Below are 269,431 nucleotides of genomic sequence, written 5' to 3' on the forward strand. Positions count from 1 at the left end.
TATTAAAACATGAATTGGTCAACGCTAAAATATTTAATTTATTAATTTATAAAATATAACAATTTTGTTATAGTACTCAATTGAGATCAAATTAATCACTGTCTAAAAGTATTTTATAAAATACTATATTAATCAATTCTTTGTGTAGTATATGCTCATACGCACCCAAGACTCAGATCTAAGTGTAGCATTAGAAGCGTCAGAATTCTGGTTATCTCTCGCTGAACAGAATATTTGCAGAGAAGTGTTGGCACCCTATTTATGGCAGCTGGCTCCAATATTAGTACGTGGAATGCGATGCTCTGAAATTGATATTAACCTGCTATACGGCAATGTTGAGGAGAGCGTCTTAATGCCTGACCTTGACGAGGACATACGTCCTGAACTCCACAGATCTTGTACGCACAAGTCGAAATCTGACGAAAACAATGTTGATGATGTGCTAGATGATGACAGTTCACTACCAAAATGGGATTTGCGCAAATGTAGCATCGTTACACTGACTGCGTTAGCAAATGTTTTTCGGGAAGAATGTCTACCTATTTTTCTGCCCATTATCAAGGATACTCTGTTTCCTCAGGAATGGAATATCAAAGAGATTGGAATTGGTACACTGGGTGCTATTGCCGAGGGCTGCATGCAGGGTATGATCCCATATCTCCCCGAAATCATACACTACTTGATCAGTTGTTTGTCGGACCAGAAAGCATTGGTTCGCTCTATAACTTGCTGGACATTATCGCGCTATGCTAACTGGGTAGTAAACCAGCCACATGACCAATATTTGAAACAGTTCATGGAAGAACTACTAAAACGCATATTAGATTCTAATAAGCGTGTTCAAGAGGCAGCTTGCTTCGCACTCGATACCCTTATGGAGGAGGCTAGCACCGAATTGGTGCCATATTTAGAAGATATATTAAAAGCTTTATCATTGGCCCTCTTAAAATATCGAGATACAAATTTGCTTATACTATATGACACAGTTAGAACTCTAGCCGACTCTGTGGGTCATCATCTCAACAAACCACAATACATCGATATTTTAATGCCTCCATTAATTGAAAAGTGGAATTTCACAAAGGATGACGACAAAGACCTATTTCTTCTTTTGGAGTGCTTGTCAAGCATCGCAACAGTTTTACAATCAGGATTTTTACCTTACTGCGATCTAGTTTATCCGCGTTGTATTTCACTTATCGAACAGACGCTGAATCAAGACATGGTATAATTCAAATATAAAGTATATTAAATCAAAAGTATAATAATTGAGTTATTTAAAGGCATGTAAAACTAATCCTGATCTCGACCATCCAGATAAAGTGAGAATGATTGGTGCTTTAGACTTATTGACAGGCGTGACAGAAGGTTTGGCGGGACATATTGCGCCACTAGTCGCCAACAGCAATATCACACATTTAGTGCACCACTGCATGAAGGATACAAATATAGACGTAAGTATTAACTCCAACGTTATAAAATAGCTTCTTCTATTCGAATGTAAATTTTTAAAAATTTGTTCATCCACAATTTCAGGTGCGAGATTCGTCGATCGGATTGTTGGGAGCATTAATTAAAACCTGTTTCCAGCATGTGTATCCATTCTTTGGAAAATTGGTACCAATTTTATTTAAAAATATGTGTGGCCCTAACGGGTTGGCCGCTTGCCTCGCTTATGGCGAAATTTGCGAGAGAGTGACGGGTAAATAAAAATACAAATATGCATACGATTTTTCTATAAAGTGATTAATGCTTAATATAACTATTTGCAGTCGAAGAACTTGAGAAGTACCCACGTGAATGAACATCGCTTCACTATTGAACATCATTACACCCGCATACAAGACGATTTCACCCAAGGTGACATCGCTATAGAAACTGATTTTCTTTTTTTCTTGCGATTTGGTGATTTGTTCAGCAGAGAATGCTTATTCGTAGTCCACTTCCGAGCGAATTTCAATGGAATTGCCAGAAACTTTCAATGAAATTCACTCTGAAGCGAATTACAGAACCTGCCCGATTGCAGAGAACGGCTGACTTCCTCAACGCAAATTGCGCGGCATAAGTACAAAGTCAAATGATCCTAAACAAAAAAGGTCGATAAAGCGTAATCGTGTGAAGTTCTTAAATGCATGCATCAAGTAATTGATACGCATCACAACCGCAAACGATTCATCACAGATTTTTGTGACATAAAGCATCGCAGTGATAAACTGCAAAACGACGTTTAGGAAGTCAGCCAACGTTGATTTATTAGAGCTACTTGTATAAAAGTTTTTAATTTAAAATAAAAATAAAATAAAACGTGAAACATTGAAATGAAAATTCATATTCTTATATTAACGTAAATACAATATATTTCGGTGATCAAATCGATCATGAAATGTATGCATAAAATTTGGTATGAATATAAGAAGTCTATCTAGTTAAGCTTATCTAAAAATTTAAATATGATCTGCTTATACATTTTAAACTAATTTTCTATCCGTAAGTAAAATTTTTCATTAACATATTGTTATGAATTTATTATGTTTAAATAATTCCTCTGAGCTCGATCGCTGGAATGTTAAATAAAAGTCACAAGCTGTTTTACTTGAAATTTGAAAAAGACGGGCCAAGAAGCGCCGAGAGATTTGGTAACTCCTAAAACACTCAGGCTAAAAAGCCCATTGCATTTAAAGCTTTGGAAAGTAAAAGGCTAGATAGTAAAGGAGAAAAGGAGAGAAGTAACAGAACATTGAAAATAAAAGTCTGATTCCCGTTCGCCAATTAGGTTTCAGAAAACATCATTGAACCATTGGTCAAATAGACAGAGTCGTAGGCATTGTAGAGATCCATAAGTAAAAACACCCTCTGCTGGTCGCCATAAACGCCGGGATCACCTGATTCCAAACCGCTCTTTTCTCTAACATGGTTGCATAAAAAATTAGAGAATTTCATAGAAAATCTTATGAAAAAGTGTAAAAAATGTCGTACAAACTCGGATATTTCTCTTTCAAAAGCTCAAGTCCAAGCTGCGCACATATTACTGCGTGGTACTCTTGCCATACCTTTATGATAGGTACTTTTACGTAAAACACGAAACTGCATATTTTTCTTTAAAAACGACAAACGAAGGCGTTCCGAAAGGAATCATTTTAGGTCCTCTGTTATATTTTCTGTATACCCACAACTGACTCTCCTCTCCTCTCGGAGGCAATCACCAGGCCCCTGAATAGACAACGGATTTGAACTGACCTTATTAGACTAACCCTCAAAATGCTTAGCGATAGAACGGTCGTGGCAGAGTGGGGCGGCGCCTCTCTCCGCCAGCACTCCGCAAGGCAGCGCTCTCTCCGGCATGGCAGTTATTGCCAGAGGGAAGTTTTTAGATACTCTGTTGGAACTGAAGCAGGGTTATCTAAATCTATATAGTTGTGACATGTATCGCAAATTGCGGCCTATCGATAAACCCTGTGAAGACGGAGATCGTCTTATTTACGAGGAAACATAAAATACCTAGAGTCTTTTTCCCCTCAATAGCGAGCGCCCCGTTGGTGCTCTCTGGCAGTGTGAAATACCTGGACTACTCAAACATTTGAAAAATCAGTGTCTAGATGTGAGAATTCAGCATAAAGATTTGCAGTTGCTGAAATTGAGTTAGTTTTCTATCATTATTTAACACGGACGTGGGGATATTAGAAACTTATTTTGTAATTTTATGAAGGGCCAAACATTTTTCGGGATTTCAAGATTTCTGAAGTAATTCGTATACTGCAAATTATAATACGTTCACATATATGTAGATTATCTACTTTTTCGAGCTTATTCCCCAATCCGTAATTAAGAAGCGAAATTACCCATACAAAATTTCTCTCCCGAAATCTGAGATTATAAAATCATCCTAGATTAATACTATATTTTTTTACATACAACCCTGCGCTATCGATAATTATATTTACGAATGTAAGGAGAAATGTCAAAGAAAAAAGTAAATAAAATGGACGCTGCCAAAGAAAACAGGTTTGTAGACATAATTCTAATATTTTTTCTTTTAAATATTAATTATGCATGCATATTACAGAAAAAAGCGTATGTTCATAAACACTTTGTCCTCTTATTACTTATTATAAAATATAATTACGAATTTCGCATGTGTATTGCTGCTATAATTTTCTATAACGTCAGTAAATGTCGTTTAGAGATTTCCTCCAACTGTTTATTACTAGCAGCCAATTTCTCAATTAATTTAACTATTCATTCCCCTTGTATTTTCTTCATATCGTTAGCAAAAAAAACCAAAAAATTCCACCAAAGCAATTTCTATGAAGAAAAACCTTTCAAAACAGTATTGGCAGCTGATTATCAATTTTGCAGGTAATCTGCCATATGTAAACAGTTAGATTAATTTCGTGGACTTATTGCTAATTATTGCATATGTGAACGTTAACTTATAAAATTTACATTTATAGGTAGAGTAAAAGTTCGGATATTTTGATAAGTTAGATTTAGTTTTAAGCTTAAATTTGTATTTTATATTTATTTATATACAAGAAGAAAATAGTATCATATTTACCTTATGCAACATGTAAATGGCTTAAGGTCTTTATTACTTAACGTGTCGACACTACATTTTTGATGTTTTCAGCGATAAGTTTCAATCAAATTGCCAACAAAGACAACAAATAAAATCAAGTTCGCAAATCATGTTTTGAATTATTTTAAGTCTAATGAACCGTCATTTTGAACGCTTAATGGCCATTTGGTATTTTTTTGTGGCTCTGTATATGTGACATTTGGTATATTTTTAGTAGGTTGTGCTCGAGTTCTTGATTGTTTGAAAGCATTGTTTATTTATACAATAAAGAGGACGAAGGTCGCCGAGATTCATTTTTTGCAAAGAAAGGAAATACACAGTCTGGAAAACTAAAATATCAAATATCCTGCCAACATTAGCGTTATAAAAAAATTCCAAATGGCTGTCAAACATGCAAAGTAATAGATGTTGGCAATGTTTGACTGAAATTATTTCGTAGCTTGTTTGCTGTTACGACCGCACTATGGGCCAGGAGACCCTTATAAGTGGCCAAAATTCATAATTCCCAAAACACCAACAATTTATAACTTTTAATACCGCTATGTACAGGTTTTGGGGTCTCTGATTACGAATATGAAGTCAGATTTCAATAATTCAAAATGGCGGATCCAATATGGCGGACATGAAATTTAAAAAATTGGATTTTTTTCACCAAATTTGGTATTTAGGGGTTTTGATGGTCTCTGATTACGAATATGAAGTCAGATTTAACATATTCAAAATGGCGGATCCAATATGGCGGACATGAAATTTAAAAAATTGGATTTTTTTCACCAAATTTGGTATTTAGGGGTTTTGATGGTCTCTGATTACGAATATGAAGGCAGATTTCAACAATTCAAAATGGCGGATCCAATATGGCGGACATAACTTTTTTAAAATTAATTATTTTTTACCAAACTTAGTATTTAGGGGTTTTTGGGGGCGCTGATTACGAATCTGCTGCCAGATTTTAGAAATTAAAAATGTCGAATCCCTTATGCGGACCTTTTTTTTAATTTTATCTGATTAATTTGAAACTTGTTACTCGGGCTTTTTTGTATCGCTGTTGACAAATCTGCAGTTAGATTTAAACAATTGAAAATGGTGGATCCAATATGTCAGAGACACGCCTGCAGTTAGCCTACATAATAAGTTGTAGTTTCCGGAATCTACCACGTGGAGGTTACAGTGGAGGAGGATTTTCATCTGTAGGAGTCTGTTTCTCATTGACACTATCATAACCTTGTTTGTAAGGCGAATGCCCACTACTCCCATCAAATCCCCAAGAACACATCAGAACAGTTTTGAGCTCAGTAATTTTATTTTTTTGAATAAGACAGAAACTTCTCTTTGTAGTTCTATTATTCTATTCACCGTGTGGTTTAAAAGTTCTTGAAGTGATACTTCAGCTAACGTTTCAGAAGTTTTAATTGACTCTTTCGACGGTCTTAACTTTCCTTTGGCTTCTCTAATCGCATTATACGCAGGCCAAATGTCTGCTCCACTAGATTTGGTCGCTAATCGCATATTCTGATAGACTTGTTTAGACATAGAATTATCGAAAAGAAATGCTAAAGCCACTTCTGGGCTTTTCTTTTCTATTGTAGGAAAAGGTGTTGTCATTATTTTTCTAATTTTCTTAGCCTGTTCCTCGTTTTTTGAAAGTTCGTTAAGTACCGATCGCAAATCTGCTTCCCCTGAAACTCGTGCCGCATGACTAGTAGCCATTAATAGTTTCTGACGATCATTATCATGTTCTTCACTGATTTTAGACACTTCTCGTCTTTTCGATCTAGTAGATTTTTCTGCAAAATCGAGCGATGGACGACCTCTTTTAAGTATTTCAGTCTTACTTATTTTAGCTGTGAGGTCTAAGTCAGGAATAGTAAATTCAGAATCTAACCACTCTGAATTTTGTGACTCAAAGACAGCTATTTTCCTACTGCAATGCTGATATTTTGCATTTCTTTTTGACTTTAAACTATTTAAAGCATTTTTCAAGCGTTCCAATCCTTTACAACCTACATCTGATTTATTGATACCAATTTTAGTTAAAATTGAATCAGCGGTTATATTCATGTCATTATTACCTAACATAATTTGAAGAACCTCTTTTTTCTTCAATGAAGTCATTATGAATTAAATGAGTTAAAATTGTGTGACTCTTAATACTTGGTTAACTTTTTACACCCTATTGGCAAATGATTGATATACAGTCAACACGCGCATAGATCAGTAAAACTTCATTTTTTTTAAAAAGAAAATGAAAAACCGCAGCAAACCGCACCTTTAGCTTGTTACACATGAACTACTGAAGACGTTAATGTAAAGAAATTGTTAATAGCTTCTGGAGTTTTGCGCAAGGCTCAATCGGCGTATTAACAAGTAGTAAAAAAAAACAAAATTTTTCACAATTATTCTCAATATTTCTAACATCAGATTTATTTTTTCAGCTATTGACTATTTTCACATACTACATGATTGCAACTAATGAGAAAATGCAATATAATTAATGACAAATACTACATTTCAGTAAAACAGTGACAGTTTAGAACAATAGCTATATGGTGATCATTTAAGCCTTACACTTATATTAACTTATTATACAAGCTTAAATATTTCATTAAAACTTATAACATTTACAAAATAACTACTTCCACTTATCTATATGATGATACTATATTGCATTTTGAAAAATCTTTCAATGACTTTTGGCCAAATTTTTTGGTCTTCTGGCCCACAGTGGACCGGCAATTTCATTGAAATCGACCATTACAAAATCAAAAATTGAATGCCGAGACGTTAAATAATGCATACATCCAATGAAATGCTGGCAACCCCATGAGACTCGCACACCCTCACGCTGACTCGTTCGCACATTTATTTTTTCGAACACGTTAGAAAGGGAGAGCGTGTAGGCCATGAAAGTTGAAACTTCATTTTAAGTTTTTTGTTCCCAGAAAAAATTGTACTAGACAAGAAAGAAAAAGAGGAAAGTTAGTGAAAGAATATTTTAATTGCGAAAAAATAACCAATTCCAGTTTAAAAGTCACCAAATTAAAGACTTAAGTGTAATATATTTTTAGTGCGTTTATCAAGGTAAGTTTCTTTGTGGATATTTTAAAAGACTAATAGTGAATTTGCTAGAAATCGAAAAGCGTGCGAAAGGAAAACTTAGAAAAATATCGAAAGGCATTAGAATGTTAAGCATATATCAAATTAATATTTTTTGGTTACAAACGTTAGAAAACAGCTACAAAAGTAATATTGATACTTTTTTATATAAAAATTAAAACAAATTTTGACCGTGTCTGCATTTCCTTTTTCGCGCATGTCACCGTCTAGCACCCTTTGACAAACCTTCAAATTTTTGCTCATATGTATAAGTACTGCCTTCAAATGTGGAATTTTTGCAGGTAATTCACCCCCAAGTAAGAGAATAAAAGGAAAATAAAATGACGTGGGAACCGCAAGCCGAAGGTTTACAACAAATAATTACAATCCTCAAGCAGTCTCAGTCGCCGGATACCGCCACTCAAATGGCTGTTCAACTGGTAAGTGAAAAGCATCTATATGTAATTATACCTATACAATTATAACTGTCCAAAATAGGCATTTTCAAAAGCCGTTAAAAAGAAACTATCTTATATGAAAAATATATGTATATGTACCTATATATATACCTATATCCTATATGTCTTTTGTGCTTATAAAAGCTAATACTAAAATATTAAATAAATCCGGCTATACTTCAATTCGCAGAAACTAGAGGAATTGAATCAATATCCCGATTTTAATAATTACCTGATTTATGTACTGACGAAACTAAAAACTGAGGATGAGCCAACACGTTCTCTAAGTGGTCTAATTTTGAAAAATAACATCCGGATTCATGGAAATAATTTACAGCCAGAGATTATAGAATATATCAAGCATGAATGTTTGCAAGCTATCGGAGATCCTTCGCCTCTAATAAGAGCTACTGTTGGTATATTGATCACTACTATCGCCAGCAATGGCGGTTTACAAAATTGGCCCCAATTACTTCCCTCTTTGTGCGACATGTTGGACTCGCAAGACTATAATGTATGTGAAGGTTCGTTCAGTGCTTTACAAAAGATATGCGAGGATTCAGCAGAGATACTTGACTCGGGTGTACTCAATCGGCCTCTAAACGTGATGATTCCGAAATTCCTTCAATATTTCAGCCACAATAGCCCGAAAATACGTTCCCATGCCATAGCTTGTATCAACCAATTCATTGTGAACCGATCACAGGCTCTGATGCTACACATCGACGCATTCATTGAAAGTTTATTTAACCTATCGTCTGATGAAGATCATGAGGTAAGAAAGAATGTATGCCACGGGTTGGTGATGCTGTTAGAAGTTCGTATGGATCGTTTGTTGCCGCATATGTCACAAATTATAGAGGTAAGTTATTAAAACATGAATTGGTCAATGGTAAAATATTTAATTTATTAATTTATAAAATATAACAATTTTGTTATAGTACTCAATTGAGTTCAAATTAATCACTGTCAAAAAGTATTTTAATCAATTCTTGTTTTTATAGTATATGCTCATACGCACCCAAGACCCCGATCAAGGTGTAGCATTAGAAGCGTCAGAATTCTGGCTATCTCTCGCTGAGCAGAGTATTTGCAAAGAAGTGTTGGCGCCCTATTTAGGGCAGCTAGCTCCAGTATTAGTCCGTGGAATGCGATACTCTGAAATTGATATTATCCTGCTAAAAGGCAATGTTGAGGAGGACGACATGGTGCCTGACCGTGAGGAGGACATACGTCCTCGATTCCACAAATCTCGTACGCACACCCTTAAATCCGGCGAAAGCGGTGTTGATGATGATGATGATGATTTTGATGATGTGTTAGATGATGACAGTTCTCTATCAGAATGGAATTTGAGGAAATGTAGTGCCGCCGCACTGGACGTGTTAGCAAATGTCTTTCGCGAAGAATGTCTACCTATTGTATTGCCCATTCTCAAGGATACTCTGTTTCATCAGGAGTGGGTTATCAAAGAGAGTGGAGTGTTGGCACTGGGTGCTATTGCCGAGGGCTGCATGCAGGGTATGATTCCACATCTACCCGAACTCATACCCTATTTGATCAGTTGTTTGTCGGACAAGAAAGCATTGGTTCGCTCTATAACTTGCTGGACATTATCGCGCTATGCTAACTGGGTAGTAAACCAACCACATGATCAATATTTGAAACCATTAATGGAAGAACTACTAAAACGCATATTAGATTCTAATAAGCGTGTTCAAGAGGCAGCTTGCTCCGCATTCGCTACTCTGGAAGAAGAAGCTTGCACCGAATTGGTGCCATATTTGGAGTATATATTAAAAACTCTTGTATTTGCTTTCTCAAAATATCAACATAAAAATTTGCTTATACTGTATGATGCAGTTGGCACCCTAGCCGACTCTGTGGGTCACCATCTTAACAAACCACAATATATCGATATTTTGATGCCTCCACTAATTGAAAAGTGGAATTTGCTAAAGGATGACGACAAAGACCTATTTCCTCTTCTGGAATGCCTGTCAAGCATCGCGACAGCTTTACAGTCGGGATTTTTACCATACTGCGATCCAGTTTATCAGCGCTGCATCTCACTTATCGAGCAAACTCTGAATCAAGACATGGTATATTTCAAATATAAAGTATATGAAATCAATAAGTTTAATAAATGAGTTGTTATTTAAAGGCATGTAAAACTAATCCTGGCTTCGAGCATCCAGATAAAGAGCGAATGATTGTTGCATTAGACTTGTTATCAGGCCTCGCAGAAGGTTTAGACGGACATATTGAATCACTAGTCGCCAACAGCAATATTATGCAATTACTTTATCAATGTATGCAAGATGTATTACCAGAGGTAACTATTAATTTCAGCTTAACAAAATGATATCTTTCATTCAAATCTCTTTATTGATAATTTTTTATTCACAGGTGCGACAATCATCGTTCGCATTGTTGGGAGACTTAACTAAAGCTTGTTTTCAACATGTACATCCATTCATGTCGGAATTCTTCCCAATTTTGGGGCAAAATTTGAATCCTGATTACATTTCCGTATGCAACAATGCTACTTGGGCTATTGGTGAAATTTGCATGAAGCTGGGTAAATAAAAATATATATTTTTTAACAGTGTGATTAATGCTTAATATAACATTTTCAGGCGAAGAAACTCGGCAGTACATACATCTTGTACTCAATGAACTCTTCGTTATAATAAACAGACCGAACACTCCTAAAACACTGCTGGAAAATACAGGTATGTAATTAATATTTATGCAAATAACTTGAACTGATGGTTAATTTTCCGTTAATTCAACTGTAACTATCTGCTGTCATGCTAGAGAGTGCATGCCTGTTTCATGTCTGTATGCAATTTCGATAAGAACTGCGCTCTTAAACCACTTTTTTTAACAATTAATCATTTTGAAGCTTGAAATATGCTGAAACTTCCTCAAGCCGGGATCGACATTAAAATACAATTTAGACAAGTCGTAGAAAATAGTTGTTACTAATAATCCAGTAAAAGCCAAAAAGTATTTTTCTCACAATGTCGCGTATATCCAGATTCTCGAAATCGAACCTAAATGAACATGTTTTAGCTGATGTATTGCATGGAGTAAGCCTTATCTTTACTATTTATAGGGTTTTATAGTTATCGGTTATATTTTTACATATTTTATATGTGAGATGTGAATGATATCGAACAAGGATGAAAAATCTCTAGGATCGTTTGATAGAATTAATCAGCGTAAGATCTATGATCCTCATCACGTGGACGAGGGGATGATATGTAAATACGAACTCCATGAGATTTTTATTAACATGTACGTTTATAAAACGTATTGATTAACAGCGAATATGTCTGATTTGTCTTGGCTATATTAAACGAATAATGGCATCGGCACCCATGAGTGTACAACGACCGTCCACAGTCGTGATGGAAAGGGAAATTTCGAGTTAGAGGAGAACTTTATATCAAATGTAAGAGGGAATGTATTTTGTAACAGGAACGTCAAATGGAGTAAGAAGTGGGATCGGGGGTGTTTCTGAAAAACGTCAGCTTATCTGTAAATTACCAAAAAAAATCCCGTGTAATAGTCAAATTAAAGATTTTTCTGTATTCTAATAAACATTTCACCTCTTTTTAATTAATCAGAAATTGATAAAAAGTGTTTTGCTTTGGTAATTATTTTATGTTGGACGAATAGTTTTTTGGCTGTTTATCAGTTGCACCTAATTGCATAATAATAAACACCTAAAGTGTACGCCATTTGATATAATTTCCTTCATTGTTAAGTTTATTGAATCTTAATACTTGTAAAATGCAGTTGTCTTCCGAAGTGTATATATGTAAGGTAGCAATCATTGCATACATTAAGAATTGATGGTTTCAGTTGGATAACAAATTTCATACTTATACATACATTTGATTAACCATTGCATTGATTAATACATTTATGCAACTTATTTGTATTATTGTGAAACGCATATGTACTATAATTTATGATTTTCATTTATTTCTGTTTTTTTTCTGTTTTTTAGCAATAACAATCGGTCGTCTAGGTTATGTGTGCCCAGTTGAAGTGGCTCCTTATTTGCCAGAATTTGTACGACAGTGGTGTGTAACACTTTATATATGATTTCTATATGTTTATTACTTTTAACCGAAACAGGCCCTCTAATTTCATCTCACTAATACTCAAGCTTTTTCTATCCTACTACCATCTAAACTCAATTTGCTTTTTAAAAATAGCAAAGCAATCTACACCTCGCATTCATATAAATTTTCGTGTAATATGTTAAACAAATTAAATTTCGTACTTGTTTATTATTTGCAAATACAAGTAAGTGTTTTTCGTTGGACTTTTGTATAAAATAATTTAATATGGCTGCGACGTTGGTAGTTATATTCATAATTCAATTGATTATGAAAATGCTTAGTAATTTACATTCGTATATTCACTGCTTTATTCATACAGGTGTACATCTCTGCGTCATATAAGAGATAATGACGAAAAGGATTCGGCTTTCCGCGGAATGTGTCACATGATAACCGTAAATCCAGGTGGCGTCGTGCCCGACTTTATATTCTTCTGCGATGCTGTGGCTTCATGGGTAAATCCGCCACAAGATTTGCATCAAATGATTCAGAAGGTAAATGAAATTTGAAAAATACTAATGACAGTAAAGTAACTCAACATCTTAAATCTACTCACGTTTTTTAGATTCTGCATGGCTTCAAAACACAGGTAGGGGAAGAAAACTGGCGTCGTTTTGTCGATCAGTTCCCACAAAATCTCTCGGAGCGCCTGGTTGCTATGTACAACATTTAAAGCATCAATATTGCGCACTGGGGGAATTAAAACTTGGGTGTAACGTTAAAGCTACTATGATAGTAGAAAGCGGGGGACAAAAGCAAATCAAGTAGACAAAAGGAAAAAATTAAAGTAATATGTTAATCGGCAAACAAGCTTGGGATCACTATAGTCGCATTGTCTATCAAAAGGCATCCTGAGCGAACTCGTTTGAAAAACGTTTGCTTGTTATTCAGCAACAATAGTCCGATTAAAATATATCAGTCGTAAGTTCTTTATCTCTATGTATGCAAATGTGGAAATTGAGGTGTTAAGGTACTATTATGAGTACGCAAGTCCTTTATTATAATTGTATGAACTAACAGCCATAATCCGAAATATATATACATTTCAACAATAAATACGTTGGAAATATAAGAGAAACGGAGAAAAAAGAAAAATTTTAAATTTGAAACAAAGGACACAAGAATACAATATTAAAAAGCTATAATTAAATTTATTAATATAAATCTCATTCTAATCATGATTAATTGTATAGGACACAAACATTTTTTGAAGAACAAACAATTTGTTAGCATAACCAATTTCATATGAATACTAACATTTACATTCATTATTATAGTATTATCCTTTTCCACAATATAAATACAAAACCAACTCCTAAACTACATGGCGCATAATCATAGTCGAAAGTAAGCCTGTTGTATTTTTGTTAAACAGAGGTTTAAGGAAAACTTTAGTTTATTTTAATCGTAGTCGAATTAGTACCTGGTTTTTAGCTTAAAACCGGGTTTAAATTTAAACCCACCACAAGCAGGCTTTAAGCAGATTAAAATCAAATTAAATTTACGAATGTCTGTGCAACTAATACAAATTTTTAATTTTCAAGATATTGAATAGATTTTAATATAAACGATGAAAGATTGTTAAGATACTCTAATCCGTTTGAGTCGGATGAAATAGATAAAAAAAAATATATCTATCAAAAATCAACACGAATTTCGAGTTACTATATTATACCAAAATTCAATAGAATAAGAAACTGCATACTTAAAATTTTTCTGAAAATTCTGATTAAACAGTTTGAAATTTTGATGCAAATTCTTTTCATGCTTATACATTTTATAGAATGTATGAAACTTTACGTTATACGGTATACGGATCTTCGGCTGTTTTAGTAGAGGAAAAATATTTGATGTAAATCTATAAATATACATTTGTCAGATCACATTAGAATATAATGGATTTGTGTCAAAGCTGATTCTTAATAACAGATAATATTAAATTGACTATGGTAGTAAAGAAAATAAACCCCGTTCTAAATATTTAGTTTAACTAAACCTGAGTTCAACGCGCGACTATGATTATGCTACCATGTGAACAAATCATTCACATAAACCACAATCCAATAAACAAATTAAAATTCCCAAATTTAATTTATATTGTATTGTAATTTATAGGAATGTTATTCTCACGATAAAGTTGTATATTTTAAGTACGAACTAACAATGACATTTAAATCCATCAAAGCATTGAATCGTACTTAAATGTACTTACTAAGGTATCGTAACCATTAAAATTTAATATGCAAAGTTGTGTGTGCGTATATTTTACTTTAAATTATATAATTGCTTATTACAAGGAACTTATAAATAGGCACAAACTATACAACAAGAATACAGGCTAGCCTTGACTATTTTCATATTTTCTGTATAATGTTTTTGCTCTTTATTAGTTGCGTTTTCTTAGGATTTTAGAATCTTTATATGCTTGAGAATCATAGCAAAATAATATAGATATATTTATTAATCGACTTATATATTATCCGTTCGTTTGTCCGGGTCATCGTGTCGTCGCGTCGCGTATCATATACAAAACACTGTCGTGATATACTTAATTATTATATAATTACTATATAAATCATTAAATGAAAGGGTTAAGCCATTTGTGAAAATTGAATCTAATGGAAATATGTATATCAAGAGCCCAAACCTGGTTTACATTGAACAAAAGACTGAACACGAAAATAACTTCGAATTAAAAACATTCGTACATATTTGAGCACTTTGAAACTTATCATCATAAACGATATTTGTTGCTACTTCTCAACTCATATTAGCCACCTTCAAATGCATTCTCGATAAATATAAGTTTTTGTAGATGTCGTCTGCTGTACCTGGGCTGTAACAAATGTGCCGCTACAACACGCATACATGCAGTGAATGATAGCGATATTACGTCGCAATTGTGATGGTTTCATGTGCTCACAGGTTTATATTTTTGGAGAACTACTATTTCAGATAAAAAAGCTGTTATAACTTGGGGCTCTTGCTAAGCTTTTCCTCAACCTAAAAAAAAACGACGATCAATATTTCTTACAATGTTCAAGTTAATATATATAAAGTACTCTTATATGGCAGAAATATATTTATATAATATAAACATTGCAAAAAAATGCAAATACAAACAAACAATTAACAATCAGAATATGTCGTAGTACAAGTTTATTGATTTTCATTTAATTTTTATTTGAATCAAATAAGTCTAAAAGAAATATTTTTCGTTTAAATTATTATTTTCGTTAATATACAATAGGTTTTCACAAATGTCTTTCATACTCTTTCCATCGAAATACAAATTTTCGTCGCGCGCGTTTCGGGTTTTATCGGTTTCGCGTTTCGCGTAATATTCGTCGTTCGTTCGTTCTGTAGTTCACTCGGTTACTAACTCTTCATCCAGAGGGTATGCACGTGCATGCTCCAAATCGTCGGTTCGTCGCGTATCGGTTTAGCAGTAAATAAAATTAGGCTCTAACAGGTATGTTCAGTAAATTCTACTATTTGAAATCAGTGCGACATGCCACCAAAAATATTGTAATTAAAGTACTAAATTAAGAAGAAAAAAAAAAACGACTGGAAACATAATTTACGTCATATCCAATGATTTAGTGCCAAATTCTTGCATGCTTGTTAAGAAATCTCCGGGATAGGTTTTGCAAATCGACGCTGATTGCAAATCGTACGAATTGCGGAACATGACTGTGAAAGACTTAACTAACGGTGCGCATTAAAAAAATGCATGTATCAATAAAAACGTATAACTAAAATAATGAAATATATAATGGCAATAGTATTATTAAAAATATTTTATTTAGTTTATTTAGTAAATTTATTAGTTGTGAAAAATTATATTATTAAATCGAATCCAGTTATAACTTATTTTTGTTTACATTAAATTATTATAAGTTATAACTCAAACTTAATTCGCAATCTTCAATTTTTTTTATCAAATTTCTATTAATTTTTATTTTGTTTTATACCAGAAAATTGTTTTAATAACTTCTTTTATATTAGTTTTTTTTAAACTGCACTTAACTCTTTAGTGAAGAAATGTAATAATTCTTAAATTGAAAAAATCTCAACCTACCTGTTAAATGTACATTACAAAATTTATCTTTTGAAGACTTTTTAGTGATTAGATTTTTATGGGTATATTAACTTAAAACTCAAATGCAAACAGACTTAAATATATACATATATTTGTTGTGGAATTAAAGTTAACGGAATAACTGCACCATGTAAAACATAAAACTAAAACAGTGTAATATAAAATCTAATAAATAGTATCGTTTGAAAAAGGGGATAAAAATATAAATAAAAATCTAATAAGTCGCGTGATAAATCACTACTCGTTCGTCGTACGGTAATCAATCGGTCGGTGTATTCATTCGTTCGTGGTCGCTTGCGTTGTCGCGTTAATACGTATATTATTCGCTGATATTTATGGATCTTCGCCCCGGATTCCAATTCAAATAAATGCCTATTATAATAAAACAAAATTGGTAAATAAACTGGCTAAACAGATTGTCTTTTTCGTCAAAAGAAGTAAAAGAATGGATAATAATTGTAACGGCAAATCCAAAAACAAACCAAAAATTGCATTATATTCAATGGTCAACCTATTTTTTATGTGAAATTTAACAATATGAAATCAAATTGTGCCAAACTATTTATAAGCATATGTAAAATGTGTATGATAAAAAAATAATAATTTGTGAGTTTTGATTTTAAAATATTTCACAAATATTATATTGTCACCAAAAGGTGGTTTTCCTTAACAATGAAAAATAACTTTTCTTAGCTATATTTTTTTAGTGTGGTTTCAATATTTCCTTGGTAGACCACTAATGGACGACATGATAATGGAGATTTTGCCTCTGAAGCAATATAAAATATTCTTCACATACCTGGCTACGTTTCGACTAATTCGTGTACTGAAATCAGTGTATGATGAAAAAAAATCAATAAAATCTCATCTCTTTTCCTCTCTATTACTTACCATTTCATTATTTATTTTGAAAGAATTCATGCTGTTACTTCTTTTGCCGGAGAATTAATTATCTTTAGAATACAAAACGAAATTTTTGGGCATTTAATTTTGATGACAATAGAAATTACATAAATTGCACAAAAACACCAACTACAGTTTGGAAATTTACAATTTTACAGAGTCTGGGTTCAAAACAAATTATTAAATAAATTAAGATTACTATACAGGAATGTCTCAAACTCATTAGTGACGATAAAAACATCTAGAAAAAGTATTAAAAATTAAATGTACCAAAAATACTAATATAACTAATGCTAAAACAAACAACTACTAATTCTAATCGTAAAAAATATAATATATAATAAAAACAACGGAAATAATCGTGATTTCGTATGTACCTAAGCCAAATTCATCGCGGAATTTGGTCGCGTTCGCGTATATATCTCGGGTGATTTTAACTTAACGTATAAGTAAAATAAAAAAATTAATATAAATATTAATTAAAATAATAGGATTATTTGAATACAAAAATCTTAAAAGAGAAATGCAAAAAAAAAAAACAAAATGGATGGAATTAATAAGAAAAAACTTCAACAAATTCAAGCGATTAGGGAAATTTTCAATTTTAGGTACTCTTATATTAAAGGTATTTATTTTATGTATTATTATTAAAGAATGGAAAATTTTGCCTATATACATATATATGTATATGTTGCAGAGACTCATTAGTTTATAAAACAGCCCCTTTAATTTTTTTATATTTTGTTTAACAACACCTTATTTTCAATAAGCAAATACACAGCAAGGCTGCAAAAACCCGTACACAAATAAAGAGTAAATAAAAAAAAAATATTAGAGACCGATACATTTTCGTACTTACTCAACATCTCGACATTCAAACTGTAAAACTAAAATTATTAAGCTAAATACACACCAGGCAACCGTTGCAGCAACACGGCCATGTTGAAGCAACCGTTGCCTCGTGTGTAGCTGTGTTGCCAATTGATTTTCGTGTTGCTGCAACCGTTGCCTGAAATATCAAATAAATTTGATTTTTGGGATAGGTTGCTGCAACCGTTGCTTCGTGTGTATCATTGTTTACTGCTTTTACTCGTTCAGTTCGTTGAACACAAGCAAAGAAGAAGGTTCGTGCGGAGTAAAATAAAGTGAAAAAGGAAAAAATGGCAATTGAAAATAATGAAAATTATGTTAATTTTATTAACGAATATAAAAATTTGAGAGAGCTGTAGGATATAAGTAGTGAAAAATATAAAAATAAAAATTTTAGAAAAAAAGCATACGAACAATTAAAAAATGAATACAATAAAATTGATAAAAATTTCAAGTCCGCAAAAGCGTTTCCTGTTGCAAGATACCGCAAAGTTATTGCCAGTCTAATTTCTGCTGATATTGCCTCTCTCATTATGGTATCTTGTTTCGTTAGTTTGGCCTTTACGAAGTCCAACAATTTTCTAAACAGGGCTTCGTCGATCCTCATGTAATTTTTATAGTCCGCTGGCTCATTTTCCTTCAGTTCTTTCAGCAGCCTCTCGTTCGAAAATTCGATTTTTTTAAAGGCCAATTTTTGGACCAGATTTTATTTCTCTTCTTTTGTTGCATATCTTCTTCCTCATTTTCGTACAAAAGTTCGTCAATTATAATAAGAGAAGTAATTTTACACATTTCGTCGATCATTTAAAAAATTTAATTTTACGTATCTTCCGATTGTACCTTTCCTGCACCACAGTTATACACAATACTGAGATTGAAGCAACGGTCGCAACGTGTTTCTTAAACAAAGGCAACACGTTGCTGCAACCGTTGCTTCAACGGTTGCCTGGTGTGTATTTAGCTTTAAAGATACCAATGGGAACGTCAAAAAAATGCCAAATGTCTGTCAAACGTGCAAAATGGCTGCCCATTGCTTCACAGATGTTGAATATATTGAATATATGTATACATAAAATATTTCATGACATGAATTGTGAACTTCATTGAATTCGCTGTCTCGAGAGGCAATTTTATTGAAGCTGACTATTGAAAAACATCAAAAATGTAGTGTCGAGACATTAAGTTAGTTTCTCGTTAGTATGAACATAATTACAGAAGTATAGGCTCAATAATTGAATTCGGAAATTTAATAAATATTTATTTATCTACATATAAGTCTATGGATTCTTAGGACCTTTACTTGCAAAATAAGCAAATAGGGGGAGATACATAAAACTACTTTTTTATCCTCACATTAAAAATGAATGCAATTGTTCCTATTTGTTTACTTGTGTATATATACAATCAGAACATTCATACATACGCACTACTGTGCAAATTTAAAAAAATGGATACATAAATAATTGCTAAAGCATGTGGAAAATTAATTATTATTTATATGAACAAAATATACCACAATCACACCTTACAACTCTAGCCGATTTAAAAATGGTTTTGAAATATGTTTGCTAAGAAATTGTTTACAGAACATTGTAATTACACTTATACCATTACAACTATAAAATATTAATCAAAATAGAACACGAAAATGCTCTCCTTATTTTACACTAAGAGATTTAATCGAAAAATTCATATCCGTTCCATCTTATATATTTTAAATATTTAGCTTAATACTTTTAATAACCGTGATAAAAAATGGTACTATATCAACAAGCGATTCAAGTAAATTGGGAAGTTTGAAATGGAAACATAATATCTAGAATCTAATCGCAGAAAATTGTGTCATCGGTTTTCACTTAATTTTGGTATTTTGACAATTTTTTAGTTTCAAATTTGGTTTACTTAAGCATGCAACTAAATATTCAATACAGCTCTTACTAAAATATAAAAATTTAATAAATATGATTACATATACATATGTATGTATGTACGATATTAATAAGTATAAATTTAATTAAAAATCTAGCATAGTTGTAGATATACGTGTACTCTATAAAGTAAAGTAAGTGAATAAAATATAAATCTTAAACCGGAAACTTAACTGTAATTGATTTGAAAAGAACGGGAATATTTCAGAGAATTTCTCGCGTAATTCGTATTTGTAATTGTATTTCGAGTCGGAATTTTGTTGCTGACCCCTCAAGCCCAAAGCTGAAAAGCTCGAGATCTTTGATTGAGACCAGAATAGGTAGGACGGAACTGATGTCAATCTTCATTGCCTTAAATAGCTTGTCACTATGAAATGGTTCATGCTCAAGCTATAATTTGATCAAGATGTTGCTATGTTGTTTAGTCTGGTGGACGTATGCAAGATTGGTAAGTGTATTTGGATATTCCGATTTATACGAAGCGAAGCTTGAGGATTTTCCGAAGTATGTTGCAATTGGTACTGTTCCTTCTAGCCTACTCAATGAGCTGACAACAATAACAATTTTATATTGAACCATAATTCCGCTCGCATGCGAGCCCTGCCACTTCAGCTGGAAATTTTGTCTATTTTCGGAGATTCGTCCACCTGATGTGACGAGGATGGTTAATACATTCACACGCGTAGTCTTTACATGTGAGATAGAGATGGATTGATCGGAATTTCGTAAGTTAGTTCGTGGGGTTTGTCTATTCACAACATAAAGAGTCAGATAATAGCTGCTTTCCAAAGCATTCACCAACCACCTTACAGCGAGTAATGAATAAAACAAAAAATTTCATTTTGGCAAACTGTTCATAACTACATTGCTCTTCAAAGCATCCGCCTGAAAGTTTGCAACATGTTTTGATCCCGTGGTAGGATGGTCAAAAGACAGGCGTCGTGCTCCTCACCACATATCTCTCAAACTGCTATGTTTATCCATTGCTCTTCATAGGATCCCACCTGAAAGTATGCAAAATATAATAAAATGTAACCCTACTTATACTTGGGAGCACTGCCCAAGAATGTCATTTATGAGTTAAGCGGATATAAAGAAAGTCGCTTGATAATTGCAAAACTGTTGCTACTAATTTGAGTAGCAATATACGAAACTTTGGTTGAATAGAAGAGCAAAAAAGCAAGTCATGCAAGTTCTTAGACACCCCACCTACAACAATTGGGAAATGGTCATCCAAATAAGATAATTATTATTAAAAAACCACAAAAACGCTAAAACTTATGTGGATGTAAAATATTTTCGATGTTTGACCGAACTCCTCCACCACCTCCTCCAAGATGCCCCTTGATATTTTTCACAAATGGAGTTGGGAGCTTTAAAAAGGCAGAAATACACTCGAAGAGTTTTCATTGTCTGTCGAGGAGCGGCCGCTATTGTCAAAATATTTTCTATTAATTGGTTTTCCATACACGGTTTTTCGAACCTATTTACTTCCGAATAGCAATCATGCACAAACCCACTCGGCTACGGCGGGCTAATTATATATACCTGAAAAAAAACGCAAATCTCGATTTAAAATCTCACCAATGCACTCATTATTGATAAAAGGCGCTTATGCATATGCCAAAAGTCCGGGATGAAATGCGTAGTACCACAATTTACAGGAGTTACTGCATTCCTCATTATATTATTTTAATTCTTATATTGTTAAAAGCCACAACTGAGTTAAATGAATAAAACTGCTACTGATATTACTGCAACTGCTCTCAATAATTGCGTAAAGTATACTATCAACAGCAGCGTCTTCGCATTCTAGATGCAAAACAAGTAAAGCGCGATAGCGCTTCCCCGCACTTAAACGGTTTAGCACTTACAAATATGATCACTACACCAACAGTAACAAAAATGGCACCGACTCAAGACGATAACACGAATAACGCAAAATTGACAATGCGTCACGCGTTATCAAGGTCGTTAACGTAGAAATGGCATGCCCAACTGACATGGGCGTCCACCTTGGAATTGCTTTTCCATTACTTTAGAATAGTGTTTCATATTTCTTATTACAATATTTGTCTGTACACCTGGGCCTGGTCCCGTTTCTAATCGATAAATGTTTTCTGCAAATCTGCTGATGCTTTCCCACTTTTCCTCATTACTTCTCATTTTGTCAATGATATTTTCGGCGGTTATATTTCAGTGTTCGCCGTTCATGTTTCCAAACCGAACCACCATGTATGCATTTATGAATTTCGTTTTCCCCAATTCAAACAGGTATTTGGAAATATCTGTCGCCAGAACGCATTAATTAGCGCGATAACTGCTTACGCGATTTCGACCGAGTTTAACAAAGCGCGCCAGTCGTTTCTTTCTCGTGCTAACCTGCGCCAGTTAGACACACCAAGTGAAGCCAAGTACTTCTGCTGCCACCAGTTGGTACCGCATCGAATACTTTTAGAGTCGGAGCATTTGTATCCATTCGGACGGCATGACTCAGCCAGCGTAGCCGCTGGATCTTTATTCGCTGCGTTATATCTATGTCGTCGTAAAGCTCACACTGCTCATCTTTCCATCGCCTGCGATATTCGCCGTTGCCAACGTGTAAAGGTCCAAAACCAAAATCTTGCGCAGAATCTTTCTCTCAAACACTCCAAGCGTCGCTTCATCGGATGTTGTCATCGTCCACGCTTCTGCGCCATACGTTAGGACGGGCATGATCAGTAGACCGGAGTGAAATACGTAAATTTTTTCAAATCATATCGTAATAGCAGGGAAAAGTTGCTACATATCAATACAAATTCAGGAAAAAAAAGAAATTTCAAATCGGTTAATATCTTCCGTTCGCGCATTGCATTTAAAATTTACAAATTTTATCCCAAATCTAGCTGATTTACGAAAACTTGTAGAAGTGGTAAATGATTAAAGATCGAGCTCCCTTTTTATACATAGCACTTTCAGCATTGAGTAGTAGATTTTTAATTTACTAATCTATCCATTTCTGTGGTTCTGAGCGATTAACTTTTACCAATTTTACACCAAATCTACTAAGGAAGCCTATGCCAAATGAGGCTTGCGTGAAAGCGGCTTACGGCTACTACAACATGTCTGTGCTTTAGATCGTCTTCCACTTGGTTACTTGTATTCCATCGTCTTTCTTTTCATTTTGCTTTTGATTCTGGCATACCGATAAACGAAGTGCACGGAAGAGCTAGTACTCTCTGGTCATTACCAGTTCTGCTTTCACTCTTGTCGAACAGCGCTGTTTGGTCAAAAAAAATTCTATTCGATGTTCTTTTGAATTACATAGTTTACACAATTACTTAACATTAAATCTCTTGAAACATTTTATTCATGTCTCTTACTCGTAAGGACATACACTGCCCATTTTTTGGTGCACCTAAACCACTGCTGTCATCGGTCCTTCCCACTAATACCGACATTATACAATGTTGGCAAGAAGTGAGGTACAAAATGTCAGTAGAATCTTCTGCTGCCAGTTCTGGGCAGAAGTTAAGCTTCACAGTTGTAGCAGATACTGTAGCTCATCAGACTGAGTCCCTTTATTCCAAGGCTTCGATTCCAATAGTTTCCCACACAAGAGTTGTACAAAAGATTAAACATCTACATGATCGATACTACACTCTTCGTAAATCTTATTCAAGGGACAAAGACACACCTGAGAAACAAAAGAAGTACAATGATTTTATTGAACAATCTTCAAGTACATTATTTGACATTTCGTCCTGCAAGTGCGAGATGACACTCAATTGCTTTTGTCAAAGAAGCTTTGACAAGTGTATTTGTCCCAGGCCGGTAACTATCAACTGCACATGCCCTAAAGATAGAAAGATACCGCCATTAGAAATCAAATTTCTATATGCTCAAAGATATCTCGGACAAGGAAAGATTGGGACAGTAGATACCAAAGAAACTCAAAAGCTTACATTAAAATTGCAGAGAAAAGCTCGTCACTTAAGTCAGACCAACTTACCTGGACCTTCTTGTAGTAGTATTGATTCTGAAACAGAGATAACTCCTGAAGTTGACAATGATAAGAATGATCCCGATTTTCAGACCCCACGCTCTATTTCCTCTCAGTCAGCAAGTTCCAAAAATGCACAGATGCGCTTATCACTTCCAGCAACGGCCTTAACAAGTGATCGTTTTGGAGTATCTGATAGAGCAGCAGCAGCTATTGTGTCTAGTGCATTTAAAGACGTTGGTCTTATAACGGACAAAGATACTTCTTTTGTTGTTGATCGAAGCAAAATGAGAAGAGAAAAAGAAAAATGTAGACTAAAACTTATCGAATCGGGGAATGCAATAGAGCAATTAAACGATCCGATGTGTGTGTATTTTGATGGCAGGATGGATAACACTTTAGTTTTAGTTGAAAAAGGAAACAAACGTTATCAATCTATAAAAAAAGAAGAGCACATTTCAGTAATAGCAGAACCAGGCTCAAAGTACCTTTGTCATTTAGTACCTACTTCAAAAAGTGGAAAGGACACAGCATACAGCATTGTAAATTATTTTGAAGAAAATGGTATAAATAAATCTAATGTTGTAGTGATTGGATGTGATGGTACGTCAACAAATACTGGGTGGAAGAATGGTGCAATAAAATTCATTGAAACGCGTTTAAAAAGACCAGTACAATGGGCTATCTGTCTCCTCCATTTTAATGAATTACCTATGAGGCATCTTCTGAAGATATCTTGCAATTAATTTCTGATAAAGAAAAACCTAAATTAACCATAGATTTAACAAATATTCCATGCCATACGCAAGCTGTGGAGAGTTGCGTAAAACTAGTAACTCAAGCGTCCTCAAAAGTGTATGGGAACGAGAGACGTGATGGGTTTATAAGAGCAGCACTCACTTCTCGTACAGTTATGCCTCAATTTGACACTAAAGCAGACTTTGCCACTCCCGAATAAATAATTTTTCATCTTTGGTTGGTTGGTTGGGAAGGGAGTGGGTGGAACTCGTCGTACAGTAACCTTCACGCGGTGAGTTCTGAGTCGTCCAAAAAGGGCAGGCCAAGAGCTGTACAAAACTTCTTTAAGATAGTGTGGTCAGTGGGCGCGCTAAGAGGGGAATAATTTATTCTACTTATATACTCAAGAAGACTTATACAAAAATTAAAATAGAGAAACTAACCACCCGCAATTACGTAAATTTATACAAAAAATGACATTTTCCACTTCTTTTCAGGGGCTGTAGGGGCTTTGATAGAGCGGTAGACGTTTTTCTTTTCAAACTATACCTGATGTTGTAATAGTCTACAAAAAATGAACTTTATCTAACATCATTTCCACCTCTTACAATTTTTCGAATATTTGTTCAATTTATTATAAAATTTGTAAATTTTAAATGCAATGCGCGAACGGAAGATATTAACCGATTTGAAATTTCTTTTTTTTCCTGAATTTGTATTGATATGTAGCAACTTTTCCCTGCTATTACGATATGATTTGAAAAAATTTACGTATTTCACTCCGGTCTAATGATCAGAGCCTTGTAGAGTGTTAGTTTTGTTCGTTGAGAAAGGACTTTACTTCTCAATTGCCTACTTAGTTTAATGTAGCACTTGTTGGCAAGAGAGATTCTACGTTGGATTTCCAGGCTGCCATTATTATTGGTGTTAATGCCGGTTCCTTCTCCTTCCTTTACTAATGCAAACAATTTACTTCGCCGAAATTCCTGCTGTAGCATATTTGCCACCAGTCTACTGAGTATGAATGCCGTCTTAGCCTATTTAATTGGGACCCTGAAGGCTAATCTGAGATCCAGTCTGACGCCTAGGGATTGTAATAACTTTTTTGTGGTTAGCGTATTGGAATAGGTTTGTATTCTGATTTCTAATGGGATGTGCTTCTTAGTTGGGAGTATTAGCTAGGTGGTCAATTTGAAATCACGTGAATCTAGTCACTCCTTTATCCGTATCATAACTTGGTTGAGTGTTCTGCGAGCTTCTTCAGGTCTTCGCACTATGATGGCTATGTATCCAATTGAATCAATCGTATGCGTATCCGTTTGGAGAAGTACAATGTAAATGTACTAATGCCTAAGTATGTATGTATGCCTATTTATATTGAGCACTCCTTCATAGCGGATGTTCTACAAGTCGGGGCTGGAATCAATCCTTGTGACACTCCGGATGTGAGGAAGCCATTTCTGATAGACGTAAATATGCTGGAACTTCGAATCGTTGCTCTAAGACGGGTGGGTAACATATCAACCCAACTTTCACTGTTGAATGCCTTATCCGCGAAAGTAAGTCCGGATATCTAATAAATAAATAGAAATACATATGTATACTGTGCAAAAGGTCAAAAATTAAAAGAGACCATGATATCGGTGTTTCGTCCGGTATCAGGTAAATGGCATTACTTATACCAGGATAACTATTGATAACTAGTGCCCAAAATGCAGAGTTAATATTAAAACATAAGACTATTGTATGCGGCGCCATACGACAAAACAGAGGATTGCCGATAGATTTAAAAAATAACATAAAAAAAGAAAAAAAGTGACGTAGTATTTCGCCGAAAAGGTGACTGTCTGTTGTTGTTATTTAAGGACAAAAAGGGCCTTAAAAATGATAAGTGCAATATTGTGAAACCACCACAACAAATTCATGAAAGGTGTTGAGCTACGAGCTACCTGTCTAACTTCTCCTAGAAGATTGTCTGGTGACGTGAAAAAAACATACCCTGGAGACAATAAAGCCAACAAAGAATAAAAAGTATCCCTTAATAATATGTCTATGTAGTATGTAATACACATGGGGTTAGGACCCAAACACGATATGTATGCAAATTCTGTGAAGTACCGTTCCACAAAGACAGCTCTTACACCGACTTTCATAAAACAAAAATACTACTAATACTTTTTATGTGCAACTTGTGATAAATTCTATAAAATATAGTTACAAAAGTAATTATCGTCGATTCGACGAAGACTAACTCTTGTTAGATTTTTTTCCATTTTCTGCACGAAAAATAAGAACAAAACAACAAAATCAGATTACAGAAATGAGTAAATAATAATCCGGCGTCATCGGTTAGAAAAATGTATTTTCTTTCCATTTAATCACTTCCGCTAAATATGCGATTCGGAATCCACCTCATTCTACCGACAACTGCTGCACAAGGGACTCGAAGGCTTGACTTCAGGCACGTAATAAAAGTAGTAGTACGTTTGTACCTCTGGTGCAAATGCTAAGGATAGTTTTCTGATATTCGGCAGTTTACAGGGATGGGCTAAGTTGAATATATAAATAAAAATAATGACTATACTTTTGCCAAAGTCGCCAGAATTTCACATCGAGCGAGATACTTGAAAAAATCATTCAAGACAGCGGTTGTGATTGCAACTCGATGAAGCCCTAATACATACGTATACATACATACATACATCTGATAGTATCGGCATACTCGTATATCATTACAAACAATTAGTAATACATTTTATGCTTTGGGTAGGTTAAATAAAATTGAGGTAACACATTTGCTGGAAAGTCCCGGGCCTAACAAAGAAAGTTAAAAAAAAATGTTTTTTGTTCAAAATTAGCTTTATTCATCAACGTAATTTCTATCAAAAACAACGCAATCATTCCTGCGCCGCTCTAACATCTCAATACCACTTTTGTAGAACGATTTATCCTTTGCCTCAAAATAGGTCTCAGTTTCAGCGATAACCTCTTCATTCGACCGAATTTTCTTACCGGCGAGCATTTTTTAGGTCTGCGAACAGTCAGTAGTCGCTGGGAGCCAAATGTGGTGAATACGGTGGATGTGGGAGCAAATCGAAGTTCAATTCGTGTAGTTTTGCCGTTGTTTTGATTGACTTGTGACACGGTGAGCTGCCTTGGTTTTCGGTCAACAGTGAGCGAACGCGGCACCCACTTTGAACAGAACTTTCTCATAGTCAACTGCTCATCCAATATAAAGCCAACGCGTTCTTTTGATATCTTCACTATGTCCGCTAACTCACGCAGCTTCACTTTTCGTGGATTGTATGGATTTTTTTTATGTTTTCTGGTGTTACCTCCTCATTTAGACGTCAACTGCGTGTGTGCATCATCGGTGTCTCTACGACCACGTATGAAGTCAGCAAACCATAGTTTAATTGTTGTTTCTGATGGAACGGAGTGCGCATAACACTTTTCTAGCCATTGCTTCGCTTGAACGTCATTTTTCCCCATCAAGAATCAGTGCAAAATTAAAACACGAAATTCTTTTTTTTTCCATAATTTTAAAAATAACAAAAGTAGCGTCACTCTTAGCGCAATAACTCACGAACTAATGAATAGAATATCATGAAATTTTAACAGCTGTCTTCTTAGGGTTAGTACTAACTGAAAAAGAGGTGAATGCAAACAAACTTCTGCCATCTACATACATATGTGTTAGGCCCGTGACTTTACAGCCCATATGTTGACACAAATATTTGGCGGGAGATTATATGAATACGTCTGCAAATGCACATATGCTCATGCAAAGTCCATAAAAGTTTTAAACTTAACAACAATTTGTGAGCACTACAGCCATAGGGGTGAAATCGTTGGTGCTCAGCGGATTCTTATTTAGAACTCTTGGCATTGGGCAACCTGAAGTTTGTAAACATTTCGTTGAGAGCGGTATTTTTAATTTCTTTATTTTAGTTTTATTTATGCATACATGCATGTGTATTATATTAGGTGAAGTAAAAAGTTCGGAATGTTTTCCGCCAGATAATATATATTTAATAAACTGAGACTATATTTTTCAGTATAACTATGACCAATGTAAAAAAAGTCGGGGTGGCCAAAAAATTTGTTCTGTTTATAGACCAAATTCATTATAGAACGAGAAAAAAAAGAAAACTTTTTACTTCACCAAATATATTAATTAGTCTCAAACTCCTTATATATTTGCAAGCAGCAGTGTTTGAATATGTTTGAAGCAGAATAAACGGGTTAAACATTTAATACATAAATAAGTGTTCGTGTACTATACATATGTATATGTGGGCCTACAAGTACTATACAAATTTGTATGCAAACAATATGGGAGGAAAAAAGGAATTAAAACAAGTAAGGAAGGCTAAATTCGGTCCGGACCAAACTTTATACTTATATACTTATAACGCATAGTTAATGAAATTTGGTTTCTACATATGAAAAGTAAGCGTAGTTTTTACCCATCTTGGTAATACTTGTACTAAGTTTGGGTGAGTTTTATTAAGTCGCTATCGAGATACGCGGCACTGTCAATCTCTTTTAATTTTACATGCGTCGTATTTATTTTCTTATTCTTATTATCTGTATCCAATTTGAGTAATTTTACTTTATTTATGAAAGAGATATCACGTTTTTTCTTGTTGGAAAATTGTCGTTATATGGCTGGCTCGCCTTCTTTTTGATCGATTTCGCCTATTTTCAATACCAAATTACGCACAGTGTCATTGAAGTATGTATTTTGATTTTGCTCGAGTTATCGCGCGCACGCACATATAGAGAAACGGGTAAACGATCATGTTTGCATATCTCGATTCATATAAAATTATAATACCCTTGTGCATAAGAGCGCGGGTATAAAAATGACGCAGGCGATAAGCTAGGCGAATCAAAATAAAAGTAATAAGCAAAGAAAAGATAATTGATATGGCTGAAGCCAATACATACAATCCAACAAATACATGTAGGTGAACCATATATGTATACTCTCGTACATACTACATGCATTTGCAACTAAGCCTGAACGGACGATCGGCGCACTCTCAATTCGTGTATGGGTCGGGGTAGCTGGTGTCGTTTTGTGCTCGTTATTTCTATAATCTTGTAGTCAAAGTATTGGAATCAACGCATATTTTCAACTTGATTAGATTGTAACAACTGGAAATTAAGTTAATATAAAAATTATTGAATTAAAGTCGGTTTTTAATTGCATAAAATGGTCTATATAGCAACTTTGGATGTAGGCACTACTAAAGTGCGCTGTTTCATCATAGATGATAGCTGTGAAGTTCTTGGTTCATCCACTGAATGGGTAGGTTGCAATTTATCAAATTTCAGTGGACCATGAGATGTTTTCTTTTTAAATCACTTACTTGTTATTGTTACACTTTCAACTGTTTCGCGCTCAAAATAATTGGAGAAACTCAGTATCATACATACTTCCGCGGTACCAAAAAAATCTCTTTACTCTTGCACAACGTTTTGCAATATACTTACTAATTGTAAACTAGAATACTACCGGTTTCATTTAATACGTGTTCTGTCCATGTTAACAAGTGGAATTTTTAACAAGGCGATGTCCTACGAAATGTCAGTAGTAGTGTCAAGCATCAGCAAAATATCAGTTAAAATACCAGTTCGAATTTGCAAAATAAAAGTTTCTAGTCCATTATGCTTTTACTTCAATTAAAATTAAATATAAAAAAATAATAAAACATTGCATTGCATTCAAATTTTATTTCATATTAAAAGTGTATACAGAATTTGTTTTTTCTCTTAAAATTGAATTAAAATTACCGGTAAATTAATTGGTTAAACAATCAAAAATCGGTTTAAACCTGCACTATAAGCAATCCTAAATAATTAAAAACAAATTCTTAAAAAAAACTACAAAATTTTATCGTTTTAGGAACATAAATATAATTAATTTCGGATTCAAATTTTATGTGTCCGGTAGCTAACTTTCGTTGTGGCAAAAATAGCGAATATTACATTGTTATGTAAGTGTATGGAAACAATTCATACGTAAATATAATGAAATATTTGTTTCTTTTGATATTCTAAAGCTCTAACTGAGCTATTGTAAAATATTTGTAATATTGTAAATGTAAATGTAAATGTGTAACAATATTGTAATATTGCAAATCCGTTCATTCAATCTTACTGACTTGTGGTGCGCGGCTGCATATAAAATGAATAAAAATTATCTACTTATGCATAATGCTCGCGTTGCATTGGCTTGTCCATAGACTAGGCTTAAATTTTCTTATCGAAAAAAAGCAACTAATTTACAAACAAATTGTTAATTTTATTATTGCTATTATATTTGTCAATGACGAACTAGAATTATTTCGTCTATTAAATACCAGTATCTGAATTAGAATGCTTACACCCCAGTTTGGTTTTTCTCTGCAGGTTAAGCAGCAGGGTGCATTCGTTACGTTTCTACCTACATAAACATCTCACAATAATTCCTCTGAGTTCGATCACTGGATTATTAAATAAAAAGGCATAATCGAATGGCAACACAACTTGCTTTATTTATTGAATCACTTTATCGCTTTACTTAACTTTACTGAATACCCTATGCGCGTACACCTCTGCTTATAAATATATATGTACATATATATATAATTGGCAACACCCTTTTTGGGTGTGTGGCCGAGCTCCTCCTCCTATTTGTGGTGTGCGTCTTGATTTTGCTCCACAAATAAAGGAACCTACAGTTTCAAGCCGACTCCGAACGGCAGATATTTTTATGAGGAGCTTTTTCATGGCAGAAATACTCTCGGAGGTGAGACATTGCCTGCCGAGGGGCGACCGCTATTAGGAAACACTTTTTCTTCATTTTGGTTTTTCATGGAGATTCAAACCTACGTTCTCCGAATTCCGTTTGCCACTACAACTTATTCTGCTTACAAGTGTTCAATAATTAACATTAATAATAACAAGTTTCAATAATTTTAACGCATTGTTGACAAATATCAAAGATGGCATATAAAAAATGTGCCCTCTAGGAACTATTCATTACTGACGTCTGGGCGTGTCATTTTAAAGACCCGTCATATGAATGTCTACATTATCTACATATGTACGTATAGGTAATTAACTCAGAAATTGAAATAAAAATATAGGTTTTGGAGCAATTTTTAGAACTACTCCGATTTTGGTAAGAAACAATTTTTTTTTTTTTGTGGATAAGGCAAGATTTTATCTGGACCGCTACGTTAACAACTTAAATATCCATATTTGGTACTCGGAAAATCCACGCGGGATAATTTTACATGTGGCCGAGGTCTGGTTTCGGCAAGATGGCACTACGCGCCACATAAGTCATCCTAAATAAATTTACGCTCCGCAATTAATCGTTCTAACAAAATAATAATGATCGAAAAATTAAAGTTTGTAAAGCTCTTTCAAATAGAACCCAGTTGTTGGCTCACCCTATACAATCACATTAAAAATTTTAATATTCCGAAAATTTAACAACATATTTACATATATGCAGGTTGACTTGCTAAACCCCCAGCCGGGGTTCTTTGAAATTGAACCGGAGTCGTTATGGCGGAAAATAGTCAGTGTTATAAACAATGCAGTTATAGGTAAGAAGAGCAATTTAATGTGTGTTGTATTATCAGTATCTTCGAAATATACGTTACTTATAGCTTAATAGCATCTCGCCAGTGCCAGGCACCGGTCTCGGACTGACGATTCGTCAGCCAGTTATTAAACACCAGTAATCTCAGCCCAATCAACTCGCAATGCTTCCGATTACGTATTTAAGATTTGCATTTCCTAGGCAGAATTACAAGTTGATAGGAAAATACATACACATAGCCCATAAAGTCTGTGTACACCTTACAACTCTTTTTAAATTTATAGTTAAAAATATATTTTATTTATTTCTTTTTTCATTACTTTCTTAAGTTACAAAAGCAAAAGAAAATAACAGGATTTCCCATTTCATTGTTTACATAACGGTAAATAATTGCAACAATATGTAAATACAGCAATCAGAAAGTCTGCGTACAGTTTTAAAATATGTATATTCATACAAACTTAAAAAAACAATAGAAGAGCTTGAGTTGACTGCGGCGAATGAGGTGAGATAAATAGGACAAATGTCGAATGCGCGGACACCTTCAACCTTTAGACGGTCATCAATGCTTAATCGTTAAAAACCAGTTTCTTGAAATTGTTTCATTCGCACGTTTATTTCCATAAAATCACCATAATCCATAAATCACGAATTTTGCGATATGTTGTTCTTAACTTAATGTTAACGCGTTGTTCCATCATATGAAATAGTACTTCTGTCTACTTGAAAAAAGTCAAGAATGACATAAAAGAGGTGCCGTCTAGGAATTATTCACTACTAACATCTAGACGTCACTTTTAAAAGACCCTTTACATATAGTATTACTGATAATGATCTTCACATGAAAGTTGGCCCAGATCTTATTAACAGTGCTGCCAACTCATAAAAAAAAATAACTAGAGCGAAATCTTAATCCCACGAAGTTTGACAAATACATTCACCTTACTTTTTGCCCACAGTAGTATACCGCACCCACTGAGCCTAAAAGTTGATAGACAAGTTATAAACGGACTTATCTGGAGTCTCTTACCAGTTTTTTAAACTTCCGCCTGGAATGGCGTCATTGGAGTTCATCTATTCACGTACTCCATAACACTCCTACTACGGCTATATTGATTTTTTACAGAAGTGCACTTCTTTCATTAATTCAGTTATTACGGCCGACTTAAACGATTATGTCCTGGATATCGTAGCACTTTAAAACATACTTATCCAGAATGAACCACTACATAATCTATATATATCCGGCATGTGAAGGTATCTCGCACGACACTAACCACCTCTTCACATGCCCTCTTAAATCCACTCACCTATCATCTCTGTCTCTGGACCCAACCCGTCGATACATCATGTTTCCGAGCCTGCCGTTAGATGAGCTAGACGATAACGATCGGTGACTACACCGCACTGGCAGGATGAAGTGAACTGCTACAACAACAAAAATAACAGCTTGGAAGCCACCGACTAAAATTTTCAGTAGTAAAATTTAATAATACGAAAACATTTTATTAACAGTGAAAAGATAAGATGGATGAATTTTTGTCGTACTACTTAGTAAATTTAAAAATTTGAAAGCCGAGTTTTTTCGATTTTATGACTTTTTGAAACAAAGCGTCCTTTTAGCAAACGCCCAATACAGTTATGTATATATATATATGGTATACATATATAGTTAAGCATTTTGAATCATCTTTACTACATTCATCGTATTAATTTATTATTTGTTCCTATTAATGAAACCACTGCATACGAGTAAATATTTTATTTTATTTTTTTATTAATTTTAATACTAATAAGATGCTCAATTAAAACCCTGTGATATCACTTGTTTCGGCTTATCAACACAACGCTGTACATTCCTAACTTGGAACCATGAGACGCAAGAGTACTATCATAATTTTATAACATGGAAAGATTTGCGTGCGAATACATTAGTAGACAAATGGAACGCTGGAATAGCTATTAAGACATTGAACACGTTTTCTTATGTGCTTTACCTGTTAACGCGGAGCAAGCGATTTTTAGCAGCGAGCGTTTTGAAAATGATGAATGGGCAGGTAAATAAACAATTTTTGCAGAATTTATATGTTATACCTACATTGGTAGGTCGATATAATAAGAACTTTATCCTTTTAAAATTTTTGAAAACAATTATTCTGACCTTTTGACAACAATTACAGTTAAATTTGCGTTACTAATGGTTTACGGTTAAAGATAATGATAATATACATATATAATATACATGATAATATACATACATGGTATAGGTATGCGGCCGCCGTTGCCGAATGGGTTGGTGCGTGACTACCATTCGGAATTCACAGAGAGAACGTAGGTTCGAATCTCGGTGAAACACCAAAATTAAGAAAAACATTTTTCTAATAGCGGTCGCCCCTCGGCAAGCAATGGCAAACCTCCGAGTTTATTTCTGCCATAAAAAAGCTGCAACTGTAGGTCCCATATATTATATTATGTATGCTGAATATGCATGACTTTTCTACAGAAGCCGTCACAAGCACTCTCTATGAGGCATCCTTAGCACTTCCCTCATCATTCTGAGCGATGTTTCTAAATATAATACGATTCCTTTATGCTGTTATGTACAACCGTTATGTTGTCAAAATCTTGTGCACAAGTGTACGGGTATGAAAATTGTACAAGCTTCTTAGAGCAGACTGCCACTAATTTCGAAGTATTTATGAGTAATATTGATACATCAGCGGTCGCCGTAGCCGAATGAGTTCGTGCGAAAGTGCGTATGTTCGAACCACCGTGTATGAAACTCCAAAATGATAGAAAAAGTTTTTTCAATGGCAAGCCTCTGAGTGTATTTCTAACATGAAAAGAAAAATGTCTGTCATTCGAAATCTGATTAAAACTGTTGGTCCCTCCGTTTGTGGAACAACATAAAGGCGCACACCACCAATAGGAGGAGGAGCTCAGCTTTTAATAGAATGTATGGCAGTTGTTGTTTAGCAGCCTAAACATTCCCAATTCATACATGGGAATGCTACTGGAGTAACAGTCCTTGTTCGGATCGTTCCGAAAACGTAGAACCGACTGTAGTGGGAACGATTTTATGGTACAACTTGGTCAAGCCTTTCTCTACTCTTTCAAGCTTTTGAAAATGTAAGGATGCATTTAAATCGACTCAATTAATTTAAATTCCGTTGATTTTCAGCATTTAATTTGACATAATAAAAAACCCCATCGAATGAATTTAATAATCAAATGTTGTTTTTATGCAGGTAACTCTACGACTACTGCATGAGCTGCAAAGCAACACTCGTCTGCAAGAAGCATTGAAACAAAAAAAAGCACGTGTGGAACTATTAGACTCTTGGATACTCTACAAATTACGGTTAGTATCACAATTTTTCAAGTTGACACTGATGAAAGGAACTATATTTTTAAGTTTCTAATATTTAATCAATCGACTCATACTGAAAACCACTCCCTCCAGAGGCTTATAGTTTTAAGTAATTTATTGTTAAAATTGTGCAATTTAGCGGAAGGTTAGTATTGCCAGACGTAGGGTTTTTTCAAAGGCGTCCAACTAGAAGAGTATTTTACAAATTTATATATTTATATATATAATATTTACAAATTTGTAGAATTTTTGCTCAAATGTTGCGCCCACGTGGATGGCCTTCGGTCGGCTACAAAAAAATATTCTTCATCCGTCCAACTCCGGCTACGCTATCCACAGTATTTTTGCGTAGAATTCCTTTCCGCGTCGACGGTCTTCGGTCGTGCTTAAAAAAATAACCCTAAAATTAAAACATAATATGTACATATGTGTATGGAGACACGATAACCCCCATTCCCATCATCACACTGTGAAGGCAACTAATTGCCAAAGACAGCGTGACTCGCTGTCGTGTAACTTCTTTAACCTAATGTTGGAGAGCATCGTACGAGCCGCAGAACTTAATCGCTCAAGCACAATATTTTATAAGAGTGTACCTTTGTTGGCGTATGCTGATGATATTGATATTGATATTATCGGCCTTAACAACCGTGGTGTTAATCCTGCCTTTTCCAAACTGGATAAAGAAGGAAAATGAATGGGTCTGGTGGTGAACGAGGACAAAACGTACCTCTTGTTATCAATCAAAAAAAACTCCCTTATCGTCACCCACGTCACTATTGACAGTTATGATTTCGAGGTTGTAAAAGACTTCGTTTATTTAGGAACAAGCATTAACACCGAAAACAATGTGAGCCTTGAAATCCAATGCCAACAAGTACTAATTTTAACTAAGTAGACAATTGAGTAGTAAAGTCCTTTCTCAACGAACAAAACTAACACTCTCTTTATGCAGTGTTTGAGAGAAAGATTCTGCCTAAGATTTTTGGACCTTTGCACGTTGGTAACGGCAAGTATCGCAGACTATAGCTCTATGAGCTTTATGACAACATAGATATAGCGAATTAAGATCCAGCAGCTACGTTGGCTGGGTCATGTCGTCCGAATGGATATAAAAGCTCCGGTTTTGAAAGTATTCGATGCGGTACCAGCTAGTGACAGCAGAGGAAAGATTAGGTGGAGAAGAACTTCACTTGCGCCGGTTAGCATGAGAAAGAAACTGGCTCGCTTTCTTAAACTCGGCCATAATCGCGTAAGCAGCTATCGCGCCAATGAAGAAGAAGAACATAATCCGAGATGGTGGATTTTAAATCAGATTTGCCGGCTTCAGACTCATTTTTATCAATTTTTAATTCAGTTGGTATTTCGCTGCTATCAGAGCCTTGTGATTTCATTCCGTCGGTGGTACTCTCGATTTTGTGACGTCTGCTTTCTCAATAGTACTTTCGCTTGAGTTTCCTCTTCACGAGCGTCACCCCAAAAAAAAAAACACTTTATTTCCACTGCATTATTGGCAAAAAAACGCAAAAATCTGCATTTGGAGGTATGTATTTTTTTAATTCATGCTTTCACAATTTAACACACTGCACTGCATTTTTATTAGTTTGTTCAATTTAAAAATTACAAATCTTAAAATCACAATATTATCAAGCCACTCAATGAATTATTGCAAAAAAAGAAATTGCTCTTTCTTTTGTTTATTTTTTCTGACGTCAAAGGTTGTCAAAAACGCGAAAAATAAAGTAACAGTTTTCGAAAGTCACCACCTTAAGTTTCTGTCCACTGTTGGCAGTGCCAGTGGTTATTTTCGTTATTTGTCATTATATAACTAATATGTAACTGCTCCGTAAAATTCAACTTAGAGTATAATATTATTTAACAGTAGGAACTCAGTTTTGTTTAAAGTTTTATGCCATAGAAGAAGATTTCTCGCAATCCTCGAACGTCCCAAAAAAATTGTCTAACAATTGTGTATAAAATGGCATAAAGCATTATACATCTTTTTGAGACCAAGCCAAGTTTTACAACAGCGCACATTTTAGTAAAATTTAACTTTGGCAGCTGTTAATTTTTTTAATCAAACAAACTCATAGACAATAATAGTTATTCCTTGTAAAATTAGAGGGACGGTATTTTAGTCTTAACATAGAAACTGATCTGAACTATCGGATCTAAGTGAGGTAGGGATAAATATGTGTACTAAGTTTGGGCGAGTTTTGTTGAGTTGTTATTAAGAAACTTATTTACCCAAAAATGTGGTCCCAGCCCATTTCAAAAACTTTTTTTAGTTAACAATCTTTTGTAATGTCATGTTTTTTTTAATTACCGTTATATGGAAGGTTGGACTGGTTATTATTATTATTTAAATTAAAAAAAAAAAACATCATTTTCACAATCGACATGAGGGACAACGGAAGCTCTAAGGGAGACTGGAAACTAGGCCTTTCCGGCTCCCAGCTATGAAGAATTGGAGATTCACAACCGATTTAATAATACACGTAAATATATGTTCATTTGAGCAAATAATTCGTTTCTTAGCACTGGCAAGGAAACATATTACTCTAGTATATAAGATTTGTAAACTTATTGTTAGTTTCTTATACAAGAAAGATTCAATAAATAAAGAAAAATGGAACAAAAAAAAAAAATTTAAATGCCAAACTACCTTGAACAAAGAGGGATATGCATACAAAGTTTCATTGAAATACTTATACATATATTTTTTGCTCGAGTTATTGTGCGCATGGACGGACAGACTTGGCTAAATGGAGTCCATCTCGATTGCTTTATGATGGTGCATGCAACAGTGTTGTGAACAAAATTATAATACCCTTGTGCACAAGTGCGCGTGGGTATAATGAACGCTAGACACGCATATATAATTTTACAAAATATTTTTTTATTGCTTACGTAGGTCGGGAAATGGTGCAAAGTCAAATGTTGATCATATCAGCGACATAACTTCTGCCACTGCAACTGGTCTTTTCGATCCATTTACACTTAGCTGGTCCCCACTTACTAAGCTTCTATTTGGAATAGACGTAAGTTATTACAAAAGTTCATATCTTCAATTTTTAACTGAATTAATTTTCTACGTATGAACTTTTTAATGAATTTTAAACCTATGAACATATATGTATATATGCGTACATTGGTAGACTTCTTTACTTCCGAAAGTTGTGGACGATGGCTACAAAGATTTCGGTTACATACATTCTGGTTCCTTAGGACCCGATTGGTCTAACTGTCATATATCTATAAGTGCTTCCATAAGTGATCAAACCGCGGCGATTTGGGGCTCGCAATGCTTTGAGCGCGGCGATGTGAAGATCACCTTGGGAACTGGCGCTTTCCTCAACCTGGTCACTGGAAGTGATTGCCATGCATCTTTAATGGGAATGTATCCGCTGGTAGCTTGGCAATTTAGAGACACTCAAGAACGTGCCCGAACAATTTACTGTATTGAAGGTGCATCATACGACATGGGTACGGTGATGGAATGGGCTCAACGCTGCGGGCTCTTTGCCCATCCCACAGACACGTCAGCCATCGCGGAATCAGTACCAAATACGAATGGCGTTTATTTCATACCAGCATTTAGTGGTTTGGGAGTGAGTATTAGAAGATAATTATGTTTTATGCCTATTCGTTTATTTATATGTATTTACAATAAGTTGACTTATATAATTATAGCCGCCAATAAATGATCAGAAAGCAGCTTCGGGTTTCATTGGAATCACCCCATCCACGACACGTGCACATTTAGTACGCGCCATATTGGAGAGCATAGCATTTCGAGTCGCTCAATTATGTGAAACAGTCAAAAGAGAAAGCAAATACAAATTAAAATTGTTAAGGTGAGGATACTCAAGATACCCCTGCAACCTAAACCAGAGCTGCTACAACAACAACATGGTCTGGAACATACGTAAACGAATTTCAAACACCTATCAATACACTGATATGTGAATTATTATATTATTTTATAACTTTATTACGTTATATAAATATATAAATAATGATGGGTCCCGAGTAAGATACCTAGAACATATAGTATGCATGTTCTCATCTCTAAACCGACTTTATCAAAATATGGTGACATTTTGAAAAACGAATGAAGACTGAAGGCAACTACGCCTATCTCCTATCTTTTATATAACAGATATTCGTACACTGGATAACTCGCGTAAAATTTAGATATCTTCATTGAGCTTGATAAACATGTTACTCTCTGGTTCCATATAAAAGCAATTTCAAAAATTCAAAAACATGGTTTTCAACAATTTTTGAGGAAAATTTGCTCTAAATTGGTAAAGGGACCAGGTAGAAATATACACATGTACATATATGTATTTTAGTTCAGTTAATATTTTTTTGGAAAACAGGTGTTGTGGTGCTCACTTTCAAATATTCTAAACATACATATAACATGTAATTCGTAAACCATTACCTCAAACTCAACAAAACTCTATACTCTCCTTGCATCACAGTTTCATCTATTAGTTTCAAATTAGTGAAATCGGAATTAGAAAAATATTCAATTGACAAATACACAAATTTTGCGCTATATATGTAAGTATATACGAATATATACTTGGCGCTACACCCTTTTTGGACGGCCGCCGTACAAGCGTTAACCAGATCGAAAATTGAAATACTTCGAAATAAGCAAACTTAGTCAATAAACGCACTCTCTCAGGCTCCAAAAACTATTTTAAAATTGCGAAACAACAAACAAATACATCAAATATTTCACCTTGATATAACGAAATAAGGGGGAACGCGTGAAAATTAAGTGATTTTAATGAATTTTTTTTATAAGTAGGGATGATTATTTGAGGATGGGACAAATTATAATTTATTTAACATACTATATTCAACTATACTGACACACATTTTTATTTAAAAATATTCAAAATTCCAATTGTTATTAATATTAATGCAATGATGTCATAAAAAACTGGCCACGATGCAGCGGTGAAAAATCATCTGAAAGCAAAAAAACCAAAAAAATCTTAATCTACATATACAACAATGGCAATAGTCGTATGTGCCTTTTTTTCTTTTTTGAGAAAACGGTGCAGGTTTGAAAAATGAGTTTGTGTTTTTACCCTTTTTTTGTTTTCGAAAGGCTTGAAAAAATATAAATTTTTGGAATTTTAAAAAACGGCTATGTACAACTGTAGCCAATACATGTACAAAAATTAAAAAATTAAAATCGGTTCATAAGTCTTCGAGAAATCGAGGCCACCGTGTTCAGAAAAGCCGTTTCGAGAAAAACGCGTTTAAAGTTTTCATTGGCCGTTGTCACTCACTACCTGCATTTATTGTATTGGGTATAACTTCGTCAATTTTCAAGATTTTAAGTTAAAATTTTTTTACATATTTTTGAATATATCTGCTTTAAGAAAATGCTAAAAAAATCGATTTTTTTGAAAAAAGTGGTGTTCCCCCATAAGGAAGACCCACGGTCCCATACAAGCTAATGACCTTGGAGCTATGCTGTTCTAGGTACTATCAACCTTTTAATAAATAAATAATAATAATAAACTCAGCCCTTTTATATGACTATAGCACATTTTTAAATTTTTTTTTTTAGAGTCGATGGAGGAGTATCGCGCAACGATTTTGTTTGCCAACTTATTGCAGATGCTACAGGAGTATGCGTTGAGCGCGCCGTCTTTGCGGAATCCAGTATAATGGGTACATCATATATGGTGGGATTTAATATTGGACTATGGAACAGTTTTCACGATTTGCATAAGTTTCGCCAAATTGATCGTGCTTTTGAGCCACGTCCAGAGTTTTACTTAAGCATTAGAGAAAGTTATCTGGTTTGGATGAAAGCAATAGAACGTTTTGGTAAATGGTATTAGCAACTAGGAATAAGTAGTATTAATAAAGTAAATGTACCGCCTTTTGTGTGTAATTTTTCAAGATTACATCTAAAGTGGTCATATAATCTTTGGTAATGGCATTTCTTGTTACTTTCCTTTCTTGTGTTACTTCCTCCACTTTTCATATTTGGAATTCTTTCGGACTACGTGCTTTATAAGTATGTATGTATGTAAATTTGCTCACAGAGACAAATAAGGATCATACTAAAACCAATCGGAGAGTCCGAATGCAAAGCCGAGATATTTCTAATAGCGATTGCCGCTAATCGTTTAACCGATTCTCATTCTCAAACCTTTGCAATTCTCTTTTGGTGTGACTCGTCGAGCTCACGAACGGCGCCTCCATTGCTTCCAATTATTTTAGTTTTAGTCTAAAGAAAGCAACAGCATTGAGAAGAACGATAACAACTGGACCCTGACACTGAGATCCGAAAATTGGATAAAAACCCGAGGATTTCCTTGAAAACACTTGCAAAGCAGCTTAACGAGAAGTGTGGTATTGTTGTCCCTCCTGAAGCAGTGCGTCAAGCCAAAATGCATCACAAATATTTATCGAGATCAGCACGCAAGAAATCATTGCTGTGTACACAAAATGTAGAAAAACGCCTATATTTTACTTTGAACCACATTTCCGATCAAGAAGATTATTTGGACGACGTTATATTTTGCGACAAGATAGAGGCAATGCTGTATTACAACGACGGACCTATGACGCAAGCCCTCGATAGCTTTACAAAATCGAAATATAATTCCAACGGTTAAACTTGGAAAAAATTCCGTTATGGTTTGAGGATGCATTTTATTGATAGCACAATTAACGCCAAACAATATTTAAATATATTGAAAAAAAACTTAGTCGGCAGTGCTAAAAAATTAGAGTTAATCACTGAGAATAAACCAAATTTTAAATTTCACCAAGATAAGGAGCATAATGTGCAGATTTGGCTTCTCCACAATTGCGGGAAAGTTATAAATACACCAGCCCAGAGTCCCGACATAAACGTGATTGAAAATGTGTCGGCTTTTTTGAAGAAAAGAGTTAAGCTACATAAGACATAAAAAAATGCAGCAGCATTAAAACTGCAATAATGGAGGAATGTCAGAATATACCGAACGCATACGGCGTAAACAAATGGTCCATGAAAAAGCGCCTGGAAAATGTTATTCAATAACTCATACCAAATTTTAAATTAATCAAATAATGACGTATTCACATTATGTATTATATTAAAGTTGGTAAAAACAGTTTATTGACAGTGTCGAAATAGTGTAAATAGGGATTTTTTCTATTGAAATCGAAATATTCAATTTATTCTCAATATCAGAGCTCACACCTGACAAACTGTATGTACATATGTAGGTGTTATAACGTTTTTTTCTTATCTGAATTTAAGAAATGAATTGTGAAATTTGAATTAACCTTTTTTGCTTTTGTAAATAAAATCCCTTTGTTTAAAATAAAACCATAATAAAAGTTCAGAAACAATAACTGCTGTGTAATTGACAATTGACAAAGTAATTGCCAATCCCAATATCTTATTTCAGCTGCAAATGTTTTATCCTACCCTGTACATACAATATCATTTCGGGTAAAAATGTATTTACAACGGGCAGCTAAAAAGTTCGCCGCCTTAGGTACCTCTTCTTCTTCTTGATTGCCGCGATAACCGCTTACGCGATTTTGACCGAGTTTAATAAATCGTGCCAGTAATTTCTTTCTCGTAATAACCGGCACCAGGTGGACACGCCAAGTGAAGCCAAGTCCTTGTCCACCTGATCTTTCCAACGCAGAGGAGGTTTTCCTCTTCCTGTGTTACCACCAGCTTCGAGCGTTTGTATCGATTCGGACGACATCCTTTATATCCATCCAGCCAAAGGAGCCGCTGGATTTTTATTTGTTGCACTATGTCTATGTTCTCGTAAAGCTCATCGTTCCATAGTCTGCGATACTCGCCGTTACCAACGTGCAAAGGCCCAAAAATCTTCCGCAGAATATTTTTCTCCAAGGGACGCCTCATCGAATATTGTCATCGACCAAGCTTCTGCGCCATACGTAAGAATATGCATGATGAGAACCTCACCGGACCCTTACAATCAATCCACTTTTGTCCGCTCAAGGGTAACTTATTTTAGAACTTATTAATTTTTTTTAATTAATTAAATACTAACTGAATAGTATTTGAATAAACGATACTAATATTATTCTTGACTAATATTATATAATTTAAACAAAAATGTGTATGTATTTTTTCAAAAAGCGAATATTTCATTTATTGTATGTGCCTGAACGCATATAAAGTATCATAATAACGAAAATAAAAATAGATAGTACATCAATAAACTACATAGAACTAGATATACGAGTATTATAATGGTTTTGAGTTTCCATCTTTTTTAACAATTGGAAAGCAGTAAAATAATCGCTGCAAAATCGCTATAAGTTTAAAACTGCATACAAAGTTGTTTCGTTTGAGAAAATTGCATTAGATTCTTCGGTGATATTTCCAGTGTCAGCACTATTATCGTCGATAGTTTCCATGTTTTCATCAGTAATAAAATTCAACCCGAAATCTAAGGTTGTTGATAACAAAGCCAGCTAGCTTGCTGGCGGCAAATCATGCATTGCCCCTAAGACATTTAGTCGAGCCAATATCTAAGATTATCAAGATACGCTTAAATTGAAGGTTTCGATAATAAATTTCAAATCACTCCTTGAACTTGAGGTAGGCAAAATGAAGTCATATTACTAGGTATAAAAATTCTTTTGATATCTTTAAACGTATATTACGCAAGTGAGATGCTGTGCTCTTCAGAAATAATATTTTTCAACTTTACTACTCCATTTTTCGGTCGAATTGCATTAGACATTGTGTCATCACGTGTCATCCATGCCTTCTTACTTGATTGCCAATTAATAGGAGGTTTTTTAATATTGACTGACGCAAACGCTCTTACACGAGCAGCTCTCCCAATAACAGGAATTTTTCTTTTTCTCCTGTTATATTTGTCCAAAATAAAGGTAAATTTTTTCTTGGCAATGCTCTGAAAAAAGGCATGTCGCGTCAGCCTTATACAGTAGTCACATTATACAGAACGTTGGTTGGCTGATTGAGGTAGTGATTCATCCAAAATCCAACTAGCGCTTCTGCACAATTTTCTTTTACATCCTCTTTACCAACTTGTTTAATTTTACTTACAGCATGACTATATCTAGTCTGTATGGTTTAAGACGTCTAAGCCAGCAAGTTGTTCGAGACCCTTGAATAATGGTTTACCCAGGGTTGACATTCTCTCCTTCCATAAGGCAGGACATTAACAGAGAAAATGGAAAATCGTTTCCTTTTTGTCTGGTTGTTTACCACCATGGCAGTGGGTGTTATGTGCAGTTGACATACTAGAGCTCTCCAGCGAACTGCTAATGCGTATGTCTAATAGCGTCTCAAATGTTTTTAGAAGGAAGAACGAAAGACTAATGGTCTTAAGTCCTTCGCTGATTCATGTCCCCTTCTACCTACTTTTGATATGAAAACGATTCTAACAAGTTTCCAGCTCTTTGTAATATAGCCTAGGTTTAGACACTCCTTGAAAATGTCCACTAGCCATGATAGAATGCTATCAAGAGTCTCCTGTAACATCTTAGGAAAGGTCCCGGCCTGGGGATTTAAAAGGTGAAAATGATTTTATTGCATTGGAAAACTCTATTGTGACTATTACATCGGCAGGATGCTGTAGATCGTAGCTGCTCAGGCGGATTCTCCCTGTTACTTAGTATTAATGATAAATTAATGTAAGGTCTCACCTCGATCACTCGCTTCAGTACTCCCCCATAAGGTATGTGCCTCATTCGCGTCACATCCTAGTAGAAAAATATTGTTTTTATTGTCAAGCACAAGCCTGCGAGCCTGCTGTTCGACCATGTGCCATGTAGACGAAGGCAATATTGATTCTGATGCTGTCAGCAGCCTCCACTTCAATGACCGTCACATCCGATGAGCTACAAGATGGGATTAAAAATATGTTTAGATGTTTCTTTGCTACAATACATGATCTGGGATTACCCTGGGTCCGCTTATAGTACAAGTTGTAGTTTTTAAGAGAGATACCGCTTACCTCAGTTCTCCACACTTTAAGTTACTGTACCAATGCGATGTCGACGTCCTCCTCCGATAGGAAAACGGTTAGGTTGTCCGTTGCAGTCCTAGAGTGCTGGAGATAGATATGGACAACCTTATTGGTAGTTTTTAGGAATATTGGCGTCGCCAAGCTGCATGCCTGTATGCTGCTTGTTAGCGCCATCATTTTTGGTAGAACCGGCGTCGTTCAATTGCATAGCCGTGAAACTTTTTGGTGTCGTCAACCTGTCTTGCTTATCATCCGGATTTGCAGAGCGGAATATCCTCAGAGGGGTTTTCGTCACGCCAAACCGAAGTTTATTGTCAACCTTTACCAGTGGCTCGATGATTGGGAGATTTGGAGAAGGAAGGACACGTTGTTCGTTTACGGAGCTTCCGCTTTATGATGCTCCAGTCATCCGTCAGAACATTATGGTTGTGTGTGTGGTGTCAGCTGTTTAGCTTCGAACTCCTGTTCGATATCCAGGTGCGAGCCCCCGGCGGTCATGGAATCTCGCTGGCCGTGATTAGTTTGAGCCTCAAACCTTCTCAGCCATTTTGGATCTTGCCAACAGCGGTTTCCATGAAGGCAAGTCACGGACCACCTCCATTGAATCGAATCCATTAGTTTTGTCATTAGGTCCGTCCGCTTGTCCATGTGGTTGTCTGACTGTCCATCCGTTTTGACTTTATGTCAGTCCGTTTGTTTACGATTTCCGATTTTTTTAGTTTTTGTTTGTTCATTTTCTGTCGCATCACAGCTTGGGTTGAGAGTTCTTTTAACGAAGCTTACGTCTTAATATTGATAAACGGTTCACTAGACAGGGCTAGTTTACTGGGGCGGCAGCCCTTGGTCGGGAAAAATCCGAGTCATTCCGGTAACGTAGAACCGACTGCCATGGGACTGAAGCATGCGTCTTCGGCCTGTGTGATTCGCGGAAGATATTCTCTTACCACCCATATCTGGGTGGTGTTCCCCTATTCATCACCTGGGGACGCGCCCTCTAGGGATAACAGGTTCCACCGAGGGCTAGCAAATGTACTGAATTAATTATTTCTTATCTGGAAAAATTGTTTGCAAGATTATATTAGTAAAAAAAAACCGTCTAATCCCCGGACAGACAAATTGTTTTCCTCGTAAACCTTAATAATTTCAACTTTCTTCTTCACAAAGTTTGCTCTCCCCATCGTATTACGTAAAGTATATTTGGTTTACATACGTACATATATACATAATTGGCGCTAGACCTCTTCTTTTCGCCAAGAGTTAGCAAATGGCGAATAGATGAAGCAACTGGTATGAATGAAAACATATTGGCAACGTGGGAAAAGAGCTGCCTTAAATTACATGTGTTTGTACGACTGTGAGTTACACCAGTCTAATGAGTTATAGCCATACTCGCTAGCAGTGAATCTTACTCGATAACTTTGTTGTTGCTTTCACATGCCAATGTTTCGTCAAGTTAATCGAGCAGAGTGTGGCGAATAGAAAACGCCTCACGTTATACTTTTGCAAAAGTTTCCAGATTTTGAATTCGACGGTGATACTTTAAAGTCGTGCAACACAACGGTTATGGTTGCAACTCGAACAGGCCCACCGACTGCGATTACGGACATTTAACAGCTCCAACGGTGCACTGCATTGTTTAGTGAACTTTCTATGGGCTGAAATTATTTTAATTGTAATTATTTCTCTATCGACTAAAAACAATTAAGAATTCCGATCGAAACATTAAGAAACATAAAAAGGTTTCGTGTGTAAGCTAGGCTTTATTCACTTGCTTATATTTTTAAAAACTCATATAAGATTCTTAATGTACATCCTTAAATATAAGTAAAGCAGCGGTATATCAACATATATATATGATATATATACATATATACATATGATCTACTCTATATATATTTCTATATCTGCTATTTTTTATTGTTAACACGCGTACGAGTCGTATGCATTCGATGTGTTCTTACATATATATAATATATACAGTAGGCTGTGAAAATTAAATGTTTTTGTATACATACATTCGTATTTAAGGTAAAAACTTGATGAAATTAAAAACACAAAACCTACGTAAAATTAAAAGATCTGATGCTTTTAATTTCCATATGGAAAAGTAACAACTTCGGTAACTACTATATGCACTCAGCTGCTATAAAACCACGGTTTTTTTTATTGCCAAACCAACTTACATATATGCTGTTCATGTGCCCATGGTGCTGGTATTTATGTGCGGAAACTCACCTAAACCCACATTTAGTTCTGGATTCGAACTTAATTCCGACATAGGATCGATTTTTATGAATTCCTGGTTTTCTTTTATCGCTAGTTTTAAACATGAGTCAGATAACTGCTCCTTTTCCTCAGGCACTTGTTGTTCCATTTCATACAGCTGCTCCCGAGCTAATTCTGCTATAGCCGCACGTGCTTCCTGTTTCTTACGTTTCGTTTCCAACTTTTCACGCTCTTGCATCTCTAACTCTTCGCGTGCCTCGTACACACTTGGTGGTATTATTGGTGGCGGTTTATTCATATGTATCTTCATGTGACGTTTCAGTGCCACGTATTGAATAAAACGTTTTCCACAACTATTGCACTCATGCGGTTTTTCGCCGGTATGAGTCATCTCATGATGTTTGAGCGTCTGTGCTTTAGCGAATCGTTTGTGACAAAAACGACAAGCGAAGTCCTTAACGCCTTCATGTACAATTCGATGATGCCGTTTAAGGTTTCCTTGACCATTAAAACCCTGACCGCAATCTGGACAGATATAAGGTCCTTCTTTCATCATAAAATTAATTTGTGGGGACCACGACGGTACTGCTACAGATGGTATAGGATTCACTGCTGTACCTGCTAGTGCGGAAATATCAACGCGTTCAACACGTCGAGGATTTTTCGGTATTGAGGCAGTTGATTCTGCACAAACCTTAAGTATCTCTTCAGCCACCTTTTGATGCGCCTCCTGTGTATGCAATTCCGTAGATGGCAGTGCGGGTATTGGTACATCCAGTGCATCGGCCGACATAAAACCATTTTCGATCTGGCGCTTGCGGTACACCTCAATGGCCCGTAGAACACGTTTTTCATGAGTTTTAAGGTGCTTTGTCAAGGCTTTGGCATAAAGGAATCGCTTCCCGCAAACCTTGCACTCACATCGCTTCTCACCAGTATGAGTCATTTCGTGCATTTTGCAAGCATTCGATTTACCAAATGTTTTACCACAGTACTGACATGCGTAATCCTTAATCTTTTCATGCACAATCTTCACGTGCATGCGTAAATTTTGTTTGTTATGCGACGCATAAGTGCATTGTGAGCAATTAAATTTTTTTTCCTGAGTGTGTGTATTTATATGCGTGTTCCACTCCTGTCGAGTTGTTTTACCAACACCGCAATACGGACAAACGTAGTTTTTAATTCCCGCATGCCTCATAAGATGATCTTTAAGTGCACTGTTTATTACAAAACGTTTGCCGCAAATATTGCAAGGAAAAGGCAGCTCCTTTCCATCGTGCTTGTACATATGTTTTTTAAGCGCCATGGGGCAGCGGAACACTTTTTCGCATTGGCTACACGTGTAGCACTTTGGCTCTCGGAGCTCTTTAGCAATTTTATGAACCTTACGTAAATGCCAATTGAGTAGGCGGGTTCGTGGGAATATGCGGCCACAACCTTCTTCAGGACATGGATAGCTATCACATGTCTCAGCGTGACAATGCTCCATGTGTAATCGAAGTCCGTTAGCAGTGGTAAATCCTTTCAGACATGATTCCACCGAACATTGGTGGGGCAACTTGTCGTTGTGGTGTCGCATGTGCTCCTCATAGCGTTCCGCTTTTCTAAACTTCTTTTGACAAATGTGGCACTCTATGCTATTGGCTGAAATATCTTCACCACTTAAACGAGCACGATGTTTCTGTTTCGCCTTTTGCTTTTTATTATCATCATATTCATCAGCATCAAGTCCATCGTCGATTATATCTTCCTTTCGCAAAGCCCTCTTTGATCGTCGAGACTTCCGTAAACGGGCAGCTAATGGTTTTTCATCATCACTTTCACTACTTCTGATTTCTTCTTCCTCGTTGCCAAAGGGTTCAAAATCGGATGTATTGCTATTTTGACAGTCAGAATCACCACTAAATTTCCGAATTTGTTCAGATATCTTCTCATTACTATTGACACCGCCGGTCCGTTTCACGCCTATCACATTATCTGCACTTTCTTTATCTACATTTTCTAGCATTTTGAAAACGTCCTCTGCATTCTCAATCAACTCAAGTTTATGATTTAAAAGTGGATCGAAATCTATAGGCTCATCATTATCTACAACTTCATTTTGTGCTGCGTCCACACCACCAGTTTCCAGTACGGCCAATGCGCTCGATTGGTCCATTATTAAATTTTGGGCCACCATCTCCTGAAACTTTTCAACGGACTCAACACACATCTTTTGAAAATCTTGCATATCATTTAGACGTGTAAAACAAATGCCACAAATATTATGAGGAAATCCGTCGTGGAGTTCCACCGAAAGTGAAGTGCAGACACTTAACTTTTTGGCTAGTCCAGGAACAGCAAACAAATCGTAGATATTTTCAGTCTGCAGGTGCTCCAAGCAAATTCGACAAATCGAACTAATACTATAAGGCGCTGGTTTATTCATCTTGATTTGTTATGATTTTCCAGTTATTTGCATTTATTTACAATTCTTGAGCAATATTTGATCTGTCCCAAAGTGACTTATGTGTCAACAGATTTTTTCCGAGGAATATTAAGACGTGGTTGCCACACTAAGAAAATTTCATGACATAAGTCTTTTTTCAAGAATGGTATAAACATTTCTTAATGTTATAATTTCAGAAATTTAATCCAAAAAAACAAGAAAATTCCAAAAAGCTTCTTTAAAGCTAAATGAGTGAAGTTAGGATTATTAATCATAGAACGTCAGGCCTACATTACTAGAACCATTCAGATTTAATTCGTGCAAAAAAAAAAGAGAATACGTAAATAATGTGCAATGTTTCGATAGAAGAAAAAAATAATAATATGGTTCGATAGATCTTTTTTGCTGTTTATAACAATTCTGTATTCTACAGTGTTCTGTGTTCTCCACAAAACACCAACGTTTTTATTTTGTTGAAATTTATAAGCCAATTTTTTAGATAACCGATTATTATTTCATTGAAGTAACAAGAACTATGCCAGTTTCTTCCCTACAAATTTGATGGCAAAAGTCAAACTTGGAATACAAAAGTTTACGTTCCGCATCCACTGGCATTACAATTGAGAAGTCCATATGTTTGGATTTTACATTTATTTGCTTGTTATTTGAATGATGTGATGATAATGACAATGCGTTATGAATTGCACGAACTATGTAGAATCATTGTATGCATGATTAAGAATTGTGCAGTACAGCATTAGCTGAGCTAATTCTGATTAAGAAATTAAAATATTTTTAGTTGGTAACTCTAAAACAAAAATATTTGAGTTCGACGCTTTCATATTTTGGAAAAATCATGAGAAATACAGTAGAACGTGTAAAAACTAAAATTATTTACGATGATAGTCTGACTCCATGGTGCCAAGTTCTCTCTCAGCTCCTTTCCAAAGCAAGTGAGTTCTTAAGGTGCCTCAGGCGTCTTTAAATTATATTTGGATTTTATATTATTTAGCTCTTCTTGTTTTTTATCCACATCCAGGCGTTTAAAAGCTTTATTCGATTGGTAGTACAACACAACGAGATAGCGATTACAAACGTTGAAGCCAGACAGGTGATCACATGCATTCTTAGCATCGAATATATCTTCGTAGACAACAAAGGCTGTTCCACGAGTCTCCGGTGTATTACCACTGCAATTAATATTTATTAAGATAAACGAAATTTAATTTTTAGGTTTGAAACGATTTATACTTACACGCGAATTTGCCTTATCGCTCCAAATTTTCCAAAAATATCATACATTTCGTCCGATGTAATTTTATAGGGCAAATTTCGTACGTACAACAGTCGATTCACCTCAGGAGGCAAACGAATCTACAAATATAAAAGCAAAATATAGCGCCAATAATAAAATATAGGTACACATGATTGTGCTTATTTGTTTTAATATCACTAAACATACATTATTGCGTTTATTCATTGTAGGAGATGAAACTTATAACTCTTCACTCGTGGAGTTTTCTAAAAACACTGCTAACTTAAGAGTGAATGTCCTTTGTATGTTGCAACTACACCTCCTAGCAGGTTTTTATCAAAAATAACAAAGAAATTGTCAACCTGGAACAAACTCTATCCTTTTTCCGAAACAAATGCTGTTGTGCCTTTGCTGTTGTTTTTTATATGCTCCTCTACACAAAAATCGCCTCAAGGCGAATTCATAGAAGGTGAGTTCGCTAGAGCAACAATATTTGCATGTGTCGGGTATCTTTTTAAGAGCATGAGAACTTTAAATGATAATACAAGACATATATATTTTTGTAAAAATTTTTTTTTATAATCTCATAGATAATTTCATGGGATTTATTTTTTGAATATGACATCCGGCATATGTCTACCGCGGCTACGTTTAACATGATTCATTCAATCAGTCCAATTATTGACTACTTTTTCCAATAAATCTGGCCGCATGGTGTGAATGGGGGGCTTGCATATTGTAAATCGATTGTTAAGCGTACTTTAATGGAACAAAATGTCGTCGATGTTTAACTGATTATTTTGGAAAGTAAAATTCAGTCAGGATGGCACGATAGCGCTCGCCATTTACCGATACGGCAGCTTTTTCCTCATTTTAAAAGAAATAAGGATCAAAGGATCAGTGACGCACCCAGTGCTCTATGAACTTCGCGAGCAGATTTATTTCTTTCAAACTAAATGTCCACAATTCGAAATCGTTGTTCTGATGTTAAACGATTTATGATGACTTGTTAAACCGTACTCAACAGAAATTTCAACACAGTTTTCCAACCAGAATTATCGATATCGACAGCTCTCTCGATAGCAGCTAAACAAAAACACCCTATAATTTCATTTACAATTTGGTAGTTGAGTTGTCTAAATTTCAATCAGAATGTAAATAAACAAATAAGATAAAAATAAAAAAGCAGAACACTTTGACATTCTGATATTGTGAAGTCACCTCAAGAACAAGATGATAGAATATAAGATTACGTCTTTCGAATTCGTTTCGATGCCATGCTCCGAGAACGAACACACAAAAGAGAAACGAAATTATTTATTCGGGAAGAGGAAGAAAGAGTAGGCTAAAAATGCGTAAATCACAGCTGTCAAAATCGTGATAAGTAAAGCACCACCGGTTTCGGAAAGTACCACCTTAATTATTCAGTTCGCTTTGTGCTCGTGTTTGCTTTACATATGTTAGCGTTGCCAGATGAAATCAAAGTGTAATTTGGAAATAAAAACTTAAGTCACTATGTTTTTAGTACAGTTCACTTCCTCGCGTTCACTATAGCTACTTTTCTTAAGACATAGCAGGTGTAAATTAAATTCGTATGTTAAGGTAAATAAAATTAGGAAGCCAAATCCTTGTCTCATACATAAATACGTTGCTGCCATACGAGTCCCACCTACTGATTTCAATCTTTAGTTCCTAATTTGGGTGAATTTCGCAATAACATAAGTGCATTTGCAGTACTATGGAGGTAGGGAAGGACCTTTGGAGTTAAGCTCCTAATTCGGTAGTTTTCTTTTGATAGCGAGACAGAGTACGTTTTCTGTTCGATGAGTTAGACGAAGATAACAGGAGGTGACTACATGGCACAGACTGGATTTAGTAAGCTACTACAACAGAATTCGCAAAAAGCTCTCGAGCTCGTTACGGTAAATCCTAATAAATCCTTTATAATAATTCCTCTGAGTTCGATCACTGGAATGCCCAATTAAAGGCAACACATCTTGCTTTACAGGGTCCGGCACTCGAAATGTAACCAACTTCCGACCACTCGCGCAGCTAATGCACGGACATCAGCTATCTGTTAGTTGGCTAAATGATAGTCGAGAGTATTGTTTGCAAGCGCGCGGAAGCATTATTCCGAGAATAAATGCGAAAAAAGAAAATAAGTAATGGATTTCAAACGCAATAGTGTGATCGAAGGAAATGGAATTAAACCGTCAATATTTTCGTGCGATTATTTTTCACAATTTTCGACGTTGATTAACAAGACCAGAATGCAATGATAAACTAAAATCATTGTTCGGCAATTAAGCACCATTCTTTAACACCGTAAAAAACGGATACAAATGAATGAATGAAAATGAAGTATGCATTTCCACCCCACGGTGCTCTCTACTCGGCAACAGCAAGACGCACGCCACAAATAGGAGGAGGAGCTCTACCAAACATTTAACAGAAGTGGACGCACCAATTATTTATTTATTTGCTTCTACCCGTCACAGTTTCTCATCCAAGCCCAGCTCCCTTAATAAACCTAAGATAGAGCTGTGTTGAACTTCTCGCTATAGCCTCACATTCGAGAAGGAGTGTTGGGGATTGCGGAAGGTCGTAGAAGCGGCACGAGTCAGAGGACCATATCTGCAGTGACCCGTGAGCACACTCAGTCTGTCCTTAGGGAGGGTTATGAGTTGCCCAAACTTCTTTTGATGCCGTAAGTGTACAAGGCTCCGGTATGAGTCACAGCTTCCGGGAAATATGTACCCAACAAGACACATTATCTATCTTCTACATTGCACGTATATATGCTGCCATCTACCTTTTTAATAGCTAAATTAATATCAACTCTCTCCTTTACCATTGTTTTATTTGTAGTAATTTTGGCACATCTATTCGTACTGTTTCGTTTCTGATGTCACAGCAAGCCTCAGGGCGCAATCTTTTATACTGTACGATTACTATCATTATTGTCTATACCTCTGGGGGTCTTATGAACAATAGCCCTGTTCACGCTTTTTCCAGTAAAAAATAGCTAGGAACTAATGTTTGCTCTTCTAGTAATAATGATGTGATTTATTCTAACCTGCGCCTGCGCCAGCAGCGTAAAACTTCCGTTTTCTTTTCTCACTATATTCATAGGGTTGCGTGGATTAAACCCAATGTACAAATTCAAGTTGACAGTGCTAAACAATACAGCGATAGCACAAGGAAAGGTTATCAAATGCTATTGAACTTTTAATATCTCCATCTCTCATATGTATGGCATCATATCATAGCTTGAGGAGCTTATGTACGTACATATGGTGTGTTTCTCGATTGCATAATTGATTACTAATATCTTCTTTTTTAATAAATATTATCTTCATGTTTTGAGTAATCCCTATGAGATATTGAGTACTGGGTAATGTGGAATATTCAGAATGTTGGTATTTGTAATTATCTTCTAATTGAGAACATTGTTTGTAATAAATATGCGTATGTATGTATATATAACCCTAACGTTCTTGAGTCGGATGTTGACGGATAACCGCGAAAAATTTTCAGTTTTAGTTAGCTTCCACCAATTGAGTAACACCCTCCTTGGTTATCAACTGCAGCAAAGCTCCAGAGTTGGGACGTTCCTGGCCTTTAGTCCATTTGTAGAATAGGCTGTAATAATATAAAGAACACATCATTATAACATATTAGCCTTATTTACATACTTTTACCCAGCAACTTCAGTTAGAGGAGTCCATGAGCTGAAATCTGCTTTTGGCATCCATTTGCGATTCATTGGTGTATCCAAAGTGACAGGCAGTATTGTAACAACAATGGAATTAGCGGGAAGCCCAGAGTTTTTGCCAGCTAGTGAACGGGTTAGCTGATGTACAGCTGCCTTGGCCATACCATAGCCAATCATGCCAGGTGTGCCTTCCAAAGCGGGTTGAGCGCCTGTCAGTGTTAATAAACCTCCTTCCTTCAGGTACTTGGATGCAACACTTGCCGATATAGCAGATGTCCACACACTTTGTCGCCACATTAAGTCTGCGTTTTTAGCCAAATCTAAATGAAAGAAGAAAATGCACGTTTGTATATCACTATATAAACTAGTTGTAGTGTCAACCAACATTGGATACCTATATATGTATGCATATTTAAATGTTTGTAATAAGAAAAAAACTGTATATCACATATATATATTTCCGTAAAATATGTATTAATTCAGGCGACTTACCCTTAGTAGCGTTGCCGCCAGCCCAGCCACCGGCTACACAAATTACAGCATCCAATTTTTCTCCACTTAATGCTTCACTGACTTTTGTTAGCACTTCAGCTTCCTGCTCCTCCCAGCCCAGATCTCGAGGTAATACGATACTAGCGTCCGCTTCTTCATTTGTACTGAGGTCAATACTTCCTACCCACTACAACAAATATTTTGATTTCTCATACCCCAAAATAATACAAGTTTGATAATTGACACTCACATAGTTATTTGATTTAAAGTGTGAAACGCAGGCAGCGCCTAAAGCGCCTTTACCACCATAGACCAACACTCGACCAAGCATATTGATACACTGTTTTATTGAATTAGCCACCGCGTCCGAACACCGAGAAATTAAAGGCACAACTGAAAAACACGAATTGATGACGCGGGAACGAGTACCAACAAATAGCACACAAATCAGAAAAAAGCAAGAGATCGTTCGTAGGAATGGGAAATATTAAATACGAATCAACAACACTTGTTAGATATGTTGGCAAATACAAGTATTTCTACTTTTTTCAATGCTGTTATTGCTGGGTAAACCACTGGCCCTGTAAAGAATGAAAGTTACTTATTACTGGTAGTGCACCGGTATGTGCATTACAAAGTTATTATACATATAAATTAATGGCAATTTTTTGCGACATTGAACTTATTGTTTAAAAGAGATTGTTTTAAAATGTTGTTTTTTCACATGACTGGTACATTTAAAAGCTCGAATCATTGCCTTAAAATTCCAGCAATGGTGATTCATGGTTTTTCTTGTCCTTTAAAGTACATATATATATTATCTTAAAAAATATATATTAATTGAAAATACCACTTTGTCGACTTTATTAATGGCAAAATTTTGCGCCTATAAAACAAATTATATATTTATATTCATAATACATATATTTATTGAAAATCAAAATTTTGCATTTTAAATTTTTCGTTCAAAGATTTTGCCGAGTACTATAGAAGCTTTATTAGCTCACGACAATAAAATTTGGAAAACCATTTTTTATCTATGTACATATAAAGCAAAAAATGGGATTCAATAAAGCTTCGCCTGATTTTTTATGAAAATATTTCATATATACTCGTACATACATATGTATATATAAATTCTGAAATTGGAAAAATCAATAAATCCAATTTAAATATAAAGTATTATAAGTAAAGTACAAAGATTAAAAAAACTTTAAATCAAATGATTAATTAATAAAGAATTTTTATTGTTCCTTTTCGGTGTTTGTCTTGAAGTAAAACATGCGTGTGTAATATGAGGTTTTTTTAATCTTATGATGTTAAATATTCCTATTAATTCTGAATGGTAATTTATAAAAAATACTATAAATAAAAAGGCTGATGTTGGCTACATTTGTGTATAATTATTGTTAAAGGTCAACCTACTTAGACATTATAAGCAAAACTTTCATGATAACAATGCAAAGCCAACAAAATTCGTGAAATATTTGGTATAATGCAACACGCTTTGAAAAAGAGGATGTAAAGGGGGGGCAAAGGTGTGTATCCCCATCTTAAAACTGAAAACCGCACCCTCTGGAAGCTTGTAGATTTTAAGTAATTTACTGTTAAATTTATGTAATTTAGCGAAAAGTTGGTGTTGCCAGATACCTCAAATAAGAACGAAGTTCGTATGCAGAGACGCTCACTGGAAGGATGTCTGTAAATCTGCAGTATTTTTTGTTTTTTATGTTTATGAAAAATAGCGTCCCAGAGGAAATTTGTAATGAAAACAGCGCGATTGTCTGGCTTATGTTATACACGTATATAACTCATCGAAACTTGAAAAAATTATACAAAAGGTAGTAAAGTAATTAAAAACCAAAAACACGTGTATTGTATAGCTTCGATAAGCTTTACAAAGCGATCGTTGTAGTTTTTTGGGCGTGGGCGGCCCTCGACCGCGCTTGTAAAAAATAATCCTCACCAGTCCAATTTCGGCTATGCAATCCATAGTATTTTTGCGTAGAGCTCCCTTCTATGTTAAAACCATGAAACTAAAAAATGAAACGCCATATGCGTCCGCATCATCAACACTGAACTGAAATACTTCATTTTTGTCGTTCCCACAGTCGGGCAGTCGGGTTTACGTTACCGGGATTTATATCCGGCCAAAAACTGTTTCTCCAGCTGCATTACCGTACATGTGTGGAAAATGTTTATGCTGATACAACAACTTCATTTGCAGACATCCGGCAACACAATACTGTTGTCAATTCCAATGAATTGTTATTCTCGTTTAAACTTGGAAAGTGGTGATATTGATAAATTCATTTGCATTAATTTACATAGAAATATTTCGATTACAAGTACAAAAACATGCGTGTGACTGTATATTTTTTAAAGTAAAAAAATATATATAATATATTATATTGTGCCAAGCTATAGTGAAGTTCCCGAAGGCACTTTGAAGGTAAATAATCGCAAAACTATTATTTCTGGAATATCGGGAGTTATAAAGGTTGTTCCTGAACCAAGGTGATGTTGGGATCACCTTAGTGGTCATTAAATAAGCCGCTATACCTTGCCTAAAATTCCCCATGACGCATTATACTAAACCCGAGCCAAATAATTACCAAACTATTATTTTCGGAATATTGGGAGTTATAAAGGTTGTTCCTAAATCACTCCCCAACATATACACCAAGTTTCATTAAATAAGTCATTATACTTTGCCTAAAATTGCCCATGTCGCATTATACCAAACTCGACTCCGAAAATCTTGGAATTCAATACTTGTGGATTCATATTTGATGAAGTTTATCAATCCTCATATATGTATTATAATTTTTGATATTCAGATCCATTGCCTTTCTAAGACAAAATGCAGTCTAATATAGTGAAGATTCTTTCTATGTAGTCTGTAGGAATTTTGTCATAAACTGAAATATAGTTTAAATGAAATATTAATTTCGAGGTTATGTATCAACTCTATTTAGTAGCCATATATATAATTATCCACTTATTACATTATTTCACAAATTAATTAAAATGAAACTTAATTTAAACCCCATAAAACGTTATTGTAAAAGCAATTCTGTTAGTTCTTACTGGGATGAGTTTAATGAATTGCCGCATGATAAAGGTACAATGATTTTTTTAACGAAACTTGGTGGAAATGTTAGGGTTTTCCATTATACTGAATATTCCCCCAACTTAATTTTATACAAGACGTAACAAAGTGCATGTGCGTGGTCACTAGATAGCAATCCATAAATAAACTACATCAACTTTACAAAGTCAGAAAACGATTGGCATCTTATGTACTTCCGTAATGTGTTTTACTCAAACGAAATTTCACCTCTTGAAAGTATTATTAATTTTAACTTTGACCACTACTTGCCACACGTTTATAAACAACTTAATACTTCGTGTAAATTCATACGAATGTTGATCATAAACGAACTATGAATGTTGATAACTGCGGCTGATTAGTTGGAGTCCTGCCAGATTCGTTAAATTTCATCTAAATTTGAAGCAAATAGATTTATCATGTATAAGAAAACTTATACTTATAATAAAACTTAAAAACTAACAAGAAAAGAAAACAAGTGATTTGTTCGATTGTGAAATTTCTTAGTCGAGTTTTATTAGAAAAACGGAGAGGGATTGCTTTTCTTACAAAAGAGATGCATAAAAAATGCCATGACGAAATTCGTACAACAAATGCTCTGGTTTGTGTTCTGTTGAGGGTTAAGAAATTGTATGAAAAAAAAACCAATGAAGTGCTTTAAAATGATAAAATAGGTTTAATATATATAATTCTGTTTTCTATAATTAGTTAATATATTGTAACATAAAACATCTTCCGGTATAAACTTAAGTGGTAGAAATCATTTAAAATAGGGAAATTAAAAACGCTCTGTGATATAAAAACGTTTAACTTGTGGTGCTCAAAGTCGCGAAGTCATACAAATTACTGAAAGATTTTTACCTTTTTGTCCTCAAGTTACAGTTTATCAGATTAATTAGAATAAAAAAATTAATATGAACAAATGTATAGTAAAAAGGCTTCAAAAAAGTTATCATAGGAAAAGAGTGCAATTCTCTTTGGAAGAAGGTGTAACTCGCAGCTTTCAATTTTTTGTTTAATGCGCATTATGAAAACTACCAATTTTGGAGTGCTTCTGGATTTTATATCTGCGTGCACTTATGTACAAACATAATTAAGTTCACACAATTTTGATATATTTCTATTGAAATCTAAACCTGTCAAATTCCAAATACTTGCTAGTTCCTATTGGAAAGGAACGTGAACAGAGCTTTACAGTGCAGCCAACCTAACACCGCTTTCTCATGCATTCAATACTTCAATAAAAATAATTGTAAACCCCGTGTTCGTGTCAATTTTTCGGTTTTCGCGTAATTATTTAATTTATTTATTTTTACAGTAACATAACCAATGTTTATTTTTATAAAGGTATTCGTTTATAGTTAGATTTCTCTAATAAAATTTATTGAGAACCAAGTGGTATGTGAATAAAAAATGCAATTGTTAAACAGAAATCTAGCATAATCATCTAAGGTGGATGAAATTATATGGGCTTTAGAGCGATCAATTGCAGCAGCGCTTGATATCAAAACACAATAATAGTGGCAAAATAAGGGGGTTCCAAACTCTTGCGTGAGTAATTTTGTCGTATAATTGAGGAGTTCGCGGCACAAGTGCAATGTTTACTAAGCTTCTGCAGTGTACCTGCGATCTTCATACTGCAGACAAGAGTAAAAAAAGTCATGGAGCGTCGTGTTAAGCTTAAGACTATAAACCCGCACATAACGTGCAAGATTTGCGGGGGTTACTTTATTGACGCTACAACTGTAACTGAGTGTCTACATACATGTAAGTTATAAAATGATTTCTTGAATATGAATTTCATAAATATTCTGTTCGGCCGTAGTTTGTAAAAGTTGTTTGGTTAAACATTTGGAAGAAAAGAAAACCTGCCCCACCTGTGACAATGTCATCCATCAGTCACATCCACTACAGTACATCAGCTTTGATCGAACCATGCAGGATATCGTTTATAAGCTAGTACCCAATCTTCAAGAAGGTTAGTTCTCAATAAACTTAACTCCAAAATGCATACAAATTCGTTCTCTTTTAATTTAGATGAAATGAGGCGAGAACGAGATTTTTACAAGAGTCGTAATATACCCTGCCCCAAGGATATGCCGCAAAATCATGAGGACGATGAAAAAATGTTGGAAGCACATGCAGAGTCCGATTTCCATCGCCTCGACGAGCAGGTGAACGTGAGCCTCGAGTGTATGAGCAATAATTTTAAAAATTTGCAACGCCGTTTTATTCGCTGCAGTTCGCAGGCGACCATAACTCATTTAAAAAAATTGGTTGCGAAAAAAATTTTAAACGGTATTGACAAGTACCGAGAGGTATGTATTTTGTCCATTGCATAGCCTGCCTCTTAATTAGTCTAAGAAATTTAATTTTTTCGAGGTTTTTAAGAAGAAATATTCGTAAAGTCACACCTACTAAGGGCGGGGGCGGTCTAGTCTGTAAACATGTTGCCTCCTTTTCTCATATAATTGTATTTCATGTTATTATTGTAATAGCGGTTAATCGTTGTTTGTACCAAACTGTAGGCACAGGAAACAAGCTGTTTCGATCGGGTGGTACTAGAGAGGCTATTTCGGGCAGGCGATTATTAATGAGAGTCTCACGAGTCAACACTGTTCGATAAACGGTTGTAACAGCATAAAACATTCCTGATACATTTTTGGCGAATACTGAAGAAAGTCATATACACTCAGCCCAAACCAACTTCATTTTACATTTATTGAGGGAGCTGGATTTGGATAAGATACTGAGATGAATATATATGTATTATATAATTGGCGCTTATATGCTCTTTGGGTATTTGGCCGAAATTCTCCTCCTATTTGTGGTGTGCGTCTTCATATTCCACAAATGGAGGAACATACAGTTTTAAGCCGACTCCAAAAGGCTCCGAAAGCTTTTTTAAGGAAGAAATACTTTCGGAGGTTTGCCATTGCCTGCCGAGGGGCGGTCGCTATTGAAAAAAACCTATCGTTCTTTTTATTATTTGGTTGTTGTTGTTGTTTTAAAAGCATAGGTAGCCCTGTCAGTGTAGGCCCAGGTTTGGTTAATTTGGTGTTTCGTGCCCGGCGCTTCGAACCCGTGCACTTTCGAATTGTAGTTACGCACCAACCTATTCGGCTACGGCGGCTGCCAAAAGATGTCAAGGTCGAATTGCAAACCTTCCCCTTTTCATTCATTCAACACAAATTTTTCTACATAAATTACAATACCTAAACAGTTTGCAACTCTAATTTTGTGGTTGATTATTATTTTACTATCGGAAAAAATTGCATCAACTCTTCGTATTTTTTAAACGCTAGAAGAGTTGGTAACCCGACTATAGTTGGACTTTCTAAAACATTAACGAGATCATTTAACATAACAAATGTTTGTAAAGATTCGGGTCTACCATTACGTCTTTAATTTAATGAGTAACATAAGCTTTTTTATTTTACTTTGCTGTTATTTTACCTGTGACCTTTTTAAAAGTCTTCAGTTTGCATTAAAATATCACATTTTGCACCTAATTTAATTAGTAAATAATATTTATTACTTATTTAATAGAACCTATAAAAAGATGAGGGAGGTTTGACGTATATTTTCTTTACCGATGGGTCCAAGAATGAAATAGGGTATAGAGTAGGATGGTACTTAAACGATAGTAATAAATATCACTATCCTATGGGGGAAATGGCAACTGTTTTCAAAACGGAAATTTTTGTCATCCTGAAAGTAGCCAAATGGATAATTGAGAGGAGATCGAGCAGACCGAATCGTTCTTAGGTATATTTCAGCAAAAATATCAATTAATTGAACTTAAAATGATGTTTTAAAAACAACAGCATCATGATGAAGAAACGTGTCATTGTGTTAAGATTACTTTAAGTTCAATTGTTGAAAATAAATATCAATATTCTGCAAATTAAAAAAAATCGAAAGTTATATGCAATGAATCATGTTTATTTTTAGATCGACATACTGTGCAATGAGGAATTGTTAGGCAAAGACCATACACTGAAGTTCGTTTATGTGACACGTTGGCGTTTTAGGGATCCGCCACTACGCTTACAATTCCGACCGCGTGTTGACCTGGTGTGAAAGCGTGTCCGAAACCGTGAAGCAGGAAGTCGAGGGAGAAATGATGTAAAGTGAAATCAAAAAAAAAAAAAACAAAAAAAAAACATTAAGCTTAGGAAAACAGAAACGCTAGTTTTGTAGTATGTTTAAAAATCGAAATGAAATCTCTCGGTAAGATAGATAAATCGAAATAAGTATTGTAATTATTTACAACTGAAGGTTAGAAGTTTAATGTATGCATGTACGTGAGAAAAACAGAAAGTGTAATAAAATTTAAAGTTCTGTGGTAAGCAGCAATGGTTACAGAATGCAGTTTTAACTGTAAAAACAAAATGACAAGTGACAACAAAAATAACTTAGGTTTTTTTTGGCATGGTAGTTTTCTTGTATTTGTGTTAATTGTAGTATACTAAAGTCTATAATTTAGATTGAAATAACCATGTTTCTCAAAATATTCGTTTGTCTAACTAAATAAATGAACTCGAGAAAGAAATGTATACCAATGAGAATGCAACGTTTAACATGCAAGTCCATCAAAAAAGGGGCAACAATTTGCATCTTCCTACTTTTCAATTAATGTTCTCATTTTTTAATTTTAACTTGTAATAAGTAATTTGTAGTATGCAATTTAACTCTATATATTTTATTATTTTGTCGGATCAGATTTTTTTTTTTTTTTTTTTTTTTTTTTTTTTTTTTCAAATCAAAAGTTCAAATATACCGTCTTACAACCTATTTTATTTATTTATTTTACCTTATTCTATGCTCTTATACATATTTACAATTTTATCACTTTGTATTTTTCTCAAAACGTTTAAAAAATATCAAATAGAGAAAAATTGTTTTATCTATCTATATATATTTGTAAATAAAAGAACATTAAATCTTAAAATCACTACTTAAATAAATGTTTGAATCAAACAAAAAATAAAAGACACGTATAGACGCAGTAGCGAGTTATATAATATTTTTGCCTGGGGGGAAAAAACAAGCAAGTAAGAAGTTGATTTCGTAGATGATAAAGTGGTTAACCTCCAGATATGAGTTGATGTCATGAATTTTCAACATAGCATAGTCATACTGCCGACATTATAGCCACATTGCAAGGAGATCCGAAGTGCAACTAGTGGGCATGTTTTGCCGACGACATTATAGCTTTCAGCGCTGTGGTCTGCAATACGCTCCTTGTTGTAACAACATAAAAAATTACCATATATTTTTAGTAAATATAGCTGAAGTGATAGTCCTTGACCAGATATAAATACGAGTCATTCCGAGGACGAGGACGTTTCCACGTTACCGAAACGACCCGGATTTATATCCGGCAAAGGACTGTCACTCCAGCAGCATACCCCGTATGTAAGTATGGGGAATGTTTATGCTGCTACAACAACAACCGAGTCGTTCCGGTACCGTAGGACTGACTGTTGTGGAAAAGCTCATGCCCCCTTAATCAAAAAGTTCCCGGAATATATTCAGAAAATTCAAAATACAAGTTCATTCCTGACATTATTGCCTTCAAAGTACTCCCGATCAACTGCAACGCACTTATGCCAGGGTTTGGTCCAGCTCCCGAAACATTCCTCCAACTCTATTTTCGGTATAGCCATCTTCCATTTTCCCATTACTTTCTTTTGACTGTTAAAACGCGTTTTCCCGCAGCGGATAATGATGGCACAGTGCGGTAGTGTAAAATCCACGAGTTGTTTTCCCATAAATCCTTTCTTTTCTGTCGTAGCGCCCAAAATCGTTGTAATCTATAATATATTTCTAAGGATCTCGCACCATTGAATCCATTTTTAGCGCAAAATTCAATACAAACTCCTTGTTGGATATTCAATCTGTGAAAAATCAAAAATACATGCAGATGTAGATTTACTCAAGACGGCGTAACTTTTACAAATGTCAAGCAATGGCGATACAATTTTGGTAGCAATGTCACTCACAGATGTGATAACCTAAAAAAAAAACATAACTCAAATCAGTTCACTTACAGCGACCCCGTTATTCCGGAAACTTTGGTGGTGTGGTATTGCCTATCGTTCAAGCGCTTTCTGATCTGCTTTCAAGAAGAATTTATTTGATATTATGAGCTTACGATCATTGCTCAATTGACTTTTGTTGTGGACAGTATTTCGATGTGGTACCGAGATTTGGACGGTCCGCAGATAAAGAGTTTTCCAATAACAGGTGTTACAGGTGAATGGATTACGCTATCGAGAGATGATTAAAAATTTTTTATGGCCGAAATTGGATGGTATTGATCTGGGCAACGTTTATTTTCAACAAGACGACGCTACGTACCACACAAGCAACGAAACCATTGATCTTTTACGGGAAAAGTTTCCGGACCGTGTTATCTCCCGAAGAGCTGATCATAATTGGCGACCGAGATATTGTGATTTAACACCTTGTGACTTTTTCCTTTGGCGCCACGTGAAAGAGAAGGTCTACGCCAACAGCCCAGGATCGATTCAAGATCTCAAAGATGAAATCGTGAGGCTATTGAGGACATAGGGCAGCCACTTTGCAATTCGGTTATGGAAAATTTTATGAAAAGGATATTGTCCTGTAAGCGTGGTTGTGGTGGTCATTTGCCTGATGTTATTTTCCAATATTAACGGCATACCATCCTCTTTATAATGAAATAAACATCTGTCATTTATTAAAAAAAATAACATTTTTCTTTGAATATCAAAATAACACCTCTTATTGAAAAACTCTTTATTTCCTTTTCTTGCCATTTTCGTGATATCAATTCGCCACTGCTGGATCAGCCGTGACCGCAATTTGAGTGATATTCCACAACCAGAGCTTAACATTATAGGTCGAATGCTTGGGGTCATTATCATGTTGAAACCAGCAATCATCACCAAGCTCCAACTGTTGAGCGCTTTGCATGATGCTAGTATTTAAAATATTTAAATAAGAAAATTTATCCATTGTTGATTCTATAAAAACAAGTTTGCCAACTCCTTGCGCCGCCAGACACCCTCAGAAAATCACACCTCCCCTGCCATGCTTCACAGTTGGTACAAGGTTTTCCTTTTCGAGAGCAGTACCGCTCTTACGCCACACTAGATTTCTTCCTTTAATGGCAAATATACAATATTTGATTTCATCCTAAAATAGAACGTTTGCAAAATCCATGCGTTGTTGTAGTAGTATAAACTTTCCCCATATATATATGGGGAATGCTGCTGAAGTGACAGTCCTTGACCGGATATAAATCGGGGTGGTTCCGGTAACGTAGAACCGACTGTCGTGGGAACGCGATATTTTCTGTTGATTTCGGATAAGTACGGTTTTCTAAGTGCTACACGTCCGCGATACACATATTTTACACATATATTTACGAAATGTTTTTACATATTTGAGAAGCCGTAATTCAGGGATTATATTTCACTGATTGCAATATGGTTCGTTTTTCACGTACGGTCAGTTTGCTAGGTGGACCAGAACATGGCTGCCACAACTGAACCAGTTGTATGTGTGTTTGCACGACATTCTGCAACACGAATTTCCTTAGTTTTGAGGGTCATCACTACGTCTTGTACACAAAAACTTTAAAATAATTCTAAAGTAATGTAGTCACAGCAAAATCAAATAAAACCGTTATTGGGTATGAATATGCCACTGCATACTGCGGGGAGTTTTTGTTTTCAGCTGTACGGAATCTTTTTCTGCTTCGTTAGAGTGAAGTTTTTTTATTTTGTAAAATTTAATTTTAAAAAATGTACTTAGGAAAAAATGTATAAAAATTGTAGAAAATTACCGACTAAACATTTCTCATAAAAGTTTAAAATGTTTTAGTTTTTTTTACAAAGAATTTCTTAATATGTTGCTTTCATTTCTTTGTGTACGGATACTTTTTCTGGCAAGTGTATAGTATTTGCTCAATTTTTATTAACCTAAAGGAAATTCGATAGCGAAAAAAACCAGAATTTGTTTTAAATTTAATTTTACTTCTAATTAATAAAAATTTGCGTACATATATAAAGAATAAATTATTTCGACCAATCGTAAGTTACACTGTTCCCTGATAATACATTGGTTTTACGTGAAAATTTACGTTTTACGTATTAAAAATTTCCCATAGTTGAACGGACAAATTGTTTTGCACAAAATATCATATGCAGCAAGCAAAGCTAATTTTTTGCCTATCCTCATCCTTTATCCTTTGTTTTAAGTTAATGTGCTGGATGTATTTATATGAAATGGCGTAAATTAAATTCTTTACAATATTTAACAGTCGCTTTTTAGGTATTTTTCGTACGAAACTTTGGTCGCCATGGACGAGATGCACCATATTGTGGAGGTAATCTAAATCCACGCACACCATAACGTAACGGCGGTGGATGAGGGCCATATGGTGGCAACGGCGGCCGCATTGGTGGCATAACAGCTGCTGGTAAAATGGTTGGTATGTGGTAGGCAGCGGGTGGACCATATCGTACTGGATGAGCCATGGGGGGATTCCATTGCGTTGGCCACGTTGGCTGCAGAAAAAGAGTTTCCAAAAATTAAAGTAGGAATTCATAAAATTGTATTTCTAATACACATTGGTATTGTAAGCAAGGTGATACTAATAAAAATAATTAAAGTTTGATAAGTATACAAACAATTAAGATTAACTAAATTAAATATAGCACTAAACATTTATAACAGTGGTCGCCAACCCGTCGATCGCGAGCTACCGGTAGCTCGCAAAGGCAATTCTGGTAGCTCGCGCTGCTCACGTTGCAAAAAATCCAAAAGTCTGAAAATCATACCAGTATTAGCAAATTTCAGAAATTTTCATAATAAATAGATAAACAGCGGCAACACTGCGGTAAGCGATTTCGCGCCGACAAACACGACGAGAAGTCGCGTCTCCGTTCTAGGATCGGCTGGAACCGATTAGCGTGTTCGAGAATTTTTTGGCTTAAGGTACTTGACCACCTTATAAGTTTCAAAAAATTAAATTTTTTTTTTTTTACATTTTTTCAATCCTTATACTTTTAAAAATCATCACCTGAAACTGTTTTTTTAAATTCGAATTCTAACAAAGTGAAATCAGTGAAAATGTGCAGGCGCATCCTGCACTCATTACTTGCTGACTCAGCGGAAAGAAAATAGCAAGTTTTAACTTTAAACGCGTTTTTCCAGAAATTACTTTTTTTCGAATGGCGGACACTTTATCTCCGAAACTGCTTAGCCGATTTTAATGATTTTGGTCTTGTTTTATTTGTTAAGATGTTTTGTATGCCAATTTACCACATTTTGCAAAAAAAAAGTTAATAAAGTATTGCTTTTTAAGCATAACATTGTGAAAAACAGGGGTGTTTTCTTAACTTTTTTTCAAACATCCGCCATTTTTTTATTATTTTTTTTTTTTGTCAGTTTGTGGTAAATTCTCACGCAAGGAACCTTCCTTTTGAAAATTTTGTTTCTCTCTTTTGTTTTAGAATTACCATTTCTAAGATTAACTGTCCGCCGCAAGACATGATTTTCTTCAGGCCTCGACTTTGGCGCCTCCTGGATATATGTTAAAAAAAGAAATTTTAATAAATCAATTTTTTTTTGTATTATATAAGCTCTAAATAAAAATTTAAAAAAAAATTTATTTTAATATATTATACAGAACATGAAAAAAAAATTATTGAATATGTTGTACTTTTTAGCTTTCCAAGGTGGTCAAGTACCTTAATATATACGCAATGCACGTCGACATTGCGCTCAGTTTACTACTGAACGTCATTATCAACGTTCTGCGTGGAGCGGTTGGGTTAGAGTTCGAAACATTATGGCAAGCAGTAGTAAGAAGGCGAAGACATACCATTTCCATTCGGAATGGGAAGAACAATACTTCTTCACAGAAGTTAAAGGCAAAAGTGTTTGTTTGTTATGTAATACATCTGTGTCAGTTCCTAAAAAAGGAAATATTGAGAGGCATCATAAAACTGTACATTCGAATTTTGAGAAGGTATTCCCGTTAAATTCTGCCACCAGAAAAGAAAAACTGAAACATTTAAAAATCCAGTTAATTGGACAACAGTCAATATTTTTGAAAACAGTCGACAAAAATAAGGCTGCAACTGAAGCCTCTTATCGTGTTTCCCAGATAATTGCACAAAAGAAAAAACCTTATGAAGACGGGGAAATCATAAAACAAGCATTTTTGGAAGCTGCAGATTCTTTATTCGCTAACTTTAGAAATAAAGACGAAATAGTGTCTGCTATAAAATCTATGCAACTTTCTGCTAATACAGTGATGAGGCGAGTAGAAGTAATGAGCAATGATATTTTTTTACAGTTAAGAAGTGACTTAATATAGATAACTGTATTTATTTTTCACTGCAACTGGATGAATCAACAGATGTAGTTGACACCTCACAGATGGCCATATTTGTCAGGATGGCTTTTAGTGATTTTACAATTAAAGAAGATCTTTTGAAGTTTATTCCACTCAAAGGACATACTACTGGGCTAGAGCTGTCTTCTCATTTAAAAAAATCTCATCTCTTCTGAGAAAATTCCAATATCAAAAATGGGAGGCCTGACAACTGACGGTGCTCCAGCTATGGTGGGTTGTGATAAGGGGCTCGTGGCGCTATGTCATAAGGATGAAAGTTTTCCACAATTTCTTAGTTACCACTGTATTATACATCAGCAAGCATTATGTGGAAATTTTTTCAAATTTGAACAACGTTATGAAACTGGTGGTGAAAATTGTGAACAAGATTAGAGCTCAAGCGTTACAAAGAAGATTATTTAAAACCTTGGCTGATGAAATTGACTGTCAATACGGAGAGCTACTTCCTCACTCTGAAGTGCGATGGTTAAGCAGAGGACGAGTGCTCAAACGTTTCAATGATGTCCTGCCTGCTATACTCTAATTTTGCAAAGAACGCGATAAACCGATTCCTGAGCTGGAAAATTCGACTTGGCTCAGAGATTTTGGTTTTCTTGTGGACATTACAGAGAAATTAAATGAGCTTAACTTGCAGCTTCAAGGCAGGGATAAAGAATTAGCGGAAATGATTTCTGATATAAATGCATTTATTACAAAACTTGAATTTTGGGAACAAAACCTAAAAAACCGCGATACTAAGCATTTTCCTATTCTTTCCGAAAAGATATCCAAAAATCTATTAGAGCCCTATGACAGTAAATATCATATGGAAATAGTTTCTAACTTGAAGGAAAACTTCAAAAATCGTTTCAAGAATTTCAGCAAAATTGCTTTAGTGACGCAATTTGTTGTTTCACCCTTCATGGACATTGATATAGAACAGTTTGCAACTTGTGTTATGAACAACTTTGGCGAAGACATTGCTGTGACAGAAATGGAACTGATTGCTTTTCAAAGTGACTTGACTTTAAAATCTTTAGGTTCAAATACAAAATGTATATGGACTTTAGTAAGTAAAGATAAGTACATATTCAGTTTTATGTCGTGTTGCGTTGAAAGTGAAAGCGTTATTCAGTTCAACTTATTTGTGTGAATCTTCTTTTTCCAATATGAAATTTATTAAAAATAAATACCGCAATCGGCTACTATTACTGTTTTGTTGTTTTTTAAGTCGCTTGTGATTTGCCATTATGACTGGAAAAAATTTTGTTACGATTGATAGGTGTGAACATGGATGTAGTTATGCATAAGTATAAGCACTATAAGTCATAAGTTTATTATATATAGAACGTATATTAGTAAAATAAATACATGTATTGTATGTCGAATATAACTGTGTATTATTTAATTTATGTTGGCTTGTGCAAGTAGCTCGCTGTTTATTTCAAAATCTTGAAAAGGTTGGCGACCACTTATTTATAAGGATATGTACATGCTATCAATTTCGACGATTTACTTTTCACGATTCTTGCTTTAATATTTAATAGAATAGTAGGTATTCTAGCAATTCATTTCTTATAAGTTATACATAACTAACTTATGATCTGTTCATTTATCTTTAGTTGTATTGATTCAGTAACTGTTAAAAAATATCTAGAACGCATGAATATACAATGAAAGCTAAAGTTCCGATGTAAACTTGTAGTGGCAGTGGCGTTTCCGTAAGCTAAGTGTTACATTTAGGTCGCGTTTTCTTACATGCATATAAAAAATATAACGTAAAATTTAATACATAGCTATATAAATAAATAATAATGAACAAATGTATACATATATATAAGTATAAGAATTATAACACTCGAACGTAGGCGTACTATATATGCGATTTGGAAGCTTTGAGGATAAAAATGTGAATTCTAAATCTACGCTACCAAAATGATCCGACTTTTTAATCAATGAAGAGCTATTATTCCAGCAACATCCTCCAAATATGGAGTATTTTGTATTGTTACAACAACAAAAACATTTCATCCAAACTTTAAGAGACTAAGATTTGTACAGTTACCAGCTAATGATTTATATAATTTTACTTACGTATGTATAATTCATAAAATCAGCAGGTACTGGTACTGGAATGGTTATTATCTGCGGTTGTGGCAAATTTCTTTGAGCCAACTCATCACTTGATGCTCCTCCATGCTCGCTATGGTAATTCTTATGTCGCTCATCATGCCTGCTTTGTTTCCGTGAACGTGTCAAACGATCACGGGACCGTCTAGGTGATCTTGAAGGTGAACGCCAATGCCTCTGTCGACGGTCACTTTTGCTTCGATCTTCCGATCTATGAGGATAACGCGAAGATGTCTTGTCGGAGCGTGATCCTCGATCTCGTCTACCAGTTTCGCCTATGTAGCGATCCGTTGAAACAGAACGACGGAGATTAGTATATTTTAAACGGTGCTCAAATTCTCGAGATTGGGAGCGAGACCGTGATTTCGAACGACTGCGCCTTTGACGTGACCTTGATGACAAGGGAGGCGAAGATGATGGTATTTTGGGTTTAGTTTCATATTTGCGCCGAAGTCTATCACGTTCTCTTGTCTCGTCTTGAAAATATGGCAGTTTTTCAGGTGTTCTTCGACGATGGTTAAATGGTGGTGACGAGTCGCAGCGAATTGTATGTTTTCCTTCATTAGTAGATTTTAATGGCTTGGTTCGTGGAGGCGATCTATTATTGGTACTAGTTGTGCAGTCATTATAGGGACCGGTATGGTACTTCCGATATCCTTCTGGACTGCTAGAATCCTTTGAATTTCAAACAAAAAAAATTGTTTTTAAAAAAAATTTCGAGTTATATAAATGATATGTTCAGCACGTTACGAATTACAATGAAACTTCAATTTGCGAAAAATGTTAATGGACTACGTACTGTCGAACTGAGACTTCCTTTTAGATATTGATTTGAAACGTCCTTAGCCCTGTTTTTACTTTCACTTATAAGATGGTTTTCTGTATGGGAGTCCGCAGCCTTAATAACGCTATTGGGGTTCACAACAATGTCATCACGTTGAAATAAAGGTTTCGAACCTTCACCTGTGGGCACGATGAATTTTTATATTAGTAGTATATAATTAATATCATTTGATTTGTATATCTACAATTTTCCATGCCATTTTTTGTTGAGTAATTTTATCTTATGCATTTCTTTCGTATTTGTGTACATACGTTTAATCATTGCAAAATTAATTTATTTGTTTTATGCTTGATTATGTGAATAAAAATAGCAACCCAAATGGTGCTGAAAAAATGAACTTTCAAAATGTTAAAGCTAGCTTTTGTTTGTTTGCTAATAATAAATCGAAGAAAGTAATTTTAAATAAAGCACTGTAGGTAGTCGAGAGTTAACTTTAAAAATGTCTTCATGTATTGATTTCGTTTATCAAGCATTATATTTATTTACATTGTTAAAAACGTTTGTGTTGATTGTTGTTCTCCTCAGGTGGCAAATGATGTTTATTTCCCCAACAGTTTCCCATTGTCGTTTGAGTTCATTTTGTTGTTGTTCCAGTATTCCCTTTAATAGTTTGTTGATTGAAGTTTTTAATTGCTTTGCTTATTCGACAAACTGTAAAATAAGTTCAGTTGGATATTTTAGCTAAAATATGGGTTGAACCCAATATAATCCCTGATTTCATCAGCTCTAAACTCACTCAAGTCAAGACTCCAGCAGAGACTTTAAATAAACGCTCCCTAGGTGAAAGATTAAGATATGAAAATAAGATGTATGAAGTTGTTTTAACAGTTTACAAAACCCTCACAAACAATTTAAATTAAATTTAATTATTGTAAGTAATAAACAATTTTTAGTGTTAAAATAATTATTGTATGATCGCTAACATTCGAAATTAAGTAAGCAAATAAAGAAGAAGAAAACCCTGCCAAGCCTGTGGTCATCAGTTGTCGGCATTTACCTCATAGAGTAAGAGTAGGGAGCAGACTCTTCTGGCAAAGATGGATGTAGAAGTTGAAAAGCAAGGGGAAAAGGACACTACTATGGCACCCCTTGCTTTACGTCATCTATTTGCAGATTTGATCTCGAATTGAGGAGAGAGTATCGGCCACATAGGGCTGAAGAGGTGGACCGCGAACTACCTGAGTGGTCGTCACTCGTCGGTAATATTTCGAGACCAAACCTCAAAACAGAGAAAAATAAAGCAAGGAGTACCGCAGGGTGGTGTCCTTTCACCCTTGCTTTTTAATTTCTATATTTCGAAACTCCCCCAGCCACCAGAGGGAGTCTCACTGGTCTCATATGCCGACGACTGCACGATAATGGCGTCGGGCAATGACATTGATGGCCTATGCTCAAAAGTAAACGACTACCTCGCCCGCCTTTCTCGCTTCTTCACTGCGAGAAACTTAAAACTTTCTCCCACTAAATCCACGGCGACCCTTTTCACCACCTGGACAAAGGAGGTCAAGCTGCCACTTCAGGTGCACGTCGATGATACCCCAATACCGACGGTAAACAACCCCAGAATTTTGGGAGTCACCTTTGACAGCTTGCTCTCCTTCTCAGTGCACACAACCGCTATTGCAACGAGAGTACAGAATCGCAACAAGGTCCTCAAGTCGCTTGCCGGCAGCACTTGGGGCAAAGACAAAGAAATGTTGCTGTCGACTTGAACTATGCCGCGCCTGTCTGGTCGCCTGGAACCAGTGATACGCAGTGGACGAAGCTTCAGACCTGCCAGAATACTGCCATCAGGACCGCGACAGGATGTCTCCTGATGTCCCCTATCCATCACTTACATGACGAGGCGCACATGCTCCCGGTTAAGGAGCACAACAAAATGCTCGGCAAGCAGTTTCTGCTTGGGTGTCACCGTAGGCCTCACCCATGCAGACACCTGCTCGAGCCTGAGCCACCTTCCACGCACATCATGAGATATTTCCTCAATTACGTGGACGAGATCCAGGACAAAACGGACAGACCACTCCAGGATCAGACAGTATACAGACAGGCAATTAGCGACATTCATCGGGAGACCCTTACCACCTTCCTAAGCTTCCGACCCCCGAATGCCGTTATCGGAGTCCAACCACCACCTATCGCAGACGAAGAGCTCCAGCTTCCCCGAGAGTCCCGCGCAATCTTGGCACAACTACGTTCTGGATATTGTAGCAGGTTAAACTCCTACCTATCCAGAATCGACCCCGACATACTAAACATATGTACAGCATGTGAAGGTACCCCGCACGACACTAACCACCTCTTCACATGCCCCATCAAACCCACTCATCTAACACCTCTCTCCCTCTGGACCGAAACTGTCAGTTTCCTGGGCCTACCGTTAGATGAGCTAGACGAAGACGACCGGTAATTTACACTACACTGACAGGGCGAAGATACTGCTACAACAACAACAACCACATAGGAAAACGTTTCCACCACAGTGGGTTCTACGTTACCGAAACGACCCGGATTTATATCCGGCCAAGGACTGTCACTCCAGCAGCAATCCCCGTATGTAAATATGGGGAATGTTAATGCTGCTACATCAACAACCACATAGAAAATTTGCGGTTTACCCAAGGTACATTGATATGGTCTCCAATTTGTCAAATTTTGTTTAACGTTAATTTTGTTTTCTATACAGTGTCAATCTTCTTTCTGCTTATAGATTTTAACATTCTCTGGACCAAAGTCAAAAACAAAATGCATTGCTCTTGTTGATGTGTGTCTTAGGACAACCTCTTCAGTCCCTGTGGGAGAGTGGTTTTTTCAATGTCAGCTACATCTTTTCAAGTTCATAATAAGAAAATAGATTGAATATGAAATTGAAAATGATATATTGAAATGAGAATGATTAAATTGAAATTGAGAAAATTAAGTTGCAAATGAGAAAATAGAATTCAAAATGAGAAAATATAAAATTGTATCGTATCATTGGCAAGCTTGAGTGCTTAAGATTCTGATAAGCGTTGAAGACACCAGCTACTAATCGGTTTTCACCTCTGATAAGAGCACCAACACCAGAGTGATTTCCTGCCAGGCAGCTCGTGACAGAGGGTATATATATGTACATTATATGGTATATTTTGTACATATTCTGCTATATTTTGATATTCTAAAGAATTATCCCTGTGGTCGATGTCTTCATCGAGTTATCATCTCAATCTTGCTCTGGAGTCCGTTAAAGTTGAATCTTAATGATTCTCGGAAGGGGTGTTACGTTTACAAGGTAAAGGACAAATGGGATTGTCTACGTTGCTTATGCTTATGGGATGAGAGAAAGAGGGTTATCTGCTCAGGTGAGCCCCGGAGAACCGCGAAGGGTACTTGAAATTGAAATTTGTATATATAAATCCTTTATAGATATAAACCTACAAGCACACATATATAATATGTAACGAAAGGTAAATTAATTACCAATCAATAGGCCGCAAATATGAGAATCCATTTGAAAATGCCATCGAAACGATTAAATATGCATAGTAATAATTTTTATTTCTCCATTATCTGTGCTAGCATTCCCATTCTTATTTTTGTGTGTGTTTTACTTATCTATCTCGCAATGCTTTCCTTCTCTGCCAAACTCAAGCAAGTTTTGCTACTTGGCAAATTATTAATTATTAAAGTACAGAAATGCCAGCAGTTTTAAATATATTGTGTGTGAAACTAAAACAGTTGAGATCAAGCTTCCGACATCCCAGTGGGTCGAAGTGGGTATATTTAGAGAGGCCAGGACACCGGCTCTCCTACGGTACCGGCCACGATTTACCCACAAAAATCGCATGCCCTCATTCCAAAGCCAACCCCATTAATTTTAATCTAGAGCAGGCTTCTAAGTAGCTCGAGTAAAATTGCACTGCATATTTCTGATACAGTTAATTATATTTCTCAAAAACCGACCTATTCTAGCACTGCTCGTCTTGATATAAATTCTTAGTTGGAGACTTATCTAATGGTACTCACTTAAGTTTATAAGATTCTTCTATTAGTATGTTGATTGTAGCCTAGTTTTGTCCAATCTGACGTCCACATCACTATCATTGATGAACGTTGATTGGTGTTTGCAAACGTGCATTTTTGTATCTTTTCACGCATATAAATTCAACCGAGTATGTTTTCGTCCTTATTGCTTAGTTTTATATGAATTTCATAAAATAAAATGCAGGTTACAATTACCAAATCTACGTTTAATAACCACTTCACTTGCATCGACACTGCGCTCTATAGCGTAAGGACCCTTCCGAATAGAACCAGTAGGCACACTTTGTTCAATCTGTATTTTTCTAGTTGCTGTCGACGCTTTGGGAATGCTCATGTTGACGGCTGTCTGTTTGGTTGCTTCAAACGACGGCTGAGCTTTCCTTTTCTACCACGATATATTTGCTTATAATGTCTAAATGCGTGGACCGAATTTAAAAATTATAACACGCAAATGTAGTCACTATATCAGCCTTTTGATTTATATTACTTTTTATAAATTAAAATTAAGAATTAATAGCAATATTTAACGTTAAAAATTCACCTTTTTTGCATAAGCTTGAAAAAATGCCCTATTACAGACGCTTATTTCACTTAAATACAAACACAGAAAAGTAACGAATTCACTTATAAACACTCTTTATTAATTGAATATTTGATTTAAAGCTATTTTCACTAAATAATACTACAAATTCTATTAGAATTTTATTATTACAAATGTTCTTCTAAACGTTTGTAATGCCGTGCAGAATAAATGTGAGGAGCGAACTGTCAAACGAACGATGAGAGAGAGAAGAACAAAGCGAAATAAGAAAAACCCAGCCAACCAAAAGGGAACACTTATTTTATTGTTATTTCTATTATTTATAGGGGCGCTTTTTTCTTTCAAATATACATATATATTACAAAAACAAATATTTTTACAAATACTGAAAATTTGGAATAAAAATCGCGCGATTTTTAGTCCAAATTTTCGCCTGCGGCGCTTTTTTGCTTTCAAATATACATACATATTACAAAAACAAAAATTTTTACAAATATTGAAAATTTGGAATAAAAATCGCGCGATTTTTAGTCGAAATTTTCGCCTGCGGCGCTTTTTTGCTTTCAAATATACATACATATTACAAAAACAAATATTTTTACAAATATTGAAAATTTGGAATAAAAATCGTGCGATTTTTAGTCCAAATTTTCGCCTGCGGCGCTTTTTTGCTTTCAAATATACATACATATTACAAAAACAAATATTTTTACAAATATTGAAAATTTGGAATAAAAATCGCGCGCATTTTTGCTTTCAAATATACATACATATTACAAAAACAAATATTTTTACAAATACTGAAAATTTGGAATAAAAATCGCGCGATTTTTAGTCCAAATTTTCGCCTGCGGCGCTTTTTTACTTTCAAATATACATACATATTACAAAAACAAATATTTTTACAAATACTGAAAATTTGGAATAAAAATCGCGCATTTTTTAGTCCAAATTTTCGCCTGCGGCGCTTTTTGCTTTCAAATATACGTATATATTACAAAAACAAATATTTTTACAAATACTGAAAATTTGGAATAAAAATCACCTAAATTTTCGCCATCGGCACTCATAACTTTTACGATAAAACATCATTTTCATAAGTGCTATGAATTATAAAACCTAAGTTAAATGCTTGCTGGGTTGTCGACTGCTGTATTCTCTTCTCTTCAACTGTATTTCAGTCCAAACTGCAAATGTGGTCGGAAAAAACCTAATTTTTAAACTTCTCCTGGGGGTTCTATAGGGACCCTAGGAGGTTGGGACTTTCACAGTTATAATGGTGTGACCTTGCTCTTTCTAATGGGCGTGGTGGGTGGTGCCACGCCCCCTCCCCCTCCGCCCCCCATTCAAATATATCGTGGTAGTAAAGGAAAGTTTTTCCCAAACGACTTCTGCGGTTTCACGGTTGCCCATAAAATTTTCGTAATACGTTGTTTGCAGGAAAATATTCCTAGGGTTATACCTACAGAGGCAATACTGCTGTTTCCGTGGCGCCGCAATTTAATGTTTTTACTTAAAAATATCGGGTGAAATTTACTAATTGCAAGCCGTACTTTAGAGATGACACAAAATTATTTCCAAATTATTAACAAGATGCAAAACTTTTTCACTTTGTTGAGAACGCACCCAGAAAATCGTTTCAATACTTGGCAGCATTGCCACCCCCTGAGTGATGAACAGCTGATGGTCGAAATGACGGGCTGCCAGAAGTAAGGCACCAAAGATAATTGACGAAAACAGTTCGTCTTTACGTTAATGGAAAAATGTCGCTATTTAAATATTTATAATTACAAAGTTGTTTTAATTAAATTCAATATAAACGTCATAAATTAAATTAAAATGAGTTTATAGAATTTTCCAATGTCTCTTATATTTTTCGGCGTCTACTTTTAATTCGTCTTGTGTACATATGTGACTACATTTTACAAACATGTAATTTTATTGATACATTATGTCTATAAACTTGTATAGGTATATAGTATGTAAATATTTTATCATTGAAAAGCGTAGGTAAGGAATTGAATTTGCATTTGAGATATTTTATAAACATACCACTGATAATTATTTTTAAGTTGGAAAAAATTAAAGGATATTTGCTTTAACTTATTCTGTTAGTTGTTAAATTTTTTCTTGTCTTCCACTTTTTTCGTTGCATTAAAAATTGCAATATTTTATGTATTTATATAGATTTATGTTTTTCGTGTTCATTATTTTATTAATATTATATTACTTTTGTATTTCAGTTTTGAATAATTTCATTTAAATATTAATTTTTTGTTTATGTGTTTTATACTGAATGTGCTTATTTTTGTTATATGTAGCTGTTTACGGATAATATAAGCTTACGGAGCAAATACTGAAACTGAAAGTACTAAATTTTTATTTAAAAAATACTCATTCAATGTTTCTTCCGGTGCAGCATTACTGATGAATGTTACAAAACATTTACATTTTTCAGCGCTCTCCCAAGAAAAAGAGTTTCACATCATGTTGTGGCTTCGAACTATCAAATTGAGGTGGGTTTATCACAAGTGATGGCATAGATGACATAGATATGAACAACGTCAAAATAACTTGTTTTGTTTATATTCATGTGCTTACATTGGTGTGATTAAATGTGTGTTTATGCGTTAACTGTGTATATTTTGAATAGTGAAAGAAAATTTCGAGTGAAATAATTTATAAATAAAATAAAGAAAAATGAAAAAGTATACATTGTGTTTAAAACAAGTAAAAAAGGTAAATGAACATTTTTTGGCGTTCCTGCTGAGGGACCGAAACGACAACTGTGGATCAATGCATGCCGAATGTAGCTTCGATGCAATGACGTGATATGTGTGGACCGATTTGTCTGGGTGGGTATTGCAAACATTTATTAATGCGGGTTCACAAGAATTGGGAATAATTTCATCTAGCGGTGGTTTATATACTGCTCCATTGAAGCTGGTTAACGGCTTTGAATTATCACCTCTTCTCATTTAGGGACCATATTCGCCTTCCGTTCGCCTTAGACCAAATTTTTTATTCTATCATTCTTGGACTTATGGTTATGGGCGTATTCAGCTCTGGCTTCTCATCTAGTTTGATTATAATACGTTCATATATGCATTAAATGTAAATCCACCAAATTAATCGACCCGTTTACATATGGCAGATTACCTGCAAAATTTACAATCAGCTGTCAATACTGCTTTGAGAGGTTTTTCTTCATAGAAATTATTTTGGTGGAATATTTCGGTGTTTTTGGTTTCTTCAATTATTATTAACGATATGAAAAAAATACAAGGAGAAGGAATAGCTAATTTAATTGCGCAATTAATTGGCTGCTAATAATAAACATTTGGAGGAAATCCGTATGCGACGTTTACTGAGGTTGCAAAAAATTATGGTAGCAACGCGCATGGGATATTCTATATTACATTTTATAATAAGTAATAAGAGGACAAAACATTTATGGACACACGCTTTTTTCTGTAAAATGAATCCCTAATTAATAATATTTTACAAAAATTTTATTAGAATTATGTTAACATACCTGTTTTCTTTGCCGGCATCCATTTCATTTAGTTTTTATTTTGATGTTTCTCCTTACATTCGTAATAATAATTATCGAACATTGAAACTCTGTCAATAGTTTCCCCTTATTCTTGCTCTTTATTTCGTTTGTTTATTTTTAAACGTGAAGCTTGAAATCTTTTATTTCACTGAAAACAACCAGCTGATTTTGACATTAAAAATCCAAAAAACAACAAAATATATGTAACTATTCACTTATGTATATACGGCTGCCACCAGTTTTATATTCTATCATTCTTAGGTGTTAACGAACACCTGTGTGATAATTTGTAATATTATAAATTACTGTACAGCGAATACAAGTAGTGGTAAGCTATGGCCACACGCTCATGCATTTGCTGTCCAGCAGCATAGATACTTCCAGCAGCTTATATGTGTGAGTGTCGGGTGCATGACGCTTGCCCGCGAAAAAATCTAAAATCTTCATTTTCATCACGCAAAAGCCGACAACAAGACATATGTGTGACACGAAACAAGTACGTGTGTCACCCGACAAGCAAACATATAAGCTGCTGGACAGCAAATGCATGAGTGTGTCGCCGTAGCTATAGTGAGTTTTCTCTTTGCCGGCTTTACTAATTCAATCGATTTTCCTCTTTATCTTTAAAAATCCGTTGTATCATATTGATTCCGGTTTCAATTAGTAGGGCAGATAATGCTATTTATTAGAAACCAACTAGCAATGAGAGCAAAAGCTTCTTTTGCTGTATGTACTGGAAGTAAGTTTCAGTATTCCAAAGTGCAAAGTTCATGTTGAATGATTATTGCTTGTTATTAAATTAATTTTCACAGCGGACAGATCTGAAGTTGTTTTTAATCACTGTCACAAACGTTTATCAAGTAGTAGTGTTCACAGGGCAGCAGGTAAAAATATGAAACGATTGGAAGGTAAAGTTGCGGTTGTAACTGCTTCCACAGAGGGGTAAGTAAACAACAGGTAAAAATTAATAAATACATTCGTACGTAAACACATATCACGCATATATATACGTAAACACACATATATGTATTTCAATTACACTTCATACTTCTATTTTTTAGCATTGGATTCTCGATTGCCAAACGTCTTGCAGAAGAAGGTGCGTCTGTGGTTATCAGCAGTCGTAAAGAGCGAAATGTTGATAGTGCCGTTGAGCGTTTACGTAAGTTAAATCTGAATGTTATTGGCCTAAAATGCCATGTCGGAGAATCACAAGATCGCAAACGGCTCTTCGAGGAAACAATTCGCAATTATGGGAAGCTAAATATTTTAGTTTCCAATGCTGCCACAAATCCATCAGTGGGTGGGGTATTGGAGTGTGATGAAGGTGTTTGGGATAAAATATTTGATGTAAATGTTAAGTCGTCTTATTTACTTGCGAAAGAGGCTTTACCGTACTTGCGAGAAGAGAAAGGTTCAAGTATAGTATTCGTGTCTTCCATCGCTGGCTATGATGCATTTGAGGTAAACATTTTATCTCTCTTAATAATATCAAGTTCTTAATTACATTTGAACTTTGTGCTTTGTTTCAATTAACAATTGATTATGATTCAGTTACTAGGTGCATATTCTGTTAGTAAGACGGCTTTGATTGGATTAACTAAAGCCGCGGCCAAAGATTTGGCACCTGTTGGTATACGAGTAAACTGTTTAGCACCTGGGATTATCAAAACTAAATTTTCGAAAGCGGTAATGTTAATTTTAAACAAAGTTTTATTTCACTTTAATTGTTTTCTTTAGCTTTATGAAAGCGAGGCGGCAAACGAAGCTGCACTTTCAAAAATACCTATGGGACGCCTAGGTTCACCAGAGGAAATGGCTGGTATTGTAACATTTCTAGTCTCTGATGATGCATCTTATATAACTGGCGAAACCATTGTCGCATCTGGAGGTATGTCAGGTCGACTGTAATTTAAATACGGAACTATGAACAGCGAGTCCTATTATAATTGGTATCTAATTTGAAAGTAAAAATATTACAATTCCTAATTGCTTAATATGTATGTAATTTGGTGTTTGATTTAACTTCTTAGATATATTCTATATAATATATTGACAACCTGGGTAACTGCTGCCCAAACCGTGAGATGCTCATTGAGTGCTAGTATTAATATATAAATACTAGAGGGTTATTACAAGTCAAATACTAGGGTAGTTATCTAGTTTACTGGTCTGGCCGGGTGCCAAAATTTATCAAAAATAGTCAATATGGGCTATTTTACTTGACCCTCTGTTGAGCATCCGAGTCTGACCGATTTTCGTCCAGTTCGAAGATCCTTTTTAAAAGGTTATATTCATAAATTGATAGTAAGCTTAATTTTAGGAAGCTACCTGGAAGCTCAAGTTGTTGTAGCAGCAAAAACCGTTAGCTACAATAGAAATATATTAAATTTACGTTCTAAGTCGAAAAGGTCTGGCCAGACCCTGGTGCTCAACGGAGGGTTAAACACAAACAAAAGAAACAATATTCACTTGTACACTTTATTGATTGAACATTTAACTTACTTTTCGTTTTATCTAGCAAAACGGTGCCTGTGCAAGGTTTTATACTTCATAATAAGTAAAAAACGTGTATTTTGATTGCATTTTCGTTTGTTTGTAAGGATATATTAAATATACTGTTGCCGTTAAATATACTGAAACTTTTAAAGAGAAGAACAATAAAGACTGGTATGCTAGTTTGCAGCGACACGTTTAAAATTTTATTAATTGCTTTGATATTGCAAAGCAGTTTGGGAAATAGCAATTTTAGTTTTTTTTTAATAAATACAATTTTTTTAGTGTTTGGGCATCTAATACCTGTATTTGCCGCCTGCGATGCATCTTTTTCTGTCAAAACTATCGAATAAATAAATCGGCTGTTCACTAATCCGCGTACAACCCTCTCACACTACAATTTTAATCAGTATTAATCGCACCGGCAATACCAATTAACGCAGCTGTCTGTCTAAGCTCTAATACACAATATATAAATGGTTTTTCGAAAAAAATGCCTAGATGTCACTAGTGAATGATTCCTAGATTGTACTTTTATAAGTCATCTTTGAAATTTGTCAAGTAGATGGATGTACAATTTTACACAACAGAATGCGTTACAATGATGGAACCTTATTACGAAAATGGCCGACCGAGGACAACATATTGCAAAATTCGTGATTCCAGAGATCTTTAATTGACTGTTTGGTGAGCTTTACCTGTAGACGTGGATATGGTTGATATTTAAATGATGTTATTTTTCATAAAAATAGTGAAACCTAAAAGAATCTAAATTTTTATATGTATATTTTCTTACAGAACAACGGCCCGTCTTTTGAAAGAACCTTTAGTTTTCGTTGAATGTTTTAGCACCCGAAAATGTGAGAAGTGCAAATTATGCATAAATAATTTATTTAATTTTTGACATTATTGTGAAGCGTATACCAGTGCGTTTATAAAAACTAATTTTTCTATTTCTATCACTATGATCGATAACCTACTATCTAACTGGAGCGTAATTTGGCCAACTGTGCCTCGATATCCTTTTCGTTGCGTGAACTCTTCTCCAGATCACCAGATCCTGCAGTAGGAATGCTTGCCATTTTCCCCGAGATTTCAATGCCAATTTCATCCAAAACCTTATTTACAATGGCGTCACTTTCTTCCTCATCACCCGACTCATTTAACATGTCATCCAGTGTATCATTTATCATTTCGTCCGTCATTTCCATGTGCATATTCGCTTTTTGGAAGTCACGAACATTTGCTGCGATACTTTCAGGACGCATCACCTTGTTCATGTCACCCATTGTTTTCGCCGTTGTGCCCATGGCATCTGCAAGTACTATGTTCGTTCCAATATTTTTATTCTGATAACCAATTGATGTAATTTTGCCTGTTGCAGCAAATGTTCGAGACTTTTGTTTGCGCACCTCCACAAGTTGTTTTGCCAATATACGACATACATCATTGTTACCTTGCGCCGCGGCCCGTTTGATTTCTTGCTGCAGTTTTCGTTCCTCTTCTTCCAATTTCCGTCGTTCTCGTTCTATATCGCGTGTAGCTTTCCGTAAGTTCTTGTCATTTTCCCTTTGTTGTTCTTTAACGGTAGGCTTCTTACCAAATAAGTTATTAAACATATTTTGCTAGTCCCACTAATAATTGAAAAATAATACAGGAGCCGTGAGTCACCAAAATATACCCAATTATGCGAACTGTAAAATCAACAATAAAAACAATTTGCATCAGAGTTGATTTAGATTGTACCGCACTTTCATTAAACTATTCCATATTTCCTAAGATATTCCATATGTCATATTTAAGGCACGTCTAAACGATTGGTATTGCTAATTAAATCGTTGAAACTGGTATAAAAACAAAAAGGTAGGCTTACACAATACAATGCTCTGAAAATTCGTATTAACTGTCGAAAAACGGGGATTATCCGTGGAAGCTAAACATACAGTTATAAAGACAATTATCTTTAAGCTATAACCGTTAGTGTCGTTTACAAGAAATTACTTGCTTTGGTTTCAAATTGCTTGGGCTTACATTTGAGTGAAGCGTAGATTAGACTTCTTTTTTTGCCAAGCGTTAACAAGTAGCAAAAATATGAAGCAGCTGGTATAATGTGTGCAAGTAAAGTGTTGGAAATAAAGTAAAGCAAGTGTGTTGCTATTAATTTGTGAGTTTTATTTAACAATCAATCACTAGGAACTCACAGGAATTATTGTAAGAAATTTATTTAAAAATTAAAGCATTGATACAAAAAAGTGCATATGGATTAAAAAATTTTAGTTTAACATTTTTCGGCTTTGGTTCGTGTTGTTACAAATACTACTGTACGGAAATATAAGTAAGAAAGTAAGCAATTACTTACTACTTACTTAAAGTAGCAATATTAGAGCTTTGTAATTTCGTCTTAATCTGAAGGCTGAATGTATGATATATATACATATACGGCAACAGCCAAAAGAATTTGGACAGCTGTTTCAGAGTAAGTTTCTAACAGTGCCGCAATATAGAAATATAACATATGCTTACATATTTGGAGTTTTATTAGTTGAGTGCTCCATACTCACAGGAATATATTAATTTAATATTTATTTACTGTACGAGAACAAGAATAAAGTCATCGAAATTTTCTATAGTATGAAAATGTCCGAGACTGAACTCTTATATAAGTCACTTGTGGCTGTTCTTGTGCGTCTTACTGTATGCGTTGCCACTATCGAGCCTTTACAAAACATAGTTGCCTACATATATGAGTACATACATATATACCGAGATGTTGGTACAAAATTCAAGATTATCCAAATAATGACAATTCCAAATAATAAGAAATTTTGCAATGTTAACTATTCTCGAGTGTTCGCCAGTGAATTGGAGATTAAGATTTTGAATTTTAGTTATCGTAAAAATTGGCATATTTGACGGCTTAGGTGCGTGAGTGGAGACGTTTAATAATTTTGTTTTATGAATAAAAGTACTTTGTTGTTTTTGTTGTGCTATGCAATACTTTTATGAATTTGTTACGTTTTTATCCAAATAAAATGCTTCATAATAATTTCCTAAGTTCGATCCCTGGATTGTTAAATAAAAATCACGAATTAATGGCAACAGAACTTCATTGCTGAATCACTTTATTGCTTTTCTTTTCGATTACACGTTCACAAGCTAAGCTTAGGCTGAGTACCTTTTGTGAATGCACGTTTGCTTATAGTTAGCCCTGCCATAAGTTCTGTTACAAGTTCGTTATAGATATGAAATTATAATGAAGCTAGTTTTTTTTACTGAAGCTACTATAGTTTTTTAATGAAGTTAGTTTTAACTAATCATGTAAATATTAACCAAAAAATCTTACATTTTCATTCAAAATGATCACCATTCGCTTATACACAAGCCTTCGAACGACTAGGCCATTTATCTATTGCAGCGCGCACGCTTTCCATGGATATTGTCGTCGCTGCTCGAACCAAACATTTACGAAGTAATAGGGCGAATCGATTTTTCAAAGCGGAAAATGTAAAAAAAGAAAGAAAAGAGCGAACAACTTCAAACGCTACCTCACCAACGTTTAGTGATTACGAATACACTGCCGACCGATTACGTGTTTTAAGTAATTGGTTCATGGAAACACTTTACTCGACCAATCGAGCAATTTGAATCGTATCAGTATATCACTATCATAATCGAGAATTTCGTCGATTTCTTTTAAAATATTCTTCTGGTCACTCCAATAAATGTGAAAAACAGCATGTAATTTGAAATAATTTTGATTTACGTAAATAAAATAATTTTACGTAAATAAGTATTCAAAAAGTTAAATAAAATGGCTATTCGCTTACTTCAATGTGGAACGTTACGTCAATTGTGGTGTTTAAGCAATTTGGCACGTACTTTTAGTGATCAATATCAACTTTCATTGCAAGTTAGTATTAACAATTTTACCAAAACCCACTGGTGTGGAGCGCGCTCTCTCCATATGAAAATTTACGACAAAGACGCCGATTTAGAAGAACAGCGACTCGTTAATAAAGAACAAAATGATCCTAAGCAATTCCGGAAGAGTTGTATTGATAATTTATCAAGCCAAGAGACAATTAAAAGTCTACCAGACAAGCCTGACAGTTATAACGATGCCGACGTTTTTGGCACCAATGCGTTGTCTGGGAATATTGAAGATCCAGATGATTTAGCAGAAGAAGAATATACAAAGAATCCACAGCGAAAACCCTTAAGGCCGATTGATTACTCACGTCTTATAAAATCCCATCTCAATGAGAAAAGGCTGAAAGATGCTATTGCGGTGCTTGAGGTTCAAATGCTTAAACAAGATCGTGCAAAGCCGGATTCTTATATATACAACTTACTAATAAGCGGTTGTGCAAAATCTGGTTATACACGGAAAGCATTTAATCTGTTCACTAAAATGCGTCAACGAGGATTAAATATAAAAGGTGGCACGTATACATCGCTTTTCAATGCCTGTGCAAATGCACCCTCTACGGCCTACGGCCTTGAGCAGGCAAATAGATTGCGAGAAATAATGATAGAAAAAGGCTATGAACCAAATGTAAAAAACTACAACGCCATGATTAAAGCCTATGGTAGGTGTGGTGATGTGAAGACCGCATACATGCTGGCTGATGAATTAATGGAAAAACAACTGCCGCTAAATGTCGATACGTTTAACTTCTTGTTGCAAGCCTGCGCAAGTGATTTTGAATTTGGATTTCGGTGAGGTTTTAAACTAATTACATATGTTTCACTTATAACCTCATAGTTGTTTTTTTTACTTCAGACATTGCCTTCTCACTTGGCACAAAATGATAAAGCACCGTTTAAAACCCGATTATTATACTTTCAATACCATATTGCGTTGTGTAAGAGATTGTGGCTTTGGTGATTTGAACACTATGGAAAAAGTGTTGCAGGTAATACTTACAGAGCGTATGGAAATGTTAACAGCCGACGATATTGTGGAAGAGCAAGTTCCATTATTAAATAAAGGGCAGCTATCAAACCTTTCCCACATGGAAAAGAAGTCTCAAGCTATAGAAATTAAAAACAATACAATGGAATTGGAAATGCCGAATTTGTTGGCACCACAGCCTCATCTAGGCAGTCTTGTTTCTTTAGCAGAAGTTACTTGTCCTCATGAACGTTTCTTGCTACTTGGCGGTCTTACGGGCTTCCTGAATCTTATGAAAGTAAATCAAGTTACTCCTGATATAGAAACTTTCACAACTTTGCTAGAGGTTATACCACCAACATATGCAGCGGAAAAGCAATTGTTATCATTTGTGCGAAAAATAGGACTTAAAGCTGATGTCGATTTTTTCAATATTCTTATAAAAAAACGTTCCATGCGCTTCGACTATGAAGGTGCTAAAGAAGTGATGTCAATGATACGTACAGCCGGACTGCAGCCAGATATTGTTACCTATGGTGTATTAGCGTTAGGCTGCCAAACAGTAGAGGAAGCTAGGGAATTGCTACAGCAGATGCGAGAAAACGGAATACGGTCAGATAACATGTGTATAGCTAATACATTTTGTTTTTAATAATTATAACTACAAAATTACAGAATGAACATGCAAATTTTGGGTGCAATGCTACGTCAGGGAGCAGAACACAGGAACTTTCCTTACATCATTGAAATTTTACAAATCAGCTTAGAGGAAAATATTAAGCCCAATGAAATTTTTCTTACACACCTGCATAAATTTTATGATCGTTGTGCGCGTTCAATTGATGCAAGAGTAAGTTAATGAAAAAAAAATATTGGTTGTTTCGAAAAATATGTAGCTTTTATTTTGTTTTAGCACCCTTCAACTAAATCAAAGTCTTTTAAATTTGGACACGCGAAATTCTGTGATAAGTTGCGTCTTTACTATGAAGAACAAGGAATCGGTGGTCTTAAGTTAGAGGATGCAATTAAAAAAATTCGGGAACACCCCTACAAGTATTTTAAGGAAGAAGATATTGAGGGCGTTGAATCACTAAAAAATAACAACATATCTAAGAAACAAAAAGTTCGCAAGTACATCAAAAAAATTAAAATTGAAAACTTACGCAGTGACATTCAGGGTAGGGAAAACAATGAAGGAAAACCAGAAAACAGATTAGAGTAATCCCCAGTCCCCTGAGCTTTATAATATAATTTAATTAGCATGTAAGCTTGATTCTAAATTTAATGCGTTAAGTTGTGTAGCAGAAAGAAGCCGTAAACAGTGTAATACATACTATAATAAAACTGGAGGACCGTCGTGTCTGTACAATGAAAAAAAAAAATATTGTGGAAAATGGTAAATATCGCCGGGCCGGATTTAGCTGACAAAACAACACTACTAGTCAATGAATAGTTGGTATTTTACACCGTTTTCATTATATGTGGCGTTTCAACACGAGATTAAAATATTATATATATTGAGAAGGGAAGTTATAAGGATACATCAAGTAACACTCCTCTCGAACTTCAGACAAAAGGGAACATAAAGCGATATAATTGTAGATAAGTTTCCAACATTTAGTTGTACTCGAAGGAGCCTACGATAAAGTAGAATTGATGTGCTTTCATGGACCAAACGGAGGCTGCTTATCTGCAGAGCTTTATACTTGTGGCAATTAATAGGATTGATTTCACCAAAATCGGTTCAAAAAAAAAAAATAATAATAAATCTTAATTTTATTTCCTACGTGGTTGAAGACTGACTGGTAGCTACAATTCAATGAAATATTCTTCGGTTAATTTCTCTATCATTTCAATTCAGATTTATTACATATGCTTACAAAATGAGACAATTTTTGCACATACTCGTACATAGAATGCAAAATCTTTGAAACCACAATCTTTCTTGCCAGATTCATTTTTTATATGATCTAGGAATGACTTTAATTACAAAAATCAAACCCGAGCCATTACACAACCAATAATTTCAACTGTAGTAACACACGCTGGGTAGGTCTAATATTATTTATATTAAACGAGTTACCCAATCATGGTACGTTTTCGTCCACGAGCTCGTACCTCTTCAAATTTTGCCACCACGATATTCTCATCGTCCCCACATTTTTTACGGTATGCTTCCAGAATATGTTCAAATAAGTACGGCTGCTCACTATGAGTACTGAGAAGTGCTCTTTCAAGAACATACAAATCAACACCTTTATCTTCAGCACCTTGATTGTAATGGCTTAGTCCAAAATCAATAAATACAACTTCATGCTTATTAAAATCATGCTGTTCCTCCTTGGGATTAATAAGGATATTGGAAGTTGTAAGATCTCCATGAATTATGTTGTTTGCGTGTAGCTGCCCAATAATGGCCCCTATTTCTGCACAAAGCTTTTTTAGAAGTTGTTCAGTGGTTTCTGGCAATTGTTCAACGACAACGCGTTGAATATATTCTTTGGCGGTAATAGCGTGTTTAAAATATTCCATATAAATTTTACGTTCATTTAAATCTGTGTGTAGAATTCTTGGGGCCAATATTCCTGCATTCCTGCATCGAGTTACAGCTTTGGTTTCCGCTTTAATCCGTTGCCGTGTAATTTGAGAATCCAAGGCTACATGTCGGTAGCGTTTAACGAAACGTTCTTTTACTAAACATTTTTCTCCTTTAAATTCATCAATGTAAAGGCGTCCTTCCGCACCTTGTTTCAAAACTTCTAAAGACATTTTAAGAAAAAATATAAATGCATATAAATTTAAACATTCGGAGTCAGCTGTTCCTCTATGAAAAAAAAGAGTTGCCATCCCTTTAAATACTGGTTAATTTGATGAAGCAAACAAGATGATTTGTTAGTACATAACATTTCGGTCGTCGTTCACAGATCGACTGTATAACAAGAAAAATAGAGTGTCAAGAAGTCAGTTCTAATTTTTCCCTTGTCAAAATCGCTTTTCTCATCACTGAATCTTGCTTTGTTAAAAATAGGGTAACTAACTGCAATATATATTCAAAATTTTCCTGGGACACACGGAAATATTTTCTTAGTCGTCCAGTTCTTTATGAAGAAAAATTGCGTCCAGCAGGTTTAATTGGTGTATTTTCCCTGTGTTCGTTCCATATTTTACTCCAACTTCCCTTTGCATTTTGCTTTAAAGAAAAAACAAGAAAAATAGCCAAACATGATTTTCATTTATTTTATTGCGAACTCTTTTAATGGCTACTGTAATAGTTTACTCACAGTATCACAATTTTGTAAATACTATCAACAAACATTTAGTTCACGATCCGTAAAAAAGGATCGCGGTCCAAATATCACAATATACTAAGGGTGCAGGGATGATAGAATACAAGATTGCGTCTTCTGGATTCGTTTTGGAGCTGTATATTAATTTGTGCTTTCACAATTTAACACGTGGCACTTCGTTTTCATTCGTTTGTGTTGTTTAAATCTCATAAGTCACAAACAATTCACTGTATTTTCCCAAACATGTAATTTCTCCTGTTGTTGTAGAAACATTGCAATTTCTCCTGTTGTTGTAACAGCATACACATTCCTCGTGCATATACGATAAGTCCGGGTCGTTCCGGTTACGTAGAACCGACTGTCATGGGAACGTGTAATTTCTCCTCTTTTTGTTTGCTTTGTATTGGGAAGGGACCGACGTAGGTCTTGTCAAAATCGTGAAAAATAAAGTAACTGTTTTGAGAAGACGCCACCTCTAGTACTCAATTCGCCTTGGGGAATCATTATTAAAATTTGTGTGTAATCGAACGCAACATTTACTGTAGTTAATTGTGAACTAGGTTTAGGTTTAAAGCTAGATATACACGAGGCAACCGTTGAAGCAACGTGTTGCAGCAACGGTTGCCTTTGTTTAAGAAACACGTTGCGGCCGTTGCTTCAATCTCAGTATTGTGTATAACTGTGGTGCAGGAAAGGTACAAGCGGAAGATACGTAAAATTAATTTTTTTAAATAATCGACGAAATACGTAAAATCTTCTCTTATTATAACAGACGAACTTTTGTACGAAAATAAGGAGAAGAGATGCAACAAAAGAAGAGAAAGAAAATTTGGTCCAAAAATTGAAAAAAAAAAATCGAATTTTCGAACGAGAGGCTGCTGAAAGAACTGAAGGAAAATGAGCCAGCGGACTATAAAAATTACATGAGGATAGACGAAGCTCTGTTTAGAAAATTGTTGGACTTCGTAAAGGCCAAAATAACGAAACAAGATACCATAATGAGAGAGGCAATATCAGCAGAAATTAGACTGGCAATAACTTTGCGGTATCTTGCAACAGGAAACTCTTTTGCGGACTTGAAATTTTTATCAATTTTATTGTATTCATATTTTAATTGTTCGTATGCTTTTTTTCTAAAATTTTTGTTTTTATATTTTTCACTACTTATATCCCACAGCTCTCTCAAATTTTTATATTCGTTAATAAAATTAACATAATTTTCATTATTTTCAATTGCCATATTTTCCTTTTTCACTTTATTTTACTCCGCACGAACCTTCTTCTTCGCTTGTTTTCAACGAACTGAACGAGTAAAAGCAGTAAACAATGATACACACGAAGCAACGGTTGCAGCAACACGAAAATCATTTGGCAACACAGCTACACACGAGGCAACGGTTGCTTCAACATGGCCGTGTTGCTGCAACGGTTTGCTGGTGTGTATTTAGCTTTAGGTTTAATTTTTGACATTTACATTCTTCACTGTGAAACATTATCATTGGTCGGGGTTATTATATTATTTTTTATAACATCTCAGGCACTTAAAAAGTTATATAGATATGAACTCTTCTGTGGATCCACGTCGCAAGGATAAGGTGATCCGCTATAAACCACCGCACAACCAAGGGCAGGCGGGTGGATCCAGCGAGGACCTTATGCCAGATTATATGAATATTTTGGGTAAGTAGTGTACGTAGTAGGGGTTAAACTTCTAGGCAACTTCAATGAAAATATTGCTTTCTTTTAATTTAAGGGATGATTTTCTCAATGTGTGGATTGATGATGAAGCTTAAATGGTGTGCATGGTTCGCGCTATATTGCTCTTGCATAAGCTTTGCAAGTTCTAGAGTCAGCGATGACGCAAAACAGGTAATAAGTTTTAATACTAAAAGTATAAAAGATGTGATCGTTGTATCTCTTTACTACGCAGGTACTCTCATCATTTATGTTATCTGTGAGTGCAGTAGTCATGTCATATTTGCAAAATCCTGCACCAATGACTCCTCCATGGGCTCCATCTGCGTAGAATTCGTACCTTTTGTCAATTCGCTGAAATAAAATTATTCCACAAAATTACATGCAAACATTACTTATTTGCAATAAAAATAGTATAATGTTATTGATTTTATATTTAAGCTCTTTGCAAATACTAAAAATTCTGGTATTAAGCAAACTAACTATATTTACTTCAAGATATTTTAAATATTTCGCAGGTTTATACTTGATCAACAAATTAAATGAAATTTTTAATAACGGGTTTCCTTTGAAAGTGTGTAATGCGGCGAAGCGTGGCTTCTAACTCAGCAGGGATGAATATTAGTATTAAGGAAATTGTATAGTGCCATGTGTTTGCTTCTTATCCACTATCCGCGAGCTTTGTTTGGTTTCGTGCCTCACGTCTTAGGAAGTGAGTACATAGTAGGCAAACACGAAGAAAGCAAAGAAATAGAGGGAGCTGAAAATAACCGCGTATTAAATTTCACCAAAGTTAGTATGCCCAGTTGATTTGGCATGTTGCTGTGCCTGCACTTGACCGACCAACATAACGTCACATTGTAGGCATCTTAGCGAGAATTTGTCAACGTTTGTGAATTGTCTTGAAGATTTAGCTTCGTTAGCTAACTGTTCCGCTTGGCGGTATACCACCATTTCTTCAATTGGAAATATAGTAGCTGGTGCACCGCCCTAAAATTAAAATATATATTGATGAGCTGCTGTTTTCGACTATTAATCAATTTATTACTTACGCCAACAGTTTCCATATATAGTGGATCGTAATGTATGCCATCGAAGAGTAGGAAGACCCGTAAACCATAATTTTTATCCTCACCGAAGCGATTTATAATGGCATTTTGAATATCAACAACATCAATCTCAATGCCGTAGTAATTAGAGAGTATTGCGACTTCAATTGCACCACCCCACGAATCTGGTTTTTGTATCCAGGCGCAATATTCAGCATTTGATTTTCCCAATACAGCGTCGTTATATTCTTGAGGGTCAGCTGCTACCTCTTGAGCTATGATATGTCGCATCATTTCACTACCCTCATTGTCGATTTTGCCATTTAGAACAAAACGTATGCTGGTGAAAAGGCATGAGTTATCTGCTGGTACAACCTTCTTGAGTAAAATGCCATTGAAATTTCCGCTGGAACCACTAGGCAATTCGATCGGTACTTGAGGGCCGTTTGCACCTTCTGTGGCAGTAGCTTCTGCAACGACTTGTCTCAGCTGCTCCTCTTCTTCTTCGGCCTGCAATCTGCGCGCAAGTGCTTCGTCGTCCTCTAAGGAGTAGGGTGCTACAGTGGCTGGCCTTTCTTCGACAATCAGCGTCTCGCCACTGCTAATGCCTATTGTTGAAATGCAACAAGCATTTTGCGATAGATCTAATGGCCGTGGCGGGTAACCAGCAAGTATATTGAGCTGCGGTTCCTTCACTTCAGTTAGTTGTGAGACTTTTGATTTTAATTCACCAATTGTTGTTTTAGCTGTCAAGTCCTTCACAATAAATTGGCCTTTATTTGATTTTATCTTGACGCTAAATGTGCCTGTCATTTTTCGTCGAGTATTTAGAATTTGAGAATGTTTTTCAGCTAAAGTATACTATTTAGCAATGAGGTAATTTTGTTGTAGTTGGAAAAATAAAGGAAATGTACTGGATTTTGCTGATTTCCCTTTTTGCCATTGGACATTTGTCCATAACCACTAGTGTTGCCAATTTTATTTATAAAAATTGATAGATAGTCAACAAACGAAGACAATTAATGGGTATTGCCAACTAAGGGCTATTCGTTGCATCATATATATCCGAACTATAAGTATCCGGTAGCGATTTGTCACATATTCGGTTCAAAACAATTCATATTCAAGATAACTTGCGTTAGAAAAATATAGTATACATTGATTGGAAAAGTAGGCAAACTATTTTTTTTTTTTTTATATTCTTATATAATATTACAAAAAGATGGAATGAGAGTGATATTGAAGGGCCAATGCCCCCAAGCTCATATAGAAGAAATACACAAATAATGACATATACGATTAGTTGACAATTGATTACATGGATTTTGCAAGATCTGTTGGTGTTAGACGGTTAAGCCGACTTTGGGTAGATTTTTCTTTAGTTGGTAGTCTTCTCATCATAGGATTTGTGTGCGTTAATAATCTATTTATTTATGTGTCTTCTGCTAGCGCTTTGTATTGTTTCATCAATAGTATCGATATCAAGGTCGCGATGACTATCTGCGTTAGGTATGTACCAAGGTGCTTTAGTTAAGGTCCTAAGTATTTTAGACTGGACTCGTTGAAGTATACTTAGATTACTTTTTGCAGCAGTGCCCCAAATCCAAATTCCATATTTCCAGATCGGAGCAATTATCGTTCGATAAATAAGTACTTTATTTTGCAATGATAGATTGGACTGAGGTCCAAGTAGCCAGTACAATTTCTTAAAACGATTTTTAACTTCATTTCGCTTTTTCTTTATATGCTCCTGCCAGTTTAATTTCGAGTCGATCGTAATACCCAGGTATTTCGCTTTGGTGTCAATATGCACGCCAGAATAACCAACGCTAACTGGTTCAATGGTTGTCCTTCGGTTTGTGTAGTTTACTTGTATTGTTTTGTCAGCGTTAATTTCGATGTTCCATTTTTTGACGTGATAACGTCTTATAATTCGATTTAACAGGCTGCACGCGCGAAAAAATGTGCCGTTACCTTGCTCATTAGTGTTACCTTGCTCATTTGTCGTTACCTTGCCGTTACCTTGAATGAACTGCAAGCGAAAGCGCGGAACGAACAAAGCAAACGAACGGCAACGTTCGACATCTTGCTCTCTCCTACTTAAGTGAGCGTATATATGTATGTATATGCGCATATGTACATATATAAATTCACGTATTTGTACTTGCATATGCCTTCTTATTGATTATTATTAATTTGATTTACTTGAAGAATTTAAAATAAAACCAAGTTTGTTAATAATACCTGTTGTTTTAATGTTATTATTATTCATTTTTTTATTATATATGAAGGAAAAAATGTATGGTAATATTTACCATATACCTTATAAGATATGTTGTATACTAATATATGTATATAAACATGCATATACATATACAATTTCACGCAATTTTCAAAAAGAACAAATCTATATGTAAAGATGCATACAAGTCATATGGACATATCAAATATACGAATTTATCTGGCTCTGTCCTACTTGAGTGAACATATATATGTATGTATATGTATGTATATGCGCATTTGTATATAAATTTACATACTTGTATTTGCATATGCCTCCTTCCTGTGTGCATGGTAATGAACCATTTCTCTGTTGAGAATAGGACGATGATAGAAAAAGTAGGAAATGAAAGGGAGTGTTTCGAGTGTAAAGTGTCTTGAAAAAGGCAAATCGATGATGGTGTCTCTTAGTGTTGTTGACTTCTTAACGTCTGATGCACCATCGAAATTGAAAATATCTTTCATGAATTTGATAAATGTTTCGTCATTTTTCACGTTTGTGTAAATGTAACTTGACCTATTCCATTGCAATTCCATTTACCTCCTCCTCTATATCCATACAAAATATCTATCAAACAAATAAAATTAAAATTTTGTTTTGAAAATTGCAACCATTCCATCAATATTTTCTAATGACGTTGTCACCTTAAACTATCGTCAGTAAACCGACTTTACAGACAACCTCTTTTTAACCAGTTTAATGTCACATTTAATTCGTTTTGTAAATTTTGTTGTGCGACTTTTGAATCTTTATGAGATACCATGAGGACTGTGTCAGCCGCAAATGTTGCAATCATGCTGTTTTCTGACTTCGGTTCCGGTAGATCAGCCGTGTACAATAGATACAATGTCGGTCCTAAAACACTGCGTTGGGGAATGCCTGCGTTCATAGGTTGAATGTCTGAGCATGCGTCGTTATATTTAACTTAGAATTTCCTGTCTTGGATGTAACTCTTAAGCATAAGGTAAAAGTCATTAGGTAGTTGTGTTTTTAATTTATGGAGTAACCCAGGGTGCCACACTTTGTCAAAAGCTTTAGCTACGTCGAGGTATATGGACATGCACACTTTTTTTATACAGGTCATCATTAATTTTGTTAACTACTCTATGAATCTGTTGGATTGTTGAATGGCTTTTCCTAAATCCAAATTGGTGTTGGGGTATCAGATTCATGCTTGTTATAATAGGATTTATCTGGTCAAATAATATTTTTCCGAAATTTTTTGATATTGTCGGTAGTAGGCTGATTGGTCGATATGATGTCGCTAGTGTAGCGTTTTTGTTAGGTTTCGGGATCGCTATAACTTCAGCTACTTTCCAGGTACTAGGGAAATATTTGAGACTTATAGCAGCGTTGAAAATATTTCTTAGATAAATTATTGCCTTGTCAGGCATATGCTTCATAATTATTCCCGAAATTTGATCGTATACAGACGATTTATTGTTCTTTAGAGTTTTTATTAATTGTTTTATCTCCGTAAGCGTGATTTTTTTAATTTGCTTTTTATTCTCGTTTGCTGCATAAGTGAGATTTATGTCGTTATTATTATTTTCAAAAGTATCTTTAAAATGTTGAGCTAAGACCGTTGCTTTTTCTGAAGTGGTTCGGGCCCATTTCCCTTTAGTTGTTTTTATTGGTGGTAAATGTATTGTGGCGCCCACCACTTTTTTCGTCGCCTTCCAAAGTGTGTAGTTTGAGGATTTCGTTGCGTCAATATTTTTGAGATAATTGCTAAGTTTTTTGTCTTTTTCCTTTTGAAGTAGGTCTCTTATATCTTTTCCCAATTTGTTTAGCTTTTTCTTGTCGTCTGGAAATCTTGTTGTCTGCCATTTCTTCCTTAGCTTTCTTTTTTGTTTAGTTTCTTTTTTAACGTATCAGGTATGTAGTCATTCTTTACTTTAGTTGGTGAAGAGGGTGTAGATTTACTAACTGCCTTAATAGTTTTGTCGTTAAAAAAAGCTATAGCTATAGCTGTTTCAATTTCATCGCCTGTTTTCAAAGATACTTTTGTGTCTAAATATGATTCCAAAAGCTCAGTAAACGCATTCCAGTCTGTGCGATGATTGTAAAGTGGTGGATTTAAGTTTTGTTGCGGTGGTTGTTGGGTTCTTAGTATAATTGGCGAGTGATCAGAAGAGAGCTCAAGACAAGATTCAATTGTCAGTATGTTTGGATTAATTGATTTCATGATAAAAAAGTCAAGTAAGTCAGGTACTTTCTTAATGTCAGAGGGCCAGTAAGTGGGTTCTCCGGCACTTATATAATTACAATTACGCGCTCTGATGGCGTCAAGTAATGCTTTTCCTTTCGTGTTTGTTAATCTTGAACCCCACATCATATTTTTTGCGTTATAATCTCCTCCGGCAACAAATCGACTTCCAAGTGTTTCAAGGTAGTTAGCGTATTGTGTTGTTTTGTTGTTGTGTTTCGGAGGGCAGTAAGCAACTGATATGGTAAGCTGGCCTAGAGTGTCATTTATTTGTATCGTCGTTGCTTGCAGATGGTCCATTTGATATTCTTCCATTTTGTTAAACATAATATTTTGTCTCAGTATAATAGCTGTTCCGCCGTGTGCTCTGTTGTCAGGGTGATTGGTGCATATTATTTTGTAGCCGAGAATACTAACGTAGCTTTTGTCATTAAAATGAGTTTCTGACACCAATAGTATGTCAATGTTGTATTGGTCAATAAAAGTTTTAGTTTCAAGAATATGCTGATTTAGTCCGTTTGCATTCCCTAAGGCTATTGCCATTTTACTTTGCTTGTCCATCGAATTTGGTGACCAGTAGTGTGATTATATTCATGATGTTAGTCATTTGATTGATGAGCAAAATATAACGATTTATTTAATGAAACATGACGGAGATGCCTGGTTGGGGCTCCTGAGCAACCTTTATAACTACCAACACACTGGAAATAAAAGTGGGTATGAGTGGTATAATGCCGCACGCTTTGAAAAAGAGGATGTAAAGAAAGGTTCATTGTTTCTAAGTAATTTGTTGTTAAAGTGGTTCAATTAAGCGAATTGTTGGTGCTGCACACACCTAAAAAGAACGAAGTTAAATGGCAGGGTGTTTGTAAATTCGTACCTTTTTCTTGTAGAACTTTTGGTCGCGTAGGCGGCACGTTTCAAAAAATAGTTCCCATCAGTCGGACTTTGGCTCATCCACAGTATTTTTATGTAGAACTTCCGAGGCATCTGGACACATACATATGTAATATTATTGTCAGTTCTAATGAGTTGTTATTCTTGTTAAAATTCGGAAAGTGATAATAATGATAAATGTAATTATGTTTAATTTTCATTGAAATATGTAATAATTTGAATCTAAAGAACAATATAATAAGAACGGGTTAAAACACATACATATGCATCGCCCCCTTGTAGCACACGCATGCAAAGCGCTGAAGCTTAGTTTGCGTTGCCCGCACTGTCGAGAGAGCAGCTCTTATATTCATACATCACGGGGGTGCTATTATCATAAAAATCTAGGAGCATTGGACCCAGAATGAGTGGTTATCCTGGTCTGCGTGTATTCTACATGTTAGCAGCGGCTGATTAAAACTTGCGCGGCCTACGGGTCATCAGGATTGACACCAGTAAGATTCTGATTATGGCATACTGGTTCGGAAGCAGAATGCAATCGGGCTGCAGCAGTGAATCCATATAATCTAAGTAAGCGGAGTTTGCTGCTTCTCCGACCGATTAAAATCTGGTCTCACAGAGCGCTCAAAGCGCGTAGTCTGCTTAATAGATAACATAGACTTGACGGTTGTCTCCAGACTTCACGCATGATTAGCTTAGCAGCAATATTGAGGTGACTCAAAAATCCCTGTGGACTGCATATTGACATGATATTGTAGAGCAGGCAACGGCAAACCTCTGAATTTGAATTATTTTTTCATTTGATATGTATGTATGTATGTGTAGGCTGGTAAACCACAAAAGCAAGAAGCAGAGCAGTGACTCAGCAAATTAATAGGTGAAGAGCCGCAGCTGAAGCCCGCAATTGTGTAAAACGTTTGACAATCTGACAATACACCCTCAGAATTAGTTAATGTCAAATAAAATTTTATTATTATTAATAGTCATGCACATGAATTTGCGCTAATACTAATATATAATATGTACATGCATACAAACATTGCTAGGGTAGGTTTGATATCAATATTTTGTGTATCAAAATTCGTGATATTTTTGGAGGAAATAGTTGTACGAATGTGCGAACGTCAAAAGTTCACGGTTTGGTGAAAATTTTCCACAAACTAGTTCTGTCGAGGATAGAAAAAAGGACTGGCAGAACAAAACCTGAACGTTCTGTTTAGAATATTGCTGCTGTAGTGCAAAGTGTTGCTGAATAACCTTCAACATCGATGTCTCGACGATTTCAACAATTAGGCATTCATGAATCGACTGTTAGGCGGATTTTACCTGTAGATGTGTTCATGTGGACATTTAAATTATGCCATTTTTCACATGCAATTGTTAAGAGACATATTTTGAAAAAAAGAGTGAATCCTGAAAGAATAATGGATATGTATACCAAATGAACCAAAGCATTCCATATACTTTACGTACGGCATTAACTATGTAAATGTTCCATGTGAAAGTCCGATTAAATATAACATCAAGGTTTTTTTGCAGAGTCAACATAATCAATTGCAGAGTTATTAAGGTTACTTTGCAGAAAGCGTCCAGTTCAAAATATGATAGGTTTTATAAATGACCATAATCCGGGATTTACTTGGGCTGCGGACTTGAGGACCGTTATTGTTAGCCCACAAATTGACAACACTTAGATTTTTATTTTATCAGCCGAAATAGCAATATTTTTACAGTTTTGCTTATAAAACAAAAACTATTAAGCTAAACTCTCAAGGCAAAAACATAAGAAACATAACAAAATAACGTTTATAAATATTTAAAATAGTTTTGGCTGATTACGGTTATCGGTTTTGCTTAACATCTCAGAATTTCATATGATATAATTAAAACAAAAAAATTACTGATACAAATACTTGGACGATACTTCTTATTTCTCACAATCTATCAGAAAAATACTATGAGACGCCAAATAATAACATTTTTTTCATTTCGATGCACTGTATAATAATGAAAAAATAAAAAGGACAGAAGCGGCCTTTATTCTTTTTATTGCATGCACACACTTTTGATTTCCGTTTTTGATTGTGAAATATTTATACCTAGTCTGGCTCTCGTTGAAATGACTTTCGCAACAATATATGTACATACAATATTGTCGGCAATGTTATCTTACCCGTCTCTTCACATCTTTGTATGAGGAGACTAATTACCGTTATATGAGCTATTGTTAAGGTTGAAGTTTTCGATGCTGTCTCAAAGGCCGATTTGCTTGCCGAATTACATTGGAAGTATGCTAAAGAGTGTGCAACGAAAGTGAAATCAAGACTGCAAGTTACTAGCTCGGTCAAACATATTTGTTTCTCTTTTTTTTTACATAGCCAATTGATTGTAGTAGACACATGTCGACATGTACTTCATAATGTTGGGAATAATAAACAAAAATTTAGGTGCAGTATTTAGTTACCTAAACTACACCAGTTTGTTACCGAATATGAGTATTTATATGCATAAATATAATATATAGGTATGTATACTAACTAATACCCGGCTTACTTTGCTACGCTCCCCGCAAGGGAGCTAAGGTCGCCGTAGGCCAAATAATACTTGGAGAAGATCGATGTTGCGCGACGCAGGGGATGGCGTAAAAACAACAGCTCTGAATCGTGTACGACCGAAGAGTGTTGTCGAGCCCTATGCTCCCGAGCCGAGTGAACAAGAAAAAAAAGAAGAAAAAGTTAAACAAAAAATGATTTTTATTGAGTTTTTATCTTTATGCAAGTGGATAAATACTTTTGGTCTTCCCATTTGGGACATAAATGAGCAATTTATTTGAAGAATCAAGTCTGGAGTAAGATATATATGTATGAGAAACATGGATATTCCAAAGTCAATCCAACAACACTTAAATATTATTATTGGGCTCTATTGCGCGACTGATAATAGATGTCGCAATAACCATCGCATTCGTTTTCGTTTTCTGTCGTGGAATTCGATGTTCTTGGCATTAAATTTGAATCCTTAAACTTTTCCCCTTAGGTTTGGCGCAATCTGATTTTTGCCTACGATCTTATCGATTTCGCAGAAATTAAGTTCGCCAATGGAAAACGCCTAATTAAAACCTACAGTTTTTTCTTATACGTTTGCGCAGGCATTGTTAGAAAAGCGTGATAAGGAGAAACATTTTAGTACTAATCTTAAAAAAGCACCTGTTCAAATTGGATGATATTCTATTCATTAGTTCGTGAGTTATTGTGCTAAGAGTGAAGTTATTTCTGTTATTTTCAAAACATGTCGTGCTTTAATTTTACATGGCTTTCTTGATGAGGAAAAATACCGTTCAAGCGAAGCAATGGCTTGAAAAGTGTTATGGCACTCCGCTCCATCAGAAACAACAATAAAACGATGGTCTGCTGACTTCAAATGTGGTCGTGGATGCATAACGGTCGTCCAAATGAGTCGGCAACTCCATAAAAACCACAAAATCGTTTTGAATCATCGAAAAGTGAAGTTGCATGAGTTAACTGACATCGTAAAGATATCAAAAGCAAGTATTTATATTGCGTCAGCACTTGACTAAGAACAGAGCTTTCAAAGTGGGTGCCGCGTGGGCTCACTCTTGACCAAAAAAAAAAAAACTACATGAATTGAACTTCGAATTGCTCCCAAATCCACTGCATTCGCCAGATTTGGCTCATAGCGACTACTGTTCGCAGACCTAAAAAGAATGCTCGGCGGAAAGAGAAATTTCGCTCGAATGAAGAGGTTATCGGTATTGAAATGTTAGAGCGACGCCGGAATGATTGTGTTGTTCTTGTTGAAAATTACGTTGATGAATAAAACTCATTTTGAACAAAAAACAAATTGTTTTCTTTGTTAGTCCTGGGACTTCTCAGCCTGTGTGTTAATTATATATACAAGGTGAAGTCAAAAATAAACAAAACTGGCGTCATAAAAATGTTTTTCATGCCATATTTTTAATGAGTTATATAGTGCGTTGGAAGTTACATCCCTTGCTGACTTCCAGTGAAAGCTTGGTGACATTCTGTTCAGTGGAAGCCAAGTTATTGCGCCTAAAGTGTCAGTATATTTGTGTCATCGGTACAAAAATGAGTTTCGAACAAAGAGCTAATATCAAATTTTGTTTTGAAATCGGTAAAACGTTTACTGAAACTGCCAGATCTAATGAGTGGTTTACACGTTTCCTGGCTGTGAGGACATAAATGAAATGAACATACGGGCCGCCAAAAATCATTAACGATCGAACACTCCATCGAAATTTTCGTAAATTTATCAAAAATTAACCGAAATCATCGTTGAAATTCGCATTTTATCGATTATAGCATTTTAACTGATCGTTTGGGCTTACGAAACGTCTGTGCACGGTTCAATCCGCAGTGGTTAACTGAGGACCAAAAATTGCTCAGAATTCAACATCATTAAAGAGGCGAGAAAAGAGAAAGAGAACTTCCTTTACAACATTGTAACTGGTGACGAAGCAACTCCTTCGCTCTCTCAAGTTTGACTTGCTACAGCTTTAATGTGAGATCATGCGAGTTTGAATCTTGTAAGGCTTGACTTTGAGATCATTTTTCAGTATGCGGCGGATGCTACGGCCAGATATTTTTAGTTGTTTCACCATTTGATTGGCACTTCGTCGGGGATTTCGCTCAAGTGGCATCTATACTTTTTGAGGCATTGCACGTGACGTTGCAGTCTTTTGATGACCACCTCCATGACGTTTCTCGATGCTACCAGTATTATTGCAACGAGTAATGGTGCGTTAAACAAAAACAACAGACACCTGATGCTCGTGCATCACCTGCGTTGAACCCTGAATGTGTTACAGTGTTACCTATGATTATAAAATATAATAAATTCGAACTCTCAATTGTAGGAGAAAATATATAAAGTTCTGAGTTTCGTACTCGGTGCTAAATTAAAAAGATTTAAATTTAAAATTGAAATAAAAATAAATTTAATATTTGAAAAAGATTTTGAAATAATTTTCATTTAATATCCATATTGCAATATCATTTTACTATTTTTTTTAGAAAATGTACCTATTAGGCTATGCGGGACTATAGCTTAGAAACTTTTAAAGATGAGGTACAGTGCGACCAAGTAGTATCGGCGTACATAGGTAACATACAAACAAGCAAACAAGTAAACAAATAGCAAAAAAACATTCATTTTTACATAAGTATATTCCTGTTCACCGCTGTATTTGACCTAGCCACAAATGGTTGTCTTATATTTCGTGACCAGGTGAAATGGTTGAAGTGCCGGTCTGACATTCTTCTAGTAGTGACTACACAAAACTTTGAAATTTTGTTTCAGCAAACGGCTGCTAGACTTTTGGGGCTACAATACTCTTCATCCTTTCTTGGTTCCACTTACTCGAAAATCACGATAACTCGTCACATGTTGGTGGTCCTTCGGAAAACCAGCTATTGCGAACCCACTGTATTTAGAGGGAAATTGTAAAGCTGATTACGACCAAGTAGATATAAAATATTGGCTTTTACTATGACGAAGAACAATCCGAAAGCTTCTCATTTATGTAATCAAACTTGGAACCGGCAATATAAATTGCTAAGTTTCCATGAGTATATGAGTACGAGTAATAATTGTTCTTGGCTAGAGTGCATAGAGCTTTATCTTAGCTGAAAAGCTGCCGATTTATAATTTGGTTGATACTATACGACGACAAAATTAATCATCCAATTTGTTTCTGGAATTTTACACTAAGTAAAAAAAAATGATTTTGAGCGATGGAAATCTTTATTTTAACCTTTATACGCTCCATTGCTTCTCTCTTCAAATGTGTCATGTGCCATGTGCAAAAATTATAAATCTTCTGATAGGATGATTAATTTCGCGACACCTTTTATATTAGTAAAATATAAGAAATATTATTTAATTCCTCAATAAGCTTGTAAAAGAATGTGGGCCGCACCACTGCGCTACAAAATCAGTTACAGACCGCCCCATTCAGTAGCCATATATTTTGCCTATGATTCTTCTATAAGAATAAGAAAGTAAGAGGCTTTTCAAAGGCCGTTTTCATGTTGGTCCCTTTTTACTTGATTTGACAGTATTTTTGGGGGGTTGTTTTCCCAATAATCGGAAACCGTTGCGATTTCAGTTCGTCAAACTTAAGCCATTTCGTGAATTTTAATGACGATGGGTAAAGGTCAAATTATTTGCTCAGACCAGCATAAGTATACGCCAAAGCAGCCAAATTTAAACATGGGAACTCGATAAATACCGTCCTTCACGCCAAACTTACCATCGTCGATGTCTTTGGTTATTTGGTAAGTTTTATCGTGTAGTTGTTCGTGTTGTTAACGCATTGCAATAAATATTATTTGTGTAAAGAACGAAATGTTGTAAAGGTCAACAAAAATTATGTTATTCGGATGCTGTATGAGAAGTAGGGTCGTGTAATGTACTATAATCATACACCATCGTTAAGCTTTTGTACATATTTATTTTTTATCCTAAATTAGAATATGTTGCTAAAGTCAGCATTTTGCCAATGTTTTTAATGTGCATATTGATAAGGTGATATCGAATTATTTCTTTTACTGCTGTGATATGGTCTTGTAACTTTCTTGAATGTTCTCAAATTTAAAACTTAAAATAAACTGTATCAAATTTTTTACATTTAAGGCCGTTAATCATAGAGTTTCACCGTTTCCTAAAACCTGCACTGGCTTCTTGGGTACTTATGTATGCAGTGTTGACATCATTTAAAAATATAAATGGGTGTACATCTCCAGATGCCAATAACGCTATTTATGATAGAAATATTTTTTTTTATAAATGCAAGTATTTGCATAAATTTAGAACTCAAACACCTTTAAAAAAGCTAATATGTAAATAAAACAAACTGAATTAGTTTTCATTTTCTGATATGTATGTATGTAGGTTGGCTAGCAAAAAACACAAAAGATTTTCTGCGCTAAACAGAAAAATAGTGGGCAATAAGAAACCGACAACAATATGATAACCTTCTTTAAGGAGAACTAAATAAAATTAGTTGAATGGTGAGCAGAACACCGCCTGAGAAGCGACACAGCAAATTAATAGGTGAAGAGCCGCATCTGAAGCCCGAAATTGTGTTAAAACGTTTGACAATCTGACAATACACCCTCAGAATTAGTTAAACTCAAACAAAATAGTTCGATCGCACGCAAACCTTTACGCTAATACTAACGTACATACATACACACATTGCTAGGGTAGGTTCCGTTTTGCGACCAAGAGAGTGAAGTTGTCGTACGCAGCAGCAATATCAGCAGATATCACAGAGTGCGCACACAGTTTAGGTATAAATAGTAGTACTAATTTTAAAACGAATACCAGTTCACGTCTGCTATTGAAGCTACGCGGTCTTTACATAGTGAAAGAAGAAACAAAGAAAAACTCCAAAATGAAGTTCTTGCTTTTGGTGCGTGCAACATCATTATATTTTTGAGGATTATATTTATTAAAAAAGAAAATGCATTTACTCATGTGTGCTGACTTCATCCATATATCAGCTTAAGGACTGATACATATATGTGTGTTTTGTATTAAAAAAAATAATAGTTTTTCTTAACTTTACACAGACAATCTTTGTGTGCTGCGTCCTTTTCTGCGCCGTCAATGCTGTGCCTGTGGAGGAGGCCATACCTGAGGGCATTGAGGGTGCTCGCGACACTATTGAACCTACCGATGATAAGAGCGTTCTGTTGAAGCTGAAGTTGCTGAAGAAGTTGTTGTTTTTGGGTTAATCCAATGCCATCATGTATACAGTTATTTTGTAAGATTAAAAACTAAGAAACAAAAATCAGCCATATCACACACACCAACATCCTATTTTAACGATCCTTTATTAAGCTATTAGCTACGATAACGCTAAGTAAAATTTTTTGGACATCACTTCAAATACTCTAAATAATATACTATTTATAAGGTTAATAATTATAAAAAAATAAATTGAATAAAAAAAAATACATGCAAATATTTAACTGTATTTTTGTGCTACTTAAAGGCAATGTATTAGGACAGAAGTAGTGAGCAATAATCAATGCTTGATACTTTCCATCGAGCGAATATACCATAAAAATGCATTTTCTAGAATAATTGAAAAGACAGAAATGCTTAAATTATTCTGCATAAGAACATTAAACCAAACTCCCTGCGGACTTTAATGTTTTCATTTACATATAAAGTAATAAATTTTATGTTAAAAGCAGACGTAGTAACTCGTTTGCCGCAGTAAATATTTTTACTTTGTAAAATAATTCGACAACCTTTAGGCTTAGCTCATTTAAATTGTCATCTGCTTACATATTTACATATGTATGTAAATGAATGGAAAATATAACCAAAATTCTTGTGAGTTTACAAACATGGATATGTATATTAGGGTGCATCACTCTCGGCACTGTTTTTCTATTTGCATTATCAAATTTGTTACTTTCTAAGATTTCCCCCAAAATACAATATTTCAGAAAAATATAAACTTATTTTAAATTAATTAATGTACGTAAATTGAAACGATTTGAAAATGCATCCAAAAATCCAGTTTTTTATAAATAAAATTAGTTTAAAAAAATATTTTCAAAAAAATAGCGTATAACGCTTGAAAGATCTGCATAAGAATGTTTAAAAATTTCATCAACATAACCAAAATAGGAAATGTCCTTCCGAAAAAATAATTTGTAACGTGAATGGGTACATTTTCCAAGAAATTAAAAGAGAGAAAATAGTTTTCTAATGATAACTTAGATGCCTAAATCGGACAAGATCTGGCTGAGTTATTTAAGTTTTCCGTAAATTTAACCAAAAGTAGCATCAAAAATTATTTTGATTCTGTTGAATTTTTTTTTTTAATTTTTATGGAGACGTGTTCTGCTCCTCTATTATCTAACGAAAATACATTGTTTTTGGGATATCTTCAAATCGGTTCAGCTCATGTAAATCTTAATATTTATATTTTAAAATATAACCAATTATATATAATATTTGTAATGAAAAAATTGTAGAATTTTTTTGGTGATACACCCTAATGTACATATACTCGTATGGATATATATTTCTTCACTCGATAATCATAATTGCTAACAGCAAATTCCCCTTCGCAGTATTTGCCTTGATTTTAACACCTTCACTTTAATATTTTGCACAAATTTGGTTTTGATTTTTTGGTGTATTTATTCACAATCAATATATACATATGTACAAAACTACAATATTAAATGGATATTTACAAATATTATTTTCTTATTTATTTAGTACTGAAATGTGCAAAACGAACAATGAATTATCTTTAACAGCTATGTATAAAATAATATTTGTGGGAATACCAAAGAAAACCATGAATTAAATTCATACTGAACACAATTAAGGTGGCGAATACTATGAACTAACTTCACTATTTATTTAGTTTAGCCCAGAAGCAATTTCTTGATTTTCTTTAATTTGAAAAAGTTCTGCCGCCCTTGTTCATCCTGGTCGTAAAGATCGCCCGGTAATGACTCCTCGGCGGGAACGGCTGATACCAGAGCAACAATCAGCAAGCACACAAATAATGTCTAGAAATAAAAAAATATATATATTTATATTTGTATGTATATAACATATATCTAAATAAGTATGCAATATAAGCATGGATGTGGCGCTAACTTTCGGCAGTGCGGTCTTCGTCCGATGTGGTTTATTTTCAAATCATGTCTACCAATTGTGACTTAAGTGCAAATTGTGGTTGATAAAGTAATTTAAGGGATTTATTGCAAAATAAAAAAACCACATATTCCCTTTTAGCAAAATGCAAATTTCTTTCATCGGCTACTGATATATAGCATTTTTGAAAATTATTGCTGCCTACCGGATGGGCGTGGTTATTCTTAAAACTTTTTTTAGGTATCTAAATATTTTCTTAAGTTAAGCGTTGTAGCGAAAACTGGATTTTCGGCCTTGCCAACTAAAAAAATATCAAAACCGAGGAGCTGGCCAATTCATGTATTAACGCTTAAGGAGAAATCAAAGAGAAGGCGACGATACTATGCATGCCAATTACCACTTTGATAATAAACTTCAACCTTCTACTTTGATAATAGCCTCATCGATGGCAAGGCGAAAAAAATTATAGCCTGTTCTTAATCTATCGATTGGATCTAATCAGATCTGCTAATTTATATATATTATATATATAACTGACTGATATGTATATATAAGCGCCGCACTCTTGTTGTTGGTTATTGGTTTTTTGCCACCTCCTAATTGCGGTGTGCGTCTTGATGTTTTTTCACAAATGGTGGGACCCGCAGTTTTATGCTGCCTCCGAATGGCAGAAGCTTTTTTTGAGGAACTTTTTTATGGCAGAAATACACTCGGAGGCTTGCCGATGGACAACCGCTATTAGAAAACTGTTTTTTATAATTGGTAGTCACATATCAACCCATTCGGCTATAACTTTCGTTAATTTCGTTACTGATTATTATTACTAAAAATTAAGTTACCAAAAAAATTCATACGATTATAGAATGGTTGAGAAACGGTTTTTCAGAACAATGGAATCATGAGTTGTATGAACTTTACGGCAACATATTAAAATGCTCCAGCTATTTTAGTAATCGGTTTTATGGGAAAGAAAGACGTTGAGAAAAACTAAACCGTACTTGACATTTCCAATTGGAGAAAATAAAAAAAACCGCTGGTCCATTTAAATTTTATAGAATTGTAAACTACAAGTTCTAGTGCTAAGCACAATAGGCTTCAAGTTTGAAGGGTAATTGATATTGATCTCATTAATAAAAAGGTGTTATTAACCATCACAATCAGTAACTTAGTCAATAAGAAAAATATTTGAACCCTTGTTTTTGAGCTACTTTGCTGCTATTACCGCACATTTGAAAACTTGGCCTTCATACTACTGAAGCGTATTCTAAAATTGGTCTAACTAAAGAAGTAAAGGCGGAATTGGTAACGTAGGATCGTTAAACTTCTTACACGCTCATCCAAACCTCCTTCCATTAAGAATTAATATGGGATGAGATTTAAACCAAAACTTAGCGTTTATCGCTATGTGAGCCAATGAACTTAGCTACCTGATTTATACTTGTATAGTCCCGGATCTTAAAAGTATAAGATCGAATAGATCCTAACTAACTAGGTAATGATGGACTAAAAAAGCTTCACTGCATCAGCATATAATATATTGGAGATTTGGGGTACTCTAACAAAAGTGAGCTGAGGTGGCTGCTTCGGGTATGCCAGAAGGACTTTAAATTACATGAGATGTATCCATTCTGTAGTTGTCAGTTGTCACCAAATGAGAAGAAAACCAGCATAGCGAAATGAGTTGGAAATCAAAACGACTCAGCTCATACCAAATATGTATGTATGAAGAGAATATGAAAACTTATTAAATGTGTACTTGAATCTGGTGATGAACGTTTCGATGTTGGTGCTACAAATGGATGGACCTACAGTTTTATACCAACTCCGAATGACCGATGAAAAGGTTTTCTATTGCAGATATGCATTCGAAGGTTTACCATGGCCTACCGACGGGGCACTTTTTTTATAAAAACGTTTTTAATAATTTGATGTTGAACGTTTTATGTCCACAATGGGCTTCGAACTCGGAGCAAAAACCGTCGGTGTCAATTCGATACACTGTGATGTCTGTGACTCTACTTCTATTAAGGGGGGAAGCTGGTCTAGAATTTTGAAAAAATCGAAAAATTTGTTTTTATCTTAAAAGGTGCTTTAGGGTCTTAGAAATAATATACCAAATGAGGGATGCCAGCAAAAATGTCTAAATGCCCAAATTTTTCATTCGACGGCAGTGCCTCGCAGGTATGCCCCGAACGCTACTTACAACTTTAAACGCGTTTTTCTCGAAATCACTTTTTTTAAACTGGCCGAAGACATAACTCGAACAAATCTTTACCGATTCTTACGAAATTTTGACAATACATTCGAAATACCTTTCTCCGGAGACGTACGTAGGATTTTTTATTTATATTACATAGTTTTTTTTTTAATCAACAATTTTATGTCGTTCTTTATAGTGAAAATTTTAACTTTTTGTTCAAACGTGCACCATTTCGCGAAAAAACAAAATATCGAAAAAATCCTACGTACGTCTCTTTCTGTTGTTATATAGAAATTAAAAAAATTTTATTTTTTGATCCAGGACAAAAATTAAGGAGTTTACGTCTTCGGCAATGGACCCACTAGAAAAAAAGGCGCCTTAGGAGAACTGCTGGACAGCGGCCATTTTAAAATTAATTCAGACGAAAAATTTTGTATTTGTACCATGAAAGCTATATTATTAAACCTATTTCACAGATTTTCGATTGATTCCTTTGTTGAGTCAAAATAAATTCATAAAATATGCTCAGTTTTTGCGCTCTAGACCAGCTTCCCCCCTTAAATGTTAAAATTTAACTGACATATACTTATTTTGCTTGCTTGTTTAGCGTTTCGTGAACTCACTCCAGTGGAATAGAATTTAACTCAAGTTGGTGACACCAGATAACAAAGTTATTGTTATTCTACTCGTATTTATGTCAAATGTCTCTTTTTCATATAACAATATTTGTTAAAGGCATGCCCACAAATTGTAGATACAAACTCGAAGTTACTTACTGAAAAATATGCAAATATTTGGAATGAGTACTTTTTCATATTAAAAAATTTATGTTTAGAAACAAAATTATTAAAATTACTTATTGATTAATCTGCAATTATTCCGAAAGAGTAATTTTTCATATTAAAAAATTATTGTTGTGAAAGAAAACTATCATCGATCACCTAAGAAGCCTTGGGTAATTTAAATAATTTTCCCTTAACGGATATAAAATAATTAACAATTTTCACTTAACGGATATAAAATAGTTAACAATTTCACCCAAAGTATTTCCGCGATTTCACTGTAAAACATACCAAAGCTAAGAACTTCATTTTATTGAACAGATTTCCTTTAACACTTCTAAAAATTCAAAACCGTACAAATTCAAACGTTGCCTCAATGATTCAATTCGCAACTGACTGTGCCGACTTCAGTAGATATCAAGCCTTTTATATGCGTTGTCATTGCAGAAAGGAAGTCGTTAATGACCGCCAACTACTTGGTATATCCAAATAGCGCATCCACATGTTACAACATCGAACGCTTCGAACACTTCGACGGACGATATTGAAGGCATTACAGTGAATATTTGTCCCAAAAAAATTAAATGGCCGTTATGCCTTAATCGAAGAAAAGCAAAAGTGAGGAAGACCAAGTCGTTTAGTATCAATTCGTTGATGTAAGCAAATAGAAAAAAAAATGACTCCACCCAGACATATGTAGAAGCACGTAGTCAATTATAAATACATATATATATATATATATGTATGTAGATACTGGACATTACATTCTGGTATCAATGCAAACGTTGCGTACATTTAACTGTTAAAGAAGTGATGCAAACAGAAGCACAAGTGTTAACAAGTAATGCAAAACCAGACCCACCGCAATGCAACTATTGTATTTATATTTGTGATGGGTAGATCAGAAGTTGTTTATCAACATACACATATGTGTGTACATAACATTTATACGAGTATGCAGTGCTTACATTACATACCTGTATAGTCGTTTAATTGCGCGCAAGTACAAGTTTTTAAGAAGTCATTTGTATGTGTGGGCATGTAACGTTGCGACTCGTTCAGGAGTTGTAATAAATTTTTGTCAATCGGTCATCAAAACAAAAACAGTATATTTGCTGCGCCCTTCATATCGGGTTTTTATAACCATTTCATTCCACCTTTTTTAGTGTGGATGGGTTCAGAAGTATGCCAGTCTTTTTGTGTTCCATAAAATAATACACCAAACAGATAATTAAGCAAGTAAGGAGGGCACTGTCATCGGCTGCCCAAAATCTGCATGCGTTTTATTAATCTCTTATTCCTAAATGGTTAAAATATTATTGATAACGTAAAGTTACGAGCTGATGGAAATAAGTTAGCAGAATGAGAGTTTACGATTCTATAATTTGCTGTCAAAAGTTCAAGTAAATCAGAGGACAACTACGTTATAAGTTAAGACCGTTATAACTGAAAGAATTTAGTAATGGCAACTAGGAACTAGTGAGATTTTAGGCTCATTTGACTGATTTTTCCAAAAACCGATTTTTGTTTTCTTTGCTTTTATTTAAAGTGCAACGCTTCTTTAATTTGGTGTTCAGCAAAGCAGAGGAAAGCTTGATGTAGTTAGTTATAGAACTTTAACTGAAAGAATTTAGTAAGAGCTACTTGGAACTAGTGAGCCTAAAACAGATTTCAGATCTTCCATATGGTTTATTTACAAAAAAAAAAAAAATGCGTCAATGTGTTTGAAATAAGCCGAAGCAGCCAGCTTATCTTAATCAACATCTCCTCAAACGGTCAAGAAACATATTTCTGAGGAAGGTAGAAGCTTACTGTGTTATAAAGAAATCATATACTGCTGAACATACTTTATATATTTATAAGTAAATATTTATTTATTTATTTTATTATTAAAATTATTTACTTTATAACCCACATTTAAGGTTCTTCTGATTTTGTATGTAGTTTCACGCCAACAAGGGATTTGAACCTCTATGAAAAATTCAGACGTAAACCTTAAAGGCAGTGTACGATAGATATTATTCCTTTGCATCGTGCACAAATCCTTGTTAGTTCTGTACAGTATAATTTGAATTCAAGTTAGATTGTGAAAGACAATTGTGACAGCGATCTCCCTTTTTGACGATCAATCGATTTTTTGTGATTGAAGACTGCACTGAAGTTTGAGGGTCGTGCCAAGGCAATCTTTCCAAGTAGGCAGGTAACGAGGGGAAAATCTGCACCGCATCTGGTACCTATGTCTTCACTGACGGCTCCAAGATCTAAATCAGACAATTTATTTCTTTGAAATTGCCGATTAAGAATCGTGTTTTTCAGGCAGAAGTTTTTGTGACCCTGCAGGCATGTAAAATGCTTAGGGAGCGTTGGATGTGAAGAGGAGATCAAATTCTTTAGACATTATTTACTAGTGACACCCACCAGTAAATTAGTTTTACTGTGATCTAAAATTAAAGCTAACTTGGCAGTTATAAGAGAAGAATTTCAATTTGAAGTGTAATTAATCTGCTAATATTAAATTAATTTTTTTATAAACATTATTCCCGTGGTGCTAATATATTTATATAAATTATGCATATACGAGTACTTATATATTCATATATCATGAAATATACTTATATACAATTTTTTCTCCTTTTCACTCAATCTTCACTTTTGTCTTGGCTCAAATTCGAGCAAAATAGCCGAGTGTCGATATTGATTTTGGCTAAAATATTAAATTCCGTCAATCACTAGCATTTGACTGTCGTATGTCAATATATTTTTATAGACGTGGGATGGGCACGCTATGAAGGAAATACGTTTTTGGAATGAGTAAGACTTAGCAATGCTTAAGAGGATAAACAAACAAAATATGAAAAATTTAAACATCAAAAGCAAACATCAAATATTTGAGTCATGTCAATAATCTGCATTATAGAAAAATATATAATTTTTCAAAACTTGTTTCAGTTTTAACTGCACATACACTATATACTCGTATATCCTAATCGACTTTATATGTTGACTGAGCTTAGTTTTTGTATTATAATTATTTATTTGTTCTTCACATATTTTAATTGTAATTATTTTTCTACGACCGATTTTTGTGCTCGCGCGCAGTTGTTCGTAGCATAATAGCATAACGGAAAAAAAATATATAGATACACAAGTAGACATACTCGTGTATTTGTATACCAGAATGTTCTGAAAGACGAGGAAAATTAGCTGTCAGTTCGAGATATCTCAACGAAGCTGACGTGGCTTCGTATTGAAAAAAAGCGCTAAAAGATATTCTTATACATATAAAACAAGGATTATGTAACAGCAAAGATGTTATATATTTACAACTGCAACAGGCATTTTTTAATATAAGACATAATTTAAAAACAATGTACGGTTAAAAATAACAAATATTTATTTCTGCGTTTTTATACTCACTAAACTTTATCTATATTTTTGATGGTCTGAAGAGCATGCAGATAGCAAATCGGGCAAAAACCACGTCCACTTCTCACATAACGGAAATTTTGATTGCTGTCCATCCGTTCGATCGCTTACGTATGGTATGCGGCAACCTGAACAACCTGAAAATTGGGTTGTCTAAAGGAATCTGGTCACCCGAAATGTTACCCTTGGTATGCGCCTTTTCATTAATTAGTATGTACATACATATGTATCTAAAGTCAAAAATTGAAAGAGATTCAGGCAGAATATTTCTACACTTCTTTACTTGTCTCTTGCAGTTTTAAGGCGGTTCGGAGCATAGCTATAATGAGAAGCTTTTCGTGGCCAAAATAAACTCGTACTCTGCGATTTGCCATTGCCTGCTGAGGAGCAGATGTTGCCAGAATTACGCCGTATCATGCTGCCAAAACCTTCGGTGGATAAGAAACACACAAAATAAGCCACTAATATAATGAAAGGCGTTAATTGGAACTGCAGTTTTAAGTCAATTCCAAACAGCAGATATTTTTTATGAGGAGTTTTTTTTTTAGCAGAAATACACTCGGATATTTGCTATTGCCTGCCGACTGCTAATAGAAAAAAACTTTTTCTTTATTTCACGTTTTACAGAGGTTCGAACCTACGTACTCCGAATGGTCGTCATGCACCAACCAACCCATTCAGCTACGACGGCATATGTACTTACATATACATAATTTTTGAGTATCGAACACTTTTTTGTTTATTTTATAAATGATAGCTGTTGGCTAAGTGCAGTCATGCGATTAACACTTTAAAACCAACTAATTGACCTGCAAGGCAGTTCCAGTAAGCCAAACTACCTTTTGCCTTGTCTCATTTTATTTGCACCTTAATGTTTAGTTTTGTCACTGAACAAAAATAAAAAAGAATAATCTTTGGTATTGTATTTAATTATTAAGTAAAACGTCTTAAAAATGTGTGTACACACATATCTGTGTACATTGAATTATTTTCGAGCAATGTCGATGAAGAATTTCAACATGCATTACTATTCATTGATTTCGATCCATTGACATGGTTTCGATTTTTGCTGTTGGCAACGTAATCGGAAACGCAAAATGCACTCCGAATTACTCTTAACCCAGTAAAGAAAGAAATAATATGATGCTAAAAAAATTGTAAGTAGTTACGGCATTTCTATCAGCTTCATATCTTCATGTCATAATCTGCTTACACTATGAATTATATAAACATTGGCCCCCCGAATGCATTTAGGCTAAATGAAGCGGGTTGCTGGAAGGAAAAAACTTATGGTCATGCCAGCCTATTATTACCAGAGGACTTACTAATAGAGGACTTACTACATATATCGTTCCGATGGTAACATTCAACAGGAATTTTGCCACTTGCATTCCATTTCAGGAGGAATGCAGTAAAGGATTCTCACTAAACAACTTCGACACTACAGTCTATACAGATGGCTCTAAAAAGGATGGAGGTGTTGGAGCAGGTATATATTCTCATAGACTGAAAATTGAAAAAATTTGTACGTCTTCCTATTGCGTGCAGTGTCTTCCAGGCGGAAGTACTGGCAGTTTGAAAAGCTTATAGGTTACTAATCGCAGATTTCTTTTTTAAAGACAATATCGCTATCCTTTCGGATAGCCCAGCTGCAATCCAGGGACTGGATTCAGCTACAACAAACCAAATGATCCAAAATAGGTTTTTTTTTAATAATGGTTATCCTTTGGTAGCCAATGGCAAAAGCCCGAATGCATTTTTGCCATGTTAAAGTATCTCATATATGGACGCCAAAAAATGGAATATATCGTTAAAAACAATAATGAGACTTTAAAAATTGAAAGAAATGATAGGAACCAAAAACGTGAATTCAAATAGTTAATAAAATAAGAAATATTCTTACTGTTAGAAGAAGTGTGTTCAAAAAATAAGGTGAATTTTAATTTTTCTTAAAAAATATTTATTTATTCATCAATTTCTATTTTATCTCCTTCAAAGTAGTCCCCTCAGATACAATACACTTATGCCAGCGTTTTTTTCCAATCCTCGAAGCAGTTCTGCTATACACTTTTTGGTATGTCCTTGAGCTCTCTCAGCGATTCAGTTTTTATCTACTCAATCGTCGCAAAACGCCGTTATTTCATGAGCCTTTTCAAACTTGGGCACAGGAAAAACTTGCAGGCGGTTAAATCTGGTGAATACGGTCTCTGAGGCATGATAACGGTGTTGTTTTTGGCCAAATAATCTCTCACAAGCAAAGATGAGTGCAGGTGCATTATAATGATGTAAAAGCCATGCATTTTTTCCACAATTATGACTATTTGAAGCAAATCTGGATCGTTGACATCATTCTACAATTCCTGAGCGATGCTCATGACACGTTGTTTGTGGTCTAAATTCAGCAATTTTGGAACGAACTTCGCTGCCACACGCTACTTGCTCAAAATTTCCGAAAAGATTGCATGGCATGAGCCAACCGATATGCCGACATCCTCCCCAACTTCTCTAATTGTGATTCAACGATTCTCCATAACAATTTTCTTCACTTTCTCAAGATTTTCATCGATTGTTGATGTGCTGGGGCGTCCAAAGGGAGCGTCGTCATTCACATCTTCTCGACCTTCTGTGAAAAGCTTGTACCACTTGTAAACATTTTTTTGACTCAATCACTTAATTCCATTTTTTACACAAAATTTGATGCAACTTCTTTGATCCATTTTTTTCGATAGCAGAAAATCACTGAACCCGTAAAATGTCTTTTTAATGCCTCTCACAAACAAACTAAACACGTTATATTGTATTTAGAACCGTGAACATACAAACATATCTTTGAGACGAGTGTACCAACATAAAAAAAATGATCGAAAGTCGAATGTACGTAGCCCGCGAAATTTGAAAATTCACCTTATTTTTTGAGCACACCTCGTATGTATGTATATATATAATTGGCGCGTACACCCTTTTTGGGGGTTTGGCCGAGCTCCTCCTTCTATTTGTAGTGTGCGTATTGATGTTGTTCCACAAACGGAGGGACATTCAGTTTCAAGCCGACTCCGAACGGCAGATATTTTTATGAGGAGCTTTTTCATGGCAGAAATGCACTCGGAGGTTTGCCATTGCTTACCGAGGGGCGACCGCTGTTAGAAAAATGTTTTTCTTAATTTTGGTGTTTCACCGAGATTCGAACCAACGTTCTCTCTGTGAATTCCGAATGGTAATCACGCACCAACCCATTCGGCTACGGCGGCCACATCGTATGTATGTATGTATTTTAAATTAGGGCGCAAATTTTTGATTGAAAATACCTTTATAGAGTTGCCAATTATTTTTACGCTAAAATATAAATTATTGAAAACCACTAAATAAAAATGTTTGAAAAAGTCTATGGTAGTATAGTCTATATAAGTATATTGTACACAAAAATATGAGATAATTGAAAATTCATACAAAATATGGCTGTAAACTGATAGCATAACTACAAATCAGTGTTTTATTTTATTACCGAACTAATGGGTTAGAAAAGAGATTTAAAGCAAGCAATGACTTAAATTAAATAAAATGCCACTAGTTCACTTATTTCATATTTTTTTCCATCCATGCGCAGTTTGAAAACTTCCATAATTAGATATTCGTAAATTTATTTTAACGAGCATGCAATTAGTACATTAAACAATGAGTATCAAAGCGCTCAAATCATAACGATTAGTACTATTTAAATCGTCATTATACCTTTTGACATGGATGTGAAATTAAAACATTAAAAAGCACATTTTACGGCCTCTATAGCAGATTATATCGGAGTAAATATGTATTGAATATATCATTAATACCAGACGGAAGGGCTTGCCTTCCAAGGTTGACGGAAATATTTTGAGAGAATTATGTCACAGAAATGTTAAAACATATGCAATACTTAGCAAAGCATGCAGTGATTTAATATACTATATTGTACATATGTATATCTACATACATATATGGATTCGTCTTGCATTCATTCCTATTCGCAAGTTTTTGAGATTTCGAGCTATTATAATATCGGGTTGGAATAAGATTTGCTTTGGACTAATTAAAGAAATGAGCAGCGATGTACAGAATGCAGAAGTGTGGCCAACATCAGACCGTTAACCGGCTCTCAGCGATTTTCAAGCAACCAGCTGATTGGCTGACGCAACCGTGGTCATGGCAGTGGTTTGCTTACGAGAAAATTGAGGTTGTGTTGATTATGTACGAAAAAATCAACAGTCTCCGCACATGTTATTTCGGTGCGGTTGGACGATTGTGTGAATACGTGTGAAATGAACGGGCAGAATTTTGCTTCGGATGGGCAAACCTGGTAATCTATTATCCTTGGAAATAACCTCATATTTAATTATAGTGACGTGCCTACATAGGTGGTGTGAGTGAATAGATTTACGAATGAAGTGTTTTGGGTATTATCACATTTTTTGAAATTTTATTTATGTATGAATGATTAGCCCTATGCTGAATTAAGCTTTGAAAATTTGACTTTTTTGAAATAAGCTGGTAAAAAGTAAAGTCAATGAATGGTATTGAAAATTTTATATATTTTTGAGATAAGTAAATTCCACTATTCTCCAATATCTGCTAAAATGGAGCGCAATCTCTCTTAGGTCTTCTTTTAAAAGTGTTGTTTAGTTTACTGACTTTCAGCCTTTCAGTCTCGTGTACGAACACGGTAAAGGCTTCGATGTGTCAATGGCCCAATTTATGTATATTTTTCAGGCGTTCCAGCATGTATTTTGCCATGTATTCACAGTTTGATATATATTTTGAATTTTATATTATAAATACTTCGGGCAATATTATTATATTATTGGTTCTGTCTGATCATAGATAATACTACGTTTGTTTTTTGTTTGTAGCCAAATATCTATCTAAAGCAAAATTTAGCTGTGTCTATCATTAAACTCTTCGTTGTGGGCAAGTACGTTGCCAGAGTCTATGTTTTACAAATGCTTACCCGCCTAACAGGTTATTGCGAATTTTAGTTGTTGCGTATTTCTTCAACCGAAATGAGAACTTCAACTGTTAAAATGAATTATTTTGTGCGATCTTCACTAATTGCAATAATTGCAATAAACTTTTGCTCAATCAAAGGTTATATTCGTTGCAACAGTAATGTGACATATAACGGTCTTGGCGTTGATGGGGTGAGTATGCTACTCGGTTTTTACAAATAATAACATGTGCATGTACTTGCATATATTTATAATATTATTTAATTATTCTAATTTCTCTAGACTCTTCTACAATTTGAGCAGTTTCATTCCCAGTCCTTTGTGCCGAATGCATTGCATATTTCATATCGCGTCGAAAACGGTATTGGCATTTATTATAATATCTCAGCGTTTCAGTCCTTTCCAGGAAAAATACTTTTCAACATATTTATACGCAAAGTGCCCACTAATGTTAATGGAAGAACAGTAAATGTAATGAAACGTAAAAACTTAGATTTTTGCAAAATCATAGAAATGGTGCATAACTTCACTAAAGAACCGCCAATCCAAAATACGTTCCTTATTTCATGTCCATTTCAAAGCGGTTTTTATTACATCACAAACGGCACGGTTAGAATGGAAACCATACCGTTAACTTTTGCGCATGGTCTATACTGGGCGCAGATCGAACTAGTTCAAGTGTTTGGAGAGGTTACTAAATTAATGAATGTGAAAGCGAAGTGTCGATATGAGCCAGCACCAAGTAATGCATGAGATGAATTTTCAACTTTAACAAACGCTCACAGCGACAAATTGCTGAGTTCACAGCAAAGCGTGAGTCGAAATATTTTTAAAAACTATTTTGCATACATTACGGAAGACATAAAAATCATCAAAGTTTTGTATAAATATGTAAATGCATTCATAAATATGTGTATACGTACATAAATAAAAAACATAAAACGATGAATCGCTAAACAATAAGTCACAGGTAAGCCCAGAACGTTGATTCAAAAGGAAACTTGAAAAAAAAATGTTGTGAAAGTTCTTTTAAGTTATTTAAAACATATATAAAAGTGTGTCACATAAATTGGTCTACTATCGACTTTGGCGAATAACTAACTAACTACGAGGGACGACTGGTAAATTCGCGGTTTAACGTACTTATTAAATGCAAATTGTGGCTCCTTACTTACTTATTACGTAAGAGAATGCACTAAGGATTGACTTGTAAGTGCTTGGACGTGGTACCAAATTTGCATGGTAAATGCTTAATGTTGCTTAATAAATTATTTCAACGCTAATTTAACGCTACTTTCCTAAGAATCGAGTCTACAAGGTGAAGTCCAAAATAAACAAGATTGAGCTAAAATAGAAACAACAGGAGCTTTGTTCTGATGACTTCGAGTTTATTTATTCAAAATAGTCCCCTCTGGTCTCGATACACTGTTTTGCGTGATCTAAAAGCTTTTCGAAAGAGTGTTTCAGGTGATTGAGTGGAATGTTCTTCAGGATGTCGGTACAAGCCTTTTCAATGGCCTCTATGGTCGCGAAACGTTTTCCTTTCAGGGCCAAATGCAATTCTCGGAACAAGTAGAAGTCACAGAGCGCCATATCAGGCGGATACGGTGAGTAATTATTGGTTAAAATGCGATTTCTAGTCAAAAAATCAGTTACAAGAGTGGATCGATGAGATGGTGCATTATCATGCAATAAGCGCCAGTTCCTCCTTCGCGGTACTCAGGGCGAATTCGATGAATGCGATACAACCAACCCTTGAAAACGCCAAGATAGAAAATAGCATTGATCGTGTGGTCCGCTGGCACGAATTCCTTGTGGACAATATCCTTGGAATCGTAAAAACAAATGAGCATCGACTGCGATTTTTTTGGTGGATGTTCGTTTGGGGCCTTCCATTCAGCACTTTGACGCTTAGTTTCAGGTTCATGTTGGGAACACCACGTTTCATTACCAGCTACAATGTTGTAACGGAAGTTCTCGGTTTTCTCCGCTCTTTAAGGAGGTCTTCGAATGTTAAATTCTGAGCAATTTTTGGTACTTAGTTAACTTGTGCGGAATGAAATGTGTACAAACCTTTCGTAAGCCCAAATGATTAGTTAAAATGCAATAAATCGATGTTGCTGATCTCGGTTCATTTTTTGATAAATTTACGAACAATATCGATGGAGTTTTCAGTGATTACTGATTTCGGGTGGCCCGTTTGTTCATTCTCATTTGTGTCCTTCAACCATCCCTGAAACGTGTAAACCACTCATGAACTCTGGTACGAGATAGACAATCATCACCACCAATTTTTTTCATCAATTTAAATGTTTCGGTAAACGTTTTACCGATTTTAAAACAAATTTTGATATTAACTATTGTTCGAAACAAAATTTTGTACCGCAGACACAAACATACTAATACCGAACCGAATGCCACCAAGCTTTCACTGAAAGTCAGCTGGTGATGTATCTTCCAACGAACAACTCATTAAAAAGTTGGCGCCATCAAAAACATTTTCGTGACGCTAGTCTCGTTTATTTTGGACTTCACCTTGTAAAAAAAGGTCCTACCTAGTTGTACTCGATAACACAATGTCCAGTTTTTCTCATGCAAGTTCAGGGACAACTTTATGCTCGGTATTTTCGAAATTTGTTTTGTACGCTGACCTTAACTTGACGTGAGTTTTCTTTGACATAATGAAAACTGAGAATTTTGAATCTATAGGGCTTGCACTTAATGCGAGAAAAACAGTTTATTAAATATAAATAAATGTATTCAATCGGTTTCCCCAGAAAGCTTTAAATGAAATTTATGCTTTTGATTCATTAATTTCATAAATCTATTTAAAAATTTACATATCGGTTTTCAGATCACTTTTATTATTTGGAGATCTTTTCAATCTCTGTGTATATATAAATATAAAGAGTAAATAAATTTGAACTTTAAAGAGCTTTCACTTTTGTATAAATCCAGTGGCTTGCTCCTAAAATGGAAATTTCAAAATAGCAAAAAAAACATTTGTTGTTTGTTTATCTTGACAATTCCAGCCGGTGCTTTTGATTGCTTTGTCTATCTGAAAATAATGCCCTTCAATATTCCGAACTACATATGTAAACCCAATTATGCCATTGATGCGCCTATTAAGGTAGGTCCAAAAGAAATTAACATATAAAATAGTCTTAAAATATTCCAAACATAATTATTTATTTCATATTACTTTTTATGCTTAGTCAGTGAGAATCTATGCATCGTAAAACAGGTAAGAAAGTATAAATTCGGATCGGACTCAACTTTACATATTCGCGCAAATTTTGGTAAATCTTAGTTTGGGCTGGCAGGAATTTTTTCGAATCAAACAAACTTAGAGACAATGGAGTTAAAGCTTTGGACATACAAAAAAGTCTGCATGGTTTTGTTTTTCAATCTCAAAAATAATTATGTCGGATCGATGTCGAAGCTTAAAGTTGATGTTGTAACATTTTTAAATGTTCTGTCAAAAATTTTAATATTATCACTAATTAACAAAATTACCTTTTTTAGATTTTGGTGATTCACACAAGCGGGTTACATAAGAAAATATGTAATTAATAATGCATATAAAAATTCCACTCTAATCCTGTTCTGACGAATACCGGTTGTTTTATAATTTACCCAATAATATATACATAGTATATATTGTATATGTATGTATGTATGTAAATATTATACGTACATACATATGCATATACCCGATGAGAATTATCGATGGTTTAACTGTTGGAATGGCAGACTGCGCTGACATTTCTGTTCAGTAGGGTTTGGCAAGTCATAATGAATTGTTAAGCATTAGAATAATGTTTCCAATTTGTGGAAATTTATATTGAAAAAAATGAATCTGTTAGCGAAATTAATAGAGCGAAGTGTTGAAAATGACGCCGAAATGACGATTCCTTTTCGTTCTCAACTTGTTGTCCTTTGTCCTTCGACGACGTGCAAAATTTTACGTAAGGGCCTTGGCTTATGTGCCTTTAAAATTCAGCCTTTAGATTTGTTAGAAAAAGTAGTCAACTTGGACTGATGGAATGAATCATGTTAAACGTAGCCGAAACATAAATGTCATGAAACTATCTACCAGATTATAAAAAAAAAGTTATTACAACAATAATTCTGTTTTGTAATATTGTATCATCTTAAGTTATCAAGCTCTTAAAAAGGCACCTGATACATACATGTAATGTATACCGCATGGAAACTACTTCGTAATCGGAAATTTTATATACAAAGTGGTCAAGATTTATTTGACACTTGTGAACTAGACAGCAGTAGTATACATATAGACAAGCTATGTTTTGTTTTGTTTTTGTATTTAGTAAAAAAGTTATTCACAAACAAATTTGGTTGATTAATTTTGCGCCACACACGTGTATATTTCGGCCATCATCTGACTGAAAAAATACGTTTTTTTCGCCTTCTTGTAATATTTTATTTTGCGCACCGATTCGATTGCGCTCACTAGTGTTTCATATATAATACATGTGCACATATATTTAATAGAGATTCGGGAATACTACCTCTATATTCCCAAACTGGGCTGTGGAGTTGTACATATATCAACCGATGTTGGAAGTTTAGTGAAGACACGATACCAATTAGTGAGACTGTCGAGACTGAGTCGCCTTATCTGAAATCTCGTTAGGTATCAAACGCCTCGGGGAGGTCCTCCGCAGTTCAAATGGAGCTGGTGCAATTGCTCAACGTCATTTTGCATAGCCGTATTAGTTCTCCTTAGTTGTTTCCGCTGCTACTACTACGTAACGCGGAGAAGTATTCCCTCGATATCCTAAGTGCAATCTGGATGTCAGTCATCAGATCACCGTCTTCGTTTTTATAGGAAATTGGAAGGTCTTGAAACCTTCTCTAAATTGCCGCACCTTCTGTCCGCCCTGTCGACCGCGCTTTCTATATAGGGCATCTGTGATTCAATATTCCTTATTGTATCAGTTGGGCTCGCTGAAAGCCAATGCCTTTTTCAGCGGCGGTACGTAACGACTGAGAAACCGCAAGTATCGTTTGGTTGAACAGAACTTTTAGTGATAAGGTGCTTGAGCCGAGCTGCCAAATGGTTGAGGGTTATATGTAGCGTTTGCAGATTTCTGACGTCAAACTTTCCTTGCGTACTTTTTGCTTCACAGAGGCGTGTGTGGATCTTGGGTGTCATAAGATTATTGTCCAAGACGATATTAGCACCTTGGATGGCGCACACGTCCAAGACACCGGAAGCATGCCTTCCGTCTTTGATTTGATTTGATTTCGCATTCGATCATTTGGAGATAGCCATATCCATGAAGCTTGATGTATCTTTTTATATAAATCTTACATATAAATACATACGTATCCATTTAGCATACAGCTTCGATAAGGATGTCGGAAAAATCGATGCATCAAAAATAACAATGTTTTGTTTGAGACATCGAAAATTTTCCCCTTGACCATTGAAATTTTTCCATTGTGCAAAAAAGAGAAGTGAGTTTGAAAAACAAATTAAATTGCTCCCAAAAGTGTAGTTCGAAGGTTTTGTACAAAATTTTGATTGGAGGTTTGTTATCCATCTGATTCAAGCACATTAAGTTTTACAAATGAACAATTTACTTTAGTCGTTAAGAATTTTTAAGGTTTTTATATGATCATGCCCACATTTGCTCATATAAAATCAAATCAGTAAATCAAACAAATAAAATACTCTAATAATGAGTCGCACGCTTTTAACGTCTGAAGCGAAGTTATGACAAAAAATATAATATATACATATATGTATATTATGTACAACATTGAAGAGTAATCGAAAGATTGTGTGTGAATAACGGAGAGAATAAAGTATATATCTGTATATAAAATTGGCGCTTACATCCTATATGGAGGTTCGACGACTCCGAACGGCAGATATTTTTTATGAGGAACTTTTTAATGGCAGAAATACACTCGGAGGTTTGCCATTGCTTGCGGAGGGGCGACCGCAAACTTTTTCTTCATTTTTGGTGTTTCACGGATATTCGAACCTACGTACTGCGAATGGCAGTCACGCACCAATCCATTCGACTATGGCGGCAGAATTAAAGTATAGTATGGAAAATAACTGGGTGGTCCATTTAATCCATCCTACGGGGATACTAAATATTTTTGTGAATAAAAATTTTTGAAAACCAGATTTTGTTCGGAGTAGAGTAATGAACCCAAACATTACTCTTAAAAGTTGTCAGTTTTTTCATTCATGATGTGTTATATTGATATTTTATTCACACCTTTAAATGCAAATAACTTAAACACACAATGATTGTTTGTACGTATTTATAATTGTATTTAAAATGTTATATCATATTGATGGTTCTAAGTAAAAAATGGATGTTGTATGGTGCATTTTTTTGGTAATATTAAATTCTTTTTAGCGTACTACTCTTGAATATAATTCAAAATAAATCAGTTACACTTTAGCGGGAGTAAGGTTAAATTTCAGTTACTGTCCCAGAAGGTGACATACTAAGTCATATTACTTTAAAATAAAGAGGAGTACTAAAGTAAAAACGAGAGTAAAAATTTCGAACAGTACAGAACAGCGTCCAAGTTAATACGTCGCAGATACGGTTCTAACTCATCATTCTCTAAACATCTGCCACAGTACCGACTTGAAGTGGTATTGCATGGATTTTTATGGAATAACACCAGGCCACAATACGCCTACAATGAATTTGGGAAAAAACTTTTAAAATTATAGTTTGGAATGCGAATATGTAAAATAATATTTATTATTAAAATGATGGCAAATATTGATTCAAATAATGTCGATAATTTTAGTTAATTCTTAATTGGTACAAACAGAGTTGTGCTGGTTTTTTGTGCTAATTTGAATGAACGGTGAACTGAGAATGCAATTTGAGTTGTGGTGTGTTTATGGGAGTATTTGTTTCCTGCTGACCAAACAAACAAGTCCTGACGTGAGAAGGGTCATGGGTCATAGTCAAAAGATCCGATCAAAAGTTTCAAATTAAAAAAAAAATGGTAGCAAAGCCTAGTCGTCCAAAAGCGAATTACGTTTGTTAAAGAGCTCAAAATAAGCCAGCACAATTCTGGGGAACGAGAAAAAATGTTGAATTTTAGACATAAAGCTATGGGTGGAAAGCTAGTAGAGGAGTGGGGAACTGAGCATTTATTGAAGGCACTGTGGATAAATGGGGATAGCTCGAAGTGTCTAATAAAAATTTAGTAGAGAGCGCAGAACAGGCCGACAGGGCAACGACTCGAAGAATACCGCCGGGATTGTCTTGTTTTGGGTCCCTTATAATATGCCAAATTAGTTGCATACCCCACTTCAGTTGTCAGACATCAATCCCATTGAAAATTTATGGGATTCACTAGAGCGCAAAATACGACAACATAATATAAAGCACAAATATTTGGTGAAAAAAGTCATCCTACTTGCACGAACAAGTTTATCTCAAGGCGATTATAAAATTGATGCGAGCAATAACAAATCGTCTGTCAGAGGTTCTAAGGAGGAAATAATACTTTTCTTTCTTTTTGCTCAGATTTTTTTCTGAGTAAAAGCCAGTACTGATTTTTTAAATGCAGTGTTATTTTAAGTATTGTCTACTTTATTTCTTCAAACTGACCATTCGGTTTCGACTACCTAGTTTATCAAGGGATCTGATGAATTCCGTTCTAATATCAAAGAGTGCATTCACTGACTCACAACTGACTCACAAAGTACTCTTCCATTAAAAACGACTAGTAAAGCGTAGCTGCATGCTTAGTATGTCAGCGATGATGCAAAGGTTAAGGTAAAGGGTGTTTTTTTAGAGGTTAGGTTTTCAAGTTGGCACTACTTTTTTCGTAGATGGTCTTTTTGACAGCTGTCACTTGATTTATGCTCAGTTTGGTTTGCCATTTCATAATGAATAGACTTACACCTGAACAACGTTTGCAAATCGTGCAAATTTATTACGAAAATAATGGTTCGGTTCAAACAAGAAAATTTTGTTCAGCGATGAAGCTCACTTTTGGTTGAATGGGTATGTCAATAAGCAAAATTGTCGCATTTGGAGTGAACATAATCCACAAGCCATTGCTGAGACGCCGTTACATCCTCAAAAAGTCACTGTTTGGTGTGCTCTATGGGCAGAGGGAATCATTGGTCCATATTTCTTTAAAAATGAAGCCGGCCATAATGTTACAGTCAATGGAGAGCGATATAGAGCCATGATTAATGACTTTTTCGTGCCTGAATTGGACGATGTTGATGTGGACGACCTTTGGTTCCAACAAGACGGCGCTACATGCCATACAGCCAACGCAACAATCGATTTATTGAAGGAAACTTTTGGTGAGCGCATTATCTCGCGCCGTGGACCTGTGGCGTGGCCTCCAAGATCGTGCGATATAACACCGCTAGACTATTTCTTGTGGGGCTATGTGAAGTCGCTTGTCTACGCAGATAAGCCCGAGACGATTGACGTCTTGGAAGAGAATATTCGGCGCGTTATTGCTGACATACGGCCCCAATTGCTGCAAAAAGTGGTCGAAAATTGGGCCTCTCGGCTGGAATTTATTCGAGCCAGCCGCGGCGGTCACTTGCCCGAAATCATTTTTAAAACATAATGGCAAACCCTTATCTTTATAATAAAGCTAAATTCTTGGCCATAACATTAAATTATATACGTTTTATTTCATCTTGAAAACCTAACCTCTAAAAAAAACACCCTTTATTTAATTAGATTTTAAACTGAAATAACTTTAAACTTTTATTTCATAACTTCACTTGCTCATAACTTATTTGAAATGCAAGCTCGTGTGTATGGGTTAAGCACTTCCCTTTCCTTCATACAATTGAGGTTGTTATTTTTTTCCAAGTTCAGTTGAATAATAAGAGTTCGCACGTGCTCCGCACTGCCTATTGTCATTCGAAACTTGTTAAGTTGGCCACTTATTATGAATCTGAGACGACCGAGGTATTCGTCATTTGCACACAAAACATGGCAATTTAAAACCATGAAGTTCACATGCATTTTCGTATACTTTGTATTTACCTAGTAATAGAAATAGGTTTTTTAAAACTAACGCATTCGAAATTAATTTGCGCTACACTTGCTACATTCTCAATTAATTTTACAGTTGTATTATGTATGTACATGCGCATTTATTAGTCTGCCAACCTCTGAAAATTGTTTTCTACATGGTAGGCACAATCAGATGTAAGATACTATCATATCATAGTTGCTTGATATTGTTCTTAGGTTCAATTGGTGGGTAATGTGTGTGATAGTAGACAATTTGATGTGGATAATAACTACATACTTTAAATACAAAACTAATTAAACAAAATGGCGGCCGCCGTAGCCGAATGGGTTGGTGCGTGATCACCATTCGGAATTCACTGAGAGGTCGTTGGTTCGAATCTCGGTGAAAGCAAAATTAATAAAAACATTTTTCTAATAGCGGTCGCCCCTCGGCAGGCAATGGCAAACCTCCGAGTGTATTTCTGCCATGAAAAAGCTCCTCATAAAAATATCTGCCGTTCGGAGTCGGCTTAAAACTGTAGGTCCCTCCATTTGTGGAACAACACCAAGACGCACACCACAAATAGGAGGAGGAGCTCGGCCAAACACCTAACAGAAGTGTACGCGCCAATTATTTATTTTTTTTTAATTAAACATCTTCTTAACGTCTTCTTTGTCAGTGTAAAAGGGATTTAAAAGTGATCTTAAATGATCTGAATCGTAACTTTTGATGAGTTTTGCTCGTAGAGGAAAGTGTGATACAAAGAGCGGCTGCTGCGAGTAGAAGGAAATCATGTTTCGCGCCCACAGTGGTTTTCGAACACAGAACAACTGGTTGTCGCGTTCAAACGCACTGGGCTCCGGTGATCACCTTATTGCTTATATGTACTGAAACATAGCACAGACAAAAACTGTAAATAATAAGAGACGTGCGAAACTAAAACTTCACGTTTACTTGGCGTCTGTCGGCATTTTTGGAGACTCTTAAAATTAGTTATAATAGATTGTGTCTGATCGCAAAAACGCGTGTGTACGCATAACATTGTCGATTGAAGTATGTAAATAGCAATCTGTTGTACTCGTATAAGGGGTGCAGGTGTATAAGATCAGCGAGCATTGTGAAGCTGTCACTGCGATTTGAGTTACTGTTGTTATGTGTTTTTTGTGCTTACGACCAGTGACTGTTAGTGTCAAATTTATTGAGCGTTGAACAGCAACTAACGAAATACAAGTAACAAGCGACTCAGCAACCATTATTATTAAATAGCTTAAATACATAATAGGCGCAGTCTTTTATCAAGGTTTCATTTTAGACACGAGCATTTACTTAGATGTACAACCAGAACGTGCAATTTTGCTACCACTAAAAAAGATGCTCAATGTGTTAAAGTTTCATTCTTACATATTATTGTTGCTTTGGATAAACGTTTTTAACAAAAACAGTTACATAGAGGAAATAAAAAGTAGCATCTTAACAAAAGCAAAAATACTACTTACATATATTGTATATATATATATTTTTTTTTTGGGGTGTTTGGCCGAGCTCTTCCTCCTATTTGTGGTGTGCGTCTCGATGTTGTTCCACAAACGGAAGGACCTACAGTTTCAAACCCACTCCGAACGGAACATATTTTTATGAGGAGTTTTTTCACGGCAGAAATACACTCGGAGGTTTGTCTTGCCTGCCGAGGGGCGACCGCTATTAGAAAAATGTTTTTCTTAATTTTGGTGTTTCACCGAGATTCGAATCAACGTTCTCTCTGTGAATTCCGAATGGTAATCACGCACCAACCCATTCGGCTACGGGGGCCGCCTTACATATATATAGATTTCAATAGTGGCATATGCCAAAGGCTGCGTTTAAATAAAAAAAATCAATGTTGCTTTTATTGTACTCGTACATACCTGTTTTTTGTTTACTATAGGTGTTAGTATGAAATTGAATACCCATTACGTTTGATTAGCATAGCTTCAGCTAAATTCATTGTGTCTTTGGATGGGCGTCATAATTTAAAAAAAACAAAAATACGAGAAAAGCGGCTTCGAAGTTTTCAATTTACTATGCCTGCCTAAATAGGAGAAGGACACATTGTCATCTAATGAAATAATTTTAAAAGATTATGCCACGAATTTTTTACCCAGCATAAAATAAGATCTGGTTTTGATTTCTGCAAAATTAATCATGCATTTTTTTTTTTTTTTGAAGATTTTTTTTGCAAAATAAAAAATGATTTTGAGTGATGGAAATCTTAATTTTGACCTTTGCGTATGAGGACGATGTCTGGTTTTCTCCACTCGAGTTGCCCATCTTTTATACAAATGTTCGGAATTTGCGTTCGTGCTTGAAGAGTATAGTATGTACTTTATGCCACAAGTCTTTCCTTGACAAGCCAAAGTCATTTCTGTTGAATACCTGGTAATAGATACTAGGATTTTTAATTATTTCGCATAGTATATTATATCTTTGATCCTTATTATCTTCTGCAATTTTTGTTACTATCAGACAAGAATATTTTTTGGATCAGCTGCAAAACACATTTAGCAGAAATGGTAGTCGATCAGACCGTGGTAAGACATTCTACCGACAGTTGCTCTTATTTCATGAATTTGATTACAAATTTTCAACCATTGCTTTTCACTTTGGGTCCATTATTACTGACATAATATTTTAAATTTACTATTTTTTTAACACATAGTTTTATTTACTAGATCGCTTATAACTAAATTTAATCCTAACGGCAAGTTTTTTTATTTTAACCTATTAAGTTTATCTGTTTGTTAGCCCATTGGGGAGCTCGTTTTTGCCTAGGAATCTCCATCTAAGGGGTAGTGATCTTTATGTCATGGACGTGATATGCTGATTGTGTGTACAAGGACAGCAGCAAGAGGATCCGGGATGGTCTGGAATTTTTTGAATTATTTTTCTCTACTATTTTTGATTTCGTCACCTACCATCGGTATTTGAATATCTCTATGCATGCTTTTGTTTTTGAGCGCTGCTAATATACGTATTGTTCCAAGTGTCTTTGACTGTACTCTTTGACATTAATGTTATAAATGTTAGTAGAACAGGTAGTGCCCCAAAGCTGTACACCATACATACATATTGGCTTTATAATGGAATTGTATAATAGCAATGTGCAGTATAAATTTGTTGTAGGTATACCCATACACAATGTACGAGGTCTGTTCAAAAACAAGGTGAAGGTTTCAAATTTCTCGGGCTACGTAGATTCGACTTTCGATTATTATATTTTTTTTTTATATTGGTACACTCGTCTCGAAGATATGTTCACGGTTTTAGCAATCTATTGGGTATGGGAATAAGTTTCCGCCCTCGTAAAAGAGGTGTCCCTGCTTTTTGTGTTCGCTCAAGTAATATACTGGTGATTTGAAGGTGTATATGCGAGGTCTCGATCGCAGTAGTTGACATTCATGTGAACCGCAAAGATCCTTTTTTATCTGACGCCAAAATGCCTAAGTTCGTCCCGAAAAAACCACATTTACGGGAAGTCATGCTTCATTATTACCTTTTAAAGCAAAATGCAGCTGAAATGTGTCGCATATTGATCAATATTTACAGTAATCACGCTTCAACAAATACAACTTGTAAGAGTGGTTTAGACGCTTCCAAAGTGGAAATTTCGACGTAAGTGATAAAAATCGCTACCGACAAAATTCGATGATATTTAACAACAATTATTGGATGAATACTCATGTCGAACCCTTGAAGATATGTCTAAATAGTTGGTAAACGTTTGCACACGATGTGAATGGTCCAGAAAGCAGGTAACTGGGTACCACATCAATTGAAGGAGAGAGATATCCAGAGACGTTTGGTGACGTGTGAGATGCTTCTTGAATGGCAGAAAAGAAAAGGTTTTCTGCATCGCATTGTCATTGGCGATGAAAAATTTATCTATTATGATAACCCTAAGCGTCGAAAAAATTGGAGTCTGCCAGGTGACGAAAAAAAAAATACATGCTTCAAAGGTTATGTTGTACATCTGATGGAATCAGAAGGATGTCATCTATTATGAACTCCTTAAACCAGTTGAAACCATTACTGGCGATCGTTATCGACTACAGCCAATGTGTTTGAATCGAGCTCTCAAAGAGAAGCAGTCAAAATGCGACGGTAGACATAACAAACTGATTTTGCTGCATGACAACACCAGGCCACATGTTGCTAAATCGGTCGAGAAATATTTAGAGGGGCTGAATGGATCAAGTCAAAAGAACTCGAATTTTTTGTCAGAGGAGTCCGTATGCTGCCTGAAAGATGGAGTAAAGTTGTAGCTTCCAATGGCGCATACTTCACATAATATCTTGTATTACTTATCATAATTGTTTAAATAATTCGTAACTTTGGCTAAGAAAGGTCGAAAATTTAGTTGGTTTGTGAAAAGCTTAATAAGAGAAGTGTTTTGCGTGTTCGGAAATTTTCTGCTATCAAAAAAATTGATCAAAGAAGTTGCATAAATTTTGTGTAAAAAATGGAATTAAGTGTGTAGAAAAGGAATCCGAACGACGGATATTTTTTTTATGAGGAGCTTTTTCATGGCAGAAATACATTCTGAGGTTTTCCATTGCCTGCCGAGGGACGACCGGACTTTTTCTTCCATAGTCCCTTAGGTTACGTCGGCTGCAAATATTAAAATTCTAGTATAGCATTGAAAAGACTTGTGGTTAGTAAGATAGAGGTGTTGTTGGGTAATCCAAGTATCTAATATAATTGCAGTGTAGTGAGCGTATCCAGGTGGTTTTTTGGATCTAATATTTGTTTTATGTTTTCGCTTTCGGAGACTGCTGTTAAACATGCTTAATATATATGTGTATATATACATATATATATATATATAATATATATATATATATATATAATTAGCGCGTACACACGTTTGGGTGTTTGGCCGAGCTCCTCTCGTATTTGTGACGCGCCTTGATGGGGCTCCTCAAATGGAGGGACCTACAGTTTCAAGCCGACTCCGAACGACAAATATTTTTTGTGAAGAGCTTTTTCATGGCAGATATACACTCGGAGGTTTTGCGAGGGACGACCGCTATTAGAAAAAAATTTCCTCATTTTGATGTTTCACCGAGATTCGAACCTACGCTCTCCTCGAATTCCGAATGGTACTCATGCATCAACTCATTTGGCTACGGCGGCATATGTACTCTTGGTTGATTTCTGTATGCACAGTCTGGTTGCTGAGTGTATATTTCTATATGTAAATTCACATATATGCACTCATATGAAGTTATTCGTCTTAAAGGTTTCGAACAAAATTGATATTGACAATTACTTAACTCACCGTCTAATTGACCGCTGCGTCAACGAATATCTAAACAATCGTCTTTTTGACGCGCATCTTTGTCGCCGACAGGTCTGACAATTGAAATGTTATGACCGTGAACTAGAGTAGTCAAGAAGTGACAACTACTTATACATTAGTGCGCTTTTGAGGAATGCCGTCGGTAAAAATGAATAGATTTATCACAAAAAAGAAAACTTAAGAAGGCATTGTTGTTATTATTATAGTATAAAAATACTGAATTTTACAAAGCCATTTTTTATTTCAACTCTGACTGATGAATGAAGCGATTCGTTTTGAATTTTTTCGAATAGGTTTGATTTTAATATCTTATTTATTGCGCTTATGTGGGAAAAAACTGCGGCGTGTTTTGAATTGATTACCTAGTAGTTATGCTCTTCTGCATATTTTAATATAAATGTTTGTTTTGCCCACTTAATCAGTCGATAGATGTATAAATACTTATATATAATACTAGCAAACCCGGCCCCCTTCGCTGGGCACACTAAAATAGAATAGATATGGTTTAGAACAGAAAATATATGGTTTTCATATTATTTATTTCTTTATTCTTTATTCAAGCGCTTTGGCATAAACAATATTTTTTGTTTTTCTATTTGTTTTTGAGTAAATATAAAATATAAATTGAAAATCAGGAAAAAAGAAGATTGTTTTTAAATTTCAAATCAACGCATATGAATAAACAATCGTCTTTTTTCCTGATCATCCATGAATTTTTCGTTTCAATTTATATGTTTTATTAAGCATTGGAGCTTTTTTAACCATTATCCATTTATATTTTTCAAAAAAAAAAAAAACGAAAAAAATTGTTTTTTCCACGAACACATAATTTCATTCGGATTTCACATTAAATTCTCAAATTTCGTAAGAAATTATTCACTGTTCCAAAATCCACTCCAAAAAAATTCACAAACAATTTTTACATGTTGCACTTACGTTTTTTCCTTATGGCATCCAAATCAGAAAGAAATATTAACACATTGTAACTCTGTGACAGTGTAATTCGACAGTTCAGTTCCGCCCCAAGCGTTAAAAAAGTAAGCGACATTATGGCTGGCTCAAAAGAACGGTGTACCCGTTGCCACTGCTCCGAATTACAACCAAACTTTACGAAACCCATTTTCAATACTTACTTAACAATGTGCATAAGTTTGGTTTAATTCGGTGCAAAGACACGGCGGGTCCACGTTTTGGCATATATTTCCAGACCCTAGTCATCAATAGGTATGAAAATTACCCCGTATTAAAGCACTTATCAACAGCTTTCATTTGATACCCATATTGTACATACACAACCAAAGGTTAGCCGGGTCCACGTTTTGACCTATATCTCGAGACCCCAGTCACGGAGCGGCATGAAAAATACTCTGTACTAAAGCATTCACCAACAGCTTCAATTTGATATCCATATTGTACAAACACATTCTAGGGTCCACGTTTTGGTCTCTATCTCAAGACCCCAGTCACGGAGCGGCATAAAAAATACTCTGTACTATAGCATTCACCAACAGCTTCAATTTGATATCCATATTGTACAAACATATTCTAGGGTCCACGTTTTGAACTATATCTCGAGACCCCAGTCACGGAGCGGCATGAAAAGTACTCTGTACTAAAGCATTCACCAACAGCTTCAATTTGATACCCATATTGTACATACACATCCGAAGGTTACCCGGGTCCACGTTTTGACCTATATCTCGAGCCTTATCCACCAATAGGTATCCAAACTATACGGAAACCATCTTCAATACCTTCTTAACATTGTGTGTAAGTTTGGTTTAATTCGGTGCAGACACGGCCGGTTAGCGAACACACACAAAAAGTTGACTTTATTTTATATATAAGATTTTTTTCAGTTTGTGTCCGAAAAATCCAAATATCTTACGGAACCCTATATTTTTCCAAAATAAAATGTAATCCATGTTACTCTTGGATAATGTAGTTTTCGAATGGTGAAAGAATTTTTAAAATCGGTCCAGTAGTTTTTGAGCCTATTCGTTACAAACAAACAAACAAACAAAGTTTTCCTCTTTATAATATTAGTATAGATAATATATATGTATATGAATATAATGGCGTTTACTCCAATTCCTGTTTGTTGTGTGCGTCTTGATGTGGTTCCACAAATGGAGGGACCTACAGTTTTATGTTGCCTCCGAACAGCGCATGATTTTTTATAAGGAGCTTTTTCATGGAAGGCTCTCCATTGTCTGCCGAGGAGCGATTGCTATTAGAAATCAGTTTTTCATGCCTGGGGTTTCGAACCCATGCACTACAGAATGGTAGTGGCGCACCAATACATTCGGCTACGACGACTAACGACTTTATTACTGATTTTTATTATCAGATCTTTGACCTGAAAAACCTCAGCTAAAATCATTGCGATTAAGAAATTAAATGGGGATTTTAGACCTATCGCAATTTCAACTTTTTTTGTACAAGGTACTTAAGTGCATATTGCATGATCAGATAAATTATTTTCTGAGTCGTTATCTGCTTGTCAATCGGTAACGGCGCTAATTATACTTCTATGATAGTATAGGATGACATCAGACTCAACATCGATAACGATCGCGTAACTTTATTAACAATTATGGATCCAAGAGCTTTCGTCACTGTTAACTACGATCTTCTAGCCTTGAAACATAGCAACTTGTTTTACTTCTTATCGACAGCATTAAATTTAATAAAATCATACCTCAGTGATCGCTCGCAAGCTGTTTGTGCCGATGATGTTATATGATACTTATGTAACATATTTACTCGTAACTAAAGGCGTTATCCAAGGCTAAATTCTCGGCCATCTATTGTTTGTGTTATAAATATATAAACGATGTTTAAAGTGTGTTAAAATATTAGGATACTCATGTATACGCGGATGATATCCAATTATATGTCAGCTGCCTTTTTGTACCCGTCAATAATTGTATCAATAACCTCAACTCTGGCTAGATCACGTCAGCAAGTGGGGATGTGACAATGGGTTACTTTTAAATCCGAGCAAATCTCAGTGTATCGTTATTTACAAGATGACTTTCAACAAGGCAACGCATGCTCCGTTGATTATGGGTTATCCAGCACTTTACCAAAGTGAAAATTCGACTGATTTTAGCTAAAACATTTCGGTTACCAACCTTATTGTAGGGATCTGAATTGTATGCCAATTGTGACACTCTGTGCCGTTGTGAACTTAATGTTCTCTACAACAACATCGGCAGATACGTGTATTGTGTAAAATGTCGTTATCACATATCAGTTTTTGCCTTAAACATAAATTCTGTCAAATTAGATGATTTATTAAAAATAAACTGCCTAATGCTGCTTCACAATGTCATTAACACTTGTGAGTGCAAGTAGCGGAAAATCGGCGAGCACGAAACACTTGTCTTATTTATGCCTCTCACAAACAAACTAAACATCCTAAAACCGTGAACATATCTTCGAGGCGAGTGTACAAAAATAAAAAAAAATAATAATAATCGAAAGTCGTACGAAAGAATGTACGTAGCCCGCGAAATTTGAAAATTCGCCTTATTTTTTAACACACCTCGTATGTTCTTCTAATGCTTCCTTGATCTTCTCCTTTTACTTCAACTTTTCGACGTCCTACTATTTCTCTTTCTCAAATGGGGGGACCTACAGTTTTAAGCCGACTCCGAACGGCAGTATTACACTCGGAGGTTTGCCATTGCCTGCCGAAGGGCGACCGCTATTAGAAAAAACTTCCGAATGGAAGTCACGCACCAACCCATTCGGCTACGGTGCCGTCGTGTTTGATTAATAAATAAATTAAAAAAAAAACATGTTTCCGAAGAAATGGATAAATTAAGAGATACATACAATTCATGAAGCTCGAGAGTATAAGTTGTATAACTAACTAACAGGGTGAACGATATGAAATGTTACCTATTCAAAACACCATAACTTTTTTGTGTGAAACTAGTTTTTATTGATTTCAAAGACAAAATTGTTAAAAAATGATTACAATTTTAACATATATTCACTTTAGGTCGATATGACCACCTTTTGCCTTGACTATAGCCTTCAAACGGTCAAAACATGAGTTGCATGCTGCACGAATATGATCTTGAGGTATTTTGGCCCATTCTCGTATAATCGCTTTTTTCAGCGCATTCATACTGGCATATTTTTTAGTCCTCACCTTGCTCTCCAAGGTATTAACAATAAGTTATTTGCTTTTAAGATATTTGGATGGCTAAGTGATGCTGTTCGGCCATTGCACTTCAGGATCATTTAGAAATATGCAGTTCATTTGTAAAATATTAATTAATTTAGATAATTACATAAGCATTTTTCTTATTATTATATTACAAGAGGTCTGTTGGGGTTTTTCGTTTAAGTCTCTTTTTATTGAATTTTTCTTCAGCAGGAAGCTTCCTCATCGTCGGATTTGTGTGCGTCAGAAGTCTGCTTATGTGCCTGCTGCTCGCAATTTGTATTGCTTCGTCAACTGTGTTTATGTCTAAGTCGCGGTGAATGACAGCGTTTGGTATATACCATGGTGCATTTGTTATGGTCCTAAGTATCTTCGACTGGGCACTTTGCAGTATTGTCAAATTGGATTTAGAAGCTGTGCCCCAAACTTCTATACCATACTTCTAAATTGGTGCAATTGTCGTTTTGTAAATTAAGGCTTTATTTTGCAGCGAGAGCTTTGACTGAGGACCTAGCAGCCAGTACAGTTGTCGAAAACGATTTTTAATTTTATTTCTTTTTTTTTATTATATGGTTCTTCTAGTCAATTGTAATGTCTAAGTATTTAGCATTCGTACCTTTCTGTTCGTGTAATCGACTTGAATTGTTTTGTCGCCATTAATTTCCATATTCCATTTTTTGAACCAGTCCAGTGTTTTGTTTGTTTGATGACGGCCAAAATGAAGTGAGAAAATGACTAAACTGAAATGAGGTTGCGTTGTCGAAGATTGCATAGAGATTTATGACTACTGGACGTAATATATGAAGCGCAAATGGAAAGGCACAGAGCACGTGTTATTGGTCTAACACTGTGCTAGTCTCTCCTCTAATTCCCTAGGTGGTGTATTACGCAGTTTATTGAGTAAATTTTTAGTATGTAGCATTAATAAACTTACAAAACTTGTCAACAAGTCTGACAAACAACCAAAAATGCTACTTTTATTACTTTGAGTGCATTTAAATTCAAAGGTGTGATTGAATCATTGGCCTTGCCTGTCAATGACGTATATTTTTGCCGCATTCGCGGAAGCCTCTTGTCTGCCGCAACTTCTGATACTCGTATGTATGTGCACATACTTATTTTTTATGCGGGATGCATCAATGCAAGCAATAAAAAATAGTGACTAAATTTGTATGCGCCACTTAGGACCGATTCAGCCATTCATACATATTTAAGTACTTTGAGACTTACATACAAAGTGTCCGACCCGACACGGCGCACCGCGGTGGTATGTCGTAGTGATCGATTTTTTCCATTGGCATGTGAGCAGGTCATTTCGTCTTCTTTATCGTTGTTCAAAAAGTGGTTTTGGTTGCACTCCATGTCAACGATTTTTCTGGTCGGCTGTTTTGTGGTTGAAGGGCAAACTAGTTTTTAAATTTAAAATTTTCGACTTGCATATGTACATATATATATATAATTATATATATTTACACATATGTACGTGTGTATACTGTGATCGTTCCAAGATTTTTTCCTTAATGTTAAAGGAGAAAGAGGTTTAGGGCAAGGAATAAGGTTAATATAATATATTCAGACTCGTTCAAGCAACAACCTTTAGTGAACATCACAATTACACAGTTTTGCTGTAAAACTGAAATTAAATATGGTACCTCCAAGGTCATAAATAACATCAACGTATAAGCAAACGGAAACTAATTTGATTATCTCCTAAAATGCAAGGCCTTCGCAAGTAAGATTTAAAATAAATGTTCGAATTAATTTTAATTTATGAATCTATACAAAATAGATTCGGCTCATCTTCTGCTTCAATTTATGTTAACGTCTTAACTTGTCCTACTAAAGCCAGGCGTTCTGCTGCTTTCGAACGACAAATGTTTTTTCTTGAGAGTTTTTTATTCCAGAAATCCAATTGGAAGTTACTCTTTGTCTACTCAGTGATGACAGTTGTTACACAAATTATTTTCTATAATTTTACACCTCATGCAAAAACAAATTTATTATATATATATAAAGGGTGACTTTTTAAGAGCTATAGGAAAGCCATATTGTTAATTTTCAAAAAAAGCTTCGATCAGGCACAAGATTATCTATTAATAAAACTAATTTTTTTGTCCGTTTGATTTTAGATGAGTCTCCAAGAATTTGAGATGATTCTCGCAAGGAACTTCTGAAGAAACGGGCTCATAGAAGCAGTGATAACTTTTACAATTATAATTTTTTTTATAAATTTTGCTAAAGTCAGGTCGAAATATGATGTACGAATGTTATGTTTTTATTTTTGTAAAATAAAACAATTGACTAGCAAAAAAAAAAAATTTTTAAATCATCATTTTTTCAGGCGTCTGACTACCCCTAATCCCGTAAACCCAACGAATTTGAACCCATTCAAAAATATTGCTTTCATTTTTTTATTTATTAAAGTCAAATATACAACCATGGGTTATTTTTACAATGATTGACCTTAAGAATAGCTTACATAATTAAATCGTAGATAGAAGAATTAACAATATAATCAAAATAAGAATTATAACTAGTGGCAAAGAAGTTGAAGTTGGAACAGGTATTAAAAAAGGAAAGAAAGATAAAAATAGCGCAAGCTCTCTTTTATACGTTTAATTTTTTTCAGTTATGAAAATAACAGGCGGGAAAAATATGGAGTATTTTAAGTATGGAATAAAATGTTTTTACTGAAATTCTTATGTTTAGTATATTTTAACAAGCCTCATTTTATAGCACACTTTTTTTATGCCTATATTTTTCTTTTATAGACCCATATGACTATTACGTTGCAAATAGTACAAACCGATGGGTTATTTTCGGAATTGTTCAAAAATGTTGAATTTGTTTTAAATCAATAAAAATGTATACGTACAAGTTTATAAATACCTATGTAGATGTTTTTATCATTAAGCAACATAAAGTCAGATATCCGGCACCCATATTGAAGGAAGAATCCATTACAAAAGCTCGGTGTTTCATATTTCACCATAGAGGATAATCGCACATTTCTACTATACAAATGGTTATAAAGGGTTTTCCAATAAGAGGTGTTATTTTGATATTCAAAGAAAAATACTATTCTTTAAAATAAATTACATGAAATCCTATGTTAAGAGTTACATATATGCACACATAAATGCATGACTAAGTTTTTAATTGCAATTAAAATATGCATTAATTTTTATGTTCAATTATTGCAAGACATCACGTAAAATTGTGCGAATAATGATTGTTAACACACTTACTAGTAAACACACATGCACATACAGGGTGCGCCATCTTTTATGCCGGTATGTAAACGCTGAATAACTTTGTCATTTAACAACCGATCGACTTCAACATATGTACATGTTTTCGATACGTCAATTCAGTACAATTTCAACTATGGATGCTTTACATGCGTGATGAAAAACGCAGAAAAAAGATCGCAGTTTGTGATTGCTAATAAAAATGGCCACTTGATTGATATTCTATTCTAAAAATAGTTTTAATAAATTGTAAATAACCAAACCAAATAAAAATAAAAATACCTCGCTTATACAAATCAGTTTTTTTTTTCAAAGTTGTTCAATGTTTTCATACCGACATAAAAGATGGCGCACCCTGTACGTGTGTATATATATATGTATATAATTGGCACGTACACCCTTTTTGGGTGCTTGGCCGAGCTCCTCCTCCTATTTGTGGTGTGCGTCTTGATGTTGTTCCACAAATGGACGGACCTACAGTTTCAAGCCGGAAATACACTCGGAGGTTTGCCATTACCTGCCGAGGGGCGGCCGCTATTAAAAAAATGTTTTTCTTAATTTTGGTGTTTCACCGAGACTCGTTCTCTCTCTACGGCGGACGCCCTGTAGATGTATATATATACTAGGGCGGGTCGATTGAAAAATCGATCATTGCTCTGTGAAAATCGTATTCTAGGGATCAAAATAAGAAACTTTGCCGAAGGAACCATACCTCTAAAACGAATTCTGATATCCCCCAATTTGGGTCTAAAGTTCAATTTTTATTAAAACAACTTACAAACAGTGTTGAATAATTTAATTATAAATAAATGGCATTTGGTGGTTTTTGGCTTTGGTTTATTAAACAATGAAAAATTGTAACTGATAATGGGGATTGCTGAAAAAGTGTGTATGCAAAAACGTCAATGGCAACATTGCGTCGATACAACCAAACACAAACACACACAAACCGATGTATTGCGTAAATATGTAACTAAAAGAACGCAGTTGTTTTCTACGGGATAAATTTTGTGTACTCTACGGGCTGCGGTAAAGAACTACGAGACGTTGCACATACAGGTATTTGAAAGATCTACGGGGTCAAAAGTCCATTTAACAAAACAATAAATACATTTACAAAAATGACTTCCTGAGGTACCTGACCCTTCCGAGAACAAAAGCCAGCCTCTCCCGCGCACCCTACAAGCATTTGACATACGATAACGGCAGTCGGAATTCGATTGTATCACCTCGTGTACGTTATCTGTTCTCGGCACTCTTGCAAAACCCAAACTTTAAAAGTGAAATTTTATGTTTTTGTGTTCAACATTGGAGTAAAGAGTTATGGATTCTGAAGCATCAGGATAGTAATGAATGAAATCAATTAGAATCTTTATAATTTTCAAGTATTAAAGTTAACTTTTCAACCCTATAAGTACACACCTTCTCAAACTACTTTTTTTTTCTTAAAATAATATTTGTTAGTCAATAAGTAATACTATCGAGATAGATCCGGTTAAGATTCGATTGTAATTGTTTAGTATGTACCTTGTTTTGACAATTCATCAAAGAATTTGATCCGGATAAGTCCGGATAAACGGTATTTTAGTACTTTGAATGTTGTTGGTAAAATTTTATGAAAAAGGTCTTTTCCATTACAAGGGATTAAGCGAAATATTTATTTGTTGTAGGTTCAATGGGAACATCGGGAATGAGGATTGTGACTAGAAAATACTTGTTTGACCTCATGAACAATGAAAATTTACCCAACATAGAGGCAAGGCTAAATTTCTTGAAAGATCAGTTTATGTCTATTAAAGGATTCTCTGACAATCAAATTGAGACGTTGAAAAGCAATTTTGCACATTTCAAAGGATTTCAACAATTTGGATAAAACAATAGATGTTAATTTTGAGGCTATTCAATTCGGCCTTTCGGTACTACATGCCAGGATAAGAATATTTGAGAGCATTCTCCATCTGGCTTATAAGTTGCCAGTAAAAAAATGTAGAGCAAGAAAAACAGAAACTGAAAAAAGCCTCGAGAAAGAGAGAAAACAAGAGATCCAGGACAGGTTTCGCCAAGAAACGGGATTGTTAATAGATATGCCAAAGGCGAATTTCGGTAATACCAATGACGGTAACACAAGCCGAAGATTTTTCGACAATCCTCAATTAGCATCCGATATAACAGACATCAGCTACGAATTAATATATGGACTGTTAAGTTATTCTAGAAACAATTTCTAGTGGTCATAAAATTAATCCTGAAAAATATGATATTTATGCAACAGAAACTGCTCGATTATATGTGGATCTTTATCCGTGGCATCCCATGACACCAACAATGCACAAAATACTTATTCATGGAGCTGTTATAATAAAGAGTGCTTTGTTACCAATTGGCCAGCTCTCTGAAGAGGCTGCAGAAGCCCGAAATAAGCATTTCCGCTCTTACCGGCTAGATTTTGCCCGAAAATTTACTAGAGAAAATTGCAACAGGAATATTTTTAACCGCCTCCTTTTAAGTTCGGACCCCTTAATGAGTTCTAGGAGGCAAATAAACAGAAGAAAGTCCCAAATCATTTCTGCCAGAAACATTGGAAATGCTCATGCCTGCCGATCCAAACCTAGAATTTTCTTCACGTAGCGATGAAGAAAATCTAGATAATACCATATGATTGGATGCTTTTTTAATTGGTTATATTTTTTTATGTTTGATCTTGTAAATCTTTTTTCATTCTCATATTATATTGTATTTCATTCAAAAATGTTTTAAGTTCATTATTTTAGTTGGTTTTATTCAGAAACATCCATTAGCACACGTTAAACCCAAAAAATACTTTTGGCCCCTTAGATTGTTCAAATACCCCTATGTGCGTTGGTCAGTGTGCGCACCATTAGTTTGCTTCTGGGCATGTTGATGTAAGGTTTCCATTATCGGGAATAGAATTAAACTAACCAAAAAAAAAAAAAAAACAATAACAGAATGACATATAGATATTTATTTAATTTTTATTTACTAATTTTAGATATAAATTTTGGTTTGAATTCCGACCTTGAATCGGGATCATAAAAGGTCACCTAGTTGATTGCTGAATAAAAGCAATTTTGGTTATTTCATTGCAACGATACATGCGCCAAAGTTTTGGCGTTAAATTTTCTGAACATTGGAATATACTCGTCTTTATTGTTATTTTGGAATATTATATCATAACTTGAAAACTCTCCGTTCAGTTTAGTCACCCGCACGGTGCCAACCGTCAACATTACACTGAACTTATGAATATTTGTTGGGCTTGTATGCACTGGCAGCAAAAACAATTGAAGTGCCACCTGTTTCCATTATATGGTGCGTGCAATCTTTTTCGCGGGTCCTGTCAAGAGTTATAATATAATATTTTTGTCTTGGCAAACAATGTTGCCACAGGCGCTACTGACATAAAACTCTATGTAGTCGAATTGTTATTGCTGCTCTTGTTGTTGTTTTCCACATTGTTGGACTCCACAATCTTTCCTGTCAGTCCAGATAGGTAAGTGTACGTACATATTCATATCAGCGTATTTCATTTTTGTTAAGCTGTGGTAGTTATGATCTTCATATTTTCGGTTTTCACTGTGGAGAACAGTTTTCAACAAATAATTGTAAACGTTCTTTAAGGACTTAATTTCAAACTGCTGAATTGCATAATTTAATATAATTGGGTGGAAAAGTTAAGCCTTGTAAGTACACATATACATACATACATACATATGTATAAGTACATGCATTGCACAGGTGAATAATCATCAATTTCATTTGCTTCTCATGAATGAACATAGTTTTATAAGAATCCTGTCGTGCAATAAAATTAAGATAGACAAAATCACAATATTTGTTGCCTTGCTGTGTCTCCAAGTCGGACAATTTACAATGAATTAATTACACATTTTTCTTCTTCATAATTAATGTTGAAGGACTTCTTTATTTAGTGTCAGTGCAACTGTTTCAACGACTACGCCATCAGGAAATTAATAAACTTAGGCGCCATAACTCATATTTATTTCCATCGTATATCACTTCGGTAAGAGTGCAGCAGCAGTGGCGAGTAATTGCACACAAATTGTAACTCGCAATGTGGCATTGTTTTATCTGTTTGTTAGAGCACGCACTTGGTGCGGCCTGTGCTACTTGTGTTAAGCTTTTAGAAGGTTACCACTATGGTTAATTTGCACCACAACTTTGTATTTAAATTTTGGTGTAATTAAAACATAGTTATTTGTAGAATTGTGTGGTCTGATAATCCTGTTTCCGGTTTGTGCCTGCCTATAATTCGATGGATCCGGGCTCGAAGCCCACTGTGAACATAAAAGCTCCATTTAAGAGCTCCGAACGTATTTTGGGTACCTGAAAAATAATTAAAAAGTTGTATATTTTGGTTTTATTTCGGAACCATATAGTGTTATATAAAAACGAGTGGTTTTTCACTCACTTGCAAAAAAGTGAGGTTATTTTGAAATGTCATAAAATCATAAATACCTTTTGCTAAATATATATATGGTTCATTAAAATAGTATGGCGCATAAGCGTGGACGGTGACAACATCCGATGAAGCGACGCTTGGAGTGTTTGAGAGAAAGATTATGCGTAAGATTTTTGGACCTTTGCACGTTGGCAACGGCGAATATCGCAGGCGAGCGACGAACGATGAGCAGTGTGAGCTTTACGACGACATAGATATAGCGCAGCGAATAAAGATCCAGCGGCTACGCTGGCTGAGCCATGCCGTCCGAATGGATACAAACGCTCCGGCTCTGAAAGTATTCGATGCGGTACCAGCTGGTGGTAGTAGAGGAAAAGGAAGGCCTCCTCTGCGTTGGAAAGATCAGGTGGAGAAGGACTTGGTTTCACTTGGTGTGTCCAATTGACACCGGTTAGCACGAGAAAGAAACAACTGGCGCGCTTTGTTGAACTCGGCCAAAATTGCGTAAGCGGTTATCGCGTCAAGAAGAAGGATTAAAATAGTTTGAATTATTTTACAATATTTAATTTGGAAATAAAATTGAATTAAAACTGCAATACCATATAGGGGCTCATTTGAGGTAAAGGGCTAAGTAGCCATTTAAATATCTGAGCTTCGTTTGACTATTCGCTTATCTTTCACCCTTCTAAGCTTAATTCCATTTTTAATTAGGAGCAATTCAGTAACCAGCTTGTCACGAAATTAAACTAACCTTGAAAGTTCAATCTTTTGTTATCTAAATGATTTACTTTGTTGAAATTTGTTGCACTTTTTCCAGTTGCGAATTCCCACTTTTTGGGCATATCTTCTATCGTCGGAGCCCTAAGAGACCATTACCTAATAAGAAGGGACATACAGAAAGGGATGTGTAACTTCTGTAACTCTCCTGCACTGTATTTTAAGTAGGTTTCGGTCTTCGGGAGCGTACACTTAGGTAAAGATCTTAAGGAGGTTCATAAGTATAATTAATGGTTGGTGGATTCAAAGATGATCTTTTGGCTAAGTGTGCCGTTGTACCTGTTCTCCCTAACTATCCTGGTATCCATACAAAATGTAAATCACAAACGTTACGAGTATTCTTCGTATTTCTTTAGAAATCTCCCTTTAACTTCAACGAATATTATTCTCGAAGCTTCTTCAATTAAATTACTAGTTTTCATTACCTTCGGCTATATACAGTAGGTTCTATTTTTATGCGGTAGATACGTTCCGCAAGAAACAGCATAAAAAAAACAGCATAAAAAAAGCTACTAGTTCTATAGTAAAACTATAGATACGTTTCAAAAGTGCTAAAACCGCATAAATCTGAAATAATTAAATAAAATCGCTTAAACAAAATATTGTATTTTTGAAAATTATATCTTTATTTAAGAAACGTCAGAATCGAAAAATAAATTTAATTCAGAAATAGAATCAGACAATACCCACATGTTGCGCGTTCGTTTAGGATTTGGCGTAAAATCACTTTCGTCACTTGAGGAAATACACGTCTGATCTAGATAGTTATGCAGGCGGTTCCATACTGTGATGAGTTTTTGCTTAGCTGGTTTAGAATCTTGTTTATATGAACAATTCCCGATAGGTCGACATGCATTTTGTAATTTAAAAAAAACCGCACTATTTCAAAACCGCATAAAAAAAAGCCGCATAAAAACAGAACCTACTGTAAATATATACAAATACTACGTTAAATAACGGTAGCACAAGGACTTGAGAATTTATGTGTTTCTATTTAATTTTAATATTTTTTTCATGCAAATACAGTTACTCTCCTACAAAAAACCATTTAAATCTTTTGAAGCCTGGATGAAAATAAAAAATGAAGAAGTTTGCAACTTTTGAATCGAATTTTTAGAAACAATTCGGGTACGTACTTTAAAAGCTCACAGTCGTAGCTGAGTAGATTGGTGCGCAACTATCAATCGGGAGTGTGTAGGTTCGAATCTCCGTTCATGAACATGAAGTTATAGAAAAAGTTTTGTTTCTAATGGCGGTCGACCATCGGTAGCCAATGGCAAAACTCCGAGTGCATTTATATAATGCTAAAAAACCATATGCCTTTCGGAGTCGGCTTAAAACTGTTGTCCATCCGTTTGTGGTACAATACAATATCAAGACGCACACCACAAATAGGAGGAAGAGCTCTGCCAAACACCTAGCAGAAGTGGAGCGTTGGTTGGTTGATTAGAGTGGTGATTCATCCAGAATCCAACTAGCGTTTCCGCACCATTTTGTTGCCACATCCTCGTTACCAAATTGTTTAACAGTTATTTGCAGCAGGACTATATCCAGTCTGTGCGGTTTAGGAACCTTATTAGGTTGTTGACGTCTACGCCAGACCGGAGCGTACACTTTTTTATTATTTTTATTTAAGTTTAATAGCCTATTGAATTCTTATGTAATAAAGTTTTAAATGGCATGAAAATTTGTTTCCTTTTTAAATTGTTTTGCCTTCTACCTATTTTCAGACATAATGTGTAAAATCACCTTGCAGAAAATCTAAATACTTGAAAACATAGTATGTTGATTGTAATTCCTTTAAAGAAAACCGCAAAAATGCGTATGGGTATGTAAATACCATATACGAGTACACATGCATCGTACATCTAAGCGCTGGAATTCATCATATATATCCAAATCAGAAGGGCACAAGCGTCTTTCATTTAAAATATACGGTATTTTTAAATCAGTCACCTAGTACATGTCTCCTCGATTAATACCATTGTTTGAGTTTAAGCTCCGAGCTAGTAAAATTTATCTCCGAATTCGGTATGCAATTTCGTTTTTTTCTTCCCGCGATAATGAATGCTGCTTGTGAGCGGTATACAGTTTTTATAAGAATTTTTTTTTATTTGTCGGGATAACTTATGCAAACAGCGGATTCTTGAATAAAATTAACCACTGTGTAGTCGCAAGTGAAGAGACATTGCTGCAATTGTATGTATGTACCGGGAAAACTACTTTGTGGCTTATAACTTTTTTGTTACAAAAAACAACTTTTGTTCGCAACAAATTGTCACATTATATACACTACGCTTAGCCCCTTTGTTTGGAGTTTGCGCGAGCTCCTCCTCCAATTTGTGGTGTGCGTCTTGATGTTTTTCCACAAATGGAATCTTCACATTAATCTTTGCCATTAACTGTGCAGCTGCCGGGAGCAATGTACATTGCAGTTTTATAAAAAAAAAAATAGTATTATAAATGCTGAGCCCTCATTTGAGTTCAAAGTCATCTCAGGAGTTTTAGTTAAGGTTTGCGTAAATATTTAAAAGGAACCGCATCAGGGAGAGGAAGAGAACAATTGAACATATCCCTCTTCTTATATAAAAAGGAGAATACACAATTTTCTATGGAATTTATGGACAGATTTGGTTTCTTCTCTGTTTATTAATTCTAAAAAAAGAAATAATTTCGAAAAATAATATAATTGACTCACCAGGTGGCACTGAGGCTTTATTTTTTTTTTTGGTAGAATTAAATATAATACTAAAACTAATACAAGAACGAGTACTAGCTGCCAGGGCCTACAACTCGATAGTTAGATAGAACAGTCTGTGTTATTATTAGCAAATCATATTGAGTCATAGTAGCATAGTTAAGTTACAATCTTTCAACAAATTATTTAAAGCTGTATTAAAGCTATATTGACCGTAGAAACAGTAGCCAGTAGAGCAGAAGGTTTGGTGGATCCGAAGTGTTTATTCTTGAAACTTTCTAAGGTGCGACAATCGTTTAAAATATGGTCAGCTGATGCGTTATTATCACAAAATGGACATTGTTGTTGGGTACCTCCTGTGAGCAGGTGTTGGTGTGTGAGTTTGTTTTTTTATATGCCTATGGAAATCATGCTCTGCATAAACTGGAAACAATGGGCTTGGTGCTGGCATAAGTCATGCTATCCGAACAAATGAAGAGTTTTCCTTTATTACACTCCGCGAAATCCGCTGCTTTGTATGTGGCCATTGCTTCCACTGTGAACACCGAGCAGTGTTCAGGCAACTGGCCTCAAGAAATGAGCGGGATATTTGTGAAAACTGCGTTCATGCTCCGATTTGCTTTGTGTTTCAATTTGAGTGTATATTATTCTTTTCTGACAGCTACTACCATTGTGTGTGTGGGCGCCCTTCTCTTCCTCATTTCATCCGTGAGTGTCTAGTCGAAGCTAGACGTCCAAACGTACAAGATGCTCAAGCGCAATCAGCACAATCCTATTTCAGAGTACTCGTATTTCACCATGCTTATGCCATTATAAAGCTCATATAGTTCATCATTCCGTTTCGTAGATACCCGGCGAATGCTCTCGAATGCCTCCAACTATTTTAAACTCTGTTTGGACTCTTGTGGACTATGTTTTTGCAATATATAAAGGTGTAGGCATGAGAAAACCCTTTTTCGTTGAGACAATGCCCTGCTTTTCAAATGCTTACGACGCATGAAGTACCACCTGCTGCGAATATTATTTTTCGCTTGTTTTCCAGGCTGAAGGCTTTGGAGGTATTAGTGCTGGTTCTAGATAAGCATCATCCTTTACAATTTTAAAGCTACAGCTGTTACCAATTCTCTTTGTGTATTGGCACGTGATACTTTGTCTTGCCTCCGTTCAACTTCTTGTGTTTCGATCTCCAAGCCTGAGAAAGCTACGCTGATGACTCTGATGTTAATGTAATCGATGATGTCAATATCATCTGCGTACGATAGCAGCATGGCGCTATTCTGTATACAAGTATTGGTCGTGGCAGTTCAACTTGTTAGCTCGTATTCCCTCCAAGTCCAAAGTCATACGATCTTGGTGGCCAATCCACTGGTCCGGGACGGGAGATAAATTGCTCACCGAAAAGAAGACGCAGTAAATCCATTATTTCACCATGCCATTGTCTGTGCGACATCGGCCCTGCAGTTCCCCCCGATATCGCAATGGCCAAGAATCCATGTTATCTTTGAGGTTATCGGCTGCTTTGTGAGGGCCGCTTTGGCCGCCTGACTATCAGTGAAAATGAATTGTAATATCTTTAGGTATTGCGACACACTGTCTCAATGTCACGGATTTTATTGTTGCTATCAGTTCAGCGTGAAATACACCACAGCAGTCGGGGAGCCGAAAGCTGAAGAAGATCCCTGAAGCGAGCTTTGAGGCATCTGTGTATACATGGGTCTTTTGATGAATTTGAACATATACGCATACATACATACATAATTTTATATATCTGTCTCGATTCCCTCATGGTGTTATATACGAACATTATGCATAGGTGCGTATTTTCGTAAGTTCTAACCAGTTCTGTTGTATGCAGTACAGTGTACTCTTATGTATACATATACACACCAATAAATATTACGTATCTATAATAACGCATCAAAACACGTCCTTATTCCCATTTTAGCGTAAGTTATACGTACATACCAAATTAGTAAAAAAAAAAGAAAAAATCTTAAAACCCACACAACTCTATTAATTTTAATTCAATTACAGTCAAATATAGCTCATTCGACGCAAAATTAAATTTACTATAACAGTAGTGTACTAAAAAAAATCCTCAATATTGGATAATATCGTAAAAATTATGTCAAAGTTGAAAAAATAGAGAAAAAATAAAAAAATTCCAAATACTTCCATCTACAGTCTCGTCAGTTGTCATTTCAGAAAAATTGTCAACACACTGTCAAAAAGGCTTGTTTTTGTTCTTTCGAACAAAAAAAACAAATTCGAAATCGGATGGAAATTTGCGAAGTTAGGAGTGATTCTTCACATCAACGTACTGAAAAACGGTTTTATGGCCATAAAATGAGATTTTGGGGGTGTATTGGAAATTTCTCCTATAGCATTTTTTTTAGTTTTTCTATAGCCACAAGTTGTGCTAGGTCTCCATAAAAGTATATTTAATTTTTTTTTTGTCACACAGTGTAATGTATAAGTACAAATCCGTGTACAGGATAACTAACTACGATGGTTTGCAAGGATAGTTGAGCACCCATCAATTTTGAGTGATGTGGGGTATGCATTTAGAGGTGTTGTATATTTGTCGTATTTTTATGTTGTTTACCTTATTGGATGTATTTGATGGTGATACGTAACAAGTGTCGAAAAGTAGTTGCAGTTGTTGCTACCAACCGCAAAAGAATCAGCAACTCTATGAACGAATTGTAATCAAAAGAATAATCCAGCAAGCATTAAAAGCTCAAACTTTGCCAATAATGCAGTGCTCGATGGTCATTTGCGAATATTGAGATAAGTGCTAGAGTTAAGAGGTATATGTACAATTTAAAAGGTTAATGTTGTGCCTTGACATTGTTGTTCTTCAGCATACTTACACACATACATACATACATTCCTTGGTGCTGTTTCTGACGTTGCTTCATTTTTTTGTTACCACCGGTGGTTGTTGGACTTCCTGCCGTTTCATTCTTTACCATATTTAGGCTACTTTGGGTAAAGTTCATAAGTCACAAGCTTCAGATTAAGAGCACAGAAAGAGCCTACCTACCGACGCACATACATGCATGCGAGCATACATAAGTACTTATATAAGTGTATGTGTACATACATGTACATACATAATCAGCAAAGCTAAGCGAAAGGATATACGGAACAAAGTGGTTGAGATTGTTTACTTTGCATTTGCCACCCTGGTGGTATTTTTTGTAATTATGTGTGCGTTTGTATCTAGTATTGTTCACTTACACAAAATATTAAATATTGTACTTTGAGCAAAAAAGTGTGATCTAATTATGCCAACATTTGTGTTAATTTTAATTTCAAATAGGCTACAATTTCGAAGCTTTTTTATATTGTATCCCCATTTATAAAGAAATTTCCGTGTCCCGACGAAATTTGAAATTTTAGTTAGAACATATTAAAATTTGTTTAAGATGGGACTGTGCTGCCGGTTGTGTAGAAACTACAGGAAATAAAAACAAAAACAGTGCCTGCAGCGTGCCAAGAAGAGCTCCTGTTTTAATTCCTTCCATTTAAGGCGAAAACTCAGTGAAATTTGAATATTTATTTTTTAGTTTATTATTGGTTTTTTTATTACTTTAGTTTAAACTATTTTTTCTTTTGAATCTATAATATAAAAATGAGTCGCAAAATGTGTTGGTAAGCGCATAACTCAACAATGCATGGACCAATATTAATTATTATTAATTTAAATATTATATAATAAATTAATTATTTATTCTAGAATGTTCTTTGAAGTCCAAGTATGGTTTGTACGGCGAGAAAAATCGAATAATTTCCGGGAAAACCCTAAAACAGCCCTTTTCTTTTTCCCATACAAATATTGCGTGTTCATGTGTGTGTGCGTGTTCGCGTTGGAGGATCTAATGCGTTTACACAAAAGTGATAACATCGTGAACCTTACCAAATTGAAAAGTCAAAAAATGTAAGAGCTATAGATTTGATTGGCCTCGTAATATTCTTTCTTTTGTTTTAGTTTCAGAACGAGTTAAGGAATGATTTCATTCACAAATAATAAATAAAAATAGTTAAGCAAATTCTAAGAATAATCATGCAGGGCTGAACAAATCTAAACATATTTAAAGAATACCAAAAGATAAACATTATTAATAAATATAGAAAACCCATGTTTCTCACATGGTCAATTGCATGTTGCCTGTCCTGTTGGAAAACCATCAGATTTGTTTGTATATTCACCAGGTAATCAAACAAAAAACATTGTACATATTATGTATCATAAAGCAATACAATAAAAATAAAACAGATTTTTGTTAATAATTATGATTCACTTGATTTACAATAAAGCGATTACTGAAAATACTTATACTCGTTTAATTTCATTATTCTTTATTATATCGGTTATTAACCCTATGTAAATAATAATAATAATAAATAATTAGCAATCTCTATGTTTTGTCATTGAAATACCTACTTTATAAATATTTGTCGCCTTTAGGTTCCCACTATCCCTTTAGATTATTTTTCAATCAGGTTTGAACCTTAAGTTCGTTCCCCTCTTAGTTTGAAGCCCTCTGGAAAACATCCCAGTCGAGGTTTTTAGTCCCAAAAGGGTGGCCAAAGTTCGTGGAAGCGAAGATACTTAGGTCACCCGAGCTGACCTTTTTCTTTAATTCTCCTGAACAGTACCGTTACCATGATGGTAGGGCGGTGTGTGAAGATCAGCAGAATAAAAACGTCTTAAGGTCGAAATATAAACTGCCATATTCAAAATCTATTTGACACAACGAAGTCTGTCGGGTCCGCTAGTAATATGTATATAATTATATAATCTCTTTAGAAAGCAGAGAATCATACACAGAGACGTAAATCTATCAGATTCATACCAAGAATAATTAGAAATGATCTTCACATGAAAGCCTTGAAAATATTCTTTTCACAGAGGGCAAAATTTTCAATAAGCGAAACGAGAAAATCTATTCCAAATTCTTCTAAAGACGCAAAAAATGTTGAATATTTTTAATTTCTTATCTTTTTAATTGGTTTTGGCATGCATTGACCAACCCACAGAAGCAGAAATAGTTGCTAAAAATGTTTCGGTTTGTGAAAAAAATGATGTTGTTCGTGTGTTCTTTTTTTTTTGACCCATTTCGAAGAAGGTTAAAAAAAAAATTAATTATTATGAAATTTATGGTAAAATATGGAATGAAATTTATTTATGGATTCGGTGGAAGGCGTGTATAAAATTGTATAAAATTTTTGTGTGCGCTAGACATACTGGATTCTTGCATACAATACAATAAAAATGAGTTTTTCGTCGAAGCTTTTCGCCTTCTTGTAGACAAAGACGGCAATCCCTTCACTGTGAGTGTGTCGGCTCCGGTTGGTTGGTTGACTATAAGATTCTCTGGGATAGTAAAGATTTTGTTGCAAATGATTCCATAGCCAAACGAGTAGTGAATTGAGAACTAACGGGTGGATTATTCCTACGATTTCCGATGTTTGCAAGGACCGATGTTTTCGATAAAGTCGCACAAAATTTCATCTCACAACACATTCTCTGAGCCCATCAACTCCTTGCAAATACAAAACGTTGCCAATGCCATGGAACCCGACATGTGACGAAAGAAAGAAAAGGTTCTTCGATTTGTTTTCCGTTTTGATGACAATTTCATTATAATAAATAATGGGCGATGGTAGTTTTGCTTCGCCTTCACAATCGTTGGTATAATGAACGGTTGAAAGTAAATTCACCACTCTATTATTTTTTGGTACATAGCTGCTGATTGTAAAAAGGCTTTCATGAAAACTAACAATGACGAAAATACAGGACGAGAATTATTCTTTTTCATTTCTGGTCGGATGCAACGTTTGTTGGATCGTAGCCTCATTCAATGTGACGAAAAAGTTATCGGCTATTATATTACGGCTACTGTTGGCATATTTTCCCCTTGACCAAATTCCTCTCTTTCTGATCGGCCACAATTAGTTTTTCGTGCAACGGATATTTTGTTTGGGAGTCACATGCCCACCAGATTTGAATGCCATAATTCGCCGATTTTGATGGAATATATAAATATTGTGTGAAATTAGTTCGGCCGCGATATGGAAATAGTTGTTCGTCAATAGTAATATTTTCGGATCATAATCATCCTAATTTTGAATCGGCGATTGTCTCTCGAAAAATGGTCAAAGCATCCGAACGTCACAAAACTGCATATTATTGTGTGTTACACCCATAGTCAAAAGAATACCAATAAATACATCAAGCTCAGTGCTAGTCGCATCAATCCAAACTCTTTGTTTTGCATCTGGATGTGCTGAGTTCCATTTTTGAATGGCTTTACTTGCATAGCGATTTGTTTCCGAAATGATAATGAATAAAATATTGGGTGCACAAAATTTACCTCAGTAGGCATGGAATTCCGATGCCTTGGCCCAGAGTGAAGTAGCATTTATTATGCTTATGCTTTGTCGAATACGTATAGCCGCAGATAGCTCACCTTTCTTCCACTTTGTTCCATCTCTGGCGTCGGAAAACTTATTGTCAGCACTTGGTTTTGGCACAGCCATCGACTCATTCAATGAACCTCCTGAATTTCTTCATCGCTGTCAAGTATTTTATTTGGCCCGCTAATTTCTCCCTGCTCAATATTGGATGCACCTTCTTCAGGCAAATAATAGCCATCAAGAATGATCATCCCCACCACCAAATGGATCCACTTCATCATCGTTATCTTTTTCTGTATAAGTCAAGTCAAGAATAGTCAAAATGCATCATATTTCCATACATTTTTATAGGGGTCCAACCCAAGATGCCCAACTAAAGGTGTAACTTTTTAAATCCTTCTTTTCGTCCTGTAAGCATCCGTAGGCTTTTTAAAAGGTTATATGGATAGAAAATTAAATTTTAGGATTTCTAATTGGAAGCCCAAGTCGTTAGCTGTAATAGAAATATGTTAAATTCACGTCCAAAGTCGAAAAAGGTGTAGTCAGACCCGGGTACCCAACAGAAGGTAAAAAAAAAATTTAAATATAACAAGCAAAAATGCAGTACTGATTATAATTTTTAAGTATGTTCAGTTATTTAGATATTAAATGTACTTCCACTAGAATTTACTGAGAAACTATTTAGGCGCTCGATTTAACCAATTGCTGTAACTGGAAGTTACTTTTTGCTTCATTTTAGGTTTTGTTTTTGACGCTTTTGTCATTGCCACTTTTCATTGTTGCCACTCCTTTGTTGTCGCTGTGAATAACTTCGCTCAAGTATGCAACTTTATCATTTTGATTTAAATGTTTGCTTGCAGCCTCTCAAATTACAAAAGTGCTCTGGCTTATGTACATTATGTATGTATGTACTTATGTATGTATGTATGTATATATGAATAGATGCACATACTTATATACAGATATTTGCAAATACATACCGACAAATGTGTATAAGGACATGCATGCGGTTTTGAGTGCGAACGCTACAGTTTTGAGATGTTGACTTTCAGACACTGCTGCTGTGCATGAAGAATGAATACTTCAAATTTTCGAGTGCCAGTAGAATATTGCGTGGGAATAAGAAGGGTGAGAAGTTGGATATTGGTGTGCCCTGTTTAATCTGTGTGGGAGGGGCGGACTGTTTCGGCTATTCAAGGCCTCAAAAAAGGGCGTATATATTTTAGGAACTCTTACTTTATTCTATTCTATTATATTATTCTTATAAATAATTTATAAACTTTATATATCTGAAAGAGATATCCTAGGCGTTGAACGATTGAAGCCATTTTTTCTGAACTTTCCTTTCCCTCTTCTGGCGCAGCCCAAGGATGTATACTAAGGCTGCTATTGTTTGTTTTGTTTATAAACGATACTAGTAGCTGCTTTCGTTTTGCGAAATTCCATACTGATGATTTAAAAGCATTTTCCCAATTTTCGAATCCAGAGGACGCACTTGAGCTTCAAAATGATATTGATTATGGTGTGTTAGTTCTTGACTTTCTTTAAATATCAAAAAGTGCTTTAAAGTCACGTACTCAAAAACTCACAATACCTTACTGACGTCGCACGAAATTTCTCATTCTTTGTTGCAAAGTTTGAATAAATTTAAAGATCTTGACGTTATTTTTTCGAGTAACTTTTCATTTAATAGTCATAAAAGTCATATTTGAAAGTTTACTCGGGTTTACTGTTCGTGAGGCGAAATAGTTCAAAATTCACTCAGCCTTACGTTCTCAAAGTATTATATGCGTCTTTCGTGCCATCCAATTTAGAATATGCTACTTTCATTTGTAGATCGAGTCATAAAATCTATTTACGCAAGCAAAATTGAACAGGCCCAACATTTTTTTTCTTAAATGCGCTCTCCATTCATTGAGCTTTGTTGAACCAATTCCAACCTATCAATCGCACTTGCTTTTGATTAATCTGAAGTCATTGGAATTAAGGACATCAGCGCTCTCGCTTTAATTTGTTTATAATACCATCAATGGCTGTATAGACTACTCATTTCTTTTGGAAAGAATTAATTTAAATATACCATAGTGTGATCTTCGTAGCGCATTGCCTTTCTATGGTGCTAAATGCAAAACAGAGTATTCGCGTAAAGCTCCTCTTATTCGAGCTTTAACTTTCGGTAGACCCACCCATCCTTTTATCTAGCCGACACACTGGGTTAAATTTCACCCCAATTCATAACAAACAGAGTTGAAGTTTTTATTCACACCATTTTTTATAAGTATTCAGATAAATTAAACTTATAAATTTTAATAATACAATTATTAAATAAAAAAAAATAGGTAATATAATAACATGCTTGGATTTTATTCACATAAAGACAATTTTTATCAGAACTAGGTTCTCCGTTCTAAAGAAAAACTAAAAAAAAAATATCGAAAAACTATCTTGGAGTTGGAAACTAAAAATAAAGTGGTAAGACCACGAGAAAATAGCAAATTCATATAAATTAGTTAGCGAAGTTAGTTGTATTATACGGTAAAATGAATTAAAATTAAAAAAAAAAAACGAAATAAATAATCAAAACTTATCAATATTTTTTTCTTTGACACTGACAGTATATACGTATGTATATATATTTAGCTTAGTTTGGTCAATTTTTTATCTTTTCGAATTCCAATTCTATAAGAAGTGATTCGTTTTTAGAGCAATAATGGCAATGTGGACTAGAAGTCGGTCTCTAAAAGAAACTGAGGTGGAAATTTTATATCTGATTTGGATGATGAAATAATTGATTTGTTCACGACAATTGTATCTTAGACTTACCAATACATGTTGTACACTTTCTTTTGACCTTGCTTCTAATGGAAAAAAGTACGCGAACAACTCACTGGGGTAAATTTCCCAATTACTTCTTCAGATCTGCCTAAATTCGGAGCGTACCAACTACTGAGGACTTACTGCATGAATTCGAAATAAAATCGGCGCCGCTAAAATACAGCTAACCGATGTTAGAAATAAACAAACTACAGCCCAACAAATATTTTCTGGAGTGATTCACATCCCAGTATGTCATTCGAAGGTTAATAGAGTTTGTTTCCACCTCGGGTTCTATCCAACGAGACTTTTCTTATCTTACCTATTTTTTAAATAAACAAATAAATAAATTTGAGACCCAGAAATCTCGCCACTTACGAACTTTGGAAATCGGAATATAAATTTAAAGGTTGAGGACAATACTTTTGTGGTTGCGCTTGAATTTGGAATTTACGAAGGGGGCTAGGAGGAAACCCCTGTAAGCTCTCATTCAAGAACTGGTCCCTGGAACACTCAAGCCAAGCAGGTAAATAATATGAATTAAGATTTTATAGTTGAGATATCGCTTCATTACGGGACCTTCCGTCATATTAGCCATTTACTGGATAACTGCGAGTCTGGTTGGTAAGTATTTTCCAGAATTATTAATTTCTACGAATAATAATAAGAAAATAAGGGTCGATAAGTTTTATCGTAGGATTTCGTAGAGTTAATACTTTTCAAAATGTTTGATAATACAGTCACGATTATGGAGTAGCCGAAAATTCTCTTAGGCATTCAATATTGTTGCCTCGTCAATAAAAGTAGATGCGATTGTGTAAATACGTTGAAAAATGTATTTTTTACTGCGAGCTAAATTTTGAAGAACATGAAGTTTTGGATAATAAAAAACACAATCTTCTTAAGAAAACGCCATATTAACGAAAAAAGCATGATTGAAAACTTATATTTATATTTTAAGATTAAAGGACTTCTTTTGTTGAGTCAGTGGTAATAATTGTAAAATACAAATAATTCTTTCCGCGCCATTGTCGTTTTATTGAAAGCATATTATTTTTCAATGCATGTTTATAGTATGCAGTAGTTTCCTTTTGGTTAGTTGCAAAAAAAATGTTCAGTACAAATAATAAAAAAGTATTCTATATGACGTATTTTTAATTCTTTCAAGTTTACCACTGGAATTTATTATGAAATTATTAAATATCGAAATTATGCACTCATTAAAAGTATACCCTCATGTAAACCAACCGTAAAACTTGTCTGCGTTCGCCCTATCCCATCTAGTTAGGACACAATCACATTGTATTGGTATTTCTCCACTTTTTTATTCCCGCGTTGTGCCCAACTAATGATTCGAGATAGATATAGACATATACTCGTAGAGTATGTATATATATATATATCTATGTATATACCTGTATATAATTGGCGCGTACACCGTTTTTGGGTGTTTGGCCGAGCTCCTCCTTCTATTTGTGGTGTGCGTATTGATGTTGTTCCACAAATGGGGGGACCTACACTTTCAAGCCGACTCCGAACGTCAGATATTTTTATGAGGAGCTTTTTCATGGCAGAAATATAATTGAAGATTTGCCATTGCCTGCCGAGGGGCGGCCGCTATTAAAAAACTTTTTTTCTTAATTTTGGTGTTTCACCGAGACTCGGACCTACGTTCTCTCTTTGAATTCCGAATGGTAATCACTAGAGATCGGATTTTTATGCAAATTGAATATTTTATTATGATGAGTTTCTACTTAGGTGCGAACTTCATGTGATGTTAAACAAAATATGCACTTGCATAAGAATCCGATCTCTAGTAATCACGCACCAACCCATTCAGCTACGGCGGCCGGCCTGTATCAATTTTAATAAAACTTGGTGTGCATATTACGCTTTATCCAAGGATTTTATTATTATTTTATTTATTATTTTATTATTATTGACGTGATAACGTCTTATAATTCGATTTAACAGGCTGCACGCACGAAAAAATGTGTCGTTACCTTGCTCATTACTGTTCATATGTAGTTACCTTGCTCATATTAGTGTTACCTTGCTCATTACTGTTCATATGTAGTTACCTTGCTCATATGTAGTTACCTTGCTCATATTAGTGTTACCTTGCTCATATGTAGTTACCTTGCTCATATGTAGTTACCTTGCTCATATGTAGTTACCTTGCTCATATGTAGTTACCTTGCTCATATGTAGTTACCTTGCTCATATGTAGTTATCTTGCTCATATGTAGTTACCTTGCTCATATTAGTGTTACCTTGCTCATATGTAGTTACCTTGCTCATATGTAGTTACCTTGCTCATATGTAGTTACCTTGTTCATATGTAGTTACCTTGCTCATATGTAGTTACCTTGCTCATATGTAGTTACCTTGCTCATATGTAGTTACCTTGCTCATATGTAGTTACCTTGCTCATATTAGTGTTACCTTGCTCATATGTAGTTACCTTGCTCATATGTAGTTACCTTGCTCATATGTAGTTACCTTGTTCATATGTAGTTACCTTGCTCATATGTATATTAGTTACCTTGCTCATATTAGTGTTACCTTGCTCATATGTAGTTACCTTGCTCATTGCATTGAATGAACTGCAAGCGAAAGAGCGGAAGGAACGACAAAGCAAACAAAGCAAACGAACGGCAACGTTCGACATCTTGCTCTCCCCTATTTAAGTGAGCGTATATATGTATGTATGTATATGCGCATATGTACATATATAAATTCTCGTATTTGTATTTGCATATGCCTTCTTATTGATTATTATTATTTTGATTTACTTGAAGAATTTCAAATAAAACCAAGTTTGTTAATAATACCTGTTGTTTTAATGTTATTATTATTATTTTTTTATTATATCTGAAGGAAAAAATGTATGAATATTTACCATATCTATACTAATATTATAAAGAGGAAAACTTTGTTTGTTTGGTTGTAATGAATAGGCTCAAAAACTACTGGACCGATTTTAAAAATTCTTTCACCATTCGAAAGCTACATCACGAGTAACATGGATTATATTTTATTTTGGAAATAGGGCTCGAGATATAGGTCAAAACGTGGACCCGGGTAACCTTCGGATGTGTATGTACAATATGGGTATCAAATGAAAGCTGTTGATAAGTGCTTTAATACGGGGTAATTTTCATACCTATTGATGACTAGGGTCTCGAAATATATGCCAAAACGTGGACCCGCCGTGTCTTTGCACCGAATTAAACCAAACTTACACACATTGTTAAGTAGGTATTGAAGATGATTTCCGTATAGTTTGAATACCTATTGGTAGATAGGGTCTCGAGATATAGGTCAAAACGTTGACCCGGGTAACCTTCGGATGTGTATGTACAATATGGGTATCAAATGGAAGCTGTTGGTGAATGCTTTAGTTCAGAGTATTTCCATCCGCTCCGTGACTAGGGTCTCGAGATAGAGACCAAAACGTGGACCCTAGAATGTGTTTGTACAATATGGATATCAAATGAAAGCTGTTGATAAGTGCTTTAATAGGGGGTAATTTTCATACCTATTGATGACTAGGGTCTGGAAATATATGCCAAAACGTGGACCCGCCGTGTCTTTGCACCGAATTAAACCAAACTTACACACATTGTTAAGGAGGTATTGAAGATGGTTTCCGTATTGTTTGGGTACATACTGGTAGATATGGTCTCGAGATATAGGTCAAAACGTGGACCCGGGTAACCTTCGGATGTGTATGTACAATATGGGTATCAAATGGAAGCTGTTGGTGAAAGCTTTAGTTCAGAGTATTTCCATCCGTTCCGTGACTAGGGTCTCGAGATAGAGACCAAAACGTGGACCCTAGAATGTGTTTGTACAATATGGATATCAAATGAAAGCTGTTGATAAGTGTTTTAATAGGGGGTAATTTTCATACCTATTGATGACTAGGGTCTCGAAATATATGCCAAAACGTGGACCCGCCGTGTCTTTGAACCGAATTAAACCAAACTTACACACATTGTTAAGTAGGTATTGAAGATGATTTCCGTATAGTTTGAATACCTATTGGTAGATAGGGTCTCGAGATATAGGTCAAAACGTTGACCCGGGTAACCTTCGGATGTGTATGTACAATATGGGTATCAAATGGAAGCTGTTGGTGAATGCTTTAGTTCAGAGTATTTCCATCTGCTCCGTGACTGGGGTCTCGAGATATAGGTCAAAACGTGGACCCGGGTAACCTTTGGTTGTGTATGTACAATATGGGTATCAAATGAAAGCTGTTGATAAGTGCTTTAATACGGGGTAATTTGTTATGTTATGTTATGTTATGTTATGTTATGTTATGTTATGTTATGTTATGTTATGTTATGTTATGTTATGTTATGTTATGTTATGTTATGTTATGTTATGTTATGTTATGTTATGTTATGTTATGTTATGTTATGTTATGTTATGTTATGTTATGTTATGTTATGTTATGTTATGTTATGTTATGTTATGTTATGTTATGTTATGTTATGTTATGTTATGTTATGTTATGTTATGTTATGTTATGTTATGTTATGTTATGTTATGTTATGTTATGTTATGTTATGTTATGTTATGTTATGTTATGTTATGTTATGTTATGTTATGTTATGTTATGTTATGTTATGTTATGTTATGTTATGTTATGTTATGTTATGTTATGTTATGTTATGTTATGTTATGTTATGTTATGTTATGTTATGTTATGTTATGTTATGTTATGTTATGTTATGTTATGTTATGTTATGTTATGTTATGTTATGTTATGTTATGTTATGTTATGTTATGTTATGTTATGTTATGTTATGTTATGTTATGTTATGTTATGTTATGTTATGTTATGTTGTGTTGTGTTGTGTTATGTTATGTTATGTTATGTTATGTTATGTTATGTTAAAGTATATGTTATGTTAATGTTAACTCATTCTCTATATCCATACAAAATATGTATCAAACAAATAAAATTAAAATTTTCTTTTGAAAAATGCAACCATTCAATCAGTATTTTCTTATGACGTTATCACGTTAAACTATCGTCAGTAAACCGACTTTGCAGACAACCTCTTTTTTATTGTTCGACTTTCGTAAAATAAACATTACATTTCATTTTTAATCATTAACATTAGAACGTACGACAGTGACACTAGGTCGTTTGTCGGAAGAAAAAAGAAAAAACAAAATCTTACATTTTACATATGTTACTATGGTACTATGTATTGAATTCGCTTAAAATTAATTTTCTATATTCTATAGCACCAGTGATGAACTTAAATAAGTTATTATATCCAGAAGGGCCAACACCATTTAAAATGTCTATGATTTCATCTCGGTTTAAACTATATTTTCCAAAAAATCTTTGACGAATTCTTTTAAGTATCGGGCATTTTCCTAAGAAATGTGTGATGTCTTCTTATTCATTTAAGTTACATAAAGTGCAATTTAAATCCCTTTGGCTTCCCAAGTATATTAAATCACATCTGGCTTTCATAATCCACATAATTTTATAGATTCCAGTATTATCGTTTAAATAGCTTCTGGCGCTGTTATGGTCTAATTCCTTATATAATCGGGTGCTTTGGTGTGCCCTTTCCCATAAAGTTCGAATATTCGAATCATGAAGATTTTTTATTATTAAAATTATATTTCTATTCCACTCTCTTTTATTTGAAGTGCCCCAGTTACATGTTATATTTAACTTTTGTGCTAGATTACTAATTTCTTCAACCCAAAATATCTGTTTTTCTAAAATCTTTTTTGATAGTATATGAGGCAATCTATTATCATCATATTCAAATAACGTTTTGAATATATATTTTAAGTGAAGCTGCAGTGTATACAAATGAAAACTTGGAACATTTGGCTCCAAGAGAATGCAATAAGATGGCGTATTACTCGGGAGATGAAGTACCCTTTTCAAAAAATAAAGTTGAATTTTGTCTACTTCTTCAAACAACGAGTTTCCCCATACCTGAGCAGCATAACTCTGGATTGCTCTAGTCACCGCTAAAAACAGTTTCCATTTTGCCGACAACTTAATTTTATTTTTACTAAGAAATGTGCACCAAGTTGCATTTATGCTGTTTTTCGCTAGAACATTTCTATTTTCTATATGTTGCTTGAAACTGAGTTTTGATGTTAGCTTTACACCCAAGTAATTATATTCTTTCGTTATTGGTATAACTTCGCCGTGAAAAAACCACTTTTCTTTTTCTGCTTCTACCGCCTCTCCGAAAAATCATTATAGCTGACTTAGATAAGTTTACTTGCATATTCCACTTACCGCAGTATTTTTCTAAGTTGCTTATCATTTTTTGAAGGGCACTAACCTCATCTGCCAATATGACGATATCGTCAGCATATAATAGCAAACGGATATTTAACTCATCTATAAAGAGTCCCCCCTTCCAAGCAGTCGTGCAGGTCATTCAAGTAAAGAGCAAAGAGCAAAGGTGAAAGCAGGCACCCTTGCTTTACTCCTGACGATATTTTGAATTTTTCACTCATTTCATCTCCAAGGATTTTGCTTTTGCAAATTGGTTACGCCCACGTCCTATAAATGAAGCAAAATTACTCAAATTTGGTACAAAAAAATTGGAACAAGAACATGTTTTAAAGATGCGCAGTGTCAAGCCCACATGTATTGGACCCCACCGCATTTAGATTCGACATAAATATTACTGAGATCAGATAAAAACCATGCCCACTTTTTATATGTTAAGACTAAATTTCCGTCCGTTGCTGTAACTATCATTGCTTATGAGTTTATTTGGCTGCAAGAATTAACAGCCAGGCCAAATGAAATTTTACTAAAATGTGTGCGTGTTCGGGCCGAATTTAGACTTGTTTGAATCTCTTTCCCGCACGACTGTATGTGTGAGATTAAATACATACACACATATTGTGTGGGTGAATACCTATTCCCGAGTTGCTAGAGTTGGGTGTGTGGCTATTGCTTAAAGTTTTCATTTGAAAAAAAAAAAATTCATGTACCACAAGTAAGCATTAGTAGCAGTGCATGTCCTGAGCCCTATTTTGTTTATGCATTTAACAAAAGCATGTCATAGGACGTTCAGGCATAATCATTAGCAGTACCAATCAGGTGTGAATTCAGGGGTGAATTATTTTTGTCTTAAAATGTGATTTATCAGTTCATAGGTATATTTTTTTGATACTTGGAAGTGCTGAAATTACGTGTGATTCGATGTTTTCCTTCACTAGTTCAATTAAAATGAAATTTGATTTTCTATTGTTTAATTTATTGCATTTTAAACAAATTTTTAAGTTATAAAATATATATATTTTTATATTGTATTAATTTTAAATTTGTTTATAATTTATTGATGATGAAGCTTGCTTGAAGCATCGTTTTTTAAGAGGTTGCATGGCTTAGCGGAACTGCATTTCTGCCGGACCGGCTGGCCTTGTTTCCGATATTAATTCTATAATATAACGAGAAATAAGCAATAAAAATGGAATACATTTTATTTAAATTTTAATAGAATACCTAAGAGTGCACTTTGGAAAACCTTGCTTGATTTTAAAAAGAGTTTTCCTCTGCTAAAGTAGTTTTCGTTGCTAAAACACATAGTCGCCATACACAACTGAATTGCAAATAAGGACGCAATAGAAAGTGGACAGCGGGAAAAACTAACGATATATCCATATATTTTTGTATTTCATTCGTGCAAATAAAAGGCACTATATGTTTTTCTCTTAGCTAGAGACATTATTTTAGCGTTGGTAGCTTCACCAGGAGAACGCAGAAGAGACTCCTCATCGGCGGTGTTGATGCTCGCAACGCTTTCATGATCCATGAAAATGTGAATATGAAAAACCAAAAACCATTGTGCATGAAATATTGAGGAAGGATCTTAAACGTTACCCCTTCAATATTCAAATCCTGCAAGCGATGTGATGAAGCCCATTTCTATTTAAATGGAAGTGTAAATAAACAAAATTATTGATTCCTGAATGACCATTATTGATCACCTAAAGGCAGGGCCGTAGAGAGCATATCCGGCCCCGGGGTAAAATTGCAAATGCGGGCCCTTTCCAATTATGTCTGATTCATATGATTCGAATTACTCTCGAGTCCGGGCCCCTCTGAGAACTCCGGGCCCGGGGGAAAAAGTACCCGATCCCCCCCGCCCCTCTCGTCGGGCCTGCCTAAAGGAAAGAAAGGAGGAGGAGCTCGGCCAAACACCCAAAAAGTATGGCGAATTTTGTGTTTTTTTCAAAAATTATTTATATTATTTATTCATTAATATCTATTTTGTCCCCTTCAAAGTAGTCCCCATGAGATATTATGCACTTGTGCCAACGTTCTTTCCAATATTCAAAGAACTTCAAAAAATCATTTTGTTTATCTTGTTCAGCTCCCCCTTCGATGCCGTCTTTATCTCGTCAATCGTAGCGTAGCAACGTCCTCTCATAGGCTCTTCAGTTTCGGGACCAAGAAAAAGTCACAGGGGGCCAGATCTAGGGAATACGGTGGCTGTGGCATCATTTGTGTGCTGTTTTTGGCCAAAAAGTCGCGCACAAGCAACGATGTGTGAGCAGGAGCGTTATCGTGATGCAAGAGCCAAATTTTGTTTTTCCACAAATCCGGGCGTTTCTGGCGGAATGCTTCGCGCAAATTGCGCAAACTTGCAGATAATATTCCTTATTGACCGTTTTACCCTGTGAAAAGAACTCATGAAAACGGTAAGCAAAACTTTACCATTCGACCGAACGTGGCGCGCTTTTTTCGGTCTTGGCTCGTGCGGCAGCTTCCATTGAGATGATAGAGCTTTGGTTTCTACGTCATAACCATAAACCCACGATTCGCCACCCTCTGGAGCAAATTTGCGTCGTCGCGGACAGAGCCCAACATCTCATTAGCAATGTTCATGTGATGCTGCTTTTGGTCGAAATTGGGCAGTTTTGGTACGAATTTTGCGATGACCCGTCTCATGCCCAAATCATTGAAAAAAATCGAATGGCACGAGCTAATCGATATGTCTAGGTCCTCAGCAACTTCTCTAACGGTGAGTCGACGATTGGCCAATACCATTTTTTTCACTTCATCAATTTTTTCGTCTGTTGTTGAAGTGCTCGGGCGTCCGGCACGCTTTTCGTCGTTCACATCTTCTCGGCCTTCTGAGAACATTTTGTATCACCGATAAACGTTGCTTTGGTCCAAAGTAGCTTCTCCGTATGACACAGTCAACACTCGGAATGCATCCGCGCACTTAATTTCGTTTTTCACACAAAATTTGATAGAGGTTCTTTGATCCATCTTTTTGAATAGGTAAAAATCGAAGACGAGCCGAAACACATGCAAACAAAGCAGCTGTCAACAATTAACTGAACATTCAAAATGGCCGAACTCGTCGGCATGAGTGAGAGACATGAGTACCAACATATCGCCATCAAAAAATCGAAATTCGAATATACATACGTAACCTGCGAAAATTTAAAATTCGCGATACTTTTGTGTGGAGTAATTGGCCCATAGCAGCAAGCGATTTCTTTGGGCGGTGTCTCTTATCAGCAGAGAGAGCATTCTTCCTTCAGTATACGCCACATAGTTTCAGCCAGATGGCACGACGCTATATACGACCAGAGAAACCATGGTGATACTGCGTGATTTCTTCTCTAACAAGTCGTTCCCGAGGTTAATAAACAGTGATTTTTTAGCACAAACGAACGCTTGCAAATCATTGAATATTATTATAAAAATGCGTGTTCTGTTAAGAAAGTTTAAAGTCGAAAAATTCTGTTCAGCGGCAAAGCTGGGTACGTAAATAAGCGGAATTATCGATTTTGGAGTGAAGATCAGCCAGAAGAATTGCAAGAGCTACCAATGTATCCAGAATAGGTCACAGTTTGGTGCGGTTTATGGGCTGGATGTATCATTGGATTATCTCTTCAGAGATGCTGCGAATCGTAACGTAACTGTGAATGGTGAGCGCTACCATGAAATGATATCCAATTTTGTTTTTGCCCAAAATGCAAGAGCTTGACTTGCATGACATGTGGTTTCAGCAAGACGGTGCCACATGCCACACAGCACGCGTAACAATGGACTTGTTGAGAGGCGAGTTCGGTGAACATTTTATTTCACGTTCGGGACCTGTCAATTGGCTACCCAGATCGTGCGATATAACGCCTTTAGATTATTTTTTGTGGGGCTATGTTAAAGCTCATGTCTATTCACACAAGCCTGCTTCAATTAACGCATTGTAAGACAACATTAAAGCATTTATATGTGAGATACCGGAAGAAATATTGGAAAGAGTATGCCAAAATTGGACTAAGTGGATGGATTATTTGAAGCGCAGTCTCGGTCAACATTTGCATGAAATTTTCTTCAAACATTAAATTATATGGACTGTACTATCGATTTAAATAAAATTTCATGCATTTTCCTGAATTTTACGTATGTTTTCATTTCTATAGTTCTTAAAAAATCACCCTTTATTATTCCGATGTAACTTTCCCAATTAGTGGGATGGAGTACGGAAACCAGATTCCAAGAGTATATCTCAAACAACGGTCAACATTTACAAGAAATAATTAAAAAAAAAATAAAGTATGCACTTGTCTTGCCTTTTTAAAATAAACTTCTATCATTAGTAATTCTTTTTTACCTTAACTTTTAATTTCTAATTCTGCCACTAGACAGCCTGTGGTTCCAAACTTTTGGGGAACGTGCTTGTATCACCATACAGATTTTTATATTATTTATGCTTACATACGAGTATTCTTAGAGAACGACTGAGCTTTGGCTTCGGTTCGGCCTTAGGAATCGATATGCTATCGGCCTCTATTTATTATTCTAATTTGATTTCCAAATATTGGAAATTTAATAAAAATCGCATTATTTATTCATTCTGTCAGTATGGTGTAGGGAAAGTTTTTCCAAATGGTCTTAGAATTTCACAAATAAAGCTTAAGGATTAGAGTAATCATATCTAATTTTAGAGTATAGAAAAGCTTGTTGCTAAAGTTTTACGATTTTTTTATTATTATTTTTATTTGAGTATTTGTGTATTTGTTGACGACTGAACGGTTTGTTCTGCAAACTTTGACAGATAGACTGTGATATTCTTAGGCAATCTTGCGTTTAGAACATATGACCTACGGATATTTTCTAATTGCTTAGCGAACTATTCGCCTGGAATGTGTCTATAAAACGGTTGGAAAGTCCCTATTGAACACCCATTCTGATAATAAAGTTTTATAACTTGCATGTATTGCCCATTAGTGCAACTTGATCAACTGGTGATTTGATATCAACAAACAACAAATTTCACAACCTATAAACATTGAAGCCTCCATATTTGAAAAGGCTTTACTTGCGAATACAATTATGAGTACACATATGTACATACTCGTATTTGTTACTTTTGTGAGTCTGTATGTGTCTTTTTGTGGGAATTGCGATAAATCGCACTTTGTTGACAAACAATTCAAATAAGTGTGCAATAAATAAAAGACAATTTTGTTTGTTGTAAAAACTTTCGCCAACATAGTTATTAAACTCATGTAGCTGGTGGGAAAATGCTTCTTGTTGTTGTTTGTGCTGTCACAAGGACTATTATGATTTTTACTGTATTGTTATTGCAAACTCCCATTATTCTCAAATCTTAATCCCTCTCACCTCTCACTCCTGCCATAGCAATTAACTAATTCAATATGTCGTTTGCATTTTATTGTCCGTACATATATCGTCTTGGTTTTGTTGTATTGTAGGTATTGTTGTTATTGTTGTATGCGCTTGCAATGAAGCTTTTATAACAATGCAGTGCAAAAACAGAGAATCAACTTTAGTGCAACAATACAATTTATGTTGGCGGAGGTCATGGTTCATAGGTAAATATATTCTTGTCTCCTACTGAAACAATAACTACAATAAATTGTAAGATAACCGGAGATGAAAACGGCATTTAAGAGTGCCAGTCGTAAGAGAAAATTAACAATGAAGTGCATCCATAGGTAGCTCGAACGAAGAGTGAAATTCATAGCTATGTTGGAAATGATTTGGCAAGTGGAACATTCATTAAATCCCTAAATGAAACAATGAAGCGAAAGAGTTATTATAACACTGGAAGGACATGCTCGCTAAACAAAAGGTGTTTCACATAATTGTATTACCAGTAAAAATTATAAAAACTGGTATCGTTTGGGTACATATCGTAGCATACCTATGTAACTACAATACAGAAACACTTGTGTGAATGTATGTGTTTAAGCACATGTAGAAAAATGTACATATGCATGCATGGAACGGATACGTCTGAGTTAATGACACCGAGATATATAAAGCTAAATTTCATCGAGCCATAAATTGGCTTATGTAAACATGCTTATTTCGATTAAAGACGATCAAGAGCATCAAGGTAGTGTTTGCACTATGTGTAGGTACTGTATGTATATGAGGCGTGGCTATTAAATGACCACATTAACATTGTATAGGGTTATTCAATAGGTGCGCTTCAACTTTTTTCCTATAGGGAGGGCGAACGACGCAATATTTTTTATTTTTCGCTTGTCATTTGTAAACTTCATTAGCATACATTTCATCATGGAACGCTACACACTTGAGCAACGATTGCAAATCGTGCAAATTTTTTATGAAAATAATCGTTCTGTTGCTGCTACTTTAAGAGCATTACGGCCATTTTACGGTCCATTTAACAAGCCGTCCCGTTTTGGGGTTATGTGAAGTCATTGGTCTACAGTAACAAGCCGGCGACGATTTGTGAGCTCAGAGCCAATATTGAACGCGAAATTGCTGGAATTTCGGCCGATTTATGCAAAAGAGTGGTCGAAAATTGGGTTCAACGATTGGACTTCGTAAAACGTGCACGCGGTGGTCATGCAAAAGAAATCGAATTTCATACTTAAATGTATATGTTCAAACTCGATAATAAAAAAAAAATTAGTTAAAAAAATCAAACCGTTTGTGTTTTATTCAAAAAAGTTCAAAAGTTGAAGCGCTCTTACTGAAAAACCCATTACAACATTTTATTTTAATTGCATGAACATTAAAGGTATCACCTTCAAAATAACAGATCGAAAAACGCTGAAAGTATTATTCAAGTCTTTGAAAATGTGTGTCTCTTTATCTTTTACAGCTTCTATGGACACAAATCTGGTTATTCATAATGGAGATTTAACCTTAGGAAATAGATACATAGAAGTTGGACGGCCAGCAAATCGCGTGTATATTTAACCGATTATCGGATCAGACCTAGAAGCACGATTAACCTTATCAAACTTGAGATCGTGAGAGACTATTTGGAGCCGATCGCAAGCACCTCAAGCATTCTTTGGTCAAGGGACTCATTTTTCAGAAGGCTAGGGAGAAAAGATACTGCTTTTTGGATGGGACTCCAGCGGATAAACAATGAAGGCCAGTGTAGAGGTATCCAAATTCCATTTGTGTGCCCAGCAGCCTCTTCAGGATACACTCAGTGGAATCAGACTGTGCTGAACACCAAAGAACTGCCCAGGTCCAGTGAAATTATGGTCATCCAAAACGCCATGCTAAAGGCGAAAAGAAAGCAATGCCATTGTGTTTTAAAGCTCATCTTCGATGGCTGCATGCCTCACCCAGCGTGGCTCTTTATTACGTACAGAATTGCAGCTGCGGAGTAGCCTTAATCTAGGAGATCTGGATTGATAATAATGATGTGGAAGGCCTAAACCCAACGGATGGTAAGTTAAAAAATTAACGAGTTTGCTTCTTTTACAGGTCACGACGGGGGATATAGTGGATGTACGGCGGAATATCTCCACTCCGGGAGAAGTTTAGTCTCTGCATATAGATGATCCTAACCCCAGAAATAAAGGCTCTAGCCGAGCGTCTGTCATTTGTGTGATCTGGATGATGAAATTGTAGAGTACATACACTCAAGGTGGATCTGGAACAAAAAGCTGGAAGAGGTGCTCAAATTCATCAAAACCCTCCAACTATAACACAGCAAACTAAGCCACATTAGAAGTGGAATTCACTAACACATTTTAGCGATACTTGCATTGTTATCTTCCTTTAACCAAAATTTTACGAATTTCGCTATTTGGTAACCCATTTCGTAACGAAAATCGATAAGACAAATCAGCTGTTAATTCAAACGAGAGAACAAAAATTAGTCGTTGGATTTAAAACTCTGAAACTACGTTAATAAAAACTTGTTAAAAAAGAAACGCGAAGATGTTTTTCTAGCATTTGACTTATCTCAAACAACAAATGCAATCAACCGCTCCATGTTTTGCTACAAATTCAACTTAAACACCGGAATCAAGACGGTAAATGTATGATAACTTAAGATATTGAAATTTTACTTAAACAATTTGTCAAAACAGACTAACGAAATCAACATTAAAATACTTTAACCCCCGAAAATAAACAAATTCTGACGTAAATTTTCAAATCGCGAATCTTTCCATTGCTGAACGTTGGTACAAATTACATTTTGTTGAACGGTGTTATTTATTTGTGCCCCAATTATCGACCCCAATTAGATGTCAGTTTCAGGAACTCATAGCTGTGTAGAGTCCAAATAAATTAAATTCAGTTATTCATATAGGCTTAAAATTTCATTTGAATAACATGGAGTGGGGTGACAAAGAAAATCGTATTGCGTTGATTGCATTGGCGAAGTGCGGAAATAGTGCGAATCAGATACTCACATTGCTACAAAAACTCGGATATACTCGAAAAACAGAGGTTAATTGGCCGCGATTCCTCAAGGAAACAGATTTTACTTCTGCGGAAGTGAGTAAAACCTATTGTCCCTCAGACAGTCCAGATTTAAATCCATTCAACTTCAAATTATGGGCTTCAATTAGGTGTTTCGCTACCGAAATTTAGAGAATGTCAAGCAAACACTTATTGCAGCTGCGGCATCCATATGGAAACCATACGTGCCGCTATAGCACAAGGGTCAGGCCGTTTAAGAGCCTGTATTAAAATAAAAGGCGATCACTTTAACAATTTTTGAGTTTTCCTCGAATAACTTCAAAGATTCGGGGCTAATTTTGGGAGTGCATCATTTTGCAGCCTCTTAAACAATGGCAAAATTCAGAAATTTTACAATCACTTCGAACTCTTTGAATAATACATCATATCAGTTGAAGTAAGTTATCAGTTGCTTTTAGTATTCAAAATGTCACGAAAAAGTGAAAATTGTAATTGTATCAATATTGACCAAAGCGCAGTCAATAATTTAATAATGCTCGAAATATTTGGGTCGATTTGTAGTTTTTTATTTGGTTTTTATAAACATTATACAGTGCACTCGCGATAACTCGAACTAATTAAAACAGGCGCTGTTCGATTTATCGAATTTGTTCGACTTATCAATTGAGTGTGCTATGTTAAAAAAACGGTCATCGATATCGATTTTTCGATCGATTGTTGAAAATGGAAGCCAGTAGAAAATTTCTGTAGCATAGTTTCGTTATACGAATTACATTTTGGTCCATTGGCTGGATCAATGGTGTCGCATTCGGCGGCATAAACATAGTTAAAATTAAACCATCCTCGGACTTTAATTCGATTTCGTTGGGATGTGATGGGGCATTATCAATTAGAAGAAGAGCCTTCGCAGGTAGTCCCCCATCTTTCAAATATTTTCTTACCTAAATATTAAAGTCATTTAACTTGGTTAAAAAAATTGTTTTAATGAATCTGGATTTTACCTGCGGCACGAACGAATTATGAAACCAGTCTTTGAAAATCGCCGAAGTCATCCAGGCTGATTTGGAATTTTTGTACTCCACCGGACAGTTAAAATTTTTGAAAACACGAGGATTTCTTGCTTTGTCAATAACGAGAAGTTTCAGCTTATGGTTGCCGGTAGCGTTAGTGCAAGCCATAAATTGCCTTATCTTTCTTTTTTATAAGACTTATGGTGGACTTGGCTACCCCATATTCCTTCGCTAGAGAAGTAACACTACGTCCACGTTTAATTTTGTTAAGGACTTCAGCCCTCTCTTTTAATGTTAAACACTTCAACCTTTTACGATCCATTACTCACGTGCACTGATACACTACAAATGACAAATTTAAAGCGATTTGGTCAATGCAAGATGTTGTTCCCAGAAAACTAACGGGATATTAACGCCGAAATATTCATATGGACAATACACTAGTATACATATAATTTATATACATATACTATATTATTACATATGTATCTATGTACAAAATGTACATGTTTGAAAAGAATGTGTGTACAAATAAATTTGTTTTTTTGTTCGAGTTATAGCGCTTTTTTATTGTTCGAGTTACAAAGAAGTCAATAGGGGAAAAAATGTGTTCGAGTTAGCACGTCGTTCGACTTAGCGGCTATTCGAGTTACCGCGAGTGCACTGTAGTTACATATTAGTTAATTTTTAATATAATTTTAACTAATCGCAGGATGCAATCAAGAAGAAAAAGAAGGGAGAATTCTTAAGAAATGACTTTTTGCCACTCTGATCATGAGCTGTTTTCTATAAAGTAGTGCTTTTCAACTTGTTTCTTTTCCGAAGTCAAAAAAGTTAAGGGGTTATGGGTAGTCAGACGCCCGAAAAAATGTTGATTTTCAATAATTTTTTTTTGCTTGTTAATTTTTATTTCCAAAAATAAAAACACAGCATTAATACACCATGTTTCGACTTGACTTTAGCAAAATTTAAAAAAAAAGTTAATAATTGTAAAAGTTATCGCTGTTGGTGTGGAGCCCGTTTCTCCAGAAGTCACTTGCGGTGATTATCATAAGTCCTTGGAGATTCATCTAAAATCAATTGGACAGGATAAATTAGTTTTATTAATAGATAATCTGGTGCTTGATCGAAGCTTTTTTTTTTCTAAATTAACAATATGGCGGCCTCAAGAAATATTTTGCAGATTTTCGAGAAAAAAACCGTTTAACCGTTTGTTTAAAAAAATTGATATTTTTGAAAAAAAAAAATCTTTCAATGAGGCACAATACAAAAGCAGTATAAGTTTTATTAAAATCTACCAAGCGGTTTTTAAGTTACACTGATCACCACTTATAAAACATAGTTTTGAGAAAAACGCATTTAAAGTTGCAGCTGCTGCTAGCTACTTGCTCTCGAACGTTCCGGAGCCCCCGAACACCCTTTGTTAATTGCTAAATAACTCGAAAAGAATCTGTCGGAGTCAGTTCAAATTTTTATACAATATTTTTAAGATATTATACTTTAAGAAAATGCCAAAAAAAATCCAATTTTTTTTTTAATTCTGACTACCCCTAGACTCGTGAGGTATTTGTGGCATATTTGAATCAGGTTCGACGCCTGTTGTACCATACTTCACTTTGCAGAATTTTTTGTATTTATGGCAACAGACAACAGAGAATTTCAATTTATAGACAAGTCTCAATGGGAGGAACGCATGAAATATTATGGGGGATTAATGCCACAGATGCTTTTTGAATATGACCAATAACAATACGTTTTATTTTTTTGTGACTCAAGTCAATTATAAAAAAAAAATTATTAAAAAATAAATACTCTAAATTTAATAGTGGTCATTGGTATCATTATTAGAAAGAGCACTTCAATCAAAAATATAACAACTGTGTAATTAGTTAAAGCTTTTGTTACAATATTATTCAATTCCTTCAACCAAATCAAATTAATATCTTCATATTTTTTTTTTATTTTATTGCGACTAGTTAATAAATATTTCAACTTAAATGTGGCAACATTACACAATTTTCACTCTACATAACATAAAGAATTTTTATGAAAGTATGCGATCGCTCGGTTAATTGCGTCTGAGTCTTCAAATTAATCCGTCGGTTTTAATAAAATTATTTGCTTCTTCATTGATGTGGTCTACTTATCTTCGTATGAAAATTATTCGTACACACAGCAAGATCACATATGCTAGTATAATATGTACATACAGATATGTGGCTAAAACTGCTCAAGGAATCCAGCGCCCTTTCATAAGGCATGAATCATGAGGCATCAAACAAAACTTCTCATAATTTACTTATACTTTTTTAGGCTTTTAGTATAAAATATAGCATTATTAGTTATGAATTGTTATATTAAAAACGAAACATATGTATGTATGTATTAAATCACATTTTAAAGTATGAAATAAAATGTGCATATTGATTGAAAAATTATAATTTAACAGTTTGTAGCTTTGGTCCCTACTGTCGAGAACACTAATGTACGTGAATACAACTCACAGAAGCTTCAGTTATTTCTCCAATATTAAAACATTTATGTACATATATACCACGAGATAATAAAAAATAATGACTTCGTAATTTTCCGAGACAGAACTTTTTTAAAGCTGCGTGTTGCTGTTTTTGTGCACTTTACGTAAGAGCGGTCGTTATTGTTTGTTTTCGATTTCTTAGATAAAAATGTTTGTCGTCGTTGAGAATGAGCGGATAAAGCGCGTCCAGTTTTATGAATAAAAGTACTTTGCTCTTAGAAATCTGAGCTCGAACTTATGAATGAATTCACTAATAATTTTTTTACACGGTATTTTCGTGTTTGCATGAATCCCAAAACAAAAAATGTTTTTCTAAACAAAACAAAATTCCTAAAAGAATGTCTTATTAAGTAAATATTTTTCGTGTAACAGCAAGAAGTATTATACATTTTAGAACTGGCCAAGTCCACTGTTCATTAGAATTTCAACGTAATCTTTAGGTCTCGAAATTAATCATCCAATTTTGGTTTGGATTAATTTTTTCGCTGAATAAAAAAGTACTTATACAATATGGATTTCATTGCATACTCTGTTTTTTCACGAATAGCATTTTACAAAAAAATCGTATCTGTATAAAATAAAGTATGAGTGAAGTTATGTATGTCATGAATTACTTTCAGAACTTTATTAAAATTTATCCATGTTGCGCGCATAGACATCAAAGAACCTCGGTTCGCAACGCAGTCGTAGAAACAAACGGTCGCGTCTCTATCTCCTCTACATGTACGACTTCAACTCTATCACGGCGCCAAACTTTTTTTGTATTTTAATTTTTTTTTTTTTGAAAAAAATGTGCAAAAAATGTCGTATTCGCTTATTATTTTAAAAATCGTTTATTCGCTTATTATTTCAAAGAGATATGTGGTGCTTTGAATTATTGTGTGGTATCTAATCGTCAGTGTTTCGAAATCACTTATTAGCAATCCATTTCAAAACTCCTTTCATTAACGTTCTCTGCTCTGAAGCTGTTCATTTTGATATTGATTACTGCTCCATCTAGCGAGAGCTAGTACAACTACACAAAAGGCTTCGCACACAGAGGCCGTCGTTATGTTTAAATTTGCTATTCACCACCTGAGTATAAATTGTGCTGGAAATATTAGACTTCTGTTGCCAGCACAGGGTGCTTTCGAGGACTAGTTTTCGATAATGTTAATTTTTCGAAAGATACATTTTTTTTCTATGCATTTTTATTTTTTTTCGATATTAGATAAATGTTCGATTTAACCAAAGAAGGCAGAAGTTCGGATATTCGCATTGAGTAAACTGATTAGATATTTTCAAATATATTGAGGGTATTAAAAGCCGACAGAATAAACATTCAGAAAGCTGATTGACGATGCAAAATTGTTTTTAACAAACCACAACCAGGCGAGGGTGAAAACCTAGCACATTTCCTGGCGCGCAGCCCAATATTAAGAGAATATATTGTAGAAAAGTTTTTTCGGTAAATTTACATTAAATGATTCACAACTGATTGTGATTTTCAATGGGGAAAATAGTGATTGGGATAAACTTTTTCGTTTTATTAAATATAACTTTAGATACAGAGATTACTAATAACAAATTTAACTGGTTTTAAAAACCAAAAACCGGATAATTGCTTTGCACGATAAATAAGTCGATAGACGGCTCATGTCATTGTATATTTTTTTTCGTAATACTAGAACAAGTAATTAAATTTTAAAATTTTGTATATTTTACTTTTATTTGCATTTATTATACTGCTACTAATAGTAAAGAACTGTTATACTTAGTCCTGCCATAAGTTCTGTTACGAGTTAAGTCCGCTATAGATATGAAATTATAACACTTTTAGTTAATGAAGTTAGCTTTATTTAATCATATAAATATTAAAAAAAAAAATTAATTTTCATTTGAAATGATCACAATTTGCTTTAGACAAGCCTTCAAACGATTGAGCCATTCAGCTGTTCCAGCGCATACGTTTGCCATGGATATTGACGTCACTGCTTGAACCATAGATAGTTTGAGACTCTCCAAATTTCTGTGAGGTCTTCGACAGGCCATGTTCTTCAATTCTGACCACAAACTGTAGCTCAAGTATTCAGATCTGGACTTCCGGACGGCCAATCGTCTCCCGCTATAAATCCAGGAATATTGTTTTTAACCACTGCTGGGTGGTTTTTGCTTTATGGACTGGAGCGAAAGCTTGCTGGAAGATCTCCATTGAAGATAGTATTGCTCACCTGCTTCACCACGCCTTCTAAGACATCCCCCTTGCAAAATTTTGCCCCGGTCTTAACCCTTTTTTCGCAGAAATTAAGAGATGTAACACTTTTACAAGACATTCTCCACCAAACAATTACGGAGGCTGGAACAACATTTTTTGCGTCTTTAGAAGTTTTAGCATAGATTTTGTCGTTTTGCTTATTAAAAACTTCTTCAACAGTGAACATTTTCTCATCTGTGAAAATACCGCTCTGCCACCAAAGAAGCTCCTTGCATCTGTCGAGTTTAATTTACTTCAAACGCGTTGTCAAAAGATAACCAGTTGAGCGACGGATGGCTTTCATGTGGAGATCATCTTTAATAATACTAAAGTAGATATCCACGTAAGTATATATGTATAGGGCTCGGGAGTATAACAAATTGAATTTCGTTCATACAACGGTTTTATGTAGCAGCGTAAATAAATCGAGATATATATACATATATGACATATATATGCCTGATTTCGGTCGGTACCAAATTTTATACACATGCTCACATTTAAGCAAAGTTTAATTTGGGCTAGGAAATGACGCGAATGGGCAATGAGAATGAGAATAAAGAATTGTTTATTGATACTTTTAATTCCAAAAATGTACGCGGGTATATAATGTTCGGTTTGTACACTCAGTTTTGTACTCTCTAACCTGTTAGAGTAAATACTGTTTTTAGAAATGAAAAAAAAAAAGTTTTTTTTAACGCCAAATTTTCATTAATTATAAAAATCATTAAGGCCACCCGGTGGTCTAGAATTTTCAAAAAATCGATTTTTTTTCGATATTTCGAAAGTATAGTATCTTAAAAATATACTGTACAATTTTCATGCAGAAATTCCCTATATTATAGCTTCTACAGCCCATTAACTAGGTAGAGAGCGGTCCGCGCGCTCCTGTGCCTCAAACTTTAACCTTATTTATCCCGAAACGACTTTTTTCGGCACGGCGGGGAAAAGAGGGTCATCTTCAGCGGCATTTTTAAATATAATAATAAATATTGTTTCAAAAGTAAAAAAAAAAAAACATTTTTTGTATGTTCAATAAACGTACTGATAAGCCCGAAAAGTTGAAACATCGTTTTTTAAATTTTTAATAAAAAAAAAATCGTGAAAATAGGTGAAATTTTCGTGCTCTAGACCACCGGGCACCCTTAAGCTTTACATAACCATATGCCACAATAATCGGGACCACCGGCGCAGTAGGTAGGTAGGTGAAATGGTTGCACCATGGAGGAGATTGATTGGATTTAGGTGGGAGCATTGCCTCAGGCTGTCGAAGAAAGGAGCGCCCAGTGACCTTAATCGTCTAGCTGCCAAACCCGGACATTTACAGAGAAAGTGCTCAACAGTCTCCTTCTCTGAAGCTTCTGCAATGGGGATTAAATGGTAACCCTAGCTTTTCTGCGTGTGCGCCGATCGATTGGAAATTGAATGGCGGGGAGTCCAAAGGGCTTTCTGAGTCCTTCGTATATCGTATTGGGGTCAAAGGGTAGTTTTGTCAATAAAAGATGGACCGCAGACAATAAATATGAGAATTAGCTGTACTGATATTAAATAATTGCCAACTACTCAAACTGCACGGAAATGCCAAAACAATTAATATAATATCGAACGTGTTAGTGCAAACTAGCATTGCATCCGGCCCCTTTTGTTCTTCTCTTTAAAAGTTTAATTAGTTTTAATTCACAATAGATATTCACTGTAATTTTTCAGCAATGTTGTTATCGAAAATTTCTCGAATCCCTTTAAATTATGAGAACTAAGTCTAGTTGTTCCACAAATGGAGGGACCTGCAGTTTCAAGCCGACTCCGAACGGCAGATATTTTTTATGAGGAGCTTTTTCATGGCAGAAATGCACTCGGAGGTTTGTCATTGCCTGTGGAGGGGCGACCGCTATTAGAAAAACCTATTTATTAATTTTGGTGGAGATTCGAACCTACGTTCTCTGTGAATTTCGAATGATAGTCGCGTCCCAACCCATTCGGCTACGGCGGCTAATCCGGATTAGTTGCATTTAATTCCTGAGACATTCCAAATCAAGTCATTAATCCCGATTAACGCAATCGTCTGCCTAGACTATTACTCAGTCTAATTTAATCGTGTCTTTGAGTTGAACCACTGAGTAGCAATCTCTCAAAGAGCCATAATCTCTGTATTATCACCTCATCGTACTCAATCTGCGACTCCGTTCGCCCAGTTTTGCTAATTTATTTCTATGCCATTTTTGAAAATCGAACGAAGAACCGGATTAACAACGAAAAAAAATATAACTGTTATGAAACAACTTATTCGTTAAATATCAGAATTCGGGAACGTTTTCAATTTGTAAATTCCGTCGTATTGAATTAATCTATTGTGTTCTCAATAAAGGATCTAATGAAATGGCTACCCTCCGTTGGATTTCTTGTTGTTTCTCGATTAATTCCTTGCAGTAATCGTACGCAAACTCCTCTATATGCATAAACATTTTACGATTGATAAATGTATGCGTTCAGTGTTTGAAAGATGCCAAGATTCGCCAAAACGATTGTGCAAAAAAAAAAATCGTAGAATGAGGAACACTGCGATGAGAAGCATATGAGTAGGAAGAACTGCAGATGCTGTGCGCGAATTCTACTGGATCGGATGATGGATTACAGAAAGTATATATTAAGATCGGAGAAAATTCCTATAAGATTAAGAACAGCGCTCTCGCGACGGAAGTGTAGAGCATTCTCCAATTTATTAATATAACATTTCTCCAGTCCGCTGAATGGTAATACGTAGAGAGCGACCGAACTTCGGCTTCGGCATTGGTCATGTTTGGCCATAAAATTTCAGTTGGGTTTCGGTTCGGCTCCGGCCAAAAAAGAACCAAACTTTGGTCAAACATTTCAATAAACTTTGCTGTTAAAAAATTATAGAAATTTTAGTTTTTGTACAATTTTTTGAATACTTGAATAAGAACCCACATTTTTTAATTGCTTTGAAATACGATCTACTCCTTCATCGAATGTTGCTAGTAAACAATTGTTTAGCGTTGCAAGTCGGCTCTATACCGATTAACGATGCCGCTAGCGAGGTGAAAATGCTGATATAATAATCAGTATTAAGTAATTACTTTATGTACACATCTAAAAATAAATTTTTGTTGTTATTTTTAAAAATTATTGAGATTGGGACTTATACGAGTAGTATGCACCTTAGCTTTTTTTTTAAAGAAAAATATTGTGTTTTTCAAAAATTATTGCTTCGTTTCGGTTCAGTCTTAAAGATCGATGTTCGATCGTTCTCTAGTAATAAGTAACGAAATTCACGCGGATTGCGATATGAAATGGTGAGAGTCCCTTTGACTCTATTACAAGTGTCAGCTTCCACGACTCACGCGCTTTGTTAAGCATGGTCAAAACCGCTTAGGCCGCTGCCGATCCAGAGAAAAGTACAAAAAATAGAGTATAAAGTCAGTAATAAGTTTGGCGCTTCAGAAAATGTTTGTTGAATGAAAATTCTGGGGTTTAACTACAATGCAACGAATGGTTTTAAGGTCATAAAACCAAATCGCGCTTAGAACAAAATGCAGGTTTAAACTCAGCAATAGACGTCACGCCGTATTCATGAACTATATTTTTTCTTGAAAGCAGGTGGAAATTGAAGCAACAAACAGCCAATGAAAATCGACATTTTTGCAGCAAAGCTCGAAGAACTGACCTGTTGGCACAGGGTCAACTGGCAAGCGAGCGGATTGCGCGTTGCTTCGAGTTGCAAGCCAACTATCGAATTCCATTACTTTGCTTAAATGTATATTCTATAAGTACAACAACTATGCAATACAACGCGTCTGCCAGGTGCTTAAGTGGTTGCCACTGCAACACTCTGCAAATGACTACTACATTCCGGCCAAGTGCCGGTGCAAAGTTGCTGTAGTGTAGCAATAACGCATGCTCATCTGACCAGTGGCAGTCAGTGGCATGCGCGACAAACATGCAACTCAATTGCATCAAATTGTCAAGTGCAACACACAAAGATGCAGACTTTTGAACAGTTAAAAGTTTGAAACAAAAACACAACAACTACCAACAACAAACTGTTGACAATATCAGTTTATTAACGTGTTCTGATTTTGAAGTGGTTTCTTTACATATTTTACACTTGATGACTTTGAAGTGTGTGTGTGGTCACCTGCTAGTCTCACTTGGGTTTCTATTCAATATTTTGCTATTTGAACGTCTGAATCGGCATCTACGCGGTATAATAAAATTCGAATACAGTTTTGGATTTTTTGGAGGTTACTATGAATGCAAATACGTGTGTACATTCAGAACAAACCAAAAAGTAGTTCAATAAAAAATGGACATTAAAAATGTCAGAAGACAGTGACACCGACAGTCTATGCGATCATTCACTGATTACTTCAGGGTGTTGATTCTTCTGCTTGACGGTCCGCTAAATGCCGCTATTTTTAAGGGGTAAGGATAAACGCTAAAAAACACTTTTTTCATGAATTTATTGTAGCGAAACGGTTCAAGTCAGTTTATTAAAAGTTATTGCATATTATAAAGTAACATTTCAAGAATATTTGATAAAATTTTCATGTAAAAATATTGCAAAATGAGCGAATGAGAGCACATTTACGTAGATGTCTTTTAAAAAATACATTTTGCAGTAGTCAGCATATCTCAGCGTAGAATCATCTGAAATCAAAAAAATCGAATAATTTAGATAAAGTATGAGTTAAACTCCCCCCCAACGTTTATTTTGACGATTTATTTTCATTTTCAGCCATTTGGTAGTCGTTTGAAGTAAAAAGTGATTTTTGACGAAAAAATGCCGCCATTTTGTAGGTGTAAAACCACCTTAATATAAAAAAAAATGGCGAAAAAAAACGTTGGGGGGAGGTTTTTTATATGTAAAATATGTGTGCAAAATTTCAAAAAGATCGGTTGAGTAGTTTTCAAATGCCAATGACTACGCACTTTAAAAAAAAAGGTTCGAGAAAACCGCGTTTAAAGTTTTAAGTTATGAAAACGCGCAACTGCTGCGTCTCGGCAGATGTTTGAGGCGGCTCAGCTTTATGCTCTATAACTTAAAAAGTTTTGCTCGGATTGACTTAAAATTTTAACACGGTATTTTTTAAATGTTTTACTACAATAACATGCAAAAAAAAAATCGATTTTTATCCCTTACCCCCCCCCCCCCCCCCTTAAAAGCAGTGCGGCAAAAACATTTGCGAAGGGATAAAAATCATAAAAATGTTGTTTTTCCATCCCCTTTGTTGTTTGGTCCTTTATTTATTTATCCTATTAATGTGTAAACTCAAACAAATTAAAAAAAAAAAATTTTACTCATTAACCATTTTGCTTTGCAGAGTTGCTCCGTTATTCATCTCAAGTGCAAATAAGCCTTTCCAAAATGGGTCTTCCCAAATTCCTTTGCGAACATTCTTGCTTCGCCGTTTATCCGTTGTCACAGAATTTTTCACCGGAGCCTCGTAGTTAATACTTACGACATGGGCAAACCAAAGAATGTTAATGACATTTCATTCCGTGGTCATTAACATTCTCTGGTCACACGAACATAGTTGGTTACTAATTATGTGCTTCCCTTGGTTCTTGCCATTATACGAGGCCGTTTCATTAAGTATCTGTGTTTGAATTCAGAGGGCGTTCCTGAGGGAAGTTGGCATACTTTTGCTACCATCTATCAAACGACGGCAAAACAAATTTCAGACTGATTGATAGGTTAGTTGGGATTTGGCAGCTATTCGAGTAAGATGCGTTTCGTGATTTTCGCTTAGATGGAAAAAGAGCAGTATGGTTCGGTAATTCGCTTTTTGTTTTTGGATGGGGAAAAATGCGAGAAGGTAAAAGAAATGTTGGATGTTGTCTATGAGGACGCTTTGCCATCTATGACCACAGCTAGATATTGGTTCGATGAATTTAAACGTGGGCGAACATCCGTTTTTGACGAAGAGCGACCAGGAGGTTGGTCGGAAACCATTCAAAAAGTCCACGACGAAAGTACGCGAAGTAACAGAGGCCATAGGCGTGTCGACAGGAACGTTCTTTGATAAAGACGAAAATGCAAGCCAGGTCGCCGAAATTGTGAATGGTGTTTATAGTGACTATACTGTAACAGTTAGTTATTTGAAATTTTGATTTCGTCGATTCCGTTCAGACATTTTTGATGTTAAAGAATATGGCGATAATGTTGAAAATATCAATAAAATCACAGAAATAATCAAAGTTTACCGACATGTTAGTAGTCGTAGCATCGCCCAGGATGCATCGCATAGAATTGACTACAAAACAGTTTTAAACATTTGCGCAAAAATTGTACGCACAAATAATCGATTTGTTTTTCCCAAAAATATAGTTTTATAGGGACTAAAGATCGAAAAGGGGCTATGCTTTTCAATACTTTTTGAGCCCAATCATTTGCTTTAGTTTGTTGCTTATCAAATAAATCGGTCGAACTTGTAGGTGGATAAAAAAATGCATGCAGAGTAATCAATTCTAGATGACAATCACTAATTTTCAGCACTGGCGGGGACTTTTGCACAAAGAACTATCCATCTAATGAATGCAAATGTCCTAAATATTTGTATGAATGCAAATTGGCCAAATTGGTATACAAATTAATTATAACAAGCCGAAAGTTCCAAGTATTTCAGTGAAGTCTTGTGTGGTGGGCACTCTACTTGTCAATATTTGGAGAATGTTGGGTTGGTGGAAACGCTTCTATTGCAGGTATTGATGGAATATTGATTATCCAATTAGGATGGCCAGAGCGACGTGATGTATGGTATTTATTGAGTGCCAGAAAGTCTTTGTAAGTAGATTTAACACGACTTCAATTTTGATGCGCGCCAAAACGCTTATTCCAAGTTAAACAAAATATATTGAAATACAATTTAAATGACTAAACAAATATTTTATAACGAATATGTAAAAGTATAAAAATGTATTTATATGGGCCACGATATGCTCTAGTAATTACCAACTGCTAGATCAACACATAAAGCTCATAGGTGCACTTATAAAATATAGAAGAAATTCTATGAATGCCAATGTATTTGCATAAACATACATATACCCTATGATCAGAAAGTACAGGGAATGTTTAAAAAAGCAAAACCGAGTTAAATTTCAGGCAAATTTATTTTATCTCCTTTAAAATATGACCCGTCTGAAGCAACACACATGTGCCACCGTTTAACCCAAATTACAAAGTACTCCATGCACCCCTGGTAGGCTGACGAAGGGATGGCGTTCAGGTCCTTCGTCGCAGTCTGTTTGATCTCCTCTATTGACTGAAATCTCCTTCCACGAAGTGGCAACTTCAACTTGGGAAACAAATGAAGTCGCACTGGGCCATATCAGGTGAATATGGTGCTTGCACGATGATATTTACTTGGAGTTTGGTCAAATAATCCAGCACAATTTGGGCTCGGTGCGATGGCGCGTTATCCTCATGCAAAATCCAAGAATTGTTTGCCCACATTTCCGGCCGTTTGCGACGTACAGAATCTCTTAAACGCGTCAAAACGGATCAATAATATTCTTTATAGACCGTCTGGCCCGATGGAAGGTACTCATGGTGCACTACGCCTTGGCAATCGAAGAAAACAGTCAATTAAACATTCCCGATACTTTTTGATCATAGGGTACATGTATATAGGGTTCTCTAATATTAGCGTAAGCCATACTTTTTAGGTAACCACAGAAAAGTCCAATAATATTAAATCCAGAGATCTCGACGGCCATTTGACCTTCTTGTTTTGTGATAATGCATCCTGGGAACTTTGTTCGCGATAGGTCTATTTTTATGCACTTTGTAGTAAGTGGCGCAGTTCTGCTGAAAATAAATCGACCCGTGTTGACAGGTTGCGGTGGCAATATTCTTTTGGCGGCGTCTATCAAATCTTTTATTTATTATTCAGTCAGATACTAAAACACTATAGAAAGTTACATAATTGAGAAACTTGTAAAATTGATAAAAGTTCATTATGAACCTTTTGAGGGTATGGATGTCTCTCGAACATATGACGTGAATTGACGGACATGATCGAGCGATGTACTCCGTCAGACTGCATTTGTGGGGTTTTCTGAAGCCTTCTAATAAACCGTACCTTCAAAATTAACATAGCAAAGGGCATTACTCAATTTCATCCAGATTAGGGTCAAATAAAAGAGAAATTTCGTTTATACCTCACACGCAGTCTGCCTTATTTCTTTTACTCTTATTTTAAAACCCTTTATATATAAATTATTTAAATATTTTTATTGTTGTTCGAATCATAATTCTGGCATTTTTATGTAAATTTATTATTTTGTACAAGAGTAAATATGTACGAAAAATTGTGCTCTATTACAAATAATCAAATTCACCGGATTACAAGTGGTACCATTGCAAATCTGACATTAGGCAATAACAAAGATGTTGATGTACAAAAGCAACTATGCAATCACTATTTTTTTTGTTCTTGTTTGACTGTAAAATGTTTAATCACAAACAGAGCGCAACGCTAGTTTGACATACAGGGATGTTGTGCAAATTTTACGAATATTTTTCAATACCAAATTATTAAAGTGCATTGTTTTTGTGCTTGATGCTAATTGTGCATTTTTGGTGCCAAATGGAGTTAAAGTACGCAAAACAGAGTTCAAATACTTTACATATATGTATGTGTATTGGGGATGCCCTGATTTATATATGTATACCGCGGCTGCCGTAGCCGAATGGTTTGGTGCGTGACTAACATTGGGAGTTCAGAGGACCGTAGTTTCGAATCTCAGTGAAACACCAATATGAAGAAAATGTTTTTTCCAATAGCGGTCGTCCCTCCTCAGGCAATGGCAAACCTCCAAGTGTATTTCTGTCATGAAAAATCTCCTCAAAAAAAAATATTTGCTGTTTGGAGTCGGCTTAAAACTGTAGGTCCCCCATTTGTAGAACAACATCAAGACGCACGCCACAAATAGGAGGAGGAGCTCGGCCAAACACCCAAAAAGGCTGTACGCGCTGTTTTCTTCGATTTCCAAGGCGTAGTGCACCATGAGTACGTTTTATCGCGCCAAACAGTCAATAAAGAATATTATTTATCCGTTTTGAAGCGTTTGAGAAATGCTGTACGTCGCAAACGGTCGGAAATGTGGGCAAACAATTATTGGATTTTGCATGATGATAACGCGCCATCACACCGAGAACAAATTGTGATAGATTATTTCACCAAACACCAAGTAAATACCAAAAAACTGAATCAGGTACGATTTGACATCGTCATCATTATTGAAATTTTTACCATTCAAGGAGTTTTATAAAGATCGAAAAAAAAGTAATCAGATGGTGCAAGGTAGAAATGGCACAACATCCCAACCAAGCTCCAATAATTTTTGCCGAGTGGCCAAAGATGTGTGTGGCCTTGCATTGTCATGATGGAATACAATACTTTTTCGATTTGTCAATTCGGACCGCTTTTCCACAACTAAATATATATATAATTGGCGCGTACACCCTTTTTGGGTTTTTGGCCGAGCCCCTCCTCCTATTTGTGGTGCGCGTCTTGATGTTGTTCTGCAAATGGAGGGACCTACAGTTTTAAGCCGACTCCGAACGGCAAATAATTTTATGAGGAGCTTTTTCATGGCAGAAATACACTCGGAGATTTGTCATTCCTTGCCGAGGGGTGACCGCTATTAGCAAAATGTTTTTGTTAATTTAGGTGTTTCACCGAGATTCGAACCAACGTTCCCTCTGTGATTTCCAAATGGTAGTCACGCACCAACCCATTCGGCTACGGCGGCCGCTTTTCCTTAAACTGCATTGTTTAATTTCGTTAGTTGTTCAAAGTAGGCATCAGAATTGATTGCCGCGTTGGATGATAAGAGTTCAAAGTAGGCAATTCCTTTGTAATCCCACCAAACTGAAAACAAAACCGTTTTTGCTTTTAATGTTGTTTGAGTTTGTTCACCTGGCCTGCTCACCGATCTTTTCCGCTGGATATTGTTGTAAACAACCCATTTTTCATCGCCAGTTATTAGTCGTTTTAAAAATCGATTATTTTCATTAGGTTCTTTAGCAATTCGCAGCTGTTAATGCGTTGCGTTAAATGGGTTTCTTTCAGTTCGTGAGGAACCTATGTATCGAGTCTTTGAACATAGCCAAGTTGTTTTAAGTGATTTTCAATGTACATATGTATGTGATACATGAAGCTTCTCTACAATCTCACGTGTTGTTCTGTGACGATCCGAATCGATTATTGCTTTGATTAGGGGGTCATCAACTTCAACTGGACGACCAGTTCTTTCATCTTTGAGTGAAAAATTACCAGAACGAAATTTGGCAAACCAATTTTGACACTGCCGTTCTTTTAAGGCTTCGTCACCATAAACAGCACATAGCTTTTTTATAAGCTTGCGATGCGGCTTTCCCTTTGCGAAATAAAAAAGCAAAATATGACGAAAATGTTCCTTTTGATTTTCCGTATTTGAACGAACGCCATACGAAAACTAGCCAATCGATCAAAAAACTTTTTTTACTGATTGACAGTTGAATTGCCAACTATCAAATAACAAAATATGTTTTACATTTGTACTACGTCTGCCAACTTAAAAATTCAACTGAAGCCATCTATGAGTGAAATCCGCATTTACTTAGTGGCCAAGCAACTTAGTGGCCAAAAGCAAATATTAGTATTTTGTAGGACAGTAGGACGATATTTTAAAACTTCACACAGTCTAATGAGGTTACTAAGTTTTCTGTTTCCTTAGTTGTAATCTTCTCCCACTTTGCAAAGCCACCTTACCTATTATTACTTGCTGTCGAATACGTTTTTCTAACAGATCCCACAGGCGCTCAATAGGAATGAGATCGAACGAATTTGCTTAACTATCTGCTATGTGGCTTGGATCGTAATCTTGTTGGAACCCAAAAGTTGTTGGTAAGCCAATATTTTCGGTACTCGGTTTGAAATTTCTTTTTAAAATGTTCGAAAACCCCCATCTATCCATCACCTATTCAATATACTCTCATATGTATTCCAATTGACCCACATTACTTAGCCCATGCAATCCTACACCAAAACTCCACAACCGCCGTGTTTGACTGTACCAACAAGATTTTGTTTCTTAAGAGCATTTTGCTGCTATATTTTATCCCAAATATACAAAATTGACTTTCGTTTGAAAAAAGGAGGCCTATTGGCCTATTTATATAATTATTAGCAAATCGTTCAAAAGGGAAACAAACGATTTTGTTGGAGCGACTCTACCATGGTATACAGCTTTATGTAAAACTTTTCTTGCAGTTTCCGCACAAATCTTTGTTTAATGTTTAGTTTACGTTTTCAATAATTTTTGATGACGTATTTCGAGGGTTACCCTTCCCCACATTGATTATCCCGCGTTTTTCTCGGAGCGGTAGTGTTCTTAGGCGCCATGACCTGGGCTTAGATGTTAAAATCTCAGTTTGCTTGTACTTGTTTGCTATGTGTTGAACAGAGAAATACGTACTCCCATTAGCTTTCCAATATTTCGACCGACAGATGGTTTAAGGAGTTCATAATTGTTGAAAACATTTCACTACTTCTCTAATACAATATGCATGTCAGTATGGCACCTCTATTCAAGTGTTAATATTCTATTATACTTGTTCTCTCTCTTTTGTTATTCATTCTTTTTGTGTACTTTTCTATTGACACATATTAAAAGTTATAATAGGTACTAAACGAGCGAGTCGGTCTTTTATTTCAAATCGGATATTTCAACTGCAATCTCAACAATAATGGATGACATCCATCTGATCCCACCAGATGCACACATAACCTTTGAAGCATGAATATTTTTTTTCGCTGCCGTCGGTCCTGGTTCACCTGGCGGGCTCCAACATTCTCGACGCCTAGGGTTATTATAATAGATCCACTTTTTCTTTTCTGTCGCTTAAGAATAATCTCATACGTCACCAAACGTCTCTCAATATCTCTCTCCTTCAGTTGATGTGGCACTCAGTTACCTGCTTTCTGGACCATTCCCATCACGTGCAAACGTTTACCGACGGTTGACCTGTCAACATCCAACTCTTTAGACATATCATCAAGGGTTCGATATGCATCTTCATCCAAAATTTGTTGTAGTTGAGTATCCTCGAATTTATTCGATGCCCCTTCGCAATCTTTGTCACTCACGTCGAAATTTCCACTTTAGAAACGTCGAAACCACTCGAAACAAGTTGTATTTGAAGGAGCGTGATTACTGTAAATATTGATCAATATGCGACACGTTTCAGCTGTACTTTTCTTTAAAAGGTAATAATGAAGCATAACTTCCCGCAAATGCTGTTTTTTCGGGACGAGCGTAGACATTTTTGACATCAGATACAAAAGGATCTTTACACTTTAAACAAATGTCAGTTACTGCGATCGAGACCTCCTGCAACTTATTATGAAAAGTTGGTGAACAATTTTCAAGAAACTGGTTTTGTCGAAGAGAGAAAAAGGACCAAAGGAGCTATTGCTGCTGTAGCGCAAAGTGTTGTTGAACAACCTTCAGCATCGATGTCTCGACGTTTTCAACAATTAGGCATTCATGAATCGAGTGTTAGGCGGATTTTGCCTGTATTTAAGTGATGCAATTTTTCACAAATTTGTAATTGTTAAGTGCCATATTTTGAATAAAAATAGTGAAACCTGAAAGGATGTAAATTTTTATGTTTTATCAAATAACATCTTGGCGCGTCTTTTTAAAGATCCTTTAGTTACTTGTTTAATTTGAATAAAAAATAAAAAAAATATTGTTAGTGGCCCAGCTAGCGAGAAAACATACATTTTACGATCATTTAATAACAAAACAAGGTGTAGTCAAAAGCGACGTCTTTGCTGACATTTGCAATGATGCCGACTTTCTTATTTATTCTACAAAACATAAGGAAAATTATATTGTACAAAAACCGTTTCTGTATTTCATTGAAAAGTATGAATAGTCATCACTGATCCTTGTGTCACTGAAAATTGTATTTGAATCATGCGATATATTTAGAAACATAATGCGAAGGCTAAAATAAGGACACCCCTAATTTGTAACTGAGTGTATACCTATGGCACCACTATTAAGAGGTTGAGAAGAGGTTGAAGAATGGTTAATCATTATACAAGTGCAATGAGTACAACAACGTCATCAAAACCAACAACCACAGCGATAACAAAAAACAAAAACAACTATATTCTTAATAGTGTAACTTTGCAGAAACTATCAAGTGAATATTAAGCAGTCGAGTAATGAACGGGTATATGAACCGAGTACAAAGCGCAATGCGTTAATTATTACAACTACAAAAATTGTAAACTGCTTTATAATTTAAAATCATGAACAGTATGCAACTGAAATCGCTCGTCTGAACTTTTGCAGTTAGGGTTTTTTTTATGCAAATGATGACTTGCATAATAATTGGCGCATACACTTCTTTTAGGTTTTTGGCCGAGCTCCTCCTCCTATTTGTGGTGTGGGTCTTGATGTTGTTCCACAAATGGGGAGACCTACAGTTTGAAGCCGACCTCGAACGCCAAATGGTTTTTTATGAGTAGCTTTTTCGTGGCAGAAATCCACTCGGATATTTGCCATTGGCTGTTGATTGGCGTTCGCTATTAAAAAACCCTTTTTTATTATTTGCTGTTCGTGCATGGAGATTCGAACCTACACACTGCCGAATGGTAATCACGCACCAGCCCATTCGGCTACGGCGGCGGTGGTGACTTAGCTTCTATTAAAATAAGTATTCATTAGACCTCACATACACATGCACATAGGTCTATACGGATATAAATGAATATGCAAAAGTAGCAGTTTCTGTAGTGCCAATAAGTTGTAACCAACTAAATTATTTATCCGCAATCACAATATGCTAAGAAGTAGCAACAACCACTGACACAAGTTTCCTAAATCGTAAGAGAAGGTACTAACAGCCAGAACTGAAGTGTTTTCATTACCATCAGAATATTGTGGCAGTAGTGGGACAGACATCCGATGTTGCTAATGAACTTGTTGTTGCTATCAATGCAGCAATGTATGTTTATTGGATATAGTCTCGCGCTGGCGACAACTGCAGTGATTGCAAGAACTGCAGAACAGAAGTATATATTAGTACATACCTACACTTAAAATATGCGCATATCCGCTACTTGTCGCACCCGCCAACACTGCTATCGTCGTCATCTGGCTCAATCAAAATGCAAGTGCTACGCTACTTTGGATGGAAGGCGGCGCATCCGTTTTTTGCATGGCTGGCCACACAAAGGGAAAACCTTAAATATTCATACATACATATGTGCACACATACCCTCCGAAGCAAGAATTTAGTTGAAGATGGACTAGCAATAATAGGAGATTAAAATAGCACAAATTTTGTGTTGTAACAAAGTTGCGTCCGTACGGCATTGCAACACCCCCCCGACAAAAAGTCTACAATACGTCGTAAAATGTGCAGTTACCGTTTCGTATTTGAAATTAAGTTTTTCGCCTTCAAACAGTGCTGCTGTCTCAACTAATTTTACACTGAATGATTTTATGTGAATAAGTTAGTTAAAATGTATGTGTGTACGCATATATGTATATACAAGAATTAGTTTGGCATATACTTATGTACATACTCGCACATATATTGATATATGGGGGAGCCATATCAAGTTATTAAAAAAATGGAATAATTGCTTCTGCAAAAGTGTAACTTTCCTCATCATTACAAATATATTTTCAACACTCCATGTTTCAAAAGAAGTATTATATAAAAAAAGTTAAACATGTTTCCTGGAACCATTAAAACAGCAGGATATCGAATTTTTTGTAAAGTTCGAAAAGTGGTGGTATACAGTGTGTCAAGAAGATGTTTTGACATACTAAAATATTCAAGTTATTTGCACTTAATTAACTAAAAACATCGCTTCTTATTGAATTTGGGGAACCTTTAAAAATTATTTTATTAACTTACATAGTTACAAGTACTTCGTAATTGTAAACTTTTTGAATCCACCAAAGCAAGCAAAAACAAAAATACGAAAACAAAAAATATGTTTCTCTCACCTGGTACGAAAGTGTTTTTAAATATCTATTTTTGGCATCGTTTGCTAATATGATTTGATATACCGTTATCTCACTGAGTCGTTACTCACGCGTTGGCCATCAATAAGGCATAAAGTGATCATAAGAGTGATTTGTTGATCAAAATATCAACTCGTACGTAAAGTATAAAATAATTAAGGGTGACTCAGTGGGTCTATTATAATCTTCCAATAGGAAAAATTGTGCAACAGTTATCAGAAATGTTTTGTTTAACCGGACAAACTATTAATAACATAATGAATCGTGCAAAAAATGAGAACAGGCTGGATCCAAAATCTGCCAGTGGTGGACCACGGAAAATATTTGACCACGTCGAACGTATTTTGTTACGAAAAGTAGCCACAAACTCGCAGATTTCCACAAGAACTTTTTGCTAGTGAGCTAAGAGATAAGTGTGGGATCGAAGTGTTTTATCCAAGTATTACGAATTATACTTAAGCAATTGCTCGAAAGAAGCCTTTGTTCTCTGCACAGCATATTGAAAGCGGTTATGATTCGTTAGAACGTACTTTGCTCAACCAGACAGCTACTGGGATGATGGGATATTCAGCGATGAGATTAAAGCCATGCTATATTACAACGAAGGACCTAAATCCACTGGAAAGGCGGAATATTATACCAGCAGTGGAATTTGACAAACTTTCAGTCATGGTGTGGGGATGTTGATCCATCAAGGGAATGGGTGATTTGGTGTTTATAGAAAATAAGATGGACGCAACAAAATTTGGTGTCGTTGTTGAAGAAAAACCTCAGTTTAAGTTCCACCAAGACGACGATCCAAAACACAAAGCTCATATGATCAGAATGTGGCTTATTTTGGGTTTCAGTAAAGTATTGGATGCATCAGCCAAAATCCCAGATATTAATCCAATCCATTCTATGGGCAAATCACATAGATGAGACGGTGGAGAACTTTCTGTGCGGCTGCCCCGCTTTCGCTCGAATCTGGCTTGAGGTCTTTGGAACTGAATGAAGAAGCAACCACAACCACCACAGGAACTACTCAGATTTCTTCGGAGGTCGAGTTGATTTAAAGAAAATTAAAAAGGGAATCCGAGTGCAGTACAATGGACTTAATTATGTCTGAGTATGTACAGCACTGTCTGTCCCGACAAAAAAAAAATCCAATAGAAAATTTGTGGCCAAATTTAAGGAAAAAAGTTGCAAAAAAAAAAACAGTCAAAAGATTGAGCAGAACTCAAAAACGTTATTTTAAAAAAATGACGCAGAATATCCCAGGACTATGATCTTCAAAAATTGATTTACTGACCGTCAATCGCGGGTAAATTACTGTCAAGCCATCCTCATTCTGAATATAGAAAGGACTATTTCGAGTCGAATATCATCATTAGCGATAAGGCGCATTTTCGTTTAAGCGAATACCTCAATCAGCAAAATCTTCATCTTTGGGGCAGTGAAAATCCGCGTAAAATGCATTCACTCATGTGATTCCATCCTCCATCCACTAAAAGTCACTGTGTGGTGCGGCATTCATGCGGGAGACCACAATGAATATTGTGAAGGAAGTGTTTCCTGTAATTGTAAAGGTCCAATTAAAGATTTCCATCATTCAAACTCGTGTTTTATTCAAAAACAAAATTGAGCAATGAATTTTGTGTATACTATATATACCTATATGTATGTACAATATATGAGGCCGCCGTAGCAGAATGGTTTGGTGCATGACTACGATTCGGAATTCACAGGGAGAACGTAGGTTCGAACCACGGGGAAACACCAAAATTAAGAAAAACATTTTTCTAATAGCGGTCGCCCCTCGTCAGGCAATGGCAAACCTCTGATTGTATTTCTGCCATGAAAAAGCTCCTCATAAAAATATCTGCCGTTCGGAGTCGGCTTGAAACTGTAGGACCCTCCATTTGTGGAACAACACCAAGACGCACACCGCAAATAGGAGGAGGAGCTCGGCCAAGCACCCAAAAAGGGTGTACGCGCCAATTATATATATACATATATATATATATTAGGGCGGGTCGATTTAAAAATCGCTCATTGCTCTAAATTCTGATGTCCCCCAATTTGGGTCGAACGAAAAATCTCACTTTGACCCATTTAGAGTGCTCCAATCGAGTCCAAATGTATGACCGACCCCCACTAACTTTGGACGGCCGATCCACCCATGCCAGTGGCACACCCCCTGGAACTCCCCTGGGGGATTCCCCATACAATCATTTCAAAATATCACCATTTTTGGCCTTTACATGAGACAAGAAACTAAAAAGTTCGACCCAAATTGGAGGACATCAGAATTCGTTTTAGAGGTATGGTTCCTTCGGCAAAGTTTCTTATTTTGATCCCTAGAATATGATTTTCACAGAGCAATGGGCGATTTTTTTGCCTCCCCTCAAATCGACCCGGCCTAATATATTCATATATATTATATACAGTCCAGTGCAAAAAAAACCGGACAGCTAATTTACCCTATTTAAATTTCTATAGCTTGAGTATAAAGTTTCTTGGCGGTAAGTAGCTTTTTTTGTGTATAAATAGAACAGTTTTGAATTAATTTGTATAATAATTTAACCAATAAGTGAAATAGTTGATACGTGGCAAGTGTTAATATCAAAAATATGCCAAGATCGAAGCAAATGGGAGCTGTCATTAATGGGTAAATTATTGCACTATCACAGCAAAAATTGTCCGTACGTCAAATTGCTGCTAAAGTAGGCTTCAGCAAATCATCTGTTGGCGATTTTTTAAAGAAATTTGCAGAAACGGCTTCAACGGAGCGAAAGAAAGGATCTGGACGACGAAAAAAGACGTCGCCTGCTGAAGACCGGATGATTAAGCGGATGTGTATCCAGGACCGTTTGTAATCTTCGGCAGACATCAGGAAGGAGTTCTTGGATGCAACTGGCGTCGAAATAGATTCATCTACTGTGCGTAGGAGATTGATAAATGCCGGTTTTGTAGGAAGACATCCCGCAAAAAAGCCGTTTTTGAACGAAAAACTGCGTCAAAAACGATACCGATGGGCCAAAACTCTTGAAAACTGGACTGTCGAGCACTGGAATAATGTGATTTTTTCGGATGAATCCAAGTTTAACCTCTTTGGATCGGATGGTATCCACCATGTGAGGCGCAGATCTGGCGAAAGATATAAAACTGGATGCATACTGCCTACTGTAAGACAGTCAGTTGGTAGAATGGTATGGGGCTGCTTCAGCTATGACGGAACGAAAGCACTGACTCTTATTGATGGTCGGGTGAACGGAGATGCTTACATTTCAATTTTAAATAGGCATTTAATACCTGTCATTGAGGAGCAGTATTCTCTAAGAACGGACGTTATATTTCAGGATGATTCTGCGCCATGCCACCGATCTCACAAAGTAAGTTATGATTTTTGTTAAATCTCTCGAGTGTTTTGTTTAAATGTCGAATCAAAAAACCAATGAGTTATTCCTTATTTGTTGCAGGTAAAAGAATTTATGGAAAAAAACGGAATTGTCCAATTGGAATGGCCGGGTAACAGTCCCGACCTAAACCCAATTGAGAACCTCTGGGCCATTGTAAAGAAGCAGGCAGCTGAAAAAAAGCCGAAGAACAAAACTGCCCTGGATAACATTATAATGGACATCTGGCACAACGATATTTCGGAGGAATTGTTGCAAACCCTGGTTACATCAATGCCGAGACGTATTAAAGCGGTAATTAAGGCGAAAGGCGGTGCGATCAAGTATTAAAACTTTAAATTATAACATTTATAATGAAATAATTAATTTTGTTTTGAATTCATTAGCTGTAAGATTATATAATAAGGATAAACTAATAATAAAACATTCGTTATTGACTATGCTAAAACAAATAAAGTATGAAAATATTAAAAACACGTATGAAATTTATTGATTTTATTTCATACTTTTGTATTAAAAACACAATGGAATATAACCACATTCAAACATATTTGATAAAATCCATACTACTTCAAAAAATGGAGTTTTCAGACTGTCCGGTTTTTTTTGCACAAGACTGTATATACATATAATTGGTGCTTGCACCATTTATTGGGTATTTGACCGATCTCCTCCTTCAATTTGTGGTGTGTGTTTTGATGGGCCGTACAGTTCTACATTGCCTTCGAACGGCAGATAGCTTTTTATGAGGAATTTTTGTCATAGCAGAAATACATCGAGAGGTTTGACGACCAAATAGCGCCATTAAAAAATATCTTTCCTACGATTTGGTGTTTCACGACGGGGTTTCGAACAAGTACATTACACTAACCAATCCACTCGCAGCAGAGTTTCCCGAATCTGTTTGAGAAATATTTTATGGTATTACCCCACAACAAAAATACATGGCACCTACTTTTAATTTACCCATTTGGCGTGGGGTAGCGGAACCGCAAAGGACTTCTGGAGAAACGGGCACCACACAAACAGCGGTAACTTTTACAATTATTAGTTTTTTTTTTTAATTTTGCTAAAGTCAAGTCGAAACATGATGTATTAATGCCATGTTTCTATTTTTATAAAATAAAGCAAATTACTAGCTAAAAAATGATTGAAAATCATCATTTTTTCGGGCTTCTGACTACCTCTAACCCCTTAAGAATACGTTACATATAAGTACATACCTGCTTTTAATTTATATATAACTGTGGGCAAATATTATTTGAAAAATAAATGGAAGCTGCTGATTTTCTACATGCAAATTTACTTCGAGAGCGCCTTCCGGAATGGTTTCATATCAAAAATGCCAAATGTCAAATTAGCGTTGGCGTTGCAAACATTTATCATCTTTATAGAAATATATTTTGAACTTCATTTTGGAGTGTAATATTTTTCATATTTGCGTTTAATACCAACTGAATATTCAGCGTCGAAACACCTTGCGCGTCTCCACGAAGTCATTAGCTAAATACTTCTGTTCGCAACTGAACGCCATCAACAAGTAATTAATTTGAACCGAAATTTGAACTCGTGTCATGTGGTACTCGCTTTAAGTGCTATTCAATTGTTTCCAAATAAACAATTACAGTACAATATCACACGGTAGATCAGAATATTTAAGAATAAAATGACCCCTTCAATTGACCCATAGAGTTGTGAAGCTCATTGCTTTGTTGCTAATTACCAAAAATAATAAAAATATATATCTCTGCAATTATGCCAGCGCATCGCCTTATTTGAATGTTCAATCGCAATTGACCTTCACACGCAGCACCTTTAATGATGGCACTTTTGACTAGCTTTTGGCAAATGATAACGCACAACTTATGGAGAGGCCTCCAAAAAATACACAAAATATTTATAAATGATACGATAATAAGTTTAAAAAGAGTTTAAGCTGCTGGTCATAATTACAAGCGAAATTCACACGGCATCATCTTACCGTCAAACAAAAATGATATTAATTACACATGTGAGTGTGACTGCGATCTTACGCAAGTAGATGAGGGCGAAAGAGTGTGACTTAATAATCACTAACTGCATGCCCAACGACTGCGTGGACGAGCGTTTTTGCGCATATCATACTTAGAGTAAGGCTTGTGTTCGATACACACTACCTACAGGCAGGCAAAATCAAAACAACGACCGTCGGAGGCTGCATAAAACTGTAGGGCACGCAAAAGACGATAATGAAAAGGCTTGGCCTAAACACATTTCAAAGACGTATGGTTAGTATATTATTGGTGCAATACTCAACGACTTGAATGATGCAGCTTTTTCCAAAGACGCTACACGCGTTTTAGTAATTTGCGAACCCCTGAAGAAATTTTTTATAATAGCAATTTAGACACTCGTAAAAAAGCATTGTATGCATATCAAATAATCCATTTCAAAGTTTTGACAACATGCCCTTGGCAGTTTTACTGTATGCACATATGTATGCATGTATGCACACATGTGTGTAGGTGAGGCGCATATCCATTTTTTTGGCGTAGGAGTGGCGTTTTTGTATTTTTTTTTTTTGCGGGTCATCGCACTAAATTACATATAATATTACTGCTCTGCTTTTCTAAATTTATATACTCGCACTTGTGGATCTACCGGTACCATTCAGCAGTACTTTGTTTGACTGTCGTGCCCAATATACGGGTATAAGTACTATAATTCTGCGACTAATAGTATGAATAATACGACTAATAAGAGTTTTGCGAGAATACCAAATTTCGATTTGTCAACGTTAGGTATCTTCTCTTAATGACGTTGTAAACGAATTTAAAGTCAACGAAGGAATTATTGTAGTTCATTATTATATGTTGTCGTAGTCTTCAAATTAAATTAATCTTTTATTCTCGTTAGTTGCTACGGGAACAGTTGCAAGATCGTGTATAAATTACGTATTTTTCAGAGTTCCGTAGTTTTGGATAGTTATATGTGCGGGGTTTTCATTGGTTATGGTCATGGTTATGGGGCATCGTCGAAACACAATTAGAGAAGTTGCTGAGGGTGTTGGCATATCGATTGGCTGATGCCATGCAATTTTTTCGGAAATTTTTCGCATGATGCGTGTGATAGCGAAGTCCCTTCCAAAATTGCTGAATTTTGTCCAAAAACAACGTCACATGAGTATTGCCCAGGAATTGTTGAACGTCATTAACGATGATCCAGATTTGCTTAAAAGGGTCATAACTTGTGACAAATCATGGGTATATGGTTACGACATCGAAACCAAAGCCCAATCGTCCCAATGGAAGGGTCCAGGAGAGCCAGGAGTCGATAGCCGAAAATCGCCGAACACGCAAAACACTTGTCTTATTTATGTCTCTCACATGCTACACTGCTAAAGCTATATTGCTAAGCCGTGAACATAACTTCGAGACGAATGACCAATATAAAAAAAATAATAATCGAACGTTGAATGTACGTAGCGCGCGAAATTTGAAAATTCACCTTATTTTTTCATCAAACCTCGCATATAAGATGGTTTATTTACGAATGGAATCAGTACTTGAAACATGTATGAGTATATACTCTGTACCGAGGTCAACGGAGCCGTAGCGTTGCTAGCATTCGATAGTGCCTAGTTTTAATACCACTTGTGGGAATGAAACACCAAAATGATAAGAAAGTTTTCTTCTAATAGCGGTCGCCCCTAGGCAGACAATGTCAAACCTCTGAGTATATTTTTGTCACGAAAAGGTTCGTCATAAAACTATATGCTGTTCGGAGGCGACAAAAAAGTGTATGTCCCTCCATTCGTGGAAAAATTCATGCCGTACACCACAAATACGAGGTGGAGCTCGATGAAATGCCCAAAACGGGTGTATAAGCTCCAATAATGTATGCATGTTATATAGAAATATGTATTTAAAGGGTCTTCCAAAAATAACGCCTAGATGTCAGTAGTGAATAATTCCTAGACGTTGCCTTTTTTTATGTCATCTTTGACATTTGTCAACGCGTTAAAATTATTGAAACTTTTTATAAAAATGGTCGATCTGTTAGAAAAACATATCGCAAATTACACATTATGTTCTTTTTATGTTTAAAAGAAAGTACTCACGCCCCCTTATTCAATTGTCCTTAAATACTTCACATCCCAAATCACATACGTGCTGAATTGAGAACAAAATTGGCGAAGTATTAAAGTTTCTTGTGTGTCTATGGAAAGCAAAGAGCTTTGATAAATCGAGCCATTAATAAATATTTCAAACACACAACCAGTTTCCTGCACCATTTTCTACAAAAATAATAGCAATAAAGAAATTTTTTATAAATATATTCTATATACCTATGTAAAATCCAATTGGGGGCGTAAGAACGATTTTCGGAAATATGCTGTTCAGAGTATAATCTACAGTGATATAAAGCATTTTCCTTTCTCATTTATACATACATAAGAAGTTGAATATTTTTTCATCTTATCAGTTTGCTTCAAAATCATTTTTCTTTAAAACTCGATCATATGAAAAATTAAAGATGCATTTGTATACAAGGAGAAGGCCAAAATTAATAAGACTGAGCTAAAATAGAAACGACAAAAGCTTTGTTGTGATAACTTCGAGTTTATTTATTCCAAATAGTCCCTCTGGCTTCGATGCACTGTTTTGCGCGATCTAAAAGCTATTCGAAAGAGTGTTTCAGGTCATTGACCGAGATGTCCTTCAGGATGTCGGTACAAGTCTTTTGGATGGCCTCCACCGACGCAAAACGTTTTCCTTTCATGGCCAAATGCAAGTTTACGAACCCCGATTCCATGAAAAATTAAAGATGTATTTTTATTTAAATAATATACAATATGCGATACTTGTACGAGGAGAACACAAACTTTACCTGGCCATAACCTCCTAGATCCTGGTCTGGAAATGATGGCATACCCAATGAACTGCTCATTATTCATATTTACCAAAACGATATTGATTACAGCCTTCAGCGGAGAAAGGGTGTTGTGAGGATGCGTATTGGTTTCATGCTCAACTAAGCCCCATACAGTAGTCCAGGCGATTACGGTTATGTGTAAAACCCATTTGCCCCACCACTAATAGGATGAGGAGCTCGACGAAACACCTAACAGATAAGCGCACGCCGGTTATTTATTTATTTTTTTTATTATCCTTACTTATGTGACTAACTGTATGTTCATAGCTTTTCTTTTACATTTTTTTTATGTAGGGCCCCTTGCGTATAATTTACAAAACAAACAAACGAATGATAACCTTTTCCAAGGGATTCCCTGAGATGAAAAATGCTGGAAAAAAAATATATTTTTTTTAAATTAGATACAATCTCATAATATTTGTTATCTACCAAAACCAATGTGCAAACCCGCAACTTATTTGTTAGGTTTTTAGCCAGATTAACCATTGCGACGGTCAGTTATTGCCAATATCCAAGTACCACGATATTACTCTATCTGCTTTCATTGAAATTACTTGTGTGTGCTTAAAATTTTACAGCTTTCTGTTTGGATTTTGATATTTTTTTACTTTGCTTTGTTTTTACTTTTGTTTTTGTTTTGATTCAAAGTTTTGTGAACGCTACCAGTGGTTTTTCTTACGCGCATTTTAAAATTGTAAACAAAACCGTGTCTCAATGGCTTTGTTTTTGTTGGTGGAAGCTTAGCTGCACAGCAGTGCACTGAATATTTTTTTTCCAGCATTCGTGTTGAAATTAATTCGATTTCTGTACAAACTCTACATTTAGGGATTTTCTCACAGCAACTACTCTGCAGACTCCGACAATGCTGCCACGATTCTCAACGTCAGTGAAGCCGAATGGAAAAACTCTTCGAAGGTGAACTAGAATTGAGTGCGATTGCGTGATCCGGTGTAACGCTAAACGCTTGCTGCTGTGAGAGTACCTCAAAAGAGTTGCATTTTCTTTTGGTTTTATTTTTAAGTGGATAAACTAAATCATCAATATTTGGAGAAAATGTTTGTCTTTCTGATTGCCTATATGGTTAAATACTTTATACGCTAATGGCTACAAATTATATTTGTATCCCTTGTAAATTATACTTGGCGGCTACCGTGGCAGTGTGGGTTTGTGATGACTATCATTCGGTTAGTTCTTGTTCGAAGTCTACTGTGGTAATGAAACATCAGATTTTGTTATAATTGCGGTAATATCTCTTAAGAGCAACTTAAACCTCCAAAAGGGGTTATTCTTCAAATTTTCTATTAAAAGAAGAAGAAGCACGGCTTAATAAAGAATATATCTCTAATAATAAGAAGCTATTTGTTTTGCAGTTGGCTGGGGTCGTGTGATTTCATCTTTTTTCAAAGATTGTCAAAAAGAAAGGAATGGGGTATGAAATTAAATATGACATTAATTTTCTTTTCCAACGTATTGTACACTTCTCAGATCTTTCCAAAATGTTCTTTATGCATACCATAAATACATTCAAAATAGGCTGAAATAGTCGACTGCATGTCATTAGTCAGGATATTTTTTTCCTGGAAGTTCTGCATTATAATTTTTGATGTTAAATAAAAGCTTCACGGAATAAATCTGACCATATGGAGATTGGTTAGGTAATACTATCGCAGTATGGCATTTGTGAACGGGCCCAGTGTCATGCAAAAGATTAATATCTCCAGTCCGTTTTCCTCTTCTTTATTCCTTAATGGTGGCTTTTAGTTTTTCGTGCAGCAAAGTGGATTCTGAGTAGCAAAAACTAGTATCTTCTATCCAGATGGTTGTGATATCTAAGCGGAGTTGCAGAATTTTTCCCAACGTCCTTATCTCATATGCAGCAATAACCTAGTTGATAAAGTCACCTCTCATTATACACATCCAAAAACTTCTCTCTAGAATTCCCTACGGGTTGTTGCTTTTGAGGAAGTGTGAACAAATACAGTACTCCCCTTACGCTGACCTTAAGCAGACTAAGCTTACTATAGAGGTTGTTTAACAATATCTGAGGACATCGCCTCAACAGGCTGGTCCAAGTACTGACCGAATTCAATTAACTCTCTATTGTGACAGTTACAAATAATAGAGATCTATGGATGTTTAGAGAGATATGTGAGATCTGTGGATGTCTAGAGAAATATGTGGAACTTTTTCTAGCTCAGCGGGACTTAATTACAATAAGAAATTTTTTTTTTTCATAATTGATGTTTTCTTTTCGATAGATTTCTTTACTTGGCGGTATCAAATTGAATGAAATTTAGAATTTATAGTATTGGGTCCCATGTAGTGCTAACTATATAAAAAATTTCAACACCAACCCCACCGTTTCTTATACTTTTTACTATCCCTCTTAAATTGGTAAAGTTAAATAAAAACTGACTAAAATACAAAAACCGAATTGATTCAAAATACGGATGTATCGAGCTTTGAAGGAGTTTCTTCGAAAAGTTCTCCATTAAGCCCAAATTCAGGCAACATTTACTCCCATAACTAAGCGGCAATTCTCACTCGACTGCAGTGGAATACTTTAATATTAGGCTCCTTTCGGTTCCTAGTCACAGGGACATTGAGGGATACTGCTGCACGGATGAGCTAGCTAAGCAGGAGGCATTCAAGATGGTTTTCCCGTGAAATGGGAGCATTGGAGTTCCCTCGAAAATCTGTAGTCTACTCCTGGAAAAATGGGCTTCGCGTCAACTTAGCGATCGTGCACAAACGTGCAAAATCGCGAGATCCTTCAGGCCACGGGTAGATCGGAGGCACTTGAAGGAACTTCTAAGGCTAACAAAGCTGCAGCACAATATTGCGGGTATCCTTACCGGACATTACCACTTAGGTGGGACTTGGTATTGCTTCCAGTTCCTTCTGCGGCAGCTGTCTGGAGACAATTCACCTTGTTTCACCACCTTCTTCTCCGCTGTTCTCTTTTCGCTTGGCTGAGAAGCAGACACCTTGGTTCTCACTTTTTTCTACACTTGCGAATATTAGCAGGTTTAGATATCACACATCTGATGAGATTCACCAGCTGCTTCGTTCAGTCGTCATCTTCCCCCCAAAATCAATAATGCTTCAAACATGTAGAATGCTGCCTACATTCACAAAAAAACACACAATTCATCATTTTCAAAAAAGTTTTGTTAGGCTTCAAATAAAATTAAGATCTTTAGACAAAAAAACCCCATTTAACTTAAAAAAAAAAAAAAAAAAAAAAACAAAAAAAAACATTAATAAACACCTTTGTTAATTTTTTCCATATTATTCTAACGGCGGCCGCTGCAGCAGAATGGGTTGCTGCGTGACTACCATTCGGAGCTCAGAGAGATCGTAGGTTCGAATCTCGGTGAAACGCGAGAAAGGTCGTCCCTCGGCAGGCAATTCCAATCCTCCGAGGGTATTTCTGCCATGAAAAGGGAAGTAGCTCGGCCAAACACCCAGAAAGGGTTAAAGCGCCAATTATATATATATATATATACTAGCAAACCCAGCCCCCTTCGCTGGGCACACTGAAATAGAATAGATATGGTTTAGAACAGAAAAGATATGATTTTCATATTATTTATTTCTTTATTCTTTATTCAAGCGCTTTGGCGTAAACAATATTTTTTGTTTTTCTATTTGTTTTTAAGTAAATATAAAATATAAATTGAAAATCAGGAAAAAAGAAGATTGTTTTTAAATTTCAAATCAACGCAAATGAATAGCTAAGAAACAATCGTCTTTTTTCCTGATCATCCATGAATTTTTCGTTTCAATTTATATGTTTTATTAAGCATTGGTGCTTTTTTAACCATTATCCATTTATATTTTTCAAAAAAAAAAAACGAAACAAATTTTTTTTTCCACGAACACATAGTTTCATTCGGATTTCACATTAAATTCTCAAATTTCGTAAGAAATTATTCACTGTTCCAAAATCCACTCCAAAAAAAATCACAAACAATTTTTACATGTTGCACTTACGTTTTTTCCTTATGGCATCCAAATCAGAAAGAAATATTGACACATTGTAACTCACACTGTCAATTTGGCAGTTCAGTTCCGCCCCAAGCGTTAAAAAAGTAAGCGACATTATGGCTGGTTCAAAAGAACGCTTTACCCGTTGCCAGTGCTCCGAATTACAACCAAACTTTAGGAAACCCATTTTCAATACCTCCTTAACAATGTGTGTAAGTTTGGTTTAATTCGGTGCAAAGACACGGCGGGTCCACGTTTTGGCGTATATTTCGAGACCCTAGTCATCAATAGGTATGAAAATTACCCCGTATTAAAGCACTTATCAACAGCTTTCATTTGATACCCATAATGTACATACACAACCAAAGGTTAACCGGATCCACGTTTTGACCTATATCTCGAGACCCCAGTCACGGAGCGGCATGAAAAATACTCTGTACTAAAGCATTCACCAACAGCTTCAATTTGATATCCATATTGTACAAACACATTCTAGGGTCCACGTTTTGGTCTCTATCTGGAGACCCTAGTCACGGAGCGGCATGAAAAATACTCTGGACTAAAGTATTCACCAGCAGCTTCCATTTCATACCCATATTGTACATACACATCCGAAGGTTACCCGGGTTCACGTTTTGACCTATATCTCAAGCCCTATTTCCAAAATAAAATATAATCCATGTTACTCGTGGATGATGTAGCTTTCGAATGGTGAAAGAATTTTTAAAATCGGTCCAGTAGTTTTTGAGCCTATTCGTTACAAACAAACAAACAAAGTTTTCCTCTTTATAATATTAGTATAGATATATATACATATATATGTATGTATATATTCTAAAACTGTAAGAAGCGAAAATTAAACTAATATAAAATATTTCTGATGCATACTTTTCCTTCATAGGAGAACCGGTACTTTATATAGGGCTGGGCAACGTTATCATGAATTAAAAGCGTTTTGAATTTAAAAGCGATCCGTTTTATTGGGTTGCTCGATTTTTTTATCCAAAATTGTTTAATTTATTGAGTATGAGAAAAATGTGACATTTGATACAAATATGTATTTGTATTATTGTATTATTTGCCGACGAATATTTTATATGATGCTCTATATTTTATAGCATTGCCGATGTGCGTGGTTTATTTATATAAAATATAAAAAGCCCATTCAACAGAGATGTTTTTCTGTAATTTAGGTTTTGTGTTTTTTGTAATGTAACACCATTTTTGCATTGTTCGGTTTCCCAATACAATATTCAGTTCATTCCTTAAGCCTTTCGGTTTACTTTATTCAGTCAATTACCTAAACGAAGTTTTTCAATATCATTAAGTATCATTGTCAAATTTCTTGCTGAGTGCCAATGATTGAAATCCCCAGTGAGAGAAGTTTTTTTGAATTCTGAACCAATGCAAAATGTGCAGGGTAGTTGTTTTGGCTTATTTTTTTCTTGTTGGTTTTGCATTGTTGATTGTCGGTTGTCTTTTGCTTTTTGCTGTGGTTGCCACTGTAGTACTATAGTGTTCGCATCTAACAGAGCGCCAAAGCGGAGTTCAACGATTGCCTTTTCAAGCACATTTGTGTTTGGTTTTGAGTTTTGAGTTTTTCCATATATTTTTTTTTATTTAGTTTGAATTTGATTTTGTTTTTGCCGCTTCTGCATTTTTAGCTGTTGTTAGTTGTGCTTCAGCTGCTCTTGTGACTTTGTGGATGTTGGCGATGATGATGCTTTTTGGATTTTGCACACTCATCGCTCAAAGCGCATCGTTTGGTGTTGTACATTTGGCGGCTATGGTGAACATATTGGAGGTATAAAATAAAATTGTTTGCACGATTTTTTTAACTTTCGCATCTCGACTAGCGGCAGAGTCGCACGTGCAAACGCGCATTCGTCTATTTCCCTCTTTGACACAGTCGCGATAATTACAAGTGTAGGCGTGTTAATTGGAATGTGCGTATAACCAAAAAATTTTATACATTATTTTATTACGTGAATATAAAATAGATTTGTGAATAAAACATTGCTAATATAAAAATCAACTTATTGGTGGGAAAAGTTGAACGGAATAAAATTTTCCTTGCGCCTGAAATGTACAAGATAAACAATCATTCGAAAATATTGAAAAACTGACAAAACTATGTGATCATACTTATTTGAAACTAAATGGATATAAAACTATAAAGAATTATTGAGCATTAACAAAGAAAAATTAGCAAATATTTAATAAAAATTAACGTTAAGTGTAGAAATTGTTTTTCCAAAAAAAATCAAGCCAACTATATCGTAAAAGAGCTTCAATGTTATTTAAATAATCGTATATTTAAAATTTAGTTTTTTATGAATTATGTGTAGTCGAGTGTGTTTATGGAAAAAACTCTTTGTATATGTATTATAAATCGAATTTTCAAATGAAAGTAAAAAGTTCTCAATGCGTTCCGCTTTATTTAGAGCGATGCAATTACTATATCTATAACTGTTCTTATGCAAATTTAATTTTAAATTCCTCGGCAATGGAACAAGTGGTCACATACTAGACGAGCCCGGTTAGGCGAGTTCATGATTTTAACAACATTTTGGACGATTGACCTACCTGAACGGATTCATTGGAGTCATCGCCCGCTCCGTCTTTTCATATTGTCCGTAGCGGTACTGAAGAATGTATCTAGTTCTCGTTTTGTTTTTTTTAATCTCAATTTTGGAACTTTAACACAGAACAGCGCAAACTCTTTTTTATGGCCCGTTGTAAGGTACGCGTTCTAAAATATGATATGACTCACTACAGGCATCTAGCGGAAAACATTGAGAATTTTTCACTTCAGCCGATAATTATTTTTAGAATTCGTTACCATTTATCGTTTTTAATATAAAATTCCAGTTCTAAAGTATAGATTTACTAATTTTTTTGTTTTGTTAATTTTTGAATTGATTTTTTTCGCGCTTCTCTGAGACTGAAGTAAACTCCCGACTATTTATTGCAGTGTTTTTGCAATTTGTATGCATGCATAAACCGTGTCTTATTTTTGCTTCTCATTTTCCATGTTCTGGTCGTTGTAGATAAGTGAATCTCATTCAAAATAAATTACGTATACGCTCCACGGTACATTTTCCGTAGTTGAAATATTGTATATATGCATGGTCATACATACACACTACATGCCAACAGTACTATGGCTATGAAAACAAAATCAACAATGGCAACAATAAAGATGACTCAAAAACAACAACATTCACAACAAGAAAAACAACAACAAAACTCCAGTAATTCACATCGACGGCATCTTCATTTGGAATCGTCTCTGCCGCAGCTCCAAACCGTTGCAATATCAACTTTTGTTATAATTTTTGGATTACTTTGTGCTGCGATTTGTGTCAGTGGGGTAAGTGTACTTCAAATAACGGAGCAAATATATATGTACATACACATGTACAATCTATACATCCGTAACCACATATAAACTTACTTATATACTGTATTACTTATTGCATGGGACTGCTCTTGCTGCCCTACGCTTTTGTTAATTCTGCACACTATGCGGCTGGTGGCTTCGTCGTGCATTCGTGTGAAAGTGAAGGCGCGCATCTACCACAAATTCAGTTCCAAAAGATTCAAACGATCAGTGCATCACAATCACATCAATTCCACATCAACTTTTTGCAATCATCTGCTCTGCGCCTATCAATCCCTTTGTGATGCTTTTATTTATATGTATGTGCACTTGTATACATATATATGGTACATAAGTAACTGGGTCTGCAAACGTCATCTGGCTGTGTGTGTGGTGTTGTGCGCTCGTTTCTATTTGCCAATCACCTCTTAATTTTGATTGTAAAGATTCACTTTTTTATTCCTCCGTGCAACTCCAATTTAGCGCAATTGATCGAATGAGCGACCAGCATTCACGATTTCAATTTGATTGTGTATGTGATCATTGTGTATCAAGCATTTCCTCCGCTACGAAAATAACAAGCAATACCCGTATATGAAACGATGAGCACTTGTAGTTTGCTTCATGCAATTCGATTCTATTGTGATGTCTGCGGTCTGGTGAAGGCCATTTAATAAATTATCTAACAATTTTATCTATCTTTAATGACACTCTATATGCTTTTTTACTTGGTGTCGATAACTAATTTATCACTTAAAATTAAAAACTCTTTAAGCGAACTTTTATGTAGTCTCATAAAAGTCACAAAATATTTAACTAAATAAATTACTTAAGCTCTGAGTTTTATTATTATTCCTTTTTAATATCATGCTCTTTATACGAGTATAACTAGGACGTTCAATCACATTCCGATTACAGAAGTCTGCATAACCCTAGATTGATAGAACAAGTTTGTTCTTCCATTGCCATGACAGAAGCCATCTGCCAAACAGTTATTACGAATTTTTATTAAAATTAATTAATTTATATATAATATGTACGTATGTGTGTCAGTACAAATGTACGTATACAGATTATTGCATACGTTATGGTGTTTTCACTGCTTACTAAGAGGGGCGCTGCAAATCTGAATGCGATGCGCAATTTTTTATTATTTTCCGAGGATGGCAAGCTAGTAATAGGTATAAACGGAGTGTTTAAAAATTTTAATTACCTAAATCTAAGATAAATATAAACATCTATTTTTAACGTTTTTGTATTGTTTTCGCAGTTTGACTGATTTCACATAGCTTCTTACACACGTGTTCGCCTGTAATTAATTACCGCTCATAGTAAAATACTTTATCTTATATTGCATTTCTAAAGCTGACAATAAAAAGTAGCAAACTAAGAAGAATAAAATAATATAATTTCTTTGGCTTTATTGTTTAGAGAGCTTCATCTAGGGCTCAGCTGCTCGAGTGTCTTATTGTACTCCCTTTGATGAGTTTCTTATACTTTGTTAGTATAATTAATTATTTAAAAATGTATCCAATATTCACTCGCAAACTGTATGCACTATTTAGGTCCCCAGCTCATTTGAAATGGTGTTTTTTGGGTGTTTGTATGTTGATTGTTTTTTTCAGTACTTGGTATTATTGTTTTTTGGCTATACGAGGTTCGTTCAAATAGTTGTTAGCCTTCAAAAAATAATCTTCCAAAAAAAGGTATGTCGCTGACTCACAGGTGTCTGAAATCAAAAAGACAAAAAGGTTCTTGTTCAGTATGAATGTTGTTATCGTGTGGATTACGATCTTTGAAAAAAATAAAATTTGACAAAATGGCGGACGTTCAAAGTTGAAAAACCGTTTTTTGACCCTTTTTTGGTAGTAGCTCACACGATAACGACATCAATTATATGTCATTTAAATTTTATTTCATCAAAATCGGTTTATCTGTGTCCATTGTCCATGTGAAGCAATTTTTTGAAGGCAGACCTCTTTTTGAACGAACAGTGTATGGTCAAAAAAGTTTTGATTTTTTAATAAAACATCAGAAAATGAAATACTCAAAACAAAAATAAAAAATCTTTTTTCGTTTCCGTTTTACACGCCTTTGAAGAAACAACCCAAAAACTCCATTTCAAATGAGGTGAAGGCCTTTAGGGACATTGAAAATAAATTGCAAGTACTATAAGCACTAATTTCAGTTACGAATAATGATGGAAAATAATATAAAAGTACTTATCCTCATGAAAGAAATACTAAAGCACTGAAACCAGTTCACTTAGCTGTCAGCTGCAGTCCAGAATAAACCTCTATTACAGCTGAATATATTTCAGGCAATATACTCTCGACGTCGTCTTGTGTCGTACATCCTACTTTAATTCGTTCTTCCATATCCACTGAAAACAATACTTGGAATAATAAAATTATTTTTTATATTGTTTTAAAAAAATCTTTATGTAACCATCTTCAACATCTATCACAGGTTTCTACTTCTATTTTATGTAAAAATGATATGAGTATTTACCAATTTTTACAAAACTTTCCTAAATTGTCGGGTATTTAACCGCCATTAACTAGAAAATATAATTTAATTTTTGTAGGAGTGAAATTGAAGCATACCAGAATTTTTAGAATCTATTCCTACAGTAATTTTATGAAGGAATGGCGGCAATTTTGAACGAAATTAAACTAAAAAAAACTACATTGTATATAAATAAATACAAAATTCTTTCATATATCAAATTACTAGGTTGTTCTATAAGTTTTGCGGTTCGATAAGAGGACGTTGCTTCAATTCAATCTGTCAATTCATTCTTAGTTTACGAACTATTTAGTATCGGCGTGTCACAGTATTTTCTACAATGGAAAAAATCAAGTATCGTGCAGTGATTGAAATTTTATTTTTAGTTCAATCCTTCCAAGCAAAAGAAACTTATGAAGGAATGTTGAAAGTGAATAAGAACTTTTCGCCATCAATTAGTGCAGTAGAAAGATGGGTTTCTGAGTTTAAGTGTGGTCGTAGAAGCCTTGAAGACGATCCACGTCAAGGACGTCCAAAACGAGCTGCAACACCCGAAATTATAGAAAAAATACAGGATACCGTATTGGAAAATCATCGAGTGACTGAAAGAGATTTAGTAGAATCCCTGGGCATCTCATTGTGCAGTGTAAGAAATATTCTGACTGAAGTATTAGAGGTCAGAAAGCGGTGTGCACAATGGGTGCCGCATTCGCTAAAAAATACGTTCGAATGCGGTTTTAAGTAAATTTCAACTCGTTGTCTTGAATTTGTGCGATTTTTGAAATTACGTAACGTATCCCTACTATTTAAGGCAAGTAAAGTATTTTTAATGCGAATTTTTATATGAGTAGTATAGTAGATGAGATAGAAAAAAGTGCTGTTAGACTACCTTTTGAACAAGAGAACGACATACCAAAACCGCTAAATACAATATACAATGAAATGGACGACTACATGAAAAGGCGAGTGAAAGCTAGGTGAACTAATTTGACCACATGCAAAACAACAAAAGTAGAACTAGCAACAAAAAACTAACTCAATTCGTACTTACGCGTTTAAAATACCTGGGAGCCCCACTGTTTGAGGGTCTGGAGGACGTCTCAAAAGCGGATCTCCCAGATCTGCTTAGATTCGCCAAAAGCGCTGACATCCTACATGATGTCTACTTTCGGTATTCGTAGAGGTCGGTCTCCATCTGGTATCGCTAGGGACCAAAAGGTCTATGCGTAGCTTATTGCCAACCAGGCTATTCTAACCTAACCTTTTCTGTAGAACATATCCACCGAATAAAATGAGAGCTAACAGTACTTATATAAAAGTTAGTTAAAAACAAGAAATAATTTCAAATATTTAAAGCTGTGTCAATACTGAAACTTAAATGCAACCATGCTTGATAAAAAAGTCAAGCTGTAAAACACGTAAATTGCATTCCCGTTGAAAATGTTTGTGCGCTGGTGTTTCCGAAATGGTTTTACGTTCATCGTTCATGATCGAAATTCAAACACGAAAATTTGTATCTCCATAAAAATTGAGTTATAACTTTAAAATAAATTTTCATAAGCAGAATTTAATAGTGTCAAAATTAAAAAAAAAATATTTTTCTAAAAAAAAATTGTTGGAATTTAAAATACAATTTCTTGAATTATTCTTTACAAAGTACAGAAAATTCTATGAAAAGCATGGTTTTGGTAAAAATAAATAACGCTTTCGGGTATTTAATCTCGAAAAATGGGAAAATGAACGAATGAACGGGCGCACTAAAGAAAACTATAGATTACTAATCAGTGTGACTTCACTTATGGCGACGATAACTGCATGTCTCTTCATTTCTTGAGCTAAGTTGCAGTCCTACACGTCTTATCTGAGAAAGGGCTAAAAGAAAAATGATGGTTTAGGGAAGTTATATCCATATATATTATACTAGGCCGGGTCGATTTGTGGGGAGGCAAAAAAATCGCCCATTGCTCTGTGAAAATCATACTCTAGGGATCAAAATAATAAACTTTGCCGCAGGAACCATACCTCTAAATGGGGGTTGGTCATACATTTGGACTCGATTGGAGCACTCTAAATGGGTCAAAATGGGATTTTTCGTTCGACCCAAATTGGGGGACATCAGAATTTAGAGGTATGGTTCCTTCGACAAAGTCTCTTATTTTGATCCTAGAATACGATTTTCACAGAGCAATGAGCGATTTTTAAATCGACCCGCCCTAATATATACGCATGTGCTTAACCCTGTAAGCACCCTGTATATACAGTTCATTCTCAAACCTTTTAATCAGAATTGAATTTTAGTGTAATAAAATACAGGCTTAAAGTTGTTCAAAATTGGTGTTAATTTAAACTTTTTTTTGTTTTTGCTAGTGGTGTGCGCTGTTTTTATGGAAGAACAGACTCAATACTGACAGGAAAAAACATTCACCTTATTATAGCAAAATTTAATGTCCTATAAAACTTTATACCCAACTTTTGTTTAAATATTCTCATTAAAAAGATAGAAACAGTTTTTATATTTTTTTAAATTTGAAATTTGGATTTATGTGGCTTAGTAGGAGAATAAACTAAAGAAGTTATTAAACTTAAATAAGAAACAAAAAAAGAGGTGGTTTTCTGTGACTTTTGAAAAAAAGTGGCAAATTGGTCTGAACAAAGAGTGTTCAGCACATTTTCATTACGCTCTGAGAAACTGAGTACAGAGAAATTACCTGTAAAATTGCCCACAATTCTTGTGCGGATACTTTTGCGCTTTTGGCTCAATAGCGAGAATGATATTACTATCACTTCATTAAGTCTTCTCTTTAAAATTAAACGAATGTTTGACTTGGTTTGAATTAAAAAAAAAAACAGATGGGCTCATCTCTGGAGCTCTGCTTGCTAGTAGACTGGGTGCTTCGCGCAATAAGTGCCCAACCGAGCTAAGAATTTCAAATACATAACTTTTGGAGCCTGAACAGTAAATAAATAGTATTTCACAAACAGACAACATCTCATTGTACCCTTTTCACATAATCTTCTCACTTCTCCTCACGGCAATCGGCCCATCATTCCATCCCTAAGCTGAACATCTCTATTTTACACATTCATTTCAACACATATCATTACCACCATGCCATTAATCTTAAATTCATTCTGCAATTTTCATACTCTAACAAACAGGCAAACATTATTACAGTTTCATCAAAATTCCAAAGTGCAACCACATTCCCTTTTAACCAATCTCCAAGTTCCGACTCTATTCTCTGTATACGTGTGCATGTACATATGTTGTTCGCATGGGAAAATTCACAAATGCAACAATTACGCCAAAACTGTCTACTTTGATAACTCAATATGGCAAACAAAGCCAATTACAGCGAAAAACATTTTATGTGTAGCACAAAAAGAAAATATTTTAGCGGAGCAGTGGTTCTTAAGTGGTTACCACAGAGTGAACACTAGTGGCAATAATTTGTTATTTTTAATTTTTCCACATTAAAACGAATATGCGCTGCCTACTTTTGTATTAGTTCCCGAATTAATTCAATTAAAATCTCGATATTTAGTAAACCGGCATTACTGAGTAAATTTTCAAAGTGATTACATTTGAATAAATTTTGTCCTGATGCTCTTCCCCGTGACCTTATTTGTAAACCAAAACTACAGTTATTTTATTAGAAGTCAAAAAATAGGAAAATAGGAACATTCTACAAAGAAACTAAGTGAAGTTTATTTGTTTCAAGTTCTGAAACTAGTGCTTTGAATGAGCTGGTCCTCACTTATTATGCATGTTTGTACTTTGAGGGCACGTAAATACATACTCACACATATACATACATAAATAAGTGTACACATGCCTAAGTGATTGCAGACATTTGTCTCTTGTTTGAGTGATAATCATCGCCCGCTGAACTCCCACGCAAAGTTGCAACCATCACTACTGCATCACTAATAGCTTTGGTATAACCAGCAACAACAATAATACAAACAGCAATAAAAAAAATTAAAACTAAGCTGAAAAGTAACCACAACAACTCGAAGGTACCGCAATCACTTCAAGCAACAAAAAAAGCTGAATAAGTAAATAGCGTCAACAACCGACAAAAGCAAAAGCAACGATTACAAAAGCAAATAAGAAACAAGCGTGCAGTCTACGAGAAGCTGCAAGTGATTTTGAAATGTTGCAAGGTATTTGCTAATAACTACAATGGCAAGTTGTTACCACTTCCAAGTCTTCTGCTTTTCTTTCCTATGGTAGTGTTGATGTGATTTTTTTCTCCAACCACTTTGCTTTGCTTCACTTGCCTCATTGAATGCGTCGAGTGGTCGAAATGGGCGTTAGTTTGTTATGGGTTGAGTGGTTCAGACAGTGCTGACACTATTCATCAACTTTTCTATTCATTACTCAATCGGCCTTGATGCAATTTCGTGCCAAGCTGATGGGCTAGAATTCGAATTACGAGTGTTGCAGTGATTGTGGATAATTAACCACAATTCGTTTCGTTTATAGCTCAATAAAAAATTCAGATCCCGTAATAAAACTATAATGCAATTATCAATAGCTAAAAAATACACACATTTCTTAAATATATTTTGCAAGACGCTAAACTTAATTCTAAGGAGTGCCTTCGTGCAGACCACTGAGGGTTTCGAGTCAGTGTTCGTCCTACTCGCTCTTAATTTTATTGGCTTCACAAATTATTGGCATGCTTGAGAATCGTAGAGCGGTTGGAAACAGTATATACCATGGCGTAATCGCTGCACCGACTTAACACTGCCAATTTCAAAAACATCCGGTTCTTGACGGTCCCCCTGTTTAGAGAGAAAAAGTAAACTTATTACAAATATTTTGAATCTTAAACTTCTGCAAGTTTCTTAAGGGGTTAGGGGTAGTCAAAGGCCCGAAAAAATGATGATTTTCAATGATGATAGTCAGTTGCTTTATTTTACAAAAATAAAAATATAGCATTAATACATCATGTTTCGACTTGACTTTAACAAAATTTCTAAAACAAAAAAATAATAATAATTGTAAAAGTTATCGCTGTTTGTGTGGTGCCCGTTTCTCCAGAAGTCCATTGCGGTGATCATCACAAATCCCAGGAGATTCATTTAAAAACAATCGGACAAGAGAAATTAGTTAATAGATAATATTGTGCCCTGATCGAAGTTTTTTTGGGAGAGTTCTATTTAGTCGTTATCGAGATGCACGCATTTACGCAAAAATGGCCATGCCATCGACTATTTGTGCGCCGTGTTTTCTATTTTGGGCTCATTAATTACACAAATTTCATTTTGGTTCTCCACAGAGCTATCAAATTTTTGTTTTTGTATAACTACCTTATATAAATGACCGATTACGCCCATTTTGATTGCGATTTATTAGCATATACCTGCGACTTTAAAAACCTCACTAGAAAAAGTCTAGCGATATTGGTGGAGACGAATTCACTTCCGCGAGAGATAACCATAACCTCAAATCGCTCATCGCTTACGATAATTATATGGCATCAATGACTAAATAATATGCAACACGGCCGACGCTGCTAAACAACAAAAACCGGCTTACATGCTTTGCTGGGTGTTTGGTCGAGCTTATTCTCTCATTTGTGTTTTACATTTTGATGTGGTCCTGTAAGTGGAGGGAAGAACAGAATAAGGTTATTTATTTAATGTTATTTTGTATTCGTAACGTGTAAAATTAAATTTATACATTTACTGTAGCTGGGTGCGGGGTATTTGTAGAGCAGTGCCTTTCGGTTTTTTGAAACTTCTCATTTCTGCAGTTTTCGCGAGTCTCTCGATAATTATCTGGCTTATTGAGTCTTATCACTATGTTTATCTGGAGGGGAATCCTCATTGAAACAAAAGTAATATTTCTTTCCTTCTTCTTTTAATATTTGAAATTTCTTATGTGAATTTCGAAGAACGTTTCCGGTCCAAAATTACATCAATTTGGCACTTGAGTCCTAAGACCGACCTACTTTAGCGATCCTTCACAGAACGATCCTTCGTTTAGTGCTTTCTACTTATATATTTATTTAAAGCAATATATTCCATTGGAAACCAAAGCTTTTCCACACATTTTTTGTGGCCTAAGAATACATTCGGCAAATTACTGACCTCTTCTTGTGAAGGCAAATTTAAAATTTGGTTTCGTGTCTAACCTGGTCTTAAACACGAAATAACATGCATAATAAAGTGTGTATTTGAGCGTAACTCAAAACATTTATTCGAGCGTCGATGAAACTCAGACAATGGCAACAAGCACGAAATGAGGAACGACAATGTACCACTTACAACAAAAGAAGCAAAAGAAGTAATAAGCAACAGCTCTTAAAAATAGCACAATAGCGATATTACCAAAGAATTTGCCATGTCCACCAACACCTCAATAGATTATATCCCTAAGTCATATGCATGCACAGAAAAATGTACATACTTATAGTATACTATAAATATCATCACAATATATGTAAGTATGAATGTGTGAGTGTGTTATGCATTTGTTTTTGGTGCTTTCAATCAAACAGTTATTATTCTATCATCATTCAGTTGCTCTTTGTATCATTACCCAACAAAAACTAACTGCTACTGGCAATTTACATTGTACATCATTACGAATACACACATATTATACTATGTGTGTGTGTCACTGTCGTTTTTCGTTTTTCGCCTTTTCATTTTCATACTTCTTTTTGTTATACCGCTGTTCGTAGCATTGCTGTGCGTCCAGTTGTTGGTTTTTGTTGTCACTTCTAATTGTTTGCTTTTCATGGCTTCATACGCACGTGATTGACAGTTTTAGTTACATGGCATACAATTGTCTGAGCATAGATCACCGCTGTTACTTTTACAATTCGTTGGAAAACCATATCTAAAAACTAAACCTATAAAAATTCAGGTATACCATTTCATTGGGAGCTTAAAATTTTGTTCGGAACTATATAGATTCAACTGTCACTCTTTAAAGACTGAACCTATTGAAGACAGAGCACTTAAAATTTGCGCAAATTGCTGAACATTGTATTTTTATCTAAGCGAATGTTAGTGTTTAGCTTTCGGGGAGTGGGACCGTTCATAGAGAGGAGAAATGAGCAGCAAATTTGAGAGCTACGAATATGAAGAAACTGTTGGTGACACTAAACGCATGGAAAATCGAAAACATTGTTGACCCAAATGCCAAAATTTTAATGATTCGACATCAGCTGGCACAAAGTACACAAATCAAATTTCAATAATTTTGTGTTTCGCAAAAATATAAAACAAAATTGGCAAATAAGATAGAGTTGGTGTATTTTCCAATAATATAAAATATTATTGCTGTTGAAGCTGATTTTATATAGGCCTGAGCTATTCCGGAGTGAATAAAACTATTTAAATAACTTATTTATTTATTTTAATTTATTTACATAGCGTGCATTCCTTTTGCATCTGGCGTGTAAAAGAACACTGGGAAATTGAGCGAATTTCGAGGAGATCACTAATTATCCTGTAGAGTTGACGTAACAGATTTGAGTTGAATGTGCGTAACTGATTAATTGTGTTGTAAAGTAAAAAAGACTTTATGTATGGGTCGCGAGAAAGTACTTGAAAATTTTCAGCTAATATCCACCACAAATTCCACCAAGGCCAAACGAAGAGTTTGTAGGTTGTGGACTTGACGAAATGTTAACTGTTTCCGTTGCGCATTTGATGGAAATTGTGTTTAAACTGTGGTTCGTTTATTTGCATAAATCTAGGTATGTGTATATAAAGCGTTTTTCAGTAAAAGCGCTTCAACTTTTTTTTTTTAATAAAACACAAACGGTTTGACTTTTTTAACTAATTTTTTTTTCATTATCGAGTTTGAACATATACATTTAAGTATAAAATTCAATTTCTTTTGCATGACCACCGCGTGCACGTTTTACGAAGTCCAATCGTTGAACCCAACTTTCGACCACTCTTTTGCATAAATCGGCCGAAATTCCAGCAATTTCGCGTTCAATATTGGCTTTGAGCTCACAAATCGTCGCCGGCTTGTTACTGTAGACCAAAGTCTTCACATAACCCCAAAGAAAATAGTCTAGAGGCGTCAAATCACACGAGCGCGGCGGCCATTCGACCGGTCCATTTCTGGAAATAATGCGCTCATCGAACTTACTCTTCAACAAATCAATTGTAGCGTGTGCTGTGTGGCTTGTGGCCCCGTCCTGTTGAAACCAGATGTCGTCTAAGTCCATACCACTCAATTGCGGCCAAAAATAATCGTTTATCATGTCGCGGCATCGATTTCCATTCACAGTAACGTGGCGATCGTTCTCGTCAACGAAAAAATATGGCCCAATTACGCCGCCGGCATGTAAACCGCACCAAACAGTGATTTTTTCGGGATGCCACGGTGCCTCATGAATCACGTGTGGATTGCTTTCTGCCCAGTAACGCATATTTTGCTTGTTGACAAAGCCATTGAGCCAAAAGTGAGCTTCATCACTGAAGATGATTTTTTGGAAAATTTATAAATTTTCATAAAAAAATTGCACGATTTGCAATCGTTGCTCAAGTGTGTAGCGTTCCATGATGAAATGTATACTAATGAAGTTTACAAATGACAAGCAAAAAGTAAAAAATATTGCGTCGTTCACCCTCCCTATCGGAAAAAAGTTGAAGCGCCCCTATTGAAAAACGCTGTATATATATCTAAATTTTAGACGTCGGCGGCAGCCATTCAAATTGTATCAATATTGACAGCTGCAAAACATTGTTGCTATGTATCGATGAGAATGCAATAAGGAAAGGCGGAAAAGCGGGAAAATGAACCCTATTACCATCATTTAATATTAAAACGCATGCAAGCACAACACAAACACGCAGGTTTGACAGCCGCATCGTACATAAAGGCAACGATGCCATGAAATGGGTCCGTTGTGAGCTTAGGTTATGTTTGGCAACACGCAACATGGTTTTCTTCTGAGATGACGCCCGTGAAGAGGAAACTCTCATGAGTACTGCTATACCGGCATAGTATAATATTATGCACGACTGGTATCCTCACAGCTTCACCTACGTACTTAACACCTCTCCACTAACGCCCACTCTCCCCGCGGAGCCAAAAAGGTATTACCTCACGGGGCTGGTTAGTTCAAATTATTTGACGCCTGCGAAAGCCTGTGCATCTCAGATCACTATAAATCTGTATGACATGCGCGCAGATTCTCTTCCAATTATTACCTGATTGCGGCAGCATATCCATAATATTTTTCCCGTTTAAAATTTTAGAGATTTCGGAATCACAGTGTGGGCATTGGAACAAGACGTGTTCAACATCTTCTTCTTTCTCCGTGCAGATTTGGTAGTTTGGTGAACTGTTATGGCCAAATCTGTGGAGATATTTTCTAAACACCCCGTGCCCTCAAAGAAATTGCTTTAGGTGATAGTTTGTTCCCCCGTGGTTCCTTTCTAACCACGTTGTAAGGGAGGTCCATCTACCCTTGCGTGGCCTGTTCCACCAGCCCTGCCAGTGGGCGATAGAACGACGCCTTTCTTCAGCAGTTTCTTTACGCAGTGACCTTCGTCGAGTTCCGATACCCTTAATCTTGTAAATAATCTCTGCATTACTTTAGCCAGAATGTCAACTGGGATTAGTCCTGCAATGACGAATGATGCGTCACCGGAAATTGTGCAGAAGCCGCAGGTAGTCCGCAAAGCGCATAGCCTATTGGCTATTAGTTTTTTTGCAGAATACGTATTTTGTTTTCCTGCGTCCATTTATTGAGAATATGTATGTTTTTTCAACCGCTTATTAGAGACCGAAACAGGAGGCAAAAATCAACATTTTCGACACCTGCTATTCTTTGTTTTTCATCGGGGTCAAAAAGCTGCGGAAGCGGCCCGGGGCATTTGCGACGTGTATGGAGAAGGTGTCAGAGGCGAGTCTACAGCACGAAAATGCTTTGCAAAGTTCAAAAATGGCGACTTTGACGCCAATGACACGTTCCGCAGCGGAAAGCCTTCTGAATTCGAAGTAGAACGTCTCAAATCACTTTTGAAGCACAACGATCGCCAAACCAGTCGGGATTTGGGGAAAAATTAATTGCGATCATAAAACGATTCTCAATCATCTTCATTCACTGGGATTTATTGAAAAATTATGAGACTGGGTGCCTCAAGGAAAAAAACAAAAAAACCAAAAAAAGTCGCCTTCAAATTGTTTCTCAGCATCTCGCCCGGCATCGAGCGGTCATAACTAGCCGAACACCGAATCGTCACGGGAGATGAGAAATGGTGTCTGTACATCAATATTAAGCAAAGAAATGAGTGGGTGGCTCCAGGAGATACGTCAAAGCCGAGAGTCAAGCCGGATCTTCATCCAAAACAGATCATGATATGTGTTTGGTGGGACTGTGAATGAAAAGAATGCCATGATCAACAAGGAGCTCTATATTGCCCAGCGACACCACGTAGATAAAGCTATACGACTGAAAAGACCTGATCGACATGGTCAAAGCATACTCCTTCACGACAATGCAAGGCCGCATGTCGCACAAGTCGTCAAAGCCGCACTCCAAGAGCTCTAATGGGGTGTCATTCAGCATCTGCCGTATTCTCCGGACCTTGCACCGACTGATTACCATCTTTTCCGCTCCCCGTCAAACCATTCGTAGGGCGTTACCTTCGATAACTAAAAGGTCCTTAAAAGCTGGCTCAAAAACTTCTTAGACACCAGACCAGTCGATTTTTGGCGGAACAGAATCAACAAATTAGTTTAGAGGAGGGAAGAGGTTGTAAACAGCAACGGCGAATATATACTTCATTCACTTATTGATATAAATAGTTTTTTGTTGCTTAAATAAGTCTTGGGTAAAATCGGTACGAACTTATTCCTCTATCGAATACAAAGGATTGAGCCTACATTTCAGTGCAAAGAACCGGTTCGAAAGTGCATAATCGAAAATTGAAGCAAAATGTGGCAATCGTCATCCGAATTAAGACATGTGAAAGTATTTATTGGCTGCCTGGAAGTGGCATAGTCATATATGGCCTGATTTAAATCGTGATAAATGCGATATGTGTGCATACATTTGTCTAAAATATACTTGTATATGTAAACGTATGTGTGCAAGTGTTTTCTTTTGTTCTTTGCAGCAGATTTGAATTTTAATTTACAATTGGTTGCACAGGTATATGCACGGAAGTATGTATATGAAGACTATATAGATGTACGTAGATACTTTACATACAAATGTTTGTAATATAAGTTTTACCTTCGGTATTGCAGCTTGCTACTTCATATGCCATTGTTTGACTGCCACACTTTTGTCATGCAAACTAAATATTTTCTACAACAAATCCATCACTTCAAAAGGGTTCTCTGTTGTGATTGCACAATGTTGTGAGTAAACAAATGCACACATGCATGTGTATTATGGTGGAGTGAGCTGTTTTTAAACTCACTTTTGGCAGACCTCCAGAAAATTGGGTTTCTATACCACAAATAAGGGTACAAAATATTACTTGCCTCATCGTATGTTCATCTTTGGTTGTTGCTAGCGTTTAAGCTGATTTCAAAGCCTTGGTATCGATATTTATCGATAGTTACTTCTGGTGTCGGAACAAAGTATCATGTACTAAATATATATACCTATAATTGGAGCTCATCCTCCTATTTGTGGCTTCCTGTACTTGTTCATGTACTGAATAAATGTTGGTAACAAGCATCGTTTATATTTAAGTATCAAAAAACAAATTTTAATTAATATATAAAAATCAGGCAATTTTTTTTTTTCAATTTTTATTATTGAAGTGAAATATATCCGTATATTAATTAGCAATTTTACATTTAGCATAATACTAATTGAGGTACAAAAAGAAATGTCTCTAAATATTTACCTGATAAGCGCTTTCTTTCTCTATAATCATATAGTATTTCCTGCTTTTGATAAAAGTCTTTCGAGGATGCGCCGATAACTGAATCATCATCATCACATATGGTACATCTCGGGGTGATTCAATGCTTCCTTTACTATTGCGCTCGTTTAATTGTTTGGCTTCTTTTTGCTTCATACTGCGCTTGTCGTCTTCTATATCATCTTCCCTACCTTTTTCGTGGCCGTCCGCGCTTTCTGCTGCTCAAAACGCGAGAGTTCAAAGTCGTCTTTGCAATTCTGTTGTCATTCATTCGAAGTGAGTGTCCTAGCCAGCGAAAATGTTGCGCCTTCACGAAGCGCACTATGTTTTGTTCATTCATAAGTTCTTCGATCTCATTATTATGTTTTATTTTATAAGGCCCATGAGGTTCTAGTGCAGGATCAAAACTCCTCTCACAATTTTACGCTCCAAGCGTTGTTTAGTTCTTTATATTAGTATAAGACCCTATAGATCTGGAACTTACACCGCTTGACAAGAGTTTTTTTCAGCAGTTTGAGGTGTGCCTAATAGCTTCTATTTGCGGTCTGTCGTTTATGCAGTTAAGTGGATCCACTGTAATAATTAAGTTTATTCGTAGGTACTTGAAGGTTTCGACTTTTTGAAATACGAAGGACCCGACTTTCAAGTTACTGTAACGATCTAACCATGTAACATATTTAGTCGATATTGACTTTTTTATGCACTAGATTTGTTTGTTAATTAGATTTAACGTATGGGTTTCTTGTAATGATAGTAAATCGTCAATATACCCTTCTGGAGCGCTTAACGCTTCTAGAAAAAATAGTCACATCAGGGTGTTGATCTATTGGATCTAAACCCGCATTGATACTCACCTATAATATCCTCTGGCATCTGATTCATTTTGTCGACGAGTATGTTGGTGAATACTTTGTGGCGTGCGCCTTGATGTTGTTCCACAAATGGAGGGACCTACAGTTACAAGCCGACTCCGAACGGCAGATATTTTTATGAGGAGCTTTTTTATGGCAGAAATACACTTGTAGGTTTGCCATTGCCTGCCGAGGGGCGACTGCTATTAGAAAAATGTTTTTCTTCATTTGATGTTTCACCGAGATTCGAACCTACGTTCTCTCTGTAAATTCCGAATGGTAGTCATGCACCAACCCATTCGGCTACGGCAAGCAACTAAATTCACACGTTGAATTTTATAAGGGCCGTAAAAGAAAGTTGTATTTTTTCCACTCCTTTAAAGGGTTTACAAATTGGGAATTCCACAATTCAGGTAGCGATCAACTTCATCAATATTATGGATTGAAATTTACATGGCCTACTTCGACATGATGGAATGATTTTATGATGAGTGATAGTTATAGTGTTTCTCTATAACAAACACTGCAAAAAAGTATAGGTACTAAGTACCGAATTCGAAAAGAACATCGACTAAAAACGGTTCTTGCTTCGAGAAAAAAGTGTCGTATTTACTTGCACGCAGAGATAACGAGGAATACTAATTGATTATAAACACCGATGATTACTAAGTGGTGATACGTTTTTTCGACTTTTATTATTTTTTATTTAAATCAATATTTGTTTTCTTTAGTATTGCAATTAAAACAATTACAAATGAATGTTTTACAGCATTTGCTATATGAAGTGCATTATTAGTTGTTAAAACTTCGTTTATTTTCCCGAATTTGATTATTGATCTCAAAATGTTATCCTAAGAAAAACATTTTGTGATTTCTATTAGCTCTCACAAATGCAGCATTTCATTACTAAGTCATTTCATAAAAAAGATTAAAAAAATTTCATACATATACTACTGTTCCACCCTAATGTACACATGACGAATGAGTGGATATTTCAAAAAATTCATACGCTTGAGCTTATATGTATACATACATATATTAAAGTAAAAAATTTGAAAGTTGAAGGTCGTTTTTATGGATGTTGAGTAATTTTACATAATGTATTATGTATGTACGTGTATGCATAGGTACCTTTTATTAATATGTATATAAAAAATTAACATTTGACACACACAACAAAATGTATACCAAGCATGTGACACAAATTGATTTGCAGCTTGAAAATGTGTGATTTTTCTCATAAGAATTTTTATGTTTTTATTTGTTTGCACAGCAAGTTGATGGTTATACAGCAGGCGTGGATTATCCTGCCTACGAATCGGTGCCAAAGGGACTTTCATTCAAATGCCGAAACCGACTTCCTGGCTATTATGCTGATACGGAGACACGCTGTCAGGTAAATGACCAAAAATTATAGAACACAAAATTTGCTCCGATTGGTGTTCAGAACATTTACGTACATCACAATATGCAAGCTATGTTGGCGAGCTGTTAAATGCGCAATTGTAAACAGAAATGGATGAATTCACATAAACGCAAAAAACGTATTCCACCATTTTAGCTGAATATCTCAGTAGCCAGCGCCAATTAAATGGTTTTAGTATTAAGAAAATAAGTATTTCATCATTTGTAGAATCTACAGCAACGCCTGTTGTACCATATACAAGGTGAAGTCCAAAATAAACAAAACTGACGTCAAAAAAAATTTGTTGATGGCAACATTTTTTTAATGTTAGTGTTGGTACCGTTGTAAGTTACATCCCATCAATTTCCCCTTTGCTTTTCCTTGTAAAACCTGAAGTAGTGTGACCGTTTTATTTATAAATTTCTATTTATTTGAGATAAGAATTATATCTATGTATCGTAAAGAAATGGCAAAAAAAGTGCACTGTTACTCTTCATAGCGTAATATTAAACACTGAAAACCCTTTAACTTAGAAGTCGGGGGTATGTCGGTGAGTTAATTACTATTATTTTAGAAATTTTTAAATATTTGAGTAAATTTGTGCACCTCGCTTGTACAAGTACATTGGAGGCTATTGCTGAAAACATCGGTTTTTGGTAAACATTATTGTAAATTTCTCAACGGCAATAACAAAGCGTACCTTAAGAAAGCTAGAGGCGCCTTAGACCTGCCAAAACCATTCATCGGCTACATCTAAGTGCAATTCCTCTTTCTAGGAGACTCTGAAAGCGTAACGTCATATCATCCCTTTCTATAGCCATAACATAATATTTAAATTATTCTAACTACCTAGGCGTATATGTACTTATGTGCATATTATCTGCAGAATTATTTTGTGGACTTTACTAATACTGCATTTCCCCTTTCCCCTTCGTTTAGGTTTGGCATTGGTGTCTGCATTCGGGTCATCAATACTCATTTATTTGTCCCAATGGTACCGTTTTCAACCAAGCGGTGCGTGTTTGTGATTGGTGGACGAATGTCAATTGTCCAGTGGCTGAAGAATTGTATAAAAACAACGACGAATTATACCGAACCACCGAACCAAATCCGGAGCAGAACCTCTGATATAAGGCCATTAATATAAATCAATCCAGTTTATTGGGCCAGCAAAAGCAAAATTATCAAACACAGCAACAACGAAAACAACAGCTACGGCAGCGACAGCAACAGCCACAGCAACAGCTGCATTATTCACAACAACAACAAAATCAAAGAAGACCAAAAGAATTTCAAATGGAGGATGACTATTATGATGCGCGCGAAATTAATGGTTTGAGTGAGCTAACCATACCAGAATATGCACGAACACGAATGCAGATACAACCACACATGCAGCTTAGTAAACAACCACAGCCACAGCCACTGCAAAATGCATTGCTGACCACTCATAATTTACCAAAAAGTAGTTTTAGAGGCAACATCAAATACTCACAAAATAATGGAAATAGTAACAGTGACAACAACAACAATAACAACAACTATCAATATAAAAGCAATAGCAATAACAATAAGAATAAGAATAATATCGGCTACAATGTATTAAATCAAAGTGGTCGCAATTTGAATAGTCGAAATAATAGTAATCACAGTAGTAGCAATAGCCGCCACAACAATAATTTGCAGGGCAAGCATAATAAAAATAAAAGTGCAGCAACCAATGCCAATAATCTGGATAACGATGAACTTAAAGACTACAAGAGTAAGATCAAAAACAAATACAACATCGACTATGACCATTCATTGGATGAAGAATATGAAATAATCGAGGCCATCGAATAGATGCAGCTCATCGTTAATTTCAGTGAGTGATGAACTTGATGATCTTGCTAACGATGGCGTTTGTGCTAGCGATGATGAAAGCGTTGTTAACGATTTACGTTTAAGTGTCACTAATGTTGAAGCCCTTGCCCCAATACTCGTATCCCATAATCGGCTTTGTACGTATGTACGAGTATGTATTTGCTTGGAATAGAAAAGCCGATAAGTTATTATTTTGGGTTAATTCTCCCACAATATTTTTACTTTTTTGGTTTTATTTTGTTGGTTTCTTTAATTTTTATATATATTTTTTATACTTGTTTTTTATTTGTGTAATATTTTAATTTGTATTTTATGTTTCTAAACTCGATTTGTTAGAAATAAGTTGTAAATGTTATGTAATTGTTTTTGTACCCAATATTTAATTAATTTGGAACTCATGTTATATGATGCGATGCAGAAAAGATTAAATGAGTTTTTACTAAAACTGTTTTTGTGTTTTTATTGGAGTGATAGTGTAACTAAATATTTTCTTTGAAAGTTTTCTAAAAATATACATAGAATATTTAAACATTGTACTGATTTTAAATTTGTCTCTACTGCAATCGATTTAACAAAAGCAAAGACAGTTGGCAGTTGTAAGTTTTATAGCAAAAACGTTGGTTGTTGGATGAAAAGCATTTTTTATTTCACCGATAAGAGTTAGAGTTACATCCCAACGTTTATTTTTTTGTTGCTTGATAAGTCTTAGAGGGTCCGGAACTCGAAGTGTAACTAATAACTAAATAAAAAGTCCATAAATTTAGTTTGAAAATTTACTTTTATTCAATTCAAAGTAAAAAATGTGTGAATATAATACAAAATTAAGAAACAATTTACTTTTGTTTGATATGACCAACCTTTGTCTTGTCTATGGCCTTGAGATGGTGCAGAAATGAATCGCAAGCTGCCCGAATATGACTTGCTGGTATTTTGGCTCACTCGCGGACAATGGCTTTTTTCAGCGCCTCAAAACTGGTGAATCTTTTAATTCGGACCTTGCTCTCCAAAATGGCCCAAAGAGAATAATCCGTAGAAATCGCGTCTGGTGAATTTGAGAGTCATCGTGTGGACGTTATGAAGTTTGGAACGTTGTTTTTTAGCCATTCTTGGTTTACTCGAGATTTGTGAGACGGTGCCGAGTCATGTTGAAACGTCCATAGTCTGCCACCGAAATGTTTGTCTGCCCACAGCTTCAAAGCAACCTCCAGAAGACTTTCCAGATAATAATTCGCATTTACCTTGACGCCAGGCTCGATGAAAACGATTGGAGAGCGCCCGTCTGCGGTTACAGCGGACCAAACCATTATCTGCGGCGGGTGCTGCTTCCTGGTGGCCAATCGATGGTGGCCTATAGTTTTGGGAGTTAACGAATTGCTCAATTTGAAAAATTTTCTCTTCAGAAAACCCAATGTTCGGAAATTGACCGCTTTCGGCCAAGCGAAGCAACTCCTTCTCTCTCTCAAGGCTGACTTGTTGCTGCTCTGGTGTGAGATCATGCGCCTTTGGGATCTTGTAAGGCTTGAATTTGAGATCATTTTTCATAATGCGGCGGATTCTATGGTCAGATATTTTCAGTTCTTGCGCCACTTGATTGACAGTTCGTCGGGAATTTCGCTCAAGTCGCTTCTTCACTTTTTGAACCATTTTACGTTGCAATCTTTTGATGACCACCTCCATGACGTATCGCGATGCTACCACTGTCTTTTTAACGAGTAATGGTGCGATAAACAAAAAATTTATTAACTTTAAGGTGCTCGAGCTCACGAACAATCGCTAGTTATGATTTTCCAGCCAAACATAATGTAATCACACTATTACGTTTGAAATCCATTACGAATTTTCTTTTTTCGCGTTTACTCTCGGCAAAATGCTTCCGCGCGCTTATAAACAATACTTTGGGCTGTCATTTAGCCAACTAACAGACTGCTGATGCCCATGTATTAGCTGCGTGAGCGGTCTGAAGTGGGTTGCACTTCAAGTGTCGGACCCTGATATAGAGAAATAATAACCTGATAATACAGAAAGAAATATTGTTGGAATGGATACTTTTTTTATTATAATCTGGAAGATAACTTCATGGCATTTATTTTTTGAATATGATGTCCGGCATATGTTCGTCGCGCGTACGGGTTACACGGTCCATTCGATCACCCCAATTATTCGATTGTTCATCGCGCCGTATGGCAAGTTGAGCCACCTTGCTGGAACCACTCTTGCACTCTTAATAAAGGTTTTCGTGAAATTGACTGGGAAGTGTCTTTAGGCAATATTGAAGTTGCAGAATGCTGTAAGATATTTAAGACTTTCGTGTTAGATCTACATATGTTCTAAACATGTTCCAATTTTTAAGCGCGTAAATTATAAGAGTCTTTGGTGCACGAAAGAACTCAAACATTATACGAATTTGAGAATTAAGATTTTTAAGAAGTTCAAGTTAGCTAAAGAAACCCGCTTTTATGATATTTTTATCTTCCACAGGAATAAGTTTTATACTCGAAATAAGTCTTTGTATAAAGAATGCATTCACAAATTTGACCCTAATATAAAAAGTAATCCGGAAATTTTTTGGCGATATTGTATTTCTAATACTGTTTTTTTATAGGGACGTAATTGCTTGCTCTGTCAGTGATGAAGTGAATTTATTTGCTGATTTCTTTCCATCTAACTTCATGTCTGGTAAAGATATTCAGGAAGAACATTTCGCCATAATTTCTTGAGAAAATTGTCTACAATTTTGGTATCAATTGATTTTTTAAATTTTCTAATTCGTACACGGACTGCCGCCATTGGGAAACAAGAAAAAATGCAACCAATTTTAAAACAAAACCACATATAAATGTATATTCAGGCCACCGTAGCCAAATGGGTTAGTGTGTGACTACCATTCGGTAATACCCGGGATCGAAACCCCAGCATGAAACACCAAAGACCATTTACTTTACTTTTAAAAGATCCCTTACTTGGATTTAAATATTTATATATGAGCCGTTTTCTTTGGAAGTTGTGTAAATCCATTTCACAAAAAATTAGTTAATGATAAAAATTTATACAATTTACTATTATAAACTTTTTCCAAAAATATCTGTTAAAATTTTCATTGATTTTATCATTACAAATTTTCGTAGTTAATGAAATTACAAATGTGTGGCAACATTGTGAATAACATAAACATTTTTATATTAGGTGTGCAACTAAGCTCTCGCTGTTTTTTTTTTTTTTGATGAAAATACAACGTTATTCGCAAAAAATGGTTACAAGTGAATCATTGAAAGTATTGCCCATTGCTGGCTACTCCTTTTTCCCATCTTTCTGGTAGATCTCGTATACCATCGCGGTAAAACTATTCATCTTTTGAGGCTATCCACGGATCAAGCCATTTTTTGATGTCTTCATATGAATGGAACTGCTGATAGGCTAGCCCATGTACCATCGATCGGAACAGGTGATAATCGTACGGCTCAATATCTGGAGAATATGGCGGGTGGGGTAGGATTTCCCATTTCAGTGTTTCCAGGTAGGTTTTAATGGGTTTGGCAACGTGAGGCCGAGCGTTGTCATGCTGCAGAAACACTTTTTCATGTCTCTCAAATACGATCAATATGTCCATCTTATTGAGCGTCATAAAACAAAATTCATTATGGGTGGTGATTTTAATGCTAAACATATCCATTGGGGATCTAGGCTAACAACCACTAAAGGAAGGGAGCTCTTCAAAGCGCTTCAACAAACAAACTGTAACACTGCATCTTCATGGATGCCAACGTATTGGCCATCTGATCCACAAAAAAATCCGGACCTTATCGATTTCTTCATCACCAGAAAAGTCTCCAGTGCATATCTTAATATTGAAAATGGGCTAGACATGAGTTCAGATCACTCACCAATCTATCTAACTCTCAGCGAAACGGTAGTGTTACGTGATCCAGTTCTCAAATTAACTAGTCAATTTACCGACTGGGATTATTTCCGCAAAATGTTAGAAGAATCTGAAGACAATACGTTTCCAATGGAATCAACAACAAAGATAGATGACGAAGTTTTAAAACTGACGAGAGAAATACAACACTCTGCTTAGTCGAGCACACCTCCTTTAATGAAAATTTCCGCTGGCCACAAATACACAAAAGATATAAAAGAAATGGTACTAAAGAAGCGAAAAATGCGGCGTAGGTGGCATCAAACAAGATCACCTGTTGATAAAGCAGCTTTGAACAAAGCAGCGAAAGATCTCAGCCATAAAATTAAAGAATATAAAAATCAATCATTTACAAACTACGCACAGCAATTAAATAATAAAAGAGACACAAACTACTCACTATGGAAATGCACCAAAAAGCTTAAACAGCCAGCTAACCATAATCCACCAATCAAAAGAGACAATAATGGGTGGGCGAAAACCAACATAGAAAAAGCAAACATATTTTCAGATTATCTAGCAAAAATCTTTACACCCAATAGCGACACATCACCAATACTAAATAATGATGGCATAGCCAATGATGATTATGGCGATATAGTACCCATAACTGAAGATTAGATGTGCGCCGAGATACAAAAGATGAAGTCGAAGAAATCTGCAGGGTTTGATTTAATAACTGCCGAAGTCCTCAAACAAGTTCCACGAAACATCATTACTAAGCTAACAAACATAATGAATGCTTGCTTCAAGCTGCAATACTTTCCAATCTATTGGAAAATAGCTGATGTCATCATGATTCTAAAACCAGGAAAGCCTCCAAACGATGTAGCATCATATCGACCAATTTCACTGTTGCCCATCTTATCAAAACTGTTGGAAAAATGTTTGATAAAGCGCCTGAGCAATATCATAGAAAATAAACAAATAATACCAACACAACTATTGACCAAATTCACAGAATTACGCGTATCATCGAGAACACATTTGAAGAAAAAAATGTGTGTTCGGCTGTATTTCTCGATGTCTCTAAAGCTTTCGATAAAGTATGTCATGCTGGCTTGCTGTGGAAAATAAAGAATGTACTGCCAAAAAAATGTTTTAATATCTTAAAAACCTACCTGTCTGAGCGCTATTTTCGCGTCAGATACGAAGATGAGTTCTCTGAACTGAAAGAGATTAAAGCTGGTGTGCCGCAAGGAAGTGTGCTTGGTCCCCTTCTCTATCTACTTTTTACTCACGACCTGCCAAACAGCAGAAATTGCTTTACAGCAACATTTGCTGATGACACTGCAATACTAACCGTCGGAAAGACAGAAATAGAGTCTACTGCACAACTGCAGCTTGCTATCAATAAAATATACAATTGGACAGATAAATGGCACATTAAACTGAACGAAACTAAGTCTGTACACATCAACTTTACAAACAAAAAGACCAACTACCTGCCAATATACATAAACAGCATTAAAGTACCATACGCTAATACAGCAAAGTATCTAGGTATGACGCTCGATACGAAACTTAGGTGGAGTGCGCACGTGAAAAAGAAAAGGGAAGAACTGGACTTAAATTTCCAAAATATGCATTGGCTAATGGGTAAGCAATCAGCGTTATCCGCACACAATAAAATACTGCTTTACAAACAAGTTCTCAAACCTATCTGGACCTATGGGATTCAGCTATGGGGATGCACCAGCTACAGTAATACAGCGCATATACAAAGATTTCAGACTAAGGCACTCAAGCATGCAGTTTGCGCTCCATGGTATATTAGGACGCAAGACCTAGAACGTGACCTTAATATTGATTCGGTTACGGCAACCATAAAGAAATTTGCAAAGTCGCACGCAGAGCGACTAAGCAAGCATGTGAACAATGAAGCCTTGATTCTTAACGATAATGCAAAATGGAAACGAAGGCTCAAACGTAAAAAACCTCTAGATTTAAACTAATAAATAAATAAAAATCAGTTAAAGTATGAATTGTATTTTGCTGAGGATTAACTCAAATTATTTGTTGTAACAAAACTCTACAAAAATTGCTCGTTAGTATATATACCTGTGTAATGTTATACTAGTTGCAATGAAAATACTAATAAAAATAAAAAAAATAAAAAATGTCTCTCCGCGTATTACGGCCGCTTCTCGTGCAGTGCTTAATTCAATCGCATCAATTGAAGTCGATACCGATCCCCAGTGATGGTTTCGCTTGGTTTTAACAGTTCATAATAAATAACACTTCCACACACACCTTCGCAGCGTGAATATTCGGCCGAGGCGACGACGTAGAAGCATGACCGGGCAACCGGGCAGTCCCCATGACTTTCATTTCTTTGGATTGCTGTAATGAATCCATTTTTCATCACCCGTCACGATGCGATGAAGAAAACCCTTTCTTTTTTGCCGCTGGAGCAGTTGCTCACAGGCGAAAAAACGACGTTCAACATCCCTTGGTTTTAACTCTTGCGTTTGACACGGATTCTTATTGAGCAATGCCTCCGATTCAGCGTCGAAAATGAAACCACAACAGGTGATAGCCTACAGCGAAAAAATAGGAATTTAAGATTGGCTTTAATGTGGCATACAGTTCTTCAGTCTACCAAGAACGACGTAGAAATCATCGACTACTCGTATAAATTTTTATGTCGTGGGCACTCTATCTACCAAATGATACCGATTTCGGGACTATCGATGGTACTATAAGAAAAAAGATTTATTGTATGTCCATATCATAAAACAATGCCGAAAATATAAACGGTTTATTTAGCATGATATGAAACAAGTTTCGATTTTATTTCGATAAAACCCTTAGAAGGCGGAAAAATGCCAATGGTAAAGAAGCAAATTTGTTGAAAATATGTTGGATAGGGTTTTAAAAAGCAAACAATATAGGCGCTCTATAAAACTTTATATAGAGAGAATGAGGATTTTAAATCATTAAATTGATTGCCACTCCGGAGAAGACCACAGAACTTTCGAAAAATTAACAGTTATGACGGATTTATTACCATATTTCCCTCGAATACATCATGACTATTTTCAAAAACTTGATAATAATGAAAAAAGTGTAAATATATTGATAGTAAAAATATAACTAATTTTTCGTGAATGCTAAATATTGAAATAAAGCCTTTTTATTTTATTATTTTTTTATTTTTGAAGCATTTAAAAATAATGTAAAAAAAATTGCTTTGCTTCAATTGAATTCCCGTAATTAACATCTCGTAAATGTAAAATTTTTACTTTTTGCTGACTTTGAAAGTGGAACACAAGTCTTTTTGCACTCATTTAAAGTATACATTTTTGTTAATCGCAGTAAAGAAAATGATTAGATTATAAGTTTAAATCAATTTAATGTTGAAAAAATACAAAACCAATGTTATAACATGTATCCATAATTTTCAAATTATTCAATGCAAATCCTTCTCCATATAAAATAAAATGTACTTATACCACTTACCATTTTCGTGACTTGATTTAGCATTTTTTGTTATTTAGTCTCGGAGTTTTACTTCTTTCTTCATCACATTTTTCTAGCCTGTTCTAATTAAAATGTAATGCTTATAACTTTGTAAAATATACATTTTTTTAATTAGTTTAATAATTCCCTCCGTTTTATTTATGTAGCTTTACTTTTTTTAACATCTGGTCGCATTGCTCCCGATTGCAGTTATATTTGGTGTTCTTCCCCTTTCACCAGTCAAATCTCCCTCTCGCTACCGCAGTGTTTTGCCTAGCTTTGGACATAAAAACGCACTAAAATGTCCATAAAGAAAATAAAATACCAAATTTTTATTGAATTACTTAAAGAACTTTGTATGCGTCACAAAATGTCTTTAAAATATGCATTTTTCTTTTAAATAAATGTATCAGCTCAGTCCATAAGTTCATGCGTATTTTACCCATAATTTCACTTTTGTACGATTTTTGCATACAAAAAATTATTCGCGGAATATAACGGAACTATTTATATTTTCTTTGATATATTGTACATTCAACAAGTGATTTTAATCCCATATAGATGCACGTGTTATCAAAAAATAAAATGGAATCACCGAACACGTATAAGAAGCATATTTTGTATTTTTTTTATAAAAGTGGTAAAAATGGAACAACTGCTGCTGCAGAAATAAACACTGTTCACGGAGGGGATACCGTGAGTGTAAAGACTGCGCAAAAGTGGTTTTCAAAATTCCGAAGTGGTAACTGCGACGTGGAGGATGCCCCGCGCGCTGGTCGTCCTGAAGTCTTTAACTCCGACGCCTTGCTTGAGCTCGTGGAGGCTGAACCAAATTTCACAGTCGATATTATAGCTCAGAGGTTAAATTCATGGAACCGTTCACAGGCACCTGGCTCAGTTGGGAAAGGTTTCAAAGCAGGAAAAACGGGTTCCGCGTAGACTTTAGACATAGAGCAAACGCCAATGGTTAGATAAAGATGAAACACCAGAACCGAGCCCTAGAGATGGCCTTCCCCCCAAGATGATTCTCTTGTCTATTTGGTGGGATATGGCCGGTATTGTTTATTATGAACTTCTGGAACCAAACCAGACGATAACTGCTTATTATTATTCCCATCAGCTATCAAACCTGAATGAAGCACTTAACAAAAATCAACCGTCTTTAGTGACCCAAAGTTTTGTTTCACCATGACAACGCAAGACATCATACCGCAAGGCAAACATTAGGCAAGCTGAATGAGCTCGAATGGGAGCTAATGCCGCATCCACCATACTCTCCGGATATTTCAATTTGTGATTTCCACCTTTTCCGTGGACTTCAATCCCATATGAGTAACAATAACTACTCCTCAAAAGAAGCTATAAAAAGGGATATTGAAGCGTATTTTGGCTCCAAGGACAAAGAATTTTTTGAGCAGGGAATTAAAAATTTGCCTAAACGTTGGGAAGACATTGTAAATAATGAAGGAAAATATTTTATTGATTAATAAATACTTTAACATCTTTTTTATTAATTTTAAAATCACCTTTAAAAAACGCACGAACTTATGGACTGACAATTTATTTTATGAGTTTTTTTTTGTTAAAAGAAACTCTTTTGTTGAGAGAACGACTTTTTTGCTATATTTTAGGTTATGAACAAGATACAAGGTACTCTTTTTGTAAAAATGCCGCTATAATTTCTTCAGTAGTATTCTGTTGCTTATTTTACTATGAATACACCTCTTGATGCGCTATGTCCTAGTAAGGATTGCGCACCGGAAAAAACGATTACACCACTATGGTTTTAATTTGCATTCAGTAAATTCAAACGCTTTCTAAAATGTGTAAAAAAGTTTTCAATGTTAAAAAATTAAATTTTCACTTTCATTAGCACTAAAGAGTTCTCAGAGAGACCTTTTTTAACCTTCTTTTTTTAATAATAATTTTTATTTACTTATAGTTTCGGTAGCTTTAAATTAAAAAACAAAAACAAACAAACACCAAACTTATAAATTTTCGCATTTTGGGTATAAAAAAGCAATAAATTTATTGCGAAGACCAAACGACTGGCAACACTGCAAAACTCAGCTAATACGACGTCACGCACTCTCTGATGGTCGCAATCTTATTTCTATCATTCTTGAGCGCTTATGACGTGAGTATTGTTATTTTACTGGTAACGAACAATTGGGCAGAAATACAGATAATGTGCGCAAACAAACAACAAAAGAGATCTAGGAGTATTTAGAAGAGACACATCCTAATTAAATTTGAAATAGTCCGGGAGCCAGGGGTCATTTTGACCTCATCATTTCATGCCGACTGATTTTAATACTGAAGGCAGACGCCATCCAATGGATGACGAAACCAATCGTCAGCTGGTCCAGTAGCGGTGGGTACGTGTACGGTATTTAGTAAAATTAAAAAAAATAGTCAGCTGCGCCGTAGAGGGGGGAAAATAAGACGACAGCTGAACAGGCGAACTTGTAAAATAAATTAAAAAGTAAAATTACTTTATGCCGATTGAAATTTTTTTACATAATTTTGGACACATATGAAAATATAATAATGATGGTCAGCTGCGTTTATAGCGGTGGGAATACCGTCAGCCGAAGCATTGAAAATTCCGCGCGCCACCGAGATGTATGAACGCAATGATACATTGCAATACATGAAAACAAGGATAATTTCTTTTAATAATATCTTTGTTTCCATATGTCATACCCTTTCCTAAAACGATTTGACACAACAATCTGATACTTTTTAGGTGACGCTTTCAGCTGCGTACGCACAAACGCGACTACTATTAAACAATTAAAAGTTTTTATAGCAAACTGAATATTTATTACAGCTTTATTTGATTAAAAAAATCGTTTTCTTTAGTTAATTTAATATTATTAAAGCTTCATTGCATAGTTTTGGGATGGATTCCAGCAAAAAGCTATAAGCAGAGAATGGCGCTCTGTTTATAAAAGAGCGATTTAATTGTTTACTCTCGACCAAAAATAAAGGAGAATGCAGTTGTATACAACACGGTATATACATATGTGTATAAGTAAGTATATATAAGTATAAATAAGATGAGAGTATAATATGTCGTGTAAGCTTTTTATTTACAATTTACGCTCTTTAAATTCAGCAATAAGCGTACTCAGTTTAATTTCATGGAGTTTGATAAACACTTTCCAGTTGTCAAAATATGAAAAGTCAAACAGTCGCTAGAGCAACTCTTGTATTAAAGCGTGAAGAAAGTAAGAAATATTTGTCAAACGTATTCAAGTGTGCAAGAATTGTATAATAATTAAAAATAAGTGATTTAAATCAAAATAGTTTATAAAATTCTTCTAACTTCTAAATTTATTTGGTTGCTTAGCCAATGTCGAAGCTGCTTTGTTATGTTTGAGAATTATTGGAGCTCAGTTATTTGTAAACACTAAGTGTAGAGTATATGGCGCTACAAGTGCAAACCTGATTTCATACACGAGTACTAATAAGCACGTATGTACATACATATGTAAGTACATAGGTAGGTATAAAATTCAGTTGTGAATTTAATTGTCATTGCATATGTTAAATTGCAATGCAATGGTACACACATGCATATGTATGCCTACATATGTATATACATACAGTTGTAACATATTTAACTGTAGCCTCTTTGTGCGGGTGGTCGTTAAGAGCTCACATGCACCTCAACTGAAACATTTAAAAGAAATATCTATCAGCTAATGAACTTATTAAGTTTCATACAATTAGCTGTGCTTATATATGTACAATATAATGCCCGTTCAACTGTTTCTACACCTTCTCAGTCAACTTGAAAGTGACACAAATTTAAACTACGTGATTGGGGCCTATTGGGACACCAATATTTGTTTCATCAAACCGGTAGCGAATACGTTCATGTTTGCTGCACAACTGCGCATGTGCACGATACATATTAATTCAAATGAATACCACTAATGCGTCCAAACTTCGGCAACAAGATATGGAGAAGAGGTAATGGACGAACTCTTTTCACACATGAGAATACATACGTACAAAGTTATAAAGTGAGGGCAGCAAACATGTACACATATGTATGTATGTATAGAAAACATATTGTTCACCCACATTTTTTTGGGTTAACCACAGCTCAGAGCGATGATTATGTTCCACGGAGATAGAGGTGGCGGAGACAAACTCGCAAAGCTCTATAAATTGAGCAAAATAAAGTACCACATATGTGTATATATGTATGTATGTATATGTATGTATATTCAGAAAAATATGCAAGCCAAGTCAAAGCCCGCAAGCCAACTAAAAATATTGCTTCAGTTATTATGTAATCTCGTATAAATACATTCCCTGCAGGGAAAACGTCAGCGAGTGAAATTTCTAATTATTATGCATATTTACACCTGTTAAAATATAAACCAATTGGAATTCATTTAACAAATATGCCACTTTAGTTATGTGTATTGAACTTCAAGATATCGCACCCTAAATACAAAAGGGTCACAACTCAAAATGTACTTCTGCTCAAATATGAACGAGACGTTATCAATAAAACGGTCCGCGGATGACATATGGCAAAAATAAATTTTTTTGTTTTTTGATAGGACTGTTATAAGCTTACATGGCAAATTTCAGCGTGATATGTCACATAGTTTGTTTTCTGTGCTCCTGTAAACAAGTCAAGCTCGAGTGTGGAAAATTTTGAGTTGTGACCCTTTTGTATTTAGGGTGCGATATATTCTCAATTTGATTAATAGAAATAAGTATATGAAATCCATTTAAACGATGTAAAATTAACCGATATACGCCATTTTAAAACAATTTTGAACGTACTTTGTTTGTGCTATATCGATAAAATAAGAGGCATTTTTTAGACTTACGAAATTTCGATAGTGATATCCGTCAAACCAGCTGTCTTAGCAAACCCATCCGTTTGGTATTGCTGCCCACTTTAATCTCGCTAATTATAGCGCAAAAACCCAAGCTGCGGTTAATATTGTGAAACTTATTTATTATTCTAAAATTATTTAGTGTTTAGTAATAAAAATTGGCATAGTTTACGGAATACCCACCATTGGACCAATCGATCGGCGAAATCGAGTGGTTTCAAGCACGAAGTGCCAAATTCGAAAACTCTTTACTATATTATATTCTTTAGGATTACTATTTTTTAACTTGACAGTTTGTACAATGATATTCACTTCTTTCTCAGTGACTTTGTGAATAAACAAAGCTATCGCATTTGATTATTTAGTTGTTTGTTTTACCGAGTCTATGATTTTCAAATTTTGCAAACAAAATATACATACGTGCACATATATATACATTAAGGCGCTTATCATGCTAAATGTACATAGTTTTCTTTAGGTAGAAGAGTAACTCATTTTTAAAACTAAATCGGCTAAGTGAAAAACCAAAGATAATATTATTAGATTTTTAAAATCACGTATAGGGGTACAGGTTCATTCAACGTCATAAAATTAATTTAACTCAGCTTGAAATGTTAGTTTGCGTAAAAAGAAATCCATTATTTTCTCGGAAGATGGCTGTAGTGATCGATATCTCGCAAAGTATCCATCAAACAATTTAAAGTTTATGCTCGTTGTCAAGAAGACTTTTCACACTAAAAAAATTATTTTGCTGTTTTTTTTTTTGTTTGTTCTATTCAGTTATGAGTTACAGGGTGTTAACTATGGACGTCAATAACAAGAAAATTCGGTACATTTTACAGTTACTGTAACAGATAAATACGTGCAATTTTGGCTTCGTCGACTCCATTCAGACATTTTTGATGTTAAAGAAAATGTCGATAATGTCGATAAAATTACAGAAATAATCGAATTTGACCGACATTTTAGTAGTCGTAGCTTCGTCCAGGGGCGAAAGAACGACCATAAAACAGAAAGCATTTGCACAAAAATTTTATGCAACGATAATGGATTTCCTTTTCACCAAACTATTAATATTTTGGAAATCAACAACATTTTTGATTCTCAAAATGTTTTTAAGCATTTGCATATAAGAGAGAACTAGCACCTAAAACAAACACTTGCGTCATTAATGATAAGAACAAACAAAAGATGTCCCAGTATACCTTCCTGTGGAACTCCTAAAGTTGCAATATATGGACGTTATTGGACACTATTTATAACAACATAATTTACTCTACAAATATTATTCAATCCGAAAACAAAAAAGTTGAGTTAAAGCTTAATACTCGCAGCTTAGCTAGCAAAACACTGTTAGAAACTCTATCAAAAATCTTTTGGTATGTCCTTATAAATGGTGTCAACTTGATAACCAGATACGAAAGATGAAACACATTGTAGCAGTACTAATCCACATTCGTGATCACCGACTCTAAGTAAGTGATTCCGGCAAGACGGTGAAATATGAAACGAGCTTTAGGGAACCGTTTCATCTCAAACGACGCAACTGTACGACATTGAACTTTTTTCTGGATACTAACTTGACTTGGCTTATACGACTTAGGTTCTGAAAAGAGTCGTACAAAACTGAATTGACCTTATGGCCTTTATAAGATGCAGTCGTGGTAGCCTTATGCCACAAATTATGCATAAATACTAATTAACATAAATTTTGCAAGCTCAAGAAGACAAAATATTCACCATTTCATTGATTTCTTATATTTTATTTGAAATATAATCCGTAAAAACTCTCAAAGTAAAAAATGTTTACTGCTTTTTAGTCAAAGATGAACATGCCCAGCTACCATCTGTAGTATTAGAAATATTTTCTATCACTGCGTAAAGTAATTTATCGAAAATAATATTTTAAGCAAAAGTTTGAACTTTTATTATTATACTACTATAATTTTGGTGCACTGTTTTCCAAGTTAAAAAATTGAAGTTTTATTTATTAATTTATTAAACTCTTTGAAACACATTTTTCACACAGACTGAAAAATATACAGCTAACTTTAAGAGAACAAAATTAATTTAAAAAATCGAGATAGGAATATATAACAAAAAGATTTTCGAAACATTTATAAATTAATTTTTCGAAATGCAGAAGTCTAGCGAATCAGAATTTGAGATTTTGTTAAGTTCATTGATAGCGCATTGTGAGCATAATCAGTTTTGAGATTCTATTCATGAAAAGGCGGGAAATAACATGATGGGATATGGAAGTTGATTTGTTCTAAAAGAGAAGGACCATCCACTTCACCACTGATTAAACGGAAATCAAAATACAACGAGAGCACAGTTCGTCTAGTTTCTAATGGTTTTAAGTTTATTAAAAGTAAACGCGCAATATATGAAAGCAAAGACTTAGCAAAATTTAAAAAATCATTGTTCACTGCTGATACGGTCTCGAAATTACAAAAATTATAAAAAAGCCGACGTAGCCGAATGGATGGTGCGTGACTACCATTCGGAATTTAGAGAGAACGTAGGTTCGAATCTCGGTGAAAGACCAAAATTAAGAAAAACTTTTTCCTAATGGCGGTCGCCCCTCGGCAGACAATGGCAAACCTCCGAGTGCATTTCTGCTATGAAAAAGCTCATAAAAATATCTGCCGTTCGGAGTCGGCTTGATACTGTAGGTCCCTCCATTTGTGGAACAACATCAAGACGCACACCACAAAAAGGAGGAGGAGCTCGGCCAAACACCCAAGAACGGGTGTATGCGCCAATTATACACATATATCATACATCATGACATCAACGTCAAAATTGTTCTAATGACAGTTCAATATATTGTTCATAAGCCATCAGAAGCATTTGCGTGTCAGAAGCCAGCCATTGTTGTGAAGAAGGAAGAAAAATGGCCAAAGAACTGAAATATCGCAAGACAGCATTCGACGCATATTGAAAAATAAGCTCAAGGTCAAGGCTTACAAGTTCCAAAAAGCACACGATCTTTCACTCCAGCAAAAAAAAGTTCGGTGCGGAAGAGCAAAGGAGTTGTTGCGCTTGCACGAACGTGGCGAATTTCCTAACATTGTGTTTTCTGATGAAAAAAATTTCCCAATTGAGCAGTTCATAAACACGTATGGCCACTCGAAGCAATTTCCCATCGCAAGTAATGGTTTGGGCCACAGTGACCGCTGATGGACGCTCTCCAATCGTTTTCATCGAGCCTGGTTTAAATGAATGCGACTTATTATCGGGAAAATGTTTTAGAAGCTGCTATAGAACCGTGGACACGCAAACATTTCGGTCGTAGACCATGGACGCTCGTGTGGACCAAGAATGGTTAGAAAATCATGTTCCACGCTTCATTTCGTCCACACAATGGCTTTCGAATTCGCCAGACGCAAATCCGATTGGCTATTCCCTCTGGTCCATTTTGGAAAGCAAGGTGTGGGCTAAAAAATATGCCATATGGATGCGCTGAAAAAAGCGATTATACGAGAATGGGCCAAAATACCTCAAGATCACATTCGTACAGCATGCAACTCATTTCTTGACCATTTGAAGGCTATAGTCAAGGCAAAAGGTGGTCATATCGAGCTAAAGTGAATATATGTTAAAATTGTAATCATTTTTGAACAATTTTGTCTTTGAAATCAATAAAAACTAATTTCACACAAAAAAGTTATGGTGTTTTGAATAAGTAACACTTCATATCGTATATAGCAGTAATGCAATAGTTTCACAATTATGCCTGACAAATCCTGAAACAGCTTTGCTAGTAGCATTTTTCGAAAATTCGAACTGTTTTTTATATTTGTTTATTTATTTCCAGTTGATAATATTAAATACTACTTACGCAATAAAAAATAAAATGTAAAGCTCTCAAGTTCCTCTATTGTCTGATGTCCAGTAACTTTTTCTTAAATATGCCATCACTATATTTTTATTTTAACTTAGAAGTTAGTAGAATATTTAATACCTTTGATGCAGGGAAGTTCGAACTAATAATAATGCCGAGTCCTTAAGTTCTTCTACAAATTCCAAGACAGAACTAGATATTTTATGTCGCGTAGGTGTAGTGTTTTGAACTTTAAGCAGGCAATTAGCCTTAATGTTTTATATTCAATAACAGGCGTGGTTTAATGCATCAGATATGCAAGTGACCTATATTAGCTTGGAGCTTAATAACATCATATGAATTTTTAATATGATATACATATGTAAGTCGAAAGTTGCAAACACTATGTTTATTATACTTATATATATATGTTTTTAACTTCAAATTAAATTTTTTTAAAAGCAAATTAAAGTTTTTTCATTTCAAATTAAATTTTTTTGTATTCAAATTAAAGATTTTTTAATTTTAAATTAAAGTTTATGAAATATTATATGATAATTAATTATTATTTTCCAAATATGTTTATTTTGCTGATAATAAGGTTAAACTCTTTAATTTATCTTTAAAGTTTAGCAATTTCAGTAACCGCAGAATAAAACTTTTCTTTTATTGTTGTGTAATTATTATTTATTTTAAAATAAATATTTGAAATTCAAAATCATTAAAACTCTTAAATAAGTTTATGATAATGAACACCAATACATCACCTGAAGAAATAACTGTTGAAAATAATATAATATAAGAAGTCCGGTAAATAAACGTCATTATCGGCGAATAATGCAGGTCACAGAAGATTCTGATGATAGCAATTTAGAAAATGAAGGGAACTTACCTATTCCTCGTTGCAGAAACCACAGGGGAAATTATGTTAAAACGAGTATTGACAAAAAGGAGATTTTGATAAAATGCTATGAAGAAGGTAAAGCTCTTGCAGAGTCAGTAGAATTAGCTGGAGTTAATAAAAAACACAGCCACTTCTATAATTAGAAAGTATAAGAAGGATAGATTTGAAATTATTAGACGAAATCGTGGTGGAAAAAGAAATGTTAAACTAAGTGATGAGATTTCAAGCTATGTGGAGTAATTAATTGAAGAAAATCCATTAAGTACTTTAAAAAATATAAAAAAAAATTTTAAAATAAAAAACTTCAACATGACCGCAACAACGGTATTTAATGAATTAAAAGTTTTAAAAATAGCATTAAAAACCGCCACAATCAACCTGGACCGTTTAAACTCCAAATCAACAATTGAACAGCGCAAAAATTATGTACTAAATTTTTCACAAAATGCTCCAAAATGAATCCGGTTTCAACTATCATCTGCGCAGAAATAAAACTCGATCGAGGATAAATGCTTCAGCCCATATAATATAGGGTGATTTTTTAGCTATTATCTTTTGGAACAGTTGGTTTAAACAGCTGACGCACGTTTCGTGTTCACTGTCAAACATCTTCAGTTTGGTTTAATTCCAACAACAAAAGGAAGAAATGTTTCATTGATTTTAGCCATGAATTTAAATGGTATTATACATTCTCAAGTAATTTCTAACTCAACAGTAAATTCAAATGTTTTTATTAAATTTCTTGATGGATTATTTAATAATCTTGCTGAAAGAAGTATCGTGGAAGTATGGTTAGTTCTGGACAATGCCAGAATCCATAAAACTCGGGAAGTACGCTGAGAGATTAGTGAGACTAATCATATGTTAATTTTTCTATCACCATATTCCCCCATGTTAAATCCTATAGAAAACGTATGTTCAAAAATAAAATTATCTGCACGAAATTTGCTGGCCGATCCAAAAAATAATCAAAATTTGGTATAAATTATTGAAGAATCAATGACCACTGTTACTTCTACTGATTGCAACAATTATTACGTTGACATGACACTACCGCTGGCTGTAGCAGAACAACCGTTACTTTAAATGTTTTGTCCAAATTGCTTTATTTAACTTTTTTATTCTTATTCTTTTTAGTATTCATTTTTTATTGTAAATATTCAATATTACATTAATAAACTTTAATTTCAAATTCAAAATCTTTAATTTGAAATAAAAACTATTTAATTTGCTTTCAAAAAATTTTAATTTGAAAATAAAAAACTTTAATTTGAAGTTAAAAACCTATATCTGTATATATAATTGGTGCTTACACCCCTTATTAAGGAGGAATTTCGAGTCAAGAACTATTCCAAGCTCAGTTATCTCGTTAATAGTGGTTAGTCGGATACCGGCAATACAGTAGGAAGAGAAGGATATATGAAAACACTTGCTTATACCTATTTAATTACGTCAGCAAGCTACCTTAGTACAACACCAAGGTAAGACAATGTCGAGATCAGATTGCATCTTAACAGAAACAGAGTGATTTAAAATCTTCAAATCATCAGCATTCGCACAAAAGATGTAAGTAAAACATGTCGGTATGTTATTGATTAAAACAACAAATAACAAATGGGTTAAAAACAGATGTCTTGGATAAATCCAGATGAAGCTACGAAAGAGTTAGGGTGCGTTATAACAATGAGGAAGGATACAGCTCTACCCAAGATAGAAATGCTGAGTGAAGACTCACAATAGCTAATTTAAAAACCTTCAGTGACTAACTTTGTTGAAAGCTTTTGAAAGATCAGTTTATACGAGTATAGACTTGAAGACGATCGCTTGCAGCCGACCTTCGAAACTCGGAAAAAACGGATAACTTTTTTACAAAAAATCTTACAGACATCAAACCTTGTTGGTGTTCGAAAATAAAACGTATACTATAAAATGTTTCCCTCTCTTAAATTCATTTTAGAATTTTGAAATAAAACCGCAAAGGACAAGACTAGTTCTTAAGCAACAGAGCTTTGGTATACAAACACAAGTAATTTAATAATTTTTAGTAATCCGAATCAGGACTCTGTTGACTATCCTATTTTTCACTAAACTTTATTTCACTTTTGGATAATAGAAATACACTGCAATTATCAATAAATTTACATTAGCATTATTCATTGAAAACTTACTGAATTCCCATTACCGGCGCCTGTTCTCCATTTCGATTACAAAAGATTACATGGAATCGAAATGAGTAGAGCTCGTTATTCTGATTTCGATAATTTTATTTTATATCCAGACTCCTACCTCTGCAAACATACTCGATTCGGCCTGACTTGGAATTAAAAAAACCCAAAAGCAAATTGATGAGGAAATGTTTCGTGTTGGCTTTCAAACCGACTCAGCATGCATAACAAGATAGACGATTTGGGTAGACATATACTGAAATACATACATACGTGCATATGCAAAATACATAAAATATTCGTACGAACGAATATCAGGACTTTAACAACTGGTTGCTTTAATAAAATTCATTTTCAATTCTTTTTGAAGAATAAGTTAATGTTGGGTAATCTAAAATGTTCATTACCAAATTGCTTCCAACTCGAACATTTCTTGTAATTTTTAACGAATCTGTTATTATTAGAACACGTTTGGAACGTGAGTATGTAAAAAAGTAGGCAATAGCATTATTCAATGAAAAATAAAATATTTATGGTATATTTAAACATCAGTCAATAATTGGAATATTTTAGATTCCGTTCTTTTCTTGTTTACTAGAGAACAGAGAAACAAGTGTCTTTAAAGTAAATCCCGTTCCTATGCACCAGTCAGAGAAAAAATTAAAAGTCGATGAAGTCACGAAACAAACTGAAGACGAGCACACCACTGTTAGGTGTTTGGCGGTGCTGCTCCTCAAAAATGTAATGTGCGTCTTGATGCTATTCCACGAATGGAGGGGCCTACAGTTTTACGTTCAATCTGAATGGCAAATGGCTTGCTATTGCCTTCTGAGGGGAGTCCGTCATTAGAAAAACCTTTTCTATCATTTTGTTCTTCATACTAACGTAAGGCAAGCGATAAGACCCTACCGAATGGTAGTCATCCATGAACTCATTCGACTATGGCTGCCGCCTGAAACTAATTGATACCGATACATAAATAGTTGTGACATTGCTAGAGAACTAAACATCCATCACGTGCCATTCGTTAAGCCATATTTAGAAGAGAAGATTGCGCATTGGAATTTGGCTTGGTATGAGTTTCACTTCCAGATATTCTTGAAACGTGTCAATATCATAATAGTACATAACATTTTGGGTAATTCTTTTCGCTCACAGTTTTTGCACTTATACTATTATTTTCCCATCTATTATTCAAATTTTTTTTTTCATTTTGCTATAAATATACAAGTAATATACATGATGAACTAATTTTGACACTTCTTCTTTGTTTGCTCTTCCCATTTCCTCGTTCGAGTGCGAAACTCTTCTGAAATTGAACTAATTCGAACCATAAGACAATGAAACTAGCTAAAGCCGTGGGCTTAGTACGAATGGTTCCGATGTGATTCCTATTTGAACAAATTAATATTTAGCTGGGATACATAAAGTTATTTGGATTGAAGCAACTAGAACTGATCAAAAGGAAATAAATATCATCAATGATCTGACCACATTCATCTTTGATAATGCGACAAAAACAGAGAAAGCTTGGCCAGGAAATTTTGAATCATCCACAATATAACCTGACTTTGCACCCTCAGGAAAATATCCTTTATTGCAAAGTTTCTTACTAAAAATGAATTGAATAGAGAATTGCGAAATGTACTGTAACCAGTTTTTCGCTAAACGAAAATTCAAAAGTTCTACTCCTATTTAATAAAACTCATTCCGAAATAAAATGTAAAAATGTTTTAACTTTAACTCAAATTTGTCACCGAACTTTTTTTACTACCCAATATAAGAAAAAGTACAAAACATAAAGCAGAGATGCGTAGCAACACGCTTTGCCGGTGCCAGGCTGAAGGTAATCGACTTAAACGATTTGCAACCTGCAAGTATTTCTAGTAATTTTCGACCGGTTTCGGACTCTTATTTTTCATTTTGCTCATACAACAAGTCTTCTTTCGAAACAATCAGTTTCTCAATAACACATTAAGAACACATTTATTTTTATTGTTGTATCATACTTTATTAATATGTACATATTAGTATACAGATAACTGTAGTGATACATTTTCTTTGTGGTTTAGTTTGTTTCAAGGAAAACAATGACGCAGGATTATTTTTTTCCAAATAGTTAAAACAACAAGACTAAAAAAGAATTTTTATAACTTTTTAATGGATAATTTATAAAGAGAGGGCAAAAGTAGGAAACAAATATATTATATATAATATATTCGTAACCGTAACTATTCGACACTGAGAGCTGTGCCCATTACAAAGGGCCAAATACAGGATCATACCTTTTGTAGTTTCTTCTTATAATATCGGAAATTCGTTCACAAATTTAGTCAAAGCCACAGCTAATGATTTTTGTTAAACCATAGATGTAAGACATTTGATCAATAATCCTTTGCTATTTTTCGAATACTGCAAAAGGAGGTGGTATGCCGTGGCTTTTTTAATCATATATGTTATTCTATCTCTTTTCCGCTGGAAATGTTCACAGAAAGTCAGTGTCGCTTTACGTTTGAACAATGTTGAAAAATATTACATACTCAGACTTGGCGATGTCAATTGACCACCTCGGAGCTGCAATTTGACACCTTTAGACTTCTTCTGTGGGTTGCCGATGTTGCCTTCCAATGTACAATCAATTAACGATTCAGACCCTTAAGACGATCATTGAGATATCCAGAGCCAGAAACCGTCAAGAATAGCTACAAATGTAAATATGCATGCCGTAAAAAAAACGACTATAAATATGTTCTCGGATATCCCGGCGGCCATTATATCAATGAATGCGGCTATACTAAGATCAAAGGGTGCACAGGAATGTCGGACAGCCCTAAATGATATTAGTTTCGTATTCCAGGTCAGCCTTATTTGGGTTCCGGGGCACAGAAATATTGAGGGAAACTGTAAAGCTGATAAGTTAGCCAGAAAAGGTACTGCTCTTCAACTGCTCAGTGAAAGTACCATTGGAATGCCTTTGGCCACCAGTAAACTAACAATAAAAAACAACATTATCCAAGAGACCAAAGGGTCATGGAGAGATGAAGATACATGTGTAACAGCTAGGCTATTATTACCGCAAATAAACAAGAAAAGGACAAAGGAATTGCTTAATCTCTCAAGAGATAATATCTCGAAGGTCGTGGTTTGTATAACCGGTCATTGGCTATTTGGCAGGCATTCCTCGAGATTAAGAGTTTTCTCCCATGAATATTGCAGAAATTGCAGAGATGAGGAATAGGCAGAAACGGTTGAGCACTTCCTTTGCGATTGTCCAGCCCTAGCTAAAATCAGAGCAGGTTGTCTAGGTAAATACTTTTTCAATTCTCTTACAGAGCTGTCTGGCGTGGGGTTGGGATCAATTTTCCGTTTCATAAGAGCAACAAAATGGTTCCACGAAGGAAAGTAAATGGAGCTCCCGTGCAGCACAGTGGTATCACAATGGACCTGTAAGGTCTAAGTGAGTTGGTCGTGCGGACCGACTACCGCCATAACTTAACCTAACCTACGTTACAGCGAATGAAAGTAGCCAAAACAGTCACATTCCATTAATAATATGAATGTTTGCTTTTTCGAATAAACCAATAATATATAATTTTTTTTTTATTTCTTTGAATTGTTAAAAAGAAGCCCAGCGCTAGCTTATGTGCTTTTTTCAATCCTCTTTGAATTCAATTTTACTAAATGGCTGCCTCAAGGTATGAAGTCAGTGCTAGAAAGTAGATGCACCAAAATTTTCCAGTCAATCAGTTTTTGGTACTTCGTTTTGACGGAACTCGAGCTTTTCCTGTTCGTAAGTCGTTAACTATGGAAATTAAAATCATTTGATCTCTTCCAACTGTGAGAGGTTTTAGCCCACGTAGTCTACGATTATTTTCGTACATTATCATTATACATATGTGATCCCGTTTCGCGATAAATTGGACTATTTAACATTCACAACTCACTCATATGACAGCCTCACATCGAAGTTTAAGATACATTTCAGACTGCCTGCAAATTATTATTAGGCTACTGCGCACTGCGACCAAAAAGAGATCTATTGTGCAACGCCTGCTGAGGTGACCTATATTTTAAGGCTTTTGAAAAATCTTAGCACAATCTGGGTTTTATTACTCCATAATTTATATGAATGCACTGCAGTACCACCAAGGTGGTGCAGCCCTTTGCTGCCTAGTGTTCATTTCAGTATCCATTTCACACAATCGGTAAATTATATGTAGGCGCAGAGAGACCAATTTTATTCAAGTGATATCGCAGACTACAGTCGCCAGCTAAAAGTCTTAAGTCTACTCTGCTGAGCGAAAGTAGCTTACCATAAATTCCTCTATCCGGCGTATTGTATTGTTTCGCGTGTCGCTGACCGATAGAATTCCACCAATGTTCAACGAATTTTTCCTCCTCCCACTTTATGGAGTTCCCTAACATGTTAAGAAGGTTAAGGCAGTCATATATCATTTTCGAGGAGTTTGCTGTTAATAGATGAGCTTTCGAAGCCGCCTGCCTATCGGAAAGTATGTAAATGTGGGTTCTTCTTATTTTACTATAGAGATATTCACTCACACATATCGCGATGGCATGTATGTCTGCCTAGAAGATTGTTAGGTAAAAACCCATAGGATGGATTTTTTGAATTTACGCCGCCTCTATTCTTCCATCTTCTAATTTCGACCCATCAGTGAACTATATCTGAGAGCCAGGTTTCAAGGTGATAGAATGAAGAGAACGGGCGTGGGTGATAATGTATCAACCCTATAAGGAACAGGGGTATGTCGAAAGTCTTTTAAGAGCTTTAAATGTCCTTTCATGTCCCCACTTTTTAGATCGGAGATGACTTTTAATCTTAAAGCGCACAAACGAACATCTTTTTCCATTAAAAATGGAAGCGGTGCTATAAATAAGAGCACACCTAATGCGTCAGCTGGTTATGTTTTCATTGCTCCTGTTACACCGATTCAGACGATTTGTTCAGGTCAGATACCGCCTTTCATTGCTTAACTTTAGGCCACCACGCTAGGCAAGCATAAGCGACTATGGGCCTAACACCAGTAGTGAATGTCCAGTAAGTCATCATCCCCATGTTTTCCAAAGAGTCTTATGTAGCAAAGAATGCTCTTGTGGTTCTTGCAGTACATACATTTCTCAACATGAAAGTTCCAATGAAGCATTTTATCAAGATTGATGCGAAAATAGTTCGCTTCAATGGAGAGCTGAAGAGTTGATTCATTTATGACAGAACATTTGAGGTTGACGTTCCTTTTCCTAGTGAGCGGCAATAGCGCAGTTTTCAATGGGTTAATATGTTGGAGGCTTGTTGCATGCGGTTAGAGATGGTTTCCTCATGGCAGCCTACTATGTACACTACCAGGTCATCATCATAAACTTCAGTGTGGAAACCTAAATTGCACTTGCACTTGCACTTGGTGATGATTATCTTAACAAATTATAAGTAATTTGGCGAGTTTTGGAAGAGGACTCTCTTTCTGATCATCGTCTTATCGAATTCCGACTGGGAATTGACACAATATCAATACCTTCCGGTAGGAATCCTCGAAATGTGGACTGGGACAGGTATGGTGAGCTTGTAACAGAGCGATTACCAAACCTGAAAAAACTCAAATCAGCAGAAATGATTGAAGATGCTACTAAGAAATTAGAAGGTACTTTAATCAATTGCTTTGAGGAACTGTGTCCACTCAGGCAAAGCAGACAGGGGAAAGCGGTTCCTTGGTGGAACTCTGAACTGTCGAAGCTTCGTGTACGGTCCAGGAAACTTCTTAATAAGGCCTTGACCAAAACAGAAGAGGACTGGGCCAATCATCGACTTACACAGAGAGAATATAAGAAAAAAGTACGGCAAGCCAAACTTGAATCCTATAGAAATTTCTGTAGTAACGTCGAAGAAATGAGGGAAACAGCGAGACTTTGTAAGGTCCTTCATTTAGACCGCTCAGTAAGGCTGGATTCCATTCGAAAACCTGATGGTTCATACACCATTTCCAAATCGGAAACGTTTAATGCTCTACTCACACCCATTTTCCGGGTAGTAGAACTCTCTCTGAAGCTGAAAGTGGCATGAACAATGACGGTGGCAACGGTGGAACCTCTAGGTACAGCTGGTATATTGCTAGTCGGATAGTGACAAGGGAATCGATAAGGTTTTCCATATCTTCCTTTGAGAACTTTAAGTCCCCTGGACCTGACGGAATATATCCAGTAATGCTTAAAAAAGGAGGAGACAGGCTGATTGAGGCCCTGAAAAGGATCTTCACAGCCTGTCTTGCATTTGGTTATATACCATCCCAATGGCGACGCGTAAGAGTAGTATTTATTCCAAAACCAGGAAAAGATGACTATTCTCTAGCAAAAAGTTTTAGACCAATCAGTTTGACATCGTTCATGTTGAAAAGTCTGGAACGAGTGGTGGAGAAACATATTCGAGTGGGGGTATTGCCGAGAAGTCCACTTAGTAGAAATCAACACGCTTACCAGAGTGGAAAATCATGTGAATCAGCCTTACACGATCTTGTTAGCAAGATTGAAGCTGGGCTGGAAGCTGACGAATACACAATGGGCGTGTTCGTGGACATTGAGGGGGCTTTTGATAATGCCACTTTCGGCTCGATATGTTCTTCTGCCGAACGACACGGAGTTAATCAAGCCATTATAAAATGGATATACTCCATGCTCTCTGAGAGGCTGTTAACCGCTGGTGGGAGCGACGACGAGCAAATCACAGTCAGGGCCAAGCAAGGATGTCCCCAAGGGGGTGTTCTTTCTCCGCTGCTGTGGTGCTTCGTCGTAGACTCCCTATTAGCGGAGATGCAGGAACTCGGCTTTCACGTCCAAGCATATACGGACGACGTCTGTGCGCTAACATCGGATAAATCCTTAAGGAGGCTTTGCACGAAAGTGCAGAGAGTCCTTGACAAAATCGATGATTGGTGCGTGAGACAAGGTCTCTCCGTTAATCCGAACAAAACAACAATAGTCTTGTTTACGAGAAAACGGAAATTGGATGGACTCAGTCTTCCAACACTGAAAGGTGTGACACTTGGTCTTTCCAACGAAGTTAAATATCTAGGAGTAATCTTGGATAAGACGCTGACCTGGGAGACACACGTTTCACTGAAGGTGAATCGTGCATTGAAGATTTTTCAGCAATGCCGTAGAGCCTTTGGCAAAACTTGGGGTCTGAAACCTGCTGTGGTCCTATGGATATACACGGCACTTATCAGACCAATCATCACTTACGCTTCTGTGGTCTGGTGGCGACGGAGCATGGTTAAGTCCACAATCCGGGAACTATACAGGCTGCAAAGAAGTGTATGTTTATGCATCACGGGTGCCATGAGTACAACCTCTGGTGATGCCCTAAATGCTATGCTTAATTTGCTCCCCCTGGATCTTAAGATACAACAGGAAGCAATAAAAGCAATGTGTAGACTCCATAAATATGGTTTCTGGCACAAAGATGGAACTACGGGACACAGAGAAATCTTTAAGTTGCTGTCGGAGCAGTATCCACTGTTTTTGGCACCTAAAGATGACCTGATACCCACAGTTTCATTCGGAAGGAAATTTGATGTCAGATTTCCATTGCGTGAGCAATGGAGCAATCCAGAATGCATGCAGGGAGGTTTGACGGATATTTTCTTTACCGATGGGTCCAAGACTGAAATAGGGTCTGGAGCCGGATGGTACTTAAACGATAGTTATAAGTATCACTATGCTATGGGGGGAATGGCAACTGTTTTTCAAACAGAAGTTTTTGCCATCCTAAAAGTAGCCGAATGGATAATCGAGAGGCGATGGAGCGGGAAACAGATTGGAGTCTTCAGTGACAGTCAGGCTGCATTGAAGGCCCTGGAGAACGCGAAGCAAACCTCGAAAATTGTTCAAGAATGTAAGAAGAAGCTTAATTCTGTCGCAAGACAAAACAGGCTTGTACTTATATGGGTTCCAGGACACTCCGGTGTTCAAGGAAACGAAATTGCCGACGAATTGGCCAACCGTGGATCAGCGGTGCCCCCACAGGGGCCAGAGCCAATAATCGGAATCAGTCCCGCAGGAATCAAGAATTGGATCAACGACTATGTAGGCAATCTACATAAAGAGCGATGGCCCGGTCTAGAACGCTGCAGAACTGCAAAGTGTTTTGTGACAAGTCCGAACAGAAAACTGTCAAACTTTCTACTAAAACTTAGAAGGAAAGACATTCGGTTGATGGTCGGCATCATTACAGGACACAACCCATGGGGTCAGCATATGACCACCATTGGAATCATTGAGGACCCGGTATGCCTGTCCTGCTTGGAGGAGGCGGATAGCACTGAGCACTTTCTCTGTGAGTGTCCTGCCTTTGCTAGAGCGCGACTACGGGTATTGGGTTCCGATGTCATGGGAATGAGTGATATTCGTTCTCTAAAACTGGAGGATATTTACAGATTCGCCAAAGAATCTGGAAAATTCTTACAGGGCTAACTATCTCTATCTCTGTCTCTATTCTTTCCTATCTCTTTCTCTGATACTTTTCTCCCTCCCTCCTTGACTATATACCCCCTCTCCAGAGCTTTAAATACAATGGGCTTTTTAGCCTGAGTGTTTTAGGAGCCACCAAATCTCCTGGTGCTCCTTGGCTCGACCTCTTCAAATTCAATTCAATAAGTAAAGCAAAAATCAATAAAATAAGTAAATAAATAAAAGCTTACAATTCATTTAAAGGTAGTCGGACATTTTTTTTTTGTTAGAACTTAAATTGATAATAAGGATAATACGAAATAATAATTGTTATTATCATTCATTTCGTTCCAGATAAACGCGTTTTCATGTCTTGCCAACAGAAAGTAGTTTTATATCATAGATTATGAATAACGTCCAGCAAAAAATAATATCACAGCAGTTGGTAAAACATCAAATGTTCCTTATTTGTATTCCTATTCTAAGCAAGTTGAAGCTGCAATAATTTATTCAAAGTTAAACCATCACAATAATTTTATTTCAAACAAGTAAGCTGAGCATATCAAAATACAAGAATTGCATAATTCACTTGAGCAGAGAGACACAAGTCGGTGGTCAAACAGGCAGACGCGTCAAATCGACAAAGCGCTAAACGCATTTCCAAACTGTCACATATTAAAACACTTATGTGCGTCTCACCACGGTATCTGCAAAAACGGTATAAAAAACCTATGATTGCCGCTTCTTCACTATTTTGCATATTAAAAACAACAAGCATACATCCATACAGTCAGATTGAATTATATATGTGATCAACAGCTGCACGACACACACACAAACGCAAAGAAAATTAGTGAGCCAATAGCGCAAAACCGATAAGGCGTGCAAAGTTTAACTACATACATACGCTTGTACAGTCACATAGCAAACGGGAACAGCGAATTCGCACAGCTCGAACCACAACCAATTGTCACTTTGGAATTGCTGCGGCGATGGCCGATGGTCAGATTTTCGATTGCGTCATGAAAGGTTTGCAAACTCTTCTTGGCTATTTATTTGACATTTTCATAATATATCTCAAGTTCGGCATAATCACTTTGGTTTTTTACTTCGTGGCTGAATGGTACATAATGCGATCTGTCGACGAGTTAATCGAACCAGCACCAGTGGTAAAGTCGGTCAATAACAGCACGGCTCAAAAGATTTTTCGTCTCTTTTTGGACTTTTTTATAGGCTAGATATAGTTCGGGTTATTGCAATTCGATTATTAAATTAATATTTATTTATTTTTAACATTTAAGACTTTTCATTCGTAGTTCAAAGCTGTTTGCAAGTCCGAATAATGAGCATAAATGCATTGCAGCAGACTTATCAGTAGCCTGTTGTGAAGTTAAAAGAAAAGAAATGCAGTAATAAGAAAAGACAATAAAAATATAAATAATAACTTGTAAAATGTGTTTACATCATTTTATTGGGCTGTAAGGGATTCCCTAGCGATATTTTAGCGATGGATGTACTTGCATATATTTACATACAGGGTGGTCCATCTAGCGCTAAAAATTGAAGTGATTGATTTTGTTTACTTTGATAGCTAAAATAATATTCGGCTTTTATCAGAATTTTAATTTATGGTTTAACATTCACAAAATGGGTTGCTTTTCACTTGAACAAGATTAGGGATATTGAGAGCAATGGACGAAATGAACGCGCCTTGTTCAAGATGAGCATTTTTTACCAAAAATTTCATATTTTCAGATGAAGCTCGTTTGCACCTCCGCGTCTGTATTAGAAAACAAAATGTTCGCAGTTGGTGGTCGGAAAATCCAGAAGTCATCATGGAAAAATTAAAGAAGCAGTCGTTAACGGTGCCCACGCCATATTAAGCGTTTTTCTTTATTTCTCAAGTTGAAGAAAATGCCATAGATATCATAACACATGGGCGGTAAAGCCACGGGCCTAACAAAGAAAACACGTTCTCTTCTGTTCAAAATTAGCTTTATTCATCAACGTAATTTCCATCAAGAACAACCATTTTTAACACACTTTTATTAGGACGGGTTGTATGTATGTATGTATGTATGTATGTATGTATGTATGTAACGGAATCTTTGAGCTTAATTTTCACTGGCTTCTAAACATCTGATCGACTTGAAATTTTGCACACCTATCAAGGACCGATGACAATGCATTAATTTGATAAAAATTTTCCATTATCCTTATTGGGATTGCCAGGATAATATTTTCTTTTTTTACCTGTGGGCAAAAAGTAAGGTGAATTTGGTTGTAAAATGAAAAATCGTCATTTATTCTTGTAAATCAATTTCATCCCCTTCAAAATAATGCCCTCTCGATGAAATACACTTAGGTTAGGTTAGGTTAGCCTGGTTGGCAATAAGCCACGCATAGACCTTTTGGTCCCTAGCGATACCAGATGGAGACCGACCTCTATGAATCCCTAAAGTAGACATCATGTAGGATGTCAGCGCTTTTGGCGAATCTAAGTAGGTCTGGGAGATCCGCTTTTGAGGCGTCTTCCAGACCCTCAAACAGTGGGGCTCCCAGGCATCTTAGTCGCGTTTTTGATAATGCCGGACAAACGCACAGAAGGTGTTCTAAAGTCTCCTCAACATCCTCTCTGCATTTTCTGCATTTGTCCGTGTTAGCAATCCCTATCTTGTACGCATGTGCAGCCAATAGATTGTGACCTGTTAGCATACCTATGATAGTTCTGCATTCCTTTCGCGAGAGCGTAAGTACGAATTGAGTGAGTTTTTTGTCGTTAGTTCTACACATAACTTTTGCTGTTTTGCATGTGGTCAGGTTAGTCCACCTAGCTTTCACTTGCCTTTTCATGTGGTCGTCCATTTCATTGTATATTGTGTTTAGCGGTCTCGGTATGTCGTTCTCTTGTTCAAATGGTAGTCTCACAGCACTTTTTGCTATCTCATCTACTATTTCGTTCCCTATAATGCCTTTGTGACCAGGTACCCAGTAGATATGCAGCCTACTGTTTTCGGCTAGCCTTTCTATGGCCTCCCTGCTCCTTCGAACATTTTTGGACTTAATACAATATGAGCTTATTGCTCTTATTGCTGCTTGACTATCCACGTATATATTAATTGTTGAGTTCTTTCTTATTCTAGTGTAGGCTAGCTCCGCGGCCTTCCCCACAGCAAAAGCTTCCGCTTGGAAAATACTGCTGTGGTCTGGCAGCTTGATAGACTGCCTTATTCCTAGTTTGGAGCAGTAGATACCCGCTCCCACTCCGTCTGGAGTTTTCGAGCCGTCTGTATAGATGTGAAAGGTTCTATGGCCAGGCTTCATGCCTTTGTGCCATCCCTCCTCTTCAATTGTAGTGCGGAACCTTCTCTCCCAATTAAAGTACGGGGTCATGTAGTCTGTGCCACCTGAGCTCCACTTTCCTATTGAGCTGTGACCGAAGGTTCTGCAGATGAATACCCCCGCAGCCATTAGCCTCCTCGCGGATTTCGCTGCCAGGTTTTCCGCCATGAGGTCAATAGGTGGCATGCTGAGTATCATTTCCAGCGCCGCCGTTGGAGTGGTCTTCATCGCCCCTGTTATGCACAGAGCAGCGAGTCGTTGAATCCTTTCCAGCGGCATTAAGTATGTCAGTTTTATAAATGAAATACACTTATGCCAACGAGTTTTCCAATCCCCGAAACATGCCAAATAGTCCATTTCCGGTAGTGGTCTCTTGAGTTTTGGGAATAGCCAGAAGTCACACGGAGCCAAATCAGGCGAATACGGTGGTTGCGGAACGATATGCGTGGAATTTTTGGCGAAATAGTCACGAAGAACGAGTGCAGTGTGAGACATGTGAGATAAATTTTCCATTATCCTTATTAGGATTGCCAGGATTAATATTTTATTTTTTTAACACACTTTTATTAGCTCGGGTTGTATGTATGAATGACTGTAACGGAATCTTTGAGCTTAATTTTCACTGGCTTCTAAAAATCTGATCGACTCGGAACACACAACATAGATGACTAGATGGGAAACTCTTTTTCTCGTGAGAGCGCTGAAAAATGTGCATTTTTATAACATTTGCCAATATTGCCATACCGGTAGAAACATGAATTGGGTATTTTTTTAAACAAAAATTGGGAATTTTTAGTTTCCACACCACCATTGAGGTTAGTATTTAGTGTGCGGTTGTGTATTAGTATATTACTCTTAAACACCTACATATACTAAAAATAAAAAATAGTTAAAAAAAAAACTAAAAAACACGCTTTTATTGCTAATCGAACTAAAAAGTAGAAAATAAATTTTAATGACAAAGGGACCTATAATGAAGTAATAGCAAATCGAAGGACCAGTCATAGTCAACTACCTCAGAACAGAATTATAACAAAAATTAAGATACAAATAGAGTAATTCAAATTAGAGTTAAAAGCGTGGGATGCATTTTGCTTCACTTTCGTAACCTTCTGTACATAGGTAGTTGCCAATAGAATGATTGTAATATTTACTATATCAAGCTACTACAGCATTCACCAAAGGAGCTCAAATTCGTTTGAACTTCGTAGGCGAGTACTTTTTTTTTGTTTGTTTTTGGTGGGTGAGGTAGGGTTCAAAATGCCTTCGCACTTACAGCGCCCGTCGTCTACTGCGTCGTGTGGTGTGGCCACTAAAACGATTCCTTCCCTCCTTCTGGGGAGACACCCTTCCCGGAACTGCTTTCTATATTACTTCGGGAGTGCCCAGAAAGGCATCCGTAAAGGACCAATTCTATTCACCCACGTCTGGGTCCACCATATTTGTAGCCAGCTTTCGTGCTATAGGCTCGTCTTCTTGTGTCTCTATCTGTGCGGCTTCACTTTGTTGCACTGTGTCGAGGTCAATCTTTTTTTCGTAGTACGTTCTCGATGTATTTCTTTACCGCGTTCCAGCTGCCCCCACGCTCGAGCATTTTGCTAATTATGTTGCTCGGTGCGATCTACTCCCTCAGAGCATTTCTTTCCGCGAGCCATCTGTCACAACTAAAAAACGTGTGTTCAGCGTCATCGCTCGGTGCTTCGCAGTATATGCACTTGGAATCGGTTACCTTGCCCATACGGTATAGGTAACTCCGGAAGTATCCGTGGCCCGAGAGGAACTGAGTTAAGAAGTAAGAACGAAAATTGCATCGCCTGAGACAGTACGCTGAGACTGAGGAAACTCTGAGTGCCGCTTCCTCGTGCTTCACTGCCGTGCAGAAAAATTGAGCTTGTGGCTACCATAATTAGCTTTATTTTGCTCTGTGTTGGCCCACCGATGTTTGCCATTAATCTACTTAGCATACCTGTGACCTTTGCTGCTTTGGTAGCCGCATGCCGTATCTGGACCCAGAAAATAAGCCTGTAGTCAAGTTGAATACCTAAGTACTTTACTACTTTTTGGGTCACTAAGGACGTGTCGCCTATTTGCATGCTGACCTCGAGTGGCATGTGACGTCGTGTCATAAGGAGGATGACTTCGGTTTTATGTTTGCCGAGTTCCAGGTCGTGGTCCTCAAGCCATATTTGCGTCCTTATCATGACTTGGTTCAGCTTCCTTCTAGCGTCCTCAGTGTCCCGAGCTGGTATGACCGCCACTATATCGTGCGCGTATCCGACTAAATATGTATCTTCTGGCATTTCTATGCTCAATATCTCGTCGTAGCTCAGATTCCAGAGATCTGGGCCGAAAATAGATCCTTGAGCAGCGCCAGACGTTATCGCTTTTTTTTCTGACCATCTGGTGTGTCGTACAGCAGTTCGCGCTCACTCAGGTAGCTCTGGGGAATCCTTAGCCGGTATACAAGTATTCGAAACCTTTCTCATAGTGCCCTTATAATGTCTGTCCATCGTAGACTGTTCAAGGCGTTTCGTACATCAAGCGTTGCCAGGACGGTGATGCGGATCGGGTAGTGGCGTCTGCGTTAAGCGCTGCTTACTACCTCCTCTATTGCGCCAAGGGTTGATTTTCCACGTCGGAAACCGTATTGCCTTGCTGACAATCCTCCTGCTCTCTCAACAGACTCTGCAAGTCTACGCTGTATTTACGCTGAGTTTCTCAAACAATTTCCCGGCGCTGTCCAGCATGCAAAGCGGACGCCAAGCTAACGGTTGCGCTGGGTCACCCCTACCCTTACTGATCAGGATCAGTTTCTGTATTTTCCACAGCTTAGGGAAGATGCTTTGAGTAATGCATGCATTGTAAACGTCGAGCATCACATCTGGCCGGCTTTCAGCCACAAGTTTGAGTGCTTCAGCTGAGATGCCATCTGGACCTGAAGCTTTGATTCTTTTCAGGCTTCTTGTCGCGGTTTTAAGCTCTTTCTCGGTGAAGAGTGGGAGCATCTCGTCTCCTTGGGGGTCTCGGTCCCCGTACAGCATAGGGGCGTGGGGAACAGCCTGTCCACTATTTTGCTGATAGCATCACTGTCTAGATATACGGCTGTGGAGTTGGCGTTTAGCTTCCCCGTTACAATTTTATAGCCCAGACCCCAAGGGTTGTTATTTAGGTCCCTTCGGAGTTCCTCCCATTTTGCCTTCTTACTGGCGATGATTGCTTGCTTCAACGCTTTTCGGGATTGTCTGAAATCAGCAGCTTCCGCCTCTGCTTCTCTGTTTCGTCTGGCTCTGGTGTACCTTCTTCTTCTTCGGCGAGTACTGTTCGACAAACGCTTGATGACGTTACTTCATGTGTAAGTAATCATATTATACTCGTATATTCCGCTCTTTGGGTCCACACCTAAGGAGCTATTGGATTTTAATAAGCACAAGAGAGCCACTGTCACCGACTGGGAGAGTTTGCCCCGACCAGGTCTTTAGGTCGAAATTTTGAAAGGTAATTTTGTCCTTTTGGAATAACAGCATTTTCCAGTAAAGCAAATTTTCTTGCACATGCTGAAAATTCAATATGAAATTCCCTTCATTTATTCTCCAAATGCAATGTGCAAAGTGTGTACATGAAGTGTATCGTAGTTAATACAGTTCCTCAAAAAGTTCATTAAAATGGCGTAACTATTGCATTTGCGAAGCGTTTTAAAAGGTCATACTTCTACTTGTATCTTACATATTTCGATAGAAACATGTGCTTACATAGGCATAGAAATAAACAAAAATATATTTTATAATTTGTGTACAAATATCAAATACGATTTGAGATACTCTATGATTGGATTACATAACTCCTGCGCACATAAAATTGCACACTTGCCAAGGCCTTAAGTGATTGTGATCATAACCAATCACAACAACTTCATCTATAAAATACACAATACACTTAGGTATGATAAATAAAAAAATAAGAGTTAAACAACAAAAAGCGAAACTGATTTACAATCCAGTCAACAGCCGGCACGTCAACGAAGTCAGCATTGACTCGAGAGTCATACAAGCTCATGCGGTAATGCCAAAGAACCTAACAAGTTGGTCCACGATCAGTCAACAAGAACTGTAACAACAACAAAACAATCACCAAAAACAACAACCACACTGGCGTGTGTTAAACAGCAGTTAATCGTGAATAAAGACAACCGAAACAAGTTTGACAAGATTTCAAATTGCAAACCGCAAATTTTGTTCTGAGAATTAAATAAGAATGTGTAACTGTGACTGCAAAGCGGCTCGTGAGCAAACTACTAACGTCCATAACACTTTCAACGCCAACGTCAAGTATCAGCGACATTTTTGTCAATTTACCATCTGATCGCAGTCAAACTAAACGAAAGCAGCATAGAAGAAGGGGATATACAATTTAAATAACTCTATGCGATTATGTGTTAAATACAAAAAATTACATTCAATAATATATTAACCAACAATTTTCTATGAAAGAGCGGAAAGCGTTTGAATACTGCTGTTCCTCACTCTTTCTTTCCTACCATAGTTTTCGAATATAAATGCACACTTATACTCGTACACAAAAAAGCATTTACGTTCCGTACGTTACCAGTTATGCATTGCTCTATATACGAAAATAGCGCAAACCACCTTCACCACTTGGAAACCGGTAAAGTAAGTTAAAGCGTCTCTTGTGCTTAGTACTACGTACAATCGAATCCAACTGATTTACTTACATGCGAAGCTTTTGCTCGTATTTAAACATACTTTGCTGGCAAAAATCACTTCTTATATAAACATTTACAAACGTACCTACAAATGTGCAATGCGCCGCAGGTTTCTAATTCATACCCTTTTAGGGAATTCGGGACTGGGACTGGTATAATTCCGTTCTCGCGTCATGCAGTGCAACTGCCCCTGCAGTTGGAAGGATAGATGGTTTTTATGAGAAGAACTTTCACCCATTACCCTTTGAATGCGCGATCTATTAGAAAAAACTATCGAACTCGGAACAAACCAAATGGTTGTCACGAAATGCCTTTCATGGCTACGGATGCCGCCAACACTGATATAAAATATTTATTCCCAGCCGTCCCTGTCCACGTGGGTTTAAACTAATATCCATACATTCTGACTTTTATACTACTTTTTGTGCCTTTATTCATACATACGAACATATTATATTATACTAAGTTTCGTTAAAGTAAAAACACCGCGAAGGTAGGCACCTTGTCGTGGTGCGAGGGCTTAGCCGAATCATTAGTCAGACTTTATCAAAGGATGATAGTGTGCCCGTTTACGTACATTCCAGTATTGAGCGAGCGCATTCCATCCCTATGGTTCAACTGCCTTTTTGAACGATGACCAAGTTCTGGTAATCGGAGCAGCAAAACTCTTGAAGAAACTCTGGATTGAATCAAGGTGTAGTATGGCCCGTGTCGGTGATGGGAAGCCAGATTTAAAAAATAGCGCAGTCACGAATGGAGCACTCCTGGCGACCTCCGGTTCTATCTAGCCTTGCACATGTAGACGGACCTCTGTGCAGGACCTCTTTTGTTCGACACTCGTGGGACCAAAAATGAGCGGAATTTCTAAAAAAACAAAAAAATATGTCTTCTTCTTCTTCTTAATTGGCGCGATAACCGCTGACGCGATTTTGGCCGAGTTTAACAAAGCGCGCCAGTCGTTTCTTTCTCGTGCTAACCGGTGACAGTTGGACACAGAAAGAGAAGTCAAGTCCTTCTCAACCTGATCTTTCCAACGCAAAGGAGGCCTTCCTCTTCCTCTGCTACCACCAGCTGGTACCGCATCATATACTTTCAGAACCGGAGCGTTTGTATCCATTCGGACGACATGACCCAGCCAACGTAGCCGCTGGATCTTTATTCGCTGCGCTATGTCTATGTCGTCGTAAAGCTCATACAGCTCATCGTTCCTTCGCCTGCGATATTCGCCGTTGCCAATGTGCAAAGGTCCAAAAATCTTACGCAGAATCTTTTTCTCAAACACTCCAAGCGTCGCTTTATCGGATGTTGTCATCTTCCACGCTTCTGCGCCATACGTTAGAACGGCGGGAGGATGGTTCCATGTGTAGAAGTCCACGCAACTGGGAAAAGTTACTGATCGCCATTCACTTGGGAGTGGCCAGGACGATTATTCTGCATATGGTTCAAGTAGCTCATAACTCTCGGGATTTGCCCAAGTATCCTCTGGGGAGCTTCTGAACACCCGTTCGCATTCCAGGATAGCTGGTTGCATGACAAGGAAAACCGCTCTCCAATCATTTTACTGCGAGAGTTATTGGGGTCACCTCCGCCTAGGAAAAACGTACCCCATTCCATCTCAACATTACTCAAAGCGCGGGGGACGGCACCTGCTTTAAGCTTTAACCGCCAGGTGGTTGTTGCTGCCAGGCTGCTCAAAACAGGTCACAAATATATGCATGTCCGCCACATGCTTAGGCAGTCCGAAGCAGGCCTATTATAAAAAGAAATCGGCCATCAGGGCCTATTATAAGTTAAGAGATCTACCAGCGGAGGAACAGGCCAGGGCTGTTGAATGGGCAAAGGAGGTGGTATCCAGCTTGAGAAAACCAGCGGATACTGCTCCAAAAAGGCAAATATCGGCTGAGCACACAGGAGAAAGGGTGTTTGGTGAAGTAGTAAAGGGTGGCGGTGAGGTACTGGTCATCGTTGACAGAGCGGAGGAAGTAGGGACTATCCCCAAGAAGAAATGGAGGTAATTGAAGTAAGCCATTGCCGAAGTCTACCTGCAGGTTCTAAAGGAAAACCCCGGATCTCCTCCACTCTGCCACAATAGCACCTAGTATCAAGATAGGACGAAATTCTGCGCTTGTGAGGACAATAGGTTAGCTCAGCTCTAAAGCTGGCCGTAAGTGAAGTTGGTGAGGTTTGATAGGACGTCTCATCGACACCAAAGTCGCCATTTTTGAGCTGTTCCGGGCTGCTTCGGCAGCTTTTTGATATCAATGAAAAGCAAAGAAGAGCAGATGTCAAAAATGTTGGGTCCATTTCTAAGCCTCAAAACTAATAAAAAATTAAATAACTTAAAAATATATAATAATTAACACTGTTTTGTAGAGCAGCAAGAGTTCTATCGAATGAATGCTTACACTTGCCTAACAGCAAACAAAATATGAAAACGCTATGCACTTATTCCCCAACCCAATATTTAACTAAAAATTTTAACTTTTTGGGAAAAATTAAAACTGAACATACTTTAGCAATACTATACGTATTTAAACAGAGATAACAAAACTTCAGCAACTGCTCAATTGATTGGTGAGATGGTTTGAGTTCGATTAGTTGCTCGGTTATTTAGTCTATCGGTGTAGTCTATAAGTGTAATAGCCAACAAGCGTAATCTCTCATGTTTCGATTAACAATTTTTATTTTGAAAATTGACTAATGATACTGTGCACACCAGACGGTAAACGAATGTACAAACCAGCAAAGCGCCTACTGCCGAACTTTTGACCACGTGAAGTAGAAGACTAGCACGCATTGGTGCCTCACGTTTCTTTGACCTCGATTCCATGTGCTAGCTGTGTATGTATAGAAATATGAAACAGATATCGCTTATGCGAAATTTAATAATGAGAATGAGAGAAAAAGTGATTTTAACACATTTAGTTTAATTAATTTCTCATTAAAAACATTATAAATGTATTTTATATATGTAAAATCATAATGTAAATCCAATAAATTAATCTCAGCGTAAGCTAAAAAATAATAGGTACATTCGACAACTGAATGCGAAAGACAATGGAATCTTGAAATTGTTCAAAAATCGGTACTAAAAAATTAGTAATAGATAACGAAAATTGTAACGTATTGGAAGTAAGTGTATTATTTTTCGCGCCCAAAACAGGCCAATTTTCCCTCACGTAAAAATTATTGAAGCTTAACCCTAACTTAACCTAACCCTTAACATAAACTTCATATACCCTATGATCAGAAAGCACCGGGAATGTTTAATTTAAACGAACCGCGCTCGTGGGAACGGGTCCATATTTTTTTCTCAGTCGATAGAAGAGATCAATCCCTTCGTCGGCCTACCAGGGGTGCATGGAGGACTGAGTTCAACGATGGCACATATGTGTTGCTTCAGACGTGTAATATTTTGAAGGAGATGAAATAAATTTTCCTGAAATTTAACTCTGTTTTGTTTTATTTAAGGGGGGAAGCTGGTCTAGAATTTTGAAAAAATCGAAAAATTTTTTTTTGTCTTAAAAGGTGCTTTAGGGTCTTAGAAATAATATACCAAATGAGGGATGCCAGCAAAAATGTCTAAATGCCCAAATTTTTCATTCGACGGCAGTGCCTCGCAGGTATGCCCCGAACGCTACTTACAACTTTAAACGCGTTTTTCTCGAAATCACTTTTTTTTAAACTGGCCGAAGACATAACTCGAACAAATCTTTACCGATTCTTACGAAATTTTGACAATACATTCGAAATACCTTTCTCCGGAGACGTACGTAGGATTTTTTATTTATATTACATAGTTTTTTTTTTAATCAACAATTTTATGTCGTTCTTTATAGTGAAAATTGTAACTTTTTGTTCAAACGTGCACCATTTCGCGAAAAAACAAAATATCGAAAAAATCCTACGTACGTCTCTTTCTGTTGTTATATAGAAACTAAAAAAATTTTATTTTTTGATCCAGGACAAAAATTAAGGAGTTTACATCTTCGGCAATGGACCCACTAGAAAACAAGGCGCCTTAGGAGAACTGGTGGACAGCGGCCATTTTGAAATTAATTCAGACGAAAAATTTTGTATTTGTACCATGAAAGCTATATTATTAAACCTATTTCACAGATTTTCGATTGATTCCTTTGTTGAGTCAAAATAAATTCATAAAATATGCCCATTTTTTGCGCTCTAGACCAGCTTCCCCCCTTAAACATTACCGGTAATTTCAGATCATAGGGTAAGCTGTTTAATGTTTACACGCAAGTGGAAAATAAAATTTCATAAACACTTAACTTTTTTTAAAGCCGATCAACTTTTTGCACCTGTTAGTGTTTTAGTCTCTTCAAAAGAAAAATTTTCCCTAGCCCCCTAACTATCATACCCAGCACAGCCTGAACATGAAAAAACTTAATATAAGTCTAAAGTTTCAGTTATTTTAAGCAGTAATAAGCTACCATCCGGTAGCGCTTGGGTTCAGAACCTCCTGTGGAGACGAAACACCAAGATAGAACGATTTTTTCTAATCACTTTTGCTCCTCGACGGGCAATGGCAAACCTCCGAGTGCATTTCTCTCACATAACAGCTCCTCATGAAAAACGATCAGCCATGTAGAGGTTGCATTTAACTGTAAACTGCGCTCACATCCATAGTTTGCCATTAGAACTACAAATATTTAAAACCAGTAAGCCACATTACTTTTGTTCTACCAACCATATCTTATCTCTTCCATGTGCTATATAATTTAAAAA

At 35.6% G+C, this 269,431-nt stretch overlaps 17 protein-coding genes across 26 annotated transcripts in view; 9 read left to right on the plus strand and 8 right to left on the minus strand.

Annotated features, from left to right (window-relative positions):
• Nucleotides 1-1,804, plus strand: part of LOC129242094 (transportin-1-like) — a 4,346-nt gene extending 2,542 nt beyond the window's left edge. Inside the window, exons 3-6 of the mRNA XM_054878653.1 lie at nucleotides 149-1,225; nucleotides 1,284-1,454; nucleotides 1,537-1,702; nucleotides 1,773-1,804. Of these exons, the coding sequence (XP_054734628.1) occupies nucleotides 149-1,225; nucleotides 1,284-1,454; nucleotides 1,537-1,702; nucleotides 1,773-1,804 (1,446 nt within the window). The remainder of the gene's footprint in view (nucleotides 1-148; nucleotides 1,226-1,283; nucleotides 1,455-1,536; nucleotides 1,703-1,772) is intronic.
• Nucleotides 1,805-7,476: 5,672 nt separating this feature from the next.
• Nucleotides 7,477-13,364, plus strand: LOC129240580 (transportin-1). Its single transcript, XM_054876482.1, has 10 exons — nucleotides 7,477-7,657; nucleotides 7,975-8,112; nucleotides 8,321-8,992; nucleotides 9,135-10,232; nucleotides 10,295-10,465; nucleotides 10,540-10,711; nucleotides 10,770-10,865; nucleotides 12,152-12,227; nucleotides 12,589-12,763; nucleotides 12,835-13,364. Exons 2-10 carry the CDS (start codon nucleotides 8,014-8,016, stop codon nucleotides 12,940-12,942), a joined length of 2,667 nt encoding a protein of 888 aa, XP_054732457.1. The 5' UTR covers nucleotides 7,477-7,657; nucleotides 7,975-8,013; the 3' UTR covers nucleotides 12,943-13,364.
• Nucleotides 13,365-29,861: 16,497 nt separating this feature from the next.
• Nucleotides 29,862-41,737, plus strand: LOC129241732 (putative glycerol kinase 5). The gene is made up of 8 exons (XM_054878215.1): nucleotides 29,862-30,109; nucleotides 32,306-32,399; nucleotides 34,193-34,452; nucleotides 35,644-35,756; nucleotides 38,680-38,806; nucleotides 38,924-39,376; nucleotides 39,459-39,622; nucleotides 41,365-41,737. The coding sequence occupies exons 1-8, from the start codon at nucleotides 30,014-30,016 to the stop codon at nucleotides 41,639-41,641; spliced, it is 1,584 nt and encodes a 527-aa protein (XP_054734190.1). The 5' UTR covers nucleotides 29,862-30,013; the 3' UTR covers nucleotides 41,642-41,737.
• A 5,798-nt stretch (nucleotides 41,738-47,535) lies between these two features.
• LOC129242338 (zinc finger protein 431-like) lies at nucleotides 47,536-50,523 on the minus strand. Its single transcript, XM_054878926.1, has one exon. The coding sequence runs from the start codon at nucleotides 50,439-50,441 to the stop codon at nucleotides 47,979-47,981; it is 2,463 nt and encodes an 820-aa protein (XP_054734901.1). The 5' UTR covers nucleotides 50,442-50,523; the 3' UTR covers nucleotides 47,536-47,978.
• Nucleotides 50,524-51,077: 554 nt separating this feature from the next.
• On the minus strand, nucleotides 51,078-52,122 carry LOC129240937 (splicing factor 3B subunit 6). Its single transcript, XM_054877013.1, has 3 exons — nucleotides 51,904-52,122; nucleotides 51,697-51,815; nucleotides 51,078-51,631 (listed from the first exon to the last, which is right to left on the minus strand). Exons 1-3 carry the CDS (start codon nucleotides 51,919-51,921, stop codon nucleotides 51,403-51,405), a joined length of 366 nt encoding a protein of 121 aa, XP_054732988.1. The 5' UTR covers nucleotides 51,922-52,122; the 3' UTR covers nucleotides 51,078-51,402.
• A 2,888-nt stretch (nucleotides 52,123-55,010) lies between these two features.
• LOC129241523 (dihydropteridine reductase) lies at nucleotides 55,011-59,336 on the minus strand. Of its 3 annotated transcripts, none has more exons than XM_054877907.1 (5): nucleotides 59,244-59,336; nucleotides 56,154-56,484; nucleotides 55,904-56,090; nucleotides 55,398-55,731; nucleotides 55,011-55,338 (listed from the first exon to the last, which is right to left on the minus strand). In XM_054877907.1, the coding sequence occupies exons 2-5, from the start codon at nucleotides 56,232-56,234 to the stop codon at nucleotides 55,236-55,238; spliced, it is 705 nt and encodes a 234-aa protein (XP_054733882.1). In that variant the 5' UTR covers nucleotides 56,235-56,484; nucleotides 59,244-59,336; the 3' UTR covers nucleotides 55,011-55,235. The 3 variants fall into 3 exon arrangements, with proteins under 3 accessions (XP_054733882.1, XP_054733883.1, XP_054733884.1); XM_054877908.1 differs by having other exon boundaries at nucleotides 59,210-59,319; XM_054877909.1 differs by having other exon boundaries at nucleotides 59,179-59,263.
• A 922-nt stretch (nucleotides 59,337-60,258) lies between these two features.
• LOC129241680 (polycomb group RING finger protein 3) lies at nucleotides 60,259-63,254 on the plus strand. 2 transcript variants are annotated; one of them, XM_054878143.1, is made up of 5 exons: nucleotides 60,264-60,362; nucleotides 60,446-60,782; nucleotides 60,841-60,993; nucleotides 61,053-61,333; nucleotides 62,970-63,254. In XM_054878143.1, the coding sequence occupies exons 2-5, from the start codon at nucleotides 60,677-60,679 to the stop codon at nucleotides 63,096-63,098; spliced, it is 669 nt and encodes a 222-aa protein (XP_054734118.1). In that variant the 5' UTR covers nucleotides 60,264-60,362; nucleotides 60,446-60,676; the 3' UTR covers nucleotides 63,099-63,254. The 2 variants fall into 2 exon arrangements, with proteins under 2 accessions (XP_054734117.1, XP_054734118.1); XM_054878142.1 differs by having other exon boundaries at nucleotides 60,259-60,782.
• A 3,514-nt stretch (nucleotides 63,255-66,768) lies between these two features.
• Nucleotides 66,769-78,608, minus strand: LOC129240632 (female-specific protein transformer). 4 transcript variants are annotated; one of them, XM_054876553.1, is made up of 6 exons: nucleotides 78,463-78,608; nucleotides 78,331-78,411; nucleotides 76,604-76,768; nucleotides 72,341-72,504; nucleotides 71,506-72,216; nucleotides 66,769-67,576 (listed from the first exon to the last, which is right to left on the minus strand). In XM_054876553.1, the coding sequence occupies exons 3-6, from the start codon at nucleotides 76,740-76,742 to the stop codon at nucleotides 67,337-67,339; spliced, it is 1,254 nt and encodes a 417-aa protein (XP_054732528.1). In that variant the 5' UTR covers nucleotides 76,743-76,768; nucleotides 78,331-78,411; nucleotides 78,463-78,608; the 3' UTR covers nucleotides 66,769-67,336. The 4 variants fall into 4 exon arrangements, with proteins under 4 accessions (XP_054732528.1, XP_054732532.1, XP_054732531.1 ...); XM_054876557.1 differs by lacking the exons at nucleotides 76,604-76,768; nucleotides 78,331-78,411 and adding exons at nucleotides 72,570-73,036; nucleotides 76,391-76,556 and having other exon boundaries at nucleotides 78,416-78,606; XM_054876556.1 differs by lacking the exons at nucleotides 76,604-76,768; nucleotides 78,331-78,411 and adding exons at nucleotides 72,570-73,161; nucleotides 76,391-76,556 and having other exon boundaries at nucleotides 78,416-78,606.
• Nucleotides 78,609-80,689: 2,081 nt separating this feature from the next.
• On the plus strand, nucleotides 80,690-82,513 carry LOC129240633 (dehydrogenase/reductase SDR family member 4). 2 transcript variants are annotated; one of them, XM_054876559.1, is made up of 6 exons: nucleotides 80,690-80,708; nucleotides 81,173-81,244; nucleotides 81,318-81,447; nucleotides 81,567-81,969; nucleotides 82,060-82,194; nucleotides 82,246-82,513. In XM_054876559.1, the coding sequence occupies exons 2-6, from the start codon at nucleotides 81,181-81,183 to the stop codon at nucleotides 82,414-82,416; spliced, it is 903 nt and encodes a 300-aa protein (XP_054732534.1). In that variant the 5' UTR covers nucleotides 80,690-80,708; nucleotides 81,173-81,180; the 3' UTR covers nucleotides 82,417-82,513. The 2 variants fall into 2 exon arrangements, with proteins under 2 accessions (XP_054732534.1, XP_054732533.1); XM_054876558.1 differs by lacking the exon at nucleotides 80,690-80,708 and adding an exon at nucleotides 80,769-80,833.
• A 1,073-nt stretch (nucleotides 82,514-83,586) lies between these two features.
• LOC129240630 (pentatricopeptide repeat-containing protein 1, mitochondrial) lies at nucleotides 83,587-89,269 on the plus strand. Of its 3 annotated transcripts, none has more exons than XM_054876551.1 (5): nucleotides 83,587-83,688; nucleotides 86,384-87,720; nucleotides 87,785-88,507; nucleotides 88,571-88,745; nucleotides 88,809-89,269. In XM_054876551.1, the coding sequence occupies exons 2-5, from the start codon at nucleotides 86,813-86,815 to the stop codon at nucleotides 89,115-89,117; spliced, it is 2,115 nt and encodes a 704-aa protein (XP_054732526.1). In that variant the 5' UTR covers nucleotides 83,587-83,688; nucleotides 86,384-86,812; the 3' UTR covers nucleotides 89,118-89,269. The 3 variants fall into 3 exon arrangements, with proteins under 3 accessions (XP_054732526.1, XP_054732525.1, XP_054732527.1); XM_054876550.1 differs by having other exon boundaries at nucleotides 83,602-83,688; nucleotides 86,399-87,720; XM_054876552.1 differs by having other exon boundaries at nucleotides 83,607-83,688; nucleotides 86,417-87,720.
• LOC129240634 (charged multivesicular body protein 2b-B) lies at nucleotides 83,861-84,751 on the minus strand. The gene has a single exon (XM_054876560.1). The coding sequence runs from the start codon at nucleotides 84,618-84,620 to the stop codon at nucleotides 83,985-83,987; it is 636 nt and encodes a 211-aa protein (XP_054732535.1). The 5' UTR covers nucleotides 84,621-84,751; the 3' UTR covers nucleotides 83,861-83,984.
• Nucleotides 89,270-89,730: 461 nt separating the features above from the next.
• Nucleotides 89,731-90,713, minus strand: LOC129240635 (EKC/KEOPS complex subunit TP53RK). The gene has a single exon (XM_054876561.1). The coding sequence runs from the start codon at nucleotides 90,662-90,664 to the stop codon at nucleotides 89,975-89,977; it is 690 nt and encodes a 229-aa protein (XP_054732536.1). The 5' UTR covers nucleotides 90,665-90,713; the 3' UTR covers nucleotides 89,731-89,974.
• Nucleotides 90,714-92,642: 1,929 nt separating this feature from the next.
• Nucleotides 92,643-93,312, plus strand: LOC129240637 (protein Asterix). Its single transcript, XM_054876563.1, has 3 exons — nucleotides 92,643-92,862; nucleotides 92,936-93,051; nucleotides 93,113-93,312. The coding sequence occupies exons 1-3, from the start codon at nucleotides 92,742-92,744 to the stop codon at nucleotides 93,206-93,208; spliced, it is 333 nt and encodes a 110-aa protein (XP_054732538.1). The 5' UTR covers nucleotides 92,643-92,741; the 3' UTR covers nucleotides 93,209-93,312.
• LOC129240636 (ubiquitin thioesterase OTU1) lies at nucleotides 93,297-94,906 on the minus strand. The gene is made up of 2 exons (XM_054876562.1): nucleotides 93,930-94,906; nucleotides 93,297-93,867 (listed from the first exon to the last, which is right to left on the minus strand). Exons 1-2 carry the CDS (start codon nucleotides 94,737-94,739, stop codon nucleotides 93,655-93,657), a joined length of 1,023 nt encoding a protein of 340 aa, XP_054732537.1. The 5' UTR covers nucleotides 94,740-94,906; the 3' UTR covers nucleotides 93,297-93,654.
• An 11,786-nt stretch (nucleotides 94,907-106,692) lies between these two features.
• On the plus strand, nucleotides 106,693-107,267 carry LOC129240639 (uncharacterized). Its single transcript, XM_054876564.1, has 2 exons — nucleotides 106,693-106,766; nucleotides 106,927-107,267. The coding sequence occupies exons 1-2, from the start codon at nucleotides 106,749-106,751 to the stop codon at nucleotides 107,089-107,091; spliced, it is 183 nt and encodes a 60-aa protein (XP_054732539.1). The 5' UTR covers nucleotides 106,693-106,748; the 3' UTR covers nucleotides 107,092-107,267.
• Nucleotides 107,268-108,644: 1,377 nt separating this feature from the next.
• Nucleotides 108,645-112,344, minus strand: LOC129240640 (uncharacterized). The gene is made up of 2 exons (XM_054876565.1): nucleotides 112,259-112,344; nucleotides 108,645-108,897 (listed from the first exon to the last, which is right to left on the minus strand). The coding sequence occupies exons 1-2, from the start codon at nucleotides 112,274-112,276 to the stop codon at nucleotides 108,751-108,753; spliced, it is 165 nt and encodes a 54-aa protein (XP_054732540.1). The 5' UTR covers nucleotides 112,277-112,344; the 3' UTR covers nucleotides 108,645-108,750.
• Nucleotides 112,345-119,641: 7,297 nt separating this feature from the next.
• Nucleotides 119,642-229,307, plus strand: LOC129241814 (probable serine/threonine-protein kinase dyrk1). Its single transcript, XM_054878331.1, is given in 9 exon segments — nucleotides 119,642-119,726; nucleotides 120,277-120,564; nucleotides 120,655-121,342; nucleotides 123,405-123,502; nucleotides 210,199-210,521; nucleotides 227,031-227,153; nucleotides 228,102-228,392; nucleotides 228,394-228,440; nucleotides 228,443-229,307. Coding segments are annotated over 5 exon segments (1,233 nt in total). The 5' UTR covers nucleotides 119,642-119,726; nucleotides 120,277-120,564; nucleotides 120,655-121,342; nucleotides 123,405-123,502; nucleotides 210,199-210,311; the 3' UTR covers nucleotides 229,005-229,307.
• Nucleotides 229,308-269,431: the final 40,124 nt, after the last annotated feature.

The sequence above is a fragment of the Anastrepha obliqua genome, chromosome 3, assembly GCF_027943255.1.
Source record: "Anastrepha obliqua isolate idAnaObli1 chromosome 3, idAnaObli1_1.0, whole genome shotgun sequence".
NCBI lineage: Eukaryota > Metazoa > Arthropoda > Insecta > Diptera > Tephritidae > Anastrepha > Anastrepha obliqua.

What these genes read in the sequence shown, in the direction of transcription:
- LOC129240580 (XM_054876482.1), top strand. Translation starts at nt 8,014, where the DNA reads ATGACGTGGGAACCGCAAGCCGAAGGTTTACAACAAATAATTACAATC. An exon ending in ATATGTCACAAATTATAGAG is followed by an intron (nt 8,993 to 9,134) that starts GTAAGTTATTAA and finishes TTGTTTTTATAG; the next exon opens with TATATGCTCATACGCACCCA. An exon ending in TGCATCAAATGATTCAGAAG is followed by an intron (nt 12,764 to 12,834) that starts GTAAATGAAATT and finishes CACGTTTTTTAG; the next exon opens with ATTCTGCATGGCTTCAAAAC.
- LOC129241732 (XM_054878215.1), top strand. Translation starts at nt 30,014, where the DNA reads ATGGTCTATATAGCAACTTTGGATGTAGGCACTACTAAAGTGCGCTGT. An exon ending in TATAAACAATGCAGTTATAG is followed by an intron (nt 32,400 to 34,192) that starts GTAAGAAGAGCA and finishes AATACTAATAAG; the next exon opens with ATGCTCAATTAAAACCCTGT. An exon ending in TACAAATTAAAATTGTTAAG is followed by an intron (nt 39,623 to 41,364) that starts GTGAGGATACTC and finishes TTTTTTTTTTAG; the next exon opens with AGTCGATGGAGGAGTATCGC.
- LOC129242338 (XM_054878926.1), bottom strand. Translation starts at nt 50,441, where the DNA reads ATGAATAAACCAGCGCCTTATAGTATTAGTTCGATTTGTCGAATTTGC.
- LOC129240937 (XM_054877013.1), bottom strand. An exon ending in GCGATAAGGCAAATTCGCGT is followed by an intron (nt 51,632 to 51,696) that starts GTAAGTATAAAT and finishes TATTAATTGCAG; the next exon opens with TGGTAATACACCGGAGACTC.
- LOC129241523 (XM_054877907.1), bottom strand. Translation starts at nt 56,234, where the DNA reads ATGCTTGGTCGAGTGTTGGTCTATGGTGGTAAAGGCGCTTTAGGCGCT. An exon ending in ACTTTAAATCAAATAACTAT is followed by an intron (nt 56,091 to 56,153) that starts GTGAGTGTCAAT and finishes TATTTGTTGTAG; the next exon opens with TGGGTAGGAAGTATTGACCT. An exon ending in CCTCTAACTGAAGTTGCTGG is followed by an intron (nt 55,339 to 55,397) that starts GTAAAAGTATGT and finishes ATATTATTACAG; the next exon opens with CCTATTCTACAAATGGACTA.
- LOC129241680 (XM_054878142.1), top strand. Translation starts at nt 60,677, where the DNA reads ATGGAGCGTCGTGTTAAGCTTAAGACTATAAACCCGCACATAACGTGC. An exon ending in AACTGAGTGTCTACATACAT is followed by an intron (nt 60,783 to 60,840) that starts GTAAGTTATAAA and finishes GTTCGGCCGTAG; the next exon opens with TTTGTAAAAGTTGTTTGGTT. An exon ending in GTATTGACAAGTACCGAGAG is followed by an intron (nt 61,334 to 62,969) that starts GTATGTATTTTG and finishes GTTTATTTTTAG; the next exon opens with ATCGACATACTGTGCAATGA.
- LOC129240632 (XM_054876553.1), bottom strand. Translation starts at nt 76,742, where the DNA reads ATGAGCATTCCCAAAGCGTCGACAGCAACTAGAAAAATACAGATTGAA. An exon ending in GGTTATTAAACGTAGATTTG is followed by an intron (nt 72,505 to 76,603) that starts GTAATTGTAACC and finishes TCGTGCCCACAG; the next exon opens with GTGAAGGTTCGAAACCTTTA. An exon ending in ATTTTATGAATTATACATAC is followed by an intron (nt 67,577 to 71,505) that starts GTAAGTAAAATT and finishes CTTTTTCTGCAG; the next exon opens with CCAACGTGGCCAACGCAATG.
- LOC129240633 (XM_054876559.1), top strand. Translation starts at nt 81,181, where the DNA reads ATGCTATTTATTAGAAACCAACTAGCAATGAGAGCAAAAGCTTCTTTT. An exon ending in GTAACTGCTTCCACAGAGGG is followed by an intron (nt 81,448 to 81,566) that starts GTAAGTAAACAA and finishes TCTATTTTTTAG; the next exon opens with CATTGGATTCTCGATTGCCA. An exon ending in CTGGCTATGATGCATTTGAG is followed by an intron (nt 81,970 to 82,059) that starts GTAAACATTTTA and finishes ATTATGATTCAG; the next exon opens with TTACTAGGTGCATATTCTGT.
- LOC129240634 (XM_054876560.1), bottom strand. Translation starts at nt 84,620, where the DNA reads ATGTTTAATAACTTATTTGGTAAGAAGCCTACCGTTAAAGAACAACAA.
- LOC129240630 (XM_054876551.1), top strand. Translation starts at nt 86,813, where the DNA reads ATGGCTATTCGCTTACTTCAATGTGGAACGTTACGTCAATTGTGGTGT. An exon ending in GATTTTGAATTTGGATTTCG is followed by an intron (nt 87,721 to 87,784) that starts GTGAGGTTTTAA and finishes TTTTTACTTCAG; the next exon opens with ACATTGCCTTCTCACTTGGC. An exon ending in ATGCGAGAAAACGGAATACG is followed by an intron (nt 88,508 to 88,570) that starts GTCAGATAACAT and finishes ACAAAATTACAG; the next exon opens with AATGAACATGCAAATTTTGG.
- LOC129240635 (XM_054876561.1), bottom strand. Translation starts at nt 90,664, where the DNA reads ATGTCTTTAGAAGTTTTGAAACAAGGTGCGGAAGGACGCCTTTACATT.
- LOC129240637 (XM_054876563.1), top strand. Translation starts at nt 92,742, where the DNA reads ATGAACTCTTCTGTGGATCCACGTCGCAAGGATAAGGTGATCCGCTAT. An exon ending in AGATTATATGAATATTTTGG is followed by an intron (nt 92,863 to 92,935) that starts GTAAGTAGTGTA and finishes TTTTAATTTAAG; the next exon opens with GGATGATTTTCTCAATGTGT. An exon ending in TCAGCGATGACGCAAAACAG is followed by an intron (nt 93,052 to 93,112) that starts GTAATAAGTTTT and finishes TTTACTACGCAG; the next exon opens with GTACTCTCATCATTTATGTT.
- LOC129240636 (XM_054876562.1), bottom strand. Translation starts at nt 94,739, where the DNA reads ATGACAGGCACATTTAGCGTCAAGATAAAATCAAATAAAGGCCAATTT. An exon ending in TATATATGGAAACTGTTGGC is followed by an intron (nt 93,868 to 93,929) that starts GTAAGTAATAAA and finishes TTTTAATTTTAG; the next exon opens with GGCGGTGCACCAGCTACTAT.